We start from the raw sequence: 288,358 nt of genomic DNA on the forward strand, positions 1-288,358 counted from the left end.
TGCTGCTGGCCCCAACCAGCCACAAGCTTCTGGTTTTTTCCCAGGACTGTACAGAATTGAGCAAGAGAACACTGTTAACATATATCTGTTAACACTCCCTATTTTAGGGCAGAATCATGAATCCATATGGATCCTAATAGATGTCTCTGAATTGCTGTTTCTGATGATGATGACGGAGGATCCTCCTGAGTATCATCTTCCAGCCTTTCATGATCCCTACCCTCACACATTTTCCTAATACATTACATTTCCCTAATGTCTAACCAAATCTTCCCTTATTGCAGTTGAAACTCAGTCTTTCTATCCTCCTTAACATGGGTACAGCCTTTTATGCATTTGAAGACCAGTATGTCTCCCCTTCGTCTTCCTTTTTGATTAAGCAACTCCATAGTGCCTATTTTTTCCATCTTTCCTCATAGATCATGTGTCCTGAGACTCCTTAATGTTGTTCCTCTTCTCTGAATTATCTCCAATCAGTCTACATCATTCTAAAGCCATACTGCTCCAACCAGACATAGTGCTGCTGCTAACATTTTGCTAATGTCAAGTGGAAAACCTTGATTTATCCTGCAAGCTAAGCTCTTTGTTTATATGACCCAGGATTTGTCATTTGCAGAGTAGCAGCACTGTTGATGCATTTTCATGTTTTCACCCATTCAGTCCTTTTTCTGGCACTTAACCACTTGTTCCCCAGGAAATGCTGTGACAGACTGCTTGATTTGTTTTAAAATGACATCCTATTTTCATCAGACTTTTTCTTCAAATTGTCAAGATAGTTTTGAATTCTACTCTGCTTCAATTTACCAAAAGTATTATTGGACACAAGACATGTTCATGAAGCACCTGATTCTACCACTTTATCCATCCTATAATAGATTAATCTACACCATGTTTCCCTGACTTGCTGATCTGAACAGCATCAAAAGCATCAGTAAAATAAAAGACATCTGAAACCTACCCCTTCCTCCATGCTCACAAGGCCAGCTAAATGAAGTCTTAGAAGGGAAGTAGACTGATCTGCTTAGAAACAGTTTCACAGTTTATTATGACTTCAATTTAAACTAAGCTAATGAGTCCTAGTTTTCAGTTCTTTTTTCCTCCTTTTCTTCTCAATGATGCAGAGAAAATACAAAAAGAGGGTCTGAGCAGTGGATAGAAGTGTGTATTCAACTCAGCTCAGAAGAATTTTGCAGATGAAGTCACTGACGTCAGCAGTATACAAGCAGATACCAGAAAAATAATTATTATAGAATTTAATGTAACACTACGATCTGCACGCACTGCAGCAATGTGGGCTCTTCTGGAAGGTCAGAGACTTCACAGGCAAGCAGTAAATAGTTAGTGTTCAAAAGGAAATAATAGAAAGCGTCATCAAAAGTGCATGAAAATCATTACAACAATGTGAAAAAATTTTTCTAAACTGTAGTCTAGAAGTAGGTTTAACAATTGGGGGACATCCAGTCATTTAGAGGGAAACTAAAAAACCCTACTTTATCTTGTTTACATATTCCTGGCAAGAAAAAAAAAATGAAATCATATTTCCAAACTAGTTTTTAATTCAGATTAGAAAATGCCTTTCTTAACCAAGAAAATTATTGGCTAATTATACCTGTTCTGAAAAGTGATTTTAATGATCTGCAGAGGATCTCTTTCAACTTTCTATAAAAATGTTTCAGTCATTACAGTTAAGTGTGTTGATGACAGGCTTTATTTTTTTTTTTGTCATCCAGACAACCTTCTATAGCTTCCTACTATTAAGACAACAAAATATTCCCATTTTCATTTTCTCTTGAAATCAATGAACAAGTTAATCAGTTAAAAGATCAGTCAATATATGTTTAGAATCACCAAAGCTGGAGAGGACCTCAGAAAGTCATCTACTCCAACTTCTGCTCAAGGCAAGGCCAGCTTCAAAGTCAGATCAAATCACCCAGGGCTTTGTCCAGTCCAGTCCTAAAAATCTCTGATTTGTATGATTATTCCAGTAGTTATCCACTATTAAAGCCTTTCTTGAGGAATGCTCTTGCAAGCTGTCACATTAACTCACTTTACCGTGCCTACTGCATGTGGTACAGCCTTGGTCCTCTCACACTAGATACAACCAAAGTCAACAGCTGCAGCATCAGCACTCTGTTTATCATGTACTTTTTATATTTTATTCAAACAGGCACTCCTAAAAGTACTGCCAGCATATATGACATGAACTGAAATGGTTAAGTAGCAACCAATTAATTTGAGGAGATGTCCTACAATATCTTTGTGTTTACAGAACCACCTGTAGAAACCTTCAAAATGGTATTAGAACTACAGCTTCCACACATATTTACAGTACTATTTAGCAAATAAATGAACCTTTTGGGGACTAATACAGAACAAGGAAGGCAGGATTTGGCATCAGCAAGCTATTTGAAAAGCCTTGCAGTTTTTCAGAAAGTGCAAGGAGAATTTGTCTGCCAAATAACCATGCTGCATGGAGTTATGCAAAGGGCCCCCAGGGGCCAAGGATAAGTTCTGAATCGCCTCACTGGTGGAATGGAAAATATGAATGCCTGTGAATACCAACAAAAGTACATGTAGGAGTGAAAACCAATTATATTTCATTTAGTGAAATTCCACAGGCCTACTTCAGTTTCAATCACCTGACGTCAGCTTGTAGAAACAAGTCTAATACAGGCAGGTCTTCCAGTGACACAGCATTGCTGGGGGGATGTGTGGGTAGTTAACCATCCTCACTAGCAGAATTTCCATTCACCTATTCAGCTTCAAGAAAGGGGAATCAGTCCCTCATAAATTGAGAGGAATGCTCTGCTATTCTTTCCTTTATGTTAGGGTGTGACAGTTGGGATGAGGCTCAGAGCACCTGGGTTTAATTTATTTAAATTATCTCTTCCTGTTGATCCTTGTGTGGGAGGGAGCATCCGATATATGAGGAAAACTCATAGTATTGATGTACATGTTTCTTGAAAAAAATTATGAACTGAAACATACTACAGCTAATCTTACCACTGTTTTCAGGCAACTTATTTTATCCACAACAGTTTCAGAGGAGGAAAAAAAAGAAACCCTTCACATTAAATGAAATAAAATAAATAAAATTGCAGAACCAACTTCAATATTAAAAAAAAAAAAATCATTATTTTATTTTAGACTCCTTTGAGAAACAACTCTATTTTTAATAAACATCCCTGTTTGATTGTGTTACCACTTTATATGTTTAAAAACAAACATTCTGAAAATAAACATGTAATCTACCATGAGGAAAATAATGGCAGTGTTTCCTGGAATAAAAAGGGGAGTTCCAATCTGTTTCAGCCAGTCCAATCCCCACTTACAGCCATGCTAATTTTTCTCTTTATATCCAAAAATCAGAATGTTCTCATCACTGAACATCCCTGCCATTGATGAAACCCAAAGTATATCTGTGCAGTGCAATGAAGCATCCATCTAGGCTTACCATGGTCCAGCTTCCTCTCAAGAGTAAAGGAAAGGGCCAGTCCTGCTTCCAGCCATCCATGTCTGCTTTTTGCTGTTGCTGTTCCCAGGAGCCCAGTCAGATAGATGCACGCTGGAACATTTTAAGTGAGTTCTCTCCCTCTTTGCCAGTGCTTACTGGTTGACAAAATATCCCTTCTTTCCACATTCATAGCATAATCATTACCAACATGATAATCATGTTACTCCTCAATTTGTATTTGCAAAGAGACAGACTCCACAGAGACTTTCAGCCTTATGGCTCCTTCCATATCATGGAACACGGGGAATATGGGAGGATTGCTTTCCATTTAGAAGGGATTATAGTTTTCAGTGGGAGAGTGGTACTGTCCTGGTGCATTGTTCTCACTGCCATCATGTATCAAAGTAAGATTCCCTTTCTGAAACAGCAACATTGGCGTTTTCTGTAATATCAGTGTTATTTTGAAGTGGTAGGTGGATGCTCCAACCTCAATGTTATCTCATAACAAACTCCAATTTTTTTGCCAGGCAGTGGTTCACAGTAAATGCTGCACACATACAAGAACTACCAAAGCCTAGCTCAAGGTGACAGTTATGCTCATGTTACATGATTTGGGGCTAGCTTTAGGGCAATTCAATTTTCTCAAAAAGATTCTATATAATTACAAAAGGTGGTCTTGTTTGACCACCATTTATCTCATCTACTATTAAAGTGGTGTTACGTGACTGAAATAAAAGGTGAGGGTTCAAGATAATTCTTACAAATTTCCTAGAAATGTCTCAGTGTTGCCTGCCATACAGATACATGTTTTGCAACATGAATAAGGGGCTTAGTGCAAACTACTTAAAGGAGCAATATGGAAATAAAGCACCAGTCTCAAGATTACCCAAAGTTTTTGGCTGCTCTGGGCCTGGCCAGCTCAGGTAGGATGTAGACACAGACAGAACAGTTTTAACCATTTGGAACTACCCAGTGGAAGGAAGACGCCTGTAAGAACCACCTAAGTAATGGAGAAATCCTGTTTCTCTGTGAAACTGCTCTGAAAGGCAGGTAGAAGAGGAATCCAAGAAAATTAAGGAAAACCCCAGTATAGTATTAGTTCCTTGGGTAAAACTGGTAAGGATCATATGCATTCTATCTGTAGAATTTGAGAAAAGAGGAATAGAAAAAGACAAAGGCTTAATGCTAGACACAAAATTTGACACTTGAGAAGTGGTTTGAGCTCCTGGAAGTAGAAGCCATGGGCACAGATAGTGAATACCCAACTAAGGAAATGCTAGATTGCTAATACTTCACACAAGGAAACATGTCATTAATAACCTTACGAGAATAAACACCTATCCTGACTGCAAAAGATAACTCTCCTCTGTACATTCCAGTCAGCTCTCACCAGAAAGGAAACCTTTAATAGTTTATCAAAGGCATGAACACTGAAAGAGACGGTTTAATGACTCACCGAACATGTTGAGATCAAAAAGTGAAGGGCATGTCCCTAGAGGAAACATTTGGACAGATCAAGGGCTTTTTACCTTGTTTTGTTCTGGAAAATGTAATCTTTTAAGCCTATCTTCCTCCCATAAGTAGACAAAAGTATTCTTACTGGAAGACGAATTTTCCCAAGAAGTATTGGCTTAGTTATGTTTAGTGAAGAAAATAAATATATCTATTACAATACGTGAGTAATACAGAGAATCTATCAGAGATAAGCATATGCCAGGGAAACTTCATTATTTTTCTTGACTATCAGAATTATTTTATCTTAAAAAAAGTGTGTTGGGTTATCTACAGTGAAAACTGAAACCAAATTTATCTCATTTTCTAAATCTCAGTACTTACTTGCTGAAATGCTGTCTCAGCTCAGACTTGGTAACATTAAATAAGTGGTGGAAGAAACAGCTGCGAGCATGCTGAATCTTTGAAGACTACAAATGAAGCAAATGCACACAAATTTCTCTGAGTTTGTAGTGTTTACTTCTCAAATGATATTTAGTTTGGCACTGGCTTACAGTTGCCCCAAATGTTGTTTAGATTAGGCTGACCACTCTGCAAGTATTTTCTGTTATTAGATCCTACTTATTTTGCTATTTCTCACAAAGGAACACTAACATTTTGGTTGTCCCTGGTGACATGGAGCACCACAAGCTGTCCTCTGATGGCGGAGGGGAACTGGATGGCACATCGAAGACCACACATACAACCCTTCTGGTCATAGCAATGAGTATCACAACAGAAAAAAACCTTTATTCTTACTTGCAACTTGCTCGATAAATGGCACCATGGATTTTCGGTACACTGTAATGTACACCTAATAATTCTCAGACCCTCCTGCAAGCAGATACCAAGGCAGACCAAACATTCTCTTAAAATACCTCCCTGACTTGCCCTTCTCACTCCTGAATATACCCTGTAACTTGCTTTGAGAGACAGTGTAAACACTCAAAAGGGCACTTCAAACTTGAAACTTGTCATCTCTACTGTGTGCAGTGGAGAAGCATACATTCGAAACAGCAGGAGAAAGTTAGAAAACGAAGGAACTGTTCTAATGAGTTGGAATCTAAGGGTTATTGAACTGCATAACAAAAGAACAACATTTCTCAAAAAGCAGCTTTGAAATACACAGTTGGTGTTCCTATGTGGACTTGGCTACAACTTCCCCAAGCATTTCCTGTGCTCTGGGGAAAGCTTCATCATAGAAACAGAAACTTCTATGGTATTTTAAAAGTTAAAATGTTTAGTCACAACATAGGTCGTTGTTTTATGCAGGACTTGCTCAAAAATATTATGTTCATTTAAAATCCATATACTTTATCATTTAAATAAAGGCATAATATTTGTCAGTAAACATTGCCTTTATAGGAAAATGCAGTAAAGTTTAGTTTTTCCTGTATTTACATAAGTCTGTCCACTGAGACTTGTTGTTACTGGCTTGCCTGAAACCATTAATAGCATACATCATCCCCTACTTAAAAATAATGTATCAGTCTTTGATACACTCATTGCACTTGCAACAACACTATCACAAGGGACCTAACCTAAAGAAAATAAGCTTCCAAAATGCATCTACAAAGATCACAAGAAAATGAATACAAGATTTGCATCACCAAATAAAATTAGATAGCGTTATAGGTGATTTTGTTAATCAGATAACATTATAGACTGGCACTATACATTTCTGAGAAAATGTGGCATACTGCCCATACTTGCCCATTCTGATGGCCACTGATGCAGTCTGCAGAATTATTTTGTCCATGAGGTAACCTTGTTTAAGGGAAGAGGAGATTCTGTGGGAAGCAAACGTACATGAATAATATTTTAGCCAGAATTAAGCATATGAAAACAACATCTTTGGGAAACAATTGCTAATAAAATAGTGATAACAGTAGTAGTGACACATTCATCACTAGGAAATCATTACAGCAAAACTAATGAGCAGTTTACCATCTGGGATGATTTTCTATAAATTGTTCTCTGCACAGACAATTATTCTGAAGTAAATTGTTACTCTAGAAACAAGAGGGGAAAAAAACTTCCTGCCCTCACTACATTTTGCCTTTCCTTTGAAATGAACATATTAACAAAATATTGCTTATCCCTCATCATAAAACCACACAGTTTTAATAACCTTTTGAATAGCTCCCAAAGTAGAAAACTTTTATGGCAGTAGGGTGTTCAAAACATCTGTTATACTGTTCTCAAAGCCAAGCATATAAATTTTTTAAAAAAGAATAACTGATCTGTACGACATAGTGCCAAATGTAGTCACAGTATAAATCAATAGCATTGTCCTACCTTTTATCCCCAGCCTAATATACATCCAAGTGAGCTCACGTGACTTACTTTAACGTGTTCATGAAAAAACAGAAAGATCTGCCATGTCATTGAACTCATGCATTTTCCCCTCAGAAGCAGCAGTAACTCTCACGTTCCAACCCACCCAGTTTACACTGCACACTGGGCACAAGCCAAAGGCCAAATGAAGTCCCAGTGCCATTTGGTTCATGACTGTTATGTCCTAGTTGAAAGGCAACAGACACCATGTCCACCAAAAGGCCAAGTTAAAACTGGCACCCAGCTGCAGAAGTGCTACTCCATTATCCTAGGGACAAGTGACACTGGGAAACTTACTCCATGTTTGGCTTGAATGAATGTGCTTGCCCCTGCATGGGAACAGAGAAGAGCACTTGAACAGTCAGACTGCAGTACTGGATGTTAATTGCTGTACTTCCCATTGCCCATGTTGAAAGGGCCTTAAAATGCCCTGAAACAGTGCCTGTCCTCTCACATATTGCTCCCATTTGGCTTCCAGAATGGAAACATGAAGCCAAAGAAGATGCCAAGAGATTGACCAAAAAGATTAACTGCTTAATGATTCACAGCATAGCTCAGAAGCTCTGGCCTGACAGGTCTCCCAGTGCTTGACTTGACTTACCCAATTATTTTCTGTTGAATAATTACTGTGTGTTTTACGGAGAGGTGAAGCTGAAAAAGGAGTTTCCGTTAAAGTCAATGAAAATTTTACCACATGACTCCAGCTGGAACAGAGCTTTTTGGACATGACCTTCACAACACAGTTCTGATTATATGTTCTCAAAACACACCTGCTTCACCTTTAGTGAAGTTTCTTCCAGTTCTGCTGTTACTGCACTCACCTGAACATACTTTTATGATAACTCTGTCTCTGCTGAGGGAAGAGGCTTGTGTAATTCAAAGACACTGTTAAATAAAGGATTGAAAGTAGCTGTACGGGAAAAGATTTATATTCTGGGTTTCTCTGGATAAGAACTGGTTTCAACATGACCAGCAATGTGCAAAACCAGCTTTATCAGAAACTTGTCAGCAGTCCAGATCAGAGGCCTGAATCAAAGTTGGAGCTGACTATCCAATTTCCTCCAAAGCTAATATGTTTGTTTCCTCTGCTTATTTTCTTTTGTCCCAGACAAAGAGAAGGTTTTAAGTTTTTTTCGTGTGAATCTCACAGAAAGAAAATGATTCATATCCATATCATCCTGTACAATTCTCTGAAAAGGAAAAGATCTAGGGTTTGAATCCAACATTCAATAATTTTGATCACTGACCGCTTGAGATGTCCATTTTCACAAGGGCCACTGAGATCATTAGGCCACATAATCTGACCTCCTATCTATCACAATCCATACATTTCACTCAGACTGGTGCTGAACAAGGATGTCAGTCCTCTAAGACAACCCATAAAATCGGTGTGGAGAACAGGAGAAATCAAGGGTGGTCACTGCTGCTTGAAATGGTGGCCCTAGGCTGCTGCAGGGATTACAGAGTTTTGCAGACGCTCATAGCAGCAGGAGGATCTCAAGGCACAGGGGACACTGCATGAAAGGAGAGGAAAAATAAAAAATAACATTGTCTCCATGCAAAATTGACTCTACTATTAATTCTTTATCTCATTCTCGGGACCCCCTTGCAACAATCTTTCCCTTTCTCAGCTTCCTTTTTATTTCACCCCAAACATCACTTTCCTGCTCGCAGCCTTTCTTCCCTTTTCCCTTTTCTGCTGACTCTCTTACTGCTACTGCTAAAAAAATAAATTCGGAAGCCTCCAACTTTCTATGCATAGGAATATTCAAATTGGCCTAACCCACTAAAAGGATTTTGGCTGTCTCTGTCAACTGGCAGTTTCCCAGCATATAAAGGTTTGATTAACATGAGATTTGAAAGTCAAGTATCATTCATACCTATATTTTCAAAACAGATCCAAAAATACTAACAGAAGTTATTATTATGGTTCCACAGCAGAAACACTCCCTAATTTCCCAGAGTTACAGCTAAGCCTCATGCAGAGAGGGTATAATCAGAGTAATAAAACTGTTTGTTGGAGCATTCACTTGGAAGGACTAAAATTACAGGTCTAAGTAAGAGGCTTGTGCTTTCTGAAAATTTCAAGCATTGATTTTTTTAACAGGAACGTGGCATTAAAATAATTTTTACATATTAATAACAAGTTAGGTTTATATTGGAAATCAGCATTTTCTGGAATGCAGAAAGAAGAGACATTGCTGCTCAGCATACTCCCTGTTAACATCAGCAAAGGCAGACTTCAGGCAATGATGGTACAAATGCTCCAACAGAAAGAAATCCATGATAGAGAGAGGCTTCTCTACAATCTGCGCAGAAATTATTTTGTGCTTTATTGTATGATCTGGAGAAAATATATATTTTGCAAATACATTTGTTACCTTCCTGATGCCCTCTCATATATAATTTACCACTGCCCTAATTTTTCAAATGAACAAATTACATACAGTGAGAATGGACTTGAAATTATTGATAGACTCTACCATATTATATCTAGGCAGGTTGGTTCTCGTCTTTGTTTATAAGTGTGTATACAGGTAAAGGTTCATAAGTATGTACTTGCTTCACTAGCTGGAATTCTGCAAAAGTTTTTAATAAACAGATATTTGCTTTACTTTTATAATACATATACTCACTTTCATAGCAGTAATTTTGTAGTGACTTGTAGGAAATATTAATATAAATACACAAATACCAATATTAATATTTGCATTTATATTTATTTGTTTTTACTAATAGTAGTTTTTTACTAAATTCTAATAAAGAAATTCTCAGAAACCCTGACCTCTGTGTCCTTAGGTACTGCAGAATCCTGAGAACCCCATGGTTTCTAATTACTTCAAATCATTCCTGAAAATCCTGAATGACTGAAAAACTCCTTGGAGCCCCACTTTCACATCAGAAAACTATTAGGTGTTCCTCCAAGAGTCTTGTCTACAGAGATGGCATTGATGAATCTCATTATCAGTGATGACTTGCACGAGTTGGGAAACTACCCTTTGTGAGGAAGGAATGTCAGCTCCCATACACTGACAACCTCTTCCTTCCCTCCCACACAGGATTAGTCTGCTACCTGCATAGCTCCTTCCACAAATGAAAGTAATATTCCTACTACTCATATCCCACTAAAATATGGAGACTCTGTGTGTTGGTGAAATTGTGAAATCCAAGAAATGGCAAAGCGGGTAGAAAACAAACATCATAGTGAGAAAAAACTAGAGCTTAAAGTATCCTTCTGGGGAAAGCAAAACAAACAAAACACAACACAAACAAACAAAAACAAACTGCAAAAAAACGACAAACCACCAAACCCAAACAACTCACCTCCTTCAAACATCCACAGAAGAAGGAGTTATGGACATCAAGAAAACTCAGTCCAGCTGTGTAAGGTAAGGTAACTCAATACTCCAGAGTTCCCTAAGGCAGTATGGTAGATCTTCATGTATGAAGCAGATTGGTTTGATTTGCATTTAAACATCAACCATAGTTCACTCACACCCAGCAGAAATTCTTGCAGGTCTAAAAACATTGAAATCTCAAATAAAAACAGTCACCTTAGGTGCATGCAATTAAAAAGTAATGACCAGCTATCATTGCAACCAAATCTGCCAGGTTACCAGATCCTTCAAAACCCTACCCTTATGCCTGGCACAGCTGTCTTCACAGTACCTGCAATATGGCAGAGAACACCATCTCTCATTTCCATCTCTCAGGCAGTATAGTTTCAAACAGTTAATACAGTTTTCCAGGCTCTGCTTGCTTGAAGCATATTTCTAAGTCAAAACCCCACCATAACTCTTCTTCAGCAGACCCTAAATTCAATATAACCTTTACTGGCCATAAAAGCTCTCTCTTGCTGCATTAGTATAGGCATTTCATGATGAAACAGCAAGCCCCCTTTCTAGACATTTTCTGCAGCTGACTGAGGCACCATATGGTGCTAAAGCTACCTTAAGTTTTGGGACTGGAATTTGAGTTTGAGAAAGCAATGAGAGCTGTTTGCTTTCAGAGACCCTAGTATTTTATCTTCACAGATGTTACAGAATCAAATGAGAAATCTTGCTCTCCCAGACCTACTTTCTCAAATGTTGTCCTTGAACTCAGCTTTATACACACAGTGCAAATATTTCAACACGTCCAAGAAACAAGCATAAGTTATTTGTTCCCAGGTGCTTAGGATCCCACTCTACCTGACCATATCCAACAGTAAAACATCTTCTCTGGGCCTGGGTTTCTTCAACCATCTTCCTAACTGCAACCCTAATTTACCCATGTCTGTAACCAGAAATGAAGCACTTCAGTCACTACCAGATCTAATTAAAACACTTTCTGAAGCAGTTACTCAGCTCTTTGTTCCTGTAGTTTCCACCAGTAAACCTTCATCACCATCTCTAGCTGTCTCAAACAATAAGTCTAAACCCAAACAACACACTGTGTCTATGTCTAACATAGGAATCCCAGATGGCCATCGAACTTGGTGTTAACCATTCCCACTGATACAAGTTCAAAGCCTACCTTTACAGGCAGCACAGGCTTCCTCCTCATGCGAACAAGATGGACTTGAGGAGGGAGGGAACTTATGCCAATATCAGTTGGACAGGGTCTTCTAGGAACACATATGCAGTGTCACCAGATCCAGCTTTCAAGGGTGTGCTTTGAGAGACAAGAAATGGGAAAGGAAAGGAGCTAGCTCATACAATGATGTCAATGTTAATTTTAGTCGAATGATGTAAGCACAGTGTCCTTCTGTTCATGGAAAGATGAAGAAAAATGCTATTCAGAACTGTTATGACAATAACTTCACTTCCTTGTTGAGGCTGACATTGCTGATTACATTTTCCAATTATATTTGCTGAGCCAAGCTTTTGTACTGCACTTGAAAGAAAATTGATTGAATGAAAGAACATGCACGCTAGGAAACATCCTGTCAAGTCATTAACGAGGAGGGGGGAAAAAAACAATAAAAAACCCCCACACACTTAATTTCTGAGAGTCTTTGTTTTTGGGGGTTTTTTGGTACTACTTTTTGTTTGTTTACCTGTCATAGCTGAGACAGCAACAACAGTCTTATAAATCTCTCCTGATGTTTTTCAGGAGTTAAGTTGTAAAACATCCCTTTGATGTTTTCTGCTCTCACTAAATTTAGCTGCCAGTAAGTTAATTCTCAATATGTTAAACATTAAATTAAAATAAATTGAAATGTTAACGAAATATAATAAAGTACAATATTAAACTGTAATATTAATTTAACTATGTTTGTATTAATTAATATAATAATTATTAATGTTTGTGCTTTATGAATGCATTAAATACTGTTATTGATTATATCCTAAGAATCATAAATAAATTTAGTTTAAAAATTAAATATGACTATGAAATCTATCCTATGCCTGATATAGAAACTTGCAAAGGTTCCTGTGTTTCTTATGTTTTGGTATACTAACACTTGGACTTATCTATAGCTCCAGACCTAAAATTAAAGCCCCCATATATAATTTTTGTGACAACTGAAACCAGTAATCAATTTAACCAAAACCATGAATAGTTTCAATCAAAGAATACAGTTAGCAAGAATGCTTTTTGGAGGTCAAAAAAAGCTGTTAAGAGTCCCAAAGCTATTAAAGTAAAAGCTTGGGTTCCAGGTTTTCATATTGTTTTAATATCAAAGTTAAATCTTACTCTGAAGCAACGTTTATGTCTATGATTGAAGGGAAAAAGCTCTATTTAATATCAACCCCACACCACATATTTAGGTTTTGAACGCCCTTTGAGATTGAAAAAGCCTTTATGTGAGGTATTATATTTTATTAGGCAATTCTATATTGCTGAAAAAAATGGGTTGTGTGCTATTTTTCAACAACGTTGTCTGGTCTAGCAAAAAATAATACAACTTCCTACAAACTCTGTTACTCATTCTTATAACAGTTAAATTAATTTGTAGTCTGCTTGACTTCCTTCCCTTCTTTGCTAAAATTTAGTTGTTCATTCCTGATTCCATCATCTCCATCCTTCCTGAAGCCAATAGTGAAAGTTAGTTTGGACCTTCATTTTTCTCTTTCACTGTTGTTTTAGGACTATTTTTTCCATTGCGTTTGAGTTCAGGATTGGGTCGGTCTAAGACAAACTGTTCAAGATGTGTCAAGTATAACATGAACCGTTCTCACACAATCCATGTTTCAGTGCTTCTATTTTCAGACACAGTTCAAATCATGTAGTGCAACTTTTTTTCCTGAGTATACAGGGGGAAATTTTGGAAAGCATTTGTGAAGTCTGATGAGCAATTTCTCAAGTTTGCCTTCATAGATTCCTAGAAAGGTTCATTCAGAGCAGGAGCCCTGCAGGTGATCTGAGTTATCTCCTATAGAAACCATGTCCAAGCACATCCCTGGCTTCCTTCTGCCTTTCACCTCTACATTCATTGAACATATTCTGTACAATCACCACCTGGAAGCAGCTTCTTCCCTTGCCATCCTACCTCTTCTCCAATCCTGGCACTCTAAAGAAGCTTCTCTGAGGCTGTAAGCAACCTGAGAACCTTTCTTGAGTATCATCTGTTATATACAATACTCCCCACTTCTCCATTTATACCTTATCTCTAGTAAATAATAAGATTTACAAACCACTCAAGACTAGGTATTTTTGTCCCAACAAAAACTTGCTTCCATGTGCCAAGCATCTTCTTACAGATGTTAAGATGACATCTCAAGCCCAACAGACTCTAAAAAGGGCTCATAATTTCATTCCAAATATCCATCATCCTTTTCATCAGGCACAAAGGATAAGATGCGTTGCCATCACTATAACATTCATGATACTCTTTCTGACACTGGCTTGTCCTTAAGTCCTCATATTAAGGCTATGCCTAAGTCTTGCCAATTCTTTTCATACACCACCACCAAGATATATCCTTCCTCAGGCTTGTAAATACTAAAGACTTACTCTTCTGATAGTCATCTCTTCAATGTAATGTCTTTCTCCTTAAGAAAAACAGCCTTGGCCTGTCCATATGCGGCCTCTACACTATTTCAAAGTTAATTTCTTTCTTCTGTTTGAAGTTCTCAGTCTTCATTGCATCTTTCCTTCATTGCAGTGCATCACACATAGACTATCGATCTTCATCTTCCAGATGTGTTTGCCATCTCTCATATAATATCAAGATCAAATTTAAATGTTCACAGTCATTGATACTCGTTGCCTAATAATTACACTTCACATTTTAAAATTTCTGCTTTTGTGTTCACATCTACTTTGCACTTGAAACGTAGAGGATCTCTCTGTTAATATTTGCAAAATGAAAATTTCTGTTCTCTTTCAAGTACCTGTTTAAGAACTTTTCCTTGTTGTGATACTTACAGAAACTTGAAAACATATGATAACCATAGTGTCTCTTGGTGATCATTACTGCCCTGTTGTCTCTGCACATAGGTCTTCTAGACATTTATGTTGGTTTATACTTAAACTGCAAGCCTTGTGAGGCAGGGACTTTTTTCTCTGTGCTACAGTCAAAACAGAGTCCTCCTCTGTACCTATAATTTCCTAGCATTGCAATAATACTGGTAGTAATAATAATAACAAATAAAAAGCAAACAAGAAGGTTTTTGAGCTGAAAAAGAATGAAGTCAAATGAATAGATCGTTCATAAGATATGGCTCTACTCCTTGAGCTTGAACTAAGAAATAGTTAAACCCTTTATGTTGAGACAAATGGTTTGGATTTTTGATTGTTTTGTTTTTCAGTTTAAAGCACTCAGTCTTCCAAGGAAGCTGGATGTGATGCAAAAGGAAGACTCAGGTTGTGATCACATGTGATCATAAAAGAGTTGCTTCCTCCACCACAGTAAATTCCTCTAGGGACTATTCTGTGAAAGTACAGTAAAACCTTGTTTCACAGTTCTTCAAATGAGCAATTATTGATAATAAAGCTGAAGGAAATACAGATATGTGCAGAATAGTGGTAATTTTGGTTCTGGAATGGGTGATATTCTCCAAAATAAAGGGTATTTGGCAGCTTTATTTTAGTTGCAGAGTGTAATATCCTTTATTTTATATATATCTGAAATCTGATATGAGTAAGGAGAATTTTCACTTAAATGAGAACAGCCTTTGAGCAGTAGGGTTTATTCGGTTTGCATTTTTTTACCTGTGACCTTACTTGTGAGACGTTGTGGTTTTGGCAACTACATTATTGCTAATTTGTTCTGGAAACTCTAAAATCTTTAGTATGAAAGGGTTCTTTCTGAATTAATTTTATTTTTTTCTAAAACACTAAAGATAAGAGAGATCATGAAGAACTTAGTCCATACACTACAATAATTTCAAGATAGAAAATGAGTATGACTGACAGACATAGTTGTGAAAATGTTGGTATTAAGAAGTATTATGGTATGTCTTCAATACTAACATAATGCTGAAGGAATACAACATAATAAAGTAGAAAAGGAATATGTGAAAAAAGTAGAATTATTTACTGTACCACTAATTAGGATTCTAGAGTAGCTAAATATCACATCAAATAGCAAAAAAAAAAAAAAAAATTACTAAACAAAACTATTTGTACTATTGAAAAAAAAAACAAAAACCACAAAAAAAAAAAAAGTGCATTTCTGTTTAAATAAATTTGTTTCCAAAAGCTAGAATAATTTCACATGCATAAGGTCAAAACAGGAAAAACAGAATGGAAAGGGGAAAAAGCAGTTTCAGCTACATTTTTACATGTTGTATGTAACCTAGACTGAAAACAAGGGAGGCATCTGGAATTGGTGAGGTGCCTTTGAAGCTGGCAACCAGTATAATTACATCAGTCACATTTGCTTCTGCCTGCAACACTTTGCCTGTGGTGTCCTCCTACAAGATGTAAGGTTTAAACCCCTGGAGACAGATTAGGGTTGCAGCCATGAGATCCACAAGCACTGTTTACCACAGGAATTCTTTCAAATTCCTGCCTCTCAAGCCTCACTTCTATTTCCTAAGCTGCTCTTCTCAGACCTAATTACCTAGTGGTGATTAATTGGTAGATGAAAAGCTGGGCATGAGCCATCAAAGTGCACTTGCAATGCAGAAAGCAAATCGTATCTTGGGGTGCATCACAAGGAGCATGGCCAGCAGGTTGAGGGAAGTGATTCTGCACCTCTACTCCTCTCTGGTGAGACCCCACCTTGAGTCCTGCATCCAGCACTGAAGCCCTCAGTATAGCACAGACATGGACCTGTTGGAGAAGGTTCAGAGGAGGGCCATGAAAGTGATCAGAGGTCTGGAACACCTCTCCTGTAAATGCCATTAGAAAGTACAGACTGCAAACTAACAATTTTCTTAGATTCTTCATTGCCACAGGATTTTCATATAATAAAAGCATATAAAATATATTCATCTAGCTAAGAAACTATATATTGAGCTTTTTGACAGCAGTCAAATGCCTTTGCTAACTTCAAAGCTGACCCTAGCAATTCTAAATCATTTTCCCTTGGAAGAAGCGGCATTTGAAACGCAAGTGTGGTCTGGCATTTTCAATTTCTAGACTGCCAAGGACCCCCCATTCATGGCCACTGTCCCCTGTTGCCATCAGTTAGGGGAAGTGCAGCTGGTAAGGGCCTGTGTCCTCCCTCATCATGACCAATGCAGATGACCTGCAGGAAACTGCTGACAGCCTACAGCCAGTGGTCCTGCAAAAGGAAGGGGGTGTTGCCTGAAAGAAGCAGGCATAGGTTGAGGTGGAGCAAGTGGGACAGGGGAGGAACAGAGAACAGTTTTGACTTGTAGTCTCTAGGGATGACCACCTATATGCGATACTCTATTTGACTCATCTGCAATGGCAACAGCGTAAGACCAGGAAGGCATTGAAGTATGCCAAGTACTGGTCACTTCTCCAAGATACAGGCCTGTCTTCCATATGTGTAATCTTTATTGTGAGACAAGTGGGTGGCATTTTTGTACAATGCAAGGCAAAAAGGAAATGTAACAGTATACACGTCAGGATTGAAGTATACATTGACCAAGATTAAAGCTCAAACCTTTTGCAGGTGATTCATTCAAATCCATGTTCTGAAGAGTTTCACTGATCTTGAGTTCCCTGAGCTACCTGGAGCTCTCCAAGAGCTGTCTACATCTCTGTGTACATAGGAGCTAAGGTTATTCTGTCTGCTTGCCTGAGATTGGAAAGTTTGCTTCCACACACTGATGACCACAGATCTCACCACAACACCGTCCTCGATTACAATCCTGACCTTCCCCCCTCCCGGAGCCTATTAACACTATAACTAACATATTAAACAACAAACCCAGAACCTATTAACACTAAAAAAAAATAACACTAAAATAAAGGGGAAAGATTGAGCTGGACTACAGCTTATAGCTTCCACAATGCAGGACAAGGAAAGAGAGAACATTTACGTTGTCAAGGCAGCCCATATCATATGCTGTGCTTCCCAAGGTGTTCTGATGCCAAAGTGCAAACACATACCACGCAGAGTTGTACTTACCACAGAGGGGAACTAGATCGTGAAATTCCACTCATGAAATAACCATGTTTGACAGCTTTGTACTGCAGACTCTATCTGCAAGGGTAGGCAAGAATAATTTTTTGACACAAGTTTTCTACTGGGAAATTTTTGTCAAAAAAATCTTTTGCAGCTGAAAACCATAGCAGAAAATATAACATAAAAGCAGCACAGTCAATAAGTACTCTAGGCAGGGTAAAACCAAAAAAGAAGAAATGGCTTAGATGTAGTTTTATGTGCTATACCTGCCAAAGTTCCCACACTGGGTTTCATGTGTTTATGCTCATATTTTCCTTCAAAAGGTATTTTCTCCTTTCACTGTAAAAGAAGCTACACTGTCATCAGAGGAAACCAACCAGACAGTATTTTTTCTATAGTCAAGCTCATTCTAAGGTCAAACTGAAAAAAAAAACACCCTACACTGATAGTTTGGCTCTGTAATTTCTCCCCTTCTGCTTATAATAAAATCAGATAACGCAAAGTTTCATTGTTCCTTGTAGTTGCTGAGCTGACAAAAGTCAAAGTCTCTAGTTGGGTATGTTCGAATCTCTACAGCAAATTACCTATATTGTGGTTTGTGTGAATTTTTCAGGGAACAGTGTTAAACATGTCTAAATATATTTAAACATGTTCTTCAATTTTTTTTATACTTTAATGTTAGTCTTTACCATTGTAAGCTGCTTCCCATCTATATTTTTAATTTTGTAGCTTTGTATTTTTGTGCATTGATCTGCATGGGAACTGAACCCTCTCAAAAATCTGATCTGATCAAAATTCAACCTTTGTTATATGCTTTGCACTTAATGAGACTACTTCATCATCATTAAGCAAAAATTATACACTCAGGGTCTAATTCTGATCAGTAAAAAAATTCCAACTGCAAAATCAAGTTCAGACTCAGAAGGTTAAATGAAACCAGATCCCCCAGCTACAGGGAGGGCAACCGTCTGTCCCTGCTTACCAGCCAGTCAGAAATGGCAGGCAAGGGGAATCACCCATGGGACTGCCTAAATTGTGCTCATGTCATTGCCCTAATGAGCTCTCATCTCCAGCACAGGAAAGGAGGAAATATGCTGCCTTATTTTGTTCCCCCATGACATTGCACTTCCTTGCATTGTGACTGAACTAACCCACATGTCATCCAGAGATGGCAGCCACCGCCTGTGGCTGCTGAATTCAGGGCTATGAAGAACCAATTGTCTGACTGGCATCTGTGTGCCAGATGAGGGGAAAAAAAATTAGTTTCAGCTCACCTGTGGGTTTTGACTTTATCTCATTACAACTCACACGTGCTGCTAGCCATGAATAGGTCTGCCTACAAAGCCAGGACAGACTTCCATTGCCAGACTTTCTCACAGGGCATAGAAGAGATTTTCTCATATGGGAGAACTTGGAAACTGCAGTGTAAAAATCCCAGCAGTACAGGCATCTGGTTATATTTCCAACTGTCACAGCTCTAGAAATTTCTAGTCCATCCAGCAAACAAACAAACAAATGTGCAAATCCATTTAGAAAGTGAAAAAAAACTTCCAGGGCTACAAGACCTACTTCTGTGCTTTTACTAAACCAAATATTCTTAAAATTTAACACTTAGATTCTAAAACATTGAAAAAAACTAAATGCTTAATAAAATCACAGTAATTGACTCTAAATGAGAACCAAGGATAGATGTAATTCCCTCTCATGTATTTGGAGATGATACTGAGTATTCCAAAACCTGAGGCAGACAGTCTGCTTAATGCAAGAGACTTCCCTCCGAGTTTCCTGCAGAACAGACAAGGTTTCCTGTCATGGTATGTGTACTTGTGAGAAGCTGTCAGCTTCTCAGTGTGTCTGATGAAGACAAACCCTTGCTAAAGAGAAACTGAGCCTTGTTAGGAAGACAGTGAGAGGGTCATTGCATCATTCAGCACTGATTCATCTTGGCTTTCACCACATTCTGTGATTCACTGGTATCTAACAAACTACAAATAACCTAAGGTACATTTTAGTGTTCTAATCACTTTCACCCTCATTATATTTGCCCAGATCAAACTCAGGGAAACAAAATGTGATAGAACTAATCCTTACTCTTGCAAGTGATAGTTCTGCACTGCAAACACCACATCCCCCTTTTTAGAACTCAGGGATACACAAAAGTACATTTAATTTTCTCTTTGTTCATTACTAAGCACCAGATGCTCCATTGATGTTCAGAACATTCTGTCTTATAATTTCCACTGTTTTCTCTAAACTCTTGTCTAACACTCCATGATCTCTGCTTATCTCTTCTACCTGCCTTTCACTTTTCTCAGTGGAAAAAAAAAATGAAACATGTGTAACAAAATTAGCCTCCTCCTATATATTAAGTCATTGCCATTCACTATATTCCTATGAGTCAGTATTTTAACCACAGTCTAGTTTCAGCAGATCTGACCTTTTGTCTACCTTCCTTCCATCCCTTGTTCATTTTTCTTTATGTACAAGGCACATCCTGATATCCATTTCCTATCTTCTACCTCTGAGTGTTGTTATTTGGTCTCATAATTTTACCAGACAACTTAGAAAGATACTAAAAGTTTGTTGACAAGTTGCAATCTAATGTACATAAAACTTTTTTTTTTTTTTTAAACTGAAAAGGCAGTTAATGTACAATGGAAAAGGGAAATGAGTTAAAAGGCAGGCTCCTAATAAAACCCTCTAAGAAACTGCCATGCCAATGAACTGTAATGCACACCATGGGCAAGACTGTTCAATAAAGAGCTATAAAAAATCTCCTGTAAAATAAGAGCTGCAATACAACTGTTTACTTTTATCCAGACATGCTTTACTTTTAATTGAAATCAAGCCCCTATTTTTTCACTGTGTGCTTTTCAGTTGGCAGCCACTTCCCCAACTAACCCCATGTAAACAATCCAACTCATCAGTCATACATTAGATGTCACAGAAAATTTTTGCTGCCACACTACAAACTGGCAACTTCAATAAAACTAACTAGAACAAATACATTAATTAACGGACTTGTGCTTTTGACAACAAAGAGAAGAAACCCTCACTAAGTATCTCACCAAATAGCTGGTTTAAGCTCAAAAAATAATGAAGGGGCTATTGTGAAAGAAATAATGAAGTTCAGATGTGTTGCAAAGTATTCTTATAATAATTAATAATAATAATATTAGTTAAAATAAAGCTTCTAATTCCTCTTATTCTCCTGCCTCCTCACTTGAAGCTATGAGTTTTGTCTAACCAAAACCAAGGGAAGAGACTTTGAGACTGGCTCCTCTTTGACTCTTCAGGATCAACCCACAGCTAAATCACAACAGTTCTTTCTGTCTAAGACATTTCCTACCCCAGCCAGCCAGCCAAAAATCCTATCCATGTTCTCATCAAATGAAGTATTGCAAAATCCTTTTGTTGGGAGTTACCAAAGCACACTTTTGCCCTGCTCCAAACCAACTTGAAAGTAGCTGTAAAAATCAGCTTTCTCATGTTTTCTCCATCACATCCTTTCATTGTTGGTCCCAATGGTACCACATGAAATCAAAGCTCTTTATCTTCCCTTTCAAAGCCTTTGACATTTCTGCCTATTATCCATCTGTACAGAAAGATTATTTCCCAGCACCAGTCAACCTATTTATCACCACTGTTCATTTCAGGAAGACACCTCTTGCAAAAACTCACACTTGCAAGGAGCTCCCACTAAACAAATGCAAAAGCATTTTACTATCCTTTCTCAAGCATACGCAATGCCTTTTGCTATGGGACATGGATGAGAGTGGTGACAAAAATTGCCTTCCTATCTCCTTCCAACTGCTTGGACCTTCCTGTTACTCCATGTTCTACACTCAGTGCAGACACTGTATTGGAGGGGGGGTGAGAGGAGAAGGGAGGAGGTGGTAGGTACCACATATTTACACAGTTTCAGCCATAACAGAGGTCATTATCCACAGGCACAATTCCTAGGCAGTATGATAATAAACAAACAGCAACAACAGGCAAAGACAGGCTTCTTGATCCAGGCTGTGAGGACCGAATCCCTCTCCAGCACAGTGCAGATATCACATACTCTTGTGAGCTGTTCTCCTTCCAGCCCAGTTCCCTGAAAAGGCCATTCCCAGTGTCCCCAGCACCCAGCCCTACCTGGCTCTCACAGCCCTGCTCCCACCCATTGCATGGGAGCAGACAAAGCTCCCTGGGCAGCTGGGAACTTGGAGCAGACCCCTGCACTGATGTGTCCCAGGTGCTGTCAGGGCCTCTTCCCAGCTGAGTGGGTGTCAGGAGCTCCAGCACTTACAGTGAAGAAGCACAAGCATGCTGACAGACCTTGCAAAGTGATTCAGAGCTCCCCAGTAAGCACCCTCCTATTGGGAGGATGGCGTTCCCTGCCGTACACACGCTCTGCTGACAGGCTGCAAACAAGTTCACAGGGTCAGCGATCCTGCAGATGCTGCAGAATGGTAACTGGCAGAGCTACATCACTGAAAAGGAGAAGAGTGGTGCCACTGCATCACATCGCAATGGGAGCAGGGACAAGGGTGTCAGAACTCTTCTTGGAGAGCACTGTCAGCCAGTTTTGTAACTCCATGAACAACTTTGCCAAGGTTAAAAAAAAATGTTCATCTACCTGCCAGCAGAAAGCAACATAAGAGTCTCTGCACTTGAGAGAGGGTCCTGCTGGGGTTCTTTGCTGCTCTTCCAGCTGTGCAAGCTGACCAGTGGCAAGGGTGAGCAACACTGGGAATCAGCAGAGAACTGGAGAAAACTGAAAAGCTGCCCGTCTCCCCTAGGGAACAGCAGTGCTTTGCATGGACCAGCACTAAGCTGGTTGGCTCAGGCTGCTCTGGAAACAGAGGAAACCACATAATTCTGGAGGCTGACAAGGACTCCTGGAGATCACCTGGTCCAACTTCCTGCTCACAGCAGGGCTAGCTTCAAACAGCACCCACAGACCTCAGGAAGTTCTTGTCTCTGTGCTGGCCTCAGACAGCTCATGGGTTTTTAGGGCCTGAGCTGAAGCCAAATGTCTGTAGTAACAGAAACAAAAGGTGGCTTGAGCCAGGCTGAACATACTATTGGAATGCCCATAGTACCATAATCAAAGGGCCTGGAGATACCATATATGCACATATGTCCTCCTCCCTTATGCTTTCTCTTAATCTTCAGCCAGTGCAGTTCACTATCTGCTGGAAGGCCAAGCAGCCTCTTCATTTGTCTGCAAGAATAAAAAGACCAAGAGCCATTTGCTCAATGAAGACATTGTGTCCCAGACTTCTTGATTATCTATACTGCTTGTGAAGGAACTTGGGGGGGAGTACATAAAAACCTTTGGTATGGGAAGCATTTGAGTTGACATTCAAGTAAAAACAGCTTTGCTCTATTAGACTTTCTGCCACCAGAAGCAATTATATCAGTCAGAATTTGAATACACTCTGACCTAGATTTTCAGAAGCCCTAATTCACTTAGGATTTGCTGTTCTATTTGTTGAAAAATAAAAGAATTTTTTTAAATCAATGTATAAAGACAGTGGGCTGATAATCGAACTTCGGGTGAAGACTCAAATTATCTGGCTAGGGAGTGAGAGCAATAGGAGTTTTTCCCCAAGAAAAGTCTGGGAATTTCTCTCATGTCACTGAGTATGAGCAGGATAGAGGATCGATCCAAAGATTTCAGTTAATTTCCTGGTCCTGCTGATATGTTTATTATTAACCAGAATCAACAGATGTTTGGACAATGAGTCATCTCATACTCATTATCAGTAATATTTTGGTTTTCTTTGTAAGTATTCTAAGCTTACCTGGAAAGCAGAGCACACTGGGAACATTACAGGAATCTTCTGCTGCTTCCTTTGGGAAGTTACCTGGCAGACCCGAGTCTTGTGCTAGACTTCTGTTATCTTACAGTGATTTATGTAACAATACATAAGTGAGGAGCCATAAAAGGCCATATTTCTCATAAAATGGAGATTTAAAAGCATCAAAAGTTTTCTGCAAGAAGTGTTCTGTCAGAGTTTTATGGTGGCAAGGAATTGAGCCATCTTTAGTGAAGAGGGCGAGATTATGGTGCTGGTCTACTTTCTTTGACAATTTTTCAGTTATCTTCTTTTAAGTTTTTAAGATATAAAAGGAATGTTTCTAATTAAACTGAGATGACAGGGAACACATCTCTAACCTCTAAGTGAGAAAATATTTCTATGAGCAGTAAAAAATTACTCACCCTTGCAGCCTACTTTCAATTGCCTTCTTGTGGGTGTCCATGTCATAATGGCAAGTTATCTTAGGCAGTTTAGCAGTAAGCAGTTGTAACCAGCTGTTACAAGCCTCCTCTCCCAGCCTCACTGGTGATTCAGTAGCTCACCTTAAGCCGTCTTCCTCCTCCTCCATAAGTCACATCCTACAGCTATGTTATTCCAACCTTCTTTCCTTCTGCACCCTGCTTAGTTCCACTGCCAGTTCATTGTTTCCTTTGCTCCCACATGCCCCATGCCTCAGCTGGTTTTCCAATCAAAATAATCCATTAGGATTTTGTCTTCTTCTTCCCTAAGGAAAATGGTAGCATCTAAGGCTCCTAAATCTTGTTCACAGAAACTTGCCTTTTAAGGGAGAGGTTCGCTTTGTAAAGAAAATAAAAGACAATAATGACAATAATGCCAGTACACACTGCCTTTCTTCAGTCTCACATTCAACATGTCTTCAAAAGTTGTGGAGCACCATTAGGAATCTCAGCTCTGAGTCTGGCCATGCTTTTTGCAAAAAGCAGTGTCCCAGGCTCCTGAATTCTATGTGATATCTAAGTTCTTTGAAATGCAGGCCACCCTCCCCTTTAACCCATTTCCAAGAGGCTGAGGATCTACATCTCTTCAATCCAGCTCTGCCCAGCACGTTACTGGGAGTTTCTTTGATCAGTTTTGCCCTCATTCATGCAATACATAGATATTATGCTGTTCATTAGAGAAGAACAGAGTTCAACAAAAGAGCATTGTAAACCAAACTCCTACAAGATTTAATGGCCTCTTCAGTAAAGAACTACTGTTTAGTTTTAATTCTGAATTATATGTGATATTTTCTATGGGATCTAGTACCTATGGATATGGCTCCTGTCAAGTCAGAAGACATGTAATTAGAGCAGATTGAGCAAGCATGAATGAAATTGCTTTTTATGAGGCAAAATAATTCTTGGGTATAAAAAAAGCCACTGCAATTAGGGTAAAAAAACAAATTGAACCAAAACAAAACAAACAAAAACAAACAAAAACAAAAAACAAACAAACAAACAAACAAAACTGAAAAACAACAACAAAACAAAACACAAAAACCCACAAACCTCAGAGTGTATGTAAAACAAACACACCAGGGATGACTTAGCTGCAAAATGCAGAATGATCAAACTGCAGGTTTTAACTCTCACCATTAGAAAAAAGAAGCAGTATTTAGAGGCTTTGCTCCTAGATAATCACCAAACCCAATATAAGTCTCAAGTAAAATGAGAGACCAGTGGTAGGAATAACATCATTTTCAACATCTGGTTTATGTAAATTCAACACACAAACTGTGCACAGCACCCTTAAAATAGACTGCATTTTTCATTCCACATGATATCAAATCATCCATCCAAATAATTTATAGGATTAAAATATTAAATAAACTATAATACACACTGTCAGTAGCCCAGGTAGGAAGAGCTTTTCATTAATGAGGTTATTAGACAAAATATACATAATAATATGCAGAAAATAGATGTCTTTTTTTTCCAGAATAAAACTAAACTGCAAATTGCTGAAAAGATACATATTTGCATTGCTAAAAACATCTAGGAAATTTATATTCTTTTTGCTGGGACTAAAAATCAAATGTTATAGTGACACATCTTCATGATTCATTTCCATTTCTCAAAATTGAATTATTTTATTTCTGTTTTGAAATTAAGCTAATGATTTTGAACTAATATAAAACTTTAAAATACCAAGAAACAGATAATGTAAATTTCCTTCTAAAAACTGAAAGAAAAATACCTTACTTGGTTTGATTCCAAATGACTGTTTTTCCAAGTGAGACAATTAAAGTCACAGAAAGCTCCGATTTTTCTGTGATGCACATGGCTGTTTCTGGTCAGCTCTGCACATCTGTGCACCCCCCATCATGCGGCCCCCCCCAAAGAAGGGAGACAATGCTCTGCCCCTGTGGAGGCAGGTGGGGACAGCAGAGCACTGTGCTGTGTTCAAGCCTCCAACCTGTCCCCTTTGTCAGCCCCTCTACTTGCTGTCACACCGTGTCCTGCAGAGCCGCCATGAGTTATGGCTACACCATGCTGTGGGTTCTGGAAGGACATGGGAATATGAGATTAGAAACAGCAGACGTTAAGGAGGAGAACGAGAGTTTGAGGACAGAGGAGTAAGAGTCTGTGGAACTGGCCAGTAAGGAGCAATGTAGAGATGGTACAGGAAAATGTTACAGGATGAAATAAGATGAAACAAAGAGGACAAAAAACCCCAAAAAGTCATTTTAAGCAAGTACTTTTTAAACCAAGTGCCAGAGCTTTGCATCCCAATGAGGTCACAATGTTCAGTATCTGTTTTCATTTCAGAATTAGTTTTATCTAAATGTAATTTAACAAATTCTAATTTGTTGCAGAATATTTGCATGTTATTAAGCTGATAGTCCCAGTATTGCCCAGCTTTATTCATAGAACCATACAATGGTTTGGGTTGGAAGGGACTTTAAAGATCATCTAGTTCTACCCCTCTCACCGCCATGAGCAGGGACACCTTCCATTAGACCAGGTTGCTCAAAGCCCTGTCCAACCTGGCCTTGAACACTTTCAGGGGTGAGGCATCCACAACTTGTCTGGGAAACCTGTTCCAGTGCCTCACCACCCTCATAGTGAAGATTTTCTTCCTAATATCTAATATAAATTTACGCTCTTTCAGTTTAAAGCCATTATCCCTTGTTCTGTCATTACATGCTCTTGTAAAAAGTCCCTCTCCTAGTGGGCTCATTCTCTTAGCTCTCAGCTCACCTGAGAGAGAAAGGAGCAGAGAAACAGCCTCTCTATTTCTGCAGCCCTTGTAAAAAGAGATCAAACTGGATGCTAAGCATATTTTGTGCTCATGCTGCAGCTTCACTGTCTAGAGAAAGCTGGTCCATCACTAGAAGCTGATAATTTCCAAGTTTCTTTCTTCTCAGTCTTTCATCCAGACTGCTTAGTTTTCCTACATAATCATAGGAGAAAAAAAAAAAAAAACAAAAAAAAAAACCAAAACAGTCTTCGTTACAATTCTAGACCATCACATCGTCAGCAATGCTCAACCATCTTTGAATTTGAATCCACCCTTTCCATTCCACCTGTGGCCGGCCTGCAAATTGTACAGTCAAATACATGGAGACAATAACAGTCATACATCTACATCTATGCAGAATATGTTCAACAAAAGTTTAGCATCTATGTTGCTCTTCACTTCCTTAGAGATCAGGAATGAACATTGTAAATTAAATGAAGTCCAGTCACCTAACAGCCTTAGTGCAGTTCGTAACTTTCTTCAGTTGTTCAGATCTCCAAGAAAATCTTTAAATTATCCTAACTTCCAGAAAAAAAAAAAAAAAAAGTTCCAAAAAGTCATAACCTATCCATTCATTTAAAAAGTAAATATTCACGGGCAAGACTTTTTTTTTTTCTAAACAAGGCTCACAGTAGATAAAAATAAGACTCCTAAAATCCTGATAGATTAAATAATTTGACACACATTATCATATTGTCCTCAGTGTGCAATTAGAAGAGTTGTGGACTACCATCAATTCTGACTATTGATGGTCTCTCAATTTTCATTCCCTTAAAAGGAGGTTCAGTAATAAAGTTAACCAAGAACCAGAAAGCTTTTGGAGGCAAAACTAGAACTGCAGAGTGGTATGGCATCGCAGAAAAGATGGGGGGAAAACAACCTACCCAGGAGAGGATAAGTGAGAACTATACAAAAATATCAGTATTCAACACAGAGCAATTCTCCTTGTTGTAAAGACAGAAGCAGTTAATCTTACCCAGTGTTTAGACTAGTAATTTCCGAAGATTTTACTGTACTACCTTCATAATACGGTCTGAGGCTAACAGGATTTCATGTGGACAAGAAACTCCCCCTTTACCACAAGAAAAATTCCAGTCTTTCTGTCCTTAAAGACTGTTATTCCCCTTTTGTGTCACAAAGTTGAGAAAACCCCAGAAAACATTTCAGATCCTTGTACTTTTGAGTAAGCATTTTTTTCCCCCTTGCAGATTCAGATATTAGTTTCAGCCTACAGGAAACATTGCTAAAGTCTTTATCAGCACTTCCTGGGTTTTTGGAAGGGATGTTTAGTCTTCATCCTGGCATCCTGCAAACCAAAACCAAGCTTCTACATGGGAGAAATAATTAATGCACAGCCAGGTTGGTTCTGTTGTTGTTTTTTGTGTTTTTTTCTTTCCATTCTTTCTATTCCAGAACTTACATCAGCCGAGATGACATGATGCAATATCTACTATGATAATAATGATGACGATGCAATATCTGCAGGTAAGGGCCAATACATTCAGGGTATTGCTCAAGCAAAGGACGGACAGCTTGTGTCAACAGATCTCCAAAAAAGGAAGCACTTTTGAAACTGGTAGCACAATGTTCTAGCCAGATGTCACTTGCTCAAGTTGGCAGCAAAATGCTAAAACGAAACTGAATTATAAAAAAAAAAAAAAAAAAAGGAAAGAAAAACAAAACCAAACCCTGGAACACTTAATTTTCAGACATGCTCCATGGCTGCTTCTTTCTCTGATGGATGCAGGGATGTACTAAGCTATATAGGGGCACAAGGAAGGGGTGTATGGAGGAAGAGCTGGAACTACCCTGTCCAAGGAGGCTGGGGATGCAGAACTAGGACAATAGCTGAGCTAGATGAGGCTAGGGCTGTCTTTGCTAGGGGGCATGATTCACAGATAATTGAAGATCAGGTGTGGAAGGGAGTGTACAGCATGGATTGCTACAGTCAGAGAGACTGGAGGCCAAAGTACATAGTCTGGGACAGACCAATCTATTTGGATCTACCAGACAGTCACATATAAGAGGAAAAAGTCAGATGACCTGAATGTACACACACTTTCCTGACTAGTCTACTCAGTTTTTAAAGACATAAAAACAATTTTCAGTTTCTAGGAAAATTCTTCATAGTGATATCATCTCCATTTAATGTGGACTACCTTTCTTCTCAGAAAAAGCTAGTTTATTTGCTGATGAATGTCTCTCTACTAACAGAATTTATATTTTGCATTACTGTAATGCAATCTTGAGTCTTAAACTCATCTAAACCAGATAAATTAAAAGATAAGTTGTCCTGGTTTCAGCTGGAATATGGTTAATTTTCTTCCTAGTAACTGGTATAGTGCTGTTCTTTGGATTTAGTATGAGAAGAATGTTGATAATGCACTGATGTTTTAGTTGTTGCCAGGCAATATTTATACCAAGTCAAGGCACTTTCCAGGGAGAAGTCTGCAGGTGCACAAGAAGTTGAGAAGGGACACAGCCAGGGTGGCTGACCCAAATTGTCTGAAGGGATATTACATACCATATGATGTCACACTTGGTGCAAAAACTGGGAGAAGAAGGAAGGAGAGGGTGTTCCGAGTGATGGCATTTGTCTTCCCAAGTAACCACTACATGTGATGGAGTCTGGCTTTCTTGGAGATGGCTGAACACTTGCCTGCCAATGGGAAGTAATGAATTAACTCACTGGTTTGCTTTGCTTTTACTCTACATATTAAACCAGCTTTACCTCAACCCACACATTTTTTCACTTTCAACTTCTGCCATTCTATAGCAAAACTTCACTACAGTTATCAGTCCTAAAATAATGTGGGCTCTCAAGTTCAGATAAATTGTTCCTTCATTAACTTCTAGAGACTTTGGAACTTGGTTTTAAGAGACATATTATTTAGTCAAGGTTGAAGCTACTTTTCTCAGTGAATGTCAGGTAAACTGCAAATCTCCTGCTGTTTTTAGCCACTAAAAACACTACTGATCTTTATGGTCATGTTTCTGTCTCATTCTGCCATTCGTGTGTTTTGAGAGGTTAAGCATCTCTAGGAATACTGTTTCCTTATTTTATTTTTCCTCCTCTTTTCTTAAATCAGCTCCATATTTGTAATTAAGCCTCACTGGTTGAGCTTCTTTTTAGGCAGTGTATTCCTACTCTGAAAACATCAGACTTTTTGAAGATTAATAGCAAATATATTAAAACATTCAAGGCCAGTGTACCTATCAGGCATTACATTATCTGAGTTAGCTAGTTCAAACAGGTTACCGTGAAGTGCGAGCCAAAATAAGAGACACAGCGGTATAGTTTTACCTGCCAGTCCTCTTGTTGCAATGAAAGTTAAAGATAAGAAGATTCCTGTCATAAAAGACTCCTGGTACTATAACACATCCAAAATACTTCCAGAAATAAATACGAATAGGTGTTCAGTATACACAGAATGTCTGCCATAGACAGACATCCTAGAATTCACTCCGTGCTTCCCACCACTTGCTTGTCCATGTGGTCAGTTTGCCATCATTCCCTCTCCTACAGGACAATCTCTTGCAAGGGCTGCTCTCCCTTTCTGCAAGGAGGGGCCACAGCTCTGCAGTTCCACTTCTTGTGAAGGAGCCTAACACTGCTGAGCCCATCATTAGCTCTTTTACACAAAACTTTTCAGTCTGGATCACAAGTTGACTCCCTGATTTTGTCATATTTATCCTGACCCTTTCCAATGAAAAAAAAGAGAGTGACACTTCAAATCAAAGAAACTACATGCAAGTTGTAAATTCTTGTTTCCTGTAAATTAATGTTGCTATGAGTTACACACTACAACCTCAAAAACCAGAACCTCTGCTAGGTCCTCCCTGATGCAGCAGTATCTCCAGCTACCTTCAGGTTTTCTGTACTGTCCCACCAAATCCTCAGTCCTCTCCCATATCCCCAAGGCTCACCTGCCCCCCACACACACTGCAACATCCTGCATTTATCTCATTTGGCTTTTAGCTAAGGAGCAGATAGTGCAGGCTGCAACTAATCCAGAGCTGCACATTCGTGCAGGGGCCAGCGGGTTGCTTTCACACGGAGCGAACCAGGGTTGGTTCCTCCCTGTTTCCTTCTAATCTGGTAAATAAAATCATGTCAATATCCCTGGCGTCTACCCAGCTAGTGTTCTTCATAAAATGTAGGATCACTTAGTATCTTTGGGACCTCTCCTGCTCTGTCCAGTTCTGCTAAGTTGTGTAACAAGTCCACAAGTTACTGGAATGCCCTGACAGACGCTGCAATTGTGTAACTGTTGTTTTCTTCTGAAAATGAGCAAAAACTGACACTATCACTACAACAAAAGTTTCAGCTGTCTTGTTCTCACATGTCTTGATTCACATGTCAAGAAAACCCTGAGATTGCTCCCAAGACTGAGCATATGTGTCCACATCTACCAACAGTGCTTCCCTAGGGCCCTTTGTGGAGAAGTTTACCTCTATCAAACCACCAGCCACAACTCTGGTTTGCTGTCATCTCCAGCTTTCTTACACCATACCTTAAATACCACAATTATGTTTATATGTATTATATACGCAAACACCAAAACAGGCAATGGGGTTTTATTTATGTATATGTATTACAATTATATACAGATATTTAGAGAGAGAGAGAGAAAATGGATATATATGCACTATCATGAGCTACATCACATATTGCTGGACAATCCCCAGAACTGCCATGTGTCCATTACTAATAATCTGATCCAGGAATTCCCACCCAGGCAGAACGAAAATACAGTTCTTCCCTGGAAGCCACTGGTAAAGGTAGTTAGAATAAACACCAGTTACCTTTGTGTGACTCATGTCCAAATCTTGCTTTGGATTCTAGAATACATTTTTTCTATGCTACTGTCAGGAATTTTTGCATTAAAAGGCAGAAATAGCGTAAGTACACAGCTGTAACTACCAAATTCTTAGAAAACCCTTCAACAGGACTGGATTTTAAACCTTTGGTAATGTGTGCTGCAACAAACAAAATGAGCTTCTAAATCCCTCTCCTTGCCACAGCCAGCTAGAAGCTTAGCCAGTGCTACATCTACATTAAACAATCAAGATTTGTAATAACATCACTGGGAAATAAATAAAGCCCCATTACTTGTTTTGTTTGTGTATTAGTGCTTTGTAGATAAAACACACCCATCAAGACTTTCAGGTATCTGAAAAGACCAATTACTGCCAAGTCAGACTTAGATGTTTTTTTGAGAAAGTTTTGATTAAATACTTTTACCAAGGAAGTGAATACAGCTTTCACAAAATACGTTTTATATATATATATATATATATATTTACTATTACTTCACAATTTCACTGTAGCCACCAGAAATGTGTAGGTACCAAGAAAACTGTTTGGCATAGCAAGGTAAAGCATACAATTGAGCTTTTCTATTAAAACACTTGGGAGTAAAGGACTGAATATTTACTTTCCACTGCTATCATCACACTTTTTTTAGTTAAAACCCTCCTACAGTTATAAGTTCAGTTCTCATTTCTTACTCTCAAACCTAGTGGGAAAAATACATCAGCTCACAGTGGATGAAGAATGTGTATATTTATGGTTTTTATTCTCCATGTAGCTCAGGGAATGCTAAGGTCTCAAAAGAAAGTTTGGCAGCAAAAAGCAGGTGCTATAAGTATAATAATTTCTGAATGCAGAAGGTCCATGTTATGCCTATAGTCTCCTGGGAGATTGCTTTCTACTCTGTGTTTGTAGAGCTCCTGGCATGCAGAGTTCGGTCAGGGTTTCAAAATTATATTAATAATAGCATTTGTAATAGTGCTAACTGCAAATTACTATGCTCTATCAGGACAGTTAAATTCTAGAAATTATACTGGTGCTATATGAGCACTAATTTATCCTATTATTCTATAATTGAGATGTCTGAGAGAAGAGCATGAAAGCAGTGAGCTGAAGCTCAATAGGCAAAGGAAATAAAACAGAGAATCAACTTGTTATGCTGATAGGACTGAGGGCATGTGCCTTTCCACATATTACATGCTCTTTTGTTATCTGCCCATAGCTTTCAGAGAAAAACAGTGCTCTTCTGCTAGCCATGCCAAGTGTGGAGGGAAGTTAAATTCCTTCTTCTGAAAAACGGGTCAACTAAACAGATACAAATCTGAGTCACAAAAGGAGAGGAAAAAAAAAAGCATATAGCATATGGGCTCAACTATGCAATTAATTTCCAGAAAGAAAAGGACACAGAGCCATGGAGTTTGGACCTAGGTTGAACAGTCATGAGAAGGGGGTTTTGGTTATAAACACAGTGTTGGGATTTGCTAGAAAGCAGATAGAATATTACAGTAAACTCTCAGTCATGGTACTTGTAAAAGAGGGTTGCTACATAAACTAATTGTCTGCCAGCCAGTTGCAAGCTAGTTATTTTGCTTCAGCTTTCTGGCTTGGGAAACACGCATGCTATGTAATACAAAACAGAGATGTCATAAACTAGAAAAGCAATTCCCCACAGGCAAGTTGCAAGAAACATCAGACACGGCTGAATCCAGAATGAACTATGGCTGTGGGAAGAGAGGAAAAATACTAGCTGGAAACAATCAACCCCACAGAAAAAGTAATTAAGTATTCTTTTGCTTTCCTTACCACATTAATAGCAGAGCTACCAAGCCATTACTTGCTCAAGGCTCCAGCTTTGGGTTGGGCCTGGTCATGCTAGAATTGTTGCTGGTGAGAAACTTCAATGGCCTCAAACACTGCATCCTGCAGGTCTGCATCAGCGTGGTCCTGCTGACCCATCAGCATGGACCCACCAAAGCTGAGTAAGAGAGAAAAAGGGGTAGAGGCAAGTGCTTACCTCCTCAGACATGGTATTCCAGGACAGGTTGTGAGGAATGAGCCTCTGTTTGCAGGATGACATATGCATGCAATGTATGCCAGGTTCTCAGCTGATGCAGGAACAAGGGAACGATCATTTGACTGCCTAAGTGAAAAAACACTGAAAACCTGGCAAAGCAGCTGGCAGCACTCAGCCAATTTTCTTAAGGGAGAAGGGTAAGCTGTCAGCAGCTGTTCAAGGAAAGTATTTTGGGGTTACCAGGAAAACAGAATATCAGTGGAGAAGATAGCTAGGATTGAAAAAAAAAAAAAAAAAGGAAGACAGTTGGTAGGCATTTATTTGCTCAGCTGATTAGGCCACCTCTGAGCTTTCAGGTTTTGTAAGCTGCAGGCATCAGAGGACCATGCTTACACAGTATTAAACCATTCCAGCCCTTAGCACCCATGTATTTCCCATGTTAATTTTTCTGGTTAGCTTGATAAATTTCATTGTGTCAGCTATTTAGACTAGTTCCAGAAGTTTTGTAAATAAATCTCTTAAAGGGGCTTTGTAATTACGCAAAAGTGTTGTTTCTTAGGGGTGCTTCAAAGCTCCTCCACAGCTACTCTCAGCACCTGAAGAGGTGTGTAAACAGCCCTACATCAATATAGTTTATAGCAGTGCTTTTTCATATAATTTTGATAAAGAGGGTACATCTTGCTCACCTTTAAAAGAGATTTTTTTTATAGCTTATCCTAGACTTTGGGCTACTTAATCACCTGAATTGTTTGCTGCTTAGTTCTGAGGACAAGTAAAAGTACCTTCCATCTAAATTCTCACTGGAAGTATAGGTAACACATCTTTCCATATCCCTCCAAATCACGTGTCTGTAGTATTGAAATTTCTCTCAACAGACTAAAACCAGAGTAGTCATGCTTCTGCCTGTCTGGCCTACATCCAGCTTGGTATGTTCATTTTTTGGTTTTCTACATGTAAAACCTGTTGTCTCAAAACTGAGCATGCTTGCAGACACATCAGTTTCCATTTCTCCTCCCCCTGTCCATACCTACAGCCTTAATCATGGCAATCATTGCAATTTGGGGACAAGGTGGTTAGTAAGCTTTACAAAGCTTATTTTTAAAAAGAAGAAAGTCTGAAAAGGATTAAAAAATATCACCATCGTTTTCTACAGCTAAAGGCTCCTCTGCATTAATTCTGATCCCTTTAAAGTCTGGAATGCTTGTGTTGGTTGGTTTGGGGGGGTAAGGATTTTTTTCTGTGTCCTAAGCAACTTCAGATTTCCATAAATTAGAAACACATTTAAGTTTTGGAAAACAGTTGTTTGGCAGTTGTTTTTATGAGCAAAACATACTGCAAACACCACTCCAGACTGTGCTATAAAGACCTTTCACGTTGGATTGAACTGAGCAATGCAGGACCAGCCTAAATATTCAAGCAAGCTGGCACATCAGCCAAGCCCAGCACAAAAAGATGGGTCTGAGATGCATTTTACATGTAAATGTGGTAGAAGGCTTGTACTAATTAGTCTCTCAACAAAGGTCATCTGGGAATGAATCCAGGTGGTGTTTTTTTTTATTTTGAGAGAGTCCAAGATGACTGATTTTTCCAGATACAGAACTGTAACTGGTTCCAAAACGGTTGCATGGATGTAGGCAGTTAATAGTGAAAGCTTCCTCCTTGTGCATGAAAGCAAGAATAAGTAAAACTGCTGAAGTGACTGCTGAGACCACTAAAATAAAGCCAAATTAAAGTTATTCAGTCCTTCCAATAACATTGAGGGGCAAGGGATGACAATTAAGTGTTGTCATTACAAATTGCTTCAAAACTAGTTTAGAGATAGCACAGTCTGATAGCCCAAAGAGATGCTAGTTTTTCATTTAATCCAGATAATACACTATACTGAGTCACTAAATCCATTAATGACATATATTATTTTTTCAAAAAATACAAAATCATAGCTGTAGACTGTAGACTGTCTTGTGCTTCCCCATTAAAGTATTTGCATTTGATCAACATGAATAAGGAGAAAATCTTTTCCAGAAATGAATAGTGACTTATCATGGCTCTAAACTTCATAGGCTCTCTTGAAAGCACCTGAGGAGCAAGCACTATTTCCAGCAGCACTGATAATGCACTCACTAGGCAAAAACCTGTCCCTTTGCCATGTTGTATACTGTTACCTCAAAACTACCAAACCAACTATCGTTCAAAAGACTCACCCTAAGTTTCAAGAGAGGCACAGTATTAAATTGCCAGTGAGAAGTCAGGAACTCCTGCAGTTTTTAAGATTAAACAAAGAGTTCAACATTTAACCATGTTTCTAAGAACTAAGATGCAGTTACAAAGAAACATGCATCAAATCTTATTTCTTTGACCTTTATTAAATCAGGATTTTTAAACATATAAAGTGGACAATAACAGCATAAAAAATCTCATTTTATAGCTTCAAGGATCTCTGCAAAGTTCCTCTCTTTACTCACAAATTACAACAGATGAGCTTTTGGTAGATTAAATAGGAAGTCTGTGTGGTATACCACGTCACATTATGATGAGGAAGGAAGCCAGGAGAATTTTGGAACAGAAGAAAGAAAGTTGGTTTTGATTTTCTGACATAAACCCCTACAATAGAGTGTCATGCCGTTTCATTTGTCTGGTAAAGACTTGTGGTAAAGACCATGGGGAAATGCAAATATAGGAAGTGACATCTGTAAAATCCTGTTTTAAAATCTCAGCACCATCAATACACAGAACTTGCTGTGCTCTCACGCTCAGTGGTACAGTATATGCTGAACTTTCAATGAAAACAGGAAAAAAAACCCAACAACTTTTATTTGCTTTATCTTCAGTAGGTGTTTTTGTCTATGTTTTGCTTTCCATTGAATTACAAAGGCCTGAAGTTACATGTTTGTCTGGGCCTCTGCCGATGAGTTTTTCTCATTCATACATCTAAAGTTATATTATAGTATGCTATTATGGAAAGAGCTTCCAAGTACACACAGTATGGAAATGGTTTCAATCCCTCACGGTTTAGAGCCCAAGTTACCTTCAAAGCACTGGACAAACAGCGACAAGGTATGCTAGGATTGTGTCATGGCAATGAAGTACCGATACTTCTAGTATGGAATTCAAATAAGCCACTCCAGACTTGTACTAGTTGAATTTTCATTTGACAACTTTTGTTTGTTTGGAGTTTTTTTGGTATTCCAAGTTCATGCAATAATGAACCTTTAAACTGGGAATCCAAGTCTGATTAGCAAGAGATCCAGTACAGATACAACCTGGAGGAAATTCCATATCTGAGGAAATGGATTCTTGGTGTGTGTCTAAAGTTGTACAAACTTGTGAGGGATGTGAGGGAGAGAAGAGTAGGCAGGATCATAATGGAGTGCATTGCCTCATTCCAGTGTCGCTTTGATCATCCTCACTGCTGTTACACCGCGCCTTCAATACCAAATGAGTCTCACTTGCCAAGAGCAAGCATAGTTTTGCCTGCATGTGACTAGGACTCTTTCTCCAGTAGTAAAGTATTTGTTGTATCAACACTTAAGCTTCACACAAAAAAGCAGAATAATCCCCAGGGGTTCAGCTACAACCTTTCTTGTGGGATTTGTTCATAAGCTTCCTATAGCAATATATTCAAGTACCAGTTAGCCTTAACTTTGCTTACTTAGAGAGCCAATGGTACCTGAAACAGACTGTTAAAGTCTGTTAAAGTTACAATATGTAGTTATAATATAAGGTATAACTCATTGAAACAAGAGGTCACCCCTGTCAGACGCTCAGCATTTGCCAAGCTGAATTAAGTGGGATTTCTAGAACTGAGAGGGTAACTTTGGGATACCTCAAAATGACTAAACAGCTCAAAGAAATCAGAGCCTGTATTTTGCCTCCTGCATTTGGCAGGAAAAAAAAAAAAAAAAAAGAAACAAAAAAACACAAAACCAAACTTCCTTCTCTTTGTAGCACACCCCAAAATACTGAAGATTACAATAATCAGAAAGATTGGGAATTCTTTCTTTCAGCTGAAGAGATGCAAGGCAAAAATTATAGTTTTGTATTCTTTTAAGCCTCAGTGTTTGCTCTCAGGATGTGTCATGTTCTTGCCACTGAAAAGAAGGGTTGCTCTACTGTGATATCCAGAGAGCAGAGGGAGTAGTTCATCACTAAGATTGCAGCACTTCATACTGTTTATGAAGATGTTTATGAAAATTATTTCCTGTTATCAAAAAGTTGCACTGTCCAAAAGTGCTGTTCCCTTTGTAAGTTCACACTGTTGGAAATATGAAGGGTTCTCTCTTCTCTCGGACAAACAGCCTCTGTAAGGTCCTGCAACCCATAACATAATGACAGACATATTTTGATGATGATTCATAAGTGTTCATTACACACTCTCTACATTATTTGCACTTTCTCTGTTCACATCACTATCCTGAGAATTTTATTAGTAATACTGGATAGAAAATTATAAGCATTAAAATGTTACATAGTGGACATCAGAAGTCCATATGGATCTCTGCTGAATGAGACATGGAAGGCTTGCTTGTCTCTTTCTGCTTTTCTTTTTTCAGTGTGACTTCTGTAAGACTACAAGGCAATGTTTTATATGTAACTGTTCTTCTAGCAACATGTAGGCATTTTGTTCTATGGTTTAGGGTCCTGAAAGCTTTCATTCTGTTCCTCTGAAATCTGCTTGAAATATTCCTTGACAGGTCTTTGCATGCAAGTAATAACTAATTGATGTGGTTGTAAAGGACCAACACTCCCTTTTATTATGGGGCTGCTTAATGTTCTGCTCTCACACCATAAATTCAGTGAAAATTATTCAAGCTTCTCACAAATGTAATAATAACATTTCATTGTGGCTCTTTAAATTGCATTCTTCAATATTCTGTTTCTACAAAATGCAAAACTATTTAAAAATAACACATGATTCTGGAGAAAAAGTAAATGGTTCACTTCTGAAATAACATAACAATATTTTAATAAGAAAAGTCTGAAACTCAAACTGCACTGATGCAAAAGGAATCGCACCTGTTCCTAATATAAACAGAAGAATGAATAAAATAAAACAGAATATAATTTTAAAAGAATGGCCATGTTTATTTTCTATTAAAAGCAGACAGTACATCAAGGTTTAAAATATAAATATCAGAATTATTGCACAGTTAGCCAACTAGCTTTGTTTGGCAGCAACATTTTACAACACCACTGAGCAATAATATGCTCTGGCAAATTAAACTCCACAAAACCCATGGTGAGTATCTTTTCTGTTTACATCATAAATCATCCTACAACAGTAAGATAATTGTTCTGGTGTATGTATAAAACATCATACAGTAATACAATACATGCTTTATAAAAGCTGGAAAAAAAGGAAAGAAGAGAGGATGTCTCTTAATGCTTCCCTTACACCTTTGACTCAAACAAATTTAAGCAACAGATATTTACCCTCCCATTTGCAGTCATTTAACAAAGGCAGTTCCAAGTATACATAAAAATACACATATATTAAGAGGATTTGTTATAAATAGCTATTGCTTTTGTAGGCAGCTTCAAATATACAATCTTCACCATGTCTTTGCAAAATTAATGTCCCAGTTTATTCTATAAAAAAATAAGAGTTTATCCACAGGTAAATATATCTAATTAGAATGTGTCTCTGTGAATGTCCCAAAGACTTTGTCCCAGTGGGTGAAGTAAGGAGCATAGTTTGATTTGAATTTCAGATGATGGAGATCATGATGTGGTGCTCCTCCATACAAACCAAAAGGCACAAGTCGGTGAGTTGACCACGGAAGGTCGTATCCTGAATGGTCCTCCACTGACAACCAAATGTTTACAAGGAAGAAAATCATTTCTGTCAAAGGATGGCATCCAAGGAGCACTGGGTTGATAGCAGCAAAAAAACCCAGTGAGAGCAATTCCCATACACTGGAATACTGTGTAGTAAGAGCAAATGTTGACACATGCTTGTGATGCACCTTGTGGAAGGTCTTGTAGAGCCAAGGCACCTTGTGATGAAGCAAATGCCACAGGAAGTACTCAAAATCAAACAGAAACAGGCAAACACCTACTTCCAGCAGGACCTCAGGCAGCTCTGGAGCTATCACTGGTAGATTCGTTGGTCTCCAGTACCAGTGGAGAAATGTCACTGGGAAGATCAAAACGACATGGTGATATGCACTTTGAATAATGCAAGGTACCATCATTCCAAGAGTTGGATAGTTCTGCGGCTGGATTTTGTATTTGCTCAAGTTTGGTAGTCTAGTGCTCAAAAAGTCCAGCGCAATATATGGAAGACAGAAAGCCATGTACACTGTAAAAGAAAACAGCACTGGAAAAAACGGTGACTTGATCAATGGCTCCTTTGCTGTGACAAAGTCCCATAGAGGCTGCAGGAACAACCTGTCCCGCTGTCCGTGCATCACGCAGCTGAGCAGCACTCTGTCTGGCAAGCTGCAGTTCATGCTGATGGCAGTCTGAGAGGTCTGTAAATCCCGCAAGCCTTTATCTTGCTCAAGGGAAAACTCCGCCCATCAGAAATCCTCCTTGCTTAGTCATATGTGGCTTTAAAGAGGAAGTTCCCTGTCCTGTTATACAGAAGTGGTGCAATGCATTACAATCTCAGATCAGAATAGCTGGCCAGGGCAATCACTGGAGCTCTACAAGAGACTTTCAAAATAGGAAAAATGAGCAGAAATGCAGACATCTACCACTGGAATTCAGGAAAAAGAAAGTAGGAACATTTTCCACTCTACTTTGTGCACACACTGGAAAAACTGCTGTCTCTTAGTGATTTTAAACTGTGCTGTCCTTTGTTACCCTTTTGCCTTTACAAATAAGGAAATACAACCTACCATTGATTTTTTAATGCGACTGCTACCAAAGATGTATGTGTACCTAAACCCTAGGTCTCACCTGTGGATATTTGGTGGGTAGTGGATGTGTGCAAACACACATTTTCTTAATTATAGCTTCAGTATACATCAGGCTAAGTCAAAACCTTACGCTTCCAGTCTGAATGTGGTGGCTGTGACTTATCTCTGCCTACTTTTGAGGTCATGTTCTTCTTAATGCTCCTGTATCTACTTGACATGGCAAAATCCACCGGACTTGACTAGATACAAAACTGAGCCAACAACTTTTGAGGGATAAAATATCCCCTGGTTGATGGGAAGAATACAAAGTAAAATCTTATTATGCTTCCAGGCAGATAAATAGTGACAAATGTTGTTGCATTATTGCAATATTCACTACACATCTCAACAGTTCTTTGAGCAATATGATGTGGAAATAATCCTTTACCCAGGTATTAAACTAATTTATGTAACTAAGATCCACTGGTTAGACCTATGTCCTCTAAAAGATCTTCCTTTGACGACAGGCAAGTGCAGAGCAGACAGAAGCTAGCAGGCTGGAGTCCTGACATTTCTAATTTGATAAGAGTATTTTAGGGGTAAATGATGAAGGTTTCGATTTAACCACTAAGACATCACTTCTTTGTGCTTTTAGAAAAAGACAAAGCTTTGAACATTTAGGGAAAACAGAGCTTGCCATCAACTTCCTATGAACTCACCTCTTTTGTAGGTACAGCATTTATTCTAATATTGGAAATGAGCTCAACTTCCTGAATGACTTTATTAGCCTGTTCAGACGATTTTAGTTCTTTGCTATTCAGAAAAGAAATCTGATGGGGGTAAATGGGAGACAGAATTTCCTTGCTTCTCAATATTTAAGAATTATTAATTAGCAGTGACCTTTTCTGAACTACACATGGACTTCTCTTAATACCTAGGCTTGCTTTCAATCTCAACTATTTTCTCTTCAAGAAATTCTGGTCTTAAGGAAGTGCAAATTTTGCACTCTTCTCAGACTTCAAGGAGTTAACTGAAACAGTAACATTATCTGTGCTACTACTCAGGCAATCAGAAGTTATTTGGTAGAGACAAGTATGGGACAGCCTTCAAAGACTCTACCTGTTACATAGCAATTTTAGAAATAGATTGATATTTTCTGCATCTGTGAGACTGTTCTGTTTAACTCAATTAATTCAGACCGTCGAATGTAGTGAAACTAAAAGCCAGTGAGATACGCGAATTTAATGGATGAGCATCTATACGCAAGAGCTTCATTTCAGTCTTCAGATTGTATTTTATCCTGACCTCCACTTCACAATAAGGACATGAAAAATGCATTTGTAACTCGATCACCATTTGAGTCTGAGTGTATTCTTGTGAGAGATTATTTCTGTTGAATTATGCAGTTACCTCCCAGAGGTGATATGTGATTCTCTATTTTGTTTGAATTATGCAGTGACTGAACTTATTCTATAATGTATTCCAAATCTGCCTAAAGGAAGATTGACAGAAATTCCTCAGCTGCCCTAAGGACACTCCTCTGACTAATCCCTACTAGCCATATGAAGTCTCTAGAAGTTTTAGAGCCACTGCTGCCTATAAGCTAAAATTTAAAGAATAGGCATTTTGCCTGCAGATTAGGTCATTGAAAAATATTCTTAACTCCCATAAGTATAAATAGCAGAATTCTGCAGTCTTGTTACTAGTATATCCTGCAATGTAAAGCCCAAGTAAGGTGCAAGGCAAGCAGAACTTACCTCAGAGCTGGGTGCTGCCCAGGTCACCAGCACAGCCCATCTGCTGGGGCTCTGGAGGGTGGTCTCTGCCAGCAAGGCTCACCCCAGCCGGGCACTGCACCCCACTCAGCAAGAGGGTATGCTCAGAAAAAGGAATCCTCATGCATCAGAGAGGGCAAACCCTTAATCTCCAGACACTGAGTTCCAGCTGTTTGGCTTAGCCACCAAAAAGCATTTATCACATATTTCCGCTCCGCTAACTTAGGTTTCTTTGCCAGCTCAAGGTACAATGTGAAGAAAAGACAAAATACATGCAAATTCTTTCTGTGCTTAATTCAGTAATACAACCTCAGCTTTTTTGCTCAGCTTACATTGCTGCCAAAGTTCCCGATGTGTTACAAGACTCTAAACGGGTCTCTCAAAAAATCGAGACTCCTGCTACAGAGTTCAGGTTGAAGGGCACATAGTTTGGAATGAGGCCCTGCGAAGGGTCTTAAATAGATTCCACATGAGCACAAAATGCAAGCACCTACCCGAGGCTGCGCTGTTAGGGACAAGCTATAAGGTAAATAGCAAAACACCGAGGGGGTAGGAAAATGAGGAAAAGTTTAGCCGGAGGGAAAACCAGGATCAACATAATGAAACTAATGTCACAGCAGCAGAGGCAAAATTTCTTATTCCCTCCTCCTCTTCTCCCCTTCTCTATGGTAGGATTACTGTTGTACCAGCGATAGGGCAACATCCCAGTATGTGCTGAGCCTTCTGCCGGAAAAAGGGTGCTGGGGAAGAGGGCTGGTCACCAGTTCAGGACAGTAGCAGGGAAGCATCATAGTGACCAGAGCAAAAGCAGGCAGAGCCAGTCCCTCCTCTCACTTTAAGATAAATTGTTACCATGCTGGAAAAACCGCCGTGGACCCGAGGTCCTCACCCCCACTCACCTGTCCCGGCCGTTCCCGGTGCCGGCGGCCGCTCCGCGGGGTGCGGGTCCCGCCGAGCCCGCGCTCCCCCCGCACCGGCGCCAGCGGCCTCTCCGCGGGCAACAGCGCCCCCAGGCGGAGAGACCCCGCCAGCTGCTGCTGCCCGCTGCGGCCGCCTCGGCCTCCGCTGCAAGAACGGCGTTCGGAGCCAGCGCTGGCTCCCTGTCAGCGCCACAGCTACCGGGAGCATCTCCTAGGCTTTGTTATAGTTTTCAGGGGTAACAAAACACACGCCGTTTTGCAGCGGGACAAAGACTTGGTAGACACTGATCTGCCACAGGCCTTGCAGGTGTAACCTTGTGTTTAGGTGTACTGAGGTTGAAACTCAGGATCGGAATTCAAAGAAAGGACATGAGACTTTACTCCCTGCTGTGGAATAATTACTGAGAGGGCAAATTATTTAAACTAATTATCAAGAACACACTTATTGAGAATTAAGCTATACCCCGTCTTCAGCTTATAAGGCAGCTGTGCAGAGAGGAGGAAATCTGCTCTGTACGATTTCACCCCACACACCTGGCCTGTATTCTTAATTGGTAGTGCCTGAGGAAGCTCAGTGTAGTATAAATGTAAAGATATGGGGTGCGGACAGATGGATAGATAGACAGATGGATAGATAGATAGATAGATAGATAGATAGATAGATAGATATGAAGGTGTCATGGCCAGGCCCTGTTACAAGACAAACAATAACCAGCTTGTACAGCTGCTGCCAGTTTCAAAAATAAAGTATAGGTGCTGACAATTAAACAGGATAAATGGTCATTTCCATCCAAAGTGCTAGTTACTGAGACAGAAATTTGTCTGATGGATTAACTTTGCTCATTATAATCTCATTTTAATACCAAAACACACCTACATCTCAAAGGATACCTGCCTCCAGCCTACCTATGAGCACGCATACTGAGGTTTTTACCTTAAAAATCAAAGTGAGGATTTCTAAACAAATGCATAACAAAGTCATGCATGGCTAGAGTCACTCAAGCTCCACCTAAACGTAGAAAATAGTATAAAATTCCCTAACAATAGAGGAAGGGTGGATGGGAGCCATCATCACTGAGAAGTAGACAGAAGAACATATTGGGACTTTTGGGACCAGTCAACGGGCTGAGCCCATCTTCCCTGCCCTCAGGAGGACGCTCTTGCATAAGATTTGTGCACTTAGTTATACCAGATTTTCCCCATAACACTTAGACTTTAAGCTTGTGTTTTGTAGTCACATTAATAGCACTACATAGTCATCTCAGAATTTTTATATATATGGTACCAATGCTTATTTCTTGCAACTAACATCTTGTTTCAACTGAAGTGCACTTTTGCAACTAAAGTGCGTTTTTGCAGACAGTGTATTTATCAATGGCTTCTAAAAGAACTTGCACGTGTTGCTTTAATAAACCTCATTATTTGTGGATCTAGTAGTGAGAATTTCTCATTGAATGCACCCAGAACTATAGTATAATGTGCCCAGACCAATAGTATATAGTATGCTATTTGTGTATCTGTGCAGCACATATATTATACTATTAATGAAACTATGCAGCACAAAGATTCAATGATCACGACTGGCCTGCACTATTCATGAAACTAACTGTATGAAATAACGTTAATGTGCCCTAACATATAGTGTATATCATACTATTCATGTATCTGTGCGTCAGACTGGCCATTGAGCACAATTAGACTTAGAGTGCTGACTTTAGGTTATTTGACCTAGCCACCTTGCATGGGGCTTAATTTCTGCTAAATTAATTATCTTAATGCAACACCCACATCCCAGGTAAGCGGCTTCAGCCCTGAGCCCATGGTTTGCTGAGTACCTGAGGGTGAAGAACATGCATTCCTCTTCAGTTTTCATGAAAAACTTTGGCCTGAACACAGAAAACTTCTCTTAACAGAACTAATATATTTTCTTAATCAAAATATTTTCATACCATCACCCCACCTCCCCAGCCAAGCTGCACTGAAAGCCTCTCTAGCCAGCACAGAAAGAAAAAGAAACCACACTTAATCAGGGGTCTTTTTAATGAATTCGTAACAATGGCTGCAGATGGAAAGCCGACAGCAGATTAAATTTTTAATTCTCAAGCTTCACTTTATAAGGATCAGAATTCAAGACAATAACCATCAGGAAAAGACCCTAAAATTCTTTCGTTCAGAAATTGCAATTCAGTAGTGAGAAATTTATTTGCATCTTCTACAACTACACACATACATCATTTCTGGAGGAGTCAGAATACAATACAGACACTTTTCAGCTCAGTATCCTCAGAAAATAAGACTTAGACAATTACAGGTGTGGCTACTGTCCATCCAACATTCATGATTTTTTACTTCATTGATGATTTCAGTGATTTTGTTCCTATAGTTATTTGAAAGCAAGCTACTGAAGAGGCCATTGTTAGCATTCTCATGATGGGCAATGCTACAGCAGGAATCTGTATTTTATAAGACATCAAAGAAATGGAAAAGACATTATAAATTCTACAATTGTAGGAAAATCTTCCACCAAGAACCACATTTTATTATAGAGCAGGAAACCTATTCAACCTCCAAGGTCTCCCTCATATATCTTACAGACTAAAATAATTTATAACTTCTCTTGATATTAAAGTAGCGTGTTTCCTTTTTTTTTTTTTTTTAATTTGCACAGCACATTCACCATAAAGAGTAATTTACAGAAAACTGGTTTATTTTGCTACCGATCTGACAAAACTGTTTCTTTTACAGGGTCCAAGGGAGTAGGAGTTCTGTTTTACCACCACTTCCTGTGCTGAGGCACTTGTATGTTGGTTGAATTGATGTGTAAATTTTTGTCAGTGTTATCACTAGTTACAGAATCACTAAACAGTGAAAAAATGCTCTGCATTGAGCAGAGTATGACTACTTTCTCATGGCTTTCCAGCACAGTTTGATCACATTACTAAAGGCTGAGACTAAGTTAGCAGAAGGTGTCTGATGCACTCTCTTACACTAAGACACTTGTGTATTATCCAAGCTGATATTCAACCATCCTTCAACATCATCTATAAACACCCATCATAAAATGAAGTCTGTGGAACAGGCACTAATTAAGATCTGCTTTGAAAAACAGATTATGCATCACTGCTCATTCTTATTACACCAAGCTTCTTGCTCTTCTGAAGTGATGATTAAGGGGAAAAATCCACATTAATTAAGTCACTCAAGCTATAGAATTAATGCTTTGGTTCTTCCCTCACCAGTAGTACACTGGTGGAGCTTGTTTTCTAGTGGTCAGTGCAAAGAGAACAAAACACAAGTATGTTACATCATTCTGCATGAAAACCATTACCTAATGGTATTTCTTTTAACCATTTCTCTACTTCCAGGAGTCTGCAAGGACAAATAATGATCCTTATCCATAGCTGGTAGGTGAAACATGAAAGGCTTCAGGAACACCATTAAATCAAGAAAAATGCAGCAATGCATCAGTCTCAAAAGAGGAGATTTCAGATGACAGTGGTGATCTTCTCTGGCTCATGGCGGTTCTTTCAGGCAATATTGAGAAAGAAAGTCACCCAAAGTAGCTAGTTTGTGTGCGATAGCTAAAATAATAACGCAGAAAAAGTCACCAAGTGCTTTTTAAGGTACCAGTACCCAACGGGTCACTGCAGTACAGGGAGTACTTCTGAAAGGTACTCAGAAATGGCAACGTACTGAGAAATGGCACTGTTGTATCCACAGTGAAATACTTATGGTTTTAATCATCAAGCACCTCAGGTGCTCAGTGGACTGATGTGTCTTTCAGACACTTCACTAAATTTATATGCACACGATAGACTCCTTTTGCACAAAGTCACACTGTTGTTTTTCAAGTACCATGCCACTGTGTGCAAAATCAGCCAGATACTACGAGGATTTCTGCGGGAGAGAGAAATAATACTGAAAAAAAAAATAAACAAACTACATGTGAATCCAATTCAGTAGTCATTGATGGCATTTTTAAAATGCATCATAAAAAAGTAATGTGACATTATTGCCAGAAAAGCATATGATTTCCAGGTGAATTAATACTGTGAAATACCATGCTGGTTCAGAGATACTTCCCCATCATGTTAATTATTTCATTATACAAGCGGTAAGGTGCATCAATGCCGTAGATGAAATCCAAATGTTCCCATTCTGGAATGTTTTTGTGGTAAACCAAGTCTGTGATCTGAGTGAGCAGCATCGCAGCATCCTTTGAGTCTGCCAGCCAGTCATGTCCACCAGTCCACACCGCGGTCGGCACAGTCATCTCCTTTATTTTGTAGAAAGGGGGAGTAGACTGAGGAGAGGGAAAGGGAAAACAAAGGCATTAGAAAGAACAAGTCTTCATTGTGATACTGCACCACAATGTAACATATGGCCAAATGCAAGAAGAATGTGTCAGGTTCACATTTTTTTCTTCCTCTCTTGGGCAGCAAGACATGGAGTCCTGACTCAACAGAAACTGTAACTCCAAGAGTCTGCGATATTACAGCATACCTAGCAGTAAAGATGTGGCTTGAGGAGTTTACAAGACATTACCATAGCAGAAGTCTCAGAGAATGCATCCCATTCAAGTTATTTCTAACCTGAATGCTAACAGTGATTGCTACTCTGTAAGTATGATGCTGCAATCTGTCCCAGTCACTAAAGTGACAAGGAGCAAAATATTTTTTAGTATCACATGCAGCAATTTGGAAATAAACTTGTGTTGAGATTAAACAGGCTGAAGTAAGCAATACACAAGAATTGACAGACTATGCCTTACAGTGAGAAGTGCAGTGGGTTCTCATGACCCAAGCAGGCAGGACCACCCTCAAGAAATGTTGTGCCAGCACAACTCCATATCAAAGTGGGGGCTACATAGCAACTTAGGACAAACTCAGGGCAGTGTAGTCCTGTTTGGGGTTTTCTGGTATTGTTTGTCTAGTTTGGGTTTTTTTGTTTTCTTCTTGTTTGGTTGGTTGGTTTGGTCAAAGCATCCAGAGGAGTGCCCAAGGACTTCTTTTCTGACACTTAAGAATTGTAACACATCTATAAAAGATGTCTACCTGGTTGTAATGAGCCATATTTGCAGCCTTGCTTCCCCAGTCATAAGCCTGGAATTCTCCAGTCTTCAAAGCCTAGAAATAAATATTCACACATACAAAGAAGAACTGCAACCCTTCTAATGCTGGAATAAAAAAGTAGAGTTCATCTGGAGAACTTAAAAAGGCAACTGACAGAAGAAACGGATTTCACACTCTTTCATAGCAATGGTAGGAAAGATTAAGGAAAACAGATTAGTGTACCCAAAGCCAGGATGTGGAAGCTCCGTGCTTACTTCTGAAATATCTACCCTGCTCTCTAAATATATATGAACACACCAGGGAGCTTTCTTAGCCAGTCCACTCTATATGATTTACCATTTAAAATTTTTCAGAAACAGAAGTCTATATAACAGTCATCTGGAAAAAAAAAAAATAAAAATCACAGTTTTCTTTCTGAGCCAACACATGAGCAGCTCTGTACAGCACAACACATTAATGTTGAGTGGGTGACCAAGTCCAGTTACAAGTTCACAAGTAGCACTGACCACTGCTTCCATGGCAAATGTCTTCTTGTATTTATCAGCCTGCTAACCAAGCTTCGGGCACAAGAGCATCACAAGCATGAAATTGTGCACTGAGTTGAAATCTGAAATACACTAATAAAATAGAAAATGAAGCCGGACAGAATATAACAGAACAGAAAGCCCGCTGCTTTTCACAATTCAGGAATTTCACTTGGGCTATGCTGTATATATTTTGGCATTTTATTCCATTTAAATATCAGGCACATCATTATTCTACAAACAAACTAGAGACAATGGACATTTTAGATTCTGGAAACTCTACCTGACTCCAGTGGATCATGTTTTGCACAGACGTCCCCGCAGGGCAGTGTGTTGAATATACATCCACTCGGCTCTGCAACAAGATTCATATGCTGTACTCCTCACAGTGCAACAGTGCGATCATCATTGCTTCTTGAACAATTAGCAGAAAATTTTCCATTCTTTTTAAAACTGCCATAAAGAAAAGTTAACTGGAGCCATATATACAGATGAGGTAAGAGGTTCAAATGTTTGGGGGATTACCTACAATTAACTGCAGAACTTTAAAGCTGAACTTTAAACCTGATAATGATATACCTGAAACATATATATATTCAGAGTATCTTTTAATAAGTGTTAGTATTGTAAGAATTGTGAGCACGTTAACAATCTAAATACTGATGGACCTCCAGAGAAACCTTGCATTACTCTACATCTAAACTAGCAGCTGTCAGTCCAAGGTGATTCAGAACTTCACACACTGAATCCAGAAGTACAAGATAGCCAGGGAATCTTAAATCCTGGCAGAAAACCAAACCAAACCAAACAAAACGAACAAAAACCAAACCAAACAAAACAAACAAAAACCAAACCAAACAAAACAAACAAAAACCAAACAAACAAAGACAAACATTAAACACATTATATTTGTATGCACTAGACAAGAAAACATACAAAACTCTGCACTTTCACCTTGATATAAAACACAAAAAAATGTACATTTTTGCATGCAGAATGGTGAAAAAAAATCATGCTAATTCTATCTCACCCCCATCTAAACATCCTCAGCCTTCATCCAGCTGTGGGTAAACCGATACCAGCTTCTACTGGTTTCAGGGAGTTAGAAACACTTTAAGATGCATTATGAAAAAAGGCAGTGTCATGACAGTTGCTGTTAACTAGCTTTTAGATAACAAAACAAGTCCTAAGAACAAGTCCTTTGCAACTAGAACCACAGATAAAGTCATCAGCAGGGTTAGAAACCGGTCCCACAGAAAACAGTTGCACACATCCACCAAGAGGACACAAGGCTTCAGCAGTCCTCTTGAAAAAGCCTGAAAACTGTATCGTTGTTCCTCACTTCCTAGCAAAAGGATCTAAATATTTGCACTGTCATATTAATTCACTTCTCTTACCCGTTTCCCCAACATATCCACAACAATGTATTTTAGCTTTCCAGTAACAGTTTAACAGGTTAATTCTGTCCATCTAAGATTGGCAACTACATCTATACCAAGGAAAGACATTTATTCAAACTCAGCGTGATGAAGAAGGCATTAGTTTTTTTCTAATTACATGTAAAGGACAGTCGGTACAGGGATACACGGCCAATACTGTGTTAGAATTCACAATAACTCAACTATTAAAAGTTAGCAAACCATACCATATTCAAGTTTCTCTCGTTAAAACCACACAGAAGAAAGAATAAGTTGCCACAAAGATCATCAAGTATTCTGTGGGTGCAAACATGGGTAGCAAGCCAGTTGAGCACAAAATTCTGAGGGAGGAATTGTTTATTTCCAAATATTTTCTACAAAATAAGAAACACACAGAACAAACGTGATTGCATCGAATGACCTGAGTTTATTTTCTATACTGCAGCATTATTTCAATTTGCACTGGCAGTAGGTGTGTCATATGAAAACAATTTATCTCCTTATGAACCTTGTTTCCAGTTCAATGGGAAGGTCATGGTTTGTGCTTCTGCTACAAATGATGCAGTTCATTACCCCCACAAAAAGTATGTGGGAACTGCGACCATCTTACAGATGATGTCCTCTTTAAACTAAGTTTGTTACACAAGGAACAGGAGATCACATCTGTTTGTATCACTTTAATATATCTGCCTCTGGAGCAAATAATTAATAATGCATGGACAGACATTAAATCTGCACAAGGTACATTAGAGAAGATTTTACGTCACAGAGGGCAGTGCTCTGCATGATGGAAAGAATTGGTTAAAAACTGATTAAAGTGGTTAAAGATGGTTCACAGCATCTGACATCAGGCACTTTGTGCAGGCTGCCAGTCTGCATACATTCCCTTCGATGTTAAGGGGGAAAGGTAAACTCCTCCAGAGGATGATTCACGGCATCCAAATAAAGCCGCTGCTCTTAATAACCCTCTGAAGGATCCTCTTCTAATACTAAATGGTTAATGGTGAAACAAATCTGTTAATGTTCGTGACAGTTCAAATTCTTTTAAAACAGAACTATTTAATTAATCATGTGATTTCTGTAGAATAAATTCTAGAAACATGTACATGGAAAACAATATTATTCCACACATTAAGTCGTAATTACAAAATATTAGTTTAAACTGATGCCTGGAAAACTGTCTCTTTAGACAACAGTATAGCCAGAGAAGCCACTGCCTACTTCCATAGCATTATCACGGAAAAACTGGCTGTCCTCTTCTCAAACATGTTAATCTCACCACAGCTCTTAACATTCCTTGCTATGCTGTTTTCAGCTAGAAACATGGGGACATCTCATCTGGCTTAAAACACCCACAGTCAAATACAAACCTTGAATGCGAGGTCTGGAAACACTCTCAATTTTGCCAGGGGACTAGTGGCAAACTTGACTGTAGCTACTGGTGCCAAGGCAAAGAACATTTTGATTTTCTTAGCCAGCTGTGGCAAAGTTGAAAAAGCAATGAAAGCTGTAAATAAGATGAGAATCGTTAACGAACCTCACTGACACAAGGTAGATGAGAGGGTGACCTGGCAGTGATTCTATAAAATCTAAGACGCTGAGAATACACAAGTAATTTTGCATTAATAGATTGATTGCTGTATTTTTGATCCATTTACATATTTTAGATCAATCAAATTTCTACAGAAGTCAAATGAGGCAAATCAGAAGGATTTGTTTTCTTCTGAAAAACAAGTTTGTGCTAAGTAACCCAATACTCCTCCACCTCTTTCTAACTGCAGCTCTAAAAACATTTGAGCCAGGCCTTACATACAACAAAATATTTGGGAAGTGGGAATCTTTATCAACTATAGCATAGTTCATCCTTTCGGTTTAACAGAAGCTCTACTGGTGGCTACCTGTGACTTCAATTGTCATTTCAACTGCTTCCCATTCACAGTAAACACAGAAAAGAGATGTCTTTCCTTTTTCATGTTGATGAATATTTCAGGAAGCAGCTAAAAACCAGAAGCAGTAGATTTCAAAAATATTTCCTCATTAAATCATGCATGTGGAACCGGATATAACTTCAAGCACAACATATTCTAACAAATGCACCTGTTCACATACCCATTGTGGTGCCCTGTGAATGGCCAACGTAAAATACTTGTTGCTGACCCGTCTTCTTCAAAATAAAGTCCACGGAGGCTGGAATGTCATACTTAGCCATTTCATCAAAGCTACAAAGCAAAGATAAAAAGTCAGTTCTGTAAGTGAAATGGAACAGCTGCACAGAGCCTTACTGCACTGCAGATCAGTTTTCTGGATATAAAGAAAAGCTTCCTTTGGATGAAGCAGAACTCTCTGCTCACGGAGTCTTCCCAGCAAGCACCAGTGAAAGCAACTACTGTTCTACCTGCCACACATGGAGGCCGTCTCAGGACTCAATAGTGACCACAAAGCTCTCCTTCATTGCCCCTACATACATGACAGCACATGTAGTCAGAAAGAAATATCTTGTGCATTCACAATGTGATTGAACTGACATGGTGGGCAAAGAGAGGACAATGAGTCTGCTCACAAACAGCACGTATAGCTCCTCTAGCAAGTCAAGGATACCTGAAAACCCAGAATTCTTCTTGCTTCACTGTGAAGTGTGTATGTTTCCTGGACCAAGTGTTCCCTCTGCTGTTGCCCAGCCACACATCATAGCCAGCATCTGCCAGCATAAAGCCAAGGCTGTTGTATTCAAAGTTTGCGATCCAGTTGCTGGCATCTGCAAGCAAACCATGCTGTAGAAACACAGCAGGCCTTGGACCTGCAAAACAGAGTATTTATCACAGCTTCCGGTTCATCTGGAATTGAATGCCTAAGAATAATTCATTAGTTAAAAGAACAACAGTCAAAATCCAGGTGGTATTCAAGAAGCCTCTCTCCTGACTTCTCTGTCCTGAAAAGGGAAGTGACACGTTTATGTGGAATACAGATTAAAAAAATGAAAGGTTCCTGCTTCTACACAAAGAAAATAAATTAACATACAAACGTATAGGAGGAATATGACCTTCAGAAAAGCCAGAGACCCGTCTCTGGATCTCACAGTAGCACAGGTGTTTTGGTTTCTTGATTTTTTTTCTGCTTTAATACCTGAAATCTGATAACATGGTAACTTTAGCCTCAATGCCAGAGCTGACACATCATTCTACTGCAATACTAATTCATGCAGTACTTCCTCCATTAATAATGTAAACTTGGATCTTTCAGCAGAACAGTCGTATCACAACTGTTCCAGTCACCTACACCCTCTGTTCCAGGTCATGTCCATAAACGTTTGCTGTGAGTTCCACAATCCAAATTACCAATATTCCTCCCTCCTGGCATTGCTGTGATGAGGAAGCTTTTCAGTGCCTGCTTTTCCCGTTTTGTGGCGCACTGTCCCTGCAACCAGAGCAAATCTCCAGCAGTGCCAGACTGGTGTTGGAGACAGGGCAGCTCAACACAGCTCTTAACTCGGCTGCAGTAATACCCCATTGCCTTATGAACACTGTGAAGGATTTTCAAGCCTAATATCAACTTTGTTTTCAGTGATGTTCACTTTGATACCTTCTTGCCCTTTACTAAATTCAGATGCGCCAACTTCTGACGTTTTTGAAGAACAGGCTCTTGTCAAGCTGCTACTTGCATGTTTCATAACATAGGAAGGGGAAAACTGTTCAACTGCTTCAATGCTTTCATTCTGTTCTCCTACTAGCCTCCAATTGCTGACAGTTCCTTTTTCACTTTACAAAGCAGTCACCAGATCTGCACATGAAATGCACAATCATATGACAAACTGACTTGGACCACAATAACTTTGTATCACCTCTGATCCTAAAAACTCCAGATGGGGAACAGGAAAGGTAGGTCCTTAAACTACCCTTTCTGCTATAGCACATTTTGTTCTCTTCACTGCACCCCCAGGAACTGAAGACTAATTTCCATGCCCTTCTTACCCATGCTATGCAGTTGGTTTAGGTTTTTAGTTAACACTAAAATTAAAAAAAATATTTTGCTTTTAGGTTCTCTGGACATTTTCCTTTCCTTTCCTTTCCTTTCCTTTCCTTTCCTTTCCTTTCCTTTCCTTTCCTTTCCTTTCCTTTCCTTTCCTTTCCTTTCCTTTCCTTTCCTTTCCCCCTTTTTTTTTAAGCTGAAAAAATTGTAGTTTTGTTCCAAAACATTGTATGATACATAATTCCAAGGGATCCCATTCACATTATGTAGGTATTGCAAAAGAAGAATCATGGTATATATCTGCTAAGTCAGCAGAAACACATTAATCTTTCTCAGAAAAGATACCAAGTCTATAAAAACTTAATATCAACATGAACTTTGGAATCTTCTTCTAGAAGACCACACTTCGAGGGTGTGGGAAGGGGAATGTGGAGAATTCCCACAGATCAGGAAACTTCTGTTTGTCTATGTCATCAATGAAGGATTCCGCATCAATGAAGGCAGCCTGTCCTTTTCCTGTGGACTTCTCTGAAATTCCAAAGTTCAAAGACACTTGCCAGGTTGGACTGGCCTCCTCCATGCACTGACCTTTACACACACACCTAGTGAGAGACAGTGGACGGCACAACCATCCTAACTAATACCAAACCTACAAGGAAGGTCAGGAAGACTGTTGCTCGGCCTTTGACAGAGGGGATGGTTTTTCCACAGGTCTTGTTCACTCCCAGGGCTGCAGAATAACCATCAATTTCTTCTGCAAACTCCATGCTTTTACCTCTCATCCCAGTTTTTTTCAGTCCAAAGGGTTCTGAGGCAGTCCTTAGAAGATGTGCATTTTCTATGCAAACAGGTAGCTGTTGTATGCAAGAGATTGTAGGATCTTTGATACAGGGTGGCAACAAGACTGATACCAAAATCAGCCATTACTGTACGAATACACTGTTACTTCCATATGCAGTGTATGAGCAAAGGCTACGTGTCCTCTTCTACACACATTTGACTCATTTTATAAGCATTCTATCATTCAGTCTTTGTCAAAACCTCTGCCCATATCACTCTGTTAAGTTTCAGCTTACATTCCCCCTATCATCCTTGCCTGTACACTACCTGCATCTCATCCATGCTTTTATACCAGCTTTCACAGTAATTCTTACAGCCTTTAACAGTCCCCCGTCAAATCACATTGATGAAACCACTTAGTCTGGGTTGACTGTTGTCAACTACTTGCTACATATCTTAATTTGCAACATATTTTAAATGTATTATACTCATTCTGAAGGGATTTTATGTTATTACATCATTTTACCTATTTAAGCAAATGTGAAAAACATTACACCCCAATAATGTGCTGTATCGGTCTGACTTGTACCTCACTGCAAAGAAGCTTCAGTGAGGTTAAAATTTAGAAACAAATTATCATTTTACGCAAAAATCAGGCAGTAATTCTTTTGTGAACATGTGAGTGGGAACTCTTGTGCTTCAGTTCTATTTCACCAAAAGAGGCATGTGAACTGTACCTAATTCTGAAAAAGCTGAGGCATTTTTAACAAATGGGGTTTGAAATAACCCCACAATATTACAGTCTCTTCTAAAGAGACTTCATCACCTAAAAAACCTCAAAAAATCTCAACCCTTATTCTCCACTGCCTACAAAATCCAGGTCCCTCAGTCCCTCAGAAAAGTCAAAGGACAATGAAAGGCTTGTACAAATGTCACAAAAAGGCAACGCCAGGAAAATACAGCTTTCTAACTCCCTTTCCCTTCCTTTACTCAAGTCACTCTATGTATGTGCCTAAACTTTTTTGGCTGTAGCATTCACCAATAAAACATTCTAATAGCATAAGTCATACAGTCTTTAATCTTTTTTTCTGGATTCTTAGAGAAGAAAAAGTTCTGGAAATCTGACAGAGCTTTTTCATGACTTCCTGTTTTTCCAAGCAGACGTAAATCTTACCTTTGCTGCTCTCACGGCCTTTTCTTCCATAAGGAATTCTGTTAATGGAAAGGATATAACCATCTTCTGTTGTCACTTCATACTCTTCACTAGGGTATCCCCGGAAGGTAATAATTTGGCTCTAGAGAAGGAAAAGAAACCGCCTTGGAGTCCAACTGCCAGCCTCCTCAGTTCATTAACGTGTGAAAAGTTCTCTGGATTCCTTCCAAAGACTGTGATGTGAAATTAAAGACGTGCTAGGAACGTGTCAGACCAGCCGACTACTCGATGCAGACAGGTTTTCTTATAAGAATTAGCCCAGTATGGAGTCAGGAACTTGCCAGAGCACAAACCTTATCCCCAAATTTCAGAGGACTCCCTCACCTGCCTCCACCTTGTTAGTCTTATTAGTTACATGCTGCTTACAGTGAGAAAGGAGACTGAAGTGTTGCAAAGGAAAATATGATAACAGGGAAATCACCAAGATACGGATTTAGCAGACAAAAAATTGAAACTGTCTGTTCCCAAGGAAAGCAGTACATTCCAGCAATACACAGGTGAGGAGAACAAAAAGCCACTGGCACCACAATGGTGAATACAAGAGGCAGGGAAGAGCTAATGTCTCCTGAAGTGAAAGGCTTCTATAAAAAACATTTCAGATTTATATCTGCACTTTATGCTTAATGTTATACAGAGGGCACAATCACGACTAGGCAATGTGCTGAAATGACCCACAAACACAGCAGCTTTAAAATACTAAGGTTGCTAATACTGGTTATTAACAACAAATCTTTTCTGGGGTTGGTTATTGCAGCAGCAGAAGAATAAAGTTAAGAGAGTAAATGCCACACGGTCATCGTGCCAGCAGGACAGGTATGCTGCATAAACACGCACTCCTGTAGCTCTTATGGAAATGTCCTGATTCTAGCAAAAACCACAGATCTGTTTCAGGAAATGTGTGAGAGAAAGATCAGCCACAGGTTACATGGGACCGAGAAGGACCTGGCAGGAGGAGGAGGAGCGAAAGGCGACTTGCGAGCAGAGGGTGCGAGCAGCCGCCGCAGGCTGAGCGCTGAGCGCTGCCCGAAGCCTCCGCGCTCCCACCGCGGCTGCGGAGGCCGGGAGGCGCCGGTTTGAGCCCGTGGAGCCGTAACGGGACCGCCCGCCGGCCAGACCCCGCTCCGCTCCGCTCCGGTCCGTGACAGCCCCGCGGCCACAGCCGGTGACAGCCCCGGGCGCTTCTCCCTCACCGACGCGCCCCGCCTGCACTCACGATGTTCATGTTCGTTTCGGGGTCCACATTTCTCCTGCCGGTGGCGAGAGCGCCTGAACCGGCGATGCTCTGCAGCAGAAAAGCGGCGACCACCAGGCCCCGCATGCTGGCCCTGCGGGAAAGAGCCGGAGGCCGCGCCGAAGCAGAACCCGGCAGCTCCAGCGGGCCCCGCCGGGGCTTATGTGCCGCCTCCGCCGAGCGAGGCGACCGGCACGGGACCGCGTGACAGGGGCGGCCGCCCGGGTGACGGGGCGAGGAAGGGGGCGGCGACTAAGATTACATTGCAGTCAGTTGCCTTTGCCAGTTCCCCAGATGAATTATAGCTTTTTATTCCTGCAACAGAAGGGTTGTGGTTCTTCTTTGAATGCGTAAATATTTATTTCTAGGCTGTGAAGACTAGGGAACTCCAAGCTTATGACTGGGAAACGAGGCTGCAAATATGACTCACTACAACTAGGTAGACAACTTTTATGGATGCGATACAATTCTTAAGTGTCACAAAAAAAAGTCCTTGGGCACTTCTCTGAGTTAGTCCAAAGTCGGTATGGAGCCCACACTTGCATACCAAGTTGTGCTGGCACAGTGTTTCTTGAGAGTGTTTCTGCCTGCCTGGATCATGAGATCCCACTGCACTTCTCACTGTAAGGCACAGACGTACATAGATTACACAGATTGCTTACTTCAGCCTCTTTAATCTCCACATGTTTCTCTCTAAATTGCTGTATGTGACAATAAAATATTTTGCCGTTTGTCATTTTAGTGACTGGGACAGATTGCAGTATCATACTTCCAGGGCAGCAATCACTTTTAGTGTTTGGGTTAGAAATAACTTGAATGGGATGCATTCTCTGAGACCTCAAAGCAAAACATCAATTTTTTTTGTTTTAGAATTAACTACAAACCTAAAACAACTACATAGCATGGGTAAGAATGGCATGGAAATTAGTCTGTCTTCACCTTCTTGGGGGTGCAGTGAAGAGAACAAAATGTGCTATAGCAGAAAGGGTAGTTTAAGGACCTACCTTTCCTGTTCCCCATCTGGAGTTTTTAGCATCAGAGGTGATACAAAGTTATTGTGGCCCAAGTCAGTTTGTCATATGATTGTGCATTTCATGTGCAGATCTGGTGACTGCTTTGTAAAGTGAAAAAGGAACTGTCAGCAATTGGAGGCTAGTAGGAGAACAGAATGAAAGCATTGAAGCAGTTGAACAGTTTTCCTCTTCCTATGTTATGAAACCTGCAAGTAGCAGCTTGACAAGAGCCTGTTCTTCAAAAACGTCAGAAGTTGGCACATATGAATTCAGTAAAGGGCAAGAAGGTATCAAAGTGAACATCACTGAAAACAAAGTTGATATTAGGCTTGAAAATCCTTCACAGTGTTCATAAGGCAATGGGGTATTACTGCAGCCGAGTTAAGAGCTGTGTTGAGCTGCCCTGTCTCCAACACCAGTCTGGCACTGCTGGAGATTTGCTCTGGTTGCAGGGACAGTGCGCCACAAAATGGGAAAAGAAGGCACTGAAAAGCTTCCTCATCACAGCAATGCCAGGAGGGAGGAATATTGGTAATTTGGATTGTGGAACTCACAGCAAACGTTTATGGACATGACCTGGAACAGAGGGTGTAGGTGACTGGAACAGTTGTGATACGACTGTTCTGCTGAAAGATCCAAGTTTACATTATTAATGGAGGAAGTACTGCATGAATTAGTATTGCAGTAGAATGATGTGTCAGCATTGAGGCTAAAGTTACCATGTTATCAGATTTCAGGTATTAAAGCAGAAAAAAAATCAAGAAACCAAAACACCTGTGCTACTGTGAGATCCAGAGACGGGTCTCTGGCTTTTCTGAAGGTCATATTCCTCCTATACGTTTATATGTTAATTTATTTTCTTTGTGTAGAAGCAGGAACCTTTCATTTTTTTAATCTGTATTCCAGATAGAATCATGGAATCATTTCAGTTGGAAGAGGCCCTCAGGATCAACAAGTCCAACCATAACCTAAACCTCATCTAAACACCTTTTAAACACCTCCAGGGATGGTAACTCCACCACTTCCCTGGGCAGCCTGTTTCAATGCCTGACAACTCTTTCTGTGAAGAATTTTTTCCCAATATCCACTCTAAACCTTCCCTGGCGCAACTTCAGGCCATTTCCTCTTGTCCTATCACTTGCTGCTTGGGAGAAGAGACCAACACCCTCCATGCTACAACCTCCTTTCAGGTAGTTGTAGACAGTGATAAGGTCTCCCCTCAGCCTCCATTTCTCCAGGCTAAACAGCCCCAGTTCCCTCAGCTGCTCCTCATCAGACTTGTGCTCCAGACCCTTCACCAGCTTCATCACCTCCTCTGCACTCTCTCTAGTACCTCAATGTCCTTCTTATGATCAGGGGCCCAAAACCAAACAGAGGATTCAAGGTGGGGCCTCACCAGTGCCAAGTACAGTGGCACAATCACTTCCCTAGTCCTGCTGGCCACACTATTCCTCATACAAGACAGGATGCTGTTGGCCTTTTTGGACACATAAAGGTGTCATTTCCCCTTTTCAGATGGAGATGTCAGAAGAGAGGCTTCCTAAATTCCACCTGGTTTATGATTGTGGTTCTTTTAACTACTTAAGTCAAGGGGAGAAAGTCCTTTGAAACAGATTCCCTTGTTGGCTACTCTTACTGCTCTTCAGGTTCTGCCAGAGCTTTGGTAATGGAAGGGAATTGCATACTGATAAACTGATTCTAGAGACAACAATAAACTATTAATGTAAAAATACTTGTGCACACTCAACATCCTAGATTTTATAGAATCACTGCCAGGTCACCCTCTCATCTACCTTGTGTCAGTGAGGTTCGTTAACGATTCTCATCTTATTTACAGCTTTCATTGCTTTTTCAACTTTGCCACAGCTGGCTAAGAAAACCAAAATGTTCTTTGCCTTGGCACCAGTAGCTACAGTCAAGTTTGCCACTAGCCCCCTGGCAAAATTGGGAGTGTTTCCTGACCTGCTACTCAAGGTTTGTATTTGACTGTAAAGGTTTTAAGCCAGAGGAGGTGTTTCCCTTTCTAGCTGAAAACAGCATAGCAAGTAATGTGGTTAGATTAACATGTTTGACGAGAAGAGGGCCAAGTTTTCATGATAATGCTATGGAAGTAAGCAGTGGCTTCTCTGACTTTACTGTTTTCTAATGCGGCAATTTTCCAGGCACACAGCAGGTTCATCAGATAACTAAGTTGGGAAAACACAGGATTTAATACACCCTGCTATCTTGACTGCACATCTGCTGTATTCAGACTATACAGAAAGGTAAAGCCTGAGCATATTTATTATTGAAGATGCCAAAGGTCAAAAGTTGGGTCAAATGTACCACAGCAAAGATAAGGATCCTTCCTTAGTATAGGGTTAAATGCTATTTATGAGATTACTAGACTGTCCACTAAGCAATCCAATTATCCAAGCTTTAAAATGTGATACAAGAAGCTTTCCACCATGTCAGTGGTTTGAAAGGAGCCTCACCTGAGTAGATATTTACAATTGGTACCTTACTTAAAAGTCTCAGAGAAGTCATCCAAAATGAGACAAATGACCTTTTAGGCTTATGGAAAGCCTAAATCAGGACAAAAGTAAAATGGAAGCTTACTTAGCAATTTTACTTTTACATTATACTTGTTCTGTGCATCAATCATTGTGAAAAGCAGACTCAGCTTTCTGGATTCTGTCCCAAAGATTTATATGCATTTAGGAAACAGTAAGTGAAACACAACACATCACTCTGCACTCCACGCAGGTCTCATGTTTATTGAAATTGCTCTAGCTTAATAAACGTGACACACAAAGCTCTTGCTGGATCACATACCCTCACAACTACTAAGTTAGCCACTTTCTACAGAAACTTCTTTCAGCACAGCAAGGTAAAGCAAATACAGCTGCTACAAATATAAAGCAAAAGCAAACTCAGAGGTCCTGCTAGGAATTGCAACAGAAATATAATGAGCCACTTTTTCCTTAAAAAAGCCTGAGGATTCCCTGAGACTGAATTAGGAACAAGAGAGAGGCCAAACAAATAAACACTCATTTATGGCTTACTTATCTTTTTGCAGTTTTTTAATTTGTTCTTGTGGGGTCTTTTTTGTGTTTTTGGTTGGTGGTTTTTGGGGGGGGTGGTTTTGGGTGGTTTGGTTTGGGGGTTTTTGGTTTCTTTTTGTTTGTTTGTTTAGGTTTTTGTTTGTTTGGGGTTGTTTTGTTTTTTGTGTGTGTGTTTTTTTGTTTGTTTGTTTTTTTGTTCTTTTTTTGTTTTTTTACAAAAATGTTTGCCTCAGTTTAAAATGCACATTTTTCTATGCCATGTAGAAAAGGCTTTTTATCCTGTTGGGATTACCGAGGGAAATCCAGGTTGAATCCAACCATGGCACAGAAATTTTGAGCTGGACTGAGGCAACTGACTCCAGAGACTGTCCATAAAACTAAATTTGGCACAGAACTTTTGTGCAATTCAGAGAAGTCAAACTCCTCTGCATAGTTGATGGAAAGCGCAAGGCACCTGTATTACAGATGATTACAGCTCCAAAGTCAGACCCCTGAAGGAGATGTGAATCCTCTCCCCCCATCAAATGAGGGCTTCGCCCCATTTTGAAGTAGCAATTAAGACAAATGCAAACTGCTGTTAATACTGCCAGGTTCCACCAAGGTGTTGTACAGTTCCTGAAAACAACTGTGGCAAGCACCACATAAGCACCTAAAAAGTAAACGGATTTTCAAAGCAGCAGGTGATTAAGGGGAAAAGTCCACACAAATCACATCACTCAAGCTACAGAATTAATGCTTTGGCTCTTCCCTCACCAATAGTACATTGGTGGAGTTTGTTTTCTAGTGGTCAGTGCAAGGAGAACAAAACACAAGTATGTTACATCATTCTGCTTGAAAATCATTACCTATTGGTATTTCTTTTAACCATTTCTCTACTTCCAGAAATCTGCAAGGACAAATAATGATCCTTATCCATAGATGGTAGGTGAAACATGAAAGGCTTCAGGAACATCATTATATCGAGAAAAATGCAGCAATGCATCAGTCTCAAAAGAGGAGATTTCAGATGACAGTGGTGATCTTCTCTGGCTTCATGGCGGTTCTTTCAGGCAATATTGAGAAAGAAAGTCACCCGATGTAGCTCGTTTCTGTGCGATGGCTAAAATAATAACGCAGAAAAAGTCACCAAGTGCTTTTTAAGGTACCAGCACCCAACGGGTCACTGCAGTACAGGGAGTACTTCTGAAAGGTACTCAGAAATGGCAACGTACTGAGAAATGGCACTGTTGTATCCACAGTGAAATACTTATGGTTTTAATCATCAAGCACCTCAGGTGCTCAGTGGACTGATGTGTCTTTCAGACACTTCACTAAATTTATATGCACACGATAGACTCCTTTTGCACAAAGTCACACTGTTGTTTTTCAAGTACCATGCCACTGTGTGCAAAATCAGCCAGATACAACGAGGATTTCTGCGGGAGAGAGAAATAATACTGAAAAAAAAACCAAACTACATATGAATCCAATTCAGTAGTCATTGATGGCATTTTTAAAATGCATCATAAAAAAGTAATGTGACATTATTGCCAGAAAAGCATATGAATTCCAGCTGAACTAATACTGTGAAATACCATGCCGGTTCAGAGATACTTCCCCATCATGTTAATTATTTCATTATACAAGCGGTAAGGTGCATCAAGGCCCCAGATGAAATCCAAATGTTCCCATTCTGGAATGTTTTTGTGGTAAACCAAGTCTGTGATCTGAGCGAGCAGCATCGCAGCATCCTTTGAGTCTGCCAGCCAGTCATGTCCACCAGTCCACACCGCGGTCGGCACAGTCATCTCCTTTATTTTGTAGAAAGGGGGAGTAGACTGAGGAGAGGGAAAGGGAAAACAAAAGCATTAGAAAGAACAAGTCTTCATTGTGATACTGCACCACAATGTAACATATGGCCAAATGCAAGAAGAATGTGTCAGGTTCACATTTTTTCTTCCTCCCTTGGGCAGCAAGACATGGAGTCCTGACTCAACAGAAACTGTAACTCCAAGAGTCTGTGATATTACAGCATACCTAGCAGTAAAGATGTGGCTTGAGAAGTTTACAAGACATCAGCACAGCAGAAGTCTCAGAGAATTCATCCCATGGATTGACTGTGCCTTACAATGAGAAGTGCAGTGGGACCTCATGACCCAAGCAGGCAGGACCACCCTTAAGAAATGCTGTTCCAGCACAACTCCATATCAAAGTGGGGGCTACATAACAACTTAGGGTTAACTCAGGGCAGTGTAGTCCTGTTTGGGGTTTTTTTTGGTGTTGTTTGTCTGGTTTGGGGTTTTTTTTGTTTTCTTCTTGTTTGGTCGGTTGATTTGGTCAAAGCATCCAGAGAAGTGCCCAAGGACTTCTTTTCTGACACATCCATAAAAGTTGCCTACCTGGTTGTAGTGAGCCATATTTGCAGCCTTGCTTCCCCAGTCATAAGCTCGGAGTTCCCCAGTCTTCACAGCCTAGAAATAAACAAATATTGACACATACAAAGAAGAACTGCAACCTTTCTAATGCTGGAATAAAAAAAGTAGAGTTCATCTGGAGAACTTAGATGGCAACTGACACAAGAAACAGTGAAATGTCAAGTATTAACAAGGTCAAGTGTCACTGCTTTGCCCAGTGTCACAGGAGTGGAAACATTAACATTCCACACAATTAGACTTTGTCCCTTATGATTTCACATTCTTTCATAGCAACGGTAGGAAAGATTAAGGAAAACAGATTAGTGTACCCAAAGCCAGGATGTGGAAGCTCCGTGCTTACTTCTGAAATATTTACCCTGCTCTCTAAATGTATATGAACACACCAGGGAGGTTTCTTAGAAAGTTCACTCTATATGATTTACCATCTAATATTTTTCAGAAACAGAAGTCTATATAATAGCCATCTGAAAAAAAAAAAAAAAAAAAAATCAGAGTTTTCTTTCTGAGCCAACACATGAGCAGCTCTGTACAGCACAACACGTTGCTGCTGAGTGGGTGACCAAGTCCAGTTACAAGTTCACAAGCAGCACTGACCACTGCTTCCGTGGCAAATGTCTTCTTGTATTTATCAGCCCGCTATGCAAGCTTCACGCACAAGAGCATCACAAGCGTGAAATTATGGACTGAGGTGAAATTTGAAATACATTAATAAAACAGAAACAGAATAGAAAGTCTGCTGCTTTTCACTGGCTAAAAATACAGCTTGTAATCAAAACGCTGTTTACTGACAGGGGAGCAAATTGTTATCACAGCATCTCTGAGTTAACATAATCTGTTGTATGGTTTGTTGGCTCAAAGTACTCACAGTTAGCCTTTCTTAAAAAAAACAGGGGAGAGTGATGAGCCACCATAAGTCAGTATTATGTTATCGAAGCAGCTGCAGTAAACAGTTGCTCTTCTAACAGCTGTCAGTTCAGAATTTCACTTGGGCTATGCTATATATATTTTGGCATTTTATTCCATTTAAATATCAGGCACATCATTATTCTACAAACAAACTAGAGACAATGGACATTTTAGATTCTGGAAACTCTACCTGACTCCAGTGGATCATGTTTTGCACAGACGTCCCCGCAGGGCAGTGTGTTGAATATACATCCACTCGGCTCTGCAACAAGATAATTCATATGCTGTACTCCTCACAGTGCAACCATTTTGCTTCTTGAACAATTAACATAAAATTTTCCATTCCTTTTAAAACTGCTATAAACAAAAGTTAACTGGAGGCATATGTACAGATGAGCTAAGAGGTTAAATGTTTTGGGGATTACTTAAAATTAGCTGCAGAACTTTAAAGCTGAACTTTAAACCTGATAATGATATACCCTTAAGCATTTTTAATAAGTGCTAGTATTTTAAGAATTTTGAGCACATTAATATTTAGACGGACCTCCAGAGAAACCTTGCATTACCCTACATCTAAACTAGCTGTCAGTCCAAGGTGATTCAGAACTTCACACACTTTCAGTTGAGAAGTACAAGATAGTCAGGGGAAATATAAATCCTGGCAGGAAAAAAAAAACTATTATTCACCATTAAAACCATACGTGCTGATCAAGAAAACATACAAAACCTTGCACTTTCACCTTGATATAAAACACAAAAAATGTACATTTTTGCATGCAGAATGGTGAAAAAAAAATCATGCTAATTCTATCTCACTCCCATCTAAACATCCTCAGCCTTCATCCAGCTGTGGGTAAACTGATACCAGCTTCTACTGGTTTCAGGGAGTTAGAAACACTTTAAGACGCATTATGAAAAAAGGCAGTGTCATGCCAGTTGCTGTTAACTAGCTTTTAGATAACAAAACAAGTCCTAAGAACAAGTCCTTTGCAACTAGAACCACAGATAAAGTCATCAGCAGGGTTAGAAACCGGTCCCACAGAAAACAGTTGCACACATCCACCAAGGGGACACAAGGCTTCAGCAGTCCTCTTGAAAAAGCCTGAAAACTGTATCGTTGTTCCTCACTTCCTAGCAAAAGGATCTAAATATTTGCACTGTCATATTAATTCACTTCTCTTACCCGTTTCCCCAACATATCCACAACAATGTATTTTAGCTTTCCAGTAACTGTTTAACAGGTTAATTCTGTCCATCTAAGATTGGCAACTACATCTATACCAAGGAAAGACATTTATTCAAACTCAGCATGATGAAGAAGGCATTAGTTTTTTTCTAATTACATGTAAAGGACAGTCAGTACAGGGATACACGGCCAATACTGTGTTAGAATTCACAATAACTCAACTATTAAAAGTTAGCAAACCATACCATATTCAAGTTTCTCTCGTTAAAACCACACAGAAGAAAGAATAAGTTGCCGCAAAGATCATCAAGTATTCTGTGGGTGCAAACATGGGTAGCAAACCACTTCACAAAATAATTCTGAGGGAGAAATTGTTTATTTCCAAACATTTCCTACAAAATAAGAAACACACAGAACAAACATGTAATTGCATAGAATGACCTGGGTTTAGTTTTTATACTACAACATTGTTGAAGTAATTATTTCAATTTGCACTGGTGACAGGTGTGTCCTATGAAAGTGATTTATCTCCTTATGAACCTTGTTTCCAGTTCAATGGGAAGGTCATGGTTTGTGCTTCTGCTACAAATGATGCAGTTCATTACCCCCACAAAAAGTATGTGGGAACTGCGACCACCTTAAAGAATTGCAAGCCTAAACTCAAATTATAATCAGTCTTAAATTCAGTATTTTAAGAAAGTATAACTCAGATTCTTGTCATCACATTTGTTTAAGGCTAAAATATTTTAAGCTGCATCTGCTAATGTAAAACGGCTTTGTGCTTGGAACTTCCTCCCTTCAAAACATGTAGGAAAAAACAAGTTGCACAAGCTGTGGTGGCCACTTCCTCTTGATGAGTATTTTTAAAACATCCAAGGATTTGAAAATGGCCCACCCAGCACTTCCTTAAGAAGTGACACAGCTCTTTAAAGACATGACTGACCCATGGGTTTGTAGCTGTCCTTTACTCCTTGCACTCCAGCTTTTTTGCAAGTCATGATGAGAATCAAGTTCCTTAGCATAACATGAACATCTACACAGGGCACTGGCCAGTGACTGTCCTCCTTAGACAAAGTTATCTACACAAGGAACAGTAGACCACAATTGTTACTGTCACTTTAATGTATCTGCCTCTGGAGCAGAAAATTAATTATGCATGGACACACATTAAATCTGCACAAGGTACATTAGAGAACTGCGAACTGCTCTGTGTGAGAATCTCCATGCATGGCAGAAAGAGAAGTGATGATTAAAAACTACACATAGCAGGGTGTTCACAATATCTGACATCAGGCACTTTGTGCAGGCTGCCAGTCTGCATACATTCCCTTCGATGTTAAGGGGGAAAGGTAAACTCCTCCAGAGGATGATTCACGGCATCCAAATAAAGCAACTGCTCTTAATGACCCTCTGAAGGATCCTCTTCTAATACTAAATGGTTAATGGTGAAACAAATCTGTTAATGTTCAAAAGTACTGTCTAAAGCTATCATATGACTTCTAAAACAGAACATCCATTTAATTAATCATGTGATTTCTGTAGCATAAATTCTAAAAATATGTACATGGAAAACATAACCCATCCCTTATGCAAATTGTGTCATCAGACAACAGTAAAGCCAGAGAAGCCACTGCTTACTTCCATAGCATTATCATGAAAACTTGGCCCTCTTCTCATCAAACATGTTAATCTAACCACATTACTTGCTATGCTGTTTTCAGCTAGAAAGGGAAACACCTCCTCTGGCTTAAAACCTTTACAGTCAAATACAAACCTTGAGTAGCAGGTCAGGAAACACTCCCAATTTTGCCAGGGGGCTAGTGGCAAACTTGACTGTAGCTACTGGTGCCAAGGCAAAGAACATTTTGATTTTCTTAGCCAGCTGTGGCAAAGTTGAAAAAGCAATGAAAGCTGTAAATAAGATGAGAATCGTTAACGAACCTCACTGACACAAGTTAGATGAGAGTGTGACCTGGCAGTGATTCTATAAAATCTAAGACGTTGAGAATACACAAGTAATTTTGCATTAATAGATTGATTGCTGTATTTTTGATCCATTTACATATTTTAGATCAATCGAATTTCTACAGAAGTCAAATGAGGCAAATCAGAAGGATTTGTTTTCTTCTGAAAAACAAGTTTGTGCTAAGTAACCCAATACTCCTCCACCTCTTTCTAACTGCAGCTCTAAAAACATTTGAGCCAGGCCTTACATACAATAAAATATTTGGGAAGTGGGAATCTTTATCAACTATAGCATAGTTCATCCTTTTGGTTTAACAGAAGCTCTACCTGTGACTTCAATTTGTCACTTCAACTGCTTCCCATTCACAGTAAACACAGAAAAGAGATGTCTTTCCTTTTTCATGTTGATGAATATTTCAGGAAGCAGCTAAAAACCAGAAGCAGTAGATTTCAAAAATATTTCCTCATTAAATCATGCATGTGGAACCGGATATAACTTCAAGCACAACATATTCTAACAAATGCACCTGTTCACATACCCATTGTGGTGCCCTGTGAATGGCCAACGTAAAATACTTGTTGCTGACCCGTCTTCTTCAAAATAAAGTCCACGGAGGCTGGAATGTCATACTTAGCCATTTCATCAAAGCTACAAAGCAAAGATAAAAAGTCAGTTCTGTAAGTGAAATGGAACAGCTGCACAGAGCCTTACTGCACTGCAGATCAGTTTTCTGGATATAAAGAAAAGTTTCCTTTGGATGAAGCAGAACTCTCTGCTCATGGAGTCTTCCCAGCAAGCACCAGTGAAAGCAACTACTGTTCTACTGACCACACATGGAGGCCGTCTCAGGACTCAATAGTGACCACAAAGCTCTCCTTCATTGCCCCTACATACATGACAGCACATGTAGTCAGAAAGAAATACCTTGTGCATTCACAATGTGATTGAACTGACATGGTGGGCAAAGAGAGGACAATGAGTCTGCTCACAAACAGCACGTATAGCTCCTCTAGCAAGCCAAGGATACCTGAAAACCCAGAATTCTTCTTGCTTCACTGTGAAGTGTGTATGTTTCCTGGACCAAGTGTTCCCTCTGCTGTTGCCCAGCCACACATCATAGCCAGCATCTGCCAGCATAAAGCCAAGGCTGTTGTAATCCAAATTTGTGATCCAATTGCTGGCATCTGCAAGCAAACCATGCTGTAGAAACACAGCAGGCCTTGGACCTGCAAAACAGAGTATTTATCAGCTTCCGGTTCATCTGGAATTGAATGCCTAAGAATAATTCAACTGAGTTACTGGAAGTCTGCTTTAGATTTGCACTTTGAATATTTAATCTACTTGACTTAATCTACTAAGTTTACCAATTTGTGTAACATTCATTGTGACATGAAATCACATCTTTGCACAAAAAGCTACTTTTTATTATTGAGAATTTTAAACTACCAACTTGTTAGTCTCCTAACTAGACTGAAAGACTCCTTAAAATTAAAAAACAGACAGCAAATGTGCAATAAGCAAACATGAGAAAAGCAGGAGGTACAAAATACAGGTAGCCATTACTACTGTTTCAAGCTCACAAATACTCAAAGTGATCCAAACACAAGGACAGCTAAACTAATTCTGACCCTTGCCCTGCCCCTAAACCTGAGGAAGGCATTCCCATATATCTGCTACTGATATATTTGTTTTTTTACTTAGGACAATGCCAAATTAGGGTGCTGAACTGTGAAAATCTCGCAACTGGTACTGATATTATCTCCGTGCAATTCCCTTCCATTTAGGTTAATAGTTTATTGTTGTCTCTAGGGTCAGTTCAGATATTATCTGTATGCAATTCCCTTCCATTACCAAAGCTCTGGCAGAACCTGAAGAGCAATAAGAGTAGCCAACATGGGAATCTGTTTCAAAGGACTTTCTCCCCCTGACTTAAGTAGTTAAAAGAACCGCAGTCAAAATCCAGGTGGAATTTAAGAAACCTCTCTCCTGACTTCTCTATCCTGAAAACGGAAATGACACCTTTATGTGGAATACAGATTAAAAAAACTGAAGGTTCCTGCTTCTACACAAAGAAAGTAAGTTAACATATAATCCTTTAGGAGGAACATGACCTTCAGAAAAGCCAGAGACCCATCTCTGGATCTCACAGTAGCACAGGTGTTTTAGTCTGGTTTTGTTTGTTTGGGGTTTTTTGTTTTGGTTTGTGGGGTTTTTTTTTGTTGCTGTTTTGTTTTTCTGCTCCAATAACTGAAATCCGATAACATGACCTCATTCAAAGACAGAAAATTAATCTTGCCTCTTTACATTTTTCTTTAAATGTCACTTACCTAGATAACCCTTCACAGCAACATATTTACGATATCTAAGGAAATTTAAAAGGATTAAGTGCTTTATATCAATAGAGATTGAGCATATTTTTACAACAAAACCCTTCCACATTAATCAAGTTTCCTAAAATTATTTAGATTTTTGCAGTTTTACAGGCTGTTGTGGGCTTGTTTTGCTTATCACCAGAAGCGTTAATTGAAGGAAATCTGGGAAGTGATGGAGTAAATAAAGTTGCTCTGAGACAGGGAAAAGTGAACTAAGGTCATTTCACCCAAAAATATTTAGCAAACAATTTCTCAGAACTAGAACATTCTCTCTGAGGAATGTCTCTTCCTGGAGTTTTTAAATTGTCTTATAATTAGGAAGTTTTCTGAAATACCTATCTTAAGTTTGCAAATAAATATATTTCCAAGTCACATTATGCATTAGAACTGGGGAAGTTTTGATCATTATACTCTCCTCTGCAACGTCTTCTGTATTTTCAGACGGTATTGATGATCAGTATCTGTGTTCTCTGTATGCTCATTAAGCCCATTCTTTCAGCTTCTTTTTCTTGGCTGCTGTTTCCTTGCTTCCTTTAACTTTTGTTGATCTCATCTCACCTGTCTATAAAAAACAAAAATCTATCTTTCTCTGAGTGTGTGTCAAAAACAAGACTAAATACTCCAGCTAATGCATTGCCAGCAACAAATTATGCAGAATATCAGCTGCTGTGTCTTGTCTATAATATTGCAAAATGAGATTTGCCTTTTTAAACGTTCTGTTATCATGTTCACTCTTCTACAGTTTGTGCCTCAATGCCACAATTTACTCAGAAATCTACCTCCTCCAATGGCACATCAGTCTGCTGCAATAACAATTCACGCAATAGTTCTTCCATTGATAACTTAAACTTGGATCTTTCAGCAGAACAGTCGTATCACAACTGTTCCAGTCACCTACACCCTCTGTTCCAGGTCATGTCCATAAACGTTTGCTGTGAGTTCCACAATCCAAATTACCAATATTCCTCCCTCCTGGCATTGCTGTGATGAGGAAGCTTTTCAGTGCCTGCTTTTCCCCTTTTGTGGCGCACTGTCCCTGCAACCAGAGCAAATCTCCAGCAGTGCCAGACTGGTGTTGGAGACAGGGCAGCTCAACACAGCTCTTAACCCGGCTGCAGTAATACCCCATTGCCTTATGAACACTGTGAAGGATTTTCAAGCCTAATATCAACTTTGTTTTCAGTGATGTTCACTTTGATACCTTCTTGCCCTTTACTAAATTCAGATGCGCCAACTTCTGACGTTTTTGAAGAACAGGCTCTTGTCAAGCTGCTACTTGCAGGTTTCATAACATAGGAAGAGGAAAACTGTTCAACTGCTTCAATGCTTTCATTCTGTTCTCCTACTAGCCTCCAATTGCTGACAGTTCCTTTTTCACTTTACAAAGCAGTTACCAGATCTGCACATGAAATGCACAATCATATGACAAACTAACTTGGACCACAATAACTTTGTATCACCTCTGATGCTAAAAACTCCAGATGGGGAACAGGAAAGGTAGGTCCTTAAACTACCCTTTCTGCTATAGCACATTTTGTTCTCTTCAATGCACCCCCAAGAAGTTGAAGACAGACTTATTTCCATGCCCTTCTTAACCATGCTATGCAGTTGGTTTAGGTTTGTAGTCAACAATATAATTAAAAAAAAAAAAATGTTTTGCTTTTAAGTTCTCTGGACATTTTCCTTCCCCTCCAACCCCCCCATTTTTTTCTTAGTTGAAGAATTGTAGGTTTGTTCCAAAACATCATGTGATACGTAATTCCAAGGAATCTCATTCACATCATGTAGGTATTGCAAAAGAAGAATTATGGCATATATCTGCTAAGTCAGCAGTAACACATCATTGGTATCTTTCTCAGAAAAGATACCAAGTCTATTGGTATCTCAGAAAAGATACCAAAACTTAAGATCAACATGAACTTTGAAATCTCCAGTTCTTATACAAGACCATACTTCCCTAAGCCTGCTCAGTAATGCTTGTTTTTAAAAATGAAGCAATTTGCAAAACATGAACTTGGAGTCGAGGGTGTGGCCAGGCAAACATGGAGAATTCCCACAGATCAGGAAGCTTCTGTTTGTCTATGTCATCAGTGAAGGATCTGACAAAAAGAATCAACAGGTACAAAGGCAGCCTGTCTTTTTCCTGTGAGCTTCTCTGAAATTTTGAAGTACAAATACACCTGCCAGGTTGGACTGGCCTCCTCCATGCACAGCCCTTTACACATGCACCTAGTGAGAAACGGCTACGGAGCCCTTCTCTTCCACATATATTTCTCTCATTTTAAAAACACTCCATTATTCAGTCCTTGTCAAAAGCTCTGCCCATATTGCTCCCTTACTCTTCAGCTTATGTTCCCCCTGTTCTCCTCACCTGTACACTCTGTGCATCTCATCCATGCTTTTATACCGTGTTTTATATTATTACATTGCTTTATCTATTCAAGCAGATGTGAAAAACATGACACCCTCATAGTGTGCCATATCGGTCTGACTTGTACCTCACTGCAAAGAAGCTTCAGGGAGGCCAAAATTTAGAAACAAATTATCATTTTATGCAAAAATCAGGCAGTAATTCTTTTGTGAACATGTGAGTGGGAACTCTCGTGCTTCAGTTCTATTTTACCAAAAGAGGCATGTGAACTGTACCTAATTCTGAAATAGGTCAGGCATTTTAAACAAACTTATTTGTTATAAAAAAAGCCTTTTTTCAAATGGGGTTTGAAATAACCCCATGATATTACAATAAATCTCTTCTAAAGAGACTTCATTACCTAAAAAACCTCAAAAAATCTCAACCCTTATTCTCTACTGCCTACAAAATCCAGGTCCCTCAGTCCCTCAGAAAAGTCAAAGAACAATGAAAGGCTTGTACAAATGTCACAAAAAGGCAACGCCAGGAAAATACAGCTTTCTAACTCCCTTTCCCTTCCTTTACTCAAGTCACTCTATGTATGTGCCTAAACTTTTTTGGCCATAGCATTCACCAATAAAACATTCTAATAGCATAAGTCATACAGTCTTTAATCTTTTTTTCTGGATTCTTAGAGAAGAAAAAGTTCTAGAAATCTGACAGAGCTTTTTCATGACTTCCTGTTTTTCCAAGCAGACGTAAATCTTACCTTTGCTGCTCTCACGGCCTTTTCTTCCATAAGGAATTCTGTTAATGGAAAGGATATAACCATCTTCTGTTGTCACTTCATACTCTTCACTAGGGTATCCCCGGAAGGTAATAATTTGGCTCTAGAGAAGGAAAAGAAACCGCCTTGGAGTCCAACTGCCAGCCTCCTCAGTTCATTAACGTGTGAAAAGTTCTCTGGGTTCCTTCCAAAGACTGTGATGTGAAATTAAAGACGTGCTAGGAACGTGTCAGACCAGCCACCTACTCGATGCAGACAGGTTTTCTTATAAGACTTAGCCCAGTATGGAGTCAGGAACTTGCCAGAGCACAAACCTTATCCCAGAATCTGGGAGGGACTCCCTCACCTGTCCGCATCCACTGTCATATTAGTCATTCATATGCTGCTTACAGTGAGAAAGGAGACTGAAGTGTTGCAAAGGAGAATATGATAACAGGGAAATCACCAAGACATGGATTTAGCAGACAAAAAACTGAAACTGTCTGTTCCCAAGGAAAGCAGTACATTCCAGCACTACACAGGTGAGGACAACAAAAAGCCACTGGCACCACAATGGTGAATACAAGAGGCAGGGAAGAGCTAATGTCTCCTGAAGTGAAAGGCTTCTATAAAAAACATTTCAGATTTATATCTGCACTTTATGCTTAATGTTATACACAGAGGGCACAATCACGACTAGGCAATGTGCTGAAATGACCCACAAACACAGCAGCTTTAAAATACTAAGGTTGCTAATACTGGTTATTAACAACAAATCTTTTCTGGGGTTGGTTATTGCAGCAGCAGAAGAATAAAGTTAAGAGAGTAAATGCCACACGGGAAGAAAAGCAGCTACGGGTGAGGACACGGGCATCGTGCCAGCAGGACAGGTATGCTGCATAAACACGCACTCCTGTAGCTCTTACGGAAATGTCCTGATTCTAGCAAAAACCACAGATCTGTTTCAGGAAATGTGTGAGAGAAAGATCAGCCACAGGTTACATGGGACCGAGAAGGACCTGGCAGGAGGAGGAGGGGAGAAAGGCGACTTGCGAGCAGAGGGTGCGAGCAGCCGCCGCAGGCTGAGCGCTGAGCGCTGCCCGAAGCCGCCGCGCTCCCACCGCGGCTGTGGAGGCGCCGGTTTGAGCCCGTGGAGCCGTAACGGGGCCGCCCGCCGGCCAGACCCCGCTCCGCTCCGCTCCGGTCCGTGACAGCCCCGCGGCCACAGCCGGTGACAGCCCCGGGCGCTTCTCCCTCACCGACGCGCCCCGCCTGCACTCACGATGTTCATGTTCGTTTCGGGGTCCACATTTCTCCTGCCGGTGGCGAGAGCGCCTGAACCGGCGATGCTCTGCAGTAGGAAAGCGGCGACCACCAGGCCCCGCATGCTGGCCCTGCGGAAAGGAGCCGGAGGCCGCGCCGAAGCAGAACCCGGCGCTGGAGCTGCAGCGAGCGGGCCCTGCCGGGACTTATGTGCCGCCCCCGCCGAGCGAGGCGACCGGCACGGGACCGCGTGACAGGGGCGGCCGCCCGGGTGACGGGGCGAGGAACGGGGACGAGCGCGGTGCTGTCAGCGGCAGGGAGGCAAGCCGCGGGCCGGAGGCGTTTTCGAGCCCCGAGTGGCTCAGCGAGCGCGGCTGGCCCCACCGTACGGCACTGCCGGGCTGGACCCACGGGTGTGTCCCGCACCCCATCGCACCTCCCTCTTGGGGTGACGCCGGCGGGCCCGCCCTCCGCGGAGAGCTGCTGCCTCGCCTGCCCGGCGCTTCCAGCGCAGCTGAGCGTGGTGCGGCGGGAGGCGGGCGCTCGGCCGGCGGCGCTTCTCAGGCCATGCGGCGGGGCCTATCAGCGGCGGCGGGCGCCGCCCGGCCTAACGCTCCGGGCCCCGCGGGGCGGGAGGCCCCCCGGGGGCGGTGCCTGCCGGGCCCCGTCAGCCCGCGGCCGCCGTTTGCTCTCTCTGCAGCCTCGCCCGGCGGCGGGTGGGTGATGCGCTGCCTCGGGCAGCCTGAGCCGGCGCGATTCTGGGTTTCTCAGATAACACCTGTGCCCCCCGACCTCCATTTGCAGAAACCTCTCAGCCCCCAGAGCTGCGTCCATGACTGTTAACTGCCCAGCCCTACTCGTCTTCTCCGTGCGGTCGTGTGAGGTCTACGGAATCCCCACCGCGCTGCCCTACGAGGGTGTATTTTATTGTCTGCCCTGATCGGCCGCAGCGGCCCGAGGGGGAAAGCAGCGAGCACAGGGTGACCCAGCGCCCCCCGCGGCCTCTCCCGGCAGCGGCAGCAGCCCCGGGGGTGCCTCCCCCATTTCCCGAGCACCTGCACCTCGGGGAGAGCCGGCCCTGTGTACGCACTATAATGCATTGCCAGCAATCGCTGTTATTCTTAAATAGATCATCTTTGAGCATATTCTAAATATATAAAATCTAACACAGGTGGGTTTAAGTTACATGCGGGAACATAGTTCCAGCAGGGTTACCGTCAGCTTTCTGCTCCGAGGCAACTCGTTGGCACTGTTTGCATACCTGTAATTTCCCAGAGAAGTGTGTCTGTGGTCACGAGACACGTGGCCAGGCTTGCAAAAACTTGGAACAAATTCAATCCTGTAATATAAATATTAATGTTACTACATCCATAGCAATATCTTCAGAGTAATACAAAAACCTGATATAAAATACACAGTGGTAGAGTAGGAGCATCTAAAGAACAGAAATGTTTATTTAGAAAGCATTAAGATTTTAACTGAAAATCATTGAAGTTTTCATAGAATCCCCTTGTTTTAATACATGAATACATCACTTAATACAAGTGACACTATGCAACCCTTTGCATTCCTGGATCCCATTTCTGAGGGTCATTTTGTTTAAAAAATCTTGGACAGCAAAAATATTGCTTAGTGATTCACTTTGGTTTGCAATCAAATTAGTGCCACAAATGCTGCTGTCAAACATAGTAATTATATGCTAAACTAGGCTAAATTGAAGCCAGCATAAAATAGGATATTTAAAGTGATCCTGTAATTTACTATAGTATAGCTCATTTACAATATTTTAATAATGAAAACTGCTTTTCAGGCAATTGTTTGGCTTAGCTAATGATACTAAAGGAGAATTATTTCTCAGCAAGTATCCATTTCAGCGCCAAGGAAATGTACAGAGATGAGTTTTCTCCCTAAAACGTGTATATAATTTTGAAGCCATTCCCTATTCTTGTATCTGTGCAGAAGGCTCAAGTAAACAAAGTCTTTGTATTAAATATGAAAGCAGTTGTTGTTTCCAGCCCATTTCTGCACAAGTGTTTTCCAGGAAGCTCTTGCCTTTGCTGCTGTGAAATGCAGCTCTCTCTGATTCCAGTAAGGCCAAAGTGGAAGCAGCACGGCTGTAGAAGTATTTCTGAATTTTCCTGTGCTGTGCCAAGAGAGTTACAAAGATGGCTGTGAAAAAGCATTGCATAACTTTTCACTTATTTTATTCACTATTTTAACCATTTTTCTACACTTATTCAGTAAACATTTGTGTCAAACCAAAGCATATAGATGCAACTAAATTTGTAAAAATATGTATACTTGGCCAAATTTTTTGCATTCCAGGGGGGAAATTCCCACATTTTCCCATATGCACTAATCTAGGTACCAAGCAACAGGAAAACAACCACTTGGGACAAAAGCAGAGACAAGAAACTCATAGATATTTAGTAGCATCGTAAATCATTAGTGTCCACATTTGATTTTGGCCTTGCAGAAATCTTTTAAATGGATTATTCTACAACTACTTGCAACCTTTATTTTCCATAAAATACATGAATCTGTGTAGATACCCTAATCCTTTTTCTTTCCCAATTTACTGCCTCTTTTCACCACTTATCAAATACCTGATCGTTAGAAGGTTACAGAGTAGCAGCCATACTAACCTTTATCTTGAGCTCTGAAATACCGGCTCCAGCAAAAAACAAAACAAACCAACCAACCAAACAAACAAAAACAACAAAAACACACAAACACAAAAAATCACTTAAATTAGTCACAAGAGGTGTGTATGTTACTAAGGCCCTTCAACTTCTTGTAGAAACTAGAAGTTCTCATATGTAAGACTGTTTTGCTTTGTTTTTAAAATAAGGAGGAAGGAGGAAAAGAAGGGAAAGGAGCGAAAGGCAAAGGACAGCTTTGTTCTGAAGAGTTACTGCCTCTCAGAATTCACTCCATGCAGGCTGTAACCCCCCAAGCCGCCAGGCTCCTTCCCCAGGCTTCTTCGATCTCTTTTTTACCCGTATAATCAATTTTATCAAGACAGGTATTAATTTCTTTTATTTTTAACTAAGCGTCAGTGAGTTGTTCATATCTGTAGGTGCTCCAGTACCCACAGTACCCAGCCCGTGCCCCATCTCTTTGTTAACCTGTGGCCCTGTAACATGGCATTGCTGATTGCTGGCAGCAGGCCATAAGCTTTGCACTGAGTTTGTATGGCCTGGGGACAGAGCCTTGCCAGTCCTGCTGCACCTGGGCTTGTCCTGGCCTGCCTGCAGCTTTGTTTTGCTTGGGAGATCTGTGACAACAGTTTTTTGAATTGATTGTCTGTATCTAAATTGTTTTACTTTTATCTTTGCACAGTACAACTGCAGTTTTATGTAGAGAGCAGCAACAAACAGTTGTTGTAGGTGGGATTAAATATTTGGTACTCTTACACAGTTATATAGTGCAGAGAAATACCAGCCTGGTACAATAGCAGAGACCTTGCAGTGGAGACAGCAGGACCTGCAGGAGTGCAGGCAGGGGTGATGAGATGTTGTATGTTATGTGTATGACACCACACCAGTAAACCGTGACCCCAAAGCATGGTGCAAAATAGTGCAAAGATACATCAGCAGAGACAGGAGGGGTAAATGACCCTTCCCTAGCCTAGGCATGATAACCAGGTCAGCCTACAGTAGCCTGAAATATTCTCCTTATCATGGATACCTCTGAATTTGAACACAGTAAATGCTGGGAGCCGCTAGGAGCCGTTGTGCATTCTCCACAACACAGTGTAATGCATGGCACAGAGCGAGGCTGAAAAAAACAGCTCAGTGACTCATAAGTTTCGATTCCCCTGCTGGCAGTTGTTCCAGCTTCTTTTGCAGATTCAGACATAAACTGAAGTTTCACTTTCTGGTTCTCATTAAATTGGTCACAGACCATGTGAGGGCTGGAGTACATAAAAGGGAAGTCACAAGAACACAGAGTAGCAGACTTCTGGCTTTCAAGCTACCTTAAGACAAGTGAGCAGAGAAGGAAAACCATGAGGTAAGCACACAACCCAGTCTCTGAAAGATGCTTTTTTGCTATGCTGCAGAAAATAATGCTTATTATTTACATAAATATAAGCAGTGAGGGGCTTTATTGATCCAAACAGCAGAAAGTACTTTGCAGAATATTTACTGGAAGAAGCAAAATAAAGAAAGGATGCTATTGAATATGGTAATGTTATTGCATCTCCAACAAGGGACAGTCTCTGTGAACAGAGCTGACAGTCAGAAAAACTGTGTTCATGCAGCCAAATGTGTAGCTGGCACTGATGCATCTGAGAATTTATTTTCTGATCTCTGTAACTGTGAGGACCAGCAAACAGCATAGTGTAGCTTCTGGGCTACAGCGTGGGGCACAAGATGCTGGCAGGGGTGACACTGTTGTGGGTGTCTATTACAAGCCACCAGATCAGGCTGAGGAAGTTGACGAGGCCTTCTATGGGCAGCTGAGAGTGGCCTCACAGTCACAGGCCCTGGTTGTTGTGGGTGATTTTAACTTCCCTGATGTTTGCTGGAAGGACCATTCAGCCAGCCAGCCACAGTCCAGGAGATTCCTCCAGTGCATTGATGATAACTTCCTCATGCAGATGGTGGAGGAGCCGACTAGGAGAGGTGCACTGCTGGATCTCATCCTCACTAACAAGGAGGGTCTGGTCGAAGCAGTAAAGGTTGAGGGCTGCCTGGGTTGCAGTGACCACGAGATGGTGGAGTTCAGCATCTTGTGTGGCAGGAACAGAATAGCAAGTAGAATTGCAACCCTGGACTTTAACAGGGCTAACTTTGGCCTTTTCAAGCAATTGCTGGGGGAAATCCCATGGGCAAGACTGCTTGAAGGAAAAGGGGCCCAAGATAGCTGGATTGCATTCAGAGATTGCTTCTTCCATGCTCAGAATCAGAGCATCTCCACACGAAGGAAGTCAAGGAAGGGAGCCAGGAGGCCTGCGTGGTTGAATAGGGATCTGTTGGGTATGCTCAAGCAGAAGAGGAGAGTTTACAGGTCATGGAAGCAGGGGCTGGCCACTTGGGAAGAATATAAGGCTGCTGTTAGAGGATGTAGGAAGGCAGCTAGGATAGCCAAGGCCTCCTTAGAATTACAGCTGGCGAGAGGGGTCAAGGACAGCAAAAAGAACTTTTTCAAATACATAGCAGATAAAACTAGTACCAGAGGCAACGTAGGCCCACTGATAAATGGGGTGGGTGCCCTGGTGGCAGAAGATATAGAGAAGGCAGAATTACTGAATGCCTTCTTTGTCTACTCTGCTGGAGGCTGTCCTGGGGAGCCCTGTACCCCTGAGACCACGGATGAAGCCAGGTCAATGGAGGAGTTTGCTTTAGTCGATGAGGACTGGGTTAGGGAGCAATTAAATAGTCTGGACATCCATAAATTCGTGGGTCCAGATGGGGTGCATCCACGGGTGCTGAGGGAGCTGGCTGAAGTCATTGCTAGACCGCTCTCCATCATCTTTGCCAAGTCTTGGGAAACGGGAGAGGCGCCCGAGGATTGGAGGAAAGCAAATGTCACTCCAGTCTTCAAAAAGGAGGACCCGGGTAATTATAGACCGGTCAGCCTCACATCTGTCCCTGGGAAAGTAATGGAACAGCTTATCCTTGGTGCCATATCAAGGCATATCAGGGATAAGAGGGTTATTAGGGGCAGTCAGCATGGCTTTACCAAGAGTAAGTCATGCTTGACCAACCTCGTAGCCTTTTATGAGACTGTAACAAGGTGGATGGATGATGGCAGAGCGGTGGATGTGGTCTACCTTGACTTCAGTAAAGCCTTTGACACAGTCTCCCACAGCATTCTCACAGCTAAGTTGAAGAGGTGTGGTCTAGACAATAGAGTAGTGAGGTGGGTTGCAAACTGGCTTAAAGAGAGAAGCCAGAGAGTGGTAGTCAATGGTGCGGAGTCTAGTTGGAGGCCAGTATCTAGTGGAGTGCCTCAGGGGTCAGTACTGGGGCCAATATTATTCAATATATTCATTAATGATTTAGACGAGGGAATAGAGTGTACTATCAGCAAGTTTGCTGATGACACAAAGCTGGGAGGAGTGGCTGACACGCTAGAAGGCTGTGCTGCCATCCAGAGACCTGGACAGGCTGGAGAGTTGGGCAGGGAATAACCTGATGAAATTTAACAAGGGAAAGTGTAGAGTCCTGCATCTGGGCAGGAACAACCCCAGGTTCCAGTATAGGTTGGGAAATTACCAGGACCTGGGGGTCCTGGTGGACAGCAGGATGACCATGAGCCAGCACTGTGCTCTTGTGGCCAGGAAGGCCAATGGCATCCTGGGGTGTATTACAAGGGGGGTGGTTAGTAGATCGAGAGAGGTCCTCCTTCCCCTCTACTCCACCCTGGTGAGACCACACCTGGAATATTGTGTCCAGTTCTGGGCCCCTCAGTTCAAGAAGGACAGGGAACTGCTGGAGAGGGTCCAGCATAGGGCAACAAAGATGATTAAGGGAGTGGAGCACCTCCCTTATGAAGAAAGGCTGAGGGAGCTGGGTCTCTTTAGTTTGAAGAAGAGGAGACTGAGGGGTGACCTTATTAATGCTTATAAATATATAAAGGGTTAGTGCCACGAGGACGGAGCCAGGCTCTTCTCGGTGGCAAACAATAATAGGACAAGGGGTAATGGGATCAACCTAGAACACAAGAGGTTCCACTTAAATTTGAGAAAAAACTTCTTCTCAGTGAGGGTGACAGAGCACTGGAACAGGCTGCTCAGGGAGGTTGTGGAGTCTCCTTCTCTGGAGACATTCAAAACCCACCTGGACGTGTTCCTGTGCGACCTTACCTAGGCGTTCCTGCTCCAGCAGGGGGATTGGACTAGATGATCTTTTGAGGTCCCTTCCAATCCCAAACATACTGTGATACTGTGATACACACATGCATGCACACACACGCATACAATAAACTAATATGTTTATGACAACTTTGGAAATTGTATTTACCAATTATCTGTGGAACTAAGCTAACTATATTTAATCTGCATAACAAACCTGGTTTTGTGATATTCATGAATATTCATTTTTCCAGAAATGTCTTTTCATTACTTACTCCTCACTGTTGCTATCGTCCATGGACATTATCATGGGTCTCAGATGAGGCAGTAAAAATGTAAGTTTCATTTTGAATTGAATAGGATTGCTTAAATAGTTCAAGATATTCCTGTTGATTTGGGAGCCAATATCTGTTCTGTGGTATTCACCTGTAGGCAAAGGTTTCTAACAAGATAGTTATGATAATAATAGGAACTTACTTCTCCTACATTCCAGATTAGTGGGTTTACCTCACATACAGCTTTCTGATTAGGAACTGTTGGTTAATACCAATCAAGCACATCAGTTAGGCAAAGGAGAAAGGCAAAGAAGCCTCTAAGGCAAACTTATGCATTAAGAACATTAATAAATACCTTTTTTGGTTAACCTCCCTCCAGTACCTGTGGCAGATGGTTTGGGTGGAAACGTATTCAGAGATGCTTTCCCCAGTGTCCTTCCCACTGTCCCAGAACCTGTAAAAATTGCTTCCCAATTCCTCCTTGGTTTGCCTCCTCGTACTTTTCCAGTGTTTCCACTCCTTTTTTTAACCCCAAAGACATCTCCTCTTTCACATGATTGAGCAGTTGGGGGGAAGCAGACATTGTACCATGCAGGCTGTTAGACCCTCTAGGTCTTACAGGAGAGAGAGCAGAGAAATCTTTCTAACAATGAAGGATTTGATTAAGAAGCCCCAGTTATAAAGGCATGTACCATTCTTTTGTGAAGGGAGAGCACAATATGGACTGAAGTGTTCTCCGCACTGTAAAGGTTTATCCTTGATAGATTGTGTGATAAAAGCTGGTCTGCACACCCACACAGAGGCATAGGCAGGAGGGGGAACCCAAATAATACCCTGCCATGGCTGCTTCCAGAGCTGTCCCAAGAGCCACCAGCCCATTCATCCCCACACACATGGAGGAGCACAGAGGCACAAGGGTGGGTGGCAGCTCTGCAATGCCCCAGCCAGGGACACAAGCCCCCACCCAGCCCTGCCAAGCCTGCCTTACATGAGTGCCTTACAGTCTGAACTGCCTAGGAAAATGGGAGTACAGGGTGCAGGAGAAAGCATTTGGGGATTGAAACTTATTATGGAATGTTTGGGGAGAAGACCAAAGGCAGGGAAATGAGGGATGTGGGTGATTTGGGAAGGAACCACTGTTGAAAAATAGAGAGGGATAAAAAGGTATTAAGGACCAGTTGTATGTAAACAGGGTCTAGTCAATATGTGTGAGAATGTGTGTGTCTAGGTGTGAGGCAGCTGGACAGTGAGAGGATCCCTGACCAGCTACTAGATATCCAGAGCTGTTTTCTGGGTGCCCATAGGGTTAGTGAGAGTGCAGTCTGTACCAGCAAGTGAGTAGGGCTGCACACTTCAGGTCCTATACATCCAAGTGCCAGCAACTGTGGAAACTGGTAGGATCCAGGAGCAACTACTGGATACATCAGTATCCGTAAGATTAAAATGGCACTGTGATCTAACAAACAAGGATTTACAAATGCAAGAAATTCAAAACAAAATTTATAATCCAAACCATAAAATATACAGAAACATGGGAAAGGCACTATATCACTTTATTATGAGGAAAGTTTTTTATTTGATTACCTCTTTTGGGTAGGCTTCAGCAATTGTTCCCAGTATAGGAAGTATATTCTTGAGGCCCAGAGGTGTGCCAGCTTTACCACAGAAGCTAGCTCTCCTCTTTGATGTCCAGACCACCAGCTCTGTTGCTACATAAGAGGTGTTCTCATACACTGGCAAGCATAATTACTAAAATAACTATTAAACTCTTTAGACCTATGGTTTCTGACAGCTTTGGCTTGTTTGCAGTATAGGTGACTAGTGGGACCAGGAGAGGTATTGCCTGCTTTTGAAATACATCATGCCTGGTTTAAAAATAAGGGTAGCAGAAAGCAAATGGAGTATAAGTAAGTTTTTCTTTGATTTCTTCTAGTACCATTTCCAATAATTCCTTGAAGAGCTCCCTGCTGAAGCTAGAATGTCATTTTACCTGGACTTTGCTGAAGCAGGATGTGGATCTTGATGAACTGGAGGAAACAATAGAAGATCAGGTTGAGTTTTTCATAAAATCCAACATAAGAAATTATAATCTACTATCCTATGTATGTCACCTAAAGAATTCAAATGAGGAAGCCCTGAAAAATCTCCAAATAGCTGAAGAAGAAATTAAAAAAAATCATCCAGATGAAATTGCCAGGAGAAGTCTTGTTACTTGGGGGAACTATGCCTGGATCTATTACCACATGAAGAGATATGAAGAAGCACAAACTTATGTGAGCAAAGTAGAAAACAGCTGCAAAGAGCTTTCAAGTACAGCTCAACAGAAGAATCAGCTTCCAGACATCTGTGCTGAAAAAGGATGGGCATTTTTAAAGTTTGGGAGAAAATACTATGAAAGAGCAAAGAATTGCTTTGAAAATGCTCTGAAGAATGAACCAAATAACCCTGATTTTAATGCTGGTTATGCAATAGCAATGTATCGTTTGGAAGATCTTTTTTACAGCCGGTGTGAAGATAAAAGCCTGTCCCTCGAGCTCCTGAAGCGTGCAGTGGAACTGAATCCAAAGGATACTTTCATTGTGGCATTACTTGCATTAAGACTTCAGGATGTAAAGCAAGTTAATGAAGGGGAGAAATACATTCAAGAAGCAATGCAGAAAACCCCTGATTTTCCTCATTTCCTGCGATACGCTGCTAAATTTTACAGAAGGAAAGGAGACGTGGATAAGGCACTAGAGATTTTGAAAAAGGCCCTAAGAGTGACACCAAAATCTTCCTTTTTGCATCACCAAGTAGGAATCTGCTACAGAACAAAGCTGTTTCAACTGAAAAGGACTACAAGACAGCCACCTCAAGAGCAAGTGGAGGAACTCATCCAACTTGCCATTTTTCATTTTAAAACAGCAACTGATAAAAAGTCAAATTTTTTTGTTGCCCATCTTGACCTAGCAAAGATGTATGCAGAAGAAAAGAGGTATGAAGAAGCAGAAAAGGCTTTTCAGAAAGCAATTCAGATAAGTATTCTATTCAATAATGATAAACAAGAATGGTACTACCATTATGGCACTTTTCAACGTTTTCATATGAAATCGCAGTCTGAAGCCATTAGGTATTACAGAGAAGGGCTAAAAATTGAAGAAGATTCTTATGCAAGAACTAAATGCATTCAGGCACTGAATGAATTGTTGGGATGGAAAATTCAGAGAGGTTTAGGAGATGCAACAGATTTTGCTACACTTGGACTCATTCATAATCTAAATGGTGAGAAACATGAAGCAACTGAGTGCTATGAGAAAGCTGTTGAATTGCATCCTGACAATGAAGAGTATCTGAGTGCATTATGTGAACTACGACTTTCCCTCTCAAGCTAAAGCTCCCAAAAATCCTTCACACCAAAATAAACCCCAAACCCAAGGGCGTTTCAACAGGCTCTCAAGTTATAACCAGAAGAAACATCTGGTAGCATCGCTTTCTGCTGATAACGTAGAAGCTGCAGATGATGACTGTTCATTTGTTTGTTTATTCACCAACAGAGAACGTGCTTGGAAAGACTAAATAATAGCTAAGCTGTCTTAGTCCTCAATGCTAACAGTGGTATACAGGTTGTGTTTAAGTGATGGTCTGTAGAACACAGAACTTCTAAGCTGGATGTCAGATCTTACCTTCTACTGAGAAAAAGATAAGAGAATTATATTATAGTACTTCACCTGTCTACTAGAAAGGCATGCTTATACACAAATGGATTTTCTGTTTTGTTTTGGTTTGTGGTTTTTTTCTTTTTTTTTTTTTTTTTAAAAGATGTCTTTTTAAAGTGGTATTTAGAAGAAACATTTGTTGGAGACCTGTTCAGTTTACTATTTCGTATGTTGTTTATCTATGAAAAATAACTACTGTTTGGCTATTTCACTGGAAAGCTTACAAAATGTGCATTGTTGTTGTGAACTATTAAAGAGCATTGCATCCATCAACTGCTGCTTCTGATATCTCTCTCCTGACCAATCCTCATATTAGTAGATGAAAGAAAAGGAAATAGCCATTTGAAAAAGTAACAGGGTTAAAGTTTTGGCAGGATATGAAAAGGTCAGGAGATAGCCCCATTTATTTTTCTGAACTCTCAGCAAAGCTGGCTTCGCCAAAGCTGTTGCACCAAAGGATTAAACTGTGTGCAAAACAACATCCATCTAGTTTACCCAAAACAGCACTCTCAGGAGCTGCTACGGCAAACATCTGGAGTGGAAGGAAAGGCAGTCTTTGAGACACCAATGAGCTGGCTACCTGCAGCCATGCTTGTGAAACAAGCCAGGGATAGAAAACACAAGAAATATGCAGAATTGGACACAGAAGGCAGAGCGCACCTAGAGCAAAGGGCTGGGTGCCCACAGAGCCTATGTGAATGGAAGAAAGGTCTGAAAGGACAGAGTGAACCGGTGGAGGATATTAGGATATTATTAGATATGAAACTGAAAGACAGTATTCTTTACAACAGGGTTGCCTAATTCCATTATATTGTACCTTGGTATAACAGAACATGGTTCTCAGGGAAAACTAATGCTGTACTTCCAAAACATTTCTAAGCCCTAGTCAGTAGTGTAGGATGACACAAACTGGTGACAGAGCCCATCAGGAAGGATGTGCACTTTTGTTTCCAGCCATCCTGGAGCATTCCTGCCCTTGCAACAGCAGTCCCTTGTACAGACACTGTGACAGCCTGAAGGAGTACAAAATATTATGCCAGATTATGAAACATCAAGAAACCTCTCCCTTCTCAGCTCTCGCTGAAAGAATCTTTCATAATAGAAGAGAAAGTGATCAGGAGCTTAACAGTGCATGTACTACAACCACATCTTCCTAAGGGCTGCGGCACAAACTATCCTTGTTTTCCAGCCACCTGCCAGCTTATCTCTTACAAACAAAGGTGGCCCTACCTAGGAACAGAGCAGGGAGGGCGAAGAAGAGGAAGGAGTGTGAGCAGGACTAACATGCTGTTCCTGAAAACTGGTAGGAACAATAGTAGGGTTGAAGTGAGGAACTGGTGACTACCTATGGTGTTGTGCTCAGCTATGTGGACAAAAGGGTACCTTAAGTGACCTCACTGCCTTTCTCAGTCTTGAGGCTTCTAACATCAGCATCGTTTCCATCCAAACCCTCCCGAAGGCACAGCAGGCAGCAGGAAGGAATGATGAAGAGGTGGTATGGGTTCCCAGAGTCGTGGTGGCACATCCATGCTTCCCTCCACACACTGCCACCAGGGCCTCTCCTGCCTCTCTCCTGGAAAATGAACCTTGCAGAAATAAGAAGAAGCAATTAAGTATTTTGGGAAAAAGATGAGCCTGAACTTTTAGCTCAAAGTCAAAGTGGCTCAGTCTTCTCCACAGTAAGGAAATTGATGGTGAGGCGCAGTGACGCAAGAAATCCATTTCATGTGCCTTACCTTCTTTGGACTCTGGAGGATTGTGCTGGACGGCAGTAGTCCCAGGGGTGCTCTGTGCATACACTGACTTCTATTTCTTGCCTAGTGTCTTGTAAATTAGTAGAAATGTTATTTCCCACACGGTGGTGCTGCTGTATTGCCTGGCCTGCCAACATAGGGAAGGGGCTGAGCTTGAGCCTCAGGAAGCAGAGAAAACAAAACCCAGATTTTGCAGTGTCTAATTCCAATGGGTAAAACCAGAACCACACAGAAGCTAAGCACCTCTGAATTCACATCCAAGTATGAACACATCAGTGGAGCCTACACTAGGGATGCAGGGAGAAAAAAAATGAAGATAACCCTTCAGGAACTATTCATTTATGGATCAAAAGCACCTTCTAAATTATTAAGGAAACTCTGCTGGAATACCACAGAACAGTCACTCAGAAGAAGGTATTATTTATTGAGGTCATCCTGACTAAGGACTTTGTTATGCTGTACATGAAGTACTGTTACAGCTTAACTTAAACAAGCTTTTTCTTCTCGCATAGCTTTTTAACAGTTGAGAAAACAAACAGGGAATTCTCATGGCAATATAAAATATATTCACCATATAGCAGCACAGACAAACTTTTTTTTTTTTTTTCAGGAGATAAATGATCATCCAAGCTGGCAAAATTATTTAAGGCCTTGCCTTGCCTTGCCTTGCCTTTCCTTTCCTTAAACAGGGTTATTTTTCAACAGAAGGTACTTGAGTTTTTCAATGCTGCTTTCACACAAATTTTCAATGTACAATTTATTAAATGTTCCAAGGCTGATCTGATAAAAATTATCACTAAAACCTAAGCAATTTAAAAATAATTACGATTTCCCCATTTCAAACCTCACAGAATAGAAATATGTAGGATAACTTCAGCAGCTGTAAGCAGCTTCACTTAGACTGAATTCCCATTCACTGCAGAGAACAGAGCATTATCCCAGGCAGGATTCATCTGAGGCAGGATCCTTCTGTTTGTGTCTCAGACAGATGTTACCCTAGCCAAACCAGACCATGCTGTCCTGGGAAGCCATCCAGGCTCAGTGGTGCAGTGGTCCATTCATTCCTGTATCCATCAGTGCTTACCGGGGCTGGTGGGACCATGAGGTGGGAGCTGGGGAAATTGTCCACAGCTAGCCCAGGTATCTCTGCCTACAGCTGCACCATGCCATGCCAGGAAATAGCCCCTACAGAGAACAGCATGAATATTATAATCTCAAAAAAAAAAAAAAAAACATTGCAGATACAATAAATATATAATTTTTAAAATAGTATAATCTAGAGAATTCTATAATGTGCCACCTGAAACATTTCACATGGCAGGATGAAAATGAGCTGTTCAGTTTGGGTTGTGTAGGCCAGCAGGCAGAAGCTGGGCATGAGGCTTCACAAACCTGGATTGTATTCCCATTTCTTCCACTTGCAGGTTATTTCTTGTTATGCTTCCTTCTGTCTTTGTTTCTTAATGCAGAGATTCATGTCAGCACTGGTATTCCACAGCGTGTTTTATGCACAGAAAGCATCATTCTGGCATATAAACTTTTGTCTATTGATGAGCCAGAGCAGAAACAGTGTCAAAAAATCTTGAAATACTTGTACCATTTTCCACAAAACATCTGTGGTTAAAACCATTTGAATATTTTCTGCTGAATTAGACATTTAAAACAATAAATAATGCCTTAATTTTAAGGTAATCACAAAACAGAAAAGCCTATGAAAGAATATATTGAAATTAAAAAAAAAAATCCAAAAAACATTAACAATGTATTACATGGTATTATTTACTAGGATAAAAATGCATATAGTATTATTCCAACGGGCTTTTAACATATGCAGTTCTACCATGAACAACTGCTGACATGTCACGATGTGGTAAAAAAAAAAGTAATTCAATGTTTGTAAAGTAAATGACAGCAGTAATTTATAGCTTGTTGAAACAGCTTATCTTCTTTATCGACCACAAGATTCCCTAGTTTTTGATGTGAAACTTTTGCAGTAAGATCTAAAACTTCTTCGACACTACTAATTAATAAAGCAAACTTATTTTCCCCCCAAATGTGCATATTTTTCCTAACTTATTAAGAAATACTCATAATTAATTTTTTATGAATGCATGTTAAACAGAATTAGGGCCCAGGACTCAGTTGCCACACAGAGCTGAAAAATGTTTATGTTATTAGTTTGAAGCAATTTTTGCATTCTCATCTGTTGTTCTGTGATCTGTCCACGTAGATCATGCTACTGATTGCGACCATGCTTCTGAAGCATGACAGCGAGAAATGCTTTGTTTGAGCACAGACAACTGAAGAAAAATTACTTTAATATGTTAGATTTGAAATATGCATGAATAATAGAACTACTTGATACACATACTATTGATATATAGGGAAAAATAGATTATACCCCTATGGTTTTACTCTCGATCTAAATCAAATTTGTGAATGTCAGCCTGTGTTGCTTTCCCTTCTGAGGCACAGAGTGGAATAGGACACCATGAGAAACCATTGAATACACTGCAGATGATTAACAAAACTAGTAGTTCAGCATTGGTGAAAATTATTTGGACACTGATCAATTTGGTATTGAACAGAATGCAGCTTTATACAGTATCAAAACACAGAAATTATTTGCATTGTGCAATGTGAACTTCTGCTATTGCTGACAATGGTTTCACTCTGGAAATGTAGAAACATTCCATTATTTATTAGTTCATGACACCAGTAATTTACCACATGAACTACATTCAGTCCATAGCTCCTATGAAGCAGCCAGCTGGAGTATGTTCCTCATTTTTGGAAAAACACAAGCATCTCTTCTGGTCTCCTGGGCTGCCTTTGGACTTCTTCCAATTTAATGTAACTAAAGCAAGTTTGTCTATCCGTGTGCCTAGTCTAATGGTACAAATTTACTCCTCTTCAGACAGCAGAGCAGCCACAGCACCTCCTCTACCCTCTGAGACAAGGATCTGCTGGAGGATTGTACCTAGAAGGTCAATGTTTAGAAATTCAAGCTTCAAAGATAGCCAGGAAAAAAAGCAGCAACAACCTCAAAATGTTGCTCTAGGGGGTTTGAGGAAAGGTAGGTCTAAAAGCATATTTGAAATGAAATTGCAACATATGTACAAAATTCAGACACACTGTAAAACTTAAAGCTGCTCCAGAGGTACTTTCATCATAGATCACAGTTTTCTGCCAAGTGCCAAGGCTTTGGCACTTGAAACAGTTATTTGCAAATCGTTTAGTGTGGACTGATAGATGTGGAGGTTTTTTGGTGTTGTGCGTGATTAGTCCATTGAAACACAATAGACCAGAACACCAAAAAGCTTATTTCATTAATTTTTGAAATAATTTTAACTTTATTGTTCTGTTTTGCACACTACTTTGTAGTTTTCTTTTGGTTTATAGCCAATTATCATCTTTAAGATTACGTGTGGAGTTGACATACTGCATTTCAAATAAATCTGTGAACATTTGTCTCTAAAAACTCTCTTTATTTTCAGTCTAGCTTTCTTCTATTACTGCATTAACTTAGTATTACTGTTGCTGTATGTAGATTTTAGTCAACTAAAACATGACAGAAAAATCTAACTGAGAGACGCCTTGTTTCACAAGAGGAATATCTTTAACAGCATAACACTATAGAGCCACCTCCATCTGAGTTACAGCTGTGTAGTATTAAATCTTGAAAGCACTTGTCATCTGTTGTTGTAGCTGTTTGTATCCACAGCCAAAAATTCAACATCCTTTTGGTCTAATTCTGCTGTGACAGAATAAGCTATTGCTCCATTTGTCCAGATGTGCTGTTTGGTGCCAGTATCATTAGTGAGCGACTGCAAATGCCTTCTTTTGATTTTCTTTGCTAGCCTTGCAAAGCACAATAACGTTGAACTAAATATCATAGAAAATCCACACAGGAGGAATGATGCAGTATAGCTGCCAGTTGTGTCCACAAGCCAGCCTGTAGGAAAAAAAATCATGGGTTTTTAAAGGCCCACCAGAATTCTAATAATTTACAAATCATGTGACCAACAGTTTTATAAACTTCTGGATTTATCACATAAAAATATAATCAAACAATACAGGTTTACATCACCGTCACTATAATTTTATCTCCTGGGGCAGGGAGAGATTTGTCTTCAGCAGGCAGATAAGATTTTTATGAGCTTTTGATTGTAGTTCAAACACATGAGAGAAGGCACAGCAGCCTTCCTCACATAACTAAATAAACTAACTGCATGGATTTAGCTGTCAGTCTTTAGACATGCTTAGAGAGCCATGGGGTTAAATATTGTGTGCATGAGATCTTCCTACAGAAACATCTAGTGAGCTATGCGATAGGCTCATGCATCACTTAAAATAATTCCATTTTGCAATAATTTTTGCTATGGAAAATTAAATTAAAAGACTCGAAGCAGAGATTAATTAGGAATTGATGTGAAGGTAGACAAAATATGCAAGATATTTATATACATGTCTGTTTGAAAAAAGATCTCTGTCCTTTCACAGTATTTAAAATCATGTCAGGTTCTTTCTAAAGAATAATAGGAGTAGAGCTCTCATTCTTCCTTCACTGTAATGGAACTGATAGGGAGAATGGTGGTTAGATATTACAGTGATGAGCTTGTGACCAAACAGTAGTAAAGCTGACACACCTACCTGTTCAAAGCACTCTGGAGATGAAAACAAAACCCAACTCAACCAACCAAGCACCCTCCCCCCCCCCCCCCAAAAAAAAAAAAAAAAAAAACAACAAACTCTTGGAATGAAACACTCTCTAGGTTACATTTTCAAAATTGTGTAAATTCATAGTGAAATCTGTTGTTCCAACCACTTGCAATTTCTGTACTACATGAACTGGTGATATAACAGCTCTTAGAAGCCCATTTCCATTCTGGTTTATTTTTTAAATTTCAACTTGCTCTATATGTAGAAATCATTCCATCAACACAGGGCTTAAGTGGGATCTGGAGTATTATGAAGGTCTAGGTGTGTTAAGTCCCTGCCCAGCAGCTACCTCCACAATCAGTATGCATCTGCTGTCCTTCCTCTCCTTCTACATCACAGCAATAGGTAAATCTGAAGTAGTGATAAGATTATAAGAAAGTCATTTTATGAACTGACCTGCAACAGGTGGGCTCACTAGATATGGTATGGCATGGAGAAAATACACGACACCCAGTGCTGATGATAAGGAAGAAGTTCCCACTACGTCTGCTGTCACAACAGGGATCAGTGTTACATAGGCTCCATCAAAGTAGCCAAAAGTAAATGAGAAAGGCACAAGCAAGGGGAAGTTTTGAAGAATTGGCAGGAAAAGACAGCAGAGGCCATCCATCCCCACAGCAAAGAGGTAGCAAAAGTGCCGATGCTTCTTCAGACACCTGCGAATTTCAAAATAGGAAAGAAAAATATTATCATTGTACACAGTACCTCAGTTTCTATGCCATGGCATGTAGCACTTCAGTCTCTCTCTCTCATATAGTTCAAAATTAAGTCAATTTTCTTATGCCATCTTCAAGATAAAAAGCTCAACACTGACAAGCCCAGACAGGGAAAGCTGCCCACCTACAGCTGCAGAAACATTTGGTAAGCAGCAGCCCATGCTGCCTGCCAGATTCTTTGGGCTGTCCCTAGTGAGGGGACCCACTCTGCTGCCAGGATTTTGCAGCCCTCTGAAGTTTCAATGTTCAAAGCAGTATTCCATCGCGCTTTACATCCCAGCCCAGCAAGGTGCTCCCAATATTATGCCTCTCTTAGTTGTCATCCTTCACATCAGCCCTTAAACACTGGAGTCAGTGTGAGCTAAGCAAGATGGCAAACTCCCTTTCTCCCTGCCCCACAAAACCAATAACTGATTTTTCCCACAAACTGAATAAGCACAAATAATGTGTCCTTTAGTATCAAAACTTGTCTTAATTTAGCCAGTCTCTACTGATGTTACAGATGCTGTACACAAATGTCTGGAGTGAGATGAGTTAGCAAAGGGTGGTGAGTTCTTGCATATTGGAAAATGTATAACAATTTTAGGTCAGTCTTTCTGGCTATATGCCTGACAGTGTTGGGCAAGACCCCTGATCCTTTTCCATGACTTCCGTGCCTCCTCAGCAGCACAAAAGAGATGGAAAGGCAGAGGAAGTAGGGTCAGATCCTGTAAGAAACATGTACAGAGGATCACGCTCAACATACTTCAGGCAGGGGGTTATATTACCACTGTCAAATGCAAAAGCTTTGCATGAACAATTTCTTCAGGTAAAACAAAACAAAAAACCCACAAACAAAACAGCAGAATTGAACAAACTCAGAAGAGACATACATTAAAGAGTAACCATTTCTTAAAGTTAGACTGTATGGGGTTTTTGTTTTGTTTTGTTTGTTTGTTGGTTTTTAAAGTTACACATGCTACAGAAAAAGTCCATAATGTTAACTTTCATGTGTTACACCTCATTTCCACACAGCCTCCCAGCAGCTAAAGTTTACACTTGCTTAGCAGTAAGCCATTACCTTCTGTCTGTTAGCCATCCAAAGGTGACATTACCAATGATGTCTATGACACCAAGTATGGACATGAGGAAGGCAGCCTGGTGATGACTCACTCCAACACTCAGAGCATAAGGCACTAGGTAGACAAAGAGAGGGCTACAGCCATATGCCATAAATAAAATGGACACTGCCAGCACCATGAAACCTGGCATCAGTAAAAAGTCATATTCCTTCCACGAACAGTAGCATAAACATTCACGAGACCATGCTTTGATTAAAGGTGAACAGATGGATACTTGTTTTAAGTCTCCTTTCTGTGCTTTGGGGACATAATCCTGTTCGAGAAACTCAGGAGTGGTTTTATGGTCTTCCTTAAGAGCGATAGGTCGCATCAAGGCACCACAGACGCAGAGGTTTAAAACAAAACCTCCCAAGATGAGTAAAGCTCCACGCCAGGAAAACTGCTCGATTAAGAGCTGGACCACGGGGGCCAGGATGAAGGTACCAATTCCACTTCCTGACATGGCTATTCCATATGCCAGCGCTTTTCTTTTGTTGAAATATTTGCCCACCATCGCGATGGCTGGAGAATAACAGAGTGCAAACCCAAGTCCTAGAAGAGAAAGCACAGTGCAGATGGCTTAATACTAAGCACGACACATGGAACAAACTAAATTAAACCACATAACCCACTTTCATTAGCCCGAATGAATAGGAAGCTTTTTCTGATGCTGTATCATGCAGCCCAGTCACAGTGTGAAGAGAAAGCAGGATGACTCCGTTCTTCCATGGTCAGGGTCACTGACTTGACAAACAGGTCATCATTAATCCATGATAACAAGGCTCAGAAAGAAGTGATGGGGTTCACTTAATAAAAAGAACAAGGACGATCAATAAACATCAGAGAAATGGTGTGTCAGTTCTCTTGAATGCAAGATGAGGTCTTGCCCCAGGGTCTGCACAGATGCTGGCACTGGACACGCTGTCCTAATGAGGCACCATTTTGCGTTCCAGTCTGTTGCAACCCTGAACATTCATTTTCAGATCTCTGAAACACAGTACAAAGAGTCTGTCTCTGTTACTAATATTCTACAATAAACCTTTTTTAGTCAGCTAAACAAACTTCACACAGCAGCTGCTTGGCATCCTGACCATTTAAAATCCATGCCTACAGGTAAAGAGCAGGGGAAAATCCTTAGGAAATAAAGCTATGTCCAATTTAGTAAAAAATAAGATCCGTCTCTTGGACTGACAAAAAGATTGTGGTCTCTGCTGCAGAACCAGAGAGCAGATTTTAATCACCAAATGCTTGCCCTAACAATAAAACATATATTTCTGAATCAGCTGCAGAAATGAATTCCTGACTAGGGTTTTGGAGTGTGTCCTACATTAAGTTTAAAACAGTCCCCAGTGCCTTTGGTAGAACTTGCCAATAGGAGATAATCACCCGGTGCCGTAACCAGCTTGCCACGTCCTCTTCAAAGGCCGCACTGTGCCAGGCGAGCACAGAGCCTGCCAGGACGGGATAAGCGGATTAGAGGGATGTGGGGTGGTGGGTGCCTGTTCTGGCACCCCTCAGGAGGCGGAGGAAGGAGCAGAGCAGAGAGCTGGGGTTGGACCTGTGTGGGCAGCAGAGCCAGAGGAACAGCTCTGAGTTAGATATCATCACTCGAGACCTGTGAAAATGATCCTCTATTTGGTGCACATCCCATTTATTTTTCAGGGAGTTGGCAGTAAGAAACAGGTCCCAAAAAATGCAATAAATGTCCTGTGAAAAGTGGAGATGAAAAGTTTGGGGCTGAAAACATTTTCATATCTCTTAGAAGGAATTCTGCTACATATTGCCTCCTTTCTCACCTCACCTCTGCTTCACTCTTCACAGTTTCAAGTCCTGCAGCTTTTATGGATATAGACCTTCACCAGTTATGCTCCCACCTCCAGCCTTTACCAACAGTTCGCCTTTCCATTAATCAGTCCCCCCAGACTAGAAGTTAATTGCTCTTTACAACTCCATGTACAAAGTGCAACCGCTTTTCCACTTCAGTATTCACAGCGGTTCTTGCTAAGGAAGCCTCGGTGGCATTAGCATGGTATGTGACACAGTCCCACGAGTTACAAGAAGCCTTTTTATCTGTTATGAACACGTTTGCCAAAGATTAACATTGTAATACAGGAGTGACATGCACTACAATAAGGATTTACTTTTTTTTTAAACAAATAAGCTGTTGGCAGCATGTGAACTGCAGTAATTCCACCAACTTGTTACTAAACAACAGGGGACCAAGTGCAAGGGCTTATATCACCGTGGCTACCACGTCAGTATTAATGAGGAAGGAATGTCCGTGTAACCATGGGCACCTCTCAAGTTCCTCTGTGCACACCAAACACAAGGAGATAGGACAGAGAAAAGATATTTGTTACCACCATACCTGAATTCAGATGTAGGAGCTGTTACCGCAACACTACCAATCTACAATTTGTTTACTTTTCAAATGGAATGCATGCAAAAATAAGGTGCACAGTTGAGGTACCAGCTTTTCACCCAGCACTCCTCTGCCCACTTACTCTTATGTTTTGATTTAGACTTTTTGTTTTGATACACAAATATTTTGGGGCAGTCTAGAACTCCTACTCTAAAAAAACTCCTCCCAAATCAGAGTCAAAAAAAGGAAACCTTCTTGTGTATCACCAGCAACAGCAGTCCTTCCTGACCTCCCATAATTTCTGAACTCTAACAATAGCCCTCTCTCTAACAGAAGTTAAAGAGTTGCTTTTGCAGCATGTGGCATTTGGGCTGTATGAGACTCGCTGAGCGCTGGAGCCCTCACAGGGCCAGCCAAAGCCTCTCTTTTACAATGACAGAAACAGGTCTGAGTATCTATAAGTAACGGTGTGCTGGCAATATGACATGGATAAGAGATCATCCCTCTTGAAAGGAAGGACCATAATTTTTAACATTCCCGTGTTGCTTTCCTGGCAGGAACAAAGGGGCTGAATGCCTCCTACCTGTAAGGACTCCTAATGATAAGTAGAGATGTTCCAGGCTGGTGGCGAATGAACTCAAAATTAGTCCAGCAGATGCAAGCAGCCCTCCTAGCATGATGCCAACTTGGCAGGATACATGATTACTGATTAAACTCCCAAGCGGTGCTTCAAAGAAATAAATAAAGCTGGTAGTTAATGGCAGGTCCTCACACACAGTTAATTGCAATGTTCATGAAGGAAAAGAAAGCAGTAGGCAAGCAGGAGAAAACAGTGATCACAGCTACACAGAGCAGTCTTCCAACATCCCTCTTCTATCACAATGGTGTAAGCTCCAAAGAACTTCTAAAAATTGTTTTCCTAAAAGTCAGGATAAAACTGAAATTTACAGTACCTTTCTCAGCAGCCATTTTAGTAGATCAAAGCCATTAGGGAACATAGCTATTCTGCAGTTTTGGGGGTCAAGAGAGGCCACAGTGACAGCCCATACTGTTCATTACTCCATGCTTACAACACTGAGACCTTCTGCCACCTCAAACTTGCACTTCAGCCCTCAGTAACTTCAGGCATCCTTCCTCACTCCTCCCTGGCCTTATTGGTTCTGCATCAGACACAAACAGGAGAAGTCTCGCATCTTTTGGACCATCTCTGGGACTGCTACCTCTCCTGTACTTCTCCAGTGTTGATGGCTCCCAGATCACACTGCCTCTGCCACGGGGTGTCATCACCAGTTCTCTCCCTCTCTGCTACCTGCAATGCCAGGGCAAGGTTATCCTTATTTTTCTTTTTCCCCTAAGATATAAGCTGGCTGACATAGGAGAATTGCAGTGTCTCATTCCAGCTGCATCCCTGTGTCCTCATAGCAATTCTCATGGATTAACCCTCTTCCAAAGGATTAGGGCATGGATTTTCACCTAACGGTACAGTTTTAAAGTAAACTCATGAGAAATTCAGTACAAGTACTGCATCAATGCATGCCATTTTTTAGCAACACTGAATTTTCTTTTAAAGGAAAAGACTATTTGTATACATACAAGTTTGCTAAAAAGAGGATAACTGTGACTTGATCCAAAGGCAAGATGTGCATCCTGTGGTAAGTCTCATACATGATTCCAATCAAAAAGCAAAAGAAACAAGTGCTCAGTTAGTAGCTCTCAAACACAACTTGTCCAACTAGACCTCAACTAAATTACATTTCTGAAAACTTAAACCATTTGACAAATCAAAGTTCTGTTTCTTTTCAACAGTATGAAGACACTCCCTTCCTGCACAACTATGCTGAGGGAAGCAGCTTGGATATAACATACTCCAGAGAATTCACGGTACCTATCTTTCCCAGCTAACTCCAGCAACTTGTGAACATGCTAAAACCAGATGGAGCTGAAGAAAAAGCAGCCACATTCATCTTCAAAGGATAATACGCACCACAGAGCATCGTAGCACAGTCAACAATGGAGTGGATCCAAGCTGTTCTGGCATAATCCTGCCCAAAGTATGCCTGGAACTCCACAAAAAAAATTGAGATGCACCTAGGAAAGAAAACATGAACACCATTCTGTTGAACATGGGATATTTGCCTCACAGAAAACACCAGTCTCACTCCTCAGGTATAAGGAGTATCCACTTCAAGATCCTCTCCAGCTCCAAGGAAAATCTAATCTGTGGCTTGTCTAAATCCCAATGAGATGTAGAAATTTTTAGACAGTTTCTAAGGGATATTGGAAATGGAGGGTTACCTTAATGCATGAGGGACAAGACATGAAATGATGTGTGCAAGTTGAATAATTCCAGCAGTACTCTGTGTAAAGCACCTAGGCTAGGGTGATTCAACCAGAGAAGAATCCTTGCTTTGCTCTGGCAATGAATAAGTCACAAATTGGTGTCCAACTATTATCCCAATAGGGAGATTAGGTGATTAAGCTGATATAGAACCTAATTCAGACTCATACCTACTCCAGAGATATTATGAACATTATAATACCACATTTCTTACTGTGGTATCTGCTGCTAGATTTTTATAATTAATATTATTTTTAACTGAAATGAAATAGAAGTTGTAATTATCACCAGCAATTTATAGGCCACATCACGGTGTGACTTTCCTGGTACACAAAGCCACAAGTCCCCAGTTCTTCACTGATGTGGTTGTTTGATAATGGTGGCATTCACATCTGCACAAACTGGCAGGGCAGGGCCAGAGTATTACCTATAGTGCCAACCCCAACTATAGCTATGTGTTCATGGCTGCACAAGTGCAAAGCAAGTGAAAAGCAACTCCTCGTGAACAAAGAATCAAAACACAGCAGGAACCCAACGAACTTCCAACAGTTTATTAAAATGTTTCTATGAGAGGTTATTTTGCTTTGCTTAACGAGTGTTACTGTTATACCTGTCTCTGCAGGGGAATGGATTAAAAGGCTGCATAGTTTCATTCTGGTTTCTGGATCAGCAAGAGATCCCTTTTATTTTTTCCTCCTGCAAATCAATGAACAACCACTTTCTTCAGCTTTTTTTCTTGCACACACTTCATTCTTGTATATACTCTAGATATGTGCCAGCCATTAGGTGATTTCTTTGAGATAACGCATTCCACACATGAAAAAGGAATCAAATCCACTAGAAAATCTCTACTGTTATTATGGAATTGGTACATTTGCATGCATAGACTAACACTGTATCAATGTTTCTGTGCCTCTTTTAATGCTATTGACTCCGAGAGCCTAGATTTCAGATCCCTAAAATCTGGCAGCTTTATTTTAAAAGAAATATAAAATTTAGGTAGAACACACTGTACTTACACTATACTAACTGTTCAACAAGACACTGTCTCACTGTTCCTCACTCACCAGGGTGATTTTATTTCTCTGCTTAATATAGTTTAAATGTCCATGTTTGCACACACCAGGCTCCTCTGCTTCCAGTTGACATCAAAGCCACCCAACAGCAGCTGTGAAAATCATTTCTCTCCAGATGCATACATTATGTTTATGCAAGGCAGCAGTCTGTTCCTGTTCTATTTTTGAGAAAATACTTTCTGCATATTTCAGATATGAGAGGGGCCTCCTCTCTAGGGCATAGACCTCAGTAAGAATGGTACCTGAAATGCTTGCAGTAGGAGCAGGGGTGGTATTTACAGGTTTCTCAGGTAGATTTGGGAGCAAGGCAAACCCACTGGGACTGGCAAAAATGTGCACAGCTGTGGGGCCAGAGGGACATGGCGGACGCGAGGAGAACCTACATGATTCTTTTCTCCCTGACTAAACCACCACAGCCTGATGTAACACTGCTTGTCTGAGGCTTTGATTCTGTGAAGAATCAAGGAGAGGGTGTTGAGAGACAGAGCAGCTGTCAGAGGACACGAGACTAAAACCAGAGGGCTCATAATCCCTCAGCCACCCCACCCCCCAGCCTTAGAGATTTCAGGAAGCCTTTAAAAATTTAGCAACAGAGAGGTTTGTAGCTAGCCAGAATAACCCCTGCAACTGTGGGATATCAGGGGAGATCCCAAATCCTCTTCCTAAGGAAAAAGAACAAATTTAAAAAGTGAAGTAACACTGCAAACAGGTCCGAAAGACAAGCAGCAGCCCCTTTACCTCGTCACAGCCCTGGTACAGATAGTGACAAGAAAGCAGCCAGCAACAATCATCCACCCCCAGCCTCCATCAGGAGGCTCGGCGTGCCGGGGCGAGGCCATGGTGCGGGCTGGGGCGATTCCTCCCTCCTCCTCGCCTCAGTGGCAGAGGCCAAATCTATCTGGCTCGCAGAGCCTGAGCTGCCTGGTACATGGGTCACCAGCCATCTGAAGAGAGAGAGAGAGAAAAAAAACAGGCAGAGAAGGAATCAGGGGATATCACATGTGCTGTAACCTGCATGGCTGGGCTAGGACATACAGCTTCAGCTTTATTGCATAAAAGTGAGGGTTTTCTTTCAAATGCAGTCAATGACAATTTGTTGGAAGCCAGAATGCCCTCAGAATTTGGCCCCATGTCTGGTATCATTTATTTCGGTAATTTGGCTGGCAATTACATCCTAGCACATGATACCCTTTTCCCCCACAAATGTCACAGTATATACATGTAAGTCACACACTTTACTGGTGCTAGTCACCGAAGCTCATTTACATTCAGTGGTCTCCCCTCACTAACACCAGTCCCTGATTGGAATTATATTTTCAGTTGCAGTCTTGACTCAAAGTAGCTATTCTTCCTTGTACACAATTTAGTGTAAAATTTTCGTCTGAGGGAACACGGTTTTCACCTTTGTATGAAAAGGGAATATTCACTGCAAAATCAGAGCAGATCTGATGATGAAATTACCTCATTGTTCTCACAAGTCAAAACTTAGGTGAAGTCTGTAATCAGGTGGGACATGGTGACTTCATATTCTGAGTATGGACAATTCATTGAAGGTTAGAACAAGCCTGTCCCCCTCTTCCATCCACTCAAATCAAAGGAGTGCCTGCATCCTGCCCATGACATGTTCAAAATGCACACTGAGTGCTACAGGGCATTTCAGGAGACCAAATGACACTGAGTGACTGAGTCATGTGTCTTGGGGTAGCTTTGCTGATGGTGTGGGTGTCACCAGCAGCATGAGACCAACAGCCTTTAGTCCCTTCTGTGCCAGTGACTGCACAGCAGGGCTAGTCCGAGGGATCTGAGACAACCCGCTTCGCTCGGACAGGGACATGTGGTGCTGGCTCTCAGACCATGCTTTTGCCATCACCAGCAGGCAGCTAACCTCTGGGTCAAAGATTCATAAGACATAAGCAAACTCTCTGGGATGACTTTCAGTTTTGTTTGGAGAGAAACCTCAAAAAGCTTATTTGTCACCTAATATGCTGAATATGCAACATCCCACTGTCAAGAACCACAGATTTTCCAGGAAACATTACCTGTTACAGCACATAAGAGGTAAGTAGTTGCAGAGTTACTCAAAAGCACAACTCAAGAAAGCAGCTACATGGCTGCATTCCAAAAGCCAGTGGCTGTGCTGTTGTATGAAGCACCTGAATCACCATGGGAAGTGAATAGCAAAGAGAACCACAAAACATGTGCCTGTCAATGCTTTTGAAGAGGGATTTAAGGGAAACATGTTTGAAAGAGTATCCTTGAAAAATACCAGTGAATAAAAACATCCACAAAAGATGCCAAAATTTTATTATACCACCACCTAGTTTTACAAGCTAAAAAAGCTAGCATTAAATATCAGTTTCAGGTCTCTGTATGTTCCTCAATTGCCACTTATTGGTGTTTCTGTGCTAGTCAGCCTGTTAGCTATCATACATTTTACTTTATGCCAAAAACGCTGTATACTATTCTGAAATAAAAATTACTGTCCTATATTCTCTCCTTGTATAATAGGCTTTCCTAATATTTATCTATAAGTAAATATATGTATAAAGCTTTCTAATGATTCAGAGCCCAAAGCAATACCCATAATAAGCATTAGAACATGTACTAATACTGTTTTTATTGCTCTCTTCTCCTCCATTGTCATGAACATCTGTCAAATCAGAAGTTAAATGGTATTATAGGGTCTTTGCAAAGTCTGAGTTATTCTATGTGTTTATACAGGGTCTAGTACAATGGGGATCTTCACTGCAGCATGAAGCACTATTATAATATAACCCACACTAATGAACTAGAAGAGAGCTCAAATATAAAAATAAAATCTCTCATGACCTGCTTTTCTTGTCAATTCCATGGCTCTGTGGAGAAATACACAGTGTTCCACTCTGCCTGATTACGGAAATGTTTCACTCTTTGTATAAATAGGCCACGTGTCAAATGGGACATCTGACATAGCTACAGTTGGGACTGCATAGCAATGATCACAAAAGCTCACAAGGGTCAAGCAGGAATTCATGACTGGGGTTACAAGATAAGCAGCCACCAAGCCTGGTATCTCATGCATAGAGGCTCCTAAGTGAGTTTAAAGGGTTGCAGCTGGGTGCAGTCTTTATATGCTCATTCCTACAGCTGATTAGAAAAAATACACAAAGCAAATGAGATTCAAATGAGTTTAGAATTTCAAACGTCATCTGTGAGGTATTCAATTACCAGGACTTATGTACATAAAAGATCAATGAAAGCTCTGGAATGGAGACCAGGACAGTTTGCCTTTTCTGACACAACTTTCTAATACTCAGCAAAAAATGCCAATGCAGCTGGCAGAGCTTTCTGAGCAGCTTCTGCAGGTGCCCACATGAACCCAAGGACATAACTGGCCTCTTCACAAGCCCTGTGACATTTTGCTTGAAGAGTAAAGTTCAATTTTTGACCTTACCTATTTGCTTCAGGGCAAATACACAGCAGTGCCATGTGTACCCGCACCCTCCTTCCCTCCCCACTATGTTCTGAAACAAATTCTCTGATGCAAACACAGACAAATAGAGAAAAAAAAAGGTATGTAGGCAAGTATAACATTATTCACAAAACCTATGAGGGAGGCTGAAAATGCCTGCAGTCAAGAGATAGAGGACGGGCACATGATCCATGGACTTGTGCTGCTTATCTGTGAGCGCACCATACATCTCATGTGTTGAATCCACCCAGACAACAGACAGTTTTGTAGGGTTTATGTTACATTTTGGGTAAGCTGACATGAACTAATGACTGATTCTTTATTTTTATTTAATATTAATTAAACAGTTGTCATAATAAATATGTTCAAATATTGGCTCAACTAGTTTTCTGATGGCTAAGGCAGTGGTTATACGATTCTTCTTGTTCAATCAGTGACCAACCAGATCATCAAGCAGTACAATTTAATGCAAACCACTACCACACCCCTGTCTACTTAGACAGAAAGCAAAATTCAATGCTTTTGTGGATATCTGTGTCTAACCTAGCCACAAAAACAAAGCTGACATCAAATCTAGCATGAAGCCAGAGTGGCACAAAAAAATTATACCCCCATTTGGCAATAAAATCATATAATCCTACCAAATTAATGTCACCAAGCAGAGCAAGTGCCAGTGCTTTGCACCATGTGGGCACCACACTTTGCCTCTAACACAAAGGGCCTCAAAAGTGGATTTATTGTATTATTGCAAGTATAATATGTTTTGTTCAAATGTCTGGATAGCCCATAAAAACCTATGACAATCACCTGAATTAACAGGGCATGGATAAAGTTCAAATTATTTTGTTCAAGGATTTCCTGGCAATCATAAGTAATGCTGTTTGGTTGAGTCTGCATGATATGTTACAGAGATATCCTGAACAATTCAGATGTATCCCTGCAGCATTTTTTGCAGTGTCTTGGCAAGGCAAGGGTTCTTTCTTTGGATCTGAGCAGTATTTTTTACTGCCCCTTCTGAAGGGATGAAGATTTAATTTCAAGTTCTGATCATTAAGGGTGGAGCAGGCAGTTACAGGAATGCAAGGAGGAATAACAATAACCCTTCAATAAGCAGAAATATACATAAAATCTTTCAGAGGAGTCAACAATTTCCACATACAGAGCCCTAACTAATTTTAATGCATGTACAGCAATGGCTGGGTGCTAGGACCTCAGCCTAGATCCCTGGTCCAACTTTGCAGGCAAGCTTCAGATCTGGTCTAAGACCCTAGTTAGCATTTTAGCTGTATGTCAACATACTTGGGAAGAATTTGATGACATATCAGGCTCAGCAAACATTGATTAGGTATTTGGTTACATGATCACTTGCTGTTATTTTCACAGAACACTGCCTCCCAATATACACATGAACAGTAAATATTTAAGGAGGTTACAAGCAACTAAAACCAACCACATTATAAAAAATGCCTGACCAACAGAGAAATAGGCTGCCCAGCATCTCCATAGTAGGATCACTACAAACCTCATCTTGACTTCACACTCACTTCAGGGAGTACTATGCCTGTCATAGCCACTGAACTAATAGGTAAATTAAATCATTACCTTTCTTGTTGCTGCACCTGTCTAATAAACCATTATTATGGCATCCTGACAATTTTATTCTGAAGTGAGAAAACTTCATTTGCTTACACCCTGGTTCTGTTTTCTAATTATCCAGATCATGGATAGTACAGATTGTGGACTCTGTAAATGAAGTTGAACAGGGGGAAAGCACATACTTTGTTTGAGCAGCCATGTTCTCCCCTTCCCAGTTCTGCCTTGGTTTGCTCTCTTGTTGCATATTTTTCTTACCCTTTCTGGTACAGAATAAGACTTATTGCATATCTGCTCCCCCTTTAGCGCTGTAATGCATGATCCCCACTGGCAGTGCTGGTTGCTACTGTAACATCTCAGATGTGAATAAAAGTTCCTGCTGGTTGAGGCAGCTAAAGGAAAGCTGGGTTAAAAGAAAAGCTCATGAAACAGCTCTTCACTTTGTAACCTCTGCTAGATAATTTTCACTGAAGCATTAAGTAAATGTGCTTTGCCATGAGTTCAAAGATGACATAAACAAGGTGAACAAGGCAACAAATTCTGCTGATCCCTAAGAAAGCCTCAGTTACCCAGTGTGCCCTGACAGTTCATTAAACAGTGACTCTTCCCGAAGTTAATACATTTGGTTTTATTTGGCAGGATAAATAGCCTATCAATTGCTTCAGCACATGTTTCTGAGAATCCTGAAAAAGAAAACAACTGCTCCTGAGAGCATCTCCCCTACTCAATCTGCTCAGCCAGCAGAAAGAAGTGGATGAGGTTACTAAAAAGTCACTGCTACAACCTTGCACCTCATCACGAGGTCCCTTTTGCCGGGGAAAGGAGCACAGAAATCCACAGCAGCCTAGCAACTGGCCAGCACAGCAATGGGAGCCACTCACCTTTAAAAACACAGCACACTGCCAGCAGAGCACTTGCTGCCCTCTTTTCTGCCACCAAAAAGATTTTCTTCTTCAGACAAATTGATTCAATAATGGTATCACAACAATGTGAAGATGAGAAGCATTTGCGTGGCAAAAAACAGAGGAATGGCAAGTACAGCCCCACCAGCCTGCCCATGGACCAGGAGGTTGCTTTTTTCCTACCTTGTTCAGCTGCTCCATTTACTGTGCTGATGTACCCGAGCATCTCTATAAATGTTTCCTCACCTGCCAGACAGTTTGAGTGCTTTTTGAAAATACTCCATTTGTAGAAGGATACGGCTTCAGCCAGAAGAACAGGCACAAGGTCAGGTTAGTATCACAGCTGTCCTGCCGTGGGAGCACACAGCCCCTAGACCATACAGGGGGTCTCACCCCACTGCTTTTTGCTTCTTCACATTATCCTGGCTGCCCAAAATTAAAACAGCTGCACATTAAGATGTCTTTGCAATTTTTTCAGAACTGTATGAAAGGATTTTTTACAGTTTATCCCAAAGGAGTCAGCCCAAATACGTATACCAGCATAAGCAAGCACAGAACCCAACACTTATTTTTACCCTATTGGTAATACAGAGATGTACATGAGAGAAGAATTTCTTCTCTGTTTAAAGATGTCTTTGTCCAGCTTCTAAATAAAACCAAAGTCTATGCTTTCCTAAGAAGACTGGCAGGCTGTTCCACTGAAATTGTCCTTGCGCAAGCCAGTGAGCCTGAGGTATAGCTATACAAGCAGGATACACATTTAGCTTCTCAGATCTCCGTAAGTTCAGTACCTCTCCAGCACTGTTACAAATTGCTAAAAACAAGAACCATTTAACTGAAAGTTAATGTAGGGAATTGTGCCAGAACCAAAGTAAATAGTAGTAGTAGTAGTAGTAGTAGTAATAATAATAATAATAATAATAATATTTTTAAAACAAACAAAAAACAACCCGACTTTTAGTTGCTGTCACAGCACTAACACAAGACAGGTTGTAAGCACTTTTCCCAGTTTTTTATGTATAATATACCTGCGTGAATTTGAATAGCTTACTCTGCAAATCTTTAAACTCTTGCATTTTTAAGGAGCAGTTTTCCTATGATACAAGATAAGAGAAACATTAAGAATGTATTTGTATTTTAGTAGTACTTTGGGACTTCTAATCTGAGAGCAGGTGTCACGGTACTAGACATCATGCATATATCTAATTAAACTTGCTCACCATCCAAAAGGTATCAAGACAGAGAAGATTAATCCCGTCAGACCCCAGCTTATTAACACCCATAACTATGCTGAGCAGCAAGTGTTCTTCATTTGCTTCGGTTTGTGTGTATGAGAGAGGGAGACGGCTGTTGAAGGGAGCATAGACCTGGTAACAGGAGAAGCAACATGAAAACCAAAGGGATGTTAAACAGCTGGTAGCAAAGGGAGGTGCCTGAGGGGTCACAGATTAGTGAGGTGGCACAAAAGAGGGACAGGAGTTGAGAGAACTCCCTTTAACCAAAAGCAAAAATACTCAGCGAAGAACATGAAAAAGAGGATAAATAAAAAGTAAAGGTTGTAGAACAGCACAACATCCATTAGTTTCTCCCCCACTGAGAAGCATGTCACTGGGAAAGAAGGAGCTGTGCTGGCTCCTGCAACAATCGCTCTGCAACACTGGATCCTTAATTTGTCAAATTTGCCAGAAATTGCTAAAACAAATGGCATGGTTAGAGCCCTAGCAGAAATAGTTACCGTCTGCTGAGTTGGTAGCACTCAGATGAAAAATGCATTATGAACTGCTCTTTTCTCTGGAAACCGTTGTATGAGGCTAACAGAAGAACAGCAGCCTGACAGAAGGGCTCTACAGCAAAAGGTTAAGCATGTTATAACAGAAACCTTTTGACCCTCTAACATAGTTTCTGGCTAGGTTAGTCCTTAAATAATCTAAGATAACTGTAGAGGTTAAAAATATACAAAGAAATATATTTGTAGGAAAACCCCTTTGCACAGAAACTTGACTTTAGCTTATTAACACCACCTGGGAATGTACTTTTTTGATCAACATTCTGAAAGGTTTTTAAACTAGTAAGCACAGTGCTCACCATTTCACTTTTCACTGTGATGAAAAGAACAGAGGGCTCCAGTACTTTCCTTGAGCACACGGCTGTTATTGACATCTAAGCTGAGCCCATCAGAGTGTGTACACTTAGCAAGGTTCTGGTCATGCATGTTCCATCAAACACTTATTTCTCCCCGACAGGAGAATGCTGCTAATGACTGATAGCCAACAGCTATGCTGCTGGGGGCAGGGCATAGTACCATCACTCTCTCCATTTTAACATCTTTCTTTCCCCTTCCTGCTAATAAGGGAAAATGGTCAAAAATTGTTACAAAAAGTATCAAGAAGCCTTGTAGGGAGGAAACAAACAGTCTCTGCTGACCAGTAACTGCAATTATACAACAAGATTTCTAAGACAATGTTTTGGAATTTTTGACGTTGAGGGGTTATTGATGACATATTGATACATATTGAGAGCATAAGATAATGTCAGAATTGTCTGATGCTTGTTGTTTCTCTAGTATCCCTACATTTAAAAATATTTCTACATTTTCCTAATATTTCTAATATTTATTTCTAATCATTATTTTTAACACATGGTAATTAGGCAACAGTTGTGGAAGGTTTTTTGTTTGTTTACAGAACTACTTATACGTTTCTTGATTTATTGTGATTATCTGCCATTTTTTAGATTTATGACATACTATTCATGATGATTAAGCATTTTGTTAAGCAATTCTTGTTTACAGTTAAATTTCAGTATCATAGAATCATTTCCGTGGGAAGAGAGCCTCAGGATCATCAAGTCTGACCATAAGCTAACCTAACTCTAGCACTAAACCATGTCCCTAAGAACCTCATCTAAACACCTTTCAAACACCTCCAGGGATGGTGACTAAACCACTTCCCTGGGCAGCCTGTTCCAATGCCTGACAACCCTTTCCATAAATAATTTTTTTTCTAGTATCCACTCTAAACCTCCCCTGGCCCTCCACTTGAGGCCATTTGCTCTTGCCCTACCACTTGCTGCTTGGGAGAAGAGACCAACACCCTCCATGCTACAACCTGCTTTCAGGTAGTTGTAGACAGCAACAAGGTCTCCCCTCAGCCTCCTTTTCTCAAAGCTAAACAGCCCAAATTCCCTTGATTTCCTGAATTATCAGGCACTTATTAATATTTCATTATATCCTAAAAGAAATATTGACATGCAACCATAATTATTTTGAAATGCTGAAAAAGGTTTTTATTCAAAGTAGTCTCCAGCTGACACTTTTCCTGCATCTGGTATATTAATTTTTCCTTCTTCAGGAAAATTTTCCCTGAGAAAGAACACCACTGCAAAGCTGCCATAGAACATGTGGGAACACGACATTTTTTCTTAGACCATTACACAGTCAGTCTGGAAATCACTACTCTCCCCTTTTACAGATTCTTCACCTCAGATTCTACTTCGGCAATAGCGATCCAAAAATCAACCTCTCTTAGGCTAGCTGGAGGTGACCTGGCAAAGGAGATACCAAGTAAATGCTCATCTGATCCCTCCAGAGAAAATTAAGATGTCATCAGCACCCCAGGAGTGCTCAGGCACCAACAGTGCAGCTGTGCCTGGATAAAACCAAGTGGGTGAAGACTGAGGAGACATCTTCCTGCGCACACCTAGAAGTGCCAAAGGACACCCAAAAGCTCTTGTTGCTGCCAACTTTTGTGCCTCGTCTCTAAGAAGAAATCAACGCAGATGGGCACCAGCTCCACCACAACCCCGGTTCGGGGTCACAGGCCGGGGAGGTGCTGGAAACTGTCCTGCAGTGTCCTGGGAGAGCAGATGCCCAGCACTCAGACACCCCTCAGTAGAGGGAAGCCAAAGAAGCAGGGGGCAGGACCATGGGAAATTCACATGCCCTCACCTAGAAATCTCAGTGATGTACTTACAGAAAATGTACCTTACTTTGAGCTCTTTCAAAGTTCTCATCTTTTCAGCTCTTCTGTTTCTGGAAAAGCCTTATTCAAGTTATGCAAAACTAATTTGGTTTGTAATGTCCTTGAGGTTCCTGGCTGTGTTTTAGTAAAATGAGGAACTGCACTTCAACAAAGACATCTTTTTCCCCTGTTTTGAAGTGTTCAACAATTCACAAGAAAAAACACTTGTCACTGTTTTCGAGATCTGAGCCTTACACAAGTGCTTTCTAAATAGAAAGGAGATGACTATTTTACAAAACAAATTTGGTACCTACAGAACAAGCTATCCAGAAGATTGCCTCTATTTATCTGATGTTCTAGGGCTGCTGTTAGCATCAATTCATCATCTTCTCTTTCAATATGCAACATTTGTTTGCAAAAACTAATCAGGCATGAAAAGGCAAGGCAGGCTATTTTTTTTGTTCACACAAGCTTATACTCTGAAACAAAGCTATTAGGATACTTAATGCCATACGTGCCCTTCTAGTGGACAATATGCACCCTATGATAGCAAATTGTCACCGTGACCATTATTTTTCTTGACAGGTTTTCAGCTGAAATGTTGAACTCTAAAATTAAGACAGACCTACTATAATTTCAAAGTAACTATTAATTTTCCCTTTAATAACAATAATATATGATTATCATATATACAATGCTGCATTAATATAATCCCCATCAGGAACAGAAGAAAAGTCTCTAAATACCGGAAAGACAACAGTTTAAGATAAAAACCAAGATGTCTGCTATGTCCTGAAAGAGGCTTCCAACAAGCAAGTACTGATGGATGTTGCTTTACAGCAGGGGTGTCAAACTCATTTTCACTGGGGGCCAGATCAGCCTCGCAGTTGCCTTCAAAGGGCCAAAGGTAATTTTAGGACGGTATAAATGTAGGACTAGTTACTAGTAACTACTCCCCGATGAAAATGAATTTGACACCCCTGCTTCACAGGGTTAGGTATTTCTGAGAAATCATTGCACAGGTCACATTTACTCTATTTAAAAAAGCATAATATAGTATATTCTGTGTATTATAGAAAATAATATAGCCATAGGTATATACCAATGAACACATCTCTGCACAAGAAAGCTTATAGGTGTGTCACTGTGCACAAACTTCAGAAAATAACAAAGGGAAGCTACTAAGCTGGGAAGGAAACTTCAGATACTAAAATGAAAGACAAGGAAACAGATGGAGATCAAGAGGAAAAATCCTTAGCGTGCCATAAAAGAAAAAAAAAAAGTCTCTGACCAGGAAGAAGGTATTTGACAGCATTCACATTGTGAAAATATGCATCTATTCACAAGTAACAGTTTGTCTTAGTGAAATCACACACTGAAAGTTAACAAACAACCGATATGTCTTGGGCAGATCAGCACATTCTTCATGTTGTATTCCATTCAGTCTCACCAGGCCATCCATATTTCAGCTAGATACTTAATAGCTTATTTTAGCTTTTAGGGAATCTTCACAGCTTTGAGAAAAGTGTCTCAGGTTCCCTCTGCTGAGTGAATACCGGTGCAGCTGCTTGGTTACATCATTTTCAGCAATGATCCACAGAACTTCCATGCTACTTAAGCATGCACATGTTCTAATTAGTATTGCAGCCCAGAAATACAGTTTCTCAATTTATGCTAAAGAATATTTCTCTTCATAGAGAATGTTTTTGTTTTTTTAAGTGAGACATGAAAAAAATCTGCCTGTCCCATTAAATATGTTTTACCTCTCCAGATTTCTGGCTATTTTAATTCTTTAAAAGTTAATTTTCATTTTCTCTGGTGTTCCTATACAGCTCCTTACCTTGTATCCTCTTGGCTCCATAGACACAGAACTTTCAGTAAGCAGAATATTAAAACAAGTGTTCAAACATGCCTATGTTCACATTTAAGAAATGGAGACATAATTGGAGAAAATGCTTAAAAAAAACAGCTGACCACAAGAACCGTGGGATTAGCTTAACTCACAAAAAGCATGAGACCAAGGACTCTGCAGCAAAGGACTCAAGGGTGTCTCTGTCAGGAAAACTAACCTGTAAGTAGGGAGGACGGAAGTTTTACAGAAGAGAAGTTTGAGTTATGTTAAGTAATGAGACAGTACATAGAAAAACAGGAAACCACTTTCCCTAGATTGTATCATGTTTGCCTTTTCTCTCCAACAGCTACGCTGAAAAGGCAGACAGCTGTAAAAGAAAGAGAGCCCATATGGAGCAGCAAGACAAGACATTAAGTAGTCATCCTGTTAAATGTTAGACAGCAATGATAAGAGAGCCCATAAAGAGTGACATTTCAAAGGATTTCAGAAGGGGGAAAAGAGAGAAAGAGATTGATCCTATCTAAGACAAAAAAGACCCTAGAAATTTATCTAAGAATTGGTCATAAAAGAATTGATAAAAACGCTCTCTCTCTTCTTCCTATTAAACACAGTCCTAATTACAGCAATTTATAACCCCAGCCCCCAGAACCAGCCCAGCCTGCCAAATCTCCTGTAAAACACCCAAACACTCCTATCAGCAAGATCTCAAATGGAAACACTTCAAAAGCAAACTACGCAGACTCTGTTGCTTCATACCACAGACCAACTACAGCCCATTCGTCGCATCATCTTGTACCGCTGTATTAGCAAGTTTATAACACCAAACACCTGGCTAAGAAATGCAGGAAAATATTGTAGAAATAAGTATAGACTTTCAACATGGTACCATTCTCCAATAGGATTTAGGAGAAAGATACAAAAAAGAAAAAAAAAAAAAGTAATCCTGGCTACTCTATCTCAGCTTCCTTATTGATGTCACTGGTCAAGGAGCCACTGTGAATAAATGCATTTGCTAGCTGTTCAGATTGGGCAGTCATACGAGTATCATTTTGCCAAAGTCTCACCACTTGTCAACCTGGGAAACAAAAAACAAGAGACTTAAAAGGAGGGCTCAACAGTTATCCTCTTATCCTGTTACTCCAGCCAGCCTTGTAATTGTCCCTTAACTAGATCCCATTATCAATAATCCTTTTAGGGGGATCACTTTCACTTTAAACGGTTTATTACGTGGATGACAAAAGCAGCAAAAATAACTCAAGAATGATCAGACAACAAAAAAATTACATCCAAAACCAATGTTTGTATCTTGATACACAGGGGATTATATTCTTTAAAATCTTCTCTAGGTGATATTAAGTCTTTTCCATGAAAGACAACAGGTTCTAGTGATCTTTTTGAAAAACTTCTATTTACAGTGGAAATTCAACCCACATAAGGAATAAACTATAACTATTATGACAGCATTATTTAAATTGCATCTTCTGAAGTATTTGAAAGAGTAACCTGGAGTATCCCAAAGAAGAGTTGTTACAGAGAACTGTTGGTTCATCCATAGGTTTCTCAGCTAAGACATCTCTCACTAAGCTAAGTCTCCTTTTCCAGTTAAGTAACACCTGTGTATGTTGGTAGCCTGAAAAACACCTGCAAGATGTTGCTAGCAATGTCCTCCTGTCAGCGTTCCTGAAGAAAGCTTTGTTGCATGCTCCAAATCCTGCATTGTTAGATCTTTTTTATTTTTCAGCAGGCATTTTACATTAGGGCAGACTGCATTTGATAAATTTTAAATTACTACAAACAAATCCTATCCAACTTTTTATCAGTCCTCAAGTGCCAGCTGATTTCCTTTTCCTCCTTCACAGCCACCCTAGAACACACTCACTTGTTTCACGCATTATCCTGCCTGTCACCACCTTCACATCTTCTGTTGTGTTTGTGGGGTTTTTTCTTTCCACTTTTTCACCACCCAGTTTTTATTTAGTCCTTCAGAGCCAAATGCATAGTCCTTCCCTGTCAGGAGGCGTTGATATATTGACATCATTTACATGCTTGTTATATTCTCTAGGAGTGATAAAACTAACTTTTCTAATTCTCAAGGAGTTAGTCCAAGGACTAGCTTCATGTACCAGGTTTTCACAACTCTCTCCTAAATCTTACTTTTGCGTTTGGATAAAAATAAAAGAGTCAAGTTGCCTACTAAAGGAGTCCACTGCAAAACATCTCTGCCAACAAGCCCAAGTTGCCCATTCAGAAGCTCTCATTTGAAGTATTTTTTGTCCCACCCTTTCTGGCAAACAAGCTGAACTTGGAAATTCTGACAAGTGTCATTTTACCATCAGTCACATGTAGGCTGTTTCTACATAGTGTGCATCATAAGCAAAAGGCAGAATTACATCATGTGGGTTGCAACTCCCCGGAGATTATACTCCATTAACTTCATTAAGAATAAACTAACTGTGTGGGATAATTTTATTTATTTTTTCCAACTTGCTACTCCATCAGGCTAAATTAAATGGACACTGATAGAATGAGCTCTGACCACAAACAAGAAAGAGATAAAACACTGGCTTCATGCAGAGTAGAGAATGCTGTATCGTGCAGGGGATGAATCACAGTTCATCCTAAATATCTTGCTCTCTCTTGCACTGCCTTGTTTTACTGCCCTACATACTCTGCATCTGGATCCCTAGGCAAATCAATATGATAACTGTTCAAAGCCTGGGATCAGTACTGTGCACCACTGAGCTAAAGAGCTGGGTACAGAAATAACAGTGCTTGCTTCTACAGGAGGCCAGCTCTGTTTGGGATGCACAGGGATGTCTCTGCTACAAAGGTTTTGTTTTTTCCCTGCCAATTTGCATCTTAGACACATGTCAATTTGCAAAAATGAAAATGAAATTTGACCAATTTTATCGTTCTGCAATTACATCCTGTTTTGACTGCTGAGATTTTCACATATTTAGGGTGGAAGCCAGGTCCTTCAACACATAATGGCAAAAATTGTGTCTTTTTGCTAAGAGTTTGAGGGCTCCTTATACAACCGTGATGCAGCATTCAATACGTTCTTCATCCAATTTCTTTGCTGTCATCAAGTTGCATATTATGGCAGCTGCATTTCCCAAATTAAATATTTGGGTCACTTTTAATACAAAATATCAGATACACAGAGAAATAGTCTAAACTGTTTTAGATGAGGAAACAACATTAATTCCATACTTAATAATGAAAACAGCTTCTATACAAAAAGGCCCAGATGTCACCAAAGCACAATACTAATATTGCTCAAGTGGAGAAATTACCTGGTCTTTGTATTAATTCAGTCCCTTCAAAAGGGGAAGCGCTGCTCCTCTCAGCTAACTTTTCTTGCTCAGCTGATTTCCATTTCAATGGAAAAGGCACTTTTGCTTGCTATTGCTGGTATCATGCCCCAAGGACCATTCAGACTAATTAAATAAAGAAATGCTATTACAGCAGTTTAGCAAACAGAAAAAGGGAATCAAGAAGCAGAGGGCACTTTATGAAGAAGTTTCCCAAATGCCCATTGCCTTTATCCAAAACGCATAGTGTTGGTTTGAAAAGCTGCTTCTAATGAGAAGTGTAACAACATCTCCACATTCAAATGGGAATACAACATCAAACCAGTTCCTTAAGTGTCAACTCAAAACATCAGGTTACAAACTCAAAAATTAACCCATATTATGAAAAAGGCAGCCCCTACGCTACCACCAAGGTCAGTGCTGCAAAATGACTGAAAACCAGCTGTTTTTGAACATTTATTGAACATTGATGCTGAGCCGTGCTTGTATGGGCAAGGCTGAAGGTGACATCCCTGGCCCAGGAAATGTCAGCCTCAATAGCTGAGAGACTGGATGCAGCTTTTCAGTAACAGAAAGATGAAGATAGCACATGTCTTGCAAGCAGAACCATTTGGGTTTTGTCTCTTCTCATTTCGGCTCTTCCTTTCCCTGTTCTTTTAGTAACTTTTACAGGGAAATAAAGGTGATGAGCTTGAAGGATTGATTACAGGGGCCTCCAAAGGAGCGGAACAAACACCAAGCTAAGAAATTATGAATCCAAATACACTGGTACATTGGGGAAAGCATATGAGTAATGCATCAGATTTCATGTGGGATCACATAGTCCCTTGCAGTATCAGTAAGTGAAGATGGAGCAGAGAGGAGCTGGGGCAGTGACCACAGACAAGCAGCACACAGCCCTCCACTAACAGCTTCTCAGCTGTGCAGCAACCAGCAGGTTACCTGAACAAGCTTCAAACATTCCTCTGTCAAAGGAGCTTGATATTGTTAAACGCAGCGACTTGATGAGATAAGCCCTAAAATGGACTGAAGGAGGAGATACGTGCCTGTCTCAATGGACTAAACTAAGAAGTTTTGTGTGGTCTCCAAGAAGCTCTCAAAGCCAACCAAGTTTAAGATGTGTGTACAATGAACAGTCTAAGACATGACTTATTAAGTACTGTAACAGCCCTAAAAGCACTGTGGCCAGCAGGAAAACCATTTGAATCAGGAGGGACACATTAAATAAGAAACTCAATGGCACCATAGACTCTGAGAAATCCCTAGAGAGGCAAGGGAAAGATCCCACATCCCATATTTGCATTTCACATCTGGGAAATGTGAGTCATCACATCCACTTTTTGAGAAATCCAGAAACTGCAGGAAGGAAGGAAGGTAGCTTTGAATTTAGGAGGAAAAAGAAAAAAAAAAAAGTGAAAGACAGAAGTCTGTTTCAGTTTGAACAAAGGGAGAAAAAGATGTCAGCACCATTCTGCTGAAGACTAAGGATGAAAACTGAATTCCCAACTTCAAAACTAGTTTTGGGTCCTATTCAGAAAAGGGGATGCAAGAGTTTGTCAATTCTTTTCAGTTTTTGTACTCAAAACTTGCCTCTACGATCTTCTGCAATGGCTGGAAAACACTTTCATTTTTTAAATAGCCAATGTTTTCTTCTTCTATTTGTCTCATATCTGGAACTTTGCTTCCAACTTTGCAATCAAGAACTGAAATTTCTTTTACCATGTTTTCATCTGCCCTATTAACTAATGCTTAAAATGAATTCAAGAGAATCTTCCAAACATTAGGTACACTGTTACCTGTGAAGAAATTGAGTATAAATGGTGTACATAGGCAAGAACACCAGCAAACTGAGACAGCTGAGGAATCCCAGAAGTTTGGTCACATCTCTTGGCAAGCTATATATATAATTTCAATGATATCACCAAGTGTCAAGATCAGAAGAGATGTTTCTCTTGACAAGCACAGGCCAACTCTCATCTAGAAGAAGGAAAATTTATAATTCCCAGTCCCTCCCAGATCAAATTAAAAACTTGAAGAGTTGGAAAGGGTGACAAATTAGTTCTCCATAAATAACCTACCAGTGAGTTAAAAGAACAATAATGTACATTATAACTAAATATGCACATATAGCCTAGGGCTGCACATTACCATTATTTCTGGCATTGTTATGATGATCCTCTGGCAGCAAATAGTGTACTTACCATTGAAAAAGCATTCAAGGACAATATTCCCCAGAAACTGAATAGGTTCTTGTGACAACCAGAATAGTTAATGAAAACAATGTTTAATAGTGAAAAACAGCCCAGTTTATCTCAGGTGTTTTGCTTTTACATTGTTTTGACTCTGTTCACTTAAATAGCATTACCCAACTTTTGCTTTGCATCAACTTGCAAACCTGTTTCCTGGTGCATCCAAGTGTGGAGGTATATCCACAATATGGATGAGATGTACAACGCATTAAAAAAAAAAAAAAAAAAAAAGACAGTTACTTCATTCTTCTCTGTTATTTACATAACACTCTGAGACAGTATTCACATCAAAGCTCAGGAAATCATCTTACAGTAAAACAGCAGAAAAGGAAAAAAAGAGACAACAATCCTTCAGTGAAAACAGGTAACATTGTCTAAAAACAAACACTAAAGACCACTTCATTTACTGCCTTCTCATTTCATTATCCCATCAAAGGAAGCAAGCAGAAACTAATAAATATGACATGTAACACAAATAACAAAAAATGCTGCATCATTTAAGTCCCAAGGAAAAGCAGCAAGAATATCCTGCTTTGTGGATGACCTGCAATTATCTAACACTGAACTGCATCTGAGAAACAACTATTCGGTGGCATTTGTATTGTATGCAAAGTAACTGATAGAGTTTCGCTAATGGAGACTAAGTTCATACCAACTCACTAATAAAATATATTTTCTCATTTCCCTCAAGCCAGTTCCACAATTCTCAGCTGCCACAGGCTCTGGGGAAGAAGTCTGCCACAAATTGCTGGCTAATCTTACCACTGAATAAGTTATCTTGCTTCTGAAGAAATGATCTGTTGCCTCAGGGGCCTGTACAGCTTAGAATGCTAGAGAGACAGAAGTGATAGATTTTTGCCTTTGCAGTGAAAGGAAAGACACTGTCTGTGCCTCCTGGCTATACCTGCATTCTACAGGATCCTGATCTGTACTACCACGGGGTCTAGGATGGTGCCAGGCAGGTGTCATCTGAGCAGCTGAGCATCAGCACCAGCCTGCCCTCCAGTACTGAAAAGGGAGAATGCTTCTTCCGAAAACAGAAGGATGAGGGACCTTAACTCCAGAGATTTTGCACTCAGAAGATCACAGCTTGCCCTGCATGTAGTTATATCCAGCATCCCACAAAGCATAAGAGAGACAAGGCGACAATCCAGAAAAACAGTCTCCATCCAGAGCAGCTGAATTGGTATATAGTCCTATTGGCAGAAGCCAATAGGATATATTGGAGATAACTTCCACTTATCACATCATGGCAAGTGCAGACAGCTTCCAGAGAAGAAAACAAAACTCTCTTTGCAGTTCAATAAGACAAATAGAAAACATCTTCCTTTTCAGTGAAGAAAAATTGAGTGATTAGCCTGGATGTCTTCAGTTTTGGTTTTAAAGAATTCTATCTTTCCAAGTTTCTCCATATCACAAGCCTACTGCCTGCAGGCAAGCTGGAGCTTGCAGTTTTACTGCTCACAGCCACATCAATATATGTCAATTAATACAGGCAACAATATAGTATATGAAATATGTATCTGGCTCTCATAAAGCTGCTGGCAAGAAACCACTTTCCTCTTCAAAAGAATGGATACAATGAAGATTTCCTTTTTTTTAAATCTGCTTTTTCACATCTACATGTGACTCTAAACTAGACTGCAGTTGTTGTTACTCACCGTAAGACAAACAGTAAGGCAAACATATTTTTCTTAACTGTAAGACAGTTTCTTCTTTTAGGTTAGAAGAAAAAAAAAATGTTATTTTTTTCTGTTGAGTAAAGACTGTAATAGCAAGTAATTACTTCTTTAAGTTCTGTGAACCATCATTCTTTAAATATGCACACATACTACACAGAAGTTGACGTACTGAAAGTGGCTGCAATAGGATCATGTGTCTGAAGTAAGAACAACTCCTGAAACAATGCACAAAAGCATCAATGCTCTCCAGACTGAAATAAGTTACAGCAGATTATAGAAAGCTTATAGTCCACTGACTTTTCAGTCTCACCGTACCAATTAAAACTGCTATTTGCCTGATCACTTCTACCATTCAGAATTAAACAGGAGGTCTACACTACATTCAAGAGCATATTTAACATATATATGTACACATAAAAGAGTAAATTGCATGCAGGTGACAATTATGCTCTCATGGATTAGAGGTGCCCTCTAAGGGGTGGTTTAATCTTCCTTTTTAGAATTTTAGTTATCCACATATCCAGCTGAATATAATCTGATTAATAAAACTCATATACTTAAGATGTCTAGGTCTATTTTCCAGAAAAAAATGGGCTTTTGAAACACTCATACTGCAAGACAGAATAGTACAAGAAATGCATCCTGAAGTTGCACAAACACATAGCTGTATAATACAAAAGTAAAATCATTAGGTGAAAACTCAGAATTCTAAGAGAAATACAGAATCATTTCTTTGTGTATACAGCCAACGGCATATGCACACAACTGCATTAAGATATCTGAGCATTCACCAACATTTTCCAAGCAACTGCCATGACCACATCATCTGTTACTGACCACAGTTTGATAAGCAATTACTTCTTTCTGCAGCAGCAATGCTGACAGAAACAGCCCTTACCTCCTGCTCCCTGCTACACGTTACCTCCTCTCAGACCACCTTCTCAGCCCTGACACAGCCACCACACAGTCAGACAAGTCAGAGTTAAAAGTAACTGATAACCAAAGAAGAAAAGACGCTTCTGAACCCCCGGCAGTTCCCCGATGTCGTTCACCACCAGCCCCACAAGCGGTTGTACTAGTACAGCTCAGAGGGTGGCAGGGGGCTGCTTACGCAAGCACAGCTCTCTAAGGAAACATGCCAAATTTCTCCCTGAGGAAGCAATTGTGCTTGCATCAAAACATCTGAAAAATCTTCCCCCCCCCGCGCCCAGTCTGCAGGATCTTGGCCTGGGAATACAGATCCCTGGGGTCTCCTAGTCCCCTTCCTTAAAGTTGTGGGCAACAACCAACCCAACAAATCCAGTCAGTTGGGGGATCTACTGTAGCGAGCCACTTGATAGGTAATACAGCTTGTGGGTGAAGTGAACATGAAAGCTGGGGGGAAAGAAGCTTTCTGAGGTTTCCCCCCTTTATCAGGGAAATCAATTCTGATAAAGCTCTGTAAAATAAAGCTGCACACTGTGCTATATTGTCTTTCATTGTCACTTTCCAACTTGAGTTTTAAGCAAAAGTTAATTATTAAGTTTTAAAGGCATTGACCCGGAAATCCGTAAGGGAAACCTTGAGAAACCTTCCATTAAAATACAGCTGTTGCACTCTTGCAAAAGCTGGAAAAGTAAAAATTAAATATAATGCAAGTTAATAAATATAAAACAAAAGCACATTAAATATATAGCTTAAAAAATCATGTGAAAAGACAATAACAGCTAATGGTTTTAGCTGATTAACAATACGGCCTTAACTGAGGCATAATAGGATAATTCTGGGGAAAATGCAATCCCGTTTCACTTCATTAAGTTTCACTTTGTCATTGAATTTTCCAGGGCTAACGGAAATGTTTCCTCATTGCCTCTGCAGAAGTGGACTTACAACAACAAACAGACTCAGCTACCCTGACCAGCTTGTTAAATTAATGAAATCAATTCAGTCAAAAGGCCATCATGCAACCCCAAATTCATCCCAAGTACCTATTTAACAACTTACCTCTAGAGATATTTAAAAAGAACATTTCAATAAATGAGTGGCAAATTATCAGAAAGCTCAAAATAAGCATAATAGGCATTGTATCTTTTGACTTTTTTTTTTGTTTCTTTTTTCATTGAACAGTTTCCCGGATTTAATAAGCCTTCCTGTGAACACAAAATCTCTTGTAAGACACATGCCTACAGTACCACCTAGCCTAAGAATATTATTGCACACCCGGTTAAGTCTCGCAAAGGGGCTAATTATTCTTCTAGAAACAAATTATGTTAATGTTCCAGAAGTATCACGGCTGTTCAGGATAGTAATCACCGAGATGAGCCACTTTCACAGCTGACTCTTGCCGTGGAAGATCACATACCAGGTCTTGCAGTCTATCACTGAGCAATGTGCACCTCAGTTTTCAGAGCTCTTTTGGGAGCCACCTACACAAACACACACACGGCTGCAGCCTGTGCAAGCGACTGCAGGTAACAGGCAGAAGGGTCCGTACACTCATAGACACATGCAGGCAGCAAAGTCTCGCTCTGCCACCTCTTACTGCCCTTTCTGAACAGGTACATTTTTTTTCTGCTTATGCAACACGAAAAAATGAGAATTAGGTTTTCCTCATACCACCTAGGACCTTGAAACGCTGTTTATTCTTTAACTGTCTGACTAACATTTTATGTAACCAACAGTTTATATGTATGTATGCAACTATACAGTTTCTTAATTTAATAGTGGGGTTCATTTTTTTAACGTTTCTGCAGGTCTAGGTTCCACGGTGCAGGCAGGGCACGAAAGCGACCCAGCTGAAGCCTTTCCGGAGCGCTGCAAACCGCCTCCGAAGTGCACCGCGCTGCCCGCCCCGCTCCGCACCCCCGGCGATGTCCCCGCCGCCAACGCGGCACGGAGTACCCCTTTTCCCCCCAAACCCAGCACAGCCCCCGCGGCCTTGTCCCTTCTCTCCTTACAATCCTGGCTTCGAGCCCCGTGGCCCCCGCGCAGCCCTCACCTGCAGGCTGCAGCCCCCGCCCGGCCCGGAGCCCCCGCGGCGGCCGGAGGAGCGGGGCCGCCCCCGGTCGGTGTGCGCTGCCCCCGCGGGGGTGGTGACTCCCGCGGCCCCGGGGCGGGGGCCGGGCTGAGCTTTCCACGGCGAGCAGGGCTTTGCTCCGCTGGTCCCGCGACGCACGGGGCAAGGAGGCACCGCGATTTCACCTCCGCTCCGCAAGGAGCTCTGAGCCCACGGGAGCTTCCCCGGCCGCCTTGGTCGCCCACCGTGTCGGCTGCCAAGGGAAAAGCCGCTAGCTGCGAGGGCGGCAGCCGGTTCCCTTCTCTCGCTGCCCCCGGCGCTGCCAGCTGCGGGACCCGCTGCGCTCCTCGGGGCGCTTCCCCTTACCGTGGCTCCGGCTCGGTCAGTTGTCATCAAAGGGACCATCCCTCCTTGCGTGGTACCTTCACCAAGATGAAAAGGGAGCCTCAACAGTGCCACGAGTGCTTTCATCGCATTAAGAGGTGTTTTGTTTTGTTTTCCACATCAAGGCAAAGCCTATACTTGGATTTCTGGATCAGTGCTCTCAAGCATTTACAGAAGGTATTCTTAAAATGTTCCAAAGTCAGGCAATGCTCAAGAGTGGAAACAACACCAAAACTTGTGCATGTGGACGGCCTTCTGTCACACACACCGGCTCTGCATGCCCTTTACAACATTAGGAGTCATGCTGCTGCTGCTTGCTAATTTTTAAATTTCCAAACTCAATTCAAAATCCCAGAGCACAGGAAGGACTTGCACAGATTTCAGCAGGCTTTGGACCCTAGACTCTAGGAACAAGTTTCAAATTCCAGCGGTCTTTTGTTTATCCAAGGAAGATAAACTAAGTGGCCTGCTGAATATTGCATGGGTTTTCAGACAAGATCTGGAAAACAGCAGGTCTTTGCTCAGAAGGGACATTAAACATCCCGTGACACTTTCCATGAGAACAAAGATGAAACGGGACCTTTTCTTACCCTTCCCAAACACTTGCCAGACAACGGCTGCCTGGTTCCTGTCTTTCACCCAGGACCTTGCTGCCTTTCAGCGCTGCTATAAAGAACAAGTGCAAAGTTCCCAGGAGAGCACAAGCAGAGCCAGAGCAGAGAGCATCTGGGGTGCACATGCCACACTGTTCTTCCAGGGTAAGTTTAAAATCCTTTAATGTAAGGAAGTACACACAATTTGGGTAAGCACAACAGCTTCAAGGTGGATTATTAATTGGGAAAGGCTCCCCTTTCCAAGTGACAGAGCAAGTCTGTACAGGACAGTGACACGAGGTGTCTTGGAGATGCTGGTCTGCAAGTTCTTCCCCTTCCTGCACACTGTGGGTTGAAGCTGCATCCTGGGCAACCCATGCCACCTATGCACATCTTCCGTAGCACAAGTACTCCCTTTCCTATGGCAGGGTAGCTCACAGCAGCTGTAGTGAAAAGGGGCTAGGTGTTACCCCATCAACTGTTTGATTAACAAAAACTTGTTCTCGAACAAGAAAAAAGTGCAGCTCTTGCTTTCTTGATGAGATTTTAACTTTTTTTTTTTTAATCTTTTTTACAGTTCTGTAATATTTTGGAAGTATCTTTAACTTTACCTGGAATAAATTGTGCTTCATATTCAAAGACTGTCCTTGCCAAAATACACTGCTAACATAATTGCAAGAGGCTTCCTTTGTACTGCATGACACTGCAAGATAATGGTCAGCTCTCACAAGATGACACGTGCATTAAGCTACCACCCAAGAGACTGGAGATCTCAGCATCGCAGCCAACTTCCTCTGCAAGTCTGGCTGGCAGCATCTCTATGACAACTCCTCATCAGCGATGGGAACGACAATGGTTATCTATGTTGGTTGCTGACATTTTGATATCTAGGTCAACAAGAGGTAGTGCTTTCCTCTTTGTGGTGTGGAATGGATGTGGTCAGAGCACCACTACCACCTCGTGTATAGTATGTACCAGGAATACACAGAGAGGCAGTAACACCACTTGTACTCTTCTGGCCTGGCCACTGGCACTGTAACAACTTTAAAACACACTTTTGCACTATTCAAATTTTATATAAATTCATTTTCAGCACTGAAGTATCACAGCCTAGATATCAGCAACACAACATGCATGACTTCATTTGACTTTTTGGAGCCATACTAACAATAACAGAAAAACACGGGTTTGAGTTACATTCATGTTTTACACATTCATGACAGGCTTTCTCTTGTCACTGCTAGAACAGATTTTTCTCACGCGAGTTACAGCTGCTGACAACCAGATAACTGATCCATTGCACTGCTTCATCTAGTACTTCGGCAAGCAACACAATATAACTCACCTACAACAACCTTAATCCCTCCAGGGTTGCAAGACCATGCAGGTTGCTCGTCTAGAACTGCTGTAATAACAATATCAAAGGAGTACATTCCCTCACCTGGAGTGCCTGACCAGGCAAAGACAACACAACCAGAAGGGAGTTGTTTTGGTTTGGACCCTATGCAAACAGGAATAATACCTTTACACTCTTTTACAGCAATTTACACTCTTTTACAAACCACCAAAAATAATCAGAAACTCTAACACTATAGAATTTAACAGGTAAGATCCATGCTTTTACAGTTTGGAGGATGGTTAGATGCCACGGTACAGTTGATGAACAGCCTTCCTATGCATGTATGTTCTTAAAATACGTTGTTTAATTTAACCTCTATATACAATTATCTATTGGAAACTGAAAACTCCACTACCCCTCCTTTCCTCTGCCCTCTTCTTCCACCTCCCTGGTAGAGTCAGCCAACAGTACTGGAAATATACTCAGAGTAATGTTTCAGATGGGGTCACTAACATTTGGATATACAAACTTTGGCATCCTGTAGTCAAGGGCACACAGCTTCCTTGACAACTCTGGAAATTAAGCCAAAGACATCACAGGCTGGACAAACTGTAGTCTCTATGGTTCCCTCAGTTCCACCTTTGCAGATACAGTCCAAATCTTGCCATCTCCAAGGTGAGAAGGTAAAGTACTCACTTACTGCTTAGGAATGGAGGCTTCTTTTGGAAGTTGAAGTAAACTTTGTCTTGTTTTTTGTGTGTCACTAGGACACACGAGGCTTCAGAAGAACATCAGGAGACTGTGATGAATTCCTTAAAATACACGGCTGAATAAGTCATATGTGGGACCTGGGTTAGAAAAAAAAGAGAGCGTGTAATCATTATTCCATGGCCGCCTTACTTTTTGTACACACATAAACAATTGCTGGAATGTAAGACCGTCATACAGCATCAGACCAGATGCGTTTAACAGCCTTGTTTCTAATGGCACCCAGAAATAGACAAAGTTACGTCTTGCAACTTACTTTGCCTAAATAAGTGTATCAGGATCCAGAATATTTGGAAATTTTGGCAGAAATACCTCTCTTTCTTGATATAAACTAAGTACAGGCAGATCAGTACTTAATTTTAGTTAACAAGAGGATGATTCATGTCCCTTTAGTGATCGCAAGCTTCCACATTTCAAACTTCTTTCCTTGCTGCTGTTTATCTGAGGTATTCCTTCTGGTCTATGATTTAAATCCTTGGTCCAAGCACATGCAGTAAGCTTTTTGGACATATTGTGATGCACGTATTTCACAAAGATCAACACTCCAGCTAGCCAGCGTTTTCCAGTGCAACAATTTCACTTGAAAACACAGATTCATCAAAACAGGTGTCCTATGGAAACATGGTTCTCACAAACTTTTGGCTATACAAAGGCAGGAGCTTTTTAAAAAAAAAAATCTCATCCATCACATGCCTTTCTCTTGGCAGCCTGCTAGGCTTCCCACTAGCAGGCTTTTTTATTATTATTATTTTTGTGGGAAAAAGGAGATTTCAAGATGTCTAAATTTAATCTTGCATCAGAAGAAAAACTTAATTACATGTTGGAATTTTTCACAGCATGGGAATAATAAATTTGAATTAGTTGTACTTGGAAGTAAGCCTTTGCACAGCCATTCCAATCTCTCTTCTATATGCACTTGACTGTGGACCAGAAGCTTGGGCTATTTCAATCCATACAGGAATCTGCCACCTAATATGGCCTTTAATGTTGCTCTAGTTTGAGGAGACCTAACTGTTTCCATGGTTCTACAACTTTTCATGTCATTGTTTTTCTTCTCCCTGCTGCATGATGAGCATGGCTTGCGGTGCTCTTCTGTAGAGCTGCTGTTAGCAGCTCACCCTGCTCATCAACACCCTCACCTGTACCAGCTCCTGGGGAAAAGCACAAACTAAAGAAGGCTGCTGAGTGGGGGTTCAAAGCCTGAAGGCAGAACAGGTTTTCTTTATCCTACTCCTCAAACCAGCAGCACACGACACCAAGTAAAAGAAGATAGTGAGCCACCACCAATTCTCCAGACCTCCACAGCGCAGAAAAGCAGTCACTTGGCAAGAATTAGCTGTACCTCAGACAAAGCTCCAGCTGGCGCTTGCTGACTGCTGGGGCTTTCAGGGAGACCTCCTCACCCATCCCAGAGTATGCCATGCCTCCAGATGGTTGGGTGGTTGGTTTTGGTTTTTTTTCCCGCCTCCAGTTAACCTGTAAAATACACAGCTTAACAGCTAGGACTACTTCCAATTCAGTTTTTACTAGCTAATGGTGTTTGTTGTGTTCACAGGCTGAAGGAAGAGTTTCTTTGCTTTAAATTTTACTATACTCCTTTACATAAAATATGCCCACCGATAATATCTACTGCAAACATTTATGGAGTTAAACACAGAAACGATTGTCATTCCACCCAGAGAGAAAGTTACAAGCATCAAAGATTTCTGTTTTATTTGGAGTTGTACCAGATTAGTTCCAGGGGCACTTATGCAACACACAACCTTGCAGCAGGTTTTTTTTTGTTGTTTTTGTTTTACTCTGAGTGTGCAAGGTGTTGAGGTGTGTGTTTTGTTGTGTTTTGGTTTTTTTTTCCTGAGTTAAACATGTGTGGACAGAGATCTAAGCCAGAGCCAGCTAAAAGTACATCAGAAACTATCTGCTCTGCACAGCAGGATATTTTGATAAACATTATGATGTCAACTCTCCACAGCCTTGAATTTCAGTACCAGCCTCGCATTTCAGTATCAGCCTCATGGCTGGAAAGTTGGACAAGCTGCTGCCATTCTGATAGAGAGATAGTTTGTTTCCCTGTGGTCACAGAGCAGTCGCTGAGCAAGGTGGCCCATGGGCTCTCAGAGAGGCATTGTCAGTGTGGGAACTCAGGAGCCCTTTCAAATGAGAAGCAGCGTTGTGAGAAGGGCTTCCCCAGGGAGCCATGGGGTGCCCAAGGTGGGCAGGGGGATGTGGGTATGGGCTGGCTGTGGCTGTGCTCCACAACGTGGGAACCACACCAGCGGCAGGAGGTGCAGGGGCCAAAACTGGGCTGGTGATGCTGTCTGGTGGGAAAAACAGCATCAGTGCCTGACCCTTCTTTGTGCTGTTGGTACCATCTGGTAGGAGAGGTTTGAGGCATAATCCCTTCAAGGGCTAGCAGGTCAGCACAAACCAGCCCACCCAATTTCTCACCAGGTTTTCCTGCTGCAAAACCACGCAGATGCTGTATGAGGTCTGGGGACTCAGCACTGACCTGCACAGCAGAAGGGACTGACATCTTCTGCAAGTGTGTGCACGCACAGAAGAGCACTGTCAGGTAAACCTGGGGAGAGGCATCCTTCTCTGCTCTTCAGTGATGAATACCTGTGTGCATACAGCTTTGAAGCCTAACCTTATCTGCTTGAGACATTAAAACAGTAAAGAGACATGAAACAGTATTATCTGCCATTTAAATACTGTAAGACTAATGCTGTTAGTTTTATGACTGGTGACAGAAACTGCTTTCCTCATGATAGGTTTCTTATTCAAGCCCACGTAATATTTTACTAATTAAGGAGTTTTGCTTGATAATTTTTTAAAAACAGTTCTCTGATATTTGTGCTTTTTATTTTGTGGCCAGCAGTTCTCATCGCTGAGTTGCCAGTCATACACTATCAGCTTCCTAACACGGCAAGGGAAGAGGAAAGGTCAGGGACTGACCCTAAATTGCCTTCTTTCCTCCAAAAGGTCTGCAAGGCAAATAGGTTAGAAAAGGGATAGCCAGTTCTTCTCTTACTCTTATGAATTAAGAGGTATCAATCACCAAGCCTAACAATCTCCATACATAAGAAAGACAGACTTCTACAGTGTCTTCATACCCAGTGAGCGGACTCCACAGAGTGATATTAGTAACAGCTCTTTTGCTCCTGTACTGAGATAAAGGCATTTAATAATCCCAGGGTTAGTATCCGAGAGCTTTATAGTAACGTGTATAAAATGAAACTTAAAGAAATTTCCCATAATGCTGTAAAGCAGATGTTAATGGAAATCTGACAAAAGATTTTTACATCCCTTTCATGTAAGAGAACAAAAAATGGGTAAACATTGTATGGCAGGTTAAAAATCAAGCTCCTAATAGTGGAGAAAAATACCAGAAATTGAAAAGAAGCCACCTTCCTGATAAAAGCTAACCCAACCTTGATGGTTCTTCCCAGAATAAAAAGTGAATTTATTTTCAAGGGTTGGTGTCTCTTCTGCCTATATTTTCTGATGCAATTTCTCATATCATGAGAACAAGGGTTGGATGGGAGAGAGGACTCATGAAAGTTTAGTTCCTGAGCATTTTCTGTCCTACCCGTAAAAGAGAAGCTGTAGTGCAAGATGGGTTATGCTTAGTCTGCAGCCATCATCAGAAAGCAGCTTTAGTTTCCCTTGCACTGCTCTCCCTACTTCAAAGAGGCAGCAACCCAGTCGTGTGTGGGGAGCTGCCACACTGCACAGGTAAATCCACTGGAAAGACTTCAAACTTCCTACACTTGAAGAGAAAACTTCCATTCTAAGCTAAAAAAGAAATTACTAAAACACTGTGAAATTTGGGAGTGGTTTTGGCTTATTTTGTAAATATTTCTTGATTTTTTGCGTGCACAGCCTTTTGTGGCCAAGTGCAATACTCTGAATGCTTGCTGGGTAACAGCATGCTCCGTGCTTATGTCCTAAGAACAGCATGTATTTGTTTCCTTATTCAAATAACATGAGGGGTGAGGTTGCTCAAAAAACAAAACAATTCTGCTAAAAGGAACTCAAAATTTAAGTACATTCAGCATTTTGTGATTCATTTAGCGAGCCAGCTTTGAACACTAAAAATTCATTTGACCATATAGGTTTTTTGAATATGCATTATTTTGCAGTTCATTTTAAAAAGTTAAAGAGTAAACATTTTCAAATACAAGAGATTGTTCTCACTGTTCAAATAAATTCCAATAATAATTTTTATTTCAATCTCCAGGTGAAGCCTAAGCAACCTTCTCAGGGGAGAAGTTTCTCACAGCTTGAATTAGCTTGCCCACATTATGCCACTGTATTTCACAAAAAATGTGTTCATACACCACATTTACCATGCTGCCTGAGTTGCACGCTTGGCTAATGGTATGCTGACCATCAGGATTTCGATGGGGTAATGCCAGTGGGAGGAGAAAGGGGGCAGATTCAACAGAGCAGGTAAAAATATTACTATCTCGACAGAGTATTACATCTGCCAGTTGGTAATGATTTACTGATTTACACAAGAATACTTTGATTGCAGTCTCCTAACTGATGCAACTGTTAAAGCTGTAGGAAAGAACATTTTGATCAGCACATTTTTCCTATGGGCCCGAGGCAGTGATTTCTTCATCCTTACTGGCACACACATATTCCCACTTCCACCCAACTTAGCATTTGCATTGGGAACTCCTACAAGCTGAGAGCAGCTATTTCATTTTGGTTCAATTGGCTAACACATATGAATACAAAACAAAACCCCAAACAACAACACCCCCCCAAGTCACAACATACCAGTGGCCATACCATCTTGTTGCTTGAAGCACTGGTGTCTCTGTTGCAACAATCTTCTGCATTATCAAACCAGTGACTGTTCTTGATGAGGCTCTATCTTGCTCTAAGCATTGTTGCTCAGTGTTTTCAATACAGCAGACACTATGCATTCCTTTACAGGGCAAAGATCCTCTCACATAAGAATACACATTTTTATGTATGCCACTTGGAAAAAATAATTCTAACATATTACATGAGAAAGTGGTAACATGGTTAGTCGAGGCCATATCCCCACTGATGGGTATGAATGGAGATTTCAGTAACAGGTAAACTCAACCCTGCACAGGCATTGCCCAGGCTGCTTTGGTACATAGAAGCATTTTTTTAAAGCATAACTTCTGCTTTGTACTAGACACAAAGTTCAGATTCACTCAAACCTTGAAGTTTGCAGAGAAATACATGGAGCCATCCATCCAAAAAGCTGGAAAACAGTGTAAGTGGTCAACTTGGAAAGGCACCTGTGAAGCTGCAAGTGCCCTGATCATCACAACAAAATAAAAAACCCCACACTTAAGAACAGGGAGTGACACATGGCTGTTTTCAGTACAACATGATGCCATTTCAGACTGTTTGTCCTCCTTTATTGCCTTAAAGCATACCTTTAACTTGGTGCTTCACAGTTGCAGCTACGGTGTTTAGAAATAAAACACGCAGAACCCAAACACTCTGCTCTGAGGTCTCTCCTGGCTGAACCACCCTGCCCATCCTAAGCAGCGTGGGGTTTACTGGGGGGGCTGGGGGAGGCTGCTGACCCCTCGCTGCAGCCAGCTGCTTCGCACAGCTGCACACAGCAGCAGGCTGCTCAAGGCCAGCAGAGAAGAGCTGTGTTTCTGCCAATAAGATTGAACTAGTTTTAATGTAAAAGAAGTACGTTCCCTACTGTGTGTCTCACATACTGAGACAAGCCATGCTTGAGACCAGGCTACTGCCTGCACTAGAAAGCACACCTGCATCTAGAGACCAAACGCTTCAGCACACATCACTGGGTACTTTATACAGGGATGCTTGACCCAATAACCACAAACTGCTTCAGCTCACAAGCACCTGGCTGCAACCTTCCTTCACACCTCTGAATGAGGACAACATGCTGCCTGCCACTCTGCGGAACAACCTGACCCCCCACCTCTGGCACCCATCTCTGGTTGCATTAACAAAGAGCCAGCTAATTGCTTGCCCTGCAAGCCTCTTCCCACTTTGTCCACGTCACCCCCAGAAGCCCATAAAAATGATGCTGCCCTGTTCCTTTCCCAGATTCAGTAACGTCCCTTCTTGCAAGCCTCAGTGTTTCTTACTCATTTTTCCTCCGTCTCTCCAAGTGCCAGTACCTCCTCTCGCTTGAGATGAATCTCAGTTCCCAAGGCAGTTGACAGGTTCTCGTAACTTTTACAGTTAGAACCACATTTTTTATTCTGCTTCTTTTTGCTGGGATTTTTTTTGGTGGGGGGGGGGGAGGGGGGGCAGAGGGGGGAGGGGATGGACAGTAGTGGGAGGTTTGAACAACACACTGTTATTGCAGTTTCCACATCTCTTAACACACGAATAATCATGCAACTAGTAAGTTCTAATCAGCACCAGTAATGCTTAAAAGAATCAGAAACTGGATTCAGCTTTTAGATTCAAACAAGAATTTACTTTCCAGGACATCCTACAGATTTGGTGTCTTCTACCTCCCAGGTACTGAGGGACAGCAAGACACAAAACAGACTGTGGTCCTTTTCATAGCCTGTATTCCATTTAATCCCAAATTCATAAACACCATGTACTTTAAAACCAGATCCCAGTAGAAGAAATCATCCAACTGGAAACAATCATGCATGTTTATTTTGTCACCAGTTCAACCCCATATAGTTTTCCCTTTTCTAAAATTCTGCCGTGTCCTGCCAAAAATCACTTGCAAGTATCTTGTGACAGTCTAACGGGAACATAAGCGGCGATAACAGTGAGACACCAGGACAGCTTTGAACTGCAAACATCCCACTTGTCCTGGAAGTCAGATTCTTGTACTGCCCTCATGCACCCCATGCTAGTCTTCTCTATCAAATCAGATTGAGTAAATACTGTGTCTTAGCTGTGTCTCACTCTTCAGCCAGCATTAGCAACTTTTCTGCAATAATTTAGTCCATAAACTTTACTTTAAAACATAGACCTGTCTTCCTATGGGATGTGATTAGACTTTTTGAAAAAAAATATTAAAATACATGGCTTCTTGTTGTGGAGAGAGTAGCATGTGTTTCAATGTGAACAAATGTTTGAGTCCAAAAGAAGCAGAACTTGGTACAAGCCATCACAATTGCAAGCAAGGAATCCCACTCATTCTGCTCCAACTTACCTTAATAATTACCTTGACACGTTTCAGAAGGAGAAGGTAGATTAATACAGCCTAGCTTGTTAAGAGATCTCACCAATTTATACCAAAACAAGTACTTTGAATACATATGAAATCTGCAAGCTCACTGATCTTCTTTAGGGAAGTCTCCTCCTTCCCTGTTCTCAAAACAAAAAGATTCAAGGATCTGGCTATTTCTAGGTTCTTAGTACAACTCTTCCATAACAGGGCAACAGAGCTTTGCTTGCTCAAATTTCCAGTTTGTACCAGCTATATACAACAAATGTTCATCTATGTAGTCCAGTAAGACTCTTAAACTGTTTTCAGACTCTTTAGATACCTCTGAAGGAGGAAGTGGGACAAAGAACCCTCCCACCAGATGACTGTAGACATCAACTTTCTTTTAAGCATTACAAAACAACCAGAAAAAAATCCAAGAAAATAGCGATGCTCTTAGAACAGGCCCAGAGTGCTGTCCCCTATAGCAAAAATACTGGAACAGTGCTAGAAAACAATCACACTGTCATTTATCTATTACCTTAATTGTGGAGGTACATGGGAGGAAAATAAAAGTTAAGATTAGCAAAGGCAGGCAAAGCCTAAAGGTAAAGAAGCAAATTGCAGTACTAGCAGATTAATATGATGGTCCTGGTGGGGAAAGAGGGAAAAAGAGTCAACTGTAGATTTCAAGGCAACAAAGACTTTCGCAGCAGGCTTTTGTTCCTCAGTGCAGAATGAATTTAACTTACAATGTCACTTTCCTCTTACACCAGTCTCCTCTAATTTCTCCTGCTTAGTGACTTCTCACAACTCTCCATCCTATTAATTTTAGTTCGCAAATATTTTTCCCAACCAAATGTATTAAGTTGTGTAGTATGTACTTAAAAGTATTTTTTCTAGTCTTAACTATGAAAACTTACCTATGAAGCATTTTAAATTTCAAATCAGCATAAAGTTTTATTTTGTCCTTCTCCTAGAACTGCTGTGATCAACTTCACTGACAGTCCCTGGAATCTTACAGCTCATGTTAGGGCTACCAGAACTGGGCTTTCCTTCTTCAACCACAGACTCCATCTGTGCATCTTGCACGGTCCATATGTATTTTCCTGAATGACTTGCTAGGGTTTCAATTTTGTCTGTTTTTGAGGACTAGAGGATTTTAATCTTAAAGTAAGTGCTATTTCTTATTTGTTTACTTAACATTATATTTTCCCCTCACATAACCATAAATGCTAAGAATGCAAGAACACCTAATTGATATATATTCCCATATAAAATTTCCTTCAAAAATTGACCAGGGAGAAAAAGACAAGAATCTTTCTCTGAAACAAACAAACCAACCCCACAAATTGGCCTGAGCTCCACTGCTTTGGCAAGGCATATTCATATTGTCAATGTTATGCTTCCCTCTATGGTTTATCATAAGAAGTGCAGTCACCTCTTAACATTCTGATGTCTTCTTTAAAATAGAAAAAAAACAACCAAACAGAAACCCCATACAAACTAATCTTTAGCTGCAGGTAAAACTTAGCAGATAATGAAAGTTAATGAAAGTTTCATTTTGCTAATGAAAAGTTAGAGGCATTGAGAAGAACTATCCCCACCTATCTCAAGCTCAATATTACATGAAATATCAACTACAACATGCTAATTGTCTCATGTTGTAGATTACAGTCTATAAAAAAGTCGACTTGTAGTAGGCAAAAGCTTCAAAGACCAAAGCAATGTAACAAAGGGTAAAAACCCATCAAAAACCAAAGAGTTATCATGGAAATAACCAGTCACATGTGCCACAAAACAGTGTTATGTACTTCAAATCACTTATTTCAAGAAATGAATTCCACAGATACATTAAAACCATCAAAACAGTAGTGGTCTTTATTTCCATCAGACAAGTTAACACTTGAGTTAACATTAATTTATTTCAACATTTGGGAGATACAGAAATTATTGGCTGTTAAAAAAGCAAAATCAATACCCTTCCAAAAATATATTGGATAATACATGTGTCTGAATTGGATACTGTCCCTCTGATAAGCCCTTTACATTATGTGACATCACATACAGTTTTGCAAGACAAAATAATTTATGGACTGGTTTTCAGCCTTTGATTTGTGAGCCCTCATGGTGTCTAAAAAAACCAAGTTTATACATGTTATGCAGCAACCTAAGTACATAGATTTCTAAGGAGTCTCAATTCAACTGGAAAAAAAAACAAATCTAGAGAGGCCCACAAATCAAAAAAAAGATAGAAAAAACTGTATTGGAATAAACACTCAAATCTTAGTGTCTTGGAGGTAAAGTTAACATTAGCTTAAAATCAGAAAATACATAAGTCAGTATTTTTCTCATTTTAGAAACTGGGCTTTGAAATAATGCAGTTATCAGTTGTTTTCGATTAAGATCAAGTTAAAAATTGCAGACTGCAGAAAAGTCTTCAAATAAATGAAAACAAACCTCCTCCATTTGTCAACTAACACCAAGTATGTACCCTATAAATAACATCCGTGCTACAGAACTCTTCATATAGATCAGAGAATTTCAACAGAAATTCATTTTAGTGTCAAGCCAATATTTAAAATTCTAGTTCACATCTTGTTTAAAAATTTTAATATAGAGTAGAATTAGTCTTGCAAAACTCATGAGCATTCTGTTCTTGTTGCAAGTCATGACTACCGAAAAATTACAATCTTAAACCCCCTGCCCCTGCCAAGTTTTCTCACAGTGTTGCCAAACAACACATGCAGTCACAGAAAGCTTGTAAATTTCCATTTTGAGGGGGGCAGGGGGATGTTAAATATAAAAAGTGTCTCATCTAATGAAGAAAGGAAAGGCAAAAAAAATTAAAATAAATCGATGACTAGTTTTCACAGTAAAATGCATCAGCTTTGTAGTTTCATTTGAAACCAAGAACAAATCATGAAACGTCATGAAAATACGATAAAAAAATCTCCTAGAGTGATTACTAAATGAAGTTAAAATTACCACACTAATCAGTAAACCCCAGAAGAAAAGCAGATGCCTCATGTCACAGGTCCTACATTAAACAGTATCCACTTTTTAAAATAAATCCATAAAATCTGTATGTTTGGCCACTTTGCACATTTTTCCCCTAAAAAATACAGTGTACAGAAAAAAATCATCTCATTATTCCCAGTATGAATTCTGAAATATAAGCTCAAAAACCCAGAAGTTAAAGATCAGATAAAGGGATTTAAAGTTATTTACAAATCCAGCAGGTAGAACTACCATAATGGCTTCATTTCCATCCTTGTAGTGGCTTTCACTCTCATCCAGCAGCATCTGCAGTAGGAGTCTCTTCAGATAGCTTCATCACTGATCATCTGTTATTTTAAGCAACTCTAGAAGAGCCCCAACAGCTCCAAAATAACCCTTCAAACAAGGCAAAAGCAAAGCAGAAGAAAACCAGTCAAATTCCAAAATAAGACACAAGCACGAGCATCTGTTAGGGCAATTTAAAGGCCTTTCTTATAATATCAGCCCACTGTGCCAATTGTTTGCTGTATTTGAATTATGACTCAATATGATCTTATTTAGGTCCAAGAAAGGGCCTTATACTGGGAGAAATCTTATGCAGTTCTCAAAAATTGTCAAAAACGAAGAAATTACAGAACCTTAATAATGATGCTCTATAGAGGCAGGGCAGTTCCCATTGTGAACACACCCATCTGACAGTTACCTCAAATTACGCTTACAAAAATTAAATCTACTTGAAGGTTATACACCAGATCACACAAATGAACACTGGTGGCATTAGGGTCAGAAAGCAAATATCAGAGATGTGTAACGTTTAGCAATAAATACAAGATTAGTGATCAAACCAGGGAGTTAACAAGGGGTATTTTCAAATGAATTTGTAGTTGAATTATATTTGTGCAGATATTTGTTTCTGCATTCACTTCAAAGCAACGGCATTGAAATTCTCTCTTTTAAATTCACTAAGAATCACAAGGTTTTTTTATTTATTCATAAGGTTCAACATGTATTTCCTTACCTCATGTTCCAAAAACAGAGCTTTCAGTTGTCCCTTGGACCAATAATCCATAGCATATGCTAGCACCTTCATAGAAATCATATTAATTCTGAGAAAGTTGCCAACAAATACCACTTTGTCAATGTTCTGTAAAATTGAAAAGCAGACCAGCAAAAATTACATTCAGCTATATTATTTGCCTCATTCAACATGTATTTCTGCCTCCACTATAAAATTAAATGGGAGTTTTGGGTTACATTTAAATTATCCAGACAGAAATTAAAAAGAAAAATTGCAGTTACTGACTGCTAAGAAGAGATGTTCTAAGGAAAAACAAGTTTTATTCCAAAGAAGGTGAGAAGCTGATATCACAGATGGTGAATATTTGCTTAAAAGCCCAGGACCTTCCCAACATGGATTATGAGTAGTTTTTTGTTTTGTGCCTTTTCTTTTTTCTCTTCCAATCGTATATTACATGGCTACACCGAAGACATCTTTTCCCCCTGTTCGTTAAATGAAGCAACTTCCCAGAGATCACTATGATTATTAAATCCAGATGGAGAACCTCTGAAGGGTATCTGAGAAGGATTACATTAAAGATGGGAAGAAGCACCTTTCCTTATCTATTATACAGACTGTGGTTCCATTTTCAAAAAGCGAGCAAAACGTGGCCTCCAAGATACACAACGTTTATTGCATTCCTTTGTTACAAAGCTCACTTGAATTCAGTTTTCCTAGAGAAACTTAAGATCTTTGAACAATAAGCACTACACCGTCAGTGAGGCAGTCACACACTACCCTAACTTGTAAGCACATCAGAACATGTAAGCAACAGTTCTGGTGCTTAAACAATACCCATAACTACCTGACCAAGCTCAGTTTTGTCTGTTATGCACAAAAATGCATTCATAGTTTTAATCGGTGTACCTCATGACATTCACCATACACTAGAATTGGTGTAGAAGATTCAGTAGGAGACCAAATCCTGGAGACGTAAGCTTTTACAGAAGTCTTGAAGGAGCCCTGGAAATGTATTGTCAAGAGTCCTCTGCTGAAAATCACCACCAAAATCCACACAGAGGCTAGAATTACCAACTGTTACCTCTCTACATTCACACAGCTCTATAAAGCCGAACACCTGGTTCTGCAGCAATTACTCTGTTCCAGGCTGCAGTTTTGTTGTGTCCAGTCCTGTGCATGTGACAGACCCCAGAGAACATCCTCACTTGGATGCTCCATGTTGGAGAGTGCTGATACCCAGATGAAGTAACTCATTTGTCCAGCCTCCAATGACTAACATGTCTGACTATCCTCAAACCAAACAGATCAACAGAGAAGGCTGTGCTGCCATCCAGTGAGACCTGGACAGGCTGGAGAGTTGTGCAGGAAAAAATTTAATGAAATATAACAAGGGAAAGTGTAGAGTCCTGCATCTGGGCAGGAACAATCCCAGGTTCCAGTATAAGTTGGGGAATGACCTATTAGAGAGCAGTGTAGGGGAAAGGGACCTGGGGGTCCTGGTGGACAGCAGGATGACCATGAGCCAGCACTGTGTCCTTGTGGCCAGGAAGGCCAATGGCATCCTGGGGTGTATTAGAAGGGAGGTGGTTAGTAGGTTGAGAGACGTTCTCCTTCCCCTCTACTCTGCCCTGGTGAGACCCCATCTGGAATATTGTGTCCAGTTCTGGGTCCCTCAGTTCCAGAAGGACAGGGAACTGCTGGAGAGGGTCCAGCACAGGGCAACAAAGATGATTGAGGGAGTGGAGCACCTCCCTTATGAAGAACGGCTGAGGGAGCGGGGTCTCTTTAGCTTGGTGAAGAGCAGACTGAGGGGTGACCTCATTAATGTTTACAGATATATACAGATATATAAAGGGTGAGTGTCACGAGGATGGAGCCAGGCTCTTCTCTGTGACAACCAATGATAGGACAAGGGGTAATGGGTACATAGTGGAACACAAGAGGTTCCACTTAAATTTGAGAAGGAACTTCTTTGCAGTGAGGGTGACAGACAGTGGAACAGGCTGCCCAGGGAGGCTGTGGAGTCTCCTTCTCTGGAGGCATTCAAGACCTGCCTGGACGCCTTCCTGTGTAACCTCATCTAGGTGTTCATGCTCTGGCAGGGGGATTGGACTGGATGATCTTTTGAGGTCCCTTCCAATCCCTAACATTCTGTGATTCTGTGTGAAATATTTCAGGTTCATAGTTATTTATACCCTTAGAATCTGCAGTCACATCAGCATGCATTCATACTCATTCCCAGGAACTTATACGGGTGAAAATAAGAACTTCTCAGATTTCAAAAGGCTGCTATTAAACATGGCCAAGAGCACTCTGCATCCTCTGACAAGGCAGTTTTGTCTCTGAAGTAGTTTCTGACAGAGGAGCGACAAACATGTAACTAATGTCAGTGTAATGCAATACCCTCGAATTGATTAGAATCTACATTTGATTTTCATTTTCATGATTTTTTTTTTCCTGAATATACACACAAAGCTACTGTTCCCATAAATACAAGCAAGCAGAGTATAAAAATAAAGTAACACAGAGTATAAAAATAAACTTTAAATCTAAAAATACTAGTCATATATACTAGAATAGCAGACTGTATATCAACATACAAAATTAATATAATTTTTTGTTTTCCAACATTCCTTGACTTGACAAGGGTAAAAGTTATGTTAAAGATGTAAAGTTTCCTAGACTCTGGAACTAAAAACAGCTTTAGCATTTTTTCAGGAGTCAAAAATGAAGAAATGCTAGTTTTATTTCTTAAGGGAGTCTTGCCAATTTACTTTTAAATTGTTCGCTGCTGAAGACAGAAGTCTTAAACTGATGCAGGGATGGTGATGAAATGCTTACTTAAACTAACCAAATTACGACATTCTACAAAAGACACGCACTCTCTTTCACTCTGTGGGGCCTTCCTAAATTGTTCATCTACCCTGTAGTAGAAAGCTATAGCAGAGCTTCATTACAGTATATACAAGTATTTGCCAATATAATTGATTAGGGGAATCTATATCAAAGATGCAATAAAAACCCTACACATATTTTTCTAAGAAGCCCCGTTAAGATGCAGCTTACATGTTCTGCTAGCAAGAAAAATATAAACCAGGGAGATTGGTTTCCTTTATGTAGTTCTGCTATGCCTAGGACAGGCTGTTTCAAATGATGTGTAGTCAAATGGTTCCAGACTACGGAATTTTTCTACCCCACTGCCAACTTTGTACAAGCAAACTTTGCTTTGAAGTTCTGCAGACAGAATATTTCATTTATTCCCCAGCCTCATTTTTTTCCTGCACATATGCAAGTCATTTTCAACACAATATTAAAGCTGCAATCATTGAAAAAAAACAAACCAAAACACCACATTACTTATCAAAACTCATGCTTCAGGGCATAAATAGATTTTGTCAAAAAAACTAAAAGTGAGCTTCACCATAACACTAATCTAATACACACAAACTCCACAGAAGAATACACCCTATTCAACTGATTTTAAGCTCTTATTTAGGCATTTCATTCATCAAGCTTGGCAAGAGTCAGAGCCATATCTCCCAAAGGCAATTTAGGCATCTAGATTATTTAGCAGAACAATAGCATTACTCCCCCCCTCCCCTTCCCCCCCCACCCTCCAAGAGAAAGCTATCTGGAGATTAGCTTACTTGCAATGATAAAGTCTGATATTTTTAATAGTATATAACGTTACTGAATGAAGTTGTCATTCTCTAAAGCTACAAAATTGTTTAGTTCAAGTGTTGGAGAAAGTCTGCTTTGACATCGTCTGTGAAATTATGAATACCTTATACATCAAACCACATTCCTCCAAAAAATTATATGGATCACGCCCAATTTTTAAGTAAGCCTGCCCACAAAACAAAGATGTTTGGAACTCTTTCACAATGCCTCAGAAGTGTTAGTTTCATTAGTAGCCCAATTTCCTCCCCTGATTGCGTGACCTGCGGTTCCCTGCTGCCACTCTCCATGCTTTGATAGCCCTGTACAATGCTGCTTGAACTCCATGCCACAAGGCAACACTGTAAAGAAGCTGAAAGCAAAGAGAACACTGAAAGAGAATTGTCCTGACTGGAAGAGTCAAATTGCCTAAACAAATAATGTCTGTAGCCACTTCTCATGGTGAAGGGAGGTTATTGGTGGCATTTGATAGGTGCACACGAAAAGACTTGTACTGTTCAACATATCTTAAAAGTGTTCTGGAGAGGGATATTATAGCAACAAACAGCATTTATAGGTATACGAAGTTATCCAGGAGAATCAGAACAAAAAAATGAAGAGCATAGCAATGCTGAAGAGACTTACACCCAGTGGCTGAGGAATAAAATGGCAGATGAAGTTAAATGAGTGAAATGACACAAATGGAAAGGGGACAAGACATGGAGACTTCAGCATTCAGACACAATGATAGGCTCCAAATTAGCCACCACCACTCAAGAAAGACTGTGGACAATTTCTTAAAAATATGAGCTCCATGCTCACAAAAATAAAATAGTAAGAGCTGTTAGTAAAGGAACTCAATGTGAAATTTATCAATATGGCATCACATAAATGAATTGTGCAAGCACACTCTGAATACCTCATGAAGATCTGATAATTCAATCTCAAAATTAGAACCATAAAAAGATTTTAAAAATTAAACAGTGGGAAAGAAACAGAGTGTCTTCCATAGCAAAAGGGATTAAGTACTAGGAATTTCTGTCTTGGAAAGGCCAAGAGGAATGCGTGGCAAAAGCTTATTAAAAACAAACAAACAACAACAACAAACCACAAAGCCCACCAAAAGCACTAGTGATGAATTATTTGCTATTTTTCATAAAGCAAAAAGCTAGACAGGACCAAATAAAGTAATCTGATGGCAGTTTGCTGAGTTTCTTGGGTTTGTTGGAGTTTTTTTCTGGGCTGTGTGGGTGTGTTCTTGATAAAAATAAAAAACCAGCACTTTCTTCTAGCCACTGAATACTGCAGAGCTAAAATCATCTATATATTAAAAGATTAGATACATTAATTGAGAGCAGATAAAAGAGATTAGTTATCACCTAAAAGTAAAGGATGCTGCTTGCAGCTCAGAACAATCCATTCAGAGTTATCGTGCCTAAAGAAAAGAATGTGACAAGCATGTGGCAGGAGCTTCAGGCAAGATAATGAACTATGTTTTTATTATGTGACCCAATAAAATGGATCTTATATCCATCAAAACGTTTAACACCATACACAATTCAAATCCATCATGCTATGGGAACAAGCCTAGTAAAGTACTATTTAAAAAAAAAAATCTGTCATGGTATAGTAAGATCTGCTAATAACTACAAGGCAATTGAGAGTATTAATTTGGATTACAAAGGTGCTAAAATCTATGCATTATAGCTTGAGAGCAAATTAACAGCTTCAGGCATCAGTGGTTCAAAATGTTTACAGTTAACTTTTTCCTCTCTTCCCTACCTTTGAAGCTCAAGGCACCTTACACTTTGCATCGAAGCATACATATAACACAAATCACAAGAGTCAGGACACCATATTAAATGAGCATATTGACCAAGGCCAGTTCACGTTTTTGTATTCTGATAATCTTACTATGTCGTTTCTAAAGGTCACAGTAAATATGCTATCTTACCTCATTCAATGCACACATGCGAGCAATAGAACCTATGTTGTTGGTGATGGTGACCAAAGTAGCTCTGGCCAAGTCCTCTTTACTGATGGAATCTCTCTTTTCTTTACTCATCATATGACCAAAGCTGTGTGAGGAAGATTATTCCTTTTAATATGAGTTATTCAGGAGTGCTAAATGCCCTTAGAAATTTTATCATTTATTAAACTTTGCTCAGATTTGACATCCATTAATTTGAGACAGATTTGTAATGTGAAAAGTGATGTCATTGGAAAGGCAGAACAATGACCAAAGACACTTCAAGACACTTCTAAAATAACTGTAATATAAATGGAAGCAAACTACATCAAGCATTGCTTGTATCGGTTTATAAAACAAAGGGCAAGAAGTAGGTGACAGATCTAAGGTGACCATGTGATACATTCAGAGTGACATTTCCACATGGACAGAGTGCATAGTCTAGGGATTATGCACTCAGTTCAGCATGCACAGTAAATTTCCCAAGGAACTCCTTGAAAACAGCTCAGTTAACACGTACCTTGAGGCTACAGCAGACCCTTGAAGGCCAAACCGCTCATAGTCTCCTCCATAAATATCTTTCACCAGCTTATCCACGTTGGTGCTGTCTCCCTTGGCAGCCATTTCTAGTGCTTCTTCAAACGTCTCGCAGCCAGTCAGTAGACAGCACAGGCCCAGGAATGTTCCTCCTCCAAGACTAGAAAAGCACAGTTCCTTCAGACCAGCAGCTTGAACCAGCTTTTACCACAGCTCTTCACACTCCCATTTGCTACATGGTCTGCATAGCTACCAACTGTATCTTGCAACTCAGAGAAATGAAGACACACACTCTAAATACAGTTTCTGTTTAACACAAATGTCATCCAGTGTGGTTTTAGCTGAACTGGTCTTAAGTCCTTAATATTTAAAAAGGAGAAACGATGCTAAAGAAAGGGTTAGCTGAGAATAAAGTCCAATCCAATACCACAGACGTCAGTTTGCTATTTGTAGCACTCTAGAGTAAAGTTTTCCTTGTGCAAGAATAATTAGCCAGCAGATCACTTAAGTCAGTGATGAAAGAATAAACAGTGATCAAAGCTAAACATCTATGCAGGGGCAGGCAGCCAAGACAGATCTTGTCCCCCTAGCCAGTGGCAGAAGGCAGACCAGTTGGTTTCTGTTCAAGGCAAGGCTAGCATGAGCTAGCCAAAGAACTCTGAGCAAGGAGCAGTCATTTTAATATCCTGCACAGGATCAAGTACAATATTCACTGACTATATAAATTTAGCAGGGAGTATTTAACTGTGCATAACAAGGGCTAACTCATTTCATTAAAATTCTACTTTGGACTCTTCAGTCTTAACAGACATGAATTTCAGCTTACTAACCTCTACATCCTTCCTCATTCTTTCTTAACCCTTGAGAAAGTTAGCTTATTTGCACTGATTGCAGTCACACCAACTGGAGCCACTGTAAACAAGAGGATCAGTGAGACACCACACTTGCACTTCACAAAAAAGCACAGGAAGTCAGATAGGAACACCGTTCAGTCAGCGCTCTTGGATTACTAGGCAAGTTTTTCAGAACGCATCTAGTAGCACTGTAATATATTCAGCATCTGAAGAGCAGGAAGCTCTGCACACCAGTCACAAGACAGCATTGGTTTCATCATCTCAAATGAGTCAACAACTCACTGCAGTCATGTTCTTCCTTTCGTAGTAGAAAGGTTCAGAAGCACATCTAAAATATCGAAAGGGCTACTCTTGAAAAACAACCAGAATTGCAAGAAAACCAATACCACTTCCATTCAACTTGCATTCATGCGTATTGCATACAGAAAAATGGCTCACGGCTACCATTGTGACAAAGATATGCCCTAGATAAGGCAACAGAAGACACATATGCAGTCATGTGCAGTATGCAGGAGAAACTTTATTAACATGTACCATGCAGTGAAGGACAGAATGCAGTTTTTAAAGGAACTATAGAAAATCCAAAAAGCTTCTTCAGTTGGTATATTGGAAGGGTTTTGTTTGGGGGGGTTTCTGTTTCGGTAGTTTTTTATTGCTATTTTAAGATTAAGAGATTACTAAAAAGGAAATCTATCAATTTAGTTTGCACATTTGAGGAAAAAGTGGGATAAATGTATTGGTGTTTGTACTAGTCTGAATGGACACATTTGTAAATAAAGTGGTTTCCTATAAGTAAGCACTGTTGGCACATCTCTATGTAAAACTTAAACATGCCTCAGGCAGGTTTTTGGCCTTGGGAACAAAATTCTGCATCTATACTACTGAATTCCTGAACAGTCACAACTAAATTTCTTACTGAACACAGGACAGAGACCATTTCAACTCTGCTATACCCTACAAACCATTTCAGAGATCAGTAGATGACCCGGGCTGAAATCATGCTGAGGACAAAGTAAGAATACAGACAATGAGATTCTAGTCTTTACACGCCGGCATTCCTTAATCTACCAGCATCATCTGAAGACTAGTGCAACCAGTAAGGAAACGGGATCCAGTGAGATTCCTCTGCCGAAATCCAGTAGCAGCAGGTAATTCTACAGAGTTTTCCTATATTCTGGATACATTTTAAGTACTAACCAAAGGTTTCTGACTGATTTACTGGGACAGCTTTATTTTGCTATTTCACAGCAAGAAATACGAAGTAGGTAAGAATGCCAAAAAGAAACTAGGCAGCTCTAAAGCTAAATGGATCAATTATTTCCCTGATGTAGACTCCCCCTCCGAAGAAATCCTTGTATATTTCCAGCCTTGCTACTGATGGGTTTTTAAAAGAAATGGGAAGACAAGCACAATTTGGGGCTGCACCTACAAGTCACACTGTCTGGTTGTATCTGTTCAATTATTAAGGAGAAAATAAAATAGAATTAAAAGAACATATAATTAAATTTACCTGGATCCTGTGACTCTCTTATAGTTGTCCTTGGAATACACAGCTAGGATGCTGACCCCTGAGCCTATGTTAACTAGCAGCATAGGATACGGATTATCAAGGCAGTAAGGTTTTTTCTGGCACTGTTCAGGATCTGTAGGATTTTCAAAATAATAGCACTCTGGTTGGCCATTGAAACCAATCGAATCAACATAAAGAAGGCCCTGGATCAAACAGTCCAATTCATCCAGTTTATGGAGCTGTAGATCAGCAATCTGGAAGAGAACAACAAGAAATTAATAAACAAACATTTCCTAGTATAATACAACACTAAGAAGCATAAAAGGCTCAGCTGAAGCACTTTGATCACTTTAATAGTAACACATTACGCTACTTAAACAGTACAAAGATCTGTTGAAGAAGGAAGTCCAAAGTAAAAAGTTTGCTACCTGCCTGACAGCAGGTACCTCTGAAAACAACAATGTGCTGTGCAGTAATGTTGTTCAATTCCTTCACTTTCGAAATCATGCCTGCTCTGCAAGCAGGAAACATTTCCCCCTGCTCAGGATTCTGAAGCAATAGATTTATTTCCCCTCATCCCCAGCCCAAGAGGAGCTGCGTTCTACAGATTTCGGACGGTATCTGACACGTGCCCGCGCAGCAGCACTCCTCAGGATGCACCGTGCTTTAACTCATCATCCAACTACGTTTCCCAGCAATTTAATGAAATATTAAGTAGCAGCATTAAGATCAAGGAACTTAAATAACAAGATAGTTAAAGCCTTAAAAAAGACACATGCTTATGTTAACACGCATTAAATATGCGGTGGATTATGCTTAAAAGATTTGCGCTTTTTTAGTATATGTCACCAGTTATCTGAGAGAGTTATTTCTCTAAATTACAATGAACACTTCAAAATGCCCCATGAAAAATAGCATATTCTCAATGTTTGGTGAAAAATAATATAAAAAACCCAAACAAAAATATTGTCAGGTCCATACCCCCAGCAAAACGTTCATAAAAATTTAGCTGTAACAGAAGGCAGAAGAACAATTATAGGAGCTTAAAGAGGACATTCACCCTGAGATCTCACAGGTTAAACTGAATGCTATTGCAAGTAGACATGTCTGTTTACTAGAATCAGAAATTGCATCCCTTTCTTGAAATACGACACGGTGACAATCTGTAGAAAGTCTCCTTTCCAGGTGACATTGAGCTTAGACTTGTGATAAGGAGAGAGAGAAAACATAGTAAAGTTGCCTGTCCAAACCCTGAGGTCATTTGCATCCTCACATCTGTAAACAGGTTTTATCTAACTCCACTTTCTAGCAGAAAAAGCAACAAAGTATTAGGAATAAAAGGGAGTTACACAGCACAGAGCTGATTCTCAAACATTTGCATACTGCAGGATGTTTTTATAACACCTAATGGAGAAGATTTACGACGCTAACTACCTCCTATTTTTAATTCTGGAAGCTATATTAAGTCACTATAAAGAGGAAAGATATTTCTGCGGAATGGGCATGGCCAAGAGGTTACATTCTTTTGAGCTATTTAAATCTCCCCCCCTTAACTTTTTTCTCTACTTGTGCATAGCTCTAATGTGCCTTAACTGAAATCCATTCTACTCTTTAGGTCTGCCCTTTTGTTATACTTGCTAGTCCTCAAATCCTGGAACCAAATAAAATAAGTAAGACAAAAAACCCACAAGCCAGCAGTCTCCAAGACCTCAATATAGAACCAGTTATTCATAGGACAAGAGAGACAGGTGGAGATAATTTCCTCTTGTTTCAGTATTTCCTCCTGTAACTTTTGCAATCCCTTCATTTTTTTTCCTTGGTTACCACATGGCTACACAAATTCCAGTTACAGAAATGCTGCATTAAAGACTTGAACCATCTAGCCAGCAAACAAAAAAATAAACACAAATTCAGAAAAAAGGATTTTAAAGAAACTTTACAAAAATCGTAATGCTACTTTACAAGTATCTTGGATTTCTGCAATTACTTGCTATTTCTTGCTATTACAGAGGAAAAGCTCCAATCAAGAGATATATAAGACGTTAACATAATAAAAACTTCATGCACTTTTCCTCACAATGGACATTATATGGAGCCCACTAAGTCATAACTCCTTAGAGAATTTCTTTTGTTAAAACCCAACTAACGTTGCACATAGCTAGTCAAAATAAGATTCTACACTAACCATGATCTTTCTCCAGGTTATGTGCTGTACAGCCTCAGTTTCCTCGTTTTACTGTATGAGCCAGATGCTGTGTGACCAAACACAACCTATCACAGACACAACGTGCACAAACATGCTATGAACCAGAAGCCCACCACACAAAGACAAGTCATTAGCAGATTTACAGCCCCTATTGTCAAAACCTTTCTGCTTCCACAAGCCAAATAACCAGCCACATGCTACTTTTGTGTCATCCATGTTACACTTCTGTAAATAGGTAATCATCGGGAGAAAACGTGCAAGGCATGGGAAAGCAATACAAATCTAAGAGTAAAACACTTGCATCAGGGCTAAGGCACAATCCTTGTTTCTACAAATTCTCTAGTCAGCCTACTAATTTTGTGAAGACAGAACAAAAGAAACTAATCAAAGGTTCTTTTTCAAGCACTATGCATAGAAGTTTAATTGGGTCCAGCCCTCCATGTATAAAAGACATACTAGAATTTGCTCTGCTTTTTATAGCTCTGTGCTATATTTAACAGCTGATATACTATAAGCAGAAAAGTCCTATTACTGCTTTCTTTCATGTATGATATTCATACCAGACTGAAAAAAATATTTCCCTGCGTTGTTGCAGCAGTCTGGTTTTCATTTTTGGAAGGAGCAAGACTGGCATCAGTATTCCACGTCGATCTGCCAGCTCTGCAGCCACACAACCTCTGAAGCTCCAGACAGCGCAGGGAGACACCACTCTTCTTGTTTCTGAACACAAATTAGGGCACAAGTTGCAATAAATGTAGTAACCCCATCTTGGACGGGAAGCCATGACAGAGCCAGGGTCATAATTCCCAGTCCTTTTCCCTGGATATAGAACTGCCTCTTCTCTGTTCATTTCTTCACTCAGTGACTCAAGCAGCAAAACCTCATGACAAGATAGATGTGCCTGTAAACATCGTAACTAAAGTATGAACAGGCAAACGTTCTTTTCTGGTGCCATCACCTGACCTACCACATTCTATTTGTCCTCACATTTCAGCTGTTCAAACCATTTTTCCTTGCAGGAACTGAAGTTTATGCGCAAAAATGCAAAACAAAAATGGGAGTTGGGTATATAAGCAGATTTTAATTGAATTTTTTTCCTACAGCTATTTATAAAATGCATTTGCAGATATTTTCCAGCCCTTTACAATCCCGAACACGAGGGCAGACAGCATGATGGTCAACTTATACTACACTGCACTCCTGTAAATATATTCACCACAGTGCCTCTCTAGAAAAGTTTTATGTCAGAAAGTTGTGCTGTGACAAGAACAACTGCAGAACGAAGTAGTATACATGACCCCAGAGGGAAAATTTATGATTGTTACAAGGAAACCATATGCACATTTTAAAAATATTTTTTTTTCATTATAGTCAGACTGTAAAAATTCTTCTTTATTTTAGACTGTTTTCTAAATACTGTGGGAAGGGAAAAAAAAAAAAGACTTTGGACTTCAAGGACCTCTTCAGGACCATCAAAAGGAGGGACTTGAATCATGTTTACAAGCAGGTGCAACACAGCAAGAAAGCAGTGAACACTTCCCCACAACAATTCACACTTTAGCAACAAACTCCTGAAACCCAGCTGATTTCAAGGATATACAAAATGTCTGTAGCCACTGTGTACAGATGTCATTCTAAGGAGAATGAAAGCCACTCTTGTTGTACACTTGCAAAACATGCTGGAAAATAGTGCTGTCTGTTCAATTTTAGGGTTTTGTTTGTTTGCTTTTTAAATAATACACATTATGCCTGAGAATTTTTAGCTGCATTTAAGTACCAGACAGTATAAAAAGAAAAAAATGTGGTACCAACTTGCTTGAGCTTATAAGTATAGAAGCACAGAAGTCGAAGGCTTGGGTCACATTTATTTCTTTATGGATGAGTAAATATTTCCACCTCAGCAAGGAAAACATGAAACAACCCAGCTATCTAGAAGCAAGCTGAGGGCAGCCATGACACAATATGCAGTAGAGCTGAAGCCTAATGGATCAACACTGGTATGCTCATGTCTTTTCAGTGAATCTCCAGCTCATGAAAGATTTCACCCAGTTTGAATTTTCACACTGTTACCAAGTCCTGGTGAGCACAGTGATGTCCAAACCTAGATGCAGTTACAGGTTCATCTGTCTCTTCAACTTCCAAAGAGAAACACTTTTTTTTTTAATCTGTAAGAAACTGTTAATGTAACATCTTGCAAAATTTTAATTATCAATTACAACAGCCTCATTTACTATATCACTGGCTGTTACATGCCCTCTGAGCATTGTTCCAGTTTTTATTTGTTATAATAGTTTACAGTCTAGCTTTTCCTTCTATCTCCCTCCTATTACCTCTCCTCCACTTTCATAAAGATGTAATTTGCTTTGTTTATATTCTCATTGTCTTTACCTCAACCCCAACCCTGCCTTTTTCTGAGCTCAGATGAGGTACTCACCCTAGCTCACTCCACACGCTGAGGCTGGGAAATATCCATTCACATTCAAAGACGACAAAGTCTAATACAAATTAAGGGTAAGCCCCACATTCACTGAGGCAGAAGACTGACTCCGCACCAGCTTTGGGCAAAAAAACCCACTAGTCTGGGATCCTCTGCAGAGGATTTGCCCTCTTCACCCAGCTAGCTGTAAGGATCCCTTCCCTCTCTTGACAGGGAAAAAGATGCACATTGCTTCTCCCCATTCCCTCTGAAGAGTTCCCTCACTTCTTGCAGTGGTGGTAACAAAAGGTATCACTGTTATTTCTCCTGTTCTCTGAATGCCACTTTCAGCTCCAGCCCATGTCTACCCACTATAAGCAAAAGAGGTACAAGATTTTAGTGTCTTACACTAACCAAGAGTGACACAGTGTACTCATCCTACAACACAAGAACAGTGAGTTTATCTGTTTTATGATAAATACAGTCTACAAGTCATCCACAGGCACTCAGTCATACTACAAAGTCAAGCCTTAGAATCAGCTAATAACTGGCACAAGGAAATCACTCTCTAACAGCCAAACTTACTCTTTCTTCCCCTGCTGCAAATATTCCTTATTAACTGATCGGGTTTTTTTGGCCCAGGCCCTGCTTCCACTGAAGCCAGCAGTATAATTTCTATCAAGACAAGACAGGTTCTGTAGGTGTCTGTTCAGGAAAGGAATACAAATATCCCACCTTTGAGCCATTGCAATCAACAATTTTGCAATAGAGGAGGTTTTAGGCAAAGGTCTGAATAGTCCTTTCTTCCCTCATCCCCTATGCATCCTTCACATTGAGTTGCTTTACAAAACTGAGTAACAGCCTAGGAATTAATTCATCATTACATTAACAGCATACTTTCTGTGCAATTAACATGTGTGCACTATCATGAAGGAGTCAGAGTATAAAGAGATTTATATTACAGGTACACGGGAAAACAAGTTTATGTACTCCTTAATTTTACAGAATTGATGTTACTTGAGCATTTACAGAACATCCAAGGTAACAGTACATAGTTGGGGAAAAGGAGGGAGGATTATCAGAACTAGGCAACAGATTTATCCATGCCTTAACACCACTGTTACATGAAAATAAAGTCAGCCAGCCAACAAGACCAGTCATTCAGAAAGGAAATAAAATAAAAACAAAACAAAAACAAGATAAAACTCTAAGCTGGAAACAGTCATTTTAGTGAATTACTTACTGATGTTCTTCAATGAGCACTAAGTGTAACCATATGGCTGCCAAAATTATCTCTGTGGTCTAGTTTAATGAATAGAGTCTGTTTTCCTACTTCCAGGGGAAGCATTCAGATCTCAAGGCTGAATCAAATCATTTGCCAGGCAACTGATCGCTTTTGCTGGCAGTCACCAAGCAGTCCATGGAGACTCCTCCAGGTCTCCTCCCATCCAACGCTGTGGATCACAGGAGAGGCAGGTCAGACAGCTAAACTTCGCTAGCTTTGTAGATTTAGTTGCCTTTCTATGGCACAGAAGGTAGGCTTAAAAGATGATGATTCCCAATTTTATTTATTTTTTTAACATGCAAAAGCAACAGAGATGTCTAGCTCAAACCTATTCAACTCATTTAGGGATTCAGAATTAGACAGTGGAACAGGAAAGTAATAAGGTGTTTGCTTGTCTATTTTAAGTAGAAAAAGCTGCTGTAATCTTAGAAGGATTCCTTCTTTAAGATTTGATGGTTGTTTTGCAATATGTTGAATCTTTTGTCCTAAATGTATGCAACCCTGAAAATCCCATAAGCATTTAAAAATACCAAGACAAATAACTTAAAAGCAGGTACACATGGAAATAAAGGGCCAGAACAAAAGCATGTTACCCATTCTGAGTTCCATGCGTTTCCTAGCAGTTAGCCAGATTTTTTGATGAAATTAACAACATTCACAAAGATACTTTAGTTTTTCCACATTGCTTCTAAGTAACCGAAACAGTGACCTTTAAAGCCTCCTCCATATTAGGCGTTATACCACACTGAAGTCTGCAACAGCAGCATACTACACTTGGCACATGTTCTCTACTTCTACAGGTACATTAGAGTGATCAAATATTTGAAACAGACATTTCAATGCTTTGAGAGAGCAAACCCAAAGCTGTTGCCCAATGTCAATTTACAGACAGCAGAACACACAGATAGCCAGCTGCTGTTAACAATGGCTAATGAAGTGTGACAATTTAAGTGCCAGTAACCAAGACACTCAGTACTTCAAGAGAGATTAAGCAAGCAAACCTTCATGTAAAGGATAGTATTTTGCTTCTGCAATACTCTACAGATACTACAGTTTGAGCCAAGAAACACTTGCTACAAAGGAAGGTGTGGAACTGAATAGCTGTAAGAAGACATGTACAAAGCACTTACGTAGGTCTGAGTGCACTTCACTGATTGCTCCGTGCTGTGAAACACCCCAGCCAGCCTTTATAGTGTTGTTCTTAAACTACCTACAAATGTTGCATTAACACAATGTTAACTAACACTGCAGATGTGTGGGATTTCAATGCTTAAGTCCACTAGCAGTTTGCTATGCAACCTCATAATTTTGTACAATAGCCAGCACAATAGCCCCAACTTCAACCATGGCTTCCAGTGCTACATCAATTCTATTGCAGCTGATATGACAGAGGCTAGTTCCTCACTGTAAATTGCATATTTACACCAGATAAAGACAAAGCTACGTAGAAATGACTAGCTGTGATAGCCAAGTAACTTCCAGTTCAATTTTACAGCTGTGGGAGCAAAGGACATAAACTTTCTTACTAAGTAAGCAGCTCCAGCTGCTATTCCATGATGCAAGAGATGCATTTGAGAAGACTGACCATTCCAAAGGGATAGTCACCCTCTTCAGAAAGTCTCAAAGTGACCTCCCGTTGTCACTCAAGAATGTGACCTGAATCATCCCCTGGACACATGGAAGAACACTTGAAATCCTGAACTAAGGCAACACTAGCACTAGAAATCATCCCCTACTGTGATGCCAACATCCTTATGCAGTGTGACACAAACTAAAACCTTCGAGGACTCAATCATCAGTAGACGTTAATATGTAAGGGACTTGCAATCAGCCTAAAGGACAAGAAATCTGGCACTAGTAGTGGACTACTACAGCGATTCAGAAACTTAATAGTCCTTCATTAGACTGTCTGCTTCCATGTACAACATTTTCTGAAAATGACTGCACAACAGTATAACAGCTGGAATTCATGTTATCTCTTACTACATTCTCTTTACTCCTTAGGAGCTTGGTCATCTGGTATGTGAGAGGTACTGATAAAGAAAAAAAACAACCTGTTGTACTGCAGGAATGGATGCTTTGAGTTAAAAATGAAACACACATAAAGCCCAGGACTGCAGTCAATGGCAGTTGGTAGATCAGTATGATAGCTCCCTGGACTGAAGCAGAAACAGAAAAGCAACTGATATAACCTGTCATACCCAACAGCCATCCCTCACTTCCCAGATCAGGCCAAAAGCTAGTGATAGAAGTGTCAGACCTGCCTGCCAAATAAATTATTAATCTTTGTGACACTTCTCTGGTACAGGCAAGCTAGTCATTCCTTTACGGAAAATAAATGGAGTATGCCACAGTAGAGAGACGCAACAGGCAACTGCCTCCTGAATGACTGTTTCTCTCTAATGCAGTTTGTACAATGGCTCTCAATGCTTCTGTCACCATATTTTTTGCAGTCCACTCATTCGGGAGCTAGGACTATTGCTCAAGTCTATACAAACACCAGCATCCGAACACTTCAGATTTACATCAGCTTCTGGAGCTCCCTGAAGAGGTTATTTTAAAATTCTATGAGATCTGGGACCTAGTCACCTCACAAACTGCCTTTCTCCACATGATGTACTCCCAGAATTGAAATCAAAAGCTAGGTGCTATTGTCATGCTTCCATACACTGTTTGTCTCCCTGCTCCATACTCAGTCTTTCAGGCTCTTGACTTAAGCCTGCTTGAAGATTAATATGGGGAAAATGAACCTGAATCTGATCTCCAAACTATATGGTTTTATTTCTGGTTTTCCAATAAGTATCCAGTTCACAAATCCAGTCTCAGGCTTCTAGGCTGTCATAATACACCCTCAGTTGATTATGAGGCATCTGATCATCACAGCTGTACTCTAAATAAAACCATTTACCCTAACACTTCAGTAGGGTATCCCAGCAACTGGAAAACCCTCCCCTGCCCTCTCTATGTTCTCAGCTATTCCACAAATGAACAAATGTGAATTGATTCTGCTAGTCTTAACCAGTCAGGATGGACAAAAAAAAAAAGTTTTTGTTTTAAGTTTTAATAGAACTCCCATGATGCTTTCCCAAAGTACTTCACACTGAACTTACACAAACTGTTCACGTACCGTTCTAAAGTCCTCCTCAAACTTGTAAGCTCCACCTCCTGTGGCACAGAGCGTAGTGTGCAAACTTGAGAAGTTCTTTTCACTACCCATCTGTATGAACCTGTGCATGGCACAGCTGGGAAAGCGGATGAAGTGCAGGTTTCCTTTGCGTCCACACATAGTCAAGTTTTTCAGTTCAAGATGGACATCGCGAATGCCAGTTTTACCATAGGCTGTGTTGGAGGTCAAGTATTTTCTAATGCTTTTCAGGTTTTCCACCTCTTCTTGTTCCTCTTCTGCAGTAATGTCCTTAGGTTCAAAGTAGACCAGTTTAACCAATGTTCCACCGATATCCATTCCAAACCATGGAAATGCTAAGGATGAGGGGGTTGGGCAAAAAGAAAGAGAAAGTCAATATGAATATAAAGGTTAGCTATATTACTTAAAACATTTGCTGAATCACCATTCACTGCAGTCACAGCAGAAGTATCTGCTCCTAAAAGGTGGTGGTCACTTAGGTGTCCAATTCATATGTATTAAACACCTAAGTTAAGACTTCATGAAACCCCAGTTAAGAAAAAGAATAAAGAAAAATCTCAAAATACTCTTCTCTGGAGAAAAAAATGAAAATATTTTTCCCCAGGAAAACATTTTACTTTTCAGACAGTACCTCTTGACAGAGCACATCTACTGCACTTCACACAGTCTGACTCCTGGCACTAGTTCTCAAAACAGGCTAGGGAGGGAGGAGGAACAAAAAACCCAACCGAGATTTCTCAAGTCACATTCCCACTGTGTAACATCTACGATTGCCTTTCTAAGGCCAGTTGGAATTTCCAGAGTCACGAGGATCTGTGTGAAGAGCAGTAACACATAACTCTCCTGTTATGCTGGGAGTCTCCAGACTTCAGCCCACCAGAACCAGCAGCAATGTTGGAACTACACCACTTGCATATATCAGCAGAAAGACAATGAGCTGTTTTAAGTTCAATATTTAGCACTGACAGTCCTTTCCTTTGAGCATATTTGCTGCTATATGGGTTAGCCTGTCATACAACTATAGAAAAATTGCCACTATTTGCTTCTCAGCATATATGGATTTGCCACAGCCAGTCTAGGTCTACACAAAGCCTTTGATCTATTAATAGCAAGAGAAAATTACTATGGAGAACACATAGACAGGAGATGCTAACTGAACCAGGTTGGTCTGCCTACTTTGCTTATATATACATGCATACACTTAAATAAGCCAGGTAACTTCATGAAGCAATAAGTAAAAATAAAAAATCTCTCCATAGGTACTGCAGAAGGAGGTAGGTAGTAATGTTTCTTAGAGAAATTTAGAGTACAAAGTATGTGGCTAACATCTAAGAAACATTTCTAAAGTAGCACTCAGGCGGTCACCTCTCTGCTTTCAGGGGCATCAGGCAGACTTGTTAAAAATGTGGTTCTACCAACTAGGGCATCCCAACTTAATGTCGATATAAACTCCAAACCATGGACAACATATGCATTACTAATTTTCCTGCCAGTTAACCTAAATGTCAACAACTTGAGGCAAAGATTTTAAGCAGCACAGGAGGTATTGATCACATTGTTCTTCCTCATGTAATCACAGATCAGTGTTAAGTTTCTCAACTTCAGGCTGAAAGGAGTGTAGAGTCTTACTTCTTACCACAAAGGTCTCTTGTCTGGCTGAATAACTTGAAAGTCTAAATTTCACAACTGTTAAGACACTCTCCCCCTCCAAACCAATCCTTATATGTCAGATGTTTAAAATGGTTATTTTGCTCCATTGCTGTATGCCAAGTAATCGAATCATCAGTGTCTCCCCACTTTCCCTAAGGACAAGGCAGGCATAACACATAAGCTCCCATAAAGTAGTTTGCTTACAGTTCAGTTTTTCTAAGAGCACCTACTGTTATCTGTCTTAAAGTCCAATTTCTGTTTCCATGCTCTACAAGATGCAATACAAAAAAGACACCAAAATGAAGTCTAATTTGAGTTTTTGGAAAATACATCCTACGCAGATGCATCAGAGCTCCCTGAAATGGGAAGAATTCAAAACAAGTGTTTTAAAAATATGCTTTACTTTAAAGAGGAAAAATATGTTACCATACACTAACCTGTAACCCAAACACTTTTGGAAGCACATGGTAAATATTTAAGTGAAAGTGACTTGCTCAACTCTGTACAACACTACAATGCAGTAGAGCTCAGGACAACAATCCCATTAGTGATTTACACAAAGCTTTATTTAAGCTACTGAGGATTTTAATTACCTGTCCCACTGGAACAGTAAGTCTCCTCCCTGGAAGCATTTTAACTATGCAAGCAGGAGGCTTAATTTTAAAAGCAGCAGGGTTGGACTGTGTGATACAGAACCACCCTGTAGCTCACTGTAAGCCAGCTTACAATATTCTACATGTAGGGCACAAAAATGTGCTGCAATCTACCTACACTTATGGTTGCTTTAAAGTTATAGTGTAGATTTAATCTTTAAGAAGGGAAAGAAGCATTCCATCCTCCTACCAAAACACAAGGCCAGCAATAAAAGTGTTAATTACTAACAGCTAAGAGTCATTCACAAGTGACTGCCAAGACATTTACTTTCATATGTTAACATTTCGAGCAGCCATAACTAAATCATTAACAACGAATAAGTAGTGTAGAAAACAACTATAAAGTTATTTCAAGAATACATAGTTCTAAGGATAGGTACACATACACATCTGCTTGCATTTAAAAAGCAAGCAGAAATGCCAGACACTTTTTGTTGTTTGTTGTTGTTATTCTCTCTGTGAATCTAAGCTCCTTTCATTTTGTTGTGAGACTGTAGAAAGAAAAGAACTTTGCTCTTAGAACAGCAGCAGTTTTCTTCAGCACAGCTGAAGAGCAAAAGCTCAGTCCACAACAACCGACACTTAAGTTATGCAGAACAGTAGCTTACTTTTATTCACAGCTGCCAACACCAGAAATCTGTTGGAATCATTTGGAATAAAGATGACAACAATTTTGACTGGTTGACCAATTAGGACAAAAAACAAGTCTCAAGGTTCCTGACAAGTCCTGCTGAAATTTGTATAACTTCTGTGCAACTGAAGTGACAGCAGAAATTCTTCTGTTTTCCACTGACTATTTAAAAAAAAAAAAAAATATTAAGTCTATCTTTTGTTACTATCAATATGTTTCAAAGCAAATCGCACCATTGAAGCGCCATCAGTTCCTCTCAATATCTCCAGGAGTCACCTTAGCTGGAACCTACACACTCGAACTTACCTGCCACCACTGAACGCAGTGCTAAGGGAGCAAGCGTGCAGAGTGCACGGTGCTCTGGGGGGTTGCTGCCTCCCTGAACACAGGCAGTTGAGACCACACAGAGGCCACCAAAATTGTTAGGACCCTCACTGCTACAGCCAGGGGGTACGAAAGCAAGGAGAAGAAAGTAAAATCAATCACATCCACGACTTAGGCTGATAACAGTTACTCAAAACTGTGTGATTTACTATGAAAAATGAAGACACTGGATATGTTGCAGAAATGCCTTCACAGCATAAAAAAGGCACTTCAACTAAAATTGTCTGATATAATTGACTGTTATAGCCAATTTCTCTCATACCTACTGGATCAATGCAATCTATTAATGTTGAGAAAATAAAACTATTCTACTGTATTGCTGCACTGCACTAAATTATAAAAAATAACAACACTATAAAATCTAGTTCTAAGTCTCATAGAACTGACACAGAAAGCATCAAGATGAATCATGGATTCTTAAAAGCCTAGCATTAATCAAAAGAATCCACTTCTCTTCTTAAGAAAATTAATTCTCTTTATGTTAAACTGCACAAACTACTTACTGGGTTGTTATCTTCAGATAAAAATCTCCATTACTCCAAAATTTAGCTGCAGAAGCATGTGACAATGCAAACAGAAGGTATCTATAGCATTGCATAATTAGGTAATCTGATGCACACCAACAGCTGTGTTATCTAGGGGAAAGGTTCACTCATGAGAAATTCCATGACACACTTCACCTAGTTTCTGCTCAAACTTTGAAGAGTATGAACCAATAAGGCTGTTCCTATAATGCATATCACAATCAGATTTTTAAAAATCCTATGCTTAACATATGATATAAGGAGGGGGTGTGAAGGGTAAATATGAAATCACAATATGGAGAAGATCAAGGGAAGAAAGAATGAAAGGGAACTCCTAGGTCACTAAGTAACATTTCCCCCGTCAAAGATCATAACCGAGGGTAAACCTTTTCATGTGTTTAAATAGCCCACATAACATTAGCCAAATCTTTTTACTCCTCAGCTCCTACAGACTGTGACTGAATCCTGCTGGTTAAAACTTTCTTCTCTCTACTTGGACCCTAGATTTATCCATGACCAATTCGCCACAGTTTCTTCTTTTGTCAAAACTGTTTCAGCTTATACATCTCTCTTACAAGACCTGTATGTTCTTGAACACAGGTACAGTATCTCATTTTTTTATCAATAATTTGAATGGTGGTATCTGTACTCTGATTTCTTAGTCATAAATATCTCAGATAAACCATCTTAGGTTGAGCTGCTTTTATATGATGAAATCCTATTGCTTCATTTAAATTTTTCATTTGCATTTAATTTGCATTGCTTGATGCTTTGATGATCTAATAACTTCCTGTTTTAATTGGGACTAGAGGGAAGAGAGAGCCAAAATAAGAACAGGGGAAAAAAAAGAAAATCAAAAGAGTCACACATAAGATGGGATAGTATTCTCACAGCTTCTGAAAGCTGCTTTCTATTAAAAAAGCAGCTGACAATAGCTTACAAATATTTGTCAATCATGTCTTCCTATTTTACACCATTACTTTGAGCAATCCAAACATGTAAAATGGAAGAATTTGTTTTCCTTCGAACAAAAATATAATATAAAGCTTAAAAATTAATTGTATCTGTTTAGTTAATGGAAGTTTCTTCAAACCTTACAAAACTAGACCTAAATAAACCATGTACGTACACCAGGTGAAGCCATGCAGTTCAATTTCAGCAGCAAGGGCTTATTGAATGTCTAAATCCTCACCAGAAAAACAACCCAAATCACAACACTTGAAACCCAAAGGCACAGAGCTTTGTTAAATAGTAGTGACCATCCACATATACGTAGCCATAATACCACAAACTGGTCATTACTTAGCCTGTAGAGCTTCATTAAAAAAGCCAAACTAAAAAGGCTAGAAGTATTGATTAGCGATCGAGAATCTCATTCTAGAATCTAACGTCACCCAGCCTGATGAAAGTGATTTGCATAAATTTCCCATTTCTGTTAGAAACACATTACATTGTTGGTAAGACAGATACGAAGTTTTAACTTGCAGGATGCTGGACAACAACAGAGCAACTAGTTGAGTTTGTAATGACAAGTCCTGTTCCTTAGGCAACCCTCACTGCCACCTACATTAAAAAGCATCTGGAGAATAACTTTACACAGCCTGTCACCTGAATAAATTCTTAAGTTCATAAAACTGTGAGATATTCCAATGTCTTGGACAAAATTTAAGCTACCAATAACATTTGACTTATTCACTGTGTCAAACAATAGCAATACAAATCATTTTCACTAAAATATACTACATAATCACAGCATTCCATGTTTAACATCACTGCCGGCAAAAATAACCCCTAGGTTTTCCACAGTTTCCATCTGTCCTTAAGCAGTACCGCACAACCCTGCTGCAGCCAAAGGTCACAGGTGTAACAATCTAAATATTGGCTAAAAGAGTAATTCACCCTGAAGATACAACTTGAAGTGTTTAGAAATTAACCACAGCAATTATAACACATCTAAGTTGTAAACAGTCACACTGCCTCAAAACACACATTCTTTGACCCCTAACAACTACCAACTGACTTGGGGTGAGATGTATGATGCTGACTGGAAAAGAAATCCCAAAGCTTTATCTTAATTTAAGAAATGCAATAGAAGTTCAGCTGGCTTCTTCCCTACATCTGATGCAGAATAATGTTGTGAAGCAGGAGTCTAGTTAACTGCCATGCTGAAATCTTTGTCCTTACTTGGCTACAGTGCTGTTTCACACGGATTAATGAAGGCACTTCACTGCTCTTCTTCTGTTCAAAGATCACATTTCAACTGAACAACACAACACTCCAGCAGGCTTTTGAAATTTACAGAATTCACACCATTTCAGTATTTTATTTTCTTCTGGAGTGCTCCACAGCACAAGGCATCATAACAGACACTTTTCTGTATGCATTACACAGTGCTGCGATACAGAAAGGTAATGCAAACCCTTGTCCTAAGGAGTCTGCACCGATGAGTAGAACCAGCAAACTGACACAAGCCTAATTTCCCTGGCAACTCATCTAGTTCAACCAAGGAAAAAACAAAGCAAAGACAAGTTTCTCAGCAGAAATAAGAGGTGAGTCAAACAGATGTTAGTCTCAGATCCTCTCAGTGCAGGCTAATCAAAGCACACTTTTCACATGGAATCTTCGCTTCTCAGAGGAGACCTGCAAATATAGAAGTCTACCTCACTTTGCCAAAAAGTAAAAAGAATCAAGAAAACATAATTAATAATGACTTAAAGGAGCAACTGCTGCAGACAGGTTTCAGTTGATGAAATATTAGGAAATGCCAATTAACTCATTATCTTTTCTACCACACAAAGCAAATCCCACAATCAATACTGAAGTCTTACAGGCCATGTGGCAACTGCATTTCATTTTGCAATGTGTCCTTAAGCACAGAACAAACATCTGCAAAGGCCAGGATTAAATACAAAACCCACTAAAATGGGACTGTGTAGTATTCACTAGAAATGGATACCATGGAAAGCTATGCAGTACCAGGAGAATTTGAATATAACATTTAATAATTTTTTTAAGCTAGTGACAATGTACTATCATATTTTCCTGCAAGATTAATACTAAATTGCAAATTTATTCTTGTACAAAATAAACCACATAAATTAAAAAGTCTAAGATCAACAAGAATTCATGTATTTTATTCAGCAAAGAAATTGCCCACAAAAATAGTCCTACAAAGCACTTTCCTCATGAAAGCCTGCTGTTTTCATGAAGGCCTCCTTTCAGTAAAAGCCCACAGTGAAGACTCAGTTGTCATACACCCTGAGTAATACAGCCAGTCACCTATACTCTTGACTCTGAGGGGTTCTTCTTCCCCTCCAGATGGAAGGAAATTCCAAATTCTTCATGTTTTCTCATTCAAGTGATTACATACATCCCTAAAGGTCTTATTATTTGTTTCCAAACAGTTGTTACTATTATGAAAAGTTTGATATGCAAGTGCACTCTACTTAGTTACACCAAATCAAAACAGAAGCTAGTCCAAGTTCTGCTGTTTTTGTTCCTGAATGAAAACGTGAGGCTGCATGAAGACTGCAAAACTAGTTTGTGACAGAGAATTATTTGCTCATCAATTTGTTAAATTTGGTAGAAAACTAAGTTAACTATCAACAGACACTGTGAGCACTATGCGATGAACCAACACAAAGAACATCCTAAGGGAAAATAGTATATGTAACTCAGCAAAAGCATGTAAAAAGCCAGAGAAGGCACCAGCTAATAAGTAGCCCTGTAAAAACTGTAGTTCTTCAAGGCTGTTTCTATTTTGCTCTGCTTATACAGAAAAGTTGTCCAAGTATGCATTTCAAAAGAAAGAAAAAAACAAACCAGAGTAGCTGAATGCACACTACTTCCTACTGAGCAGAAACATCTTTAACTTTTGGCAGTGGGTGGCTGTGATCCTGACTATTCCCAGTTACCCTTTTGGAACATGGTGAACTTTTAACAAAGCAGCAAAGATTTTTTGGCTTTATTTGAAGGGCTAGTGAAGTTAAAGTGCAAAGAAACAGAGCACCTTTTCCACTGGATTGTTTTACTTGCAGAATTTACCATAGAATTACTCAATTGCTGTGTACCTCACATAAGAAGCTAGTTATGAACAAGTAAGTAAAACACAGTATTAATCAACAAATCTTATACAGTTAAGTACATTACAAATATGGATATCACAGACTCATAAACTTAAAACAAAACAAAGTATACAGTCAGTTGACTAACACCTCCCAAAACAGCTAAGCAAAAGTCACAGGTGATGCTCGTAAGAAGCATATTACAAATTTATTTTGTTTGCAAGGTACTGGTTTTTTTCTTTCCTCCAGTTAGAATCATTTGCACTCAGGTCTACTTTTTTCTTAATTCTAACCATGCTGGGGAAAGGGCAAACAGCATGTGCTAAGACAGGAGAACCCAGACACCCAACGCACAACAGCACCCCGGTCCACCGCCGCCCGGGCGTTACTTACGGCGCTGCTCGGGCACTATGAGCTTCATGGGCGCGTCGGGGAAGGTGCGGAGGCCGGCAGGACCCTGGGCGCCGCCCGACGCGGTGCACGGCGCGGCGCAAAGCTGTCGCCCGCCGCCCGCCCGGGTTTGTGCCGGGCCGCCGCTCCCCGCCCGCCGCCGCCCCATTGGCGCAGGGCGGGCCCGGCCCACGCGGCAGCGGGGCCGTGCCCGGGCGCCGCCGCCGCATTGGCCGGCACCGGGGACCCTCGCTCCGCCCGGCCTGCGGCGGGGGGGGGACGCCCGCGGCGCGGGAGCCGGGCGGCCCTCTGCAGGGGAGGAGGCGCAGGACCCGCGGCCGCCCAACACCGGGCGGATGCAGACGCCCGCCAGGCTGCGGCAGCGCCGCACGGAGCGGCGTGGGCCGGGCCGCCCCGCAGTGCCACCGCGTTCATCACTTACGTGGCCTGTGCCGCCGGCCCGAGTCCATCCTCCGGCGCAGCCTGCATTTCTTGGCCGGGGAGCCGTGGCTGAGCGGCGGCAGCTCCGGGCGGAGCAGCAGCGGGTGCGGCGCCTCCCCGCAGCCGCCGTTGCTCAGCGGCTGGCTCGAGGGGTGGAAGCCGTTCTGCAGCAGCCCGCCGAGCAGTGAGCAGGAGGCGGCTGCGGGCGGTGGAGGCCCGGCCGGGGCGGCGGGCTGGGCGCGGAGCTGCTCTCCCATGGCGGCAGCCTTTGTCTCCCGGCTCAGGTCCGGCTGGGCGCTGCGGAGCTTCTGCTCATGCCGGCGCCCGTGCCCGCAGCTCCGTACGCTGGGGATGCGGCGCCCGCCCCCCCGCCGGCGGCGGCGCACGGCGCAGGCGTCCTGCTCGCAGCGCGCTGCAGAGGGGCGGCCACCGCCCTCCGCCGGGGACGCGGCGATTTCCCCCCGCACCGGCTAACGTGCGCGTTCCCGGCCGCCGCGCCCGGCACCTGCGGGGCTTCGCGGGGAACTTCGGGAGTGCGCCGGGGCGGGGGGTTCGGGGCGGTCCCCACTTGCAGGGTGCAGGCTGGCAGGTCACACTGGAAGCTGGCAGTCGGTACAATTTCAAGGTGACTTCGCTCCCGTGACGCTGCTCTCTGGTGAGCACCGGGCAGGCCTGCCCCTGTGACCCGCTGCGGTGTCCTTTTCGCCTCGGCGTGCCCACACGCACGCTCCCGTGACTCGGGTATGTGTGTCTTCCAGGCCTCTGTGCGTGTGATCCCAGGTCTGCCTTCTACCTCACACAAAGTTATTCGTGCATCAGCATCAACGTTTAAGTTTTTGTCTACATTGTCACGTGCTTCCTCAAGAGCTCAGAGGGACCGGTGTGACCTTGAATGCGTTTGACCTCATGCTTTTTTAGTATCTTGGCTTTCCCTGTGCAGCACTGATAATCTTGTGACTGTGATTTACTCCCTTACCACTGAGACATCAAAGTGTAAGAACACATTTTCTGAATTAAATGTATCAAATATCAAGTGGACATAAAACTGGGTGAAGTGTGCTGTGGTGTCATGTGTATACTCTAAAAGAAACGCTAATTGAATTTCACTCTGAATAAAAAGTTCATTTATTTATACAAACTGCCAGTCACTACATGGATGATTGTCCTGAAAGTAAAAAGAGGTCACATAATGGCTCCTCCTTATGCCTAAAATTAGTACAGGACACAGGCCCTCCACTGTAAAACCCCTACAAAGAATGAAGAGCTATTCGAACTGCCTTGAGAAAGGGATACTGTATTAAGAAATTGCCTCACAGGAAGGTAAGACGACATTATCTCTGCGTCTTGGCTGGGACCAGAGCGTTAGGTAATTGGGAGCGAGCCACAGAAAAACATGCATGTGAAGTTGGGGAAATGAAAAAAGACTGTTGGAGAACAAATAACAAGTAAAATTTTCTTCCTAAAAACCAGCAATCAATGTTCTGAAGATAACTAAAACACTCCAAATTTTCCTCATATATGCCTAAGCAACTGCTGTAATTGCCAGCCCAAATGCAACTGCCCTGAAGAGGGTAGGAAAGAAGGCAGGCTATGTACAGTAACTGCTAGAACTTTGGGGCAACCAAAGTAAAGTTTTTCCTATTCTTTTTATCCTAACTTGCTAAAGGAACCTTGTGAACCTGTTCAGTTTTCAGTCTAACATGCAAGACAGCAATCCATGCAGAGGTGCAATATCAACAAACAAAAATCAGGGATGCTTCCAGTTCTTTCAGTATTACCATTTACTCAGTCAGTGTTTCTGTCTTCCTTTCTGAACAGGAGTAGGTGAAAACTACTTGTTTATTTTTATAAATTTTCCCATATATGTCACTATAAACCAGAAATCTGGTACAAAAAGGACTACAAACACATAGTATGCTGAAGCTTTACTGCTTCCAAAACTCTGAAAGTCTTTGAGAACTTACTTACTTACTGAATTACGTTTACACTAAAAGCCAGAAGGCTGCTGCCTGCACTGGCAGGGACCTTCATCCCACTTGGTGGCAGTTCCAGGCAGCTGGCTGCTTACACTTTATGAACTGTCCTTATTAATTCAGACCTCTCAGGGCATGAGGAATCTTGCTGCTACTGTCCCCAGCTGGCAATGGTTGTCCCCCTCCCCAACAGAGAAACTGACTGCACACAATCAGCCTGATGCAGAACATTCCTGCAAACCTGTTTTTCTCTGCAATTGCAGAGTAACGGGGAGCAGAGACGCGGGCTATTACTGTATCTCAGCTGAATGGTGTCAGCTTTTTACCTTACTGCAACAAAAGCAAGACCACCTTTAATTCCATACTTACATTTCCTTGTGGTAGGATAGCAATCTGTCCCCTGACTCTGCAATGGAATACAGTACCTGTTTCAAATACTGTAATCAATTGTAGGCACTAAGCTTCAGGAATAAATAACAAAGGATTAAATGAAACCATCAAGTTTTAGGGTAGGAAATTAAAGATTTGAAGGGATATTTAATTCTGTAACAAGTAACTGCAAAGGAAATACACCACGGGTGCTGAGAAGCAAGAAAGAATTCAAAAGCAATAACTGCAGTAAGGAAAATTCACTTTGGACTTGAGGCAGATGTTTCCTAGAATGAAGTTAGACAAGCATTAGACTGCTCCAGCAGACTTAACTGTCGCTGAAAGCTTTTAGGAGAAGTTAAATACCTGTGAGGAACAGTCTAGGTAAAGTTGATCCTAACTTTGAACATGGGGTAGGCATGGCCTTACTTTTTCTAAGTTTTTTTCCAATCTTTTATTTCTAATTAAACTTATCCCTAATATTTTGCTGTAAATATTGCACAATTATGCCCAGGATACAAGTGGACTAGACTGCTGAAACTAAGTAGTAGGTCAGGAAACTACTGTTAGGATATGATCCAAATCACTGACAAGAACAGGGGAAGTGTAGACCAATGGCATATATAAAACCTCAAATAATGCTGCAGAAAACATAAAAATGTAGAAATGTTAAAGACTGTCCAAATCAATTGACAGATTTTATGTACAGAGGCAAATTCAATTCTAATTGCGCAAGTTTCCCTGATCTTGTAAGCTCTCTAACCAGAATGGATGAAAACATTTTCCTAACTTTTTGCTTTGTTGTGGAAAGTTACAAAGTTACAAACCAATGTGCTGTTTTATCAAAACAATTTCAGACTCTTGTACTGATGAGTATCACATGAACTGATTTCTCCATTGCAAAATACCACCTTTTTCATATATTTTTGCTTACACTTGTTTAATTTTGGAATGAGCTTTTAGAAAGGTTTTACATACCCTCTTCAGTTTTGATTTCAGAATTCTTCAGCTCTTTTGCAATGCAAACCAAGACAAAGGGAATAAAATTATAGTATGTTTAATTTATTATGTGATCATCTGTAAGGGTTTAAAATGAAGGAATCTCATGTCCTCAGGTGTATAACACACTGCTTATTTTGGGCACAAGCAAGATACAGTGCAATTCATTTGGCATTCAGGGGAAAAAGACCTGAGCCTTTCCTATTAATATAGATGAAACTGACGTGGCCTGTTCATCCTATTCTGCATCATCTGTGAACCAAAGGTAGAACCACAGCACCACATTTCTTTAAATCATTGCCTGATGTAGACAGTCTGAGCTCTTCTAATATTCTGCACAGGCACTAAATTTGTGACACGAAGGTCTCACATTACACTTAATATTTGAAAATCTTGAGTATCTTAGAAAACACAATCCAGAAGAAATACGACGAGTGATAATGTCATCTCCTCAAAACAGGACAAAAAGTAGAACTGTCTTGCTGCTCTCACAATTGAGCAACTTGCTCAAGACACTCTCTGCTTTTTTTTGTCTATACTATTTATGAGACAATGCATCACAGCACAACTGGCTGAAAGCAGGTATTGGTAAGACGTACTGCACTCTGTTGCCTTCATACAACATATACACATTCTGTGTGTTACTGCCTACTCTACATCCCTTTATATTAATTTCTGTATATTTTGTATACATTTAAGTTGCTGCAAATCAATAACTAGGTGAAACATAAAACATCCAGCAATGAAGTCAGGGCATGTATTAGGGGTTCAGTTTCTAACACTTTGGGGCAACCAAAGTAAAGTTTTTCCTATTCTTTTTATCCTAACTTGCTAAAGGAACCTTGTGAACCAGTTCAGTTTTCAGTCTAACATGCAAGACAGCAATCCATGCAGAGGTGCAATATCAACAAACAAAAATCAGGGATGCTTCCAGTTCTTTCAGTATTACCATTTACTCAGTCAGTGTTTCTGTCTTCCTTTCTGAACAGGAGTAGGTGAAAACTACTTGTTTATTTTTATAAATTTTCCCATATATGTCACTATAAACCAGAAATCTGGTACAAAAAGGACTACAAACACATAGTATGCTGAAGAATCCAGGATACAAATGGACTCAGAACAGTGAGCAAGTCTGCTATACTGACTCATTCTGTATTACACATTTGCAAGGCAAACACTTCATGCATTATTTCATACCTGCCTGTACTTCAGACATCCAGCCTTCTACTACCTCTGTTTGTCTATAAACACAGAGAGCCAGGCTGCAATTCTCTAACTCTAAGAGTCAGCTTCAGCAAACTAGCAACTACCTTGTGGTTAAGATACTCCGCCACAGGATCAGAAGTGTTGTGCTCCAGTCCTTTCCATTTCAAAACCAATGGAACTAAACCAAAACAAAACGCCCTTTCAGGTGTGTTATCATCCGGCAACATGGCCTGAAATTTTTAGAAACCTATGAGGATTAGCTGCTCCTCACTCATTCTGTAGGGCTCCCATATCCCTGGTCTGAGGCTAAGCTAAAATAAGCACCAAACAGGTGCAGTCCACAAGTACATTAATTACAAAAAAAAAACCCCAAAAATCTTACAGAGCACCAGTGGTATAATTCTAATTCAAAGCCAGCCAGTTACAAACCTTTAGTCATATTTTGAAGAGAAGTGGTTATGAGGTACAGGTACGCATATCTCAATTTACACAAACTGCATTATGCAATGCAAAGAGTGTAATGAAACAGAGTTCTGGCATAGCTGCCTGCAGATTTATGCTCAAGGGTTTACTGGAACTCTGGTATTCCTGTTCTTATTTCCATTCAGGTTACTTCTGTGTTTATCCTGTTTCTATATTACCGAACAGTCATAATAGTTCTTGTTCCATTTTTCCCCTTTGAAAATAAAGCACATAAAGTACAGCTTAATCAATTCACATAAAATATTAAGAACATTCCTTGCAAAAAACAGATACTGTTAATTTGTTTTAGGTATATTCACATATCCCACATATCAAAAGGAAAGTGCCGAGTGAAGAAGCCCAGTATTTCTTCCTAATTTCTTTTCAGAACTAGGGGAAAAAAACTTTTTTTTTTTTTATGGCATATGCAGGAGCTTTGATAGATACATGTTTAAAATATATTTTAATGCTCTTTTTCCCTTATTTTAAATTGCAGGCCTAGAAGACCAACAGTCAAACATAACTATGTAATGACAAATGATAGATGTGTAAATCAGATGGGATGAAACAGCTCTAAAACTAGGAAGAATTCTTGTCTGGAAAATGCAATGACAGAGTATTCAAAAAGGGACCCAAAGGGCCATAGTATTATCAGTGCAATCACAGGAAAGCTAAGCCTTACTATGACAACAGCTAGCTAGCAGGAGAATTCTGCTTTCCCCAAACACTAATGCATCTGAAAGGGGAAATTGATTGCAGATGACAGAAGAAGGGAAGGGCATAAATTTAATCGTATGCCTAAATCTTTGCCAGATTGAGGCCAAGAAAGATTATATTGAGACCATCAGTTCCTTCCCTCCCCACCCACCTCCTGTTGCAGGCTCCTTTCAGTTATGCCTTCTGTGACATTTAAACAAAACCTGTTGATTTAATGAAGAAAAGCCCTGTTCCCCTGCACAGAGTTGAAGCTCATCTCCCCTTCAGTATAATCAAGGGAAAAATGAAGAAAAGCACTCTGGCTAAGCAGGAACTTGGATTTGGCAGTCTGAGCAGCCCTCAGGAATGTTTTTTCACTTAATTGAAATAGGGTATAGATAGATGTCCTGGCCCAAGCGACAAGCTGCGTGTCCAGGCAAGGCAGTATGAATGCTACCTAGAAAAAGTTGTCTGGACTAGGACATACGCATCTAACAACAACAGCCAATACTAGGGAATAACAGAAGAGTACAGAGGTGCAGTCTGGTCTGACCAGCCTGCTCATCTCAGTGGACAGACACTGCAGGGGCCTGAGTGGTTTCTACAGTTATCCTCTGGTACTTCTGAGATGCAGTTAGAGATTGTGGTTCCCATCTTTCATCCCAACTGAAAAAAAGGCAAGCAGCAGTCACAAAACAGTGAGAACCTTTTCCTTCTAAAGCCTTCCCTGCCAATACCTCTGTTTCTCTTTGTCCAACTAGACAAGTACAACTTAATCTGCAGGTGCACTTACTCTCCACAAGCTGAACTGATCCCTGGCAGAGCTGTCAGTGCTTCTCTTCTATAGGAAAGAAAAATCCTCAGTGCCTTAGTTCAGACATTTCAAATAAAACTCCCCAAATTAGTAAACATTTAAAATCTAGTCCTTGATTATTGCTTAGGAATAAAAGCCAGTGAAGATAAAGTACATGTTGGAGGTGAATCATCATCTTTTCCATGCCACAGTTTCTATTCTGCAGGGTTTGTAAAAAAAGGAAAAGCCAGGTAATGGATTCAAACTATTAGGTATGTGAAAAAAGCTAAAAATCTAATCTTAAATGCACTCTCCTTAGCCCCTATCCACTCTATCTCATACCTAAGCAGCAGTACACTCAGCCAAGTACTTAACTATTGAACTTAAATACACAAAATGTAATTGGAAAACATCCAAGTTCACAACCCACTGATTGAGAAATACTGTTCATCATCATAAAAAAAAAAAATGATTGCAACAAGTGGCAGAGCTTTTGGCAGCAAAAACGATGGCCTTTGCTCCTGACAGACAAGTATCCTCATGTATGTATGCACACCGGTTTTGCGTGGCTGAATGTCTTTCTCTTCAACTCAGCATTTTATATGGTCCTTCGTAATGCCATCAGGAGGGAAGTGACGGTTTTAAAACAAGCACTTTAGAAGACAACAACAGAATGGCTGACAGTTACAAAAGACTCTCTCTTCCTCATTCAGCACTGATGCATCTGAAGATGAGAAGAAACTGATTCTCCTATCAATACTCAGCTGCAGGGAGATTTTTCACTTGCATTAGTCTGTATTCCTAGAACTTAAAGGTTGACATGAAATAGCCATGGATAGTAATGATTACAAATCAGGTAACAACAGAGAACTAGACTTTCTATGCCTGTATGTGGGAGAGGAAATAAAGACATGTATCTGAACTGTTCTGGCTAGACACACATACCTCTGATGTAGACAAAACTGGCTTACTCTTCTAACGCAGGAGGGAACACACGGTGTCCATCAGAGGGTAGAAGGACAAAGAGCTTTTATTTTCCTTCTTCCAAACTAAACCGCAGATGCAAATTAGTGTAAAACAGAAACACACCACACCTTTGGTATTTCTCCTTAGCCACCTTCAGTAGCAGGGATGTGTATGTCTGAATGAGCATTTAGGCACAGGGCTAAGTCCAAACACCACAACTTATCTGGAGGTAAAACTTTAGTACTTGAACAATATGACTCTGCTTACAGATAGATAAACCAAAGATTTGTTGAGGTTTGTTTGGTTTATTTAGGTTTTTGATGCTGAAAAACATTTAATATGTCCTTGTGAGATTAAGCTGAAAACATACACAATAAAACTCAAATGCTAATCTTTTTTAAAATATCTTTTTTAATCAATGTTTGCAAAGAATAAGAGACTTGTGTACGAAGGAGCTGTGCTATAAATGACAAATTTGTTCCTAGAAGCTCCAACTACTTCGTAATAAAGAAGGGACAACCAAACATTATGCTAACTTTGGGTTGGTTTGCCATAGTTACATCCTCTGATATTTCTGGGACTGGAGACCTTTCAGAGTAAATATTACAGTGAATTTCATTTTGTTTAAGGGGCAAATTTAGAGCTTTCAGGTTTTCACAAGGTCAATACAAACTATGTATACACAAAAAGAGAAACACAGAACTATAATCATAGATATCTGTCTTCTTATTAGATACATTGTGAAAAAAACAAAAACAAACCAAAAACTTCCAGATTCTTCCCTGTGTAGGAAGCAACTTGCATTTCACTGCAAGAATCTTAGTGTCACCAAAATATTTGTCTTCGTGTAAAAAAACTTAACTGATGCAAACACACATTTGGTCTAATGGGAATTTAAGATTCAAAGAGACAATTTGGGTCATCAAAACAAGTTATTTGAGTCAATGATTAACCTAAAAGGGTCTAAGAAATAATATACCAAGTACCACAGAGCACAGGAGTTTTGTATTATCTTGCTATTTATAACTCAACACCTTGTGACCAAAGCATTATTTTGATACTCACATATAAAGCCCTAATTATACACATTTATTGCTCTACTGAACCCAGAATAATAAATCAGAATACTTGAACTCATGAATGCTACTAACCAAATTTGTTGTATTGATCCTTAATTTTGACATGGAAGTCAGATAAAGAAGCTACAGAGTTACTTTTGGTGCCAGCATTTCACACACTGGAAGAGACAATTAAAGCATTGTGTATCTCCCTTGAAACAGGAGACAAAGATACTTTTTTTTTTTTTCACAAAACCTCTGTATATCCACTGAAAACAGAACTGATAGCGCCAAGACATCAATCTCGTACTTTCTGCCTGACTGCTCAAAAAGTAGCAAGCACCCACTGATCTATGTTTCCTCCACCTCTAGAATTTAGTTGAACTACCAAAGGAGACATGTACCTTACTTTCATTCCATTTCCTATTAGAAGGAAAGAAAAAGAAAGAAAAAAAAGTAAAGATAACAAGCACACAAGCCAGCTACCCCATCAGATGAGGGTATGAGGCATCAGTGATCAAGGACTGCAAATTAGAGAATCCCAACAAACTACATGATATTCTCTAGTCTCCATTCACAGGCACAACTGAAATCTAGTATAAGATGGAATTGATATACATGACCTAAAATCCTAAACAAAAAAAACTTGTGTGATTTATGACCTTATCACTGCCAGTTTTCAGACCTTAGATCATCCCAGAACATATAAACAGAACAATGCATACATAAATCAAATCTTTTTTAGAGCAGATTGATTAGCAAGGACTACCTAATCAATGAAAACATAAAAAAAGAAAAAAAAAAAAGAGATCTCTTTCCTACAGAGAGAAATCAGGCTGGAGCCCTAGTTTCAGTGAACTAGAAAGTCTGTTGTTCAAACAAAAAAAAAGCACCGTAATTCTCCACCCGCATTCACCAACCAAGTTTAAATTTGATTATAAGCAGATTAATTTCAGCACAGACTGGCATAACAAAAAACAAAGACTTAAACATAGTTCTGCATTGAAATACTTTGCACTTATGTAGTGCTCCATACTGACAGATCTTCAGATGCTCCATGAACTGTGAACAACTGCTCTTCTCACCTCCCATTTAAAGAAACAAAAGCTAGAATGCTAAAGCAAAAAGCAGTGAGAGAGCTGAAAAAGGACTTGCAGATGGGTCTCACCTCCAAACTAAAACCTATATTTGGTTTGACCCAAAATGGAAATTAAAATACTGATGCTCCCCAACTGGAGCACTTAGTTCTAGTATTCCAGAGCCTTTTTCATATTTTTAACTTATTTGCTTAGGCAGGGTCAGGGCTGAAATTGAAATCAAAGAGACTTCTGTTAGAAAAACATCAGAATATGTTCATTTTCTTAAAAGGAACCCCCATTTTTCTCAGCCAATCATAGACTCAAGAAACAGCTTCTGTTCCCCAGAAGTTGTATTCTCAGCAAAATTGGCTATTAGTCTAGCAATTCTTTGAGTTGGCTGATTAGCAGTCAAACTTACATTTCATCAGACAGAACATGCTGTCTTCCATTTCATAGAGCAAGGCGCTGGCAGTTTCAGCAAATTAACTCATCAGCATTAGCTTCCTTTGTTAAAGCTCCTTGAGCCTATTGGAAACATACCTTTTCACTGCACTGACATTTTGCTGTTCTACTTGTAAAATTCAGCAAAAAGCTACCTGCTTATCTTTGCATGTACATGCACGTAAGTTATGTCATTCGGCTGTTACCAGCATGATCAAAGTTCTTAGCACACAGGTTACTGACCTCAAAACACACTGTTTGAAATCCTTGTTTGACATAATTCATGTTATTCCCTACGTCAATAGTTCTTTGGTCTGTTGTCTATTGTATTTACAACTGAACAAAATAAAGAGAATATAAACTACTACTCAATGCATTCTTCTGTCTCAGTACAGGAATAATTTCAGCTATATTAGCAAATAGCTTACTTTTTAAGAATAAGGACGTATAGGTATCTGCAATGAACACAAACAATTTCTAATGTTGTTAGAAACTTCAACTCCCGGTTTAAGAATCATATTTGAGAAACTTGAACACCTCACTAAAATGTGTCAGACTTTTCTCTTAATTACTTCAGCTGAAAATCATTCAGAACTATTACAATAAAACTGTATTCCATATTTTAATTGTGTGATGAATGTCCAACATGGAGTTAACATCTGACTTCTTCAGGGAAGAATGTATGAATAGCCAAATGAGACTCAGTTCCCAGTGACACTGAACTCTGATCTGAGTTAATGATACAGAGGAAGGACAGGAACAAAGGGAATTGGAGGGGGAAGAGGAAGATGAGTAACAGACTTGGCTAATAAGAGGCCAGGAATCCCAAGTTCGTGGTCTGTGCTCTCTTCCCATCATAGGCAGGTGTCAACATCAGTTATGGTTTCATCAGATCAGACCTATACTGTGATACCACCTTACTAACCTGCAGCCAAGGATGAGGGGGAAGGGCAGGGAGAGAAAAAGAAACAAAACAGAGAGGGTTATAGCTAATAATATGGTACCACATCCACCCCGAGCAAAGATGGCATGGATCTACCCATCATCCGTGTACCAATGTTCTCAATAATATTTATCAATCAATTTATTAAGAATTCTGAGGTGAAAAGTATATTCATAGGAATGTTCCTGTGATGAGGCTTTAATAAATCACAGTTCCTGCATGGAAAGAAATACATACCATATTAGATTCTCCTTGTCAAGTTCACTGCTGAGATTCTTGGTGGCCATGGCTGCTTTAGACACCCAGGAGCTAGCTACACCATCCACCTAAAACTGAAAAAAACCCGTCAGATAGAAAAATCTGGCATGTATAACACATCCTCAAGCAGCACCGTGCCATAATTTGCAGGGTATAGCTACATTTTTTTATACCTGAAATCAAGCCTCATGTTTATTTGTAACAGCAATAGCCATCTGGTTAAAACAATAATAAAACGATACCATCTATTTCCCAGTCACTTATCTTGGAAAATAATTTGCCAAGAGCATGAGTCACCCAGTTAGAAATGAGTTAGAGAATTACTCGCTTCAAACTTTATACTAATATTATCCTTAAAATAAAAGGATTCCTCCCTTACCCTTAAATTGTTAAATGCTTTGGTTCTTTTCACAATGCCAACATCTGCTTTATATAGAATATTTAGATAAATTTTGGAACTATTATCTTCATTTTATAATGCCATTCACCCAGAAAGATCTTACGGTGCTTTATAAATGTGTGTGTATTCCTCAGTGCACCCACATGTATGATGAAGTATGGTAGCATGACAGCACTTGGCAACACTACACAAAAGCACCTGACTGGAACTGCAGTCAGATCCTATAATCTGTTGAAACAACAAAGGGAAAATCAGATGCACAAAACTGAATTACTAACAATGGAATTTTGCTGTTTACATCTCAGTTTTTCAAAACAGGTTTTATTCTGACTACAGAGGGTCAGATCAGCCAGTGCTTGGTACCACTCATCATTTCAGTGGACACCTTTCAGTTTCTTCAGATTTCAGCTGTAAGCAAACTTTCAGTTAGGAAGCCTGGCCCATTTCAAAACCCTGCTTATCCTTGGTTGCAGCATGTTGTGACAACATCAGGTAGGGCAGCACCAAATCAAGAACTATATGTTGAGCTGTGTTTGGAAACACTCTAACTCCACAAGTCTGAATTAGCTCAAAGGCTGCAATCCAGCCAGCCACCTGCATATTTGACTCCTTGCTGAAGAAGTGCCAAAGATGCAACTTCACAAGCAATTTAGGCAATCTAAGACTACCTAACAGAAGAGAAGCAGCCCTGCCTTTCTGTCCTACCAGCATTTTTGCCTGCTCTTTTGCTGTCCCAGCATCTGTTTGGCTGCATAGATCTACCTGCTGATTTGGCTGAAAACCATGGTGTAAGAATGTGTTTAAAAAAATTAGCTGCTCATTAATTCCCCCTTCAGAAGCACCTGAGACTCTCTAAGTTTTAATCATCTTTCATCTGCTGGTCTCCTTTCAGGTAAGAAGACTTTCTCTTCAAGGACTGCAATGAGCACTGTAATTCTTTTGCATGGTACAAATATAGGCTCCTCTTTTCAGGAGTATGACTTCATTGTATGGAGGGCAGATGTCTAGCATGTATTAAGCTCCCTGCCTCCTGTTTATCCTACAGTATGGGCAATGCCCAGCCTGAAATACTAATAAAATATAAGTGTAAAAATATAAGTGTCAAAGAGCCATTATTTTCAAGTCCTTTAAAGATAAGCCACTGATTAAGAAATCTGTTTTCTAAATGTTCATTCCTTGCCCCTTTATCATACTGTAGGATAACTGTGTCACCCAATAGCAGACATTAATTTTTATAACTAAACTAAGAGGCTAGTGAAGAAAGCAGGGTTCCTCCAGAGGGCAATTCAGGCTATGGTTATATTGCTTAGTTGTACCATGTAGCATAACTGCACTTCCCGAACAAGAATTTAACTTAGGCCTGAAAACACTCTGAGCGTTTCTCTCCACTGGCTCTACAGGAAGTCCAAGTTAAAACATCTGAAGGTCAGTGGTGTGATTATCTCCCTCCAATCACATCTTCACATGAGTTCAATGAGAAGCCCTGAGTGCCTAAAGCCAGGACGACACTCAGAGGAACAGTGCATAATATCAGAGAACAGCGCTAGTTTCTGAGGTCAAGACAGACAGTTGACACCTGCCAAGAATAAAAGCAGCTCTGTCCTGGGTGTCAGAGCCAGAAAGATGAGTAATACTACACGGAAATACTGCAATGACTACACTGTAACATATCCTGCTCTTGGGATTTAGCCCATGTTACATGAACAGTAAGCTTTTTGCTCTTGAACCTCATCTTTTTGAGGCATCGTATATTTTTGAGGCAGAGAAGTGTCCAGTCTTCTGGCTTCTACATAGAACATATTTATATATGTACACACACACACCCTGTTAGTGTAAATCTTTCAGTCTTCAGCTATCAGCTATGTATCTGATATATATTTAGAAATACCTTGGTATCTTGGCCAGTTTCCCTATTTCAGAATTGCATTGCTCTAGATATGTATTGACTTCATGTTCCAATTTATTTATCTTGTTACATTTCCAGTAAGAGAGCAACAGTTGACAATGTAACTATAAACAGCATGGTTTTGGTAAAATTTCCTGGGGCTGTTCTGAGGGCTCTGGGACCATTAGACAGCTATTTACAGCCTGTATTTTATGTAAGACTGAAAAAGAAGAAATAGTATTCTCAAAAAGGTAAGCCTAAGGATTAAAGCTTGAATTTCTTACACCACGAAGAATTTCCAAAAGCAGCCTGAAATGAAATAAAATTCCCCAAACCTCAATTGAAATAAAACTCAAACATATGTTTCATTTTAGAAAAGCCAATCTTGTGATTTTACCTTTAAATTATGGTTACCCATGTTGGTATTTATACATCTCTGTGGATGACTGAAAAAGAATCAACACACAGAGAGAAAGAAAGTTTTACTAATAAGATTTGGAATTAATCCCCAGCCCTTAACCTGGAAATTACAAGCTAACACACTCTCTGCAAAGAAAATAATTAACATAATATATGGCAAAAAGTGGCAACAGGCCTAGTCCTGGATTGGGAGCTAAAAAGGCATTATGCAAATATTGGCAGAACTTAGGCACAGGTTTAAAAATAAAAAAACCCAAACAAACAAAACCAAAACCAAAATAAACCAAAAAAAACCCCAAAAGCAACAAAAAAAAAGCAGGGGCAATTGAGAGAACCAAATAAAATTTGGATACACAGTTCAAATACCCTTCATAAAATACAAGCAGCATGTATAAAAAACATTTTCTGAAGTAGCCAGTGCTCCTGGACTGTATCTGTCCTTCTGTATCAACAACACTATTCCATTTTTCTATACAAAGGACATAAGGACTTGAAATTCATAGGAAAATGGAGATGCAAGATCCTGCCTATGTGAAAACTGTGGCAAAATTCATACTGACTTCTCTGAGTACAGGATTCCATTTATTATTCCAGCTGTAGAGCCATTTCTAACAGTACATCCCGAGACATCAGTATAATGTTGACTAGGAAGGAAGAATATTACACACCTAGTCCATTTCAGTAATCAGTCTTCCTGCTTGTGGATTCTCTGCTAAGTTTTGAATTATGCGATTACCAGTAGCTCAAAAATGCCTAGTTTACATGATTCAGCATGATCACAGCCCAAAGCGAGACAGCATACTGGGTCTGGTTGGGATAGAGCACATCACAAATGCCCCAGAAAGTATATTTGTAACCAGTTAGATGGAAAAGTCATCTATGCAGACTTGTTCTTAAAAATGATAAGACAGCATGCAATTTAAGTCATCTTTTCTCATATAAATATGCTTTCACAAAAAAACCCCACAAACCTTTGACTGTGTACTTTTTAATCAAGAGTGTTACTATTCACAACACCTATCTTAAACACCTGATAACTAACCACAGTTTGCTACATCACTGTTCATCAGTCAGGCAAAACAGCTGATACATTTGAAGGACAAATTCTTGTGCCACAATGTGAAAACAGTTCTTACCACTTTCTCCAATGGAGGCTGCTTTTGCTGTTATTTTGACTAACATGATATTGTGTTGTTTGGCCTGATCAGCTGACTCGTGTCTAAATGCTTCAGCCCCTTTTGATAGTAAAGAAGAAAAATACTTAGGCATCACTCGTGGTCTTGTAGCATCTGTTGCCAGTGTTACAGAAATACACTGGAAAACACAGAAGAAGAAAAAAAAAAAAAGTAGATTTATTTTTTTTCGCCTCCAGTTAGTAAAGCTTCAGCTTCCTTTGGTAGCAAAATACATATAAATATACATACACGCAAAAAATATTTCTCAATTATTATTAATCTTGACAGCCTGATAAATTTTACTCCAATCTGGCAGTTCAAATGAGTATGGTATACCATAGAAACATTTAAGAAACATATTTCATCATCATTTATTCTGTGATGATGTTATAAAGGCCCTGTGAGGTTAAGAATCCCACTATATTATGAAAACATGAGTACAACTGCCCTAACAGATGGCTATAATGATCCTGCTTTGAAAAGTTTCCTGTTCATAATAACAAAAGATTTAAATATGGGTTGGTGGGTGGAGAAAATATACAGTACACTGCTACTGAAAAAATTAAATGCAGAATATCCAAGTCATTCATTTGCTTTAGTCGCTAGAGCCAGTATAGAACACTATCACTGTGAAGCACTTTGTCACACATTTTATTAAAGAGCTGTTCAAATTAAAATAACCTGAGAACCTAAGTATACTCATACATTTGGCAAGCACAACGATCCAAGACACACGATTATGTCTTCAGGTGTGTTTTAAGCCTGGTGATGAGAGGCAGAAGGTTCTGATTTCAAAATGCTAGATGTGACCTTCAAAACTGTATTTGTATTACCATAGTACAGAGAATAATAGATTTTGAAACTTTTTGTTTAATTACAAGATTAAAGGGTTGGTTACAGCTGAAGTAATCTCTTTAACTCATCAGAAAATTATGCAATAACTCAAAGAAGGACAGATGGAATAACCAGAGGGAGAAGCAGGAAGAAACAGCGATAGCTTCTTTGTTTCAGTTGCACTCTTTCCAAAGACTAAGTCTTGAGTTATGCAAACTGAACAAAACATACCTCTGTAAATATACTTCAAATCTTCTCCTATGTAAGACAATACGTGTCCTGCTCAAGGAGTAATACTATGTTTGCCATACACAGGTTTTCAAATGAAGCTATAAAGATTTTAAAACAATATGCTGAGCACATGTAGAGCATTTTCATTGCATAAAACACTGGCATGGGACCAGGTGGCCTCACTGCATCTGTTGGAAGCACATCTGTTGGAAGTACCTAAACAAGCCTTCTTAACAAAATCCAGGTCTCCAGCTGTGAGCTTCCTGTTTCTTTTCTCATCAGTAAATGGCTAAAGAGCATGGGCAACCCCAACACCTCACTTGCTGAAGCAGTCATCCCTGGCTCTGCCAAGCAGACAGAGGCCAAGCATCAAGACCCTGTACCAGACACTATGAATTGCCTCCAGATGCCCATCAGGCACCCGCAGGCTCCTGGCTGGCTGTCCCACACTGGCGTGTGCTGCCCAAGCACTCTTTGCCAGGGGGGTCTCCGATTCATTTCCCAGACTCTATTTTATGCTCCCAAAGCACCTCAAGGGAGCTGCCTCACAACCATCCACCAGCTCCTTCCAGTGACAGTTTCCTCCCACCCCACCCGAAATCTTGCAATGACTCAGCTAACCAAATTAGCCGCAAAACAGCCGCAGCTTTTGCAGGCCGGGGGCTGGCAGAAGGTCCCTGATCCCGCCGGGGAAAGGGCCCCGACAGCTCTGCCAGCCGCCCTTCACGCCTGCCTCCCTGCGGCGGCTGCAAACTCCGCCGGGGCCGGCTCCGGCGCCCGGTCCCGCACCGCAGCAGGGCTCGGTCCGGCCGGGCTCCGCCCGGTCCTCGACACTGTCCCCTGCGCCCCGGAGTGAAGCGTCCCGAGCCAGGGAGCGCCCCCGGGCTCGCATGGCGGGGTGCGAGCTGCGGCCTTACTTCCACCCTCTGGGGTGGCTTCCGCCAGCACTGCGGAGCGAGCGCGGCCGAGGCCTTTGTAACGGGGCTGAGGCACCAAGACCGGCCATTACCGCGAGCCTCGCGCTCTGGGCCGCGTCACCTTGTCTGCGGTAACTTGAGTATGTTTGGGTCTGTCTGGAGGAAGAAACTCTGTGCCAGTCAATGTACACAGGATGGCAACGTGAACAATTGTTTGCTTTCAGGTGACCGTCTCTGTGCTGCTTGGTCCAAAGGGAAGCATGAATGTACGCACGCTAAAGCACAAAAATTAGAGTGACAAACCCAAGCCATTTTTCTCTTAAGTTCGTGACCTTAAAGCTAGTCTTGCTGTTTCAGAGAAGACAACACCAACTTTGACAGACAGCAAAAGGAGATGTTTTAAGAGCGATGAGCAGGAAACAAGCACAGAGATTAAAAAAACCCAAAAGCCTGCCCTGGATAAATGATATTAAACAAACCGGGAAATGTGAGATTGAAGATGCAGGTCATTGCTTAAAAGAAATGATAAAGGAAAACACACCTATATTACTAAAGAAAAATAAGCAAATGAATGGCCTGCAACTCATGAGTTCATAAAATCAGCTGTATATGCGTTAGAAATAACATCACCTGAAGGCAACTGATGGGAGTGGGAAAGTGAGGGTACCACCGAGTAGGCTCAAAACAAAGGAAGTGTGAAACGCATCCACAGGTTATGTGCAAATTACAAGATAACTGACAAGCACCGTCCTGAAAGATATGGGTGAAAAGGGGCTGATGTGGCAGACTACCAAGTAGATAACACTGTACGCTGCTTTTCTCCAAGACACCTCTGTGACAAGGAACAGAGCTCTCCTGCCAGTCAGCTCCAAAAGAACCCTGCAGAAGGACCCTGCCTCCAACCAGAATAGGAAGGCGGCGCTGTCAGAGCACAGGGAAGAACAGCAGAACCAGGAAAGCTGGGAGGAAACTGTAGCACTTTGTTCATTCCCTGGGGAAGGTGAATCCAGTACAAAGAAGCTGAAGGCAGTTCTGGTTTGGCGGCTGCCCAGATGTGCTGAATGATGCTGGGCTAAGTCCCAGCAGTGTTGACTCTGTTTCTAATTACTTCTGACAGCAATGTAAAAGTTAGCCGAGGTATGCTGTCTCATAGGGCATCATCTCATCACTCAGTCAAGTAGTCTATCCACAGCTTTTGAATCCTGTCCCAAATAAAGGACTGTAAGTTTCTAAGGGTGATGGGGACAGTCATAAGAAATAATTTATTAAAAAAACTTTTCCTCTTGAGGAGTGGTATCCTTGTGCCACAAGTTATAGGGAATTTGAAAATAAACATTTCAGTGGCTAATGAGAACAGTTTGGGCAGCAGATATTTTTGTTGCAACTGGCTGTCCTTGCACAAACCACTTCAAGGAGAATATATTGGTGGAAAGCCATAAAGGTTATTTACATAGATGGAGTTTCATCATCTCACACTCCAAAACAGGCGGGGTTGGTTATGCTGACCTAATGTTTTCTTTATCATGGTTTGTGTGAGGCTAGGAGCACATGTTAGATTGTGGTTTAGTTTGTTCTTTGAGTATGCTGATGGCAGTCTTCTGAGATACTAGTTTAAATTATGCAGCATGTGCAGTATTATAAAAACAGTTTCAGCATTCTAATATTCAAACAAAACCAAATTATTGCCTGTACCATGTGCTTTGTTATGCCACAAATTAGCAAAAACAATTTCTACAGGGAAGAGCCCCCAACCTTTTTAGGAATATACTCTGCAAAGTATTCTGAGAAGATCTTCAGTTTTCCAACAAATGGAAGAGAACAACTTTCAGGTTTGCTCTCAGGTGCTGATTTCTCCCTTTTTTTTGAGAATCATTCTCAGTCTCCTCCTGGTATGAAAAAGGTGGTTTGGCATTAGGTTAGTTCAGTAGTTTGAATCCACTGTTCTGTTCAGGATAGAAACTTTAAGGCTTAAAGAATGTCTACAAGAGCTTTTCAAGTTTTATTTGGCAAACAATTTCAAATTCAATGTTCCACCATTTTCTACTGTTAAAAGAGACCAACTCGTGCAACATGGCCTGCATCCAAACTGAAATCAAGTACACATCTACTGATATGACATAGCCTATGTTTTAGGAAAGATGGGATTTAATGTTAAAGACAACCTCATCAAAGCAGTTGATATAGGATCTGTGTAGAATTAATTCTTTTACAGAATTGTTTGCACTACCTGGCATTACTTTCTTCAAATAAAAGACAAACATTTGGTTTTGGTAGTTATTGACTACTTTCAAGTTACTTTTTTTTTTAAAAAAATCAATTTAAAACAGGCAGATGTTCCTTATTAAAGTTCAAAGAATTCTTGTCTGAGTCTAAAGAGAAACTTACCACGATTTTTCTTACCAAAACCTGTACATTTCCATACCCTGACATTCTACAAAAGGCTGGTCTGTTTAGCATTATGTCACTGTTTTGAAAACAAAGCCAAAGGATTTCTCTAATTGCTGTTTAAGAAGTTAAATCTGGTAGCAAACAATAATTTTCAACTGGGGAAGGTTTTAAACAAAGACATCTTACTAAGTGTTTTCCACAGCTGTCACTGTGTTGGTACTGCAACCCAGGGTGAGGAACAGGCACAGCCTGAACTTCAAACCGGAGTTTCCCATTTCTGCTGATGCCTGCTCCGATACAGCACATCTGCACCTAGAGCCGGCCGCCTGGCCTTTCACTGCCTGCAAACAGTGATCATCGTGTGTATATACAGGCTGCAAAGCCTCTGCTTGCCTCTCGGCCTGCAAAACGCCTGTGGTAATAGCACCACTGTAATCACCCGAAGTAGCGACAAGCTTGAACTTACATGTATCCTCCTGCCCGACCGGAGGGAGGCCAAGCCCGGGCGCTGCAGGCGGGGAGGCGGGCAGGTGAGGGCGGGTGGCGGGGCAGGCCCGGAGGGGCCAGGGCGCCTTCCTGTGGCAGTTCAAGTCCTGCTGCCGCTGAGGGGACAAGCCCTGATGACTCCAAGTGCGAAGTCTCGGTAAACACCCCCTCCCAGCCCACCATCATGGCAAAGCCCAGCCACCGCCCGGCAGCCGCCAGCCCTGCAGCTCAGCCCCGCCCGCCCTCACCGCCCCAGCAAGACTACAGTTCCCATCGAACCTTTCGCCGCCGTAACATCCGCCCTCCCAGAAGGCCGCGCGACGCCGCGTACTGCCATTGGTCGGATTTGAAAAGAAGCCGCGGCCGGGCCGGTTGTGCTGTGCTGGTTGCGCTGCACCGGTGGCCGTTGCCCTCTGAGGTGAGCGGAGGTGCCTGTAGTCGGCGGGGCTCGGAGGTTGTGCCCGTCCGGCGTGGGCTCTCAGGTAAGCCCGAGAGCTGCGGAGCTTTCGCTTGAGGAGAGAAGGAGGCGGTGGGAGCTGGGAAGCAGCCTGGGTGGCTTTCGTGGAGGGCGGCGCTGAGGCCGCTTCCTCTCACTTGTCCCAGCCGCGGTCGTGGGTACCGGTGTTACGGTGGGTGAAAAGTCACGGGAGGTGTGTGGGGTGTGTGAAACCTCGGTGCGTGAGAGTCGCGGGGAAAGCCCGGTACGGGGCCGTGATGCTGATAAAGCAATGCGGCAGCGTCCTGTAAGAACGCGACGATCGTGCAAAGCCTTGAAGTGAAAGGTTAATATTTTCAGAGGGGAAAAAATTACTTCTTTTTTTTTTTTTTTTTTTTTTTTTTTAAATGTAAGGGCTGATGCTTAATGTTTTATATTACCTGCTATGCTTATTGTGTAGTTTGGAGCCCTTCTTGTGCTGCCTGCCACAGCTATGGGCTGTGTGTGCTGTGGCCATGCTTTGCTGCTTGTGCTGCTCTGGATCCCTTTCTCTTGGGGTGTCTGTAACTCTAACCTGTGTTGTCCTGATAAGCAGAATTACAACAACATATCCCAGTATACAAGTACCTTTCAGTGGCTACAGCCAGGCAATATACCTGTTTATACCAGAATATCTAAGGTAATTACAATGCTGCATGATACCACAGGCTGTATCTTGGATTCTGTGTGCTGGCAGGGATTGTACTTTACTGTCTGAGACCCGAGTTTGTATGAAAAATTTTGGTTCCATCTTTGCATATATAACTTAATGTTTGTCTTTTGCCTCTTATGTAAAAAGACACAGAATGAGAGCATAATCTTCACAAATCACACTTTGAAATAATCTTATATTTAAATCAGCTAAGATGTCAGTTATCTAACAAATATGTTTCTTGTCAAGGTCTGATAAGAGTGTAGCTGATGAATAAGACTTCTAGACTGTGACAACACAGTTATATTTCCTTCCAGTAGTAACTTATTCACAGGTCAGTGTTTGTTCACTGTGATAATATTTCAGGCTAAGTATTTCCTGGCTTTCATACAAAAATAAAACCTGTCGATTAGAAGAAACAAAGTAAGCATTGCTGCTTAGCTTATGTATCACTGAGATTTTTCTAGCTTCATGAAGTACTGTATCTGGCTCTTACAGGCTAGACAGGAAGACTGAGCTGTTAAGTGTTTTGACACATGCGGACATGTTTCAGGTTTTAAGCAGCCAGAATATTTTTGTTCCCCCAGCATAACAGGCAATACTCCCCTTGAGCAAAGGGGCTTTGAATCAACCCTGGTTTGTCTATTGTTTTAATGAACACTGTGTGTTTGCCATTAGTATTTAGGGAGCCAATGCATATGCATTGCTGTAGCATAGACATGGGCATGTAGTATTAGAAGACCACTGATTTGTTGTGTCCAAAGCTTCAAAACTGTAGAAGGCCATGTGGTATGTGGTAGGTGTCTTATTCCTAGAACAGTTGCTGCCATAGTCTGAGTAATTGCCCAATGAGTTATTTTAAACTTAATCTGTAACAAAAGCTGTCAAATCACATCTGTGATATCACAGGAAAAAGCAATAGGAGGGTCAAGTGCAGACAAAATATACTGATTTTTTTTTTTATTTTTTTTTTATGCAATGCATTTTTAAAGGTTATTTAAAAGTTTACCTGCTTACTATCAACACTGAATCAACGTATTTTAATTTTCTATAGCAATTATTCACTGCCCAGATTTGGAGATGCACAGAAATCATTAATTAGGAATTAATAAATGAATTGCTGATCTGTAAAGTGACTGAAAAAATTACTCAAAAGCAATATTTTAATTTGTGCTCTGGCATGAGGTCTTCTAATTTTCTACTGTCCCCTTAATAGCTTAATGTATGTATTAGTCTTTGGAATGTTTCTCAACTCTGTCTTTTATTAAGCTACATTGTGTTATGTTTGTAATACCAACTATTTATCAGGTCCTGCAGAGATAACCATGAAACCTGGGTTATTCTTGCAATGAGCTTTTATTCTAAATTGTCACTGTAATGGGATGATGCAGAAGTGGATGTGGAGCAATATGATTGTGTTGTGTGGTTTGGATTCTTTTCTTTTTGTTCATATCTTCCTTGTCAGACATGATTTTTAGCAAGGTTGTAGTGTATGTGTAAGGCTTTTCCCTGGTAAACAGTTGGTTTTCACTGAAAGAAGAGGAGCTATTCTTGTTTAATCACGATGCAAACCCCTTTGCAGACCTTCTCCCAAACTATCAGAAACTTGTTATATAAATTATGAAGAGGATGAAGAAAGCTTTCTCCTTAAAGAAGTTGCAGCTATCAGTCTCAATTTGACTTGTCTTCTAAGGGACTTCAGAAGCTCTACATTATGGGGTCGAAGAGCAAAAAAAATAGTTTTGCTTTATCTTACAGGATGGAACTGACTTGTGGTGATGAGAAACTTTTCAGACCATCCTATATTACTAGTGCTGAGCTGCCTCAAAGAACAGGACCATCAAATGTGGAAGATATTAAAGCAGATCTCTCTGCTGAATTTTCTTTGGCTTCTTCAAGCTCAGACGTGAGCCAGGTATGAAAACTTTAATGTTAGCATTCTTTGAGGAGATATATATTTTAAATAAGCTTAGTCCTTTCATCAGTAAGAATAGTCAGAATTTTACAGAAAAAATGAAAAGCACCTTTAATATTTTTTTAATTTGGAGAAGATACAAAGGATCAGACTAAGTTGTGTGGCACTGCATTGATACCTTATTGGATGCATCAGTTTTTTGTGAATGAGGCTAATTGCTAGTTATAGAATGTTTTTGTGGGTTTTATTCTTGATCTTTAGTTCGCCTGAATGTAGAGTGTGTGTATATACACACATACATGTTGCAAGATTACTAATTCTAAGTTATCACAGCAAACTCGTACGAGGGTGTAAGCCCTTGTCAGAACTGGTGTAGTGAATTACTTATGCTACCCATGTCATCAGTCTGTTCAAATTAGCCTGATGAAAACGAAACTGCCTTAACACACTAGTTAGCAAACAAAGAATTGAGCCAAATTTCTAACTTAACTTGCTTTTTTTTTTTTTTTTTTTAATTTAAGAGGAGCACTTTGGAGTCTAAGGAACACATACAAGTTTGCCTGCGTATTAGGCCATTTACACCGTTGGAAAGAGAAAATGAATTTCAGGTGTGATATTTAGTTTAAAATAACTTAAAAGGATTGGGGTGGTGGGCTGGTGGTGGTGTGTGTTTCTTGTAAGCTGAGATCTTTGTACTGTTTTGACACCTACATTGCTTGTGCTTCCTTTTAATAGGACTGTGTTTCAATTGAAGACTCAACAAGCATCATACTGAAGCCTCCCAAAAATTCTTTGAGTCGACTAAGTGAAAAAACTGCTGGACAGATGATGCAGAAGTTCACTTTTTCACATGTAAATGAATTGTCCTTAAGTTTTTTGTTTATTCCTGGAAAAAAGTTGTTTAACTTCTATTTTTCTTCGTATTAAAGACTATTGACAGTTTAAAATATATAATTTCAGATTATGTAAATGTAGAGTTTAAAAAATTATTTAAAAGTCTTTATGATTGTGTAAATAAAACAAAGATGACAGGTGTTTCTTGGTAATGCTTAGGTGTTTGGACCTGAAACAACTCAAGAAGAATTCTTTGAAGGGACCATGAAGCAACCAGTGCAAGATTTCTTAGATGGATGTAATCGTCTTATTTTTACATATGGCGTCACAAATGCTGGGAAAACCTACACATTCAAAGGTAAGTAGAAGTGCATTCTCTTTGAATTAGCTTCATTTTTTTTTTTTGAAGTGAGGATTATTTCTAGCAGAAATACAGGGTGCTTCAAAGAGACGGACCTAATGTCAAAATGAATTGGATTTCAAATTTGGTCCGTCTTTTTGAAACACCCTGTATTATAACTCTTAGCTTTATCTAAACTGTAGGCCCTATATATACACCTTGACTTCTCTTGGATATTAATAAATAGCCCTTGAAAGTCTCCTTCCATAACAAATGTCACTAAACTGTCAGTGTCATTGCCAGAATTCACATAAATATATAGTGATATTCCTTTGTAAGGCTGTAATAATGTCAACCTGGTGTGTGTGACTCTCATTTTTTCCTCCAAATATCTAGAAAGTCAGTGAGGAGAGGGAGTTGGGAAAGTATATAATCTGTATTTCAGGATTTGAAAAGTCAAGGATGAAGCAGTTTTTTAGGAGGGCTCATTCTTTGCTAGCACCTGTTACTTTGTTCAAGTTAAGTTGAATTAAAGTGTCATTATGATAAACAAAAAATCTTCAAGAAGAGATAAGGACACACAAATGTAATGTGGCAGTACTTGAATTTGCTATGTTACTTGGTTACTAGCTTGGTGTGAGTGCCAGCTAGATTTTACATAGGTTCTGACCTAGGCAATGCAGCTAGTGCTGTAATTGGTAAAAGCCCATCTCTGTCAGGAGTAGGAGAAATTCAGAGGCTGGAAGATGATGGTGTGAGAGTCTGAGGCAGAACAGTAGTTTCTATCCCTCTCTTTGCTCCCCTTCTTCTCTCTGTATTAGAAATCAAAGTGAAGTGAACCCTTTTAAAAACTGCATTTGGATTCAGAAAGATCAAGTGTGCACTGAGGCTTTTGTCTCCCTTTTTCCTTTCAGGTGCATAAATAGTATGTGCTGAGAGAAGGGTCTGGGAAAGGAGCAAGTTTTCACAAGACTCCTGGAACTTTTTGTGTAGTTTGTGGAACTACTATAGGACTATGGCTGGGAGATCAGTTGTCAGTTGTATTTCAAGGTTACTTAATTGAGAGGAGAAGTGAAGGCAGCCTAAGAAATGTGACTGAAAAACTGCAAATCTATATTAAATGTCTCTTGACTGTGGTTTGTTTGGGTTGTTTTTCTTCAGGCTAAGCTTATGCAGAATACCCCAGCAGGTTTTTTTTTGTGTTTTGTGATGGTGTTTGTTTTTGGTTTTTTTTTATTATTAAATGCCCCTTACTCTCTAAGAACATGAGCTGTTGCTGAAAGCCAAATACCTCTCAAAACACTCTAACACTCCTGTGACTGTAAGAATACAAAAAACCCCACTGTTTCATGCTGTAAAAAGGCCTCCAAATCTCTCGGGTATGCCCTGAGATTAAATTGCTTATCTTTCTGTATTCATTTATCTGTATAACTTGCTCACAGTAATAATTAGTCTTTCTTTGGTATGTTGCTTTCAGGGACAGAAGATGATGTTGGTATTCTGCCAAGGACTATGGATATGTTGTTCAAAAGTATTCAAGGAAAGCTATATACAGCAATGGATCTCAAACCCCATCGGTGTAGAGATTATATAAAGCTGACTAAAGACCAAGTGAGAGAAGAAACTGCTATTAAAAATTCAATACTTCGCCTAACAAAAGAGGTAGAGGAGCACTGCTTTTTATACTGATGGATACAGGGATATTTAGATTGCTCGATATTACCCTGTGTATTTTTTCAGTGGGAAGATACCATCTGTATTTAAGTGTGGCTGTGTCTATTTGCTGTCAGCCAGCTATTCAAAGTAGCAGCAAAGTGAGGAGCAGAGCTGATGAACCCTTTTCTCCTGTGGCTGAGTATTTGATAGGATGTAAACTCTAAGCTTTTCTTTTTTCTGTAACTTGGGCACCTGATAATTTCTTGTCTTTGGTTACTAGTGCTTAATAAAGACTGATTGCAAATAGCCTCTTCATCTGTGGGGATGCTAGTAGGTCTGTTCTTTTAAATGATTTACTGTCTTTCAGAATACTTGGAAGAAATTAATGATTTTGAGGTTGTTCCCCTATTCCAGTTTGGAAAATATCCTCAAAGGAGGCGAATGGTCTTTATTTTTTAACAGATTCCTGTTGAGTTGTCTAGAAATACTTAAATTTCATGAGTTGCCTGGAATTCTAATGCTGTTTAGTCCAATTACAGTTATAGGGAAATTATATTTTATGTAAAAGTAACTTAAATTCTGAAGTGAATAATATAAAAAGAACTGAACATAGGCTAGGAATTAGAACTGGAAAGAGATTACTGTGCTTTTTTATCTTTAACAAAAAGAATTAAGCATCTCCCAAGTGCTATGCTAGGTTATAATGGTGTTCTGGCTGTTGTGGGATGAAATATATTTGTTAACTTTATTTATTTTTTTAATCCATGAGTTATTAATAGTTAACTGGACTTTTCCAGTCTGGAAAGCAGGTGGCAGCAAAATTCTTTAAGACTTCACTTCAAAAGCACAGGCATATGTTAAATCTAGCTCTAGCAGTCTTCATGGATTTCAGAAAACTCTGTCACATTTGTGTTTGAGTAGACATATATGTCCTCCCTGGTTTCAAAAACTCTGGCTATAACAGAAATAATTCAGCTCATAAATTTGGTAGCAAAGTTTGCATTTGCTTCGAGACAGATTTGGGTAGGTGTTTCACATGTGTAAAGCTTAAACGTAAAAGGTTTGATTATGTGAATATTTAAATTTCAGGAATCACTACATGGAATCCCAGCTTTACGTGAGAGTTACTTGTGACAAAATATTGAAGAAAAAAAAGCCCAACTCAAACTACATCTTTTTTGGGGTTTTTGTGTTGTGTTTTTTTTCATAATACATGTTTCTTCTCTTCAGCATACTGGTTTTGGCAATGAGTTGCATTTCTTTTGCAGTTCTGTGCCTAAAATAAATTTTTTAAAAAGCCCTAACACTGAGAATGGAGTGTATGTCTATGAAACCTCATAAGCTTTAGCTGTAGGGGTTTATGTTGCCCAACCGCCCCTTTTTTTTTTTTTCTTTTTAAGAGCTCAGCGGAAGATGTTTTTCCTTTTCTTTTGAAAACTGAGACTTTATTTTGACTATGTAAGGCTTCCACAGCCTGTATCATGAAGCAGTTAATTACTCACTTCTTTTTTTAAGTGGATGAGTGTTCTATGTTTACCTCTGTTTCTGAGGATTGACCTAGTAAACTGTAAGATATTGAATCCTGGTTTACCAGATACCAGTAATAAAAAAAATCTGGTCTCTCTGGATTTAGTAGGTTAAGAGTAATGTGTAAATGGTTACTGGACTCCTGCAGATAATCCTGTTAAATCACTCTGTTTCTGCATGGGCTCCCACCACTCTATTTTTCTGTGGCTTGCTTTTTTTCTGGTTCAGCAAGCTGAAATGCTATATACTGTGATAAGGCTTGATGTAATAAAAGTGTCAGAAATGAATGTCAAGGTAAGAACAGCCTTTCCAACAGATCTGTACAGGTGCATTGAACTAGTCATGATGTGTAGCCAGGAACTTTGTACTGGCATATTGCAACTATGCTGTATTCCTATCTAGTAGGGCAACAAAGCTGTTAGAAAAGTAACTGGTGCTGTACTGGTGGAGTACTGTCAACAAAATATCTTAAATTCTCTTTTCTTTTGTAGGTAGACCATCAAAATAGCTTTGACAACAATGAACCAGTTGATTATAAGGGTATGTTTTACATTAAACAATTGCAATCAAAGCTGGCAAAGATGCTTTCTGAAGGTCGATAACTGACTTCTGGCCTATGTTAATAATAAAATGACTACTTGGCATTTTTATATGCTTGTGAATTGGATAGTAATCAAGTTATCTGGGCAGAAAACACAAGGATAAAGTGGTTAGAAGAATCTCTGAACAGGCATTAAATGAGATGGAACTGTAGCAAGGGAAAGTAGTACTACTTATGCTCTGGGTCCTAGTGATATCCTGACAGGCTTTTGGAGTACCTATATGGAATCAGATAAACCTAATTCTAACATTTAAAAACTACCTAAGTAATAGGTTCACTTAAAAAAGTTAGAATGAAGTGTACTTGTCAGTTTAATTCTGTTTTCTGAAGATATTGAAGAGATTTGAATAATCCAAGCTGTACATGTTTGATAGAATTTGCAAGTGGAAAAGGAAGTGATAGAGTAGGTGTCTCTTGTGAATATGTAGGTTAAGCACATGACTCCCAGATACTTAAGAAAAGGGTGGGATATGTCAGTGATTTTTTTTTTTTTTTAAGTGTGTTTTTAGAAGTCTATTCTGATCTCAGTTTTTGGTTGTTAATTTTTTAAATTGAATTCACTTTACTAGGCCTGTATTAACTTGTAATGTTTTGTACTTGGCAGGTGTGGAAGAAGTCTTAAATGACCTGGAACAATCTAGCACAACTGTGAAAAACTACGTTAAGTTTTCTGTTTGGATTTCATTTTTTGAGATTTACAATGAATGTTTTTATGATCTTCTGATTCCTACATCAAATTACAAGAAGAGAAAAACACTACGTCTTGCTCAAGATGTTAAGGGATGTTCTTATTTAAAAGGTGATTAGAATACATTGCGAATTGCCAAACGTGTAACTTGAAAATTCGGTCTTTCTCTAATAATGTCTCTTCCTGGATTAGAAAACTCCTAACTGCATTCACTGTGGCACTAGAAGTGTCTACGTTAAGTGTGAAAGGCAACAATCTATGTACATAGAAGTACCTGTACTTTTAATAGTGTTTTCTCTTTATTCTTGACTATAACTCTTAAAAGCCTGTATGTACTCCACTGCCTTGATATTTCTTTGAATTGGAGTGAAATAGTGAAAACAATTGATAAATTTGTTAGTAATTTTTTCAAAATTACATTTTACAGTACTCTTGTTTGATCAAACCTGTGATGTAATTTGTTTTGGGTTGGGAAGGGTAGGGAGTTAACAGAGTTCAAAAATAACGGTTCAGTGTTTGTTTCTGGTCATGGAAAAAATAGGATTTGAAACCTGTTTGCTTTGTTACAGGTTCTTTGTACAATCAAGACACCAATTCTAGATTAAAGGCTTTTTTTGCAGGTGTTTGTCCTGCCGCTTTTATCTTTCATATGCCAGGCTATAGATTCAAAAACCTGAACTGGATGATAAACCCAGCTCCTTAATTTCTTCAAATGCTAGAAAATGTGTGAAGTATGAAATAGTCTGCTTTGAACTATGCTTCAACATAATCTTTTTTTATAAATCTTGGAAAAGTAAGGCTGTTCCTGATGTTATTGAGGCATACCAGTTAATGATTTTCCTGGTCACAGCTAGTATTTTTGCTAGTAAAATTTTGGTGACCTCTAGTTCAAGAGGCCATAATGTTTATCTTACAAGTTCTATTAGCAGGATTGTAGGTATTTACTCTAGTACATACCAAGATGACATATAGTCGTCATATTGCAGACAAAATTCTTTCTTCACTGATCTTTTCAGTTGATGGCCCTGAAATATGTCCATAGTTTCCCGCTCCCTCAAGGTTGTAGCCTAAAACAGAGAAGTTGTCCAGGTAGAATTCTGCCTTGATGACTATGAATGTAGGGCTTTCATACTTATAATAGACCCTACCTTTTGGCTTTTCAGTGTTTAGTCTAAGGTTTCTCACTTAATTTGGATGGAATGTATTTTTGTGTGCTAATAGAATGAAATGATGCGATATACTTGTCCTTCCTTTCCCAGGGAAGGAAAAATCTTGATCTTAGTTGTCGTCATATAACTTCTGTCTGAAGTAGGCTTAGTGAAACATTCATGTGTCTCAAGTAAATTTATTATTTTTGGTGTGCATACATTATCCCCTAATACCTCCTTTCTTTTTCGATAATGATATTTACAAGATTATCATGTTTGTTCTTCCTAAAGATCTGCAGTGGGTTCAGATTTGTGATTCTAAAGAAGCTTTTAAACTTCTAGAACTGGGATTGAAACACCAGAGTACTGCAAGCACAAAACTAAATACTTCCTCCAGCAGAAGGTGAGAAACCATTTGAGTAACATTGGGCATAGAATGGTGTGTGTGTGAGGAATATGGAACTAAAATGTGTCTTGTGGCTTTTAGGAGGATAAAAGGCCTTAACAAGGTCTGGATAACTAGGTTTTAGTTTTGGCATTTTGTAGCAGTAATGTGTCCCAATGTTTTGAGCCATAAGGATTAAATCTTTCAATAAGATGAACATATACAAAAACTAACAGCATTTTATAAAATACTCTGCTTCAAGCAAATGCCCTTATCTTTATTCTATTTAAATGTCTGAGGAAAAAAAGCAAAAGTAGTGCTACATAAATATACCTTTAAAAGCTTGTTTCTGATGGAATGTATGCTTAGATATGTTGATAGGTTCAACAATGTTTTGAAAAGATGTTGTGGAGGCCAAACATATTTTGAAAGTATTGGTCTACTTTACTACTTTGCTTATGTTTAAATCTCTCCTTTTAGTCACAGCATATTTACGGTTAAGATACTGAAAATTGAAGATTCAGGAGTACAACGAGTGACCCGAGTCAATGAGTAAGTTCAGAGCAGAGTCACTCTATTCTTTTATGATTACATTGTCAATTATATTCCATGTTGGTGTACTAGTACTGCACTATGTAACCCAGTGCTCCCCGGTAGAGCCTCATGTGCATGTGGTGGTTTCCCCATGTTCTACACTCATACAATACTTGGCCATCTACCTCAAGCCATCAGGTTGCAACACTGTTCTGTATCTTGTCCTCTCTGCTTAGCACACAGTTCTGCTAGCCTTCTGTAACTGTGAACTCATCTAAGCCCTCAGAAGGAAGAGAACAGGGAGGAAAATTAGGAAGCATGTGGGTAAGGGTTTGGGAGGAAGTAGTGTGAAATTTGATAGGGAAGACAACATTGAAAAGGGTGAAAGGGTTCACGCAGATGAAGACCAAGAAATTCTTCCTCTAAGAAAAGTGATAATTTTAAAAAGTGAATAACTTGTGTGTGTTCTAAGGTAAATAAAGAGAATTTTCCTTACCTGCTTTCAGACTGTCAATGTGTGACCTTGCTGGATCGGAAAGATATACCAAGACCCGCAATGAAGGTGACAGATTGAAAGAGAGTGGAAATATAAACACCTCTCTTCTGATTCTCCGCAAGTGTATTAATGCACTCAAGAGCTGTCAACAGGCCAAGTAAGTTGTTTTATGAATTGCAAACTGGTTGTAGTTTTTAGGTATTGCCCACAGTGTTTCAAAGTTATTGTTTAATATACACAACACTAGTACTAAGTTTTTGGTAGAAAATATGTACAGACTTGTAAATTCTATACAGTAAGGTCCTGTTATACCAAAGTTATATTCATTTTTTTTTGTTTTGCTCTTTAAATCAATCAAATTCTAACACCCTTTAAATATACTGTCATAGATACTAGCAAATGAACTTTCTTCTTCTGCACTTAGTTTTTCAAACGAACTTTGGAATAAGTTCAAAACCCCACTCTTACTAGTGTCATAGTAAGGGTCAAATTTTCAGCCTTTTATTACACCTTTGTGAACTAACTAAATTTTCATTCTAATGTAACATTTTTCATCAGCAGGCTATTGCCGTGCTATCATAACTGTGTGCTCTTTGATAAAATTTGCCTGTTTTTCCTAAATCTTGTCGCAACTTTAACACTCTCATCATGATCTAGCTAACCACATACAAAAGCAATCCTTCCTACTGTTTATGCCCCAGTTCAAGTATCTAAATAAGAGTGAAATAATAAGAAAAGCTAGCTGTCTAAAACCAGTACAATATATAGCCACAGCTGGATGTAGCTGCTTTCCCCACAGGTTCTCATTTGAAGATCTGTTTCCGTCCAAGAAGTTAAATGAACTCTGTCTGCTGATTATACGCCCAGATGTGCTTTGCCAAATTTACTTACCATGTAACACTGATCCTGACAGCCTATTCAAGGTCTGTCACAACTTAAGATGATGAAGCTTTGCTAGCTTGTGTTCCTGATTAATCCTATTTTTTTTTTTTAATTTACAGTCTTTTTATCTTCCTGTTCTTTCCAGATAGAAAGAGCACATTAAAACTAGCAGCTGCTTACAGGGCTGTTAATGTATTCACAATGTCTTTTTTTGATCCTAATAACTTGGAATTTTAACAATATAGAAGAAATGTTCTGAGGCATGATCTCTTGAAGTGTTAATAGATGTCCATTGCAAATTGAATAGGAAGCAGTAACTTTCTTAAAATTATTCTTGTTTATCAGTCCTGCAGCAAAGCTACTTATGAGCTGTATATGTATTGTGGTAGGAATCTTGCTGAGTTCTGTAGCATTTCCATATAACTGAATAGCCATCATGTTCCTGAAATGCAAGCGACCTATTCAGTGGCAGGTGTGTGTTTAGTCATGTTTTATGAATTCTCATAAAATTTCCTATAAGCATCAAAAACTAAATCACTAGCTTTTAAATTTGAGGGCACAACTTCTGATTCAGGAAATGCCAAACTGCTGGGAGACAGTTGAGAAAGTTATCTCCATGTGTTTGGTTTATACTCATTTTCTCGCTTAGGCACTTGCTTTTGTCCATTCTCAGAGGCAGGATATACTGAGTGAGAGATCTCTGGTAATGTTGGATACTGCATTCCTAGAACTGCATACATCCTTTTCATGAATATGGAAAGGAAGAGAGAGATGGGATATAGTTCGGTGTAGCATAAGGCTATGTGACCTACCCTAGGCTAAATGTTGAATAGGCTTTTGGTTTAAGTGCTCTCATCAGACATAATGATAAAGCAGCAGCAGTCACCACAGCCATGCAATCTCTTCACGAAGAGCTGTGTATAGTCCAAAACAATTTTAATTGATTTAAAGACTACTGCTTTTGTAAATATTTTTAACTCTTCAGGCTGGATTGCATTTACACTAACCAGAAATTATCAAACTTCTGGTCATCTGTTCTTTTGTCTTTAAAGGTTGCAGCAGCACATATCCTTTCGGGAAAGTAAGTTAACTCATTTTCTTCAAGGATTCTTCACTGGAAAGGGGAAGGTATACATGATAGTGAACATAAGCCAATGTGCTTCAGCGTACGATGAAACACTCAATGTGCTAAAGTTCTCAGCAATTGCACAAAAGGTAAGTGTGTTGTAGTTTATGTTGTTGATTAGTACTTCTGAATTGCATTTGAAGAGCAGGTTCTCTCACTTCTAAGAATATGAATTCAGTTACTGGATTTTTCTGTCTCATTGCAGTAATATTTTCTAGTTATTCCTAGTCAGGCTTTATTTTGTTGTAAAGCTTTTAAAAAGGCTTTAGTAGACTGACTTTTTTTTCTTTGGACTGTGGGAGTAAAAATCCATAGTTCCTATAAAATGTCTAGCCTAAAAAGACACTTGCTGTATTTGGAGGAAATTTCTCAAGATCTCGGGAGATTTTTTTTCCTCTGTGCTTGTAACATGCTGACACCCAGGAGCAATTCTAGCTGTCCAATAAACTACTGCTATCTTAATTTGGAGTATTGCTCACCTGAAATATTGACAAAAATAGGTTGAGCACCAAAGAGTTTGAAAGGTCATCTCCATGTCCATAGAGGCTTCACTGGGAATGTGGAGGTGAAGCAGAATGAGTAGAAGTACAGTGATATAACCCTGGTGAGGCTGAAGATGAAAGTATTGAGGATCAGTGCTCTAACCTTAATGGAAGCAATGGGAAACATCTGTTGACAGTTAGGTATGTTGAAATGACAGGAGACCCTTTAGAGTGTCGGCTCATCTCCTCAGGTTAAGTACAATACCAGAAGTAGTAGAGTGTAAGGGTGATTCAGCTGTTCAAGAATGAATTTGTAGGATGACACTCGTGTAACCCAACTGGAAACTCCAAGTATAAGAAATACAGAAATTTGTTGGTGCATGATGTGATGGCTCTCTTGTAGGTTGTCAAGGTAGTGGATGCTGGTGTTCCTGGGATCATAAGAAGGTTTAGACTCTTTTGTACTCTAGCTGGAAATTGGTCTAAATAGTGACTCAGAACAGAGAGGATAGGTGGCTGTGGCAATACTACTCTCAGGAGGGCTACAGGAAAGTGCAACAGGTATCTCTTGGAAGTACCAGTAGAAGTATAAAAAATACTGATGTTCTTTATTTTTCTGAGTAGGTTTTAGTTATGGACACATCTATTCTTCCTCAAGATCAGTCATTTGGACAGAAATCAGCAAGAGAATCATCATTACTTAGTGACATTAAAATGCAGGTCCCAAGGAAAACAGCTACTGTCTTATGGGACAGAAGCCTAGAAGATGTGATTGAAGCTGATGATGAGATGGAGGAACAACATGATATGTCAAGAGAAGAAGCAGTGCAGACAGATGAAGAGAGAGTTCTTATTGGAAAACAAGACTATATGGTATGTGCCAGGGCTACTTTAAGAATTAGTGTAGCATGGAGTCTTGAAGCAAGGTATTTTCCTAGTTTCTCTCACCTCTCAACTATCTTTTTTTTTCTGATCACCCTCATTCTACCTAAATCCAGTGTTAAGAACTAAAAGTGGGATTACTTATGACTAAGTGCCTATTGTGGGAAAACTCTGAAATAAGTGTCTAAATACATACAGAATAGTAAGAATTGCAGATTTGGCTTTCTCTCCTTTTGGTGACCTATGGTCAATGCACAGCTAGTATTAATTGTTTTTTAGCAATATAGGAGGCTGTTCCTTTGTATTCCATGCACAAGAAAACTCTGAAAACAGTTCAAGGAACAGCAGTTTTAGTTACTTCTAGGAAAGACAAGGAAGAGGTAACAGAGGACTAGAGACTGTTTTGTGGAAGTTTCATTGATAGTGTCCCAGAAATGAACATCTGGGAAAAAAACCAGCCAAATCCTGTGGAGCTTAAGCCTGTTTTTTTAAGGCAGCTTCAAGAATTCTTGTAATAAACTTAATATTCTTTGCAAATGCCTGCTCTGTGCAAACTTAAATTGCTGTGTTAGTACCAAAAAGATATTTCAATCTACTCATGAATCCTCCTGTTTTTGAATAAGCTAATAAAAGAACGGGAAGAATTTTGCAAGCTGGAAGAATAAAGTATAATTGTAGTGTTTGAGGAATGAGAAAAAAAAATCTCACTTCTGGGAAACTATTTCTTTATGAAAAACTTAATACTAATGGTAATTCTAGGCGCTGCTAAGTCTCCTAGAAGAGCTGAAAAACAAACTTATTACTGAAAAGAAGAATAAGATACTGCTGGAACTAAAAATTCGTGAAGAAGTGACACAAGAATTTACCCACTATTTTGCTAAGCGGGAAAAAGATTTTGAGTAAGTTAGCTTTAAGTGGTTTTAAAGTTACTGGTTTAAAAAAATGAAAGTAAATTAACTTATTTCTTAAACCTGTCTCTTGGCTGTAAGAGACCACATTCTTCTGCTAGACTTATTGCCTTTTTTAATAGATCAATTTGTTTGGACTATGATTTCAGGAAAAATACTGTATAGGAAAGGCCTTGGTTTTTTGGGGGCGGATAGGGGTGTAACCTGTAAAGTGTTTGTTCCTGCAGAGCTCTGCCTAAGAGAAGAGCTCTGGTAGGATGTCTACAGAAAGAGTACACTTGCACATTCTTTAGTTAACACAATGATATTCCAAACAGGTGTTCTGGCTTAAGAAGCTTGAGAAAAAATGCTTGTAGTTAAATGCTGTCCATAATCTGCATATATATATATATATTTGTATTCCCCTCAATCTTCAGAGGAGTGAGTGGGGGGGAAATATACTTCTGTTTTGGTGTAGCAACACTGTTTTCTGTGTTGTTCTATCGTGCCAATTTTTTTTTTTTTTTAAAAGTATGTTTATAGGCAACTGTAGTAATAACTTCTTAGCAGTTCATGCTGGCTAGCTTGTTGCTGACTTATTTTTCCTACTATAGAGAGTACCTCTCTCAAGAGCGAGAACTCCTTGAAGAAAATTCTGATAGGCGTCTGGAAATCTTCAAGGAACTTGTAAATGGTTATACTGAAAATACAGATGAAGAAGATAAATTAAAGGATCAGCCTTGCAGTGGACAAGCTGGACCTCTGGTATTTTTATCTGCCCTCAATAACATTCCTTTTATTAACTACCTGTTAGGGTGGTGATATGTCTCAAGGGTTAGAAGGATGGATTCAAGGAATTGCAAGCTGTGTAACTGTATCCACAGCAAGATGTGTTTATCACATTTAATAGGAGTAGTTGCTGAACCTCAGGTATACATTTAGGAATCCTTGGGGTTTTCTGCACTTCTGCAACACAAAGTAAAAATTACTATATTCAAAGAAACTGGGGGAAAACCTGCCGTTATGGTATAAACACTGTTGCATTAAATGTCTATTTAAAGTATTTGAAGCTGACTTCTTAGGCCTCGTATATGGACTGTACTGGTCCCAGAGGCATTTTCTTTCTTAAGGCTATTGAAGCTACAATTGAAGCAATGAGAATTGTGTATACACTTAAGCCATATCTAGACTCTTAAACTGAGGCCAGTTCTTGTGAGTGTGGAAACCTTTGTTTTTAGAAAACAAAGATGAAAGATATAAAGTCTTTGTTTTGTTTACAACTTAATTTGACCACAAACTTACTTCACTTCACAAACTTTTACAGATACATGAAAACTTCAGATGTTATTAAATGCTATAAAAATAAAATAGCTATTGATACTGGAGACTTGTGTGTGAAGGTAGACAAATTGATGATCAAATCGCATATGAACCCACAAGATGACTTTGAAGCCAGAATTAACTGTACTTATTTGTTTGAATTCATAATGGTTTTCCAATTTTTCTGTAGAAATAAAGACTATTGTGTAATTTGCTATTTCTAGATGGATATAAATTATCTTCCAGGATGAAGAACATAGCATAGGGCCAGGCACCTACATTGATCTTGAAGGCATTATTGATTCTCTGCACAATGATGTCACTGATATCAAAAAGCAAGCAGAAGAAGCACACAGGTACATTGTGTCCCTCGATGAACCACAGAAGGCTATAGGTTGGCTTGAAAAACAACTGGGAAAAACTACCACTGAACTAACTAAGACCAAAGAAGAGCTGACAAAGAAAACCGATGAATTATTCAAAACTGAAGAACAACTGACTCAGAAAACCAAAGGTAAGTTGGGTGTAAGCGTGATGTGAAAGGCAGAAAAAAGAAATGACTGACTGCTGTAAAATAGAAATAAGTAGAAGTCACCGTGAAAAAAAATCAATTTATTCAAAAGCTATGGGGCACTGTTTAGTGCTGGAGTTAGTTTAGGTTTGGACTTGATTATCCTGAGGGTCTCTTCCAACTGAAATGATTCTATGAGATACCAGTAGATCTGGAAAAATGGATTAGTGAGTGAACTGTGTAACAGCTGTTTATTTGATGCAAGTTTCTTTTCCTCTTACAGAGTTTGAAATGCAGATGATTAAATTGGATGAGTCTGCTGAGCAGCTTAAAGAAGCAACTGAGGTAACTTTGTCAAGGAAAAACTTGTGTGGAATTACTTGCTTTAATACAAAAATCAAGTAGTTTAAAATGATACTATAGTATACTTATAGCAATTTTTATATCAAGTATAGCTTAACTGGTCTTGCTTCTAAATGCATGATATAGCTTGACACTGACTGAACTATTTTTTTTCCCAAGAAAATGAATACACAGAATAAAAGGATTCAAGAACTAATGAACATTGTGGAGCAAAAAGAGGATGTTATTACAAGACTACAAGATTTGATATCCCATTTAGAAGAAACAATAAAAGACTATGTAAGTCTTAAACATCTCAAGTTTCTTTATACAAAACATTAAATATATGTTTATAATGGACTTAACTACTTAGAAAGTTGAAAGTTTCTGTAAGTAATTGCTCTTTGCTTGAAGTGGTAGCACATGAAGTTGGCACTGAAACTTAAGTTACAGTAAAATGTGGAGGGGTGTTTGTGAAAAATGGGACTTTTGGAACCAGTGATCTGGAGTTATTAGTGGTGGATTGTAGATGAAACTGCAGAGCCATTCTGAAGAAAACAAACCAACCTCAAATTGGAAGAATTTAAGCAGTGGGAATAGAGGGATTATGTCACTGTCTCTTTATTTTTGCCTGAATGGAAGAGGAGGAAAGGAGGTTTTGCTGCAGTGAAGAGTCAGATTTAATTGAAGTTAGAAGTTAATAATACGAGAAGGACAGTGATTGCATAAATTGGCAACAAAAATCAGGGTGTTCCACCCACCACCGCCATGCACAAACACTTTCAAAGGAAAAGCAATAATATCAATGTATTGAGTAGAGTTTGAACTAAGAGAGCATGTGGTTAATAAAGCTTGCAACTTACTAGTCTGCTGCTAGATGCTGAATGCCAGGAGACTAGCCTGGCTAAATGTCTGTGGGTTAAAAAGAAAAAAAGTAGGTAGGGGGTTTTGTTGAGCCTGATGTCCAGTAACATGAAGTAGTTCTGATAAAATTTTAAAAGAAACTTAGCACTCTGATCCATTTCTCTCTTCCACTGTAAATGTAAGGCTTTGACTCCCAGAGCAACTTAGCATTCATACTATTGAAAAGCTCTGAGAGCGATAAGTCGTGATGACTGCTTCCTATTACTGCTTCTTCCAAGGGCAAGGCTCCAACTCTGTCCTGTGTTTCTATGAGATTGTGTGTCATGGAACTTAAAACATGACCAAAAGCCTCAAATCTGCTCTATAGATTTTGTTTTTTTCTAATGATTTACTGAAAGATGAGAAATTGGTCCTTGGCAACCAGCATGGCTTGCCAGTTGTGTCATCCTGCAAGTAAAGAAACTTTGTTCTCAGTGAAATATATAGCCTAAAGTATGTATGGCAGAACTGACTAGGCTTTCAAGTTGCATTAGGCCTGTCATAATAAAAATGATATGTGGCTTTGCTGAAGGTAGTTAAAACTCGCAACTCTACCAACGATAACAAGAAAGCAACAAACTTGTAGTGCTGATCATTTGCCCTTTGAACAAATTGGGAATTTGATAAACTCTTTTGACACTGGAAATTGTCTTCAGCTGGTAAACAAACTCCTCTTACAGGAAGTCTTGCATTTTTTTAGTTTCCTACTCTTGTTCTGTTTTCTGTGCAGTGCAAAGCATTGTGCTTATTAGTATCTGAAGGTGTACCTGCTTTTGGTTTAAGTAACTCATCTGTAACTGACTTATTCCTCTGACAATCCCTATATGTATTACCCAGATGGTTTTGTAAAAGTATTTGCATATAAGAGATTACTAAGCTTTTTAAGTTCTCACTTTGTGGAACTTCAAAGTAATTAATCTTATTTTAACACAGGACAACACTATAACTACCATTAAAAGACAACTGGCAGAAAAGAACTATAACAAAGTGACTGAAAGCAGCCAATTCAAGGATTGTGACGAAACTGTACTGGAAGTGGGAAGAAAACGTTGCTTTGAAAATAAGACTACCATGGAAGAAGAACCACCTACAAAGAAAGGTACAATTTCTACCATCCTTCAACACGGGGTCTTCCAAAAAAACTTGATTACTATACCAGAACAAAAGCAAAAAGCTGTCAAGCGTAAACATTATGGTATGGGGAGAAAATCCGCTATGTTAAACTGTAAACGGAAGTAACTTATGTAAATATCATCTGTTTTGCAGAAGGTCTTATACTGTTCACTCCTAAATGCTTAAAATAAAAGTTTTTAGTCTCTTTCTGCTGCTTTTTCTCACCTGTTAATGTACTTGCAGACTCAGCTGTAGTTCTTAAGCAATGTCTTAACTGTTCTTTTTGTACTAAACTTGCTGTTGCTGGACTTCTGGGAAAGTAGTGTCTCCTGGTCCAGTTTTTAAAAAAAAAAATCTAAGCAAGTGTCAACAGCATTAATAACTTGCTGATTGTTTAGTCATACAGTATGTGCTGTGAAACCTGGACTTTCCTTCTGTATGCATGCTGTGAACACACCAGCTCTGGTCAAGGGGACAGTGCTGGCAAAGGAGAAAAGCTTTCCATTTAAATGGAAGTAAAATTATTTGAAGTCCAAAGCTGACATATTTGTGTGGCTCTCACACTTGTACTTCCAGTCTTTTTGTTTTCCTTGCTTTATCTGTGAACTTACCAGTCTTAGAATGAGGTGAATAAGCAAGCTGCATTTGAAGACATTTAAGGATAAGGGTGAAACTTAAACGGACACAACTACTTATGTTATCCATTTCATTGGAGTCCATTTATCACTGAGATTGAGCTATATGAGACCGACTTCAGCACACAGCTAGGCTTCAGTTTCTCATAGAACTATGGAAAGCATACATGAAAGGAGAAAGTAAGTCTTCCCTTTGTGTCCCTTACTTTCTTGCCTTCCTTCTGCAGAACAGGTGCAAATGAGAATATCAACCGGGCAATGTTTGGGTGAGGGTGGGGTAGAAAGAGGAATAAGATTAAAAAATGGGGAGCAGAAATTATTTATCTCCATGAAGAAGAATAAAACATGTTAAAAGGAGACTTGTCAAATTTACATGATCACAGAAGACTAGGACACAGGTGGGGAATAAACTGAATGCTGGACTGTCATCACATTATGCAGTGAAAGAACTAAGGAACACTCAATCCAATAGAAGATGAGTTTCACTTTATGGAACAAAGCACTTCATAGAGAGGGTATTGAACTTCTAATATTTGCTGCACTGGAAGGTGGGAGAGACAGATAATTCTCATATTTCAGGAATGGTTCAATAAGCTAACAGCCAACAGGTTGATACATAAACACTAGAAGAGTTAAGCAGGGATGTATTGTCTTGCATTCCTCTAACATTCCCGATTGTTTTATGTCAGGAAAGATCTGTAGGAAGTGGTTGGGCCTACCAACAATAGCAAAAGGTTGTGAGATATTAGGTGGGTCTAGCAATGGTGTGTGTGATCCCGTAGGGCATTTCTGATGTTTGTACAACTTGTTCAAATAAATATTATTGGAAGCCTGTCATATGAGAACCTTCTCTCTCAGCACCAGACACATTGCTCATTTGTCTCTACCATCTTTGGTTGGGATGAATATTGAGTCCTAGCATGACTGTTTGATGGTGCCACCTATGTAAAAGTTACAGGAAGGGGGTAGAAAAAGAAGTTGATGTAGACTCCTTGATATGCTAGATAGTAGTAGGTTTGTTTTTAATCTCACGACTGAGGCTTGTTTAAACAAACAACACAAAAATAGAAAAGCAATAGCTCTTCTCAAAGATGAAATTACAGTTGCAATTAATGTCAACACTGAGGATGTTTTTTTTCTGTTGTAAAAAACAAGCTATTTGCTCATGTTCTAGTTTAGAAAGCAATTGAAAAAGAAGAGAGGAAGGTCCCAAACACTAAATGGAAAAACTTGTGCTGGATTTGTAGCTTCATTTTTAATCAAAGGGAATATTGAGTATGAACAAAACTTTTTGGAAAAGTATATGATACTGTTGCTCTTCTAAATGTAGAATCGGTGATTGCTGGCTGTATTAAAGATTTTATTTAACCAGTGAAGGTGGAAACTAGATGTAACTGTGGATGTTATCTAGCTCATAGGTATTTCTACATATTAACAGAACTAGCTAGATTTTTATACTAGTGGTACAGAGTAGAAGGCTGGGATAGAGCCATGGTAAAGTGTTCTTTAAGGCTCCTGCCTGCCTCTTGCTACAAAGTACGCCTAAAAGCACAAGAGGCACTTATTGCATGTTAAACTGCTCAGAGGGCTTTAACTACAAGATTTCAAAATGCAGTAAGATATGAGGGTGTGGCTTTCAGATAGTGACCATTTTCCATATAGCAATTGCTATTTGTTATTACTAGTGACTTGTACTATTGGTTTGAATAAAACTGAGCTGTCTGGATGTGGGTTTTTTCAGGGGATACGAAGGAGAGTGGGGAAGATGACTTTCTAGATGAAAAGATAACTGAATATGTGAAAACAAATACTTCTGAGAACTATGCAGAAATACTAACACTGAAGGAAAGAGTTGAAACCTTGGAAAGTCAGCTAGCTGCACTTGAAGAACAATGCAGAAGAGAAAAAACCAAAAATGAAGAGTTCAGTGAGCAAATAACAAACCTGCATCTCAAGCTCTCTACTTCCGAAGAAAGGGCCTCTGACTTAAGTCAAGAACTTCAGCAGTGTCAAACTGACTACCAGGAGATTGTTTCTGAATTGGACAAACAGAAAACTATAAACAGGGAGCAAGAAGAAAAGATTATTCAGCTAAATAATGAAGTAGAATGTGCTGAACAAAATATAATTGATAAAGTGTCACAAATTAAAACAATGCAGTCCAAAGTAGAGGAGTTGTATAGATGTCACTTAGAGTCTTATGCTATGGATATTGATTTAGTTAATCTAAAGGATTCCTTAAACTCTCAAAAAGATGAACCAGACAGAGCTCAAGGGAGTCCTGCGTGTGTGCAGCCCCAAACTGCATCTACAGCAGATCTGAGACGGGAAAGCTCCTTTCATTGTAGTGTTGAAAGCATGTGGGAAGAATGCAAAAATATTGTTAAGGATTCTTTACAAAAAGGTCAGCAGATTCGAGAACTACTTCAACAAGTTGAAGACTTAAAGAAGGAACTTAGTGACACTAAGAACTATAACAATCAACTAAAAATAAAATTAAATGAGATTGCAAATCAAGATTGTCAGTCTGTAAAGGAAAAAGAACTTCTGAATCAGTTACAAGAGCAAATCCAGAAGAAAACCCAGGATTTTGAAAAACAGGCTGCAGAAGATCACAGAATAATTGCAGAGTTTGAGGAGGAAGTTACCAGATATAAGGGAAAAATAAGAAAGCTTGAATGCCTCTTGGAGGCTTTCAGAGCTAAAGATGACAACGTAACAAAGTTAGAAGTAGTAATTAAAGAAAAAGAATCTATTATTTTAAATCTAGAAGGTAATATAGTATCTCTGCAAGAGAAAAATGCTAATTCAGACAAAAAGCTGAAAGAATTAAATGATCAAGAAGCAAATCTGAAGGAGGAAGTTGTGCAGTTAATGAACAGCTTGGAGAACATGAAACACTCTCTTAAGGAAAAGGAGAAAAAGGAGGATGAGCAAACACAATCCATAAAACTGTAAGTAAATAATGAAATGTCATAGCCCATTGAGAATAGACTCAAAATTACTTTCTGGGAACATCAGTTTATTTTGACATAACACATTTGCATGTTTTTCTATTTCATTAGTAAAACTGCTTATCTAAGTTTTAATACACTACTTGACTTTCATATTTGCATATTCCCTCGGCTATGTTTTTCTCACCTGTTTGTATTTTCCTTCAAAAATATAGATCTATATCATTAGCAATTATTGTAGGTGGAAACAGGAGCATGCGAGGAAATGAAGAATTATTTGAGGATTTCTAATAATTTTATGTGGCATACCCTTTCTGAAGGAAATGGTGTAATTTAATGTTCTATCCTGTAACTTGCATAAAAATAGGCAATGTTTTATTTGAAAAGGACTGAATGGTAAAAAGGAAAAAAGAATCCCAGGGAGGAAACAGTAGACAGCCAGTTTTGGTAACGGCTATTTTAGGTGAACAGAGTTTACTGTAAGAACTTGACAGAATAAAGGGTCTAGGAGAGTAGAACTTCCCCCAGCCCTCTCTATTTTTTTTAAACTTTTAAAAAATAAGAGAATAAATGTGTCTTAGAGATTATGTTTGCTATATGGTAAGGGAATTACAATAATGTAAACATAGCTTTGATTTGTTATGTAGTCCTTCTGATAAGAGTTTCTTTAGTGCCATGTCAGTGGCTGCCAGCATATATTCTAAAGTACCATTTAGCATGAAGATCTGGGGATTGCTGACCCTGTGCTTGTAAAGCTTTGAAAGCTTTACCTTTTGTGAGGCCTTGTTTTGTGTTGTCAATTATAGAATCTAAAAAACCTTCTATTGGTTTGTTTTAAAGTAAAAATCCAAGATGTCCATGTGACCATTTAAAAGTAAACCTATCAAACTTCTTAATTACTTTGTAGCACTTGTAACAACAGTACTTGGTGCTATGTTTTTGTTTTCTTCTATTTTCTTTTGATTTTTATTTATTTTGATCTTTACAAGGTCTGGGTTGTAGATATCAAGTTTAAACTCACTTGATATTAACCTTGTTTCTTTTGTTACCCTGTAAGGACATGTAATAATAATAATAATAATAATAATATTAGTTGCGCTAATGTGCTTTAAAAAAAATATTCCAGTGTTCAGAAGTGAATCTAAGCAGTTTGTTACTTCAGGATCATATAATGAGAAGCTGAAATCCAAAAGTACCATTCTGAAGCTTGTAATTGATCTGATAGATCTGAAGTTCAACTCATGAATAAAACCAGCAGTCAAGCCTGATTTAATGTGTAAAAGCTGATTCTTTGAGATGTGTAATACTAATGTTATTTATGTCTCTTAATTTCTAACACAAGGCTACGTAAAGATCTTTCTGAGAGCTCTGCCCTTGTACAGAGTTTGAAAAAAGATTTGCAGAGGAAAGAGGAAGAATATACAGATTTGAATGAGAAATTTTCTGATGCCAAGAAACAAATTCAGCAAGTAGAAAAAGAGGTTGGTAACTATAGGCCAAATGTTTCTTCTACAAATTTATGCTTGTTGTTCTGTCGTTAAAACCCATTTTCACCAATCTCAAGCTATGAATATTAAAAGCGATTAATAATAAAGCTCTTCTGAAGGATACGTTTCGAGTAACAGTGAATCTTAAGTTACACTGCCAATGAAACTGTAAATTAAAATAAGACTGGATGTCAAAACATGGATTAGTACAGATATTGAAGGAGAGAAGTAAATTTTATTAATACACTTGAAAAAGACTTGTGAAACTTATGACTAATCTAGTTATGGAGAAGGACTTAGGAATCTTCATAACAATCCAGTGCCATATGTTTTTATTTGTGCTGAATCCAAAGCCTCAGACTTCATACTTATGGAAAACACTGATCTCTGGTTGGAAGAGAGGGATTAATCAGGAAAGGAAAGCACTAAGTTCTAGAGGCTAAATCTAACTTGTAAAATAAGTTCTAAATCTAAGCTATGTTTTCTGTTAAGTTTGGGGAGAAGAAATGAAAAGATGCAATAACTTTTACTAATGTTAATTGTTAGTAGCTTAGTTATCAAGCAGTAAGATTTCTCAGAATTTCATGGGGTGTTGTGAGAACTGAATCCAAAATCCAAGCAAGAGTTTGGGCTTGAAGTGTAAGATTTAGAAAAGTATTCGTCTTCCTGCGCAGCCTAACATTTGAGGACCTTTTCTTACTCAATATTCAGTGTATAATCTTGTTTGAGAAGTAGCAAGGAGTGGATGGGATCACATGTCAGAAGACATTCTTATTTCTTAAAGGACAACTGAACTTGTATTTTGATTAGGTTATTTCCTGATAGCATGTGCATGTTTCGTGCTGTTGCTGTTGGTTGTTGTTGGGTTGTTTTGTTTTGGTGTTTGTGGGTGTTTTTGTGTGATTTTTAAGAATATATATATTAATTTTATTATTATTATTATTACATTTTTTTTTTCCTCTTTGCCAAATGTAAGACTATTCTATAGTGAAAATCCTTCCCTATGAAGGATGTACAGTATAGTGCACTTCCTGCAGCCCCTGAAATTTAGCTAAGATGCTTGCAAAAATTTGGCTCCTAAAGTATCTGGTTATTTAGATAACTTATGGAGATAGTGGAAGGCTTATAGGTAAATGTGAGCTTTGCTTGCTGTGTTTGTGCATTGTTACAGGTATGTACAATGCGATCCGAGGAGAAATCCCTGAGGAATAAAGTTAGTGAACTTCAGAAAATTAAAAACAAATTTAGTGAAGAATTGGAGATCAAACAGCGCACAATCCTGCAACTTAAACAGGTATTCTATTATTTAAAATTTTACTCGCTCTCAATTTGTTTAATTCATCTATTAATAAGACAAGTTTTTCAAACAACAGGAGACAGATTTCTAGAAATTGGGGTAAAAATAAGAGTAGCCATCTGAAATTAGTTTTAATGGCTGAGTGAAAGACATTTGAAGAACTTCTCACTGCAGGACACTGTCAAATTGTTTTAAATAATCTGCTTAATAAATACATAATTAACACCTGAGGATACCCTGGTTCTGATCAGTGACACTTAGATATGTTAGTAGTAATATCTTCCTCTAATCATTTTTTTTATCAACTTGAATGCTTCTTTATACTATGTGAAAAACCTATTTATTCTGGACTGTTTGTCTCAAATACTTCACTTATTAAAGCTCAGAATGAAAAGCTTCTTGCACTTCTTGCACATATATTTGTTTCTTTGAACACGTTTTCTTTAATTTGCTTTCAATGTGATATTTAGGAGCAGTTGAATAATGAGAAGCTGGAAGAAATTTCCAAACAGTATGAGAAAACACGTGAAGGTCAGAAAAAGCCATTATTGTTCCATTTTTTTTGGTGTGGAATGGCAACATAATGAGTTGTCATGTTGTTAATGAATTTGTAGAGTCTTGTACATTGATATTTTAAAAACTGAACATTAAAGTCTTACAGTCAGGAACTAATTTTTATTGTATCATTATTGGCAGGTATATTTCAAAGTAAAGAAACAGTCTCAGAATAAGAAACATAAACCCCAGAGAAAGTGTGAATTTGCTGTATCAGTATAAACTTATTAAATACTGGTATTTATTTGCCATTGTAGTTGGCCATTTTAACAAAATCAAGCACTGAAACATGAACTAGCATAATAACAGTTTTGACAAGTTTGATAAACACTTAGTGGTTGAACAGTGGTTAGTTTCTCATATAATACAAGCCCTAGTCTGTCTGATGTTAACACTGAAACACTCACCTAAATCAAGTTGACAACAATCACTTAAGAATTTGGACTTGAATAGTCTAGTAGAGATGTTCGATTTCTAACAGAGCTTTTGATCTCTGGGAATGGGGGAAACGACTTGTAATGGAGGCACTTTGGGACAAAATGGTGGGATCTAGGAGGGGGCTCATCTGTAAATTTATTTTGAAATCTTCAGATCTGTGTGCAAAGGAAAAAGTCATTGAAGACATGCGGATGACATTAGAAGAGCAAGAGCAGACTCAGATTCAACAAGAGCAAGTGCTTGAAGCCAAATTAGAAGAGACCAACAGATTAGTTCTAGGTAATCTTTCCATGGAAAGGGATCAGAGAAGCAAATTGTATTGAATGTGTTGGCATAACTGCTTTAAATTTGTTTTTATTTGTTGACTTATTTAGGCATTAATTTTACATAGTACATAATGAACTTAAAACAGTTAAAGGTTCCTGTTGTCTCTTTGTGGTCATAGCTGATAGTTCCAAGTAACTTCAGTAACTTCAGTAACTTCCAAGTAACTTCAGTAGAAGGATGTGAATGTGGTCAAACATGCATTTGAAACTATACATTATGTGACCTCATTTTGTGTACTGACTAGAACTGGAAGCATGGAAGCAGAAATATAGAGAGCTGAATAACCAAACTGATAGTGACTGTTGGCAAAAGATGAGCAGAAATGAGGAGAAAAACATAAAAGAAAATGAAGAATTAATAAAGCTGCAAAAAGAACTGAAGGTAAAATATGGTGACATAATTAATACTTAGTCTTAAAGCCATAGCTTTCATTTAGGAGTCTAAATTATGTGTGTGTCGCTATCTTCAAGAGGTAGAGCGTGATATGGCAAGTTGTTACAGTGGTAAAGGAAACCTGTGAAAGCTCCAGTGCATCAGTGCAGCAAAGCCTGGATGCAGTGTCTTTGTAACATGCAGCATCACTGGTGCCCCATAATGGAGTGTACCCTTCCTGATGTTATGCTACCACTGATGGTGCTTCTGTAGCTGAGCTCCTCTTACAGTTGTCTTAACCAATCCAACTGATATTCATTCTTAACCTCTTACCTGACAGTTGCTTGGGTGACTAAATCAAACTCTTTGAAGATCTTGTGCTGACTGCATGATGTAGAAACCCTCCCTGTTAGGCTGAGGATTTACCTCTACTTCTTGGATTAGAAAGCTGACTTTTTTTCCAAGCAACTTTTCAGGTGCCTCCTGTTTTATGTGGGAGAATGTCTGACAAGAAGTTTGTGATAGAAAAGGAGGCAAAGTTGCTGTGGATTGAAGTGATGTTCTTAGGTACACACTATCTCTGCCTACCATTCAATTTGTACTGCATTCGTTGTCTTTAAGTCTTGAAGTATAAGTAAGTTTTCTAACAGGTCTTGTAAGGCACCGTAAAATATTGGGCATTTGTAAGTTAAAAGTGTCTCTTTACCATTACTTTTGCTGTAACTTTCATAGTGTTTGACTTATCCAGATCATTTTTAGAGGATAAAAAATTCTGTTCCATGAAGATGTGCCAGACTGAATAGGAAGTGCTGAAGTTTGTTTGTGTGGTGGTTTTTTTGTTTGTTTTTGTTTTGTTTGTTTGTGGTGGTTGTTGTTGTTGTTGGTTTTGTGTGTTTTTTTGTTTTTTGTTTTTTTTTTTTTTTTCTTTTTAATAGAGAAGAACAAATAAGGATGTAATACTTGGGAATATGCTGGAGTAAAACTGTGCTAGTATTTCTGTTACCTGAAATGAATCCATTTAATAGTAATTTGGATTTTAAGACTTTTTTTGTTTGATTTCTACTTATGTTATTGTTTCTCATTAAATAAAATAGGAAAATGAGGCAAAGTATCTAACTGATAGAAAGAAGTGGCTGGAAGAAAAAATGGGACTCATAAATCAAGTAAAGGAAGCTGAGAGCCATCGCAACAGAGAAATGAGAAAATTTGCAGAGGACAGAGAACGTCATATAGAGCAACAAGCAGAAATTGTAAGTGACTGGAGGCCTCAGAAGAGGCCTCTAGTTTAAGTCTTCAGTACGGAGCAAATCTCATGTCAAGTGATAAGTGTAGGCACTTGAGGATAGCTGACCTTTGTCTAAGTCACCTCACCTTATTGCATTAGCAAAGCCTAGATGAGATCTTCTCAATATGAAAAAGGAAGAATAGGAGGGTCACAAAATGAAAGAGCTTAGTACGTAATGGAAGCTGACGTGTTTTCCTTTCCAGTCACCACCACCTCAGTGTGAATTCTTCAAGCTTCATCTTGTGTGTAAAACACCAATAAGTAACCTACACTGAAATTGCCACTTAATGAAGCTAAGAAAACATACTTTGAAAAACAAGATTTGTTGCTTGGCTTTTCTGAGGTGGAGGTGTGGGAGGAAGACTATGCTGCTTTAGAAGGAACAGAAAAAACAAGCAGAAGTTGACCAAAAAAGAAATTAGTTTGCAGATATAGAGTAGAAATACTTGGTCTGAATTCTAGTGGCTTTGCTCCTGTGTCACTTAGAAAGTAGAGTGACCAACAGTTAATAACAAGGTGGATACCTTGCCTGTTCACTGGACTGTGTCAAGGTTGTAATTTCTTGAGCATATTAAGTGATTACACGGATCTGTACAATCTAAAACTATATTTGCAGCTAGAAGTCGTTAGCAATGACTTTCTGGACCTGCAATCAGTACAAGAGGGTGTTAGGAGCTTAGGACTACTTCCACTTTGTCTGTGACTTTATTTGCCTGAGACTTGTTAGTAATAAAATTACAAAGCAAGCAAACAGGTGTGGTAGTTCTTACAAAAAATTATCTTCATAAAGATTAGAAATATAGATATGGACTTGCTAAGTGAAGGATGATTTGCTGTTTACTTTTGTGTATTTATAGTGAAAGTAGTTCTATGTGTGCTTTTTAAGATCGATATACGCTCTTGAGTTTATTTAAGCCGTAAAATACTAACTACACAAAACTAAATTATCAGAACAGTTCAGATAGTGTGTAGAAGTGGGGTTTGTTTCTAACCTATTTTTCCCCATTTAGGAAAGACTTGCTGCACAGCTGGTAGAGAAGGACAGCAGTCTTCAAAAGTGGCGTGACGAAAGAGATAAATTAGTAGAAGCTTTGGAAGTACAGCTCAGGACTTTGGCTTCTAAAACTACAGAAAAAGATAAAGAAATAGCAGAACTGAAGCAGGCTGCGCTAAAGGTGAAGGATTCATGAATTTTCTCTCTCATTCCTGTGTGGTTTGTTGTTGGTTTTTTTTTGTTGTTGTTTTTTTTGTTCTTGGGGGGTATATCCACTAGTTCTGCAACACTATCCTTGCTCTGCATTTTGGCTTTATTTTTTGTTCATAAACACCATCATATTGAAACCATTTGCACCTTTTTTTTAAGCTTTATATTGTTTTGAAACTGAATATGTAATAGTAACTAAGGTTTCAAAATATTTGTAGTTCAAATAAACACTCAAGTCTATTTGATCCTTTGTTTGCAAACTTGTACTAGAAATCTGAAACAACTGTCACATTTGCTGCCTTTTCCACAGCACAAAGGACTTAATGAACAAATAGGAGGTGAATTTATAACTCTACATAAGTAAAATAAAAATGTATCATTACATCTTCCTAGGCTATTATGACTTTAAGTAGTGGCCACTCTTACATGAAATTGACTTTGTTGGATAGCTGACTGTTTTAGCCTGCAGTTCCAAAACTGATGTTCCCAAGTAATCATAATGATGCTTGTTTTATTTGTTAATTTCTTTTCTCAGTCCTGCAACTTGTGGCTATTTTTCCTATGTTTATTAGGATAAGGAAACTGATATAGAAGAACTAAAAAACCAGCTGTCTGAGAAAGATGATGTTATAAAGGAATTGAAACAGTGCATTAGCCATGAAAGTCTTCAATCGTTGGCAAAAGTACCTTTACCTGAAAAAGGACAAGATAAAATAGAGCAGTCTGTAAACAAAGAGGTATGTTTGTTATATTTCTAGAAAGTATGTAGTAATTATATGTTGTTAATAACTTGGTTTTGTTTTGTTGTTTTCTTAGTATATATTTCAGCAACATTGGGAATCTCTCAAAAGTTACTTTTTGTGGTTCTTCACACTTTATCTTCAGTTCTGAGTTCTTGTTCATTCTTTCCCTCTCCCTCTCACACGCTTGTTCTTAGGGAAACAAACAAGTACTTTGGTTAAGAGAATACCACCTCCTTCTGCATTATAGAACTTTTATACCTGAGGGAAAAACTAGTTAACTAATCCACATTCTAGAGATCTGAAGACATACTATTTGTAGTGTCATCTTAGTTTGGTTATATCAGTGTTAAGGGGATTTTGGCTCAAACAACTTTCATTATATCACCTATAGTGTGGTAATAGAGATGATTCTGTAATTAGAGCTGCTAGCCCATATGGGGATTCGCAGGAAAAAAGGTGTCTTGCATCTCACTTAAAACAAAAGCAAAACAATCTTTGCAGTTTACATAAAGAAAAGATCAACTTCGCATATTTCCTGAACAAAACTTAAGACTTGCAACTGTACTGAGACTCTTGATTCTGACTGAACCCTTCTGTGCTGCATGCACAGTATTTAATGAGAGTGTTCTCCTGCTAAACTGAATTAATGCTATGTGGCTTAATTGCTCATTACTAATGAATAGAACTGAACATATATTGCCTAGCAGTCCCTCCCCTGGCTGCTAGAAGATGTGATTCTCCTCTCTTGTTGCAGTACTGGACTGTTTGACAAAATGCACCTCTTAATCTCTTTCCTGCCTGCTGCCAAATAAGACAGGCTATTTTCTTGCTGCTTCATCAATTCAAGTAATAGATAAATCTTGGGATGTATGAGGGAGAGTGGAATACCTCTCTAAAGGGTTACAGCTTTATACAGCTTTGTAATAGCAGCTAAGAGAGCACCATAAAATTAGTTGGTTTTGCTCTAAAATCAGTTATAGAGAATAATTGTGAAAAGCTGGTCCTGAAGTACTTACTTCAAGCCAGTAGCAAAATACTTTTTATGAGTAAGGAGTGGCTGCTAACAGGATTATCATGTTAGGGTAGTGTTGAAGTGAATAGGGTGAAGTTTTGGGGGAAATCAAATAGTTCTCAGGAAAGAGATATTGGAGATAAAGAAGAAAAACTAAGGTGATTAAGGTTGATATGTGTCTCCTGTCATGCGAGGGAGGGGCTAAGAAGCCGGCACTCTGACTAGGAGATGTTAAGGTCACCAGAGGGCTATGGGGCTGAGTCTTATAAAATCATGCTTGTGGTGGGTAAGCAGAAGGCAGTACTGTCCTTCCTAAAATCCTGCAAGAACTGGCCAGCACTTGATGAAGCTAATAGGAGAGTTAATTTTAAAACAGTTAAAATAACATACTCCAATAGGAAGCAGCTAGTGATTTTCTGGAGGTGGTAGAAACAGGCACTGTCATTGGCGATTAGAAAAATCTGTAGCAGAAATCCAGAAATGCATTTGTAAATGGATACTTTGAGAATTAGGCAGAGGTGTACTCTCTGATACTTCCAATGCAACAACCAAGAGTGCTGGGAGAGTATGGAGGGAACAGATGACAAGGTGGCCAGGATCACATGTGTTATCCCTAAATAGCATTTACCTTTGCCACACTTGGAGACAGAACATTGAACTATAATAGTGAGAAGCATTGAACTATAATAGTGAGAAGCAATAGATCACATTTTATGATTACACTGTCAATAGATATTACTAACTTAAACATGTGTTGTCTTTCAGCCCAGGTGTTATTTAGCTGTCTGTGCTTCAGCTTTTATATTGTAAATTTAGAAAACTCAAAATGTTTTCAGGTTTACAGTCCATCGTAATCTCTAATCATTCTAAATATTATACAGGTTATGGAAAAAAGAAGCAAGACTAATCCTATAGTTGGACAAACAATTCCAGTGAGAGAGGATGAAGTTGAAGAGAATTGCTCATTACCTCAATGTTCTAGCGGTGTCTCTTCTTTAAGCGAGGTTGGTATAAAACTTTAAATTTGAAAATTCTATGCAATTGTATTGAATTTGCTAAATACAGAATAGAGAAGAAAATGTGGCCTGTTGCCTAAAGAATTCTAAAGTTCTATTCTGCAAATCCCTTTCCTGGTGATCAGGTCCTTTGATTTAGTGGCTTTTGCTAGAAATTAAAGCTTTGTATCTTAATCATGTGAGCAATTATATCTGACTTCAACTGTTCTCTTGAAAACTTACCTCTCACCAATGCTTATGAAGTGGCTGATTATTAGATAAGTCACCTGAAAAAAAATCTTAAAAGAATGAGCAATAGCAGGGCAAAATTGCTTTCTTCCACTGCGGGATTCCTGTCTGTAGCTTTGTTAGCTAATGATACTAACCATTCCTATGTAACTTTTAGCTTGCTAACTCTTTCATGAAATAGCAGTTATGAATGTGTCTATTAGCTAACCCTGTTCTTAGAAAGGCAGTGGTGCTGGTATTCTTACCAAAAATCCCAGCAGAGCCTGTTGAAGAAGGTGGCTACCTTTTGCCTTTCTATGAGCTTTGATCACTTCCCTTTTAGAGAGGAGAAAGGTATACTTCAGGGTGAACCAGCATAAGAAGCAGCTGGTGTGTTTGGGACCCTACCAGCAGCAGGAGTAGCAGCCACCTGTCACTTCTCACCATCATCAACCCCAGCAGCCCATCTCCAATGTTTTGTTCAAACAGCTGCTGAATTCATTTTTGTGTGCTAGCCAGCAGTGGAACTGCTGCCACAGAGATGCAAGAGCCAGGGAGACCACAGGTCTTTCTTGCTGTTTTTTTTTTTTTTTTTTTAAGAAAAACAGGGTTGGGTGGATGGTGGAAGGTAAGTGCTGCTGGGGAAGGGGAGATATGTGACCTGACCTTTCCATCTCACCCTCATTCTGCAGTTCTTGAATTTTGGCTGTAAGCAGGTACAAGAGAAGGCCTGCAGCTTGCAGGCAGTTGTGGTGCCTGAATGTCCGTTCTTCTTCCAGAGAATAGTGATGTAGAAGTCTCTCATAGGTTGAATTTGGCTTGTTGATTGCCCGTTGGACCTATTCTATACAATTAACTTCTCTAATGTAGAAGAGGAAGGGAAAGCTCCCTAAAGATGGAGAAAGATTATCCTTTTCTTTCAGAAGCTCCTATTGCTTCCTAGTTCCTGAGGAGCAGCAGAGATAAGATGAAGGAAATCATGCCGATTCTAGCTGTGAAAATTGTGACTAGCTGTCTCTGCCCTGAGAAAAATGATTTGGAAGTGAAGTATGAGGCTGAATTCAGCAAGGAAAACTTCTGTGATCGTAGATAGAAATGTTAACTTTTTAAAATTTAACAAAAAAGTTTTAGAAAATAAGAGTTAAACTCTACTATAGTTGAAGTAGAATTCTTCAATTCTATTAAGTGTTGTGAAAGCTAACAGCTGGAAAATGGAATGCTTACTTTGAAATCCACTGGGGAGGGATATGTATTCTAGTTTTTTTTTAATTCATAGTTATTTTAAAACTTATTTTCTTAAAATTTCCATATGTTTGCAGGACCATTCGGAAATTGTCCTTGACTCTTCTGAAGTGTCCACAGAGAATGGGAAAACTAGTCGGTTCCCAAAGCCGGAGATGGAAATCCAGTTCACACCTCTGCAACCCAATAAGATGGAGGTGAAGCACCAGGGCAGCACCTTACCAGTTACCGTTAAAATGCTCAAGCCAAGAAAGAAAAGGAAGAGTGAAGAGATGGATGAGGTATGACCTAGACCAACTGATGAAATATGTTGTGCGATTTTTCAGTGTATCATCCTGCTAATTTGCTAAAATCATATATTTATCTTCTGATTCTCACAGACATCCTAAGGATATGTCTAGGGTGTATTTAAGCTACTTTGTCCCCTCCCCCAAAAGTGGTGGATCTCTCTCCTGTGGTGAAATGAGGTCATTGACTTCAATTTATTCAGACTCTGGCCCCTTGTCTCAGATTTGCACTTTCTATTTACCTTCTACATATTTCTCTCTCCATGCTGGTACCATTTGCTCTTGTCTCCAGCTCCAATCTGTGGGATTACAGACCAATTTTATAGAACTGGGTCTTTTTTGTATAGGTAATCATTGGTATCAATTATAATCTCTTTCAACAGGCAATTACAAATTAAGCCCCTGGGTTTAATGCATTTCAGAGTTTCAAGACCACTTCCTTTGACTTAATTTCTCCAGCCTGTGTTTTCTTTGAATTTTTTGTTCTTAGAGGGACTATACAGAACAAATTGTACAGTACCCGAATCTCCCTGTTTTCTGTAGACCTTAATTCCACTTTAATTCCTTTAACTCCACTAGGTTAAATGCTCTGCTAGGTTATATGCTCCAGCCTTTTTAATGTGCTGTGGTGTTACATGTGAGACTAATGTGCCACAGCAGTCCAAGATGGTAAAAATCTTCACTGCTCCTACCTGAACTACATGTTCCTCTCCCTTGTATCAGCATTAGCACCAACACAGCTGTCTCCCAGACACTTACAAAGGCCATGGAACCTTAAGGCACCACCACAATGTGGTCTTACATACTTGCAATCCTCCTTGTGGGGTTTAGGAGCCTTATACTTTGAAGAACTTTAGAATCTGGCAGGTGAAGATGAGGGAGGTGATTTGGCTAGGTGTAAGTGATCTAGTGAGCTTGTCTCAGTGCGAACTATCTGATTTTTTTTTTGTTTTGTTTTTTGTTTTTTGTTTTTTTTTTTTTGTTTTGTTTTAGCATTTCTCATTCAAGCATTCCCAAGTGATATATATATTTTTTAAATGTCTTAGTGAAATAGTTAATGGAAATAACCACTTCAGTGATTAGTGTTCATCAGTATTTCAGTAAACTCATTTTGTTGAACTTAGATTGCAAAAGTAACTGTTAAAAGCTGTTTATTTGTTTGGAGTTCAACACTTTGAAATCATGTCCAGAGTTGATTTATTATGAACTTCTTGTGTTTTGAACCAGTTTTCTTCTAGAGTAGCGTTCTCTCAGGCTGCTGGAAAAAGAGGTGTAAAAATAAACACCCTTCTGAAAGTATTGAAAAAATACTGAACCTTGTCTACAGATAAATATATTTCATCTGAAGTAGTTATCCATGTTTCTAGAAAAGATTCTTTTAACAATCCATGTAAATCCTTTTATAATGTAGCAGTCCATGTTCATAGCCCTATAGGATAACATCTAGCTAAGTAACTTTTCAACAACATGACACATGAATTTAAAAGTATCTTATTGCTGTTTTATTCACCTGAATGTTACTCTTAAATATTGTTTTCATGTTACATAAGCCAAACAGAAATAGATTGTAAAATGATTCGATATCTTAAATCGTAACAAGTCTCATGAAGATACAATTTGCTTTTTAAATTTCCTAAAGCTGAAAAGTGCATTGGTGGCACTAAAACTAAGGACTGAGGGGAATCCTGTGGTGCTCAAATAACCTTGTAGTATTCATCTCAATTTTTTAACGGTAAAACAATTATTTATTTATTTATTTATCTTTGTTAAAGAAACAAAACCAAATATTTTGCAGAGACTACATTCTAATTAAGTCAAGAATAAAATCCTCTTGCTGTTTTCTGATACTGTTGTCAGTCAATATGGCTATCGGTTATCTGAAATCTCTTGGCACTACTTCACAAGATAGATGATGTCTTAATGACAGCTTAACAATGATACTATGCTACAAACCTGTTTTTATCCTTGTTACTATGAATCTGAATTTACATTTAGATTTATTGAGGTAATTTCAATTGGAGTGTTCACTTGTCAAATCTCTTCAAGGCAAAAGTACAGGAAACAATGGAGAGAAGAAAATGGTGATGTCAGAATGGTTTGACTACTGGTATTTCTAGTTCCCTTCCACAAGTTTTAGTGTTTAATTTACATTTCAGTAGTTACCTCTATCCAGTATTAGCCATTGCCTCCCTGCTTTTAGTCATAGCATTTAAACAGTGGCTGCTTCTGTATTATAAATAATTGTTGTTTTTTCCAGAAGAATCCTAGTTAAAATTTGCCATATTTATTTTCTTAGGATTTTGTGAAAAATGAGAACAAGAAAAATGCAAAACCTGCTATGACTGATTCGCCTTCTACAAGCAACAAGAAAATGGTTTGGTTTTGTTCTAGTTTTGAAGCTAGTTTGGCCTCTTCTAGAGTGGTGGACTTGTGAAAGGAGCAGACATTCTTATATAGCAAAATATTATCCATGTATTTGAATAAGATTCTTAAACACTTAGGTTTTCTTCCGACTAAACTGTGAGCTAACCAAAGAGGGCGATTTTGTATTTGCCAAGAACATGTACTAGCTGCAGTGTACAATGATTCAAAGGGATGTTGCGTATTGAATAGTTCTGAAGACTAATTTGAACATACTAATAGTATATGTGGTGTTAGAGACAATACCTTCAAAGTAAAACTAAGGTTCGTGTCATCTGCATGCATGACAATTATAAAAATATGATTTTAGGCCTTAGTAGTAATCTGGTCACGTTCAAAGGGTGGGTAGTAGATTTATTTTCCCCATCAGTTTCCTCCTGGTTTACTTATGACTAGAACCAATTGTCTAATGAAATACTCTATAATTTTGAATCTACTTTTTTTTTTTTAAAGAAACTTTTTGTTTGCTATATTACTCATGCCCTTACATGTATTCTGTGAAACTTTTTTACTTCAGGGTATGAAAGGAGTTTGTCTACATTGTTTATTGTGGTAGTATCATTAGTAGAATGAACAGAGTTGTCAATAGCAAAGCTCAAAATGTCAGCTTGAAAATAATATTGAGGTAAAACAAAATGGAATTAAACCTGAAGTCAATTTTGAACTTAAACAATGATTTTGTATTTCTGTACAGATGTCTACTACACAGTCATTGGGAAAAGAAAGGCCCTTAAGAAAGCAAGAATCTTCTTCAGGTAAAAAGTCATCTAAAAAGAAAGATGGAAGACTACAAAAAATTGGAGATTTTTTTCAAAGTTCTCCTACTGTTATTCACTCTAAAGGTTTGTACAGAATAAATAAGGCTTATTTCATGTTCTCTGGTTATTGTGGAATGGCTTTTTTTTTTTTCCACTTTAATCGATTAATGTATATGTTGTTGAAGGACATGTCTGCTGCATTGAGTTGTTCTTCTGTTTATGAAATAATGGAATCTGAACCAGGGCCTGCTATATTGAATCTTGCAGAGTAGAAAAGACTGTCTTGATTGCAAGGACCACTTGGTTCTAAAGTTTAGGATAAGTGCAAAAGGTAAACTGGGTGGAATGAAAAGATGCAGCATAGAATATGTGCATATAAATGTATCATAAAAGCAATTATAACTGTTAAGCTCAAAATGTTTGAGTCACTTTGTTCTTGCTTACAGTAAAAGAGTTAAAGGCAATTTCAGAAGCTTGCCCTGCTGCTTTAAAAAAAAAAAAATAAATCAAAGCTGAATCTAAGCTCCAAATCTTACCTTGTTCTGTAAGCAATCCCTCTTTCCCTTTGCCCCACTTTGTTTCTGTGGAAACACTATTGACTTTTTTCATGTATGTATGTATGTATGTGGGAGGGGGATATTAGTTCTCTAGAATCTGAGAGACCATGTCTTGTGAAAATATTTGGATGACTTCAATATTTATGGATTATAGAGCTATTAATGGATTTCATTAAGTTTAAGCATAGTCTTGGGAAGAATAACTGCTAGGACTGTCTACTGGAAAACATTTTTATTCTTTCCTACAGTAAGACATGATCTCTGAGTTAGTGTTTTTAAAAGAAAGATTAAAACTAGCAGAGTGCACAAGGAATCACCAGTGCTAAATTCTAAAAGACGCTATTATGTGTTTGATTAAAACCAGGTCAGTTATTATTCAATGTGGGAAGTTAAAATGAAGGTCCCTACAAGCTTGAAAATTTGACTTGCTACAGAGTACATCTTAGTTAACTGCTGTAAGACAGTCTAGATGATGATAGTGAGATTTTTAAAATTTTCCAGGTTTGTTAGATTGGTTCCATAAAGATAACATATCATTATCAATAGAAGCCAAAGTCAAACTGCATAAAATTTCACCCTGAACATACTTAATCTGAGCAAATGAGTTCGAGTTTGTAACGTTTATTACTATGTCCTGTAACTTTTTTTCCTCTTTTGTGTGGCATAGCATTGTTCAGGATTTCTTCTGTCCTTCTAGATCATAATCTCTTTATTGAGCTAGTACTAGTTTTTTAAAAGTTTACAAGTATATAAAGAAAATTTACTCTACCCTGCGCTTCTGTCAGCGCAAAGAATTTAGGTTTGTTGTTCAACTCATGTTGAGGTGTTTAACTTCCAGTGAAATCTGAATCCTAACTGATTTTTAATGTGCTATTTAAATGTGTCCTTTCAGCTTTTGCATCTGAAGCTATGGAAAACTTTACAGGTATAAAAAACTGTGGTAGTCAAGTAGCACTTAAGAATTTTTATATTTAGACTTTAGACTGTATCTGCAGACTACATCTCTTTCATTTTTAAACTTTTTTAATAAAACTTGCTTTATTCATTAATTTTGAGACCTGTAAGGTATTGATTTACAATAATTTTTTTCTTCTAGCAAAGAAGCTGATTGAGACAATAACCTCTCCCAAATCTGCAGAACCAGAAGGCATAAAAAAAAATGAGCTCAAGCCAAAACGAGCTAAGAGAAAGCTGTATTCGAATGACATTTCTTACCCTCTAGATATTCCTGCTTCCTCAGTAAGTGATTACAGGTTACCATTCTGTCCACTGTAGTGTATTTCTGTACTCTTGACTTAAACTATGAAGGGGGGAGAATAAACCCAAAGATTTAATCAACTTGCAGAAGAGCTTGAAAGTACTGACTTATTTCTTGGTTCTACCTAACCATTCCTCCTTCTTCCTGCTGTTTTACTTAATTTTCTGCTTTTTCTCACCCTTCTTCTATGTGTTTGACTGCTGAATTACTGTATAGGTGATACAACAGTTGTGGAGGTATCTAAGTTTGGATTTGTAGATATCTTAGTTATGTTGTGTGAAGGATTACTTTTTCCTATACTATAGCAGCTGAGTCTTAAATTGTTTTTTCCAGTAGTTGGTGTTCATTGAAGTGTAGCATAAAGGGAGAATAGAAATAGACACCATTAAGGGATCCATAAATTTGGAACAGCATGATTGAAACACTAAAGATAAAGGTCTACATGTACAATTAACTTTTCAGGGCAAGTCTGCACCTAAAGTAATTTCTGATTCCATCTATGCCCAGCTAATATTTGGGTTACTTTAGTCTCTGGATACATCCATACTTTTCAAAGCTCAGTTTAGATAGCCTGCTGAATGTGCTTAAATTGTGTTGCCCTGTCTAAGCCTATAAAAAAGTCTTATAGGCCAGAGCTTGATGTATTCTCTGAAATCCAAGTTTATGGTTTTGACAGGAGCTATAGTGCTGAGTGTACTCTGGCTTTGTCAGATGTACATCTCTTCTATTCAGCCCTTTCTTCCTGTCATTATGGTGAATGTTTGCCCATACTGAAATATCCTGCTAAATTTTCTGTATGTTGTATGAATGGATGTGTCAGAAACTGAAATGTTGTCTGCAGGAAGGAAGATGCAGGGAAAAAAGTTAAGAAGCTTGGAAGTGAAAGGAAAAGTGAAAGACTGAATCCCAGGATAGTCAGAGAAAGCTAAAGAAATTTAAGATAATAATGTGTTTTCTGAACACTTCCTGCTTCATCAAATAAGTGTTAGAGTTTAGAAGTGATAGGTGCTTTCAGATCACATTTTTCTGTGGATTTCGATATTTGTTTCAGCAAAAATAGGATGTTGCATGTTCCCAGTCTTTGCTGCTGCTTATGACACACTAAAATGGTCTCTCTATACTGGAAACCTTAGAATAAAAGATAATAAGCAAATTTTATTCTGAAAACAGCTTCTGGGGTTTAAAAAAAAGAAGTTGTTCATTACATGGGTCTAGAAGTACATCTCATTTGTGTCTGGAGAAATGCTGAGTAACTCTTGAAATATTGTCTTTTACAGGTCCTTATAGAACAAAAAGAGAAGGAAAGTGACCATCTGATCATCAAGCGACGGCTACGACCAAAACCAGCTAAATAACCTTGCAAAAGCATGTTTGTATTTCCTAGTTAGGGCATATTTCCATTGTGTTATTTTGGTTCATTGTATATAGGAAATAATACTTAGTCAGGCTCTAAAGTCTGTATATAGATGTACAGAATTGTTCTGATGGCTTCCAGTTCTGACTCCATTAAAGCTGAAATACTGTTCAAGAAATCTTGTGCCTGAATCTTTTTGTGTGTGTTTTGTTTGTTTAGTGTGGTTTGTGGATTTTTTGGGAGGTTTTCCTTAATTTTTTATGTGACTATAGCTTAAATGTGGACAACGATTAGAGTCTGTTTAGTGGCAACAAACTCTGATATGCTTTTCTCTACTGTTCTCCATTAAATTGTCTGAGCATGAAATATCTCTTCCTAAGGATAATGCAGGGTTCAGTTCTGTAGATCCTGACTTGTTAAGATTAGATTCCTACACTGTTTTGTCTAGTTTCCTGACTGTGAAATGGAGTTGTGTGCCTGTAGTCTTCCATATCTTGTCCTGAGCGAAGAAAGATTGGTGTTTTGTTCTGTCTAACTTGCAAGTGGCAGTAAGCTTGATTCACAAATCACTCAGCTCTTCCATTTCTTCAGCTTTTTGTCTTCATCTTCTGTCTCTGCAAATGAAAACTTAGATTTCCTCTTCATAAGCTCATGGTTGGTATTGCCACATTCTTTCTTCCCTCTTTTCATTCTAATAGAAAAATGTAAAATTCAGGTGATGGTCAGATAATTCTAAATAAAAATAAATGCGATAAGACTTAATATCTCTTCACAGGAAGGATTTTGCACTTTGAGCCCCTTTACCCTTCCCCAGATCTTCTGTTTTCTGCTATCTCTGGTCCAGGTGTCTGGATTGATCTCTTTCAGGGCTAGAGAAGAGCAGAGCAGTGAAGATTCTTACTTCATGTAGGTACAAGTTGCTCTTTTTACAGAAGTTTCATAGCTGGAGACAGTTAATATACAAGTTGAAGTCATTTAGCTGTCTTAAACAATGGAACAGCACTTGAAATGTCTTTCTCTTGACACCTTGTCTGTATTTTCACATTTTTAGCAGATGTTCTCAGTCAGCTGTTCATGTTGACCCTTAACTTTTTTTACTGAATAGTTTCCGCTAATTTTAGAAGCTATCAGCACATGCCTGTTTAGCTGGATCATTCCTTCTGTTGTGTATAGCCTTGCACTTGCCTGCAGTGAAATTCATATACCATTGTGTTGCCTTGAATGACAGTTTGATTACTTATCATTAAATCATCAAATGGCCTGATAGCTTTTATCTAACCAAAAAACATTCACAAGGTAAATGCAGGATTGGAAGGATGCTGAATTAATTGATTGTTGTATGTATGGTTTCTTTATTTATTCAAATGTTTAGAAAATAATAGAAATATCTTCTGCCATTTGACGTCTCTGAAATTGCTGATTGTTGTTTCTTCTCCCTATCGAATAGAAAATTTCATCATTTCAAATAATTTATGCTTCTTTCTGGTTTTGTGGGTAAATAATAAGTGACAAGGCATTTAATGGTTTATTTCAATTACTCTGGTAAATTATTTATTTATCTGTGCAACTAACTAGGAAGTAGAATCTCTCAACTAGGTCAAGCCATTAATGACACTCAGGAATGCTACCATACTTCTGTCCATATTGCCAATTTTTCTAAGTTCTTGTATTCACTAAAATTTTATCAGTGTTGCTGAGCTATTTGGAGGCTATATGAAAACCTGGTTTTTCTGGATGTCATTTGATGGGTGTTTTCATTACACTCTGAGAATTAGAGTAGCTTTACATATGCACAAAATTTTGACTATTTCACTGTCCTTCCTCTGTAGGGGTAACCTTTGCAATTGCAAGCACCATCCTGAATTAACTTCATTCATAGGTGTAGGCTTGGCTATCAAACTCCATGGTTACAGATTTTTGATACATACAGAAATGAAGCATGCTTCTTTTGCTTTGGTAAAGGGATTGTGATTTCTGTACATGGGTCATACTTTGTGTACCCTCTGACTATGTCAGGATTATCAGTTATTTCTTGAGCAGGAAGAACATGGGTATGATATGACAGGGAAAAAAAAAAATCCAAGAAAGCAGATCTTTTGAAGCTATCACACTTCACTTTCAATTCTGTGGAAGTAATGGGAAATACATTTTGCTGGTCAAGACTGAAGGCTAGCTTGGTATCGTCCTCCTTTCAGCTCTTCTGCAGAATGAAGCAAAATGCTGGTTTAGGACATCATCTCCCTTTTGTCTTCAGACCTTTCTGATAAGTATTGTAGCTAACTAAAATCTGAGCATGAATATGCCTCTTTATTTTATTCTTACTTTAGTGTAAGGTTCATCAGCTTGCAGAGCAAAGAATAGTTTTTGTCCGTTAATGGAGAAGAGCTCATTATTTACCTAGCAAAGACTAAGATAAGAGGCACTTAATGGAAATTTGGTCAGTATTTTGACATGGAAAGCACATTTGTTAATACTTAAATTTTCCTTTTGTTCTTCAGAACTTTCTTGGCTGTAGGAATATTGTACCCAAACAATGTTGTGTGGTGCGTGTATCACTGGGGAATAAGAGCTTCCATATATGAAAGAGGGTTGCACAGTGCTGATATCTTAAGAGAACTGAAGTCCCACACAGCCTCCTGGGCTAGCAACAGTAAGTTCCACTGTTGTGCCAGCCCTGCACACCTCTCCCCATACCACCCATTTGAGTAAATCTACTTTCTGAAACAATCTGAAATAAGACAACCTAGTTCAATATCAATCTCTGTGTATTGAAAACTTCCAATATTTTAGATGAAATTTCCTTTTCCGGAGAGAATAAGCTTAGATCCTTTTTACTTTTGTAAAAGACTTAAGACTTGGCTCACTTCTTTGGTGTTTTGTTCTCCCACACAAGGAGGGAAACTTTCGTAGTACGAAATGGTTCTATTTTTGGTGTAACACCTGAATTCTATGAAGTGCCTTTTGCAGCAACACCATTGTCTTTGAATAGTTCCTTTTGGGCATGTCATGCTGTGAGGGATAATTCTTACAAAAGAGCCTATGCTATACTTGTTTAAAGCTGCCCCAACTTTTCCAAGGGTTAAGCTTCACCTTGCTTAACTTCAGCTCATTTGTGGTGAATGCTTTTTTTCTCTTGCCATCCTCATGGCATCCCAGTTACAGACATAATGAAGGCTTCTGGAGGGAAAATATGAGGACACTACTTCATATAAGTCAAGCTTTCCTCTTCAACAAAAGGAACAGTGGTAGCATTTGATTAGACAGACTGTTTATCGAGTGAGGGTGTTTCTGGAGTAAAGAAAGCAAGAAAAGTGAGAAGAATATTTTGGAGGTGATTTTTCAGGGGTAGGACAGCTTTCTGTAGATAATGTAAGTACTCGAACGTTCTTGAAACTTTATTAGTGCTGAGAGAGCAAAAATAAAAACCTTAATGAAACATGCCTACTACGGTCTCTGCAAAGCCCGTTCCTGACAGCAGGTGTAGGACAGCAGAACCCCCAGGAGATGGCGCCGAGGCGCTGCTGGAGATCCCGGGTCTTCACACCAAGAGCTGTGGCTGGGAGATGCGGGGCAGCAAGAAAGGTTTACTTGGTTTTCAGCTAACCCACTTTTCATCCTATTTAGTCAAGCTTCATTAAAAAATTCAGAACGGGCCCTTGCTGGACTGTATTCTCCTGGCAAAGTCCTAGTCCTCCAGATAATTTTTTCCTGCTACAATGACACCATGCACACAAGCAAGCCAGCATATAGCCCTCTCATATGGAATTTTGCTTGTCAGGTTGGGATTTTGAGGTGAACTGTTGGTTCTACATGCACTGATGTCTACTGTAACCTGTTCATCCATTGCTGCACACTAACATTTTGCAGGAGTTGATGTACTTACATCTTTTAATGAAAATAGGGACACTTCCACTGAAAATTCATTAGGCAGAACTCTAGAGGTCCTTCAAGGTTTAAGAAGTATGAGATCATGTTTGTTATGGTAGAGTTTGTTTCCAAAGTTGCTGGGTTTAATATTTATAGATCTTTGTACTGAAGGATAAAGTTGGACTATATAGTCACATTATAACATTATTTTCTTTTTTGAATGATCTATGAGAATAAGAAATCTGAGAAGTAAGCTTTGGCTTATAATATAAAAATGCCAGTTGTACTCTTCCTGCTGTGCACTGAAAACTCCATGTGCTTTCAAATTGCTACTGAAAAGTGAGTTGTGAAACTCTTATTTGGGAACAATGAGTTTTTTAGAGTTAAACTGAAAAACAGTTACAAGATAACACTGCTTCAACTTTGGCAGAAACTGGTTTTAAAAGTTTTATTTTACTTACTCTAAAGGGATGCATGCAATGTCTTACTCTACAGGGAAATGCCTGTATTACATCTATCCCATAATACTTTTTTTGTTGTTGTTTGTGTTTTGGATAGGATTGGGAGGAACAAACAAACAAACCCACACACACAACCAAACCCCGCATTAATACAAACATGGGAGAAAAAAGGAATTAACTCAGATAAAACCTGCTGTCTCTTTCCAGTATTAATGAGACCTGGTCAAATGCTCCCAGCAGAGAGCAGGATGCCTCAGGACCGGGTTGCAAAATTAAAGACCATAGGTTGAAATGATTGGTGAGGCCATTGAAGCTGACTCTGATTAACTGCAATCTGTACACTGTCTGAGCAAATATTTCCGTTTCAGAAATCTGCAGTTATTGTCTATGTGATACTAGAGGCAAAGACATTGTAGGGCTAAGAGCCAACAACTTGGAATAAGAGATGTTAACAGAGCTTTCGTCCATATCAAACATTTCATAATACACAATTATATCACAGAAGCACTATTTTTCTAAAAAAATAGCATTTTTATCATAAGAGACTAATTGCTAGTTTCTGTTGTGTAAAAAAAAAAAAAAAAAAAGGGGGGGGGGAGTAGTGCATTTACTACTCTGATCTTGTGTTTTGCTGCTATAAAATTGACCTTTTATAAAATGCCACTTTGTGTTTGGTGAGTCTCAGACTTATTTGTGTGCATTTTCATAATGCACAACAGGCAGGGAAAATAAGTTGCTTCACTTTATTTTTTTTTTAATGGAAACATTTAACATAGCACTTTTATCACTGTGACTTAATAGGGTGTTTTACCAAGCTATTGACAATTTTTTAAGACAGCATGTTGTCAGTAGGTTCCATCTGAGCTGAGGCCTTCATAAGGTGATGAAGGCAAGTGAGATGTTATTACTACACAACTTTTTTTCAGTAGTACTCTGTTACTACTAGATGTTCCCAGAGAAGTAGACAGTACCGACTCTCTGCAACCCTCCAGGATGCTACAGTGTTGTCATCCATAGCTGGGCCATGAGCACCACGTAGCAGTCAGCTAATGAACAGACACATTCACAGTTTTGTCGCTTTCACAAAGTCTCTGAGGTTCCTACTGCCCAGGGGTGTGAAATTACCTGTGTTTACTACCAGCTACATCAGCCTCTCAGCATTTAACATGATGTTACTTTTCATGTTTTCAATGAACTTTTTATACTGTGTTAATGACTTCAGTGGAACTGGGATTTGACTTTGAAATGCAAGAGTTGTTTGGAGGACTTGGATTTTGCTCCGCACAGATGAGGTTACAACCTTCTCTTCTGAAGTAGATGTTATCATCACAGATCCAAGTGTTTCCTTTTGGGAAGAAAGTTCAACAATCATCTGTGGTAATGGCTGGTTTTCAGTGGCAGCCAAGACGCTGCTGCAGAGGTTGTCATTGTCCCTTTCTCCCAAGAGGAGCTCTGGTTTTAAGAGCCATGCCAATTTGGACATGATTTATCTGTATTTTTGTGTTTAGGGTTTAAGATGCTGATGAGTAAGAGGCATTTGGAGAAAAAATGAAAAAACCTGTGCCTTTTGTCTGCCCAGAAGGACCATACTGCTGCTGTTATAGGGATGTCTTTGAAAAGTGGGTTTAAGTAGTGTTATTCTTTGAGCGTAGGTAGATGTTCAAGTAAAGGCAATGACTGAATTCCTGATGAAAGTAGTTTTAGAGAGACATCTCTGTGCTCATGCATATTTGAAGAAGTCACTTATTCTTCTTTTGGCAGAAAGGAATCTCACTAGCACTGATTTGATATTATTAACTGTGAGCTTCATGTGGGTACTTAAGTATGATGTATTTCATTCCTTTTAGGCAAAACCAACAGGAACATCCCAGAAAATGCTTTACTTGGACACACTCCAGCTTCTCTGTTGTTAAAGTGTTTCTTTCTTTCCTGAACTATGATGGCAGGTCGGGAGAAAGAGGCTACTTTTCAGTTATCTGTTTAACTTACGAAGTTAGAACACACCTTATGAAGTGTAAATCACCTAGTTTGCAGCTTTCAGAGCACTAAGCATTCCACAGCCACTAAGAAACAGTCTCTGTTTGCTTTCAGTGGTTTGATGAATAATTCTGAAATTAGAGAAGTGATTGCTTTGTGGAAACTCTGTGTGCAAGGTGGTCAGGATGTCTTTCTTTCCAAGCAGTTTAGCCAGCTAAAACATCTAATCCAAGTAACACATTTGAATAATCCTTGTTTTGTTTTTTTCAAATGAGAATTTAAAACATTTTGCAACAAATTCTGGAAGAAAATGCCTTGAGTTTATGTCATCTCTTTAATCATATGACCACAATGTGTGAAATGTCACATGGCATTAATTTTTTTCTAGCATCTATTAATAAAGTTAAGATGATTAGATAGATGCTCTCATCACTAATATTTACTGCTAAATTTATTGCTTATGCAAAAAGGCCAGGTGTAGTGTTTTCCTTTGCAGGCACTGCTTAAGCAAAGCTGGAGCACTGAGTTCCCAGTAAGAAATCTCTTGGACAATCTCACACAGAGGAAGTTTTCTCTTCCTGGTAAATTAAACTTCATAAACATAGTCAGAATCTAGTGATGCAGTCAGACTCTTTATGTCTCAGGACAGCTTTAAAAGAAAAACCCCAAAGTTGAATTTCATGAAAGGAGTGACTCCTGTTTGCTAATGAAATAAACATAACTGATGAAAGAGGAAATTTCTGTTATACAGATATTACCAAAATACTAAGTACTTCGTAACTTATGTTTCAGCATTGTGGAAGCTAGCAATCAGTCTTCCACTACAAGATTACATATATATACACACAATCTGTGCAAGCCATATTTGCTTATTTGTGATTAACAGAAATGAAATGTTCTGCTTGACTTTAACACATTTGTAATATTTTGTTCCTAAAGAATTCTGAAATTTCCTTTCTACTTCAGGGAAAAAAAAAAAATCAATCCTGTATAAAGTGACCTTTCTTATCTCTCCATTACTTTGATGTTATAGCTACTAGGGAAAATATTTCATTTGTAGGTCAGTGCTCTACAGATAAAAAGCAAGATAGACACTAACTGCTATGGTTATGAATTCCTTAATCTCTCCAGCAAACAAGGTTAAGTTAGGGGGAAAAGGGCTCTCTAAGTATGGAGTATTTCAATCTAGTGAAGAATACTATATTAAAACTCATATTTTGCATGAAATAATGTTTTCTAATATCTCTTTTGAATGCTTTTAAAAGTATTGATGTCTGCACCACTGCCTTCCTCTCTCTGACTTTTATTTTGCCTCTGTCATTTTTAGTTACTTCATAAGCCTTGATGTTGTGTGTAATTTTTAATTTCTAGGAAATGGAGAGTAAATGGAATTACAGACATTTAAAATGCTGTGCACTGTTTTTATGCATGTTTTCTCTCCCATTCTTCCTCAAAATCCAGACCATCTGAGCAACTTTATGTAGAATTCAAGGATATGGTTCCCAGTTTAATCATAAGTGTGATACCTTGTGCTACTTTATAGCTTGATGCAGCTGTTTCTGATTTTGACTATATTAATACATCTTGAGTTTGTATCAGCAATTGTAGTTCTTTCAGCAGGAATTTGAAGGGAGATTGGAACCTATCTGCCACTCTGATACTGGGAGAAGAAGCTGGATCTTCAGATAGCTTCTCCTATTGAATGTTGCTTTGTCTTTGTGTTGACAGTAAGGGCCCATTTCTTGCATTAAGATTTTAAATAAATTACAAGCAATGGCATTATTTAGGGAAATGCATGAAAGAAACATTTTCAAAGAGCTGATGGAACAGCATTAGCAACTTATTTCACTATGTGGACCAGTTTGCCTGTCAGCATTGCTGAATATACAGTCTGCAAATTGCTCATCTGGACCAGTTCTGTGTTTACAACAGGTACGAGGGTTGTGCTGTATTCATCTTTGCTGACTGATAGAGTTTTTGAATAGAAGTATCACCAAGCTTATGTGAACTGTTAGTAGAAGAGACTGGAACGTTTCCTCTCTTGTATAAGGTTTTTCTCATGCGGACACCACTCATTCAACTGCTGAAAAATTAGTTCATGACAAGTTAAACAAGGACAGATGACACAGAAACCACTTCTGGTTGGGTGTCCTTGACTGCTTCCCTGGCGACAGGGGCAGCTGAATGATCTAGTAAATGCTCCTAAGCTGTTAAGCTTTTAGAGACCAATGTAGCTTAGAGAGCAGCCCTCTGACAGTTTTTCCACTAACACAGGAGATCTGTGGTGGCTTAGTATGAGATTTAAGGCTTCAAGAAGTCACCTGTGCTGTCTCCCACTCCCCTGTAGTAGTTTGCAGCTCACAGTGTGGGGAGGGTGCCTCTATGGGAATGGACAAAGAACTCCTCCTTTCAAAGGTGGGAAAGTTGATCCCAAGTATCCAAAGCTGAAGATGGCCTGACCTCCTTTTCTGCCTTCCTCTGTAAATTACATAACAAAGGCGAAGGAAGCAATAGACCTGTCTCTCCATGGTGAAGAGACCAAAACATTATCATGGCAGAACTAAATAAAACATGAATTAAACAAGGAACTTAGAGGAGCAGGGAGGAGGGTAGTAAAAAGGATGAGGAGTCTGCATGACTTGTGGAGATGGAGTGACAAAGCTTTAGGCAAAGGAATGCTATCAGCTCCTAAAGTAAGTACACTACAAACTCTGTGGGCTACTCAGTGGTGACATTGACTTGGAGAACATAATTTTGGTGTATGCAAACCCCAGGTAAAGGCATTCAGGCATTTCTCTTTTAAGCCATAGGGAAGAATGTCCAGAATTAGCCTTGAATCTCAGCTTTTTACCTATACTCTTTCCTGGGCATGGGACTTCAATTTCTGTAAACTCAAATAGCTACAGCATGGTCAGTACCTGAATTTTTGCTAGCATAACATTTTGGTCATTTTGGTCAAAGATTTATGCTCTTCATCAGTATTTTGGTTTTATAGTTCAACAGAATATCATCTACGGTAAAACAATGCTTGAGGGTCCTGTGTACTACAGTTAGAATGAGCTGATGACTCTCATGAGATGGCAGGAGTGATTTTTGACCACCAGAGGGGTCAGCCCATGTTTGAATCAGCTATAGCTATACAGATGAACTTGTGCTGCTAAGCGGTATCTGCTGACTGCTCAGAGCTGCAGTGGTGCCCCTGTACCCATATGCTGATCTGAAAAACTACGTTTTCAGAGCCTCCCCTCTTTATATCTGCTCTGTGGCTTAAGGAGTAAGTGTCTCACCACACACAGCTCCCATCCAGGGCTAATGTTTTTTGACTAGCAGCTTTAATTACTGCAGAGAGACTAACTAACTTCACAGTGTTGAGGCTGTTCTGCTCTTGTAGATGAGGAGAAGGTGCCTATAAAGTATTGAAATCATACTATCTTGAGATAAAACAAACGTCTTGGTGGATGTTTCCTCAACCCTGCCTTCTCCCCCTTCCCTTGCTTTTTCTCCTAACATGCCACAACTTTCGAAATAGAGGCAGTGCTTATTCCACAGTTCATTCTATTCTCTTACAAAGATTTATGCTCTTCATCAGTATTTTGGTTTTATAGTTCAACAGAATATCATCTACGGTAAAACAATGCTTGAGGGTCCTGTTTACTACAGTTAGAATGAGCTGATGACTCTCAGTTCCCTTTTTATGTAATGTTAATTGACTTCACTATTTTTCTTCCAGCCCACATGGGGAATCAAAATATCAATTTTGCATTTGTTTTTAACTTTGCTGACAGAGATCTTATTGCTAGAGAAAAGCACAATAGGACTTGTGACATATTTTTAAAAGTTGGTTTTTAAGAATTTGTAATATTCTAATGATCTATTAGTTAACAAAGTCTTATTGTTTAAATAAAAAGTGGGTTTGAGATGCAATGAGTCACTAAACAGAATTTTTTTTAATGTCAACGTTCAAATGACTGAAAATGAATTCAATTATTACTATATAGACAACTAGTGGATTAAAACTGTGGGCGGTGTATTTTTCTCTTGATTGTTATCAGTTTTTCTTGCATTAGCTGAAGACACTTGAAACATGAATCCATGCAGTAGTAAGACTAATTTCAGGTGATTTTGAAGACCTCATGACAGATGTGGTGATGGACAAAACCTCCAAAATACATTCAGAACTGAGACACTGCAGAATATTAGGTACTTGGATAAAATAATATTGCAGAGAATACTGATATGAGAGTGTACCAATTTTAAAATTTTAGATAATTTATTAATTTTTTTCATACCTCGCAGCTTTGCTTTCCAATGCTGTAATTCAAAGATATGCACACTAAGGACTAATGCAGAAAAAGGAAACTACGTCATTATTTGGAAACATACATACCTTTTTGTTAGTGTCCTATCACAGCTTGGAAGGTGATTTAATTTGTAAATTGCATTGGAACAAATTGCCCGTGTAATAAACAATATGTATTAGCTGCTATATTATCCAACCTGCCCAGACTGACTGCTGTGTTAACTATAGTGTGCCAAAACCTGTCCTTAAATGCAATCAGATGTTATTATGTTGGCTGCCATGGAAATTTTCCTGCAAGCAGAATTTAGCTCTGTGGCTTCATGGGGAACTGTATTCAGAAGCAAATACTTTAGGAGATATAACCTCAGAGTTCTGAATCAAAAGCAAGAAATTTGTGGCCTAGAGCCTACCAAAACAGAAAAAATCCCTACAATTTCATAGACACCAGTCAACCAAAACCTCCTAAAGCACTGAATTAACTTGCTGGCATTACCAGAGATTCATTGACAAGCAAATGCTGACAGGTTGATTTTGTTTAAACAAGGAGTTGCAGAAGCTGATAGCAGCTGCTATTAAGAGTATAGCCTCAAAATTAGCAGAAGCATAAAGGCTAAACTACCTCAAGTGTTTGAAACAGTTTTTCACTAACAGGTACGTAGTCTCCGTAGTGCTTCTTTGTAGCACTGCAAACAATGAAGTGATGAAAAATAAATGAATTAAACAAAATTGCCATATTTCTAGCCTCCTGCCTTTAGTGAACACCAGATAATTTTTGACCAAAAAAAGAAGTTCTACAAGTCTGTCTCAACAATTTAATGTGAACTTCCTCTTTCTCACAGTTAGGTGTCAGCAGTAACAGGAGCAGAGAAACATCATGGAGCTCCATCAGTGACCAGTGAGAACAAAAACCAGCATGGTGGAAAGCTGAACTCCTACTTCTCCCCAGTCTGATATGTATTCTGTCAAAGCCATTACCTGACAGCTGTGAATTTATCCATGAAACTAGGAAAGGCAGAAGCTTGAGGCTAACCATCTGAGGAGGTGGTATTATCTGTTGCCCATCAGCAAAAAGACTTTCTACAGTCAATGAGGTAATTTTCCTGTAATAGAGATCAGCAGTGTCCGCAGGCTATTCAGGTATGATGTCTGTTAGAGCGGTACAACAAAAGCACAAAAGAACAGCACACCTCTGGCAAGGATAAAGCTAATTTGTAACTTCAACAGAAGCTGCAGTCAACATTTGCAGGACACAATCTTCAGAAAATGTCCTACATTGCATATCTCTGTGAAATTTGTTTTCCCCTTTTAAACAACACAACCTTAAGAAAATATCTAGGCATAAACATTTCAAATGTGTTTTGATATTGCTGACTTCAAATGCTTTTCATGGGGCTTTTGTCTTTTGAGTGTTTCAGTAAACTAAACAACAGAAAATTAAGGGAAAAAAAGGGTGGATTATCTCTATGAAAAGTTAGGAAAAGGATTGCTGATTGCAGTCAAAATAGCCTGAAGAATGACAATATGTAGAACTAGAAGATAAAAGAGAAATCCGATAGGAATAAGAGACTGGAAGAGGGTTAGACTGAATGAGTTTTCCAAGAATTAGGTTGCTCTGCTGTATCTGTGATGGATGGCAGCCCCATTCAGCATCAAAGCCCCCAGAATGGGAGTCCAGGCCTTTCTGGAAATCTAGTCCAAGAGCTCATCCTCTTTACCCTTAGATTTCCTTGTCTTCTAAATATCCATACTACCATATCAATTAATTATTCCTTGTTCTGTCCTAATAGTGTATAACCCTTTTATAACCACTTGGATGTATTTGAAGATAGCCTTTCATGTTTTGCGGTTTTCAGCCATTCTTGAAAGGTCATGTTTTCTAGATGTCTGTTCCCTGTGCTTGCTCCTTTGGTTATCCCTTATTCGGGGGAAGAAACATTTCTTTCTCCTGGTCAGCATGAGGTGCCAGCTCTACTTGCTTCAGGTCTTCCCAGCTTGGTTTGTTCTGGGCTATCTGGAAGTTGTGCTAAAATGTGAGATTTTTCTGTAGCTATGAAAGCCCAAACCCACATGTGTAACGAGATTCTGTAAACAGGTAATACATTTGAGATATTTTTTAGACTGACAGATATTTCTACAAAAATCAGACAGGCTTGTGCCCACACAGACTCAGTCCCCACTTTTTAGTTACTGCTTCATACAGCAATTTTTATTTTATCTTCTGTGCTAGGCATGGACATATATATGTAGGATCTTGCCAATATAATAGGCTCAGGCAGGATCTCTCAGCAAAGTATATTTTACTAACAATTTTTAAAACCAGCTGTTTTACCTAATGGTAAGCACACAGAATAGGGCAAACAGCCCCACAAATTCCCTGCCCTCTTCCCCATTGGTTGGGTACTGCAGGGTTTACAGGCTACCTGACACGTGCCTCAGTTTGCCCATCTCATTTATCTAGTCCTAACAACCCTCTCCCCTTATTGATGTAAAGTATGGATTCCTGGCTCTTTCGCTACGCTTTGCCCTAGCTTAACTTTTTAAATACAGTAATCAGTTTGCATTTTGGGATTAGTTCAAACAGACTTTGTTTTATGTTAAAGTTTCATAGCCAGATGTCTCTCAGCCCTTCCTGCACTGGGTTCAGGTGTCAGATCAGTTGTAAAAACAACATTTATCCTCTGATGGCTCCTTACATATATATAGCACATATACCATTCAACATACAGGATTTGCGGTAGCTGTGATGGTCTAAGGATGTAATCGTCCTTATAAGATCAAGAAGGGCTACATGTCTAAAGGCTTGTCTAATTCTTCCATCTGTACAAGACAAGTTAGTCTACTAAGTTACATTTTTTCTATTTGTAATTCTTGTCTTGCATGAAAAATCAGAGCTTTTATGCCCTATTGTGGCCACTTTATAAATCTATCAGATCTATGGTTGGGGAGTGGATTCTTGTTATTCATTTACATTGAAATTACTTTTAACTCAAGGAAAGCTAGGGTAAAATGTGAATAAGACATTTAGAATGGAAAAGGCAGGTCTGATCTACTCATCTTGCCATAATTAATTAAATGCTTCAGCAAATTCGTGAGAACATTTAAAGATTATTTAATTTGGAAAAGCAAGATGTGATTTTACCACAGCTGAAGGTAAGACACTGTTCTCTAGTCCCATGCTAAATGTTTTCTGTTCTTAGAGCTACTGATGTGCCATGTTTAGGGCTCACTTTTCTGAGTAGCTACCTATCAGTCTTTCTTGTTGAGGAGCTCATGTGGACAAGATGTAATCTAATGGCAATTAGACACAGATGAAACACTTTTTTATTTTAAGTATAAGCCTTCTGCTGAAGACTGAGAGTGAAAAATCTTCAATTCAAAACAATTACTCAGAATTTACAGGATGTTGTTTATTTTTAATCAAAATGTAGGTATTAAAAAAATCTTGCTTTTGCACTAAGAAATAAAAACTAATTTATAGACCACAGAAATCCAGTGAGCCAGTCTCTTCAGGACCAAGTTCTGAACATCTAATAGGTGTGAGTCATAGCTGAGTTTGCAGTGAAAGAGGACCCAAGAAAATGAAAGTTTCTTCTTATGCATGTACAAAGTTTATGAAACAACTGTGCATGTTACAATCCCTGCCCACCAATTCAGGCCTTGATTTTCTGTAAAGTAGGAGTTGAAATACTTCCGAGGGTTTGTCTGGGAACTTCATGCTTTAAAAGAAAATGTAAAGTGTATTTTTTAAACCTGTCAGAATACTACAAGTTGTAGAGCTGGAAAGGCTAATCTTTGTTATCATACCATAAGTGTATGGGGCAACACTTGGAAGGGGGACAGATAGAGCTTCATGTGAGTTTTCAGCTTTGTCTATTTGACCACATCTCCAGGGCAATGTAGATTATGAGATTTGGTAAGTGCAATATTAATTGGTATCAGGAGAAATTGTTTCATAGCTGATCACTAAACTGAGTGTGGGATACGCAGATTACTTTAGAGGTTTTCACACAAACAGCAGTCACAAATAAGATAAGACTATTAAATCTCATGTCAGAAAAAAAAGGATTTACCAACTTCTGGCAACAACGATGCGAAATCTTTCAGATGAAACAGTGGTGTACAGCACTTTGACAATTAGTAAGAATAGGTAATTGGTTAGAGGTGCTTGAATTACATAAATATTGTTTGCTTGCTCACAGAGAAGTATGAAATTGTACTTTTAGGAGGTTTGTGGTACATGAAACACTAGACAAAACAAGTGCCATATCTCTGCTGAAGATAGATTCTCCTTCCCCTGTCCCACAGCTTGAAAGACACAGAATAATACAAATGATGTGATTTTCTAGTTTTGGTTTTACTTTTAGCTTTTTTCAGTAGAACCACTGTTTTGAATCAGCATAATGAACTGACATTTTTTGCCATTGCTTCTGGCAATTCATTAGCGGCAAGATGTAACACAGTACTTATTATTAAGGGTTAACTGTAGCAATAAACCTGTTATTATTAATATAAGTAATCCCAGACCTCAGCTCTAAAGCTGAACTTTGCCAAAGTTCAGGTAGAGAAACTAGGTGATATGAATTTCCCCAGAAATCTTATTTCCCTGTTTTAAAAGCATCTTCTCTGCCATGCAGTCTGTGCATTTGCAATCCACATGCAAGCATGTTAGTTTTGGGTTATGCACTGAAACAATTAAGACGAGATAACGACGTAACATTACAAGCTGAGACCTATGGGCTTCTTGCTCTTGAGAGAAAACATCGTCTCAAAATATTTAAAGAAACTTAGTGATGTGAGCTGTGTTGTGCTGGGACCTGCACTGGCTTCCCTTCTGAACTGAGTGGAACTGGCAAAACCTGCACACATGGACCCAGCTGGGGGGCTGGAAAACTGTTGGCAGTGGTGATTTGTTCAATTGATCTTTTGGGGAACAAATACTTTCTTTTTTTTTTTAAATAATTTTTATTTTAATTTTTAAATTTCTGTTTCAAAAATTATTTTTGTTTGATTTATTCAATAAAATTCTGGATCAAACCAGGGATAAAACATTTTAGCTTTTGCAAAATAAACAGCTCAACCATCTTAAAGTGCAGTTTATTTAGAGATTAAGATGTGACTTCAGAGTCTTACTGCTTACATGTTTGAAAATGAAAAACTGTATTAAAAGAAAAGAGTCACATTCTCTCACTTCTAGACAAAAAGGTCTCCTTGCACATTTCTGGAGTCAAATATAAGGTATTTGAGCACATAGGAAGTGAGCTAGGCTCTGCTTCTAATTAAGGACTCTCAACAGCATAATTTACTGAGGTAAACTCACTAAAAGTGTGAGAGTTCACAGGTGTCTCTGCAGAGATAACGTGATGCCTGAGAAGTTGGTCAGGTGTTGGTAATGAAGTTTGATCTGAGAGATATTAATTGCAGCTGAAGTAATTAACTAGATAGATTTTTCTGGGACTGGAGAGAAAGGATGTATTGTGGTATAATATGTTGTGGTGTCTGCTCTGTGCAGAGAAGAGAAAAACTTTAAAGAGCAGGTGCTGATGTAGGTCTGTATCACTGAGCACAAGTTTGGGCTCTGTCTGCTGAAGGCACGGAATGAACCACTGTAGTTCCAGTTCTCTGTTAGGTGAGAACTGGGTGCTTATTTTCTTCTTTGCATCTTTTATTAAATCTTATTTTTCTCAAGAGGTTAATAATTTCACTTACCTCTAAAGTGTTTCTGCTGTTTGTCTGGGAGGTTATTGCAGTGGGTTCTGATGTAGACTTTAGCTTGTAGGACAGCGAAAGACAAAAATACCAGATGTTTTTCAAGTTCTCTGATTTTTATTTAGCCTGTGTTTTGTAAAACTTTGTTTCATTTCAAAGAACTCTCTGCTTGCATAAGAACTAAAGTGAGGGGTTTTAAAGAACAGTTATTTCTGCAACAGATGAAAAGACCTAGTGCTTTTCCTGGTGCGTTGGGTTGCATATTTATTGCTTTAGAAGTGAATACTTGACAAAGAATTTGGTTAAGTTAGTATTAATCTTTGGGCTTTCACAAGTGCAATGTGTTGGTTTCGTCTGTATTTCAGTAAGCAGATTTTTAAATAAATGTGCAGGTAAATGTTATGGTGTTGTTAAGGCATAAAAGGATATGAATTTAACCAAGTATTCAACAGAACTCTTTGTTCTTCTTTTCCTCGCATAATTGCACATGAAAACCTTTTATGTGGCCCCTCTAAATAAAATTTAGGCATGTTGTGTTTTAATGTGAAAAATGTAATGTTTTTGTAGTCTCACTCTCAAGTTGTTCCTTTTCCCTCACAGATAACTTTGCAGGTGTTTCTATTCAGAACACTATGTAACCTAAAGGATTAATTCTGTATTGCTCAAAATCCCTATTGCCAAATGTTTCAAACGTCATTCTTGAAACACAAGCAATCAAAGCTGTCATCTAACATGATAAAGCTCTGTTGTATAATGATGAGGCTCACCCATAATCAGATTGATATGCAGAGCTGCAAGGTCATTTTCTTTGTGTGATGGTGAATTTGTTGTGGGTGTAGTGCCTACTATTTTTTTGGCACACTGCATAGGTTTCTGCTTTAATCTCTTATACTGCTGGTTTGCCAAAGCTCCTAAGGGCTCAAATGTAGAAGCTAGAAGGAGATAATAGGGGCTGGCAGGCTGTCCTGAGGTCACGCAGGTGAAGGTCAAGTGATGGGTTGCCTACATTGAAGGTGACCTTGAGGTTAGCTGAAGCCTTTTGTGGTGAGTCTGAGCAGCCAAATGACTTCATGTGTTTGCTTGTATAAAGACTGGCTTAGAACAACAAAATATAGGGTCGCATTTGAAACAAATGCTCTGGGAGAAATGTGCTTGAGACAGTTGCGTGATCTGGGGAACTAGAGGATCCATAGGTGGCTTGGAGTGTGGCTTTCTGTGAAGATTTGTGTTAAACTTATTTAATTTTGTAATTTCTTTGACTCTTACTGCAAGCAGCCCAAGTGGGAAGTAACAATTTCATTGAAATGTGAGAGTCTGAAATACCAAGTTTTTAGTTGAAACACATGAGGTTTGTATGAAGAGTACAATTCGTCTGCTGCTTGTCTTGTAAAGTGTTATAAGAACTTAATTGCAGAAGTACTATCAGCTAAAAGCTGGGATTAAAACTTCAGGCAACTGGGAGGAAGGAAGGAAGGACAGCTATGCCTGTAAGTCAGCTACGTTCAATAAACCATGCTTGCTCTTGGTAGATCTAGTTTCTGCAAGCATGAGCCATGCTAATGCATAATCGAGTTTTTCTATTCAAACTTTGAACTTCATTGGTGGTGTTTCCATCATGACACCTCTGGATGGTACTTTCAGCAGATGGCTAAAGCAAAACCCTGTCAGAGATATTAAGTGGTATAGAAAGAAGTATAGCCAAGAGCTGCAGCATCTCTTTCCTGAAATACATGTGGAGGGATAGAGCCTCTCTACATTCACCTCTCCTCAAGTCTCCTTTCCCCCTCATGTGCTATGAAAACAAATGTTAAAACCACTAGTTTCTTCCCAGACAGAACTCTTACTGTTGTGGCTAGTGGTATTTTAACAGTTGATGCTGTTATGAGAGGGAAATGTTTAATGAAACCTCTCAAGAAAACTAACAGACCTCGTGAGGAAAGACTTCTGAAACTCTTACTATTAAAAAAAAGTCATTGGTCAACAACCATGGCACAGGACTACTGGAAAATTATTACCAACTGATTTCAGAACCACATTTTACACCTGAATAACAACAGGCATGGTATCTTTTCAGAGAGATTAAAAACAACCAACCAACCCACCAAAAACAAAAAGACAAAAACAAAACAACAACAGAAAAGATGCAAAACAACCAGATCATAGTGATTTATTGAAGGTTTTAACAGTCTGTAATTTGAATATTATGAATAGTTAAGGTTTAGAGGTACAGCCAGACAATTAAATTTGTTATCCTGGATTTAGGATATGTACAGTGATTATATAAATGGGTTGTTATCACCGGTATAGCTATGAGCCAATATAGATACATGGAATTAGCTGCTTCTATTTCCACATCATTAGGGACTTGTTTTTTCTATAAATTTATGCAGTCAAACCCTTTCTCTCACCTTGCTCCAAAAACTTACACACTGTCATGTTCATATGCTCTTCAGGATCACAAGCTATTGCTCAAGACCAGGTTGGAAATGAAATGGGCAAAATTAACAGGTGACAGAAAAAAAACCCAACTTGTTTTTACTTTTATTGCTTATCTATGACAAGACAGCTGTCCTTACTGAACCTCGCTGCCTAATTCACCAAACTTACTGAAGAATTATATCCTCAGTATGTTACACAATCCAATTAGCTCAGTCACTCTCATTTCTTGAGAAAATGATAGTCTGACTAATTTCCTCTGTTTTCTTGAGATTTTTTACAAGTAATTTAACATCTTGTAAAGATTAATGTCTCAGAAATGTCATTTTGTCCTTTGCTCCAATCTAATAACTATTCTTTTCATTTTGCAGCAAGAGCAGATTAGTGAATTTCAATTAATGCAGTAATCCGTCTTCCTGGATACAAATTTGCCTTTGAGCACTTTCTTTTTAAACTAAAATATTTTAACAGTAGTAAATATTACTGTTGAAGGAATCCAAATTCTATCATATAATTTCTCTGCCTACAGTACTCTATTACACAAGCTGCAATAGATGGTTGATTTGACTGTTCCATTAACTCTGAACTATTTCAGTGAGGGTCCCACTGGATTTTGAAGCTGAATAGGTCTTGACAATCTGACATGCTCTTGGATGTTCTTAACGGATTTTCATGATTCGGTAATCTTATTTCTTGGTTTGAGTTTTCTTTGTTTTCAAAGAAATCTAAAATGTTGAGTTGAATAAAAATAATTCATGAACTGGGTTTAGTTATCCAAGACATAAATCATTCACATGCTGTTCACTGTGTTGAAATAATTTTGGTGACTATTTTGACCTAGGCATTAACTTCAGGTGCCTTAAAGGTTTTGTTATTCTTTTTTTATGAAACAATATTTTGTGGCATTTTGGTGTATAAAAATCAGACACTTGCCCCTTAAGACAATGCTTTAGATGCACACACATATATATATTATGGCTTCCATTAAAGAGACCTGAATAATTTCTGAAAATCCTCAGTTATTTTTGCTGTCACTTTACATGGACAAAAATCTAAATAGAAAAAGAAGCAGATGTTGCCTAGGTGACTGCAGTATTCACAGCTCTGATTCTAAATGATACTTGACCTTACTGTTGCTATGTATTTATTTATACTTCTAATTGACTCTTAAAATTAACATTAATGTGTTTTGGGTTCTTTACGTTAAAGTTAGCCCGATCTCTCTCTGCCTATGTCTGCTCCTCTCCACCTGGATGCCTGTACAGATAAGCATCCAAGTTTGCATGATGAGCGCTAATATGACTGATGGGCTAAAGAAAAATGTCTTCAAATGTGCTGGTGGGGTGGAAGTAGACACATAATCATCTTAACTTTCTGGTTACCACATACTAATGTATGCACTCAATATACATATGGTTTTGCTAGGGATTGTTAGTAAGAGAATTAAATTTAGGAAATGGAATTATAGTGATTTCATTTCTGCTTGCAATTAAGTTACTCAGATCCATATCAGTAACTCCTCTTGACTCTTTCTGTCTACAAATCAGTGCTATGTAAGAGCACTCATTTTTCATCTAACCACTAGCACCATTTGTACTATAGCTGCAGAAAAAGCTGTAAAGATTATCAGCTGTGTGAGGTATAGGGAGCTAGAAGGTAGCTGAGCAGTTGGTAATAGCCAGGCAGCAAAGATTTGAAATGCAGCAATCTGAAACTTTCTGAATGAAGAAAACCTTTTAATGTGCAGTCACTGGGGCACAGAGGATAACCTTGTTTCTCTTGGTTGTGCATTGCCAGTATTTCCTCATCCTCTGACACATGAGGTAAGGTGGCACACATGCATTAGCCTGTTGAAGAACTTGTAAGAGTATGAGGCAAGAGAAGTTGATGCTCCTAGGAAGGGCTTGGTGCTTTAGTCTGTGTGGGTGCAACTGGCTGCTGGACCTGGGGCAAGGGAGAAAAGCTCTGTTGCTTCTGTTAAGGTTTTGTTTACCTGATGTATTTCCACTGAACTTTATCTCATCAGCAAAAAACTCACATTAAAAGTGAGCATGTTTAGGGAGGAGTTTCACTGAGGTGAAAGTAAATTGCTGCTGTGTTTTATAGCACTGTAACCAGTTAAATACAAAGAGTAGGACTGCCTGCTAATATAGAGTGTATATATACATATTTTTAATACCAATCAAGTGCTTAAGTTTAATAATTTGAATATATAAATCACTTGGCAGAAGTTGTTATATTTATGCATGAAATGTTGGTAGTGTATGTTTTTATAATGCATGTTCCCTGGATGCTGCTGATTGAAGTGTAGTAAATTTTCTGTGTGATTCCTTTGATATCCTGTAAGTAAATTTCCCGTTTAAAACCCTTTGTCACTGCCTAAAGAGCTTCCCATCACCTGTATTACATCCATTTATGTTATAGATAATACGGGTTGGGGGGAGGGAGGAAGAGTTTTATCATCTGTCGCAGTCATGTACCTCTATGAAATATATTGAGATTTCAATAGCTACAAGATGGTCAAAAATTCACCAATGTGGTTCTTCCCCACCCTGAAGCAGCACCATGTCTTTCTGCCAAGAGACTAGGGCTGCTGTCTTTTGAGGTGTGTTTGCTCTGTAATGCCCCTGAAAGTTTTCTCATTAAACATCTATCCCCTAAAATTAAACTCTCAAAAATGGCAGAGAAGAGTTTTTATTAGCTCTGTGTGTTCCTGGTGTGTGGGTTAGGCAAAAACTTCAGTATTTGCTTGTGCCTTCTTCATCCTAAGAAGTGAAACTGCCTGAAGAATTCTGTGTAAGTAACACTGCTGAATTGTACTTCATTTACATTAGTATAACATAACATTATCAAGCAAAATTAAGGTTACCACCTACTATTCAGTATATATCAATTTAACTGACTATGAAAAAAAAATCATAATTTGGGGTGTTTCATGAAAACTGTTAAAGTAAAAAAAAAAAAAAAGTCCAAATCGCAGTGGGAGCATGGTTATAATAGTCAGTAGCTTTGCACAGACGTAGCTTATGAAATGACTTCTCTAATGTTGAACTTATGGAGTTTTTTGGTTTTTTTTTATTGTAAACTAAGTGGAATTTTGGTCTTATTAAAATGAATGAGGAAATAAGATGCTTCCTTTTTCTTTCATGCCAAAAGTAAATCCACCCCTGTATCCTTAGGGTCTCGTGTTAAAGGTCTCCTGCACATCAAGAGAAAGTAATGAGATGGTAAGAGTTGGAAGAGCTGAAGGTCTGGGACTGTACAGCTAGGTGTCCAGAACTCATTTTCTTAGATATCCCTCTCCTCAGGATCATGCCCTGATATTTTCAGACATTCGTAAACCTGAGACCCCTTTATATATGATGAAATGTTTCTTTGCCTGCCAGTAGCAAGCACAAGGTGTAGTCTCACAAACCTTTGGTCTCTAGACATCTCATATCAGAGAGAGTCTGCAGTGATATCCATTTTCTCTTATTGTGGCGAGTGCTCTGTGTAATTGTATAACATATTAGCTTGACTCATGTGCCAATTAAGTGACTTTGTATCATAACTCTGGGTTTTAGTCCTGTTGAATAAATGCATCTCCCTCAGCCAAGTAATATCTGTGCTTCTTGCTGACCTTTGTTTTCAAATGTTCTAAGGAAGAAAGAAACAAAACAAAAAAAAAAACAAAACCAACCAACCAACCAAACAAAAAACCCACAAAAATATTATCATCAAATCTCCCTTACCTCAGAGTAATTCTGTCCACCACAGTGACCCACTTGAACATTCTCTCATGCTGATAATGTACTTTAAAGAGACTATGGTGATGTGACGCTGTTGACACCAGAATGATACTGAGCGTGCAGAAATTTCGGCGTTTTGCCACTTCGTCGATGTTTTCCATTCCTAATCTTACCCAAACTTTTCACCAGCTCTGCTTAATTTTATATGTAAGAGATAATCGCACAAAGGACCAACTTGCATAATGATTACCATAATATGTGAATATTATTTTAGTTTGTTCTTTTAGCTTATTATAAAGTACTTTTTAAAAGAGGCCCTGTGACTCAATAAATAAGTCATAAGAACACCACAACACAAAAACTTCCATTTTTGTACATGTCTATAAAAGGTAGCATTAAAATAAGTTGTTGTCTAGTACTTATTAAAAATAAGTTATAAAGCATCAATTTCAGTGAGATCTTCTAAGACATTTGTCATATTGCTGTTCCAGACTCCCTTTTTTTTTCAGCTCCCTCCTACACATCTCATTATTTTAAATCTTAAATCCTTGTGCTCAGAGTTAACTCTTTTATATGATTCTGTTACTTCAAGGAAAAATAGACCACAGCCCACTGGAAAATGACTGCAAAATGACTTGGCAGAAGAATAGTATCAAAGATGAGTAAAGTACAAGTGGAAAAACGTGCTTAGGTAGTCACTTTGAGGAAACAGGAATCTATTATGGAAACTTTTCTGATGTAGACAAGTCCAGAGCCAGCTGGTTCTCACATCAGCCCTTTGAAGGCAACTGCAAGACTGACGTGGCCCACACTGAAAATGATTTTGACACTGCTGGTCTCGTGTCTAGTTGTTGCCTTTATTTATTTTTTTAACCCTCAACATCTCTCAGTCTCATTGGGATGGTCAAGTCATTGTGCAGTCTAGTGGCTGTGTTGTTATAATGATTTATTAATACCCAAAAAACGTACTCTGATTGTGGTCACTTCTCATCTGTCCCACAGCCAGCTTTTCATACCTCCTCTGGTTTTTACCTGTCTGCTTTCTTCTCTATCTGAATTGTGATGATCTGTCTTTATTTCATCTCTGTGCCAGCCACACTTTTCATATTAAATAATTTCCTTTGCCTTCTCAGTTGTTTGGTTCAGTCACCTGCTCTTCCACCTATATCCTCCTGCTCTCTTTCATCTGGCTCTTGGTGAAGCTCTTGCACTACATGGGACAAAACAAGCTGCCATTATTTTTGCCATTGCTGGCTCTCTCTTGCTGTGCTCTGGTAGCTCTGAGCTAGAGCTAACTTACCTGGATGGTTGGTTCTATGTTTCCTTGGAAACAATAGTTGAAAACTCAGAAGAATGTGACAAACTTCATAATTTAACCTTCTCAGCTTTTTTGTTTAAAGTAGACAAGGAAATGCATCTTTTCAGGGGGCAGTGAAATAAAAATGATTTGTGCTCGAATCCTTGCTGTATTTTCTCCTGGTTTTGATTGACTGTATTATTTAGTAGCCCAATAACTAGAGAGTTCCCTGAAGAACCTACTAAGAGTGTCAAAACCTGAAACTTTAAGGCTTGCCTTAAAACTCTTTCTGCATTCCCTCTCTGTGATTGATATAAAAAAAACACCAGAGGTTTCTGAACCTGAAGAAACTATTGATGGGGGCTTGTGACTGCTGTTGTAGGCTCCCTACAATGGACTTGTACTTTCCTCTGTGTTCTTAAAAGCCATCTTTCTACCTGTTTGTGGGCTTTTGTTGAATTTTTTGTTTGTTGGTTGGTTGGTTTGATGTTTTCCCTCAGTCCTTCAAGAAAGAGAGGGTAATGCCATCCCAGTTCCATGGGATATAGGAAACAGGGCCTGCACTTAGTAGAGGATAACATCTATAGTGAATCTTCTACAAGCTGGGTTTCAGCTGATTTGAGCCCTGCTGAGTCAGTAAATGCAAGTATGTGCTGCTGTTGATGGCAGCAGTCAAGGCATCTGAGTTGCTTCTTATTGTATTTTGCAACTGAACCTGTGGCTGTTGAAAAGCGGGGAATCTCAAGACTGTGAGGGAAAGACTTGCAGCTTTATGTAAAGCTGTAACCTATTCTTTCCTGAAACAGTTTCTAAACTAGTTACAATTTCAGCCTGCTCTTAATAGCTATATTGACACAGAAATATTTTTTACTCTTTTGCCTTTTACTCTGATTTTTTTTCTTAACAGATACTGAAATATAATGACACACTTGACACCTCATATCTTAAAGTGTCAGATTACTACAATCGTTTGGAAAGCATCAGGATGTACCCTCTGATTAGTTAAACTTGATGGCTCAGAATGTTTTAGCAAATGAAGTTGTTATTTTGGAAGGAAATGGCAAATGCCCTTAGGATTTTCACTGTCTGTGACATCAGGTGAGAGCTTAATGCTCAAGAGTTGGGAGGTGGAAAAAGATCATGTTATGCTTGTCATTGTCTTGACAAATATTCCTTGCTAAACATTTCTCTGTTTCCTATCTAGAGTTATGAAGACAAACACAGAATATTTCTGTTGCTGAAAATAACCAGTGAAATACAATAGATTTGCACAGCTGAGCTGAACAAATGGTTCAGCAATTGTATCCCTTCCAACCGTGCAGAAAAAACTGCTTTGGAAACATATTGGGAAAATGAGTCAAATCTATATAAAGAATTGGGGAAGAAAAAGAAAAAAAGGTGGATTATAGCCTACAGGGTTTTTTCTCAGGCTTGACTCACTGATGCCCAGAAAGCTTAGTTCTGTGCAGTGGTACATCTTCCACCTTTGTATGTGAAGACCACAGTACCTTTTTTGGTGTTCTTGTTTGTTTCTTTTGTTGCTTTTTTTGTGTGCATTTCTTCCCCCCTCCAAAAAAAACCCACCTCTATAATAGTACATACTGGTTTTAGGGAGAAGGCTGACTTAAATGGGGTTGGATGTGGCCTTTGCTCTTTCCCTGTTTGAGGAGAAGGGCTGGCATGTCTATTATGCCTTGTAGTTCACAAAGTGAAAATATGGAAAAGTTAGAACAGGCTTCCATCAAGGCAAAAGGATTTTAAGGAACAGCTTTGGCTCAAACACCATAGCATTTAAAATAACTGTAATCAGTAGTAATGCTGTTTAAAAACAATAAAGATAGGGTTCACATGTAATCAACCATAATATTATATAGTTTAACTTGTAATTTTTAGATGTTTTTCAAGTTTCAAACAATTTCCAAGTAATTAGTCTGTGGCAAGGCAAGAGTGTGGCAAAGTGTAAAATGGCTGTCATTAAACTTATGTAAGATTATTAGGAGTAACTTGAAAAAATATTTCAGAAATTAAAAAGAATGAATGGTTTTAACTTCAAAATCAGCCTTTTCAGTTACAAAGTACATGAAAAAAATCTAACATTTCACTCCAGTTTGTAATAAGGCTCTAGTTTATTCAAGTGAAGAATTATAAATAATGATGGATTATCTATTCATGGAGCAGAAGAAGGAAGGATCTTGAGGGATTAATTACTAATTAAAGTTAACCTATGTTGCTTAAATAAGATGAATTTATTCTAAATTATTTTCTGCTCTGGGATTTTCTCTAAGGAGATAAGACTATAATATCAGCGAATATCACTCACTATTATGCCTGGATATCTGCCTGGATGTCTGGTCCAGATACGCACTCTTCCAAGTAGCTCACTGGAAAATTATTCTTCCTTTTCTGGTTCAAATACACTTTTTCCACTGTGTCTCACTGTGAAATTAATTGATAACCACCAACTCTGTTATATAGGGCTATTACCGAGTGGCTTTTTCAATTAAGTCAGCTACACCTGAGATGTTTGGAACACCATTTATTCCTTACACTTTTGATTGTGAAGAAATTGACTTTTTAAACTGTAGTCTTAGAGAATTTCAACATGGATGTATATCTTTGGCATCTTAAGGATACATAACTGCATATATTAAAAACAACAACAGCAACAAAACCCAAATAAATCAAATGATGCAACCCGATACCAAACCAAACAACAACATAATAAACTCGAAAGGCTTGGGTAGAGTTTGTGAATGATAGTAAGGTAATCCTCAAAGAGTGCAGTTTATTTAAAAGCGAGAGAGGCAGACTTTGGAGTTAGCTTTTTTGAATCTTATATTTTAAATTGTTTCTTTGGTTCAAAAAATAGCTTGTTACATAATTATTTTTTTTTCCTATTCTGCTTACTTGAATTATATTTCAGCTTCGGTGTGTTCTGCATGAGAAGGGTTTGCCTTTGCTGCTTGCTCAGTTTTGTGAATTAATGTGAAAAGCAATTAACCCCAATTAAGTTATAAAGTTTCCTTTTTTTTGAAAAGGTGGATAGTAACTTCATGTAGGTGGTATCCCATTAAAATAGGAAGCATAAAATATAAAGAAGAATTTAAGTACCATATAGGCAGAACAGGTTTTATATCTTCAAAAATGACTTTCTCCTGACTTGTCTGATAAGTGTGTCACTTCTGAGGAAAGGCTAATGCAGTCAAGCAGGTCTTGCTCACAGATGTGAAACTAGTTGGATTATTCCAGTTCCTTCACAGGGAGCTGTAGAATAGCAGGTTGATTGCAAGAATAATTTTGTGCCATTCTCATTCAAGCTTTAAAATTTGCATGGAAGAGACTATAATCACTGTTTCTGTTCTGTAGCTCTTGCATGCATGTTTGTTTTCTAATAGCATTTATTTCTTTTTCTCCCCCATCAAAGACAGTAAAACAATATTCTCATTTCAGAATTTAGGTGCAAAACATTCCTTTTCTTTTTTTAGGACTATATGCTATAACCTGTTTAGAATAGTTCTATAGCTGTAATGGTGAGAGACAGGCAGTTCATTTCTAATAAGGAAACAGCCTTTATGCGGGGAAAAATTTGTGAAAACTCTAGCAAAAATAATTGCTAGACTGGCTTTTAAATTGTTCAGACTAGGAATCTTTGAAAATGAAACTTATCAAGCAATCAGGTTACTGTGAATATGACTTGTTAGTAGATTCTCTCAGTGACAGTTGAAAAGAGGTAGTGTCCCATAGATGTGTAATGTCATGAGGTTAGTAGGAACTCTGGATCAAATGAGATTTAGCTTCTATATGCAAACAGGCTTTATACTCACTATTTGCAATTTTATAGCCAATGTGTTTGGGAGCTGAATAATTGCCAAGAATCGAACATTCCACCTTGGCTTCACTTCATGTTTCTCTCTCTTTCCGTTTCCACCCAGTTACATTTACTTCCCACGACTCTATCATATCTTCTTAGCCACATCTCGCCTACAGCAAACTCTGGTTTTGCATGTTTCATTTTTCATTGCATTTGTTACTCTGTTTTTTTCTTCATATCCTATTTCTCTCATATGCTTGCAATGGGAGCACTTAAATTATCTGCTGTTCTGTCTGTGATGCACAGGCACAATATATTCCCATTTGTGGCTGATGCCTAGCCACATTTAGAATAGAAGACTACGAGTGAAGAGGCAGCAAAAAATGTAGTTTTACTTGAATAGAAGAATAAAGAAAACTGCAGAGATAGTGTATTTAAGGTGATGTGAGACAGGAAAAGTATGTTTAAGATTTTTATTTTTGCTGTGCTGGCTTCAGTCACACCCTTTCCTTAAAAAGAATATCGTGAACTCTTCCAAAATAATTTCACTTGCCTCTTAATTATAAAATTCTTTAGTTATACTTTATCAGAGAAATGTCATCTTATAAGCTTTCTAGTTTTCTAATAACATTTTTTTTCTGAGAACATATTTTTTGCTTAAATTTGTGTAGTGGTATACAAAAGTTTTAATCAAAACTACAAAAATAAATCTCCCAATGGATTACTGCTTTTCAGTTTTGACTTTTGGCCTGACATAACTGCAGATTAGTTGTGCTTTCAGTGGTGGAAGTTTTTGTTGTGTGTGTTGGTTTTTTTTTTTTGGGTATAATTCACTGCAGAGGGGCATAGTTAATTAGTTGATAGTTGATGAGACAATTAATATGCTTTTGTTTTTTTTCTTTCCTTTTTTTTTTTATTCCCCTCTGTAAAGGTGAAGCTGTGAAGTGAAGCACAACAATATACAAGGAAGGCAGCTAGCTGGCCTTCACCAGTACCCCAGACAAATTCAGCCTGGCCTTGAAGCCTGAAATAACCTGCCTACCTACTGCCATTAAACTGGAACTCAAATGTGCATATTTATATTAAAAGTAGGTCAAGACCACAGTGAAGACAAAAGACAGCAGATCTGCTGGTTCTGTAAATCTATTGAACATGCTTGTATTTCTGCTCAAATAATTTTGAAAGTCTTAATCATGTATTGATATTCTGAGATTTGTTGATAAATTTTTGCCTTACTCCTTTTATTGTTTCTGCCATGAATCACTGAATGCCAAATCATCATGCAGACATCTCCATGGGAACAGGCATACAAGTTTGTCAAGTTTTGATGGAGATAAAGTCTTCTCATGCAGGTGACATTTGTCCAGGGCCATTTCAATCTGTTTTTAGGTTTGACTCTTTAATGTGATACAAGCTAAGTTTTTCCGTCTAGGCAATTGAAACCCAGGTTTGTTCTACTTTTGACTCTTTCCTTGTCTCTTCAGGGGTTAGATTACTTCACTGTGGAACCTCTATGTGCTTGGTCCATGCCTGGTTTTTGGTTTGGAGTTGGTACCGTTAATTGTTATGATACAGAGGTTATAGTACAGAAGGTGTGTTGCTCCTGCCTCACTGCCAGCAATATTTTGACCCTGTACTAAGTGAAGTGTATACCACTGACTATATTGCATTTTTAGTGTGGAATTTCAAGGCAGAATTTCTAATTTTGGTGTATTTCAAGGCATCTTGTTTTATTGACAGTCATACTAATTTTTTTCTATATGAAGTGGGCATCATTTTTTAGACTGTAAAATACACCCAAAGGGGTTGTCAACTGGTGTTTCACTTTCTTGTTTTGGGATCATTTAGTGTAATGCTGGCACTGTGATATTGTTTGCATACTGAGTCATTATTGATAAGCCTCTCTTTTCAGAGGTGACTGCATTGATACAACTTCTTTTGTTTAGTAGTTCATATTTGGGGAATATTCAAAGCTGGTGGGAAAATATAACTGCCTGTCTGAAGCTGTTGCTTTTGAAAGGGATTACTGTGGCACTTTTTTCTTTTTCACCAAGACATAAACCGAAGCATTATTCTGTACCCATTTTATTACAGTTGTTTCATAAAGACACAAAAATACCTTCAAGGCAGACCTTGTTGATGCTTGATAAAACTGAAAAATTCTAAGAAAAGTCAAAAATTTCCTTCCTTTTTTGTTTCAATGATGCTACAATTCTCCATGTGGGAGAAGCACCTGCTGCCATTGGAACAATTAATTTTTTTCCATAAGTATCTGTAACTGTTTCATCCTATCAGACTATTTTAGTTGTAGCTTATCTGATGGGCGAGTAGGTTTATAAAATGCTTATGTTCTCTCAGTGACTCAATTGTAAAATAAATATTTTTGAACTCTTACTAAACTTTCTTCAGCCTTTTTTCCTACTGTTAAAATTACCATTTCATATTTTCAGCTTGCGCATCTTAGTAAGACTTCAAAGGAAGTCACACTTCTTATTATATCAGTAGATGAGTAAAGGCTATGATTGAATGGTGATCTTGTACTGGGTGATGTGCAAACATGTTCATTGAATTAGAAAGAAAATCAATAAATATTGTACATCTTCTGTCATACTAAACTGGTTTCAAGGGTTGAGATTTTGCCTGTATTTGGAAATACACCAAAGAAACCTTCTCAGTAATTATTCTGGAATAGTTCCTTTTGTTTCAACCAAAACAGTTATTTTAGGATTACTATTCTGATAAAATTACAAGTGTAGACAGGTGTTAATAAATGCAAGTCTGTCATTTTGTTCACAGAAGTTACACTTTGACAATTAGCATTCTGTTTGCCTTCTCAGCTGCTATGTTCAGTGTGTCATTATTGGTGTCATCCAAAAAGGCTTTTTGTACTTAATTTGCCGTGGTCTTGAGGAAACCTGCCAGGTAAAGGTTATGAAACTTTAATCAATCTTTAGATGGAAAAAACCTTAAAACTTAACAGTGGAACTAAAAGCAAACAGCCCACAAACAGTTCAGTGACAACTTCATCCCTGTCAGAATCCAGGTATGCTGTAAAAAATTAAAGAAAACATCTGTGTTTTAACCACCGTGTAGCAAAGTTATTTTGGAAGGGAGGATTTTCTCCAACTTTAGAGATCATATAATGACAGCAGATGGTTGAGAGGGTTTTTAAAAGCTCTCTTGCAACCAAAAATGCTCATATTTTACTTTTGGGACTAATTTGTTCAGTGTCACGTGTATTATTTCAAATTGCTGAGAATGGAACCTTTTGTTATTTTTCTCAGTTTTTACATAATTGGCTTTTCCTTGCATGCAGCATATATTTTCCCCTGCTGAATTGTCTCCTAGAATATGGTGTTTTTCAACTGCTGTCTTTCTATCCTGACAGTGATGCTGTGGGAGGAAAGCCAGATGTGTTTCTCAGTATTAAAAGAGAAAAGGAGAGAACTAATTTTCATTTAAATATTTTGCTTTTAGATATTTTTTTCTGTGCTTTTTTTTTCTTCCCTTTTTTCCTACCAGTCATCACTGAGGTGTTTTGGCACTGCTGTGAAGTAGAAGCGTGTTGTAGCTGTTGTCTTTGGTTTTTCTGGCTTTTCCACACTTCCTGAACTTACTTGTTTGTGGTGTGGGGTTTTATTGGTGTGGTTGGTTGGTTTGTTTGTTTGTTTTTGTGTGTTTGTGTATATGTGGTGGTTTTTTGTTTGTTTGCTTTTTGTGAGATACTCAAAAAAGGACCAATTTGCTAGTAGTTGGGTCCTTTCCTACACCAGTCCTTCCCTGTGACTTCATTTAGATTACATAGGCAAAAGCTTTGCTTCCAGTAAAAACTGGCAACTAAATTTTCATGATATAAAACATCTTTCAGAGGTGCTCAGTATCTCCACTGTTTAGAAAGGTGGTGCTGCAGGTGCTACTTCTATGACTTGCTAAAAGAACTTCTTTTTTTTTTTTTTTTCAATAGCAAAATATAGGCTGTGGGAGAGGATGCAACTACTGGTATGAAGTTCTGCTCAGTGAGTGCAGGGAATGGCCCCTGTTAGCACAATGGAAGTCTGAGGATCTATGGGAGTTGATGACAGTAGCACTGTTGAACTGTGGATTTATTTATTTACTTATTTATTTGTAATTTGGGTACTCAGTAGGTGAAAGTGTGTTGACATCTCAACTTAACACTTTGCATAAATGCGAGTTAAATCATAAATGTTATCTCTCTCCCATTAGGACAACGAGTTCTTACCTGTTGTGGCTGGTACTGTTCTCCCTGCCACTTCTCCAGTGGTACTCCAGCAGATCCAGTGTACGCTTGGTGGTGTGCTCTGCTTAGCTAGCATTCACTCTGGCATCATGCGAAGTTTTCTCAGGGAGGTGAACAATATCATCATAAAAAGCACGGAACATTGTGATAAATCAACAAGAGCACATTTACCAGAGCTGCAAAGCTCTTTAGTGCAGACTCTTTCTGGATCTCCTGATGCCAGTAGGAGCTCTCACTTTATTTCCATTTTACTTTAAACACTTGTCACTCTGCCTGTTGTTCCTTCAAAGCCATTGCTTATCAAGGACACAAGGTCACTTGAAAACAACAGTGCTAGATTGCTACTCTCTACTTTATGACAAGAGCTGAGTCTAAGTACCTCAGAATTGGGCTGTGAGCTGAAGCAAGCATGAAGTGAAAATTATCTTCTTAAATAAAACCTTTCAGATGCTTTCCAAATTATGAATGTGTCACAGGAGTTGCCAGCCTAAATATGGCCATGTTTCATTTTAAGCACAATCAAATAAAAGCTTTTACTGATCTTGGACAACTTTTTTTTTTTTTTTTTTTTTTTACTTAGTCTAAAGGAAAAAACAACTTGGCAATCATGACAACAGAAAAAGCTCCAGAATCTTTGTTATTCAAGATAAATGTGTAGATTTACTAAAATAGAGGAGGTTAGAAAAGCTGAATTCCAATCAAGACAGTAATCATAGTATATAGAGAGCTCTGTTGAGGAAGCTGATTAGTCAATCAAAATGCAAATAATTTGCAATCTGCATAATATCTTGAAGTATTTGGTTTTTGGATACTTTTAGTAGAGTTCCCCTAAAACATTCACCGTGTTTGCATTTGAAAGTGTGTGTGGTTTGTAAAAGGATTAGTGAACCAAAGCGGTGTGACGTGATTTGTCTGGTAGAGGGCAAGCCTTTTCTTTGAGCCTTTGTGTAGCCTCTATGTGGATACAAATTTTAGCTCACAGGCCTGTGCCTGTTCTTTCCCATAAAATTGTATTCACTGTACTCAGAGTCCTTGGCTCGCAACTCTCTTGTGAGACCTCAGCAGACCCAACTGGGTTTTTTTTCATTAGAGAAATCTGTTTAGGTCCTGTGAGGGGGGGCTACGGAAATGGCTTCATTTTCTCCATCCTCACCACCCCTATATCTGTTGTAGAGTTGAAGAAAAAGAAAGGCAGTGACTCAACCAGATTTGAATCAAATTAATCTGGTTTTGTGTCCTGAGCAGGAGTTTAAGAAGGGGAAAAAAAAAAACAAACCACAAAAAACAAACAAACAAAAAAACCCCCACAGGTTTTAAGACATGTGGAACAACTTATGTCTGTATTTGCAGGAAAAGACAACTAAGATCTATATTCGTAGTGCTGGAGGAAGAGGCTGCTCTTTTGTGTATAATAATCCAGTAGTGAAGGTACCCACCTGGCAAGTGGGAGACTTGAAATTATGTTCTTCTGCCACCCAGGAGGATGCCTTAACCTCTTGTTAGAGCTGTCCTATCTCATATAAAATAATTAGATAGCTGATGAGATAGAACAAGAGAAGAATAGCTTTTCAGCCTGCTGGCAAGGATGCACTCTTGAGATAGGAGACAGGGTTTTACTCTCTGCTCCAGTGATTTTATTATTTATTTGTTTATATTCTATGCAGACCTTGGCTTGCATAAAGAAAAAAATTCTCATTAGACTACACTGTGTATGTTTGGGGAAGGCAAGCAAGCACAGAGGCAAAGCATTATTACTGAAAGGAGACTTGCCAGGACACCTTACTGATTCACTGAGGTCAGGGCATTTCCAGGATAGGGATGATGTGGGACCAAATCTAGTCAAGCAGAGGAAGGAACTGAACTTTTCCTTCTGTCAATATGCATGAGTGCCTCAATCCAGGGACTTTCAGGTCCCTGGGGACAGCACTGCTACTACTGACCTCCTCAGAAAGAGCAACTCCATGTTTCTGGGAAACTTGCTGCTGGCAGTGATCAGTGCAAAAGTGTGGTGAGCAAGGATTGTCTGCTCAAAATTTATCACTACTTATTCATCTGTGGAGCAAATAAGTTTATCGTATAAATGTAGCAATACCAGTATAATCCCTTATATATATATATAATTTTTTTTTTTTTTTCCTCTTTTCTTTATCTCATTGAATTAGGTGCAGTTTATCCCAAAGTTTTCCTTACGAGGTCTGTGACTGTGTGAGATGAGCACCTCCTTGTGACTCTGTGACGTTTTTTTTCCCCTGTACCTGGAAGTCAGGGCTGTCAGCAAAGCCCATTAATTTATGTTTTGTTCTGGGGACCTGGCTTGTGCATCTCTGCGGCAGGCTGGTAGCAAGAGCTTGGGTTTATCAAACAACAAGGACTGGATCAAGACCATTAGGCTGTTGTTTAACTTTCTAGGGTTTAATGTTTTTAGTGGGCAGTGTGTTTGTGATTGTAATGCATGAAACTAATTACCTCCTGTGTATTTTGCACTTTGGAGCACGGAAGTTGAAAGTTAATAAAGAATAAAACTTCCCTGCTTAGGACGATGCACACTTAACCCCGTCAGTCTGTCTCCAAGGGGCAGTAGCTACTGCTAATGCTCACCCAAGTCCTGCATATAGGCACAAAATGCTGTTTTTTATGTCTGCTGTATTACTCACTAGGCTATAATTTAAACTATACATAACTGCATATGTGTATAAAATGGAAGCAAAACGTGAAAAATAGAGACAATGCATTTGTTCTTCAGATATACCTCTAGCATTAGCTAATTTCAACCCTTTCAGAAGTGTCAGCTTTTCTTTATTCCATTCCATTGTACAGATTACTACTTGAAGGCTTTTGAAAATTGACTCTCTGGTGGCTCATTCATTATGTTGTCTCCTTTCTTACTAACAGGCAATTTCCAAAATACTGAACAGCACTGCCAGTAAAGTACCCGGAATTCTTGCCTAATTATACTGGAGAGAGAACATGATCAAACTCCACTATGTTCTGGAAAATGTCAATGGTTTTCTTGCTTTGAATATTCAAATAATTGCTGTGTGTTAGTGTGGTGGGGAGAGGGACTAAAAGAAGCCAAAGTTTGGAGAAACTTGTATAATCCAACTAATGAATGCTGGCATTGTGAGTCAAACCCTGGCTCTGTCCAAGTGCCCTGGGAATTTTGCCATTGAGTTCTGTCAGGCCAGAATTTCTATGTCAATACTTGAAATTACAATAAATTTGCTTTAGTCTTTGTTTTAGCAAAGGATCCCTTCTTATAAAAATCCCTATTTTAAATTCTACTCATGAAGATTGGCAATTATTATTCTAAATATAACTAATTGCTTAAATAGAAAACTTGGTCTAATGAGCAGATACAAATGAGCATGAACATAACCATTTATTTGGACAGTGCCATCTAGTTGTTGTAAAACGTAGCAGGTTTTCCTTGTAAAATTTAATTACCATGGCAAATCACAGCTCTATAAAAAAAACCTTCTGTGTAATTTAAGGCTGTTTTCATCCATTATCCAAACAGTTTTTTCTCTGAAAAGAGACTATTAATGTAAAGCACTGACTGCCTTAATTAATGGAATTTGTGGAGCTGGCTGTAATGTAATTTTTCCTGTGGTACACTTCATTAAAAAGACTTTATTTGCAATGTAAAAGGTAACCTATGAAAAAAATCTAACTTCTTCCTGGTTTAGCCAGAGCACTTCTTCCTAAATCTCTCCAGTAAACTTTATCTACCACAGTTGGCACTGTCACCAAATCTAACATTTATATTCTTGATACATCTGTGCCCAGACCGTCTATGGTCTATAATCAATTTGAATTTTGCGGTCATACAGAATGAGATTGGGCATCAATATCTTCTAAGGCATTTTTAAAGAACTGCAATGGTATTTCATGTTTCTTTGGCACTTGCCTTGCTATATGCCTTATTCTTGACTTCATTATTGCCCAAATGTTTAATATAATTGTTGTCTTCTTCCCAAGATTGCAGTCTTCTCTGTTTTTAATAACTGAGTAATCTTGCTTGTCTAAAATATGATGTCAAAGAAAGATTAGGAACATGAAAACCATTTATTGGGAAAGTAAGCCCTGAGCTAGTAGAGTAAATGTTACAGGAAATGTCAATATTAGTGGATCTATTGGAAAGCTGAGGCCTCTAAATTTTTTTCCCTGTTTATTTTCTATCACACCTATAACTTAATGTTTTCTGAGCACTCAGCTTATAGTTGAGTCTTTTTGTGACATTTTAATTCACTGAGTGTTACTCTGCAATAAGATGATGTGTACTTGGTAGCATGATTGCCTTTCCCCTGCCCTGCCCTCTCTTTTTGGAAAATTCATTTTATACTTCTGTAGAATCCTTAATCAAAAAAGCAACCCCCCCCACCATTTATCCATTTATCATCTCTGTTTCTTACAGTGGTCCTTTTTTTTTTTTTTTTTTTTTTCCTTTGAGGAAAAACTTCAAGTTAAAAAGATTCAGCAGGCACATCCAACAGGCACATCTAGTATTCAAGAGAGTTATTGAGTAGAATGATTTCTGGGATGATAGCTGCTTAACTGAAAACATCTTAATGTTAAAATAAGCTCTTGGTGTAACACTGGGCTCAAAGCAGAGGACCATGTAGCTCCCTAGGGCAGACTCTGAGAGCTATCTGTAGTGCATATGTTGGACAGAGTGTACTGCAGTCATCAACTTGCTTTCAGCAATGTAGAAGTCATGATACATGTATATGACAGAAGGCAGACCTGAAAATGGGACTATGGGACTACTCATGAGATGAAGCACTTGTTTTTCGCCAGAATTGTGGTGGGTTTTTTTTTTTGTTAATTCATTTTTTTTCAAGGGAATTTGAATCACAGTAGCATGCCAGGGAGCAAAATCCGTATGTTAAGAAATAAAGTCATTATGCGGGAACCTTATTCACACAGTTTTGTAAAGGTTGAAAATAATTTCCTTGAAAACAGTGCAAGTTCTGTGGTGCAGAGCTTTTGTGTATGGGAGAATAGGTAATTAGTCTTCAGTCTTGGAGCTTGGGCTGCTCAAGAGCTGGAAAAGAGACTGTGCTGAAAACATCTCACTGACATTCAGAGGTGAGGGCAAGATGTCAGCAGACTGCCTTACCTGAAACTTTGCAGTGAGTTTGACAGAAGTTGTCTCTTTGGCCAAGAGAATTGTTTGTGTCTGCTGTGAATGACACTAGGGAATCAATGACATCCTCCTCTTTAAGTTTGCCCCCTGGAGGAAACAGTAAATCATGATCAGTATCACTGTGCTCACAAAACTCCTAATGAAGCTGCAGGTGTACAGACAAAACTGTTATTACCATAGCTTGGTTTCTTCTGGGTGGTATATTTGTACAGAGCACGCCTCGTCGCTGTTTAACATTGCTCTATTCCTGTCCTAGCAAAGGGCTCCCTTCGTAATGCAGTTCTGACCTGCCTGGTTCAGAAATCTTGCTTTCACAAGTATTTAACTTGTAGTGATAGTTCCTGATATTTAATTAAGCTGCACAGTCTGAGCTGAGATGTTCTCCAAGCTTTTGGAGGAGGTCAGAATTTGAGATGCTGGAGGTAATTAGTTGGTCTTCAGTAAGGCTTGAAAAGGTAAGAGTAGTTTTGCCCCAGACTTTTCTAATTGATTGATATCAGTAAAGATTCATTGTGCACAAATATAAGTACAGACAGTACTTACTCAGTCCAGCTATTTGCAATGGAATCTTTCTTACAGGCTTATGCAGAACTTAACAGGAAGACAAAAACTAGAAGCATACACAGAGAAACCTAGTTGCTTTACCAGAACATGCACAACAGCTGATGCTGCAGAGCACGTGGGTTCCACAGAGGTATCAGTTGAAAAATTCTGGATCTCATTTTGTATTTTTAGTTACTAATTTTTTTTATCCTACTGGGAAGTAGTTATGATAACTTTTCATGTAGTTATTAAAAATACAGAAATGACAAACTGTCTTACAGCAGGATCCAAAACTTGTCAGAAGGGTTTGTTAATTTTTGGTCATTGAGATGAAGATTACAAAGTTGGGGAGGGATTCAGGGCAGGGTGTAATTTTTTGTTGTATTATAATTTCCCAGATTAGTTTTTTAACAAGGAATATAATAATCCAGAATATATAGTCTAGCCTATCTGCCCCTGTTTCAACTTCAGAAATGGCTTCTGTTTCTAAGTTATGCAGGTCCCTTTCAAAAATCTTATTTTCCAACATGATTACCAAAAAAACAACAACATACAAGGCCTTCCTTCTCTTGGGAGTTGAGACTACTTCTAATCATTCTAGATGAGAAGAGACAGAGAGTCCAGAACGAGCAATGTTCAAAGTATGAATAATTCATTTCTTGTTTCAAGTGAATGAGCATTCAGTTACATTTTAATTGACAAAATTTGTTTTCAATACAAGGGACTATGAATGGCTTGACAAAATTTGTTATTTGCTTGTATAATGCAATGTGAGACAGACATGCAATTGGAGCTCAGCTTCCTGCTGGGTCCCAAGTGACTCTGCTGTCAGCTGGCCCTCCAGATGGCACAGATCTTGAGATGACGACATGCTGGTTTATGAAGTGGAAAGTGTAATTACTGTGTTAACAATGCATAATGTTGGATTTACTGTTGCTACTAGATCTATAGAAGTTGAATAATACATCACTAAAATCTCTCTCAGGAAAAGACAAATGCTTTAATCCACAAAGAATGGTTTCACTGGAATCCTTAAAAATGTAAGTGTGTTTCAGAAGTTTTCTTTTTATTTCTTATCCATCAATGTAAGAAATAATGCACTATGAACAGATGCAAAGACTGTCATTCATTCTCTAACTATTTCATGACTTAAGTGTTATTTTTAAACACAACCATCTGAATGGTCACTGAAATAATGAAAATGTTAGGTGAATGTGAAGCACAATTGCATCTAAGACACCTGTACAACCCCTTTAACCTATTAATTATGATGCACTGATAGAGTGACCCAAGACTGCAAACATGACCTGTGACTCTATGACTAGCTTAGGTTATCCAAGGGACTTCTTAATGCTTTTCCAATCTCTTTAGCTCATTTGAAATTCTTGACATATTATGAACTGATGCATTACTAAGAAGATAGCTATAAAATACTGTACTGCTATGCATATAACACACACATCTATATGAATATCTATAGATTTCTGAATCTCTTGTTGAGCTGCTTGCAAAATGAACAAACAAAAAAAAACTATCACCACAACAACAACAAAACCCCCAAAAAATACAAAACAACAAAGAAACCATGCACACACAAAACCCACATTCCTCTGAGACAGTTTGCAAGTTATTAGGTATTAATAGCTTGTCACCACTGGGTAAAGTTTAGTGAGGTTATGGCAGGTAGGATCTACCTTAAAATGGCATGCATTTTAAAGTTTTTAAAGTATTTAGTTACAGTGACTATTGTGTCTATGGAAAAAAAAATAAAAAGGTACTGGGGAAAACATCTTGGTTGATGACATAGCTTGTACCTGTTTTGGTATTTTGTGCTTAAATGGAATAAATATTGAGAAGAATAATTCTCTGTCAAAGACAACGGTGACTAATGGAGATCAGTAAAGAGAATATTGACCAAAACCTCAGATGGCAACATCTCTTCAGTGTAAATGGAAGTGTCTAAGCCAAACTACTCCTGGTTCTCTTAGATAAATTTTAAGGTACATCTTTCCTACCGTATAGTGTGTAGTACTTGAAAAGCCAAATGCATTTATATCTTCCTTCTCTCCAGGGAAAGGCCAGCAGGTGCCTTCATATTTACTGAAGAAGAAGAAAGACAGGCAATAACTTAAATTTCCATCTAGGCAATGAAAGCTCTGAACTAATGCTAATGTATGCTAAGTTAATGTAGCATATTTGCTACTTTAATGATGAATGTGATGAACAGTGGTGAATGTGATCATGGAGATGGGTCCCAATAGTCAAGTATAAGCCTTGTTCACATCTGTACTTGCTTTTGTTTTTCTGCATGTGGAAATGAGACATGGCTGGATAGATAGTAACAGGACCAGTTGTGTGCCTACAGGTGTATTCAGGGCTACAGTCTAAAAGCCATGTATTAAAATAACTATAAGAAGACAGGACTTGGCAGTGAAATTGTTCCATTTTGGAGCGGGAGGGGGAACCAACAACAACCAGACAAACAAAAACCCCCAACTAGCATATTGGTAAAGGGTGTTTTATCTTTCAAGTATTGTGTAGTTAATAACTTTGCAGGCTTGTTCTTCCAATGCATGGGTGAGTTGTCCTTGGAGTCCAGAATACATAATAAGATTTTGGAAGTGGCTCTTGTAATAAATCATATAAACAACTGGGGTCAAAGTGATTCTTTTCTTGTTTTGCTTTCAGGCAGCTGATAGTAAGTGCCTTGTTTTATTCCTAAAATTTTACTTCATGTAACTTTTAAGTAATACATCTTTGCTGTTCTGTTTTCAAGTGCGTGAATTCCTCACACTGACTTGTTGGAACCAGTCCTCTAATGGGAAAATGAAGAAAGACTGTAGGCAACAATTTAATTCAGATGTCTTATTTTAGCCTGTTTGCTTGCACTGTCTCCATGCTAGAAAAATTTGCATTGGCGTCTGTCTTTATGATAGATACCTCAAAAACTGTCAAAGTATTTGTGGCTTGGTTTCCCAATTGGGTCAAGATTTGCAGCTGATGAAAGAATTTAAAGAACAGCGTATGACCACATGGAGCAGATCTTCTGTTCTTTTGAAATAAGTATTAGTCTCGCTTGAACAAATGCAGACACCATCTCAATTTTATGACCTCAGTAGTCCATTCCCGTATTTCTACGATATTTAAAGACTTATGATAGTGTGATATTGGACAAACTAGGAACCACCTGCAATGTTGATTTTCTAATAAATGTAACCTGTCTGCTTACAAAGAATTATAATGGCTGCACAAACATAATCAGAAATGTGAATATGAATGGTTCTTCTAAAATAAAGCTATACTTGAGGCACACTATTTAATGATGCAGAATTCTAGGTTTATGTTAACAATTATAAAAAGAAAATTATTCAAGACATGCAATTTTAAATGTCACACCTTAACATTTAAGAATTCCAAGAGCAGGTTCCAGTAGGCATCCTATATTATTTTATTTTTAGTTGAAGACATTGTTTTTAAGAATATTAAAAATATGGTAGAATTTTGCTATGTTTCATATCTTCCAAACTTCTTAAAGGGAACAAAGTTAGTGTGCAGGGAAAATGCATCTATGGTGACTGTTACATAGGGGAAAAAAAAAGCTGCCTGCTCTCTGAAGTAATAAGATTCTCTTCCTCCTAGAGCTCTTCAACTTCCTTAGTTTGTATTTGCTGTCAGCATTTTTCCTCACTGCAGTACCTTCTAAAATAGTTGCTATTCAGTGTGCAATATAAACTGAGCAGGTGGATGGTAAGACGTTGGGGGAGAGGTGATGAACACAATTGACCTTCAACTTATTGGACAGTTTTACAGCATTTTAGTTGCTCATAATGGTTTTTAGAAATTATTTTGGAAACTGTTTTCAGGCTGAAAGGGCAGAATAAGCATAGCATGAAACAATGTTTATTCTGAACATTACGCTTATTTTTGTTTTATGGCCTATTTTTAAACAGTAGCTGCTCAGTGCCAGGAGGTGCATACCTCAGCATATTTTCCATTATCTGAACTTGCCACTGCCTGCAGAAGCATAAAAAATGGCAAGCTGTAAAGCAACTCAGTGGATGTTCAAGAATCAATAATGATGTGGTGTGTGTGAAGAGGATACTTCTTATCAATTATTATTTTGACACAAAGGGTGGAGTGCAAACTTGGCATGTTCAGGGTAACCTAACAAAGGCAAGCCGAAGTCTCCCACTACTGGGGAAACACTGATTAGTTTAGACTTTGAACGTGTTTGGTATGTGAAAACATTTTTTCCTTTTGTCATTACTCTCCTCTTCCTTCTAGTGGTCTTTCAGTCAGACTATAACCTTAGATATATCCAGGAAAAACTGTACAGAAAAAAATAGGGATTTTTCTATAGAAGTATCTGGGCAAGTACCTAGAAATATGCAGGCTTTGGTGTGAAAGTAAAGGATTTCCTGACTAGTTTATATTGCAGAAATAAAAGTCAACAATTACTGAAATATTTAATAGACTATGTGCTTAAAATGACTTTATAATACTTTTTGGCTCAAGAAATAGATAAATTTGCATTGGTTCATGAAAGTATTTTCTTTTTTTTCCCCTCCCTGTCCTTCTTCCTAAAGAAAAGGTATTTAGGGTTGCATTAAAAGGAGAATTGAAATGTTAAGACATAGTTGTGCTTTAAGTGGTAAATTAATTGCATTTTCAAGCTAGGCTACATATCGTAAAACCTCAATATAAATGCATGTATGGCATATCCATGGGGCAGAACAGATGTTGCCTTATGAAGCATGTATTGAATACATAAGGCAGCGAGGCAATGGTAAGCATTTCTCTGTCAGATGCTGCATAGCCTGAGGAGTTAATAACTATTATCAGTGCAAAGCTAAAACAATGTGCAGAGGGGTTTTGCAGCTTTTACCTAATTTTCAGCACAGCTTCTTGTGCAATGTGAGCATGCAAGGGATAAATTGCCAAAGCCTGTCTCTCTGATCCTTATCTCGGAAGGATTGTTTGACTAAACAAAGGCCACAGGCATCAGTGACTTTCTCTTGATATGTCCTTTTTTCCTATGGCTGACATCTGTCAGGCTTGGGTAGTGTTTTTGGTTAATGTAGTTTCTGCAGCTGATTGACAAACAAGACAAAAGAAGATCTCTATGCTGGTTGCTGCAATACATTTGTACCATGCAGTGTCCCTTTGCTCTAGTAAGCTTGATCAAATTTGTTTGGGGTGCTTGTTGTTTGAGATCTGTCCTGGTACATGCCCATAACATAGGAAGAAATAAAGGTAATTGTTTCCTTTGATTAGAAAAAGGACCTCTTTAGAATGTTTCTCTCTTATGTCCTTACAATCCATGCTTTAGGATTTGTCTGCAAGTATTTTTTTTTTTTTTTTTTTTGTGCAATAGTGTGTCAGTATAATTAAGCAAAATGTAATTTCACCCCAACACTTTTATTTCAATATTTTCAGCCTCTCCAACTTGAGCAAAACCCCACTTCAGATCAGCTCCTGCTGGTCAGTTCAATATAGCTCAGCATTTTCCTCACTTACTAAAGAATCACCTTTTTGTATTTGGAATTGAATATTTGTGTGTGTGCATATGCATATTTCCCTAGCTGCTGCTTTGCTACTAAACCCTTTGATTTATGACAGTTTCATTCTTATAATTGCTCTGTTTTCACTACATAAAACAGAAAATGCTGTTTACTTTCATCTTAGATGACTCTTATTGAAATAAACATATATAGACACTCCAGGAGACAGGGGAAAATGATGTTCTGCAAATGGCATTGACCCCAATAATTGCCCTTGTAGCTGACAAACAGATACAGCCATGGTAGGCACAGTACACAGGGAACAGAATATCCTCTTAAATCTAATAATATGCACTGCTAAAGAACATATGTTGAGGTCTAGTTCAGAGATCCAGTCAATCTCCGACTTTGCTTTCTACTGGATCCCATGCTGACCAGAACAGCACCATACAAACAGCACAGATACGATCATATTTCACATTTTCTCCTTGGAAAAACATCCAGTTCCACCTCAAATGCTCAGGAGTTTAATCATAGTAGAAAGCAAGTAGGTGGCAAGCTTAGTGAGTTGTGACTTCCATTAGATGGTTATGCAAACTGTGGAGTTTCAGCGAATGCTACCTGCGCTCGCTATTTCAAATGCTAAAAATTGCAACAGCTATAAAAGGGCATACTTAAAGCTCAAGAAAACTTTTTCCAGGGCATGTGAAGAGTGAAACTTTTGTTCTCTCGAAGTAGCTAGAGGTGTGGGGAGTTTTTTGTTTGGTGGCTTTTTTTGTTTGTTTGTTTGGGGTTTTTTGTTTTTGTTTGTTTTTTTCTCCCTCAACCAGTGATTTTTCCATTAAACCGCATGTTCATTTAAAAGTGTTAAGAAATCATGTGAAGCATAGGCATGTTCTTACAGGCTCTCTATTTTTCGTCTGACTTAAAGGAAAGTAGGATGTTATAAGCTGTCAGATAAGAAATAAAGAGCATCTTTCTTTCCGGGGCATATCTTTTAAGAACGCTGGTTGGCAAAACTTACCTGGAGTTTGACTGTGCCAAATGCTGTAAGTCTGTAAATGTTATATGCCATCAGAGCTGAGAGGGCATGCTGCTTTCCAAGAAGCTCTAAGAAGCACTTTAGAGAGAAGCTGGTCCTCTGAATTTTTGGAGATCTGGTTCACTTCTGAATTGACCGGTAAGCTTCCCTGTGTGTTCTTTGATAAGTGGTTTCTTCCCAGTCTGTCAGTTATGGAGAAGGAAACAATATAGGTTTCATTCAGAAAAGTCTAAATACTCACAATAGTTGCCCAACCTCTTGGCAGAGCACATGCAATTGTGTTTTCTTTCACAGGTAAAATCCTTCTGTAGTCAGGGACTCCCTAGATTTCAGAGTTCTCTTCCTGAAGGATTAATATAAATAACTGTATTACACCTTAGTCTGTTTCTGAAATCATATTGACAACCTGCATTTTGCAAGAAAAATGTATATTTATGTTTATAACTACATATTCAGTTATAAGGCAACATATCTTTCTCTTTCTTTTTTCTTGACTTTAGTATTCTTGTGGTTTGTGTGTCTGAAGTGTATTGTATATTTCTCAGAAAACGCGCCTGTTTTTTTCAGTCGATAGAAGTGTACTTTGAGTGTCTCATACTATAGATCCTTCAAAATGCAGCTGTGGTTCCTGAAAAACAATGTTTACAAACTGTCTAAGCAGAACTGTGTTAAGAGAAACAATCCAGGGACCACATCTAATATGTTGTAACCTACAGAATCCATGCATATTGCTTTTCCTGTGCTTGCTTTTAATTTCCTTGGGCTTCATCATACTCCCTCTTTCCTTTTCTACACTGTTCTTACTGAGAGGTTAGGAGAGGCAGTGAACAATCTGGGCCTTTTCAGACCACTGTGAAATGTTTTCCAGGCTCCTGTCTTTGTCTCTTGGATCCTTTTGTTTGCACTCTGCCACAGGTCAGAGTAATTTTGTTTGTGCTTGTATAATGTCTTGAATAATGACTTCTTAATCCTCATTAGGACTGAGTATTGCCAAAATATAAACAATAACTGTTGTATGGTATTTTGAAGACTGACAGAGGTTGATGTTTAGGAAACAACTGCAGATACAATAAATGCTTATTTGCAGTTGATTGTTGTGAGGTTTTTTCTTTTTCTCCCCCCTTTTTTTTTTTCCCTTTAGGCTTTAGTTCCTTCTAGTCAATTTTTCCACCTAATCAGTGAATCGGTGTTGCTGAAAATGCACTCAGCATATTCTCTGCTTGATACTTGACTGTATAACTGATCTCCTTCCTCACTTGTCCCTCTACAATCAGCCTAAAAAGGCCAAATTTAAACCATAGGTTATTGTCTTAGGTGAAATTACTGCTTATCCTGGATTAATGATTGAAAGCTCAAGTTTGAGATGATAATGCTAGGAATGTGTCAGTGGAAAGCAGTAAGACAGTAGTGTAAACATGTGCCTAAATGTAATGACATGGGGACACTAAGCCGAGCACACTACAACAAACTTGAGTTCAGTCAAGATATTAGAAAGAAACATCAGATATTATCAATTACAATTGTAACTTGTGAAGGAATATTCAGGCTGAGCTGATGCTAGGCATGGCTGATGTGGTGGTGGTGTCCAGGGCAAAGGTGTGTTGTTTTCAAGTTAGACTGATATCTGGTTTTTATTATGTCTTGTACTTTTCAATTGAAGTTGAGACTTCTGATATTGTATGAAATGAGACCTAAAAGCTATATTCTATAATTTGGCTTTAAAAGTAATTCAAACTGACACGGTGGTTTGCTTCCTGTAAGGTTGTCATGTCAGCTCATGTGGAGACACTGCTGAGCTCTGCAGTTCTGAACGTGGTGCATGCCAGCACTGGGGTGCAGCACCGCAGGGTGCCTGTGGCAGATGCAGGCCTTCCAGATGTTCCTTCTCTTGACAGCTGCTTTCTGTTCTGGAGCCACAGGCTACCAACCTACAGTTGTGCCATTATAGCCACAGAGCTGCAATGAAAATGATGTAATTGGAATGACCTTTGGTTTAAACATGAATCCCTATATACCCCTCCTTCTCCCTCCTATGGAATTGGTGAATATTTCTAACACTATGGAGAAGGATATTTCTAACACAGGTTGTTTCAGTTTTGCATTTGTAGTTCATAGTCCAGCCTGACAAGCAGTGCTACTGCCACTGCTGGCGAGATGCTGAGCTGTAAGGCATTGGTGGAAACACCTCTGATATCAATGTCTCTTTGTGGCTGTGGTATGATGTTACACAGGGTTTGGCAGTAACGATGCCCTTTGATGTTACTGCCTCTCTCTCCTTTCTAGGTCTTCACATCACCTCTTCTGTTGTGCTATTGTGTTTTGCGCTACTGCGTTTAGCATCTGGACTGTGAAATCAAACTGGCTTAAAAAATTTATATATATTTGTACCTACATGAGTTTCTTGACAGTTTAAGCTGTAGTTGTGCAAACGGATATATCAGCACCACTGAAGTGCTGGTACTGTAGGAAAGGAAAAGGAATAATAGGGATAGAGACTTGAGAAATTGCTACATTGCTATCCATTGTTTAGTAATGTCTAACTGCAGCTGGCAAGAGAGCTTTATAACTTGCCATGCAGCCACTGTGAAATTCTTATTTTGACTGACTCACCAAATAATCATTTTTCAAAAAGACCAATACCTTAAAAGCTGCTTTGATTAGTAGCTTGGGGGAAGATGTAAGATTGCTGTGCTGCAAGTGTAAAATGACTTACTGATGTACAACCTTTTTATGTGATCATAGTTCCAGAAATGTTTGGGGGTGAAAATTTCATTTCTGTTCGCTCAGATGTAATTTCTGGTATGATCAGGCAAAAGCTATTCAGTAGGTTCAGACAGTGCGCAAATCTTGAATTTCTGTTGGATAAACTTTCAGAATGATTTATTTTGACAAACAATCTCTATATGTGCAGTTAAAATTTGGTATATTGCATCAACTCTTCTGCTCAGCCTATTCTCTTTCCACTCCCCAAACCTGTAAGCAGGAGTAATGGGCTGAACACCTACAGAGACAGGAATAACTGCCTGGTTGATGGTGTATTTGTTCAGGGGGACTGAGGTTTACAGTGTATAATGAGTGGAATAGAATCTACAGTGTTGTGATGTTGAAAAGGAAAAGGCTGTAGAGAAGCTAAAATACTGTTAGAAGACATTTGAGTTATTTATATTTCTCTTAGGGCTTTAGGTATTGTTTGTGTCCCATAGCGGTAGACAATATAAAAATCGAACAGAGGGCACCAGAACAGACTGATGTTGAGAACCAGCACTTCTAGAAAATGAGGAAAGATTGCAGGAATTGATGTTGAACTTGTCCAGAGACCAAAAGTCAATTAGGACTGTGGCACTACAGTTTTCAGATAAGTGATAGGTAAGAAGGATTAAACTATTCCCTCCCTGTGGACAAATAATGAGCAGGGTGCATAAATTACAACAAAAATAGTTTATCAAGCATCAGGAGAAGCTCTAAGGAACAACCGGAAAGCACTGCAATAACTGCCAAGGGAAACTGTTAAGTCACCACTGCATAAACACAGTCTTGAAGATTGCCACCATGTGTCCGTCTAGAACGGCATGATTTTATTGATTTCTCCTTTAAAAAAGACACACAATCATCTTCTCTCTCCTATGGAGGTGGAGAAAGATTAGGCAGGTTAAAATTTCAAACTGAAAGTAGCTGCAATACAGTGAAAATGGAAGAAAGTAGTGATGAAAAATGAGAATGTTAAGAAGAATTAAGAATCTGAAAATATGTTATGTGCTGAACAAAACTGCAATACTTTGCTAGAAGCCTGAAAACTGGAATGCTGAAAATGGAGCAGTTTGATAGTCTGATGCAGAGCTATGTTAATTAGAGAGTGTCTAAGCACCAGAGCTATGCAAGAATCCTCAGGCAGCTGTACTCTGGTGCAGTAGTCAGAGAGGAGCTGGCTGAAAATGTCTGAGGGGTATTAGTCTAACAGTGATTGCTACAGAATGAAGCAGGAGGGTTTTGGCAGAACTGCTAATGTCCTGAAAAGGCTGCAAATTCAAACTGCCAAGGGAGTTGTGTCAATTACTGTTATATGTTTACTGTATGATGTCATTATTGATCATATCACTTTGCAGTAGGATTGCAAATCACACAAAATGTGTTTCCCATGTCAAGGTCATGCTTGGTTCTTGGCACACAGATCATTTTGGGATTTGAGTTTCTGTGTCCAATCCCCCCTCCAGGAAAAAAATGGCAGTTTCAGAGAATGGAGCAGAGATAGGGAGGGAAGGGGATTGGTCCTGACACCCAATTGACTGCAATTTTTTTTACCTGAAATCAGGTTCTTTCAAATACCAATAGGTCTTGGTTCTCCCAGGGGAGGAGCAAGGAGAGGCATTCTCGCTCATTGCACAAGATCTGTTCTGATTCCTTTTGCTGTTATAATTAGATTTGTTTTGTTGTTGTTGTTAGTTCCCCCCCCTCCCCTTGACAGTGTTATGGAATTTCTATTGAATTTGCTAATCATATCATCTGCTGAGGCCCAGAACTGCTAGAAACAGTCAGACAGATAAAAAGATGAAATCCTATATTATGCTGTTTAGGCAATTCTCTGGCGCTTGCCATTCCTGCCAGCACATAGTGTTTGAGCCTGACTAGGTTACTTGAGAATAATTATGAAGGCATTAAATACAGAGCTATTATTGTTAGCCTTAAAACCAAGGTTTTGTTATAGAAGGTGTACTACAGAATAAACGCAAGAGTGTGTGTGTAACTGCACAGACAGTGAAGCTAAGCTTTACAGACTTAACCTGCAGTTTCGCTTGGAAGTGAGGGTGACACTTGGACTAATGACACCCAAAGACAGTCTTGTACTAAATTGGAAACTAAATTAGGATAACGCTATTATGACCTACCTTAAATTTGTCTCTAAAACTTTCCAAAATTATGACAATAGTTGTAGTGTAACACAAATTAGACTGGAAAGCTGTTAATGATTTTGTTTTGCTCTGTCATTGGTTCCTTGGAATGATTGTATGTTTGTGCAAGTATTATTGAGCTTTTAAACATACCAGATTCACAAGACTGAATTAGGAATATCTCAAGTGTACTTACTTATCTTGTTTTAACTGGCATAGGGTTTTATGGGCAAACAGTGAGCAGAACCATCCTATTTTACACCAGTGCCACCTTCATGAAATGCTGTTGTTTGAGATTACAGCAGCAGCATCTTCTAAAGTAGCTCTAGTTATAGTACTGACTCCCCATTTTGTGAACAATCCTACCTTCTCAGCAAGGCATTTGACTTAAAGTTTTCCTGTGCTTTGTCTTGAAATACTTATAAACTAGGAGGGGGGTGGGAGGAAGGAAGAGATTCAGCTTTATTTTAAAACAATAGGTTCTGGGGGTTTTTTATTTAATTATTTAGGTGCTTTTTCTTCACCATCTTGGGTAAAGCTGATTCTCCTGGCTTCCAGTCTGCCTGCTTGTCAGCTCTTCTTTTAAGTAATTTAATGGGAGGTAGTTTGGAAGCTCTGCAGAATGATCAGATCGGCTTCATCTTTTTGGAAGTCATTTATTTCTCCTAGAATGTTGTTGTGAATTTTAGGCTAGTGAAGGGTATTATATTGTCCTGGAAAATGCTGTGTGTTTTGTGTATTGATGAAAGAAAGTAGTAATTTTTTTGCGTGCTTTCATTGTTAATTTATATTGTTAGTCATTTTTATTAGGAAACTATATGGAATAAAAGGCAAATGTTTAAATGCTCATTATACCAGGCAACATTCAGATCTGTTTGCAGTTCTTGCTCCAGAAATTTATCATCAGCTAACAAAATATTAAGTATGGTGAACTTTATATACACTTAAGGGAAAGTAATTTAGCAATAAACACATGGATATCAGGTTAGCCCTGCTCATATTGGTGAGTAGTTTAAAATTAAGGATGTAATCTGGCCTTTGACAATCTGCCTTTAAATAGCTTGTTGAACCAAAGCATTAAAGGTCAAAGATGTAATGCTAACTTTGCTTATGTGATTTGTCATTACAGCGTTATTACAGTAGAACTTGTCTTTATAGTAGAATGAGGCTTAAAATGCTTAATTACACTGATTATTTAACATGTTTCATAAGCTAACTATGAGCATGTTTACTATTTGTAGCTGTGTAGTAATGAAAGGGTGCTACAGAGACTGTTTTGGGGACACCTATCATTCCCACTGGGTCTGGAAAGCAGTCTCCTTTTATTTGGAAGCAACAGCAATGGTCATTTCTAACAAAATAGTTTTCCATTAAATTTTCTAGCCATTGTGACTTTAAGGGACTTAAATCTTTAGAAGATATTAACTTTGATTGAAAAAATACTCTTTTTCTTTCTTTTCCTTCATTTTGAAAGCTATTGGCAAAATGATGTTGAAACATATATTTCAGGTTAAACCATGGCATGTTCTTCATACTAAATTGGAGCTTTTTATCAAGAGCAGCCCTTGGGAAGTCAAAGGTGAAAGGTAACTTTGAAGAGTGGTGCTACCTGATTTTAAAGGATTATAGGATATGGTTCTTCCTGGACCAAATGGATAGCCTTTCCCTCTTGCTTATATGTGTATCTTTCCTCAGGTAGAAACAGATGTATAAATAACTGTGAAATGATGAAACACTATTTTTAACTTGAAGAAATAGTCTCATTCCAATAGTTACTAAGGCTATAAAACAGAAAACTGAATTTGTCTTATTTTTTTTTTAATAGGCGAGCTTGATTGTTATTTTAGTAAATCTCAAAATACTGTAATACATATAAAACCCTTCAATTACCAGTTTGAAAGCTATCTAGTTAGTCACATTTCACCCAAAACACTCTGTTCTTTCCTAGATATTGTGGTTTTGGCTTGATTTAATTTTGCTCTCTACCAGGTTTAGTTAAGTTGCTGATGTTGAACTTTGCATGTTTCATACGATTTGAATACAATTCTTTCATGGTAAGCTAGTTCCTAAGAATAATTTTTGAAGCAGCAGTTGAATGATGCATGAAGACTTTTAAACCCACAAAATCTCCCCCTAAAGCTTTCCCTGAAAAGTTTTGCCAAAATTAATATATTTTCCAAAGTCTTATAGATAGGCAGCATATAGAAATAATGATTCAGAGAGACAGGCACTTGAACAGTATAATTATTAAATAATAAATTAAATTTCTCTTTGAAATAGCCAGAAATCTTTCATATTTGTTTCATATGTATCCGGTTGCATAAGAATGTCAAATTATGCTATCTTGCAATAAATTAATAGACCCCTGATGTGTGCTTATTCTCACTGGAAAAAATATGCCTTAACATCTTCAAGAATATGGACCAAAATGCTTTGGGTAATTGTAAAAACTGAATTATGTATCTTGTAATCCTTAATAAAAATAAGAGAGTATTAAGTATTTCCTACCTTCAAATAGGAACCTGCTGAGGCTTAGATAATTTCTTTTCAAGTACCTTTAATGAGATTTCAGTAACTGTCACAAATAACAAATACTAGCAAATATTGGAAGCAAACAATGTTTCAGGAAATAGAACACACATCTTAGAAGTAGGTGTTAATTATCAACAGGTATGCTAGTTTAAATTTTGCATAAAATATCACATTAACAGACAATCTGCTTAGGAAAGGTTTTAGCACTTAGAACTGAAGTTTCTGGAGCTTGATTACCTTATATTTCTGCTTATCTGATTATGGTGGTGTTACCTTTCTCTGATTTTATTAGTTGTTGTGAATAAGCAATCTAATCAGTCACATTAGACCAGAATCCAAGTAGTCTGAGGCTTGGTTCTACAAATAAGCTGGAATGCTGTTTCCCCTGTATCAGTGCTTCAAATATTTTTTATAAATGTTGGGCTGTGGAATAGAAAAGCGATAATCATGATAATTTAAAAATAAAAGCCTAAATCTATTTTATGGTGAGCCAATCCTTAAAACTCCATATATTTCTCGAGGAGAATAGCTGAGACCACATTTTTGAGTAGAAAGCCAACAGTTCTTAAAGATGTTGTCTTATTTTAACAGAGTTCAAAATGTTCATATATAGTGATGAATTTATATCAGTAACCCCTTACTTCTAGCACTTGTAGCCTGGTTTACAGGAGCAGCAAACAGATGTCCCACAGGTTCACCCAAATACAAGAAATATTAATGTAATAATATACTTAGGTCTGCCTGAGCAACTGTTAACAATTGTACTCGCAAACCACAGTATCCAGGTTCAAAAATGTTCATGCAGAAATGTTTTAAAGCATCTGTTTGAATAACAGTATAATTCTGTGGTTGCCTTAAAATGACTATTTGTTGTCTGAGGGTTTTTTTAATTCCCCCAAGCAGCAAGTAGTGTTTTAATTGCACAAAGCAATGCTTTTGATGCAGAATTAAATGCAAGATCTGGCTGCACTCAAAACTCCATTGATTGTCTGTCATCCTGCTGTCACACCTGCAATGTCTGTAAAACTGATTTTTGAGGGAGTGTTCGATGACAGTTCATATACTCCTCTGTCTTGACATGCAGTCACCAACAGCTGGAGATGGTTAGAGCAGTCCAATACTAATAACCAGAGAACAATCACATACACTAATAATGCTCAATACCAAGGCAGTGGAGCTGTGCAGTTGTAGTTATTTGTTTATCTGATGTAAATAAAATTGTGTTTGTAAATTCCTGTGAATAGATTGACTCGAATAATTACTTTTATGTATTTTAAATATTCTTACAGGTTTTGCATGCAAATCATAAAATTGATGCCAAAACTGGCTAGTTCATTTGCTTTACCCCAGGGCAGGATTAGCTAGGTCTAAATCACTTGTACAAGCTAGACTTAACAAAACTCCTAGGTATCTTCTTTCTGTATATTTAACTACAGCTATAAACTTCCGCTCATACGTAACATAAGCTTTTCTTGCTGCCGTATACAACTATTCCTTTTATGTTTGTAATAGAAGTTATCTGCAATTGTGGCACATTTTATTTCCCCTTTCATTGTGGCAATATTTTGTGGAGGAGAAAACTTATCCTTGCATCTAGTTTTGTCTTTCCCTGATTTCATAGGCATTGTTTGTGCAATTTTTTCTCATGGATCATGGGGTTAGCACCTCTGATCACTTACTGCTCTTCCATCACCGATCCAGATCTTGAATTCAAACAAGATGCTTCTATTAAAGCCTTGCCAAGGAAAGGTAGAAAGAAGATTGACTTTACAGACTTGCATGGGGCTAATCTGTTCCTGTACCCAAGTCTATTGTTTGCTCTCTCCTATTTCATATTCAGTTCGTGTTCCAAATTGCTCAGCAACAAGTCACTGTTTATTGCTTGAAGTGTTTGTTATTCATAATTTGCCAGCTATAAGATGGTCACCTAAATCATACCATGGGTTTTCCCCTCTCTTTCCTGCCTCATACAAATAGAGGGCAAACAATTAACTCGCTCATATATTTGCAGGTGAATGATCTCATTTGTGTTCATGTATAGTGGAACCATATAATGATTTGCTTTCTTTTCCTTAAGCATCTTAATGATGTTTTCACATTCACTTCTGTACTCATTATAACAGATTTTCAAATCCAGTTGGGATGGGCAGGAGAGGCAGTTGTGTTTTGTGATGGTTGGGTAGTTTGGTTTGGTTTCGGCTTCTTTGTTTTCCATTGCGTGTGCATTTGGTTTCTTGTTGTAGTGGTTTGGTTGGTGATTTTTTTTTTTCCTACCTCATTTTTCTTCCTCAACAGATATCCTTAAAGATTATGTAGACACAACTTGATGCAATGAGGTGTTCTATGCACTCAAAGACTTTAGGCTGACCAATATTAAAGGCATTTTATTACATCAGCAAATTTTATTTTTCATTATATCTTTATTAAAACAAGCTATAATACACTAGGTGCTAATACCTGCTTCAGATAGTTTGTTGATCTGATTTCATTACTGACATGCTCTGATGGGAGATTTTGGTGCCCTCTGTATCAGTTAAATAATGTAGTTTATTGTGGAGATAAACCTTGAAACAGCTTAGACCTACAATAGTGCACAGTCCTTTGGATCTCTAAATTCTCAGAGGTGGGGTTGTTGTCTTTGTTGTTTGTCTTTGTGGGTTTTTTTTGTTTGGTTGGTTGTTTGCTTTTTTTTTTTTTTAAATCTCACTAAATGCTGAAAGAATCATATGTTTTATCGAAAAGATTTCAAAATTTTTTTAAGCATTTAATTTATCCATCTATTGAGAACTTTTGAAGGTCTTGGGAATTTGTTTTGAGGCAAGGCTTTTCTCTGCACAGCTATGAAAGCTCTGAAATTTGAAAAAAAAACCCACTTATAAAAGTCTTTTTGAATCTCTGAATGATAAAACTATTTCTAATTGTACTTTCGCTGCTAGAAAGACTTTGAATTCTTTGCTTTATTATGCATATTTATAAGGCTTGTTTGAAAAAGAAATCATAAATCATGGATAAAGCTCCCTTTAGAATAACAGGATGAGTGGATTAAATCTCCCACAGATGTTCAGTATATTAATATCTCTCCAGCATCAGTTTCTCTATAAAAGAAAAGTGTGTCCACTGGTAATATTATTTTCAGCTAGATCATGTACCTGTGTCTGATGTGTTATCCAGCTCGTATGTTCATACATTGTTAGCAATGACATAAAATCAAAGAATGCAGAAGCTTAAGGACAAAGTACAGAACTTCTCTGCCTACCTTTAGGGGGAAGGAGAGGAAAGCTCAGAATGGGGTGGGTTTTTCTTTCTTCTCTCTTGTTGGTTTTGTGTGCTTATGTGTTTTGTGCATTGTGCTTTTTGATATTTGGTGTGTCTGGGTTTGTGTTGTGTGTGTGTTTGTGGTGGTGTGGTGTTTTTTAGCGATCTGGGAGGACTGACCAGCAAGTCATGTTTTAGAAAGCAGCTGAAAAACACTAACAAGAGAGTCTTGTTTGCTCTTCTGCCAAGAGACTGCATGTGCAGGATGCCAGTGTAACGAGGATTGTGTTCTCTGTGCCTATCAACCTGTGCTTGCCTCATTTCATGGGGGGCAGCAAAACTGGTATCTGAAAAAGTTGTCCCTGTCTGTTAAGGTCTTTTCAGAGGAGAATTTACCAAGATCTAGTAAAGTGAAATATTGATGTGGGAGGTTTGCACCCCTTTGTTGACAGGAGCTCTGCTGGATTGAGTGCCAGTTTTGTGGTTTTTAATGGATGCAGACAGCCCACCAATAAATTTACGATGGTATAAACCTATTAAATTAATGATTAACTGAGTATTGATCTAGAACGGAGCATCCCAATGAATACAGATTTTTTTTTCTTTCTTTCTTTCTTTTTTTTTTTATCTTCACTTTAGAAAGCAGGTGTGAATGCATGAGAGGAGTTTCAAAAAGCTGTCTAATGTTCCATACAAGCAAGAATGACAGAACTGCATCTTGAAAGTGAAGGTGATTAAATATATATATATATTAACAAATTGATTAAACTCAATTAACAGGTGGAGCACAGTAGGCTAATTGGACACTACTTGGAATTGTAGCTATGCATAGAATTAATTATCTGATAAGGTATGTAAGGAACTAATTGCCCTTTTTGGATGACCAAATATATATATCTATATATATATAGATATATATAAGTATATATATCTATATATATATAGATATATATATAAGTATATATATCTATATATATATAGATATATATATAAGTATATATATCTATATACTTATATATATATCTATATCTGCACATTTATGTACTCAATCTGAGTATTAAAGTGTGGTTGATTTAACTTTGGGGTTTGCTTGTTTGCTTTGGTTAGAGCCACAAAACTGAGATACAAATTTCAGGCAGATATTCATTGACATGAATATATCTTTTTCTCTCTGTACAGATAAAAGAAGTCTTGGCAAAGCTAAAGAGAAAAATTATCTCTGCTGTGCCAGCGCTATTTCTATTGAATGTATTGGCTTAATACAAAGTTAATATCTACTTCAAATGCTTCCAAGACTCAGTAAATGGAAGTACAAATTCAGTATTCTGAGTAAGCAGCTTAATTTAGGTAAATATTTGAAGTTGTAGCATAGAAAAATCATAAAAGTATTGGCTGAAGTTTATCCCGCTCTTTAGTTGCTTTTTAGTAGCTGTATTTTAGATTGTTTGATATTTTCCTCGTAGCCTTCCACAGGGGTGTAACACATTATACAAAGCCTAGTTTTCCATTTGAATTCTTCTGTAATAATAGTTTTCAGCATATTGGTCTAGATATTCATGTTTTGATACCAGGGACAAGAATTTAACTGGGGGAAAAAAAAAATGCCTGTTGAGAAAACAACCATGTGCTGGCTTTTGAAAGACTTGATGCACAACTTTAAAAAAACAAACAAAATCCCAAAACAAACAAACAAAAACCCCCAGCCAAACAACAACATAAAAAACCCAACCCAAAACAAAACAAAAACCTTCCATACTCAATAATCCATCGACACAATTCACAGCTGCACCAATTCTTTTCATTTTATGTCATCACCCACTTTCCCTTTAATCTCAGTGCACAAGTTGGCAGTGCTGGTGTGGGTGTTTGGATACTTTTAATGAAATTATCTGTTATATTTATATTGGTCATGGTTTACAGATTTTTATCTGGGCACATTAATGAGTCTGTTTATATGTATTTTTAAGTTATGATCGAAGTTGCTAGCAGCATTGCTATTCATGTTTACAAACTGTAAAGAAACTGTATAATAGTCTAAATGTTTGCCAGCAAGATTTTCCTCCTCCTCCTTTTCCAAGAACGCAATGCCTGTCTACCTAGCGTGGAAGGTACCCACCATAACAGCAATCCACTGTTCCTTGCTCAGTAACCTTCCAGGTGCAAAGGTGAAATAGTAATGAAGTGTTACTGAGGAATTAACTATATGATAATTACTAATATATTCAGCTACCTATTATTTTCTTAATAGATTCTTTGCTACCGGGGTTGGGTTCAGTCCTGCTGTACATGGAGACACAGAGCAGAGCCTTGTTTACTTTTGATGCAGCACTGTGTTGAATAGACATCCTGCTCTGCATTTAGTAACTGAAGTCAAGGCAATGTGCTCCACACATCCACCAAAACATGGGGAGGTTTGTAATGGCCCTTCATTCCTGGTGGGGAGGTTTGTAGTCTCAAGACAGCAAACATGATTGTATTGGAAGATGTTAGGTGGTAGTATCCACCTTGGAGCTTCATCACACACAAATCAGGTCATGTTTGTGACTTGGAACAATGCTGTAAAAGCTATAAGTGTATCTAAGCTGGTAAAATAATTTTGATTTAAACTTTTTGAACTAAAAATTTATTTTTGTGTAAATTATAAGAAAGTGAAAATCATCAACTTAATTTTTTCATAATTTTTCTACAAATGTGATAGAAACATTCCTGTTTCATTTGATTCCATTTAGTTTTGTCAAACTGTGCTGACCAATTTTGGTAAAATCTGTTGCCTATCTCTGTCTTTTTCCTGTACAATGGAATGAAGATCAGGTTTTGTTTTTTTTTTTTCCACTTTGATACGTGCTGTTAAATGCATAGAAAACTGTTTTGCAGTCTGACACACTTGAAATGACATTCTCATATTTTACATCAGTATTAACCTTAGTGTTTGTGTAAAACAGTTTCATCCAGATCCTTCAAAATGAAGTTGTTAGGGTTTTTACTTTCCAAATGAAAGGTGATGTGCCCAGATTCTAGAGAAAAACTTTAACCTCAAATTGAAGTGGAATTTTAAATTTCTGGCCGATTCTAGCTGCCGTCACTGAATTTAAGGAATATTTAAAAGCATATAATGAACTTCATCCTTAACAACTGTAGAGGAGCTAACCATTAGTCATATTTTGCTAGGAATTATTGGTTTAATAAAAATTGCTACTTGAGTCAAAATATTCCGCTGGAAACATACCCTGGGGTCTGAACATTGGATACCAAACGGCAAACATCTCCAGGCAGCTACCTGCCAGCCCAGGAGAAGTAGAATGGAATATGTTTTTCCCTACATGCCAGAGCTGGATTAAAAAGTAGCTAAAACTTTGAAACTCTGTAGAGTATGCTAATACTGAGTAAAATAATCTCTTAGCTTCTGCTCATAAGAGTGTGTTCAAAACATGGAGTTTTTTTGGTTCTGCACCTTCCCCCTCTCCCTGCCTTCTGTCTGGAGGATTACCAAGAAATTATGTTTTGCATCAAGCCTGTCGATAACTCCTATTGAAAAGATAAAATATTTACCTTTTATTTTTAAAAATTTAGTTACTGTTTGAGAAAATAAAGCTTTTATCTGCTGGTGGTACTTGCTAATGTTGTCAGTCTTCAGGAACAGTCTTCTAGAATTAGAAGCAATTTGATAAAACCTTTAAATACAATCTAAATTCAAATTGGCCCATCCCCTCCGATTTGGCTGAATTTCTATATAAAACTAGAGATAGTATTCTGTTGAAGATGCTCACACACATGAACGTGTTTATTCTATATATATATATCTAAAAACATACACACACATGCACTGTCTGTATTTGTGGTGTTTCTATTTAGATACACACTGACATTTTTTGCCAGTGTCCTTACCCAATCGATTTGCAGGTATAATTTTATTTGTAATTATGAATACAGTAATGATTATGAACTTATATGCAAATTAGTTTTGGCTCTTTTTTTTTTTCATTTTAATTTACTGCATTGATTCAAGGAGTATGAGGTAAAAAACCCCATTTGCAGTCTGTAATAAGCAATCAGTACTCTTTTCTCCCCGTAACACAGGCATGGCTGGACTTTTGATTTGATTGATGAGAAAGCTTCTACTAAAGTCCTTATCAGAAATCATACCTAGTGCATGGTACAATTGTGTGTGGGATCAGTCTGTAGCTATGTAATATATAATCATTATGTATCTAAAAGTAATTTTAAGTTTCTCTGTGTAAACACCCATATATGAGATTATGAGTTAAAGTCAGTGTGTATGTCACTGTTATGTAATGCCTTTTTTTTTTTTTTTTTTTTTTGGAGTGCTGGTGGAGGAGTAGTCACAAACACTAAATTACATCCCTTTATCTTAATGTTACTCATAAAATAAGCTTTCACGTTATGCGATGGTTGCTGTGAACGTCTCCCAGTGGCTTCATTCTCTTCCCCTCATTTACTTATCCTGTGTGCCCACGATATGTGTTGTAAAACTGTCCATGTACAGGTTGTAGAATTTTCTGGAAGTTGTAAACTTGATACATGCAGTGAGCAGATGATGGTTCCCAGCAGCTCCTTGACAGTGTCCTGTTGCTGCAGGCAGGGACAGGACATGAACTGCCCTGACCCTCTAATAGGGAAACTGCCTCAACTTTGACTGTGTTCTGTCCACTAGAAAGTAATAACAGAAATAATGTTTCTCTGTATACTCTGCAATACAAGTGTTCAAACAGTAGAAACACCTACCTTTTCAGCAGGGGTGATAAGTCAGCATCTTCCAAAATGGAAACTTAAGTAGGAGAGAGAGTTGTCCACTGGATGTGCTCTGCAGAAGGCTGAGCTTCATGCTGAGGCAGAGCAACAGGGCTCCTTTCAGACATTTTTCAACTAATCCGATGCTTCCCTGGCCCTTGTAGCTTCACCAGCACCCACCCTCCCAACCCTGGGTGTTGGGGAATGCCTGCAGCTGGGGTTCAATTTGGGTAAAGCTTGCAGGCAGAAAATGCACAAGGTGAATCCGAAGGTGAGGATGTTTTCAGCAGTGTTTGTTGTGGAGCAACAGTCTTCTGAAATTTGGTCCTTGCTAGCAAAATTATCCTCCACTGCAACTAGTGTCATATTTGAGTGAAAGTGCTAGCAGAGTGATGGGTGTTGATGTTTAGCAATGATGAGGACAATATCTGTGTCAAGCATATTCTGCAACACTTTCAGCTTGAAACACTTCTTTGATTTGAAGACTACTCAGTAACACTGCCAAGTGCTTTACTGGGGGGGGTTTGGAAAGCCAGATTGTTTATCATGTTGTGCCTAGATGGGTCAGAGCTGTTCTGTCACTGTTCCCAGAAGAATGTGCCGAGGTGTGTGAAGCACAAGTGAGACATCAAACTGTTATGTGTGATCACTGAACTTAACCTCCTCCACCTTTCTTTTTAGTGATGCTATTAGATATTTGTTTTACAATACTTTACATGTTCCTGTACAAAAGGGAGGTAAGGATATGTACTGCTTCTTGGAGAGGCTGAAAAATTCTGATCTGTATATTTTGATTCAAAAACTTTTGTGATATACTCTAGAGTGCCTTTCAGTTTACACCTCAGTTTGTTCCCTGGGGGAATGGAACTTCAAAATATTCCGTTTCCAGTTGTTCTTTGCAATATCAGCTCGTGGTTGGTCATCTTATAGCCAGTTGTCTTTGATCATATTTTGTTTTGAGACATTTTCACTAGCTTCGTTACATAATATCCATTATAGATTATTGTAATCATCAGTAATATACTGGAGCAATTGAGAGTCTCATTAAGAATGTTTTGCTTAATTGTTTTTACTACTGCAGCAAAAACAAACCTCAGTGTAATCAGCTCATCGTTTTGGGAAGGAATTTTGTGAAGTCTGGACTGAAAAGAAATACAGTCAGTTCTTGTGATTTATACTGTCCTCATCTCTGTTTTGTTAGAGTAGTGCCCCTGATAGTGTCTAGTTGTTCCTGTAAGCTACTGGTTTGTGGGTGGGGAAAGGAGATGTTAACATTGATAAAGTTTAGAAAGAGAAATTGTAATCTGATTTCTGGATATAAATATCAGAGTGCAGTATCTTTGACAGGTGTAAGAGATTCACCTACAGAGAAAATGCATTTCAGGAGCTCACAGAATTAGGTCACTTGAATTATATAACCCAGCTTTTAGAAAAGCAACATTGGGTTTAGCTTTTTGTTTATTCCTGAGGGTGGGGATGCCCTGTTGTACTTGGTGCAGCAGTATTTGTATTAGTCACAAAGACCAGAGGTTTCTTCATTATATAGAGATTCTAAAATTTCTTGAGAATTTTAAGGCAAATGTCTGAAAATTCATGTGCAGTCTCAACTGTAATACAAGGTTGTTTTGCTGGATTTTGAACAGTCAAAACTTTGTGAATTCCTCATATGTATTTCTGGGTTGTGTTTTTTTTTATTTTCTACACCCACACAGTAACCATTTATCAGGTGCCAGAAGCCCAATGTTTCTCTGCTTGGCTTTGTGATTGTATTCAGCATCACTAATAAGCCACTCTAATTCCACTTGTTTGTATCGCTTCTGCTTTCTGTTTAGATCTACACTTCTGCCTCACAGATGATGCACTGCAGTTGTCACCTGATTCTCAAACTTTTTTTAATCCACTTATTTTACGTATAGCAGGCTTAAAACTCTGTTAGTGGCAAGGTTAGTCAGAAGCTGATTTTTGCCAAGTTATGCAAAGCCACATTTAAGAAAACTGTACTATATATCCTTGCATATGGATGTCTACAAAGGTTTTGTTCCATGTGTCATACCTATTACTGAGTTTACTCTGGCACTGTGATTCTCCTTGTGTTTGGATGCAAGATGGCAAGAGATGTGAAGTGCTTATGGAGGTGTCTTTGCACTGTTGTCTGCACCCTGCTTGCTAGTCTTTAAGTCTGGCCTGACTGCTCTCTTGTCTGTTGGTTTGTTTGTGTTTTTTTTTTTTTAATCTTTCTTCTACTGACAAGGTTCTCACAAGAAGTTGTTTCCTGAGCTGTAGGAGGTGTGATCTGTTGCTCAGTTTTGCCTTGTATGTTTTCCACGGAAGGGAGAGATGAGTGATGGTCTGACCTCCAACATCATTTACCATGCGGAGACCAACCCTGATTGTAGAGAGCCATGGGTAGCTAGAGGCTCCGTTGTTACACCCCTCAAATATATCTTGTAGTTCCTGGTAATGCTGGCATGTTAGTGGAGCTGCCTTGGAAATCTGGCTTCTCTCCATGTCACATTAGGTGGTATCAGGCTTTGAAACTTGTACCTCCAAGGTGTGTCAGCTCTTGTAAAACTAACCTGCACTAGCAACTGTCCTGTCTTGCTTCCTGGACTTGAATAACTCTTTTCTTACCAGTATTTTGCATGTAATTGTTGTCCTGGTCCATAAAGGTCAACAGCTGTCATCTTTTTTTCCCTATACCATGAACAAACACTGAAGAGTATTAATGGGAGAGATGTTCTGCAGCCTTTTAGAGGTGAGTTAGGACAGAAAGGCATAACCATAGAGCTGTGCCAGATGGGAGCAAAAAGTGTGTGCAAAGCCATAGAACCTGCTGTGATACGCTTGGAAAGCTGGGATGGGCTGAGGGGAACTAGATGGCCAAGTTTTCTGTGCTCTGGAGAAAAGCTTGCCTTCGAACTGATGCACAGAGTGCAATAAGGGTTAGCAACCTGGCTCAAAACAAATAACTTAAAACTGACAATATAATGTAATCTTCTGAAGTTACTAAAGTGGGGGGGGGGATTGGTTTTGGTGTTTGTTTGTTGTTTTGTGGGTTTGTTTTGTTTGTTTAACTGGGCCTTTTCCATCTTCTTCCAATCCCCAGTGTAACTCTATATAGGTGCTATTAAGTAATTCAGCGAACTTGGCACTGTGACTATAATTTTCAGTAGGCAAGGAATGTCTGCTCTTATTTCTTCTTCTAATTGCCAAATATAGATGTGGACCCACTTGTTAGTCACACTTCCATCAAAGAAAGAAGTAAATTTCTAATGTTCTCACATGGCTTTCAGTAAATCTTCAATTTGTCACATTCCTCATTTGTGCTAATGTTTGTCATCCAGATGGCTAAGAATACATGGCAATGAATTAGCTAAAAATAATTCCCAGAAATGCTTCTAGGAACACTGAGGGGTAGATGACAGAGTCAGGTTGGGAGCAGTCCAGTCTTGCTTCAGAATGAAATGTTGGAGAACAAGGCTAGTTTGGTGAATTTTTTTTTTTTTTTTTAATCTTCTTGAACAACAGATTGACAAAACAAGGAAGCCACCATAACAAGAGAGAAAAAAAAGTCCCAGAGAATGAACTGGATGGTGAAACAGGTTTCTGATCATCTAAATGTCTCCTTAGTTGTGTGAACATCTTGTGCTGCTCTTGGAGACTTCATTTTGCAATCTTCACAAGTACAAAAGCATAAATACATTAGTATGTGAAGTGTTCGACATTGGCCAGACCAAGGGTCCACCCTGGCTCACATCTAATTTCCAAGAGCAGCCAGCAGCAGTGTGGACAGCAGAAATGATGACCACAACAAGCATGCAATGATACTTTCGTATCGGCCATTAGAAGCAGGTGTCTCCAGGTCAGTGGTGTAATCCATACTTCAGAGATAGAGACATGGAAAGACTGATACAACTAAGCTTAAGTGTTCTTTGTGTCCTCAAGGACACATATAAGTCACAGATTCACAAATAGTCTCCAAATCAGACCAGTCTCTATTAACAAAACAATTCTTGCCTAATAATTACTTTATCCCTTGCTATGTCTTAATTTGCATCTTGGTAATATATATTAGAGCTTCTTTTTCACAAAGTAAATAAGTCGAAACAAATAGACTCTCTAAACTCAAATTTTTAGAAGTAATTACAAATAGTTCTGTATCTACTGCAAACAGTGGCTTTTATGTACTTTGACATAAGATTTCAGTAGAAAAATAGCTGAATGCTACAACACTGGTAACTCATTCCACTAACAGCAGTAGGCAGCTGGTGGATTACCACCCCAGTTTAAAGTTCTGCTAATCTTGCCAAAGATCTGAGACTGTAGAATATAAGGCCCTTGCTTTTCTCCTCTCAAAGCTGTTTCTGTGCTTTTTAAAGCTAAATGAAAACAGCTGCATATCTCATAAATTATGCATTCAGAGAGCACTCTGACATTATATTCTTCAAAACACAGTTAATTTTAATCTCCCTCATGCAATTTTTGTGACAAAAAAGATTGGTGCTTTGTTTCCTCCTCTTTTCACTGTGATTTTGACAGTGAAATATCAGAGTATATTAAGTTGTCTATTAGACATCTGATTTAAAGGTAAGTAATTCTTATACAGACTAGGACCAGAAGAGATCTATCCCATCTATCCAATATTTCATGAAACAAATCCAAAATACAACACGAGAGATATACCTGGCAGAACAAAAAAGAAATGCGGACATAGCGCCAGGCTATATCTCTTTCTTTCGATGGGAGGTCTTCAAGTATCTATCCATTATTGCAATGAAGTTAGTAAGACAGTGACAGCTTAATTTAGACTTTTCTTTAGTGATATTTGTGAATTGCTTCTTATTTGGAACTACACTGGTTAAGTCTAGAATAGAGGAAAGTCTCTTAACACCAGAGTGCTTAGATGCTGAAGTGTATGGTAGAAAGTGTGTGTCCAAGAGCCATGACAGCAGCAGATCCTCAGCATTCAAGTGACATTCTCAAAAACAATGTTAATAAGTCAAGTGGAAAAATGTTTGAACAGCAGCTGTTGGGAACAGATTATTCGCACTTTTTCTAAATGCAGTGCTCATTAGTGCACCAAGTTCCTTGGCAGATGATACATACCCTTGCCACTTCTCCCTTTATCTCAATTCAAGAGAAACAGCAGCAAAATTTCTCTGTAGGAACTAGTAACCTTACAGATCTGCAAATCCTTGTTTTCCTAGTACCTGTTCTGTCGTTACTGCAAAACTGTGAAGTTTTTTGCTATGAAAATGACACCAAAATTCTTGCCATGGCAAAACACACATGACGTTTCTGCCATTGAGAAGTCTTGACCTGTCTCTGAACCCTGGTATCTGCTTATACAAATTAATAATGTATGTTTCTGTCATGATCTGTGGAAATTTTCTGGATTTCAAAAGCATTCCTATTAAAACCTGCAAAACAAATGAGTTGTGAAGGGTATTCTGAAAATTGAAATTTCATGCAAATAAGGAAAGTGCGTCATCCTGTTTATGTTTCCTTTCAAAAATAAGTCTTGTTTGCACTGTTTTATATCTTAAGGAATAATATTCCTTATTTCAGAAAGAAACAGCACCTGACTATCACAGCTGGGATTGAGAGAGCTCTTAAACCTTTTTATTGGCTTCATGTTGGCTGGCAGCAGAGCCCCAAGAAGACCCACAACTAGGTGACTCACAGATGACTGCTGTCTGTAACTACCTGCTGGGAAAATT

The 288,358-nt window shown here is 39.0% G+C and overlaps 7 protein-coding genes and 1 long non-coding RNA gene across 18 annotated transcripts; 2 read left to right on the forward strand and 6 right to left on the reverse strand.

Moving 5' to 3' along the window:
• Positions 1–6,657: 6,657 nt before the first annotated feature.
• LOC110359228 (uncharacterized) lies at positions 6,658–17,851 on the reverse strand. The gene is made up of 4 exons (XR_010473508.1): positions 17,757–17,851; positions 11,798–11,935; positions 10,607–10,801; positions 6,658–6,735 (listed from the first exon to the last, which is right to left on the reverse strand). It is a non-coding gene; the product is annotated as an uncharacterized LOC110359228 (long non-coding RNA).
• Positions 17,852–38,691: 20,840 nt separating this feature from the next.
• On the reverse strand, positions 38,692–40,220 carry CH25H (cholesterol 25-hydroxylase). The gene has a single exon (XM_005502995.3). The coding sequence runs from the start codon at positions 40,080–40,082 to the stop codon at positions 39,258–39,260; it is 825 nt and encodes a 274-aa protein (XP_005503052.1). The 5' UTR covers positions 40,083–40,220; the 3' UTR covers positions 38,692–39,257.
• Positions 40,221–45,189: 4,969 nt separating this feature from the next.
• LOC102087576 (putative lysosomal acid lipase/cholesteryl ester hydrolase) lies at positions 45,190–57,581 on the reverse strand. The gene is made up of 9 exons (XM_065067431.1): positions 57,354–57,581; positions 56,102–56,222; positions 52,780–52,978; positions 52,291–52,400; positions 51,552–51,688; positions 50,409–50,555; positions 49,047–49,118; positions 48,222–48,293; positions 45,190–47,470 (listed from the first exon to the last, which is right to left on the reverse strand). Exons 1-9 carry the CDS (start codon positions 57,456–57,458, stop codon positions 47,237–47,239), a joined length of 1,197 nt encoding a protein of 398 aa, XP_064923503.1. The 5' UTR covers positions 57,459–57,581; the 3' UTR covers positions 45,190–47,236.
• Positions 57,582–61,115: 3,534 nt separating this feature from the next.
• Positions 61,116–75,086, reverse strand: LOC102087753 (putative lysosomal acid lipase/cholesteryl ester hydrolase). The gene is made up of 9 exons (XM_065067430.1): positions 74,671–75,086; positions 73,392–73,512; positions 68,928–69,126; positions 68,439–68,548; positions 67,709–67,845; positions 66,180–66,326; positions 64,939–65,010; positions 63,807–63,878; positions 61,116–63,245 (listed from the first exon to the last, which is right to left on the reverse strand). Exons 1-9 carry the CDS (start codon positions 74,773–74,775, stop codon positions 63,012–63,014), a joined length of 1,197 nt encoding a protein of 398 aa, XP_064923502.1. The 5' UTR covers positions 74,776–75,086; the 3' UTR covers positions 61,116–63,011.
• Positions 75,087–78,496: 3,410 nt separating this feature from the next.
• Positions 78,497–85,696, forward strand: LOC102084708 (interferon-induced protein with tetratricopeptide repeats 5). 2 transcript variants are annotated; one of them, XM_021288348.2, is made up of 3 exons: positions 78,549–78,665; positions 81,708–81,788; positions 83,662–85,696. In XM_021288348.2, the coding sequence occupies exons 1-3, from the start codon at positions 78,661–78,663 to the stop codon at positions 85,097–85,099; spliced, it is 1,524 nt and encodes a 507-aa protein (XP_021144023.2). In that variant the 5' UTR covers positions 78,549–78,660; the 3' UTR covers positions 85,100–85,696. The 2 variants fall into 2 exon arrangements, with proteins under 2 accessions (XP_005503053.2, XP_021144023.2); XM_005502996.4 differs by lacking the exon at positions 81,708–81,788 and having other exon boundaries at positions 78,497–78,665.
• Positions 85,697–87,581: 1,885 nt separating this feature from the next.
• SLC16A12 (solute carrier family 16 member 12) lies at positions 87,582–122,279 on the reverse strand. Of its 5 annotated transcripts, none has more exons than XM_005502997.3 (7): positions 121,855–122,279; positions 100,230–100,435; positions 98,062–98,165; positions 96,661–96,804; positions 93,676–94,267; positions 92,296–92,555; positions 87,582–91,132 (listed from the first exon to the last, which is right to left on the reverse strand). In XM_005502997.3, the coding sequence occupies exons 2-7, from the start codon at positions 100,328–100,330 to the stop codon at positions 90,870–90,872; spliced, it is 1,464 nt and encodes a 487-aa protein (XP_005503054.1). In that variant the 5' UTR covers positions 100,331–100,435; positions 121,855–122,279; the 3' UTR covers positions 87,582–90,869. The 5 variants fall into 5 exon arrangements, with proteins under 5 accessions (XP_005503054.1, XP_064923499.1, XP_064923498.1 ...); XM_065067427.1 differs by lacking the exon at positions 121,855–122,279 and adding an exon at positions 121,471–121,804; XM_065067426.1 differs by lacking the exon at positions 121,855–122,279 and adding an exon at positions 119,392–119,585.
• Positions 122,280–133,572: 11,293 nt separating this feature from the next.
• On the reverse strand, positions 133,573–182,240 carry PANK1 (pantothenate kinase 1). 6 transcript variants are annotated; one of them, XM_065067432.1, is made up of 9 exons: positions 182,016–182,240; positions 177,141–177,318; positions 173,279–173,373; positions 153,302–153,654; positions 144,268–144,521; positions 141,887–142,063; positions 141,352–141,475; positions 135,741–135,866; positions 133,573–135,118 (listed from the first exon to the last, which is right to left on the reverse strand). In XM_065067432.1, exons 4-9 carry the CDS (start codon positions 153,635–153,637, stop codon positions 135,059–135,061), a joined length of 1,077 nt encoding a protein of 358 aa, XP_064923504.1. In that variant the 5' UTR covers positions 153,638–153,654; positions 173,279–173,373; positions 177,141–177,318; positions 182,016–182,240; the 3' UTR covers positions 133,573–135,058. The 6 variants fall into 6 exon arrangements, with proteins under 6 accessions (XP_064923504.1, XP_021144029.1, XP_064923505.1 ...); XM_021288354.2 differs by lacking the exon at positions 182,016–182,240 and adding an exon at positions 175,982–176,030 and having other exon boundaries at positions 177,141–177,316; XM_065067433.1 differs by lacking the exon at positions 177,141–177,318 and having other exon boundaries at positions 182,016–182,155.
• Positions 182,241–182,346: 106 nt separating this feature from the next.
• Positions 182,347–223,321, forward strand: KIF20B (kinesin family member 20B). The gene is made up of 34 exons (XM_021288358.2): positions 182,347–182,517; positions 184,921–185,077; positions 185,599–185,685; positions 185,813–185,929; positions 186,131–186,269; positions 187,729–187,913; positions 189,926–189,974; positions 190,640–190,834; positions 192,163–192,274; positions 192,737–192,808; positions 193,297–193,443; positions 195,221–195,383; positions 196,401–196,649; positions 197,418–197,557; positions 198,160–198,310; positions 199,112–199,379; positions 199,660–199,721; positions 199,899–200,018; positions 201,555–201,720; positions 204,111–205,323; positions 206,666–206,804; positions 207,982–208,104; positions 208,578–208,638; positions 209,254–209,379; positions 209,672–209,808; positions 210,894–211,049; positions 212,095–212,259; positions 212,861–213,025; positions 214,925–215,047; positions 216,586–216,789; positions 219,092–219,169; positions 219,911–220,058; positions 221,628–221,770; positions 223,067–223,321. The coding sequence occupies exons 2-34, from the start codon at positions 184,922–184,924 to the stop codon at positions 223,142–223,144; spliced, it is 5,637 nt and encodes a 1,878-aa protein (XP_021144033.2). The 5' UTR covers positions 182,347–182,517; position 184,921; the 3' UTR covers positions 223,145–223,321.
• Positions 223,322–288,358: the final 65,037 nt, after the last annotated feature.

The sequence above is a fragment of the Columba livia genome, chromosome 6, assembly GCF_036013475.1.
Source record: "Columba livia isolate bColLiv1 breed racing homer chromosome 6, bColLiv1.pat.W.v2, whole genome shotgun sequence".
NCBI lineage: Eukaryota > Metazoa > Chordata > Aves > Columbiformes > Columbidae > Columba > Columba livia.

Bases quoted from the DNA above. Each gene is read 5' to 3' on its own strand.
- CH25H (XM_005502995.3), bottom strand. From the start codon at position 40,082: ATGAACTGCAGCTTGCCAGACAGAGTGCTGCTCAGCTGCGTGATGCAC.
- LOC102087576 (XM_065067431.1), bottom strand. From the start codon at position 57,458: ATGCGGGGCCTGGTGGTCGCCGCTTTTCTGCTGCAGAGCATCGCCGGT. The intron at 52,979-56,101 runs GTAAGATTTACG...TCTGTTTTGCAG, and splicing joins AGGCCGTGAGAGCAGCAAAG to GTCCAAGGCCTGCTGTGTTT. The intron at 47,471-48,221 runs GTAGACATCTTT...CCCTCTCCTCAG, and splicing joins ATATGGCTCATTACAACCAG to TCTACTCCCCCTTTCTACAA.
- LOC102087753 (XM_065067430.1), bottom strand. From the start codon at position 74,775: ATGCGGGGCCTGGTGGTCGCCGCTTTCCTACTGCAGAGCATCGCCGGT. The intron at 68,549-68,927 runs GTATCCTTGGCT...TTTGCTTTGTAG, and splicing joins GAAGAATTCTGGGTTTTCAG to CTTTGATGAAATGGCTAAGT. The intron at 63,879-64,938 runs GTAGAGTTTCCA...GTTTATTTCTAG, and splicing joins ACATGATCCACTGGAGTCAG to GCTGTGAAGACTGGGGAACT.
- LOC102084708 (XM_021288348.2), top strand. The intron at 81,789-83,661 runs GTAAGTTTCATT...GATTTCTTCTAG, and splicing joins TCAGATGAGGCAGTAAAAAT to TACCATTTCCAATAATTCCT.
- SLC16A12 (XM_005502997.3), bottom strand. From the start codon at position 100,330: ATGGCCTCGCCCCGGCACGCCGAGCCTCCTGATGGAGGCTGGGGGTGG. The intron at 96,805-98,061 runs GTGCGTATTATC...ATTTCTTTGAAG, and splicing joins CTGTGCTACGATGCTCTGTG to CACCGCTTGGGAGTTTAATC. The intron at 92,556-93,675 runs GTAATGGCTTAC...TGAAATTCGCAG, and splicing joins GGATGGCTAACAGACAGAAG to GTGTCTGAAGAAGCATCGGC.
- PANK1 (XM_065067434.1), bottom strand. From the start codon at position 162,313: ATGGGAGAGCAGCTCCGCGCCCAGCCCGCCGCCCCGGCCGGGCCTCCA. The intron at 153,655-162,057 runs GTAAGTGATGAA...CCTCATCCTTAG, and splicing joins GGGCCGGCGGCACAGGCCAC to CATTTCCATGGTTTGGAATG. The intron at 135,867-141,351 runs GTAAGATAGCAT...TCAATTTTACAG, and splicing joins GCATGTGTGCATTGAATGAG to AACATTGACAAAGTGGTATT.
- KIF20B (XM_021288358.2), top strand. From the start codon at position 184,922: ATGGAACTGACTTGTGGTGATGAGAAACTTTTCAGACCATCCTATATT. The intron at 209,809-210,893 runs GTAAAATATGGT...TAAATAAAATAG, and splicing joins AGCTGCAAAAAGAACTGAAG to GAAAATGAGGCAAAGTATCT. The intron at 212,260-212,860 runs GTGAAGGATTCA...TATGTTTATTAG, and splicing joins TGAAGCAGGCTGCGCTAAAG to GATAAGGAAACTGATATAGA.